The 245966-nt window shown below is 43.5% G+C and overlaps 3 protein-coding genes, 1 long non-coding RNA gene and 1 pseudogene across 14 annotated transcripts; 2 read left to right on the plus strand and 3 right to left on the minus strand.

Moving 5' to 3' along the window:
• Positions 1 to 7499: 7499 nt before the first annotated feature.
• On the minus strand, positions 7500 to 122529 carry LOC149524064 (uncharacterized). Its single transcript, XR_016350048.1, has 3 exons — positions 122137 to 122529; positions 17762 to 17875; positions 7500 to 7809 (listed from the first exon to the last, which is right to left on the minus strand). It is a non-coding gene; the product is annotated as an uncharacterized LOC149524064 (long non-coding RNA).
• Positions 14404 to 95644, plus strand: ITGA6 (integrin subunit alpha 6). Of its 3 annotated transcripts, none has more exons than XM_075933638.2 (26): positions 14404 to 14850; positions 47898 to 48025; positions 48534 to 48613; positions 51092 to 51362; positions 53988 to 54119; positions 55120 to 55236; positions 56413 to 56626; positions 57904 to 58097; positions 58227 to 58315; positions 59832 to 59959; positions 62369 to 62464; positions 65651 to 65712; positions 67792 to 67949; positions 69650 to 69811; positions 70629 to 70738; positions 70848 to 71037; positions 71125 to 71208; positions 71451 to 71530; positions 71687 to 71764; positions 71862 to 71964; positions 73548 to 73721; positions 79906 to 80004; positions 81061 to 81171; positions 81255 to 81353; positions 84019 to 84144; positions 93104 to 95644. In XM_075933638.2, the coding sequence occupies exons 1-26, from the start codon at positions 14687 to 14689 to the stop codon at positions 93263 to 93265; spliced, it is 3411 nt and encodes a 1136-aa protein (XP_075789753.2). In that variant the 5' UTR covers positions 14404 to 14686; the 3' UTR covers positions 93266 to 95644. The 3 variants fall into 3 exon arrangements, with proteins under 3 accessions (XP_075789753.2, XP_006116535.3, XP_006116533.3); XM_006116473.5 differs by lacking the exon at positions 55120 to 55236 and adding an exon at positions 88240 to 88369 and having other exon boundaries at positions 14426 to 14850; positions 93104 to 93283; XM_006116471.5 differs by lacking the exon at positions 55120 to 55236 and having other exon boundaries at positions 14468 to 14850.
• PDK1 (pyruvate dehydrogenase kinase 1) lies at positions 121430 to 144746 on the plus strand. Of its 3 annotated transcripts, XM_006116470.4 has the most exons (12): positions 121431 to 121998; positions 129753 to 129844; positions 130274 to 130415; positions 134660 to 134731; positions 135576 to 135760; positions 136077 to 136172; positions 136478 to 136555; positions 139846 to 139922; positions 140610 to 140708; positions 141803 to 141913; positions 143455 to 143568; positions 143679 to 144746. In XM_006116470.4, the coding sequence occupies exons 3-12, from the start codon at positions 130306 to 130308 to the stop codon at positions 143817 to 143819; spliced, it is 1083 nt and encodes a 360-aa protein (XP_006116532.1). In that variant the 5' UTR covers positions 121431 to 121998; positions 129753 to 129844; positions 130274 to 130305; the 3' UTR covers positions 143820 to 144746. The 3 variants fall into 3 exon arrangements, 2 of the variants coding, with proteins under 2 accessions (XP_006116532.1, XP_006116531.2); XM_006116469.4 differs by lacking the exon at positions 129753 to 129844; XR_012905216.2 differs by lacking the exons at positions 129753 to 129844; positions 143679 to 144746 and having other exon boundaries at positions 121430 to 121998; positions 141803 to 142475.
• A 2208-nt stretch (positions 144747 to 146954) lies between these two features.
• On the minus strand, positions 146955 to 240115 carry LOC102463966 (neurabin-1-like). Of its 7 annotated transcripts, none has more exons than XM_075933635.2 (19): positions 239977 to 240115; positions 237225 to 239104; positions 229646 to 229778; positions 228847 to 228967; positions 222512 to 222616; positions 222176 to 222296; positions 221044 to 221193; positions 219474 to 219527; positions 213790 to 214019; positions 205487 to 205583; positions 205226 to 205406; positions 198799 to 198950; positions 196466 to 196799; positions 187842 to 187926; positions 184259 to 184330; positions 183058 to 183256; positions 168422 to 168538; positions 155525 to 155605; positions 146955 to 148541 (listed from the first exon to the last, which is right to left on the minus strand). In XM_075933635.2, exons 2-19 carry the CDS (start codon positions 238848 to 238850, stop codon positions 148374 to 148376), a joined length of 4026 nt encoding a protein of 1341 aa, XP_075789750.2. In that variant the 5' UTR covers positions 238851 to 239104; positions 239977 to 240115; the 3' UTR covers positions 146955 to 148373. The 7 variants fall into 7 exon arrangements, with proteins under 7 accessions (XP_075789750.2, XP_075789746.2, XP_075789748.2 ...); XM_075933631.2 differs by having other exon boundaries at positions 155417 to 155605; XM_075933633.2 differs by having other exon boundaries at positions 155417 to 155605; positions 240004 to 240102.
• On the minus strand, positions 157989 to 166176 carry LOC149524065 (uncharacterized; annotated as a pseudogene).
• Positions 240116 to 245966: the final 5851 nt, after the last annotated feature.

The following is a 245966-nucleotide window of genomic DNA, read 5'->3' on the forward strand; positions in this document are numbered from 1 at the left end:
AGATGGTAACTGATACTTCTTCCAGAGATTTTAAATGTTCAGCCAAAATGAGAGTTGTCCTTTCTTACCATCCACTCAGGGAATGAGACATCAGCTTTTGAGTTCTTGAAACTGGGGCTGGAATTTTCCAGTCTCTGTGCAACACATCTTTTCATCAGCTTCCATATGACAAATTAGGTCATAACTGTTGGTATAACCATCTTGAGACTTACCTTGGTCATGGGCTAGTTTGCTCTGGTCAGAAACTTACCCCGTAAGTCTCTTTCCATGTGCTCATTTGTGGTACATCCCTTGAAAGTTACAATCTTATACAGATATGCAGTTATATTTCATTGGGCTGCAATTTTGTTGGGTTGCAATTTCTTTTAGCTGTTGAAATTTCTACTTTAACGTTCATATAGTTTATACACTGTGTTAATGTTCTCATAAGTATTATGTATTTTAACATTTCAAAGTAGAAGATTAATTGAGAGGCAGATATACATATTTATTGAGAGAACCTATAACCCCTGGTTGTCAACAGGAATATATTGCATGATTGGAGTTACATGAACATACACAATTCCAGAAGCACTAAATTTCAGTTATTACTTTGTGATTTATTACTTTGTGATGTATTGGTTTTGTAAATACCAATTCAAGAAATATGCCTCTCTCTTGTCTCATCTTCACTGAGGCTATGTCTGCAATGCAATTTTTTCGTGGAAGAGGATACGCAAATGGCGCACTCATTTGCATATCTTTTTCTGATTCTTTTTGCGGAAGAGGTTTTGCCTCTAAAAGTCCCGTGGAGACCTGGCCATTTGTCAGAAAAAAAAACCCTTTTTCGCAAGAAGTTGTAAACTTCAATTTTTGAGGAATACGGAATCTTGTGAAAATGGGTTTTTTTCTGAGAAATGGCCCCTTCTACACGGGACTTTTTAGCAGCAAAACTTCTTCCGCAAAAAGAATCAGAAGAAGATATGCAAATGAGTGCACCATTTGCATATCCTCTTCTGCAAAAAAAACCCACAGTGTAGACATAGCCTGAGTTGTACGGGTTTATCTAATGATGTGATAGTCAACCAATTTAGTTAAATCATGGCAAAAAGTTGTGTGCGCATCTTTATTTTTTATTTAAATCAGGTTTATTTTAGTTAACTAGGAACAGATTTAAGCTAAGCTATTCTTCAGCCAAAATAAGACTCTCAGTATAGGGTTTTGCACCACTTTAATTAAATCAAAGCATGTTTGTGTTGCAGACTGTTAAGAGGTAAATAATATTACACATGTGCTAATGGCTATATGCCAGTTATTTCTTGAATATATACAGTGAAGCTTGTAGGAACAGATGACATAACTGGTTCAGGGATGTCATTTTTACCTAATCAATATCAATTGGTGAAGATTCACTGAGCTGAAGGCAGATAGTATTTCTGCTGATGACCTCTCTCAGTTGGGAAGGACTGCTTTAATTTTTGTTGGAGTTCTACTGGCATGAGTCACTGTGAGGGAGAGGAGTGCTAAATCATCCTATTCCTCAGCCAGGCAGTTCTCCCGCCAGAGCTGCATATCTTCTGTGCAACAGTGGACTCTGATGGCTTTGCAAGTGCAAAAGAAGTTGAGGTCTCTTTGTAGACTTTCAACCATTGGGGACTTCTAGCAGGTGGGAATATCTTTTAGTGTGAAAACTGTAAGATAGCAGAGACCTTGAACCTGTATGTTCTACGTACTAATAGGTTAAAAAATGTAGTTTTAGTGAAGATTTTAATCACTGAAAGATGTATTTGATGATACAGCACAAAAACTTTAAATTGTTGTCAAACAATGTAATATTTCCTTCTTTTGCAATCTATACTACTTCTATATTTTAGTGTCCCATGTGTTTTTTGCTATAGGAAAAAACACATTGTTGCATAGCAATACTATCTGATTCTGGAATGCCAAACTTCCCCTCCCCCCATTAACATTTCTTGTCTTCCAACACTCCTACTGTTCTCTGTCTGTTTTTCTTGTCAACGTTGAGTCATGCAATGAATGAAATTTTGAAAGGGACCTTAATTCAGTTCCTATAACTGCACTCAGGTACCCCCTTTCCATATGTAATGTTTTGTATATACACAAACGGATATTTACACTTACAAAGTGGTTAGATGTCCTTCTGTGTGATTTCGGGGTAAGTCTACACTGCAACGCTATTTTGAGATAGAAGTCAGGCAGCGTAAACACTGTTTTTCTGCAGTTTTGCTGACAAAATAGTTCCACCCCCTATGAGCAGGGTTCATGCTGTTGACTAGTGAGTGCTCCTGCGGACAACAAGCCATTCAAACTGCCATTTGCTGCTGCAAGACTGATTTTAAGGACGGGGGAGGCTTTTTTAAGCACCCATGAACTACAGATTGTTTTGTTCAAGCAGCGGCGTAGACTGTCTTAGTGTGTTTTGAAGCCTTTGGTCAGCTAAAACTCTTAACTGATTTTTGTGGGATCAGTTTTGTGGCCTCTGTTAGGGAGGTTGAGTACAACCAATGAAAGGATTTTAAGATTTGTCCACCTAATTTAAACTGCAGATCCTATCAGCAAAAGGGCTATTCACTGAAGACAAAGCTATTACTAGACATTGTTCAGATGTAATGTATATTGTAATTAGGCATCTGAAGGAGGTGAAAATAGCAGCTATGTAGCATCTGGTATCTACTTGGCTGCTTTACTCTCCAGAAAATGATAATGTCCATCTAAAAATAAAAGCTTTATTTATTTTCTTCTCATTCTGTCTGAAATACTACAACCTTTAGCAGTTTGGAGTCTCTTAAGGTGAAATACAATTTATTCACACCAGCCCTTGTAGATCTCAGCTGCCTCTTCTGGTCTTGTGTTCACTGGGCTGGGCAATGAGTGTGAAAGCCCATCTTAAACTTGTATTAAACAGAGTATCAGCTGAATCAATTACTAACGTGGCTTGGCTGGAGCCTGTCTGAAGTACTGAAGCTCTAATTTATAACTTGTCATAGAGAACATCAAAAGAAAAGATTCATTTTAGAAAAAAATACTGACGTTCAGACCCTTATCCCAAACTAATCAGATTTATCAGAATTTTGTATTGGTCCCACCAGGCTCCAACCTGCTGTTGCCTGCTGTGTTGTGTGGTGTTCTGTTCTTGGGTGAAGCTCTCTTTTAGTGCGTCTACACTTGCTCCCTATCTCGAGAGAGGGATGCAAATGTAGCCAACCGAAATTGATAATGAAGCAGGAATTTAAATATCCCATGCTTCATTAGCATAATCTCGCCTGCGCGCTATTCCGTTTGATACCTGATTCAAACTAGGAAATGCGCTCCGGGATGCATTAGTTCAAACCAAACCCCTTGGTTCGAACTAATATTACTCCTCATTTTTTGGAGGAGTAACGTTAGTTTGAACCAAGAGGTTTGGTTCAAACTAACGTGTCCCAAAGCGTACTTCCTGATTGGAATCAGCTGGCGAGTGGAGTAGTGCGTGGGCGAGATTATGCTAATGAAGCGCAGGATATTTAAATCCCCACTTCATTAGCAATTTCGGTCGGCTACATTTGTATCCCTAGCTTGAAATAGGGAGCAAGTGTAGACGTACCCTTTCTGTTTCTAGTTTAGGCCTTCAGGGGATATCAGGCACTGTCTGCTTCTTTTCTACTCAGGAAGGAATCAGGCACTCATTGGGCTTTCTGATTGTTTTGCCACTAACTGGATCTTATGTTCTAGAGTACACCATGGTACTGGGAAACCCAGATAGCTCAAGATCCCTTCTTCTATACTCCCATGATAATCCTGAGCCTCTTGAAAATGTGGAAAGTAATTCATGAAGGCTCTAATACAGTTGAGTTGGTGTATCACACAGTAATATTCAGGGAAACGTATTGTTTTTAATATTGGAATGGGTCAAAAAAGCTATTCTGCTTACACAACTGTGGGTAAATGTAAAAGAGGTGAGTAGTAAATGCGCAAATCATATATATGGTTGTTGGGCAGCTTGTGCCTATCTCCCTTGTATGCCTTGATGACTAATGCTGAGGTATTTGCTGCCAACTAAACATTAGGAGCAGGAAGAGGAGAATATGTAAAATAATCTGTGCAAGTGAAAGCCTGAGAGGTTTTTTTTAAAAAACCACCTAATTATACTTCCCAAAAATACCTATTCCAAGTTTCCATTGTCTTAATACATAAATAAATAAGTTTAAATAAAACTAGAGATATAGTGACAGAAAGTATGTAGGATATATTTATTTTTACAACAATCCGATAGCTAATGACCACTTAATTAAAAGGCATCAAAGTCATATTTGTTGCCACAAAGCACACTAACAACACAGTGAATAGAAGCTGATAAAACTGGGTTTCAAAAAAGGAACCTAGATGTTTATTTAACATCTTAAAACTCAGAACATTCCCTATCTGAAAGAACCTCAGGCCAAATTCAGCCCTAGCATAATTAGCTGTAATGTCATTGAAGTCAATAGAAGTTGCACTACTTTATAGCAGGGCTAAATTTAACCCTATAGTTACAAACTCAGAAAGATGAAATCTTCCAAACTCTCCCTCTCCTCTGACAGACCAATTCCTGCAAACAATAGCAAGGAAGAAGGTGTTTTGATTTCACAGAAAATGTAAACCGTCCAGGGGAAAAAGTTTGAGCCTCCATTTACCAATATGAGTATGTGCTGAGTCACTCCTTTCTGTTGTTCCATCACAGAGGAACTGCACCTATTATTCTTTTTTGTACCCCCTATTCTTCAGTGAGAACAAGGATAGCATACATTCTATTGAGTGTTTCAACTTAGCATTGGGAACATTTCATTAGTTATCATCACAAAGGTCATAAAATGTAATCATCAAGACTTTACATTTTACATCAGTCCTTTATGAGGAAATGGAAAAAATAGTATTGTGCTCTTTGTTGTGGGGGGTGGGTGGATTTATATCTGAAAAAGGCCAAATGCTATTATTTTAAGGATTTTTGTGCTTCTTTTCAGTATGCATGATTTCTTGACTTGTTGATGATCTCTATGCCCTGCCTCTAGGCTCTGCCTCTGAAAAATTGGACATGTCCAGCACTGTGTTCCTGGTCCTGGTTATGAATTTCTGGTGAGTCCAATGTATGGCAAAATTTGCTCTGATGTATATACTACCACTAATTTGCCACTATTTTGACTCATGATGAACACTTCAAGCCACTTTATGGCTCCTGATAAGATTGACTCAATGAATGGTTTCTTTAGAATCTACCTAAATATCTGTGACTAAGGAAACAATACCTGAAGAACCAGAAGATGGTGGCCTTGTGTGATTGGATTGTGCACTCAGGCATATAAACAAACATTATTTGAAATCTTGGCTTCACTGAAATAAATGGGAGTTTTTTCATTGACTTCAGTAGAGCCAAGATTTCATCCACTGTGTGCAAATGTGGTGGACAGCTATCCCACGTCAGCAATGAGCTCTCTTACAAGGCAAGAAACTTATATGTTCTTGTTTGCGTGATGTCCCCATAGGTGCTCCACTGAAGGTGCTGGGCTTGCCCCGGTGTCACAGAACGGAGATTTTTCCAGTAGCAGTACTTGGCCGGACTGCGCATGCACATTGGTGTCTCGCGGCGTTTGCGCTTTTTTGAGTGCATGGTCCAGCCCCTGCCAGTTCCTCTCAACCGCCTCAGGCGCAGACGGAGTGAGCTGTTCTCCTCAACTTCCCTCCTATTGTGAGAATGTTCTTGTTAAAAGTTTACTATTCTTCCTGGTTTTACTTCTTCCTATCATTCCTCTTAGTTTAAAAAACAAAACAAAACAAAACAAAAAAACCCCAAAGTTTTTCCTCTCCCGATCCTACTTCCATTTTCCCTAGGATCCCGTATGTGGTGTTGTACATAGTCACATATATATATAAAAGATAGAGATAGTTTCTGGTTTGACCAAAAAAAAAAAAATTAAATCTTTTCCACTTAAAGATTGGAAATGCTGTCCTTGCCCAGCTTTAAGAAGTGTGACACTTGCCGCAAGATAATGCCTGCCTCTGACGGGCATTTCTCATGTATCCGCTGCCTCGGGGAAGCTCATGTCCCACAGAAGTGCCCACACTGCACAAAATTGACTGCAAGGGCCTGACGGGACAGATAAATGAGGCTGCAGATGATTTTGTTTGATAAAGCCCTTCAGCCGACGTGCTCGGAGTCAGCCTCAGCAGATCAGTCCCCGAAATGTAGGATTTCATCTCCTACAGCTGTTTCACCCAAAAGATCATGGGCATCGCTGGCCAGGTCTTTACCAGCCACCTCGCTCGGCAGAGTTAGCACGGGAGATAAGCCCAGTACTTCAAGCACCGCGAAGACGCGCCTAAAGACCTCTGTGGCACCGAAAGCCAAAAGACCGGCAGAAGTGGCACCAATGGTTGCCTCGTCACCACCCGATACTAAACCTTCAGCACCGAAGGACTCCTCCATGCTGAGGTCATCATAGGCGCTGGCGCCCACCACTGTTTCGGAGCGGGGATTGGCACCAAGATCTATGGCACTGGCACCGGTGGTGCCGACTTCACACACGGGCGGCACCAAACCACACGTCTTGGCACCGAGTACTTCTCCACACCAGAGTCATTCCCGATCCCCAGTATTTTCACCGGCACTGTCGCCTTCCCCACCAGCACTGTGGTCCCCAAGATCTTACAGCATGTGATGCCACCAATCACCATACTCTTCACACCAGAGGCTGCCCTCCCCATTTTTAGCAGCCTGCAGGGACCACTGTCAATACCATCATCGACACTTCTCCGGCTTCCTCCAGAGTGTTGTACATCTGTTCCTGCTCTCCCCATTCTCCTCACATATGCCATTGGGAGCACGGTCAACTTACTTACTTACTGACAGGCGTTCATCACTTGACAGACTTTACCACCATTATTCACCCAATAGATACTCGTACCACTATAGGTCTAGATCTCATGGAAGGTCATACTGTGACTGGACATCTCCCAGACACGCCCCAACTCCAGCTCCTCCGACCCCAACAGGACAAACTGCATCTCCACAACAACTTCCATCAGAGCCAGATGATACCCACCTTTCCATCACTGAGGAGCACCCACCGGAAGTGTCCCCTACTGATCATTCTTCTTCTCCAGACGAAGCCGTCATCCCTGGAGATGTTTCCCTGCCAGACGACCTTCGGCAGTTCCAAGAGCTCTTCAAGCGGGTGGTGGGAAGCCAGGAGATATCGTTGGACGAAATAAAGGATAAGCAGCATAGTCTTCTCAAAAATCTCCAGCCCCAACATAGATTGAGGATAGCTATACCTCTGGATGATGCCATATTGGAGGTTGCCAAAGAAATTTGGCAAACTCCGGGCTCCGTACCACCGACCAGCAAGAAAACTGACAGGAAGTACTTTGTACCTCCTAAAGGCATGAATTCCTCTTTACCCATCCCCAGCCCACTCCTTAGGAATGGATGCGGCCCATCAAAGGTCAAAAACACTGCTGTGCAAATACACCTCTTCAGACAAAGGCACAAAAAGACTCTATTTATTGGGCAGAAAAGTTTACACATCCACAACGCTCACACTCAGAATAGCCAATTACACTGCACATTTCTCAAATCACATTTTTGATACTTTCACAAAGCTGATGCCACTGCTGGACCATCTACCAGAGTCCAAAAGGTCCATATTAAAATCAGTTGTGCAGGAGGGCTACACATCAGAATGGAAAGTGCTCCACATAGCAATGGACATGGCAGATACAGAGGCCTGGTCCATGGCTACGGTGGTATTTATGAGGCAAGCATCCTACCTCCAGGCAGTAGGAGTCACGAAAGACCTACAAAATAAAGTCAAAGACTTACCATTTGACAGAGACAAATTATTGGCTGAAAAGAGAGACAGTGTGTTACATTCGTCCGAAGACTCACACACAACCCTTTGGACATTCCCCACCATACAGGAGATGTTGTTATACTTCTTACCAATAGCATTATGATTACCCATATGTCAGGCAGAAGTGGCAGCAACAACAACGGACCTTCGATCAGCAACATCTGCACCAAAGACCCCAGAGGCATTGAAACCTGGGCAACCGTACACAGACCCCGCTGAACAACAAACAGCAGGTTTGATGTCTTGGTCGGGGGTTTGTAGATCTACAACAGCATCAGTCACTACACTTACCTCTTCCACCAATGCCTAAGGCCGTTTTACCACCAATGGGCCACAATCACCGCAGACAAGTGGGTGTTAGAAATAGTTCAATGCCTAGTTTCACAAAGCATACCAGAGCAGTCGACAGGCTTCCTTTGTCGACCATCTAGACTGCCGAGCTGTGCCGGATCAGCTGATTGTCGGCACAGCGTGGTGGCCATTTTTATTTTAATGAAGCAGGGATTATTTAGGACGGGGCTGGGACACCCCCAGGACTCCGTGCGGTGCTGTAGGGCGGGGCGGGAATGCCCCCGGGGCGGGAATGCCACGCTGTGCTGCAGGGCTGGGTGCCATGTGGTGCTGTAGCGAGGGGCCCAGGCCGCAAAAATGGCTCGGGCCGCCACCTGTAGTCGAGCCCCAGCTGCTTTTGGAGCTGGGCTGCTGGGTTTTAAAGTTCCCAGTGTTTCCCCTCTCACCTGTTGCGCGGCACTTGAGGATGCCATGCATGCGCTCTCTCTGCCCCACAGTGCCCAGTAGATGGCTGCAGGGAATTTAAAGTGAGGGGCTGTGGTGCTCCATCACCAATCCCCCTCTTCCTCCAGCAGCTGCTGGCTGGCTCCAGACATTAGGGTGTGCCTGGGCACACCCGGCACACCCCGTGCACATGCCTATGCTTCTACCCCAACCCTTCCCCCAAGGCCTGTCCTGCCTTTTCCTGCCCCTGATCGGCCCCCTTTTCCCCTTACCTGAAGCTCCCTCCACAAGCTACACAACCAGAAGGATTACTGGGGGCCTGGCATAGTACGGCAGCAGCATTTGGGGCCCCCTCAGCACTCACTGAGGCAGAACTGGAGCACTCCAGTCCTAACCCACTCTGCTCCATTCATCTCCCCTGAGCTCTGTGGAGTGATCCAGCTGGGAGATGGTAGCGTGGAGCAGGCCGCTGTTTCACTCTGCTTCCCACGGCTATGCTGCCAGTCCCAGGCTCCTGAAGTAATCCCACAGGCTGTAGGAAAAATACTTTGTGGATGGGACTGCTCTGGCTGCATGACTCCAGATGGTGGTTTGATGCTTGTACCTCAGCAGAGATAGGTGCTACTTTGCAGCCTGGACTTAGCACTTACTCTGGGAGAGAGGCAGGACCTAGGACATACCTCTCTTGCCAGCATTGCCCATTGGTTGTTTTAGGTAGCTCCCTAGAATGTTGGCTTTTGTAAGGTGCCTATCTCTGTGTATTCAGAGGGAGCTCATACACCTAACTCAGGCTTTGTGGATTACATTGTGTTCTTGTGATTGCAAGCAACACTTAAATCATGTGTAGATCTGGGTCATGGTGTTTACATTAGGATTGTAAAAAAATTGTTTTTAAAATAATGCCTCTCTTTTACTAGCACACCTTCAACTCAAATGGTGGAGTTGTAACAATGGAAATGCTAGTGTAGACTGGCCTCCAAGAAGTCACTGGCATTTTAAACACTGTAACATCTAATCTGCTCAGAGCAAAACTTTTTGCTTAAAATGCTAACAGCTGCAGGCATATTGTGTACTCTATTGCTCACCAGAACTAACACCAGTGGAGCAGAACTGAAAATAGCAGTAGTGAAAATTCTAGCAAAAATGTCCTTGTGTACAAAAGAGTAATAGTCTATTCACCTGCTTGCTTTGCTATTCAGAGGCATCAGCTATTTTGAACTAAGTCTTCAGGGAAAGCTAGCAATTCTAAAACTTGTAAAGGCATTGCATTAAGGAAATTATTCAAAAGAGTTGATTCCATGTATAAATCTTTGATGCAATTAAGAATTTAGAGAAGCTTGTAACTAGTTTTAGTAATGCAGGCCTGAGCCAATTTTCCATCTGAAATTAAATATAATCAATGAGTATATGGAATTTAATAAGGAAGAATAGGGGATACGTCAACACATTTTTGCTTTTTTAAATGTGCAGTGTGAAAGATACACAGCTGTGCATCTACGTATACCAGTAAATGATGCACTACTTTTTATGCCAAATAAATGTAAGGTGTGTTTGTAATCTGAAAGGTAAAAGGGTCAACAATGCAAGGCATTGTTCTTTAGAGTTTCTCTAGAACATAGATTAAAATGTCTTATCTGGCTTCAGTTCTTCACTTTCATTTCTAAAAATGAAAAATTAGTTCTTATAATTAAATCAACAATTGCTACATTGAGGAGGAGAGCATTTTTGGCACTGATGCTCAATATGTAGGCACAGCAGGCCAATGTCTTGCAGCCCATCTGGCAGAATACCAACATGCCATTAATAATCAGGCAGCTGAAAGCTCAGCTATGGCAGAGCATGTCAGACTAGAGAAAGGACACATGGCTTTGAGCTGGCTGAGACAGTAGCCATGGGTAGTGAGTTATTTTCATTGCATTATGATGTATATTATTATAGCAGTCAAAGCTAATTGATCATCATACCAAATTTTCATTTTCCTTTATACTGGGATAGGACCAAATAAAAAGTGTGTAAGAATGTGTTGGTTGCTAGAAGATGTCCCATAACATTTTTCTGCATGTGGCCTAATCTCTGCAATATCATAAGTCACTTGAATAAAGAAGAAAACCTATGTTTTCACACTTGCTTCCCCTCCCCTGCCTGGAAGGACATATTCAAGAAAATAAAGTGAAATGTAGATAATAGATCATCTATAGCTTAATTTTTTTTCTCATGATCAGAAGTTGGTCTAATAAAAATATTACTCCATCCACCTTGTCTCATCTGTTTGAGACTATTCCAATGAAACTCTAAAACTTTTGAGTGAATCTGTGTTCCATCTGACAAAAAATCCATTTCTTCTATTTGTCCCAGGAGAGGTTTCAATGTAACTACATTTTTAAATGTCACTAATTCTGGTAATAAGAAACTGTAAAATTGATATCCTCTCGCCACTGATGTGGCTAATAGTGAACAAATAAAAATGTATAAGATAGCATTGGCGAGAGGGATCCAATAAATGTAACATGACACCATTGTCTAGTTTGAGTACTTGAATGAGCCTACTTTCTGCCAAAGTTATTCAGAGCTATTGCTACTTTTTCAAAATACTGTAGTATATAATGGGGTGGGCAATAATTTTTGAAGAGGTTGAGGGCTGTCCTGGAAAGGGTGGGGCCTCAGGTTGAAGGGGGCAGGGGCAAGAGACTTCACAGCCTACTCACCTTGATTGGCCTCGGGGTGGGGGAGCATATGAAGTCTTAGTTCCCCTCCCTTCACTGCCAAGGGAATGAAGCGCTTAGAGAAAACTGCTGGCTGTTTGAACAGCCTGCTGGTGCTTTGTGCCCCTGGCGGGGGGAGGAGACTTTGTGTACTCTCCTGTCCCCAGGTCTTGATTGGCTTGAGTATGGGGGAGCCGCAGGGTGGCCATGGGCCAGGAATCTTTCTAATTGCTGCTATTTAAAGGGCTCCCGGCTCTGGCTCCGGCTCCAGGGGTTGTGAGCCCTTTAAATAGCAGCAATTTTAAAGGGCTTGCGCTTCCTGTGTTCCGTTACTAATGCATTGCCTGGGAGCGGCAGGGGAGGTGAAAGCCCTTTAAATAGCAGCAGCTGAAAGGGTTTGTGCCTCCCCAGCAGCTTCCAGGCAACGCATTAGTGGTGGAGCTGCCATGGGCTGGATCAAAGTGCTTGGTGGGCCAGATCCGGCCCATTGACAGTCTCTTGCCCAGCCCTGGTATACAGGCTGGATGTTATTTGTGGGGAAAACTCAAAATTATTTTTAAAGGGTTCACACTTGTTTTTGTTTTTGTTTTTGTTTTTGTTTTCTAGTAATTGCTACTTACCATCACATTTATGAATTGTAATAAGTTTGCTCCCTTATGAGTCCAGCCCTCTCCCCCTGTGAAATCAGTCTAGTCTTTGTGTTAACACAAGTCTATGCCATGAGGAATGATTGTGAGGTAACAGAACACTAGATTATGGATAATGGTTTTGAATAAATCAGACAGGAAGAGATGGAGCCTAATTCAACAGATACGTGTTTTGATTTCCAGGCTATGGAAGCACATTTGGGGGGTGGGGCGGGGGGGGGGGGGGGGTGGCGCTTCATAAGAGAAGAAGATAGATTTATTTTCTCTTCTTTAAAAATTTATTTGCAGTATCAATAACCATAAGAAAATAATAAGTATATTATGATGACCTTGCTAAAATGAATCTTTAAAAATCTGCCTGAATGGCATTTCAAGCAGACTCAATTGCTCATAGAGGAACACTCAAAATAATTCCACTACAGTAATGTTGTCATAGGGGTTTGGCAAAAGGTTTAGGAGAAAAAACACCAGCCTGTTCAAACCAGTCATGTACAGTATTGTCTTGATTAAACTGAACATGTCAGCTTCAAGTCTAATAGATTCTAGTCACAAGCCATCATCGTGTTATAAGTACATTTGGGTCATGATGATATTTGCATTTTGATGAAAGACCTGGGAAGGCCCATACTATGGAAGCATAGGTATAATCACTCCTGATTCATGGCTGATCTTAGTAGCTGAAATTTGGCCTGCCCCTACTTTCATAGAATACTTACTAATGGCCAAGGAAAACTATTATGGCATGCCACCATTGATTTTTTTTTATAGTTTTTTTTTAAACTTTACTTTAGGAAAAGAAAATGCAGGATGTAGTAATAAAAGTTAACTTCAAACAAAACTAAAATCACTGCTGACACTCTATCCTTCCAATGTCATGTACACTGCAGTGTTCTGCGTGACTGCATGAGATAATATGCATACTATTTTTAACAGTTGTAGATTAGGAGTTGGGCAATCTCAGATCTCTTCAGAGATTATGGAGTTTTGAGGCTCAAATGCTCTGAAGACTGTTTAGAGAAGACACTTATGTATATGTAAAGTTTTTTTTTTTCTGTGTGCTTTCCAGCAGGGACTAAAATAACTAACATAGATACACATTGGTGATTGGTCCTGTGGCACCTTATAGACTAACTGAAGTAGTCTATAAGGTGCCACAGGACTCCTCGCCGCTTTTGCAGATTCAGACTAACACGGCTACCCCTCTGATACTTGACATTGGTGACTGTGGTTTTTGTTTTAGTTTATCTTTAGAGGAATACCTATAGGCTACGTCTACACTGGCATGATTTTCCGGAAATGCTTTTAACGGAAAAGCACTTTTTGCGGAAAAGCGTCTGTGGCCAATCTAGACGCAGTTTTGCGCAAAAAAGCCCCAATCGCCATTTTAGCCATCGGGGCTTTTTTGCGGAAAACAGTACTGTGCTGTTTACACTGGCCCTCTTGCGCAAATGAACAGGAGCAGCACAGTATTTCCGCAAGAACTCTGACGATCTTGCATGAGATCGTCAGTGTTCTTGTGGAAATTCAAGCGGCCAGTGTAGACAGCTGGCAAGTTTTTCCGCAAAATCATCTGATTTTGTGGAAAAGCTTGCCAGTCTAGACACAGCCATAGTGAACACTGGAAACAGATGAAGTTCTGAGTGCTGCTGTCAAGAATGGATTCTTCAAAAGATGCAATGGGTTCTTAAAATGTTTTAGAAATGTAGTCACTATCTCATAACCTGGGATGTATTTACTATTGGATATTTCTTGTTATTGCTGTTATATATTCCATGCTAGTTAAATTAGTAAATCAATTTTCAGCATTTCAGTTTGCTTTTTTTAACTGACAGCTTGGTGTTGGGAGGTGCCCTTGGTGGAGCATCTGGTATCATTTTTAGACTGAGGGACCAAGCCACCAGAAGGGAATGAAATCAATGTGCTTGGGTGATTTATGTTTGCTTGGTGTTGGTTACTTATTCAAGGACTCTTGATTTGAATAATTAACTGGGGTTTGACTAGATGTAAATGACAACATAGTTCTTGGGTCACCCTAACTCTTCTGTGTCTGTGGAAGGGTTCTGAACAGCCTGGGGGCAGATCAGTGATACAAAACTTTATTTTGCTGCAGTGTGATACCCCTGCTCTTAATTTCTCTTTTCCCCAAGGTAAGATGGACATAGATACTGATGATTTGGGTAATTCGGGAGTTGTTGTCACTTCTTTGTACTGGAACCCCAGTGAGTTATTCCATTTCTGTTTTAGAACCCTGGAATAAGGAACTGGGAATAAGTAACCAGGCAGCTACAGCACCCTTGCAGGTGACCCTTGATTGCAGCACTTGAGTGCTCCGGCAAGACGTTGGTGGGGGAGGAGGGAATGAATAGGGCAGGGCTGGCTGGAGCCTGGGAAAGGCTGCAGGGCTGGGCGACGCTCTAAATCCTGGACAGTTGCAGAGGTTGCTTAGCGGCGCTTTTCTGTCTGGAAGAGCCTCGTGGCGCTACTCACTGGCTGGAGGTTGGCAGGGACAGAACTGCAGGGCAGGGCAGGGCAGGGAGAGGCTGAGGGCCGCAGAGCCGAGCCGAGCCCAGCCCGGCGGGTGGGGGAGGCGGGGCTCGCCTCTTTTCGTCACTTAGTGCGAAGCTGGGAGTCTCAGGAGAACAACGGGCTCATTGAGCGAGTGGCAGCGCGGGGAGCGCCAGGCGCGTTCAGGCGAGGGGCAGCAGCAGTAGCAGGTTCCCGCGCCCAGCCTGAACGGATGGCTCCCGGGCAGACGCTCCTCTACCTGTCCCTCCTGTCCTGCCTCGCCTCCGCCTTCAACCTGGACGCGGACAATGTGATCCTGCGGCGAGGGGAGCCGGGCAGCCTGTTCGGCTTCTCCCTGGCCATGCACTGGCAGCTGGCGCCGCAGGACAAGAGGCTGTAAGTAGCCCCGGGCCGGGGAACTCTCCCTCCCCTCCGCACAGAAACTTTCCCGCTGCAGCGCGACGCGAGGGCCGCCGCCCAGCCAGGCTCCAGGGCAAGGCAGGAGCCGGTGGCGCCGCCAGGCTGCAGCGCCCTGGCTCGCTGCCTGCCTGGTGCTCCTGCGGGCTGCGCCCGGGGGTCCCCGCGGCGGGCAGGGGAAGGGGGCGCGGGCATCTCTCCGGTGGGGGGCAGGTTTCAAACTCCGCCGCCGGCTCCTTGGGCTGCGCGCGCGTTTCCCGGGTGAGCCTGCAGGTGGGAGCGGCGCGTCCCTCCCTCCCGCTCTCCTGCAGCCCGGGGCCGCCTCCGGGAAGCGGGCGAGGCTGGGCTTCGTGCTGGCGGGTCGGCTCCTGGCTGCGGGCCGCGCACAAGCGGAACAGCCACCTGTTGGCAGAAGTTGTGGGGCTGCGACCGCCGCCGCTTGGCGCAGCGGGGCAGGCCGTGTTGCCGCCCACAGCACCCGCTGGGTGTGCTCCCTGCTTTGAAACAAAATGTCTGAGCTAAGCTCCGTGGCTTCAAACCCCGGGGCGCCCCAGACCCTCTGCTGCTGTGCGCCGGGGCAGCAGCCAGGGCGAGCTCCGGCAGAAATGGCCCCTTGAAAATCACCGCGGTTCTTTTCTCTGCCGTAGGGATTCCGCACTACCGAGGGCTCTGGGGGAGCGGGGGGCAGCACTAGTGCGGCGAGACGTGTGAGCCTGGTGGCAAACGCTGACCTTGCATTCCTGCTCATGCGAACAAAGAATTCCGCAGGGGCGTATGACAACAAAGGGACGTTGCCCCCAAAGGCCTCCGCTGTTCTCAACTCAAGGCAGCAGCAGCTGCAGTAGTAGTAGCATGAGACTGAAGCGCTTAAGCAAGTGTACTCACACTAGGGAAAAGCAGACTGAAGCCAATGAAGAAACTGATGCATGCTAGTAAATCTTTAGTTTACATTAGTAGTTACTGCTGATTTTTAAATTTGCTCCCATTTGTGTAGAATAGTGATAGAGATGCAGCTGTGTTAGTCTAGGGTAGCTGAAACAAAATACAGGACTAAGTAGCACTTTAAAGACTAACAAGATGGTTTCTTAGATGATGAGCTTTCGTGGGCCAGACCCACTTCCTCAGATCAAATAGTGGAAGAAAATAGTCACAACCATATATACCAAAGGATACAATTTAAAAAAATGAACACATATGAAAAGGACAAATCAAATTTCAGAACAGAAGGGGGATGAGGGGGGAAGGTAATGTCTGTGAGCTAATGATATTAGAGGTGATAACTGGGGAAGCTATCTTTGTGTAGATCACTCTATGTTCTAGCTGTAGGAATGAACTTTATTCTTCCTGCATAACAGGAATCATGGATCAGCAACTTGTGATAATCTCTCTTTGCTGATGTAGGAATTAATCTAGACATTGTCCTGAGATTAAGTAAGCTGTTTTTAATAAAAGTGTAATTGAATTTTTGAGTTAAAAATAATCTTCCTAGGTTCCATCTGACTTACTTGACTGAATCAAAAGCAGTCCAAGTGGTGATGTGTGTGTGCGTGTGCAATAAAATCCCTGGTGTTCAAGACTGAACCTGTTCCACACTACAGATGCGAGATCCTTGAGGAAGGGATGGGCAAATAAATTGGGTGTTGCCAACATAATCATGATAATAAAGGGATTGCTCATGGAAGACCCAACCACAAAATGAAATGTTCCTTTATATGCCCTCAGGGAGGACCATGAGAGTAACTGAATGGAGCATTATTTGGTCCAATGAAAGAAATTATCGAATCCACCTTGTCTGTATAAATTTGAACACATTTACTGATTTTACTGTAGATGTTATCTATGGATGATACCAAATCATGTGAGGATTTATGAAAGACCAGAACTAAATTTTATTTTAATTAAAAGCATGAAGTTAAAAGAGAATCCAGAGTTCATGAGAGAAGTGAAGTCAGAAAGTTACTTGATAATCTTACTTAAAACTTCCAGGGTCACGTACTGCCCTGAGTTGTGCCCTGTATAATGTCATTGATTTCAGAGAGGCTGCATGAATTCCATAGATACTGATGACATGGACTACTCCAAAGCTAAAGAAGGAAACATCTAAACCCTAGAAATTGCCTGTTAGTATCATACATCATGGCCCTATGTCACAGCTTATGCATGTGATTCTTGAAAGTTGTCTCATTTTTCGCTTAAACTTAAGATAATCTTTTTATTGATAATTAGAACCCCATGGTACTGTCAGTGCTGCTATCACAGGGTGAGCAATAATTTTTGACGGGAGGAGGGCAGTCCCACGATTTTTGGAAAGTGGTTGAGGGCCACACTCTTCCATGATATTAATGGAGGAGATGGGGGGTCTGAGATGGAAGTTGGGTGCAGAAGGGATCTTGGGGGAAGGGATTGGGGTGCAGGAGGGAGCCTGGAGCCTGGGAGGGAGTTGGGATGAAGCAGGCAGTTGTGACCTAGGGCAGAGGACTGGAGTGTAGGGTTCGGAGTGCAGGGGTTTGGGATGTGACCCAGGGTAGGAGGGTACTGCTATCTGGGGCAGGAGAACCGGCCAATGAGAATGTGCTGGGGGCGGGGCAGCTCCTAATACTTCCCTCTCCCTTCCAGTTTTAAAACAGAAATAGAGCCCTGCCAGCTGCAATTCTGCAGGGTGGTGGGGCAAGCCTGGGAGCCTGCCTGAGGCTCCTCGCTGCCTCCACGGGCTGGAGCCAGCCCACGGGCCATATTTTGTCCAGGCCTGTACTAGTAAGTGTATAAAGATGTGCGGGGACAATTACAGTTATTCATGAGACCCTAATAATCCCTTGGAGGACAGTCACAATACTCTTGAGTCTGTGAAATTTAACTGAAACATCTTAAAAAATTAACAACATGAAATTACCTTCTCAGTACTGAAGAGTAATCCAGATCCGTGGATGGAGAAAATCCATAGATTCTTCCAACTTTGACATAGCTTCCTGGATCTTTTAAACTTCCATGTAAAGGGGACAAAATTCTGAAAAAGGACAAACCAAATAATGTAGGCTGTGTGCAGAGGCTGCTAGGTATTTTGGGTATCTAAAGACATTTTGACCACTTATTCTTTTCAATCTTAGGCTGTGTCTTACTGGGAAGGTTTGGTGACAAAAGTGCTGTCAACCTGCAAAAGAAAAAAACAGTCAAACTGGGTTTTCTGCCTCCCATTGTCAATATTTCATGGCTACGTTGCTAGCTCCCCTGTCGACAGACAGAGCAAGGAAATATGGGTAAGCATCCCACAGTGCAGCATTGTAGGAAGGCAGAACTGATCTCTGTGCTTTTTGAGATTCTCTCAGAGTTCTCCCACATCATTCTCAGCTGCTGGGAGCAGCATTGTGAGTAGCTCTGTGAGCTCTCTGTGCTAAGGAATGTCAAAGCCACACAGTAGTCTCTCGAGCCCTCCCCCTGAAGCAGCAGTTTGCCTGCTGCTGTGTTTCTAGCAGGGCAGAATGGGAGCATTCCAATGATTTGCTCTTTGTTTGTTCCCCAAACAGCAACTCACTCAGCTGTCAGATACTTTCCAGAGCTTTGAAACAGAAGGAGTGCATACTTGCAGGGCAGCAGAGATCACACAACACTCAGCAGAGGCATCAGGGCAAGCATTGTGGAGTACGGCGGAAGCTAGTTCTTTCAACAAACAACAGAGTCTGACCTGGGATTTTGCCCGCAATAGAGAGAGGGGAAAAGACAAAAGTCTCTCGCAGGGCTGGAAGCTTTTTGTTACCAAAACTCGGTATTTTTCCTAACAAAAGTCACATTGTCGTGTGTACACCTTGACTGTTTTCTCAACAAAAGGCAGTTTTTGGTGACAAAAAGTGCCAGAGTAGATAAGGTCTCAATCTTCCAAAAATAGAATAAGGAAGGATGGTCTAGTGATTAGAGTACTAGATGGAAAGTCTGGATTCTGTTCCCTGCTTAGCTTTAGGTTTCTTGTGTGACCATTGGCAAATAGTTTAATCCGTAAAATGGTGATCCTAGCACTTCTCTACCTCATGGCTGTTGTGAGGATAAATAGGATTGTGTTGTGCTCAGTATAGTAATGGAGACCAGATTTGGATAGGTGGATAGAAACTCTTTTTATGTTTATTTAACAGTGTTCATATTTAAATAGCCACAAGTGAACTTTGAAGACAGCACCCAATCAAGAGCCATGGATGAAATAAATACTCCTTTTGTTGTTGTTGCTATAAAATGATAATGTTACCTTCCAGAGGTTTTACATTTTAAACTGTCTGGTGTAGGAAAAGTGTCTTCCTTACTCAGGTCCAATTTCTGATCTCTCACTGATGGTGTAACTGCCTTAATAATCTGAACCTTTTTTTACTCAGTCCTTACTTAGACAAAAATCTAATTGAAGTTGATGGAGGCTCTACTGGAGAGAGAACAGCAGCCCTCTTACCCCCTGCCAAAACTCCAGATAAATTATAAAAGAGGACTTCCAGGCTTGATCTTACATTTGCCAAATTAATGACACTAATTATAATGGTTAGAATTCTTGGTAGGTATTGACCCTAGTGGCTATGCAAAACATAGCAAGTGGTTATAGTCAGGACAAGCTGCGTCTGCTGTCCAGGTGTTCAGGGCAGTGGGACAACCAGTGCTGGAAGAGTTGACACAAATTGATCCCTTTTGTGTCGAGTCATTTTTGCCCTATCAAAGCTAAGAGAATAAGAACATGGAGAGGGCGACAGTGGTGGAATACCCGTGAATCTCCATCTGTATTTCTTTAACTCTTGTAAAGATAGTTACAGGTGCCTCATTGAGTCAAAAGCCCAGATAGATTGAAGCAACAGCAACAATAAGTATTTATTTCACCCATTGATCTTGATTGGATGCTGTCTTCTAAGCTCACTTATGCCTATTTATAGATGAACACTTAAATATGTCGCCAAAATGCAGAAAGATCATATTGAAACTTAGTGACAGTTGTGACCCCTTCTGGAAGAGGCTTTCACTCTCAACTGAAAATAAATCTTATAGAATCATAACTGGTCTGGATACAGTTGCCTTATACCAGGTAATTGGATCTCTAGCAAAAACAAAACGAACAGATTTAATAAACAAACTAACAACCTTTCCCCCCTCAGACCAAACCAAACGAAATCATCAAGCAGCAAATCAAGACGCTTAGGGCAGTCATTTGAACCTAGGAATGAATACATTACCCATTTCAGCCTGTAAATGATAAAGAGGATGATACAAAGCAAACTACATTTCATTACAGACAACCACAGTTATCTCATTTCCTTAATCTCTTTCTTTCCCTGCCCCTTAGCTGATGAAGTTTTAAAAGATAAATAATTTTCTTTTCCCTACTGGGAATGAATCTGTGTTTGAATCAGAGTGACAGTTGTTAAAATCATCAGTTGGATGAAGGCTAGAGAAGTCTGAAGAAGTGTAACAAAGAGCTAACAGCAATTGCCTTTAATAAAGCACAGTTTTTGTTTTTCATCATCCATTTTCTCATTCATGACATGCAATTAATAATATATTCCTAGAGTCAAATATATTTTTTTAAAAACTATCACTTTAAGATGACAAGGAGTTTATATTAATGTCATAATATTTGTAGATAAGTAAAACATCACAACTCATGTGGACTGCTGTTGAATTACTTTTGGTAGGGCTTTGCCAAATATCACAGACTGAAAGAATGCCAGCCTGAATATTGTGAATTAGACTGCTGATTGCATAAGTATTTAAGCCTGTGCGTAACTTTATGTGTAGGAGTAGTGCCAATGAAATTAGCATTTGGATAGATATAAAGGGATAACATTTGTAGCTATGCCCCTGTAAACCAACAATGTAAACACAATTTATACTGATGAAAATGGTTTTTCTGTTGCTCTTGAGTGATAGTAATGGGGGGCTGGGGGAAAAGGGAGAATGGGAACAGGGAAGAGGCAGGATGGAGCAGATTAGGATGCGAAGAGGAGGGCTGGGGAGTGGGGGCTTTGGGGAAGGGATGGAGTGGGGGCAGTTCCTGGGGCTGAGCACCTAAGTTCCTTTTGGTCTTGCAGGTGCTCAAGGTACCCAGCCAAGGTAGAAAAAAGGACTGCCCGGCACCTCTTCCCCAGCCCAAACACAGCTTCCCTGGCCCGAATACAGGTCCCATCTCCCCCTGCTGTGTGCCCCAGAGCAGTCTGGAAGCCTCTTGCCACCTCCAGAGTTGCTTCCCTATCCCGCGAGCCCTTCTGCTGCGTCCTGAGTGGCCCAGAACCTCCTTGCCACAGCCCAGATGCTCTCTCCCAGCTCAAGCCCAGGCCTGGAGCTTCCATGCCTGGGAGAGGTGTCTTTGCCTACCAGTCCAGGTGCTGCTGAGAGGAGATAGCCGGGGGAGTTGTCTCTCCTTGTTGTAGCCTTGGCTTCACTCCCACCACACAAGTTTTGTAATGTGCACCAATATGAATGTGATGTGTCACACATTTCCTCCGCGTTGCTGCACACATCAACCTTCAGGGGAGGGAAAAATTAGAGGGACCAGTGCTCCTGTCAGTCTCGTGTGGCATAGACGCTTCAGTAATTCAGCCTAAATTACATCAACTCCAGCTATGCCGTTCATGTAGCTGGACTTGCATACCTTAGGTGACTTACTGCGATAGTGCAGGCCTTCCCTTTTTGCCTTTATGTGTGACAGTCGATCAGTTTGTAGCTGCCAAGGTGAGTATCAGTGAGGCTGAGGCTGGAGAGGAGGAAGAGGGTGTGGAAGTTCAGGTGTGAGAGCTGTAGGGCCTAGGAATAGGCTTGCACGTTAGCGATGGAGAAGAAAGGACAGATTTTGGAGGTGGTACGGAAGGAAAAGCAGTAAGATCATTGATGTCAATGTGATAGGAGAAAGAGGGAATGAAAAGCTATTTGACTTGTTATCCAAGGGCACTCTAGACTTGCCAGAGACCTGTTGTTTGACTTAGTGGATCTAGTATAAACTTGCATATCAAATGCTGAGGGCAGCTCCATCTGGTGCCTGTACTCCTCGCAGTTGTAAGGAGTAAGGGAAACCAATGGGAACGTTAGTTTCCATTGGCCTCCCACTGTGGATGCCACCAAGTTTGTCTTAACATAAGCTGACTCAGTTACGTATTCTACATAGCTGGAGTTGTGAACTTTAAGCCGAATCTTCCTGGCCTAAGTGGCAGGGAGGATTATGGAATTTTCACCACCGAAGGAGGAAGGGTGGTTTTGCAAAGAGCTAAAGAACTCAGTCTTTTTTCCCTCTGAGTTTGAGTTTGCTTTGGCTCATCTCTGGCCCAAGAGAGAGAGTTGAGGATATAAAACTGTCTTTTACCACCTTTCACATTACCTGTCTCAGTCACTTGACATAAGTTCCAAAAAATTACTATCCCTATCATGTGAAAGGGGTCCTTGCTGACTCCCGTTTCTTTTACAACAGATGGAGGAGGAGATATTTCCCAGTCCAAGGACAGAACTTTGAAGGGCATGGACATATGGGGGGGGTGATGGGTTGAGGATCATCACCCACTAAAGAAAAGATTGAAAGAGTAGTCAGAAAATTTCAAGTGTAGGCAAGACCTCAGACCTTGCTCACCTAAATTAAGCAAGAGAACAGGGTGACAAACTTCTTTAGCCCAGTAGTCTCTCACTGCCCCAGAACACTGTTGGTAAAACTTGTGCTTTTTGGATAATTTTCCTGTAGTCTGTAGATGTTTAGGATTTTATGTCAAAACTATGAAACATACACAATGTCTTTTAAAACAGCATTGTTAAATATTAGGACCAAATAAAAGAACAACTCATTACTTTGTTTCCTTGACTTCTGGGGGAGTTTTGCCTGAGGAAGAACTGTGTGATTTGGCCCAGTGTGCATAATGATGATAAAGAGCCCCAACTTAGTTTCCAACTTTTCAAAAGACTGTAATTATAGGTTGTGAAACTTTTTTGGAGGTGTTAACTGTTGGTAAATACACACAGCCAATAGTTCTGCTTGGTTTAATATATTTTCATCTTTAAGTATGTAGAGGCTGAAGGCCAAATAAGAGTCCTAATGTGAGTCCATGCTGTTCATCATCTTTTAAGGAATTTCTGTAGCTTATATAGGAGTTGAATCTGGTCTTTACTCTCTGAAAACAGGATATATGCAAGTGGAAGAGGGGATGAGCTAAGGAGCAGTATGGATTGATAACTTGTATCTTTCTAAGTCTCAGGCAGCTCTAATAGAAATCCTTGGAAGCTCTCTTAGTCTCTCAGGCTATGTCTAGATTACCATGATCTATCGGAAAAAGGTACGCAAAATGCGCTCTGCAATTTGCATATGTTTTTCCGATAGTTTTGTCAGAAGAGGCTTTTCTCAAATTTGGCCGGTCTACACTGGGCCAAATTTTGGAAGAGCCCTTCTTCCTTGTGGAAGGAGGAAGACAGGGCTTCCAAAAGAGCATGTCTGCTTTTCCTAAAAAAAAAAAAAATAAAAGTGGAAGAGCAGATGTGTTCCCTGGATGTGGTGGAGTTTTTCCGGGGTACCTTTGGTATCCCAGAAAAACTCGGTAGTCTATACATAACCCCACTCTTTTTGTGTTTGGAACAATAGCATTGTTGTTTTGCAAGCTGATATTTTACTATTCACAGAAAACATGGATGTGGAAGCCTTTCCAAGAACATTTTTATAATTAGGTTTGGAAGGATTCATTTTTTATAGGTAAATGTTGATAAACATCGATTTCACCCTATGCACATAAACCCAACACAATTTTTTTCTATAATTTGTAATTGAAATATACTAAGAGGGGAAAAAGAGGGAAAAAATTGCTAAGCAAAGAGGGAAAAAATTGCTTGAACTAATTAGCATTTGATTTTAATTTGTATATTTTGACACAGGGTGTTGACAATTTGTATTTCAACAGTTGTAAAGCTTTAAATTTAGGAATGTCAGTGTCTACTATCATTGACCTCCTCAATTTCCTACAAGTGTGAGAATTTAAATAGATAACACTAAAATAAATCAATATTTATTTTCACGCTTATCCTAAAAGTATAAAAAATGAATTATGGCAAGCCTAAATATAATTGTTCTTTTTACCTAAATTGCTTTAATTTCCTGCCTTTCCCTTTTATTGCATTCACCCTTTCTGAAAGGGGTGAAATTGTGATTATAGTGTAGTATTCGAGACAGTTTTTCTTAAATTAAATTAATTTACAGTTTACAAATCAACTTTATGATGTCATATACGGCTAACTTTGTAGTCTGATAAAATACCTCAGAAATAAGAGAGGAGTTAGATCTAAAAATTAATCTTCCATACTTCCAGACTGAAGGTGAGGGTAGGGCAGTGCAAACAGAAAAAACATAGTCGGTGCAAAAAAAGGCAGATCTTGAGTTGGAGACAGAAGGAAAAGGCAGTTGTCATTCATGTAAATTAATATTTGAATGTACAGCTTGAGGACAGAGGGAAAAGAATTATTTTTTAAAAATGTTCATTCTAGCATTGGTTGTGAGTTATAAAAATCATTGAACTTAAATCCAGTCCAAGAACTATACATATAAGTGATTGGAAAAAGAAAGAGGTGAACAATAACACAGCTGTTCTGCTCCTTTCTTCCAGACCAGGCTGATGTAGACATGCACAGACAGATGGGCAGACCTCTGCCATATAGAACGACACACACAACACAGTTATGCCACTTACTTAAATTGTAAGCCTTGTGTCTTCAATGAAGGCATTGATGAATCATTCTTTTGTCCAAAGAGGTCGTAATACTTAACACATCCATTTAATAACAAGTACAACATCTGGTACCCTCCAGACTGAGAATCCTAGATATCAGTGGGATGGGGTAACTGTTAACCAACAAAAGTCTGAGGAGGGAAAGGAAGAACTGAAGAAGAGTCTGTCCCTCAGCCCTCATTATTCAAATGAAAACTGAAACCAAAGGGGTGATGTTGGCTATGACATACTTGCTGTTTGTGTGTTCTGTTCAATTTCATCCTGTACAGAAATGACACTTAGAACTGAGGTTCTGTGTAGAACCAGAATCCTGAAAGCTTCAGCTTTGGCAAAAAGGTTCACAAGTACCAATTGCAGCATTAATCTCATTGACTGGCACAAGAAGATTTATGTTGCTTTTTAGATTGAAACTATGATCCAGTCAGCTGAAAAAGTGTAGAAGTATACAGCATGTGTGTCAGGATGAAAAGATGTAAAGAAAGTGTCTTTAGAAGCATATATTTTGGCATAAAAGGAGGCCCTCAAAGCTGTGTGCTATGTTGCTTCAAAAGAGCAGAATTTGGGCCAAACATGCCATTAGATTTATAACAGTATTATTTGAAAGGGCATTTCATGATCTAGTATTCTAGATATTAGAGTCTTCAAACTTCCTATTTATATTTGGAGAAATCCTCAACTCATAGTTTCAGTTCTCCCATAATTATGCTGAGGAAGAAGCTTTTAGACTGGTCTGCAGAGGGAGTAACGGGGCTTGAGATGAAAACACAGATTGGTGGCGGTGAAACAAAGTACCTTGTATGTTCTACAGGTTGAACTGCTGTAGTTTGGCACCCTCGTGACCTGATGGGTGCCAAACCAGATTATTTGTCAAACTATGGGAAGTCAATAATGTCTAGCAGCATTACCAACACTTCCACTGCTTATTGGGCTCTTAGAAGATGCTTAAGGGTAAATTAGAACTAAATAACAGCACAGAACACGGAGAGCCAGGACTGGTGGCGTTGAACAAACTTTATGGGACAGTGGGAAACTTGGCCACACCCATGATAAGCAGACATCTGGCTAACTAAAATCATGCCAGACTACGGATGTTGCTAGAGAGGTTCAAACTGTAGTAATCTTGGAGACTGAAGGAATTTCCAGATTGTTGCAACTGCATGTCCAAGGCTTTTGTTGGGAAGAGTTTATCCTTTTCTATGCTCAATTTTTTTAACCAATTTAACTATTATGGTTAGCAGGGATATTTTTTTTTACTGAAATTAAATAGTTACAATCATTAGTGTGGATTGTGTTATAGTGATTGATATTAATGTGGCTTTGTATCAGTACAATCTTTTCCCCTTTGCTAGAGGAATAAGCTATATACATCGTTATTCAGATGTATCTGCATCCACTCTAGGGAGGGCATACTGGCATAGTGAAAACAGTGCAGTTTTTGTATGCAGACAAGCCCTAATTCACCCCTTTTTTCCAGTCATGATGCCTAGGTAGAAAAAATCATTTTTCTTGAATGGGAGGTCTGACAAACAGTCTGTTTTAAATAGCTATTTGAGATAAAATTGGTTGGATCTGGTTCATGTGATAGAATGAGTTGGGGTTGAGGCCATTGTAAATTTGTGTAATGGTTTTATCAAAGTGGGGGGAAAACGTCATGTTTTATTAGCTAATGTTTGTGAAAGCCTGCTTTGGCAATAAAGTCTTTAAAAAATCCAAAACAGTTTGGACTTGTATAGCATCTTTTAACTGAAGATGTCAAAGCAATTTGCAATTGTGGGCATTATCCCCATTTTAGAGAGCGGCAAAATGTACAGAAGGGAGATCAAGTGATTTGTGCAAAATTTTATGATTAAAAATAGCTGATTAGATTACAATGCTGTGTGCAATGCATTTTTAAAATACAACTATCCTTAATTTTTTTTAAAATAAGTCAGATAGCTTGTCATTCAGAAACAGAGCAGGTAGACTGACTTCCCGCAAATGGTATTCCTTGTGATGCTAATTACAGAGCAGATTGGTTTCCAGATCTAATTCACTGCTGTCTGGTTTCTCCATATCATAAAATAAAACAGAACAGTTCCCAAATCAGTATATTGGTTAGATGCCTAGTGTATTTATAGAAATCTTTCACCAGCCGCAGTGTGTGCCAGCCCAATTTTCTTTTGTAAAGTAGGCAAAGCTCCACTCCAAATGTGACAGTAATTCCTTTGCAAGACTGTTATCTGGCAAATTGATCATAGAAAGAGCCAGATTAATTGCATATGTTGTTAAAATCCATTCTGTGACACTTTTTATAAACATTTCAAAATCAAGTTGGAACTGGACAAAACATTTCTATCCCAGGACTCATAGAAACAAAGTGGTTTGGAAAGGAGAGAGGTAGGGAATAAAACTAGGTCAAAGGAAAACAGGTTAATGGACTTTGAAAACAAGTGAAAATGATCCACACCATATGGACAGATTACATTTAACTTTTTGACTGAATGTACTTTGATATAAAGCTACCATCTTTGGGTAGTATATTTCTGAAGACTTGGGATATTAAGATACAAATATACTAAGGGACATTTTGAAAGAAAGAAGTTGTATAAAATTATGTGGGAAGTTCATGAGTAATGCATGTATTTATTTCTAGGAAATGAAATAATTGTTATTAATTTCAGATATGCACAAGCAGGCTGGTATACAGTAAATAGCTACATAAGAGTCCAGCCTAGAAGAAACATAAATTGGTTTAAAGTTTTATCTGAGTGGATCATATCTGTCCCTTTTAAGTGACTGTTCTCTTTAACCTTTATTGTCACTAGAAAGTTATTTACACTTAAGATACCAGATGCTCCATTATTTAACTTGTGTGTTTATGCACAGATCCCTTCTGCATCTTTAGCATAGTATGTGTGGGACTGTACTTGGGATAGGATGGAACATCCCCTTGTCTCTAAGGGTATGTCTACACTACCCCGCTAGTTCGAACTAGCGGGGTAATGTAGGCATACCGCACTTGCAGATGAAGCCCGGGATTTGAATTTCCCGGGCTTCATTTGCATAAGCGGTGAGCCGCCATTTTTAAAACCCCGCTGGTTCGAACCCCGTGCAGCGCGGCTACACGGGGCTCGAACTAGGTAGTTCGGATGAGGTGTACCGGTAGTTCGGAATAGGAAGCCTAGTCCGAACTACCTAGTTCGTGCCCCGTGTAGCCGCGCTGCACGGGGTTCAAACCAGCGGGGTTTTAAAAATGGCGGCTCCCCGCTTATGCAAATGAAGCCCGGGAAATTCAAATCCCGGGCTTCATTTGCAAGTGCGGTATGCCTACATTACCCTTCTAGTTCGAACTAGGAGGGTAGTGTAGACATACCCTAAGAAATGAGAGCACTATATGCCCAGAACTACTTAGAGGTAGAGGCATACAGGTATTCTTACTTTGCAAACAAGAGTCCAGTTGAGTCCTTTTATTTCCATAAGCAACTCAGAAGTATTCTGTTGTAAAATACACGAGAAGAGACTGTTTGTACAAAGCTCAGGAATCTTGGTAAAACCTTAAAACCTTGGTAAAACCTGTGGCTCTCAAATTTTCAAAGAATGCTTTCTGATGTGGTTCCTGTAAGCTGGCTCTGTGCATGATGTTGGCTCTCTTCCTTGTTTTCATTTGCTAAATAACAGCTAAATATACCTTTTACGAATAGTACTTTCCCATCTAAACAATTGCTATAGTTTCTATAAGGATATTATGATTGCGAATGGGAAGGCTGGATGTCCCCAGGGTCAAGAATGAGAGATGCTGTGTAAGATGTGCTCTCTGGTTACAGTACACACTGTGGAAAAGTGCCTTAGAACCCCAGTTTTAGTATAGTATATAATGTGTGCAGTGCATATTCCTCTGAAACCTCTAAGCGCAGAGGTGCTGGCACTAGGGATGCTGGAGGTGTGGGAGCACACCCTAGCTTGAAGTGGTTTCCATCATATACAGGGTTTACAGTTTTTTCAATGGCTTTCAGTACTCCCACTATACAAAGTGTTCCAACACCTCTGTCTAAGCCAGGGGTGGGCAAAAGGGCCTCTGTGGACTGGGGGAATGGCTTGGGGGCGGGAGAGTGGGCAAAGCCTCCTCCCACCCGCAAGGAGTGTGTGGCATTTTAAAGTGCCATGTGCTCCTCGCAGGGCAGGAGTAGGCTTAGTGTGCTCCCTCCATCCCCAGGCCAATCAAGGCCCGGGGGCGTGGAAGCTGCGCAACCTTCGCCCAGCCCTGGGAGGAGCACGGCACTTCAAAGCACCATGCGCTCCTCGCAGGGCAGGAGAAGGTTTCGCACGCTCCCCCACCCCCACCTGATTGGCCTTGCCCCTTTTTTTGAAGTGGCCCCAAGCCAAAAATTATTGCCCACCACTGGTCTAAGCTATGCTCATATCCTCCCTTTGCTCAAGGAAATGAGGAATCTTTGAGATACCAAGACAGAGTGTGTATGAACTGTCTTTTCTATAACGTCATTCGCTGATTCAACTCCAACGAGCCTTCCACATTATGTGAGACGTGAGTGCCAAAGGATATTACAGGGTCAACAATCTTTCAGAAGTGGTGTGCCAAGATTTAACTTATTCACTTCTATTTATGTGTCTGTGTGCTGAAGGAGTGGAGTGGGGGGAAAGCTGGGTATGGTGACCATATTCTCTGAATCAGCTGCAGTTGGGGAGAACGGTTTAATTTAAATTATTAAACAGGTTAGGTGTTTTAACTTTATCATTTTAGTTTATCAAACTTCATTTTAAATAAAGAAATTATTCATTTATGTCCAACACAAAAGGTTTCAATGTTTTCTTTATTTATGGCAGAAGTGGAAACCTTTTTGGGGTTGGGGGCCACTGACCCACAGAAAAATCAGTTGGGGACCAAACAAGTGAGAAACAAAAACCTCCCCATCCCTTACTGACGTGGCCCCCAACTGAGACACCTCACTCCTCTAGCACTTTAGCCCCACGTGGTGAGGAGAAGGGATAGGGAGAACGGAGGTTCATGGCTTGCTATAGACCAGACTTACTTTTCGGGGGTTCTGGAGTTAGTGGATTTTTATGGACCCCTTTAGTCTCTGGGGTGGGACAAAAATGAGGGGTTCAGTGCGCGGGACAGGGCTGCCAATGTGTGGGATAGGGATAGGGTGCAGGATCTGGGTGGGAGGTAGATTGCAGAAGCAGACTGTGGGAGTAGGGTGTATGGCCAGGGTCAGGGAGCAGGAGCAAGGGAGGATGCAGGAGCAGAGTAGGGATAGGTGTCTGGCCAGGAGGGAGGTGCAGGAGTAGACTGGGGGGCAGGGTGTCTGTCCAGGAAGGAGGGTGCAGCGCACAGAGCGCACCTGCTGAGCCTGAGCGTGCCCTGCCCCACAGCGCCCCAGCTGGTTCTGCACAGCCCCTGCACAGAGAGGGAAGCAGCAGGTCCAGGAGCGGACTCCGCTGGGTTTTACTTTGAACCTACCCAGCCCCCTTCTCTCCTGGCAGCAGTGGCAGTGGAGGAGGAGGCGGTGGCGTGGCTGGACCAAGGGTCCCACGTGCCAGAGGCAGTCCCATGGAGGAGGTCACGTGGCATATGGTGCTGGGGCAGTGGGCTGCAGAGTGGCTGGAAAATGTGCATCAACAGAAGCCGGCCTGGCTGACCACTGGCAAAACTCCAATGTAGCCACCTACGCGCTTTATAGGGGAGGAGGGCAAGAAGGTGGCTGCTGCGCTGCACAAGGAGCAATGGCAGTTAAAATCGGGATAGTCCCGTATGGTCGGCATACGGATTTGGCAGGGAGGCTTGTGTGCCAGTGAAAATGGCTTGCCTTCTACATCTTGCATGCGCAGTGGTGTTTGCTGACCCCTGGCATAAGAGCTGTGAAAATAGCTGATCTGCTGAAGAAGAGTTGGGGCCTGATTTTTATCAGAGATGTTGAGCTCTTACAGCTCCCATAGGCTTTAATTTGGGATTTGGGAACTCAGTGTCTCTGAAAATTGGATCCACAAGATACATCTTGTATGCACAACAAAATAAAACTGAAAGCAGCCTCTGAATGTTTTGTCACATTTTCAAAGTGGGTGCTTGAATGTAAGTGATATTTGCCTAGCAGCATAACCACAGGTTGAAGTTCAAAAGGAAATGCATGTTTATTTAGGAAACACCCAAATTAGGCAACTAGATGTTGCTGATAGCAAGTCTCTCATTGATATGTGTCTGAGATTTTCTTGGTTCAATTTCCATGCTATTTATTTTTCGCTGTTCTTGATAAAGGACCACTGTTATAACTTTATTTCCCTGTTCTACCGTATATGGTGCTCAAGTTTTGCAATAGTGAACCCAACTGACTGCATCTCTAGCCTTTGCTTTCTAGAGTGAAACATAATTAAAATTGCTAACTGTTCTTCTCTCTCTTAAAATTTCTCTATATTCACTTCGTGTGACCAACAGTCTTCATTTATGGGAGCCTGGTCTTAAGTGAAGGTGACATAATGTATTCATTTGAAGCTCCCATAAATAAATAATTTTTCATACATACAAGCGAATAATATTGTATGGATTTTCTGAGCATCCGGGTAACTGCATAAGACCAAGTGACATTTTCATAAGCACAAATTATAGTAGTTGAGATGGAGACATTTGTTCATTATGAGGTCTAGTCTCAGAACATTGATAAGCAATCAATTTTGTGTCTTTTAACATATCTTTTCCCTCACACATTAGCAAGGAAACATTGGCTATTGTTAGCTGAGATCTATCTGAGTTCTAATAACTAGGAATGGGAGAATTCATTTTGCCTAACTTATAGTCTGGAGGAATATCAGTCTCAAAAGTTGTACTTTGAGTTCCAGTGTTTGCCTCACGAATTTCAGTTTACCTCTTGACATTACTTTGTCTGTATCATGAAATTCAACCAAAGAGGCTGTTTGGATATTCTGAATAAACATGCAACTCCTTTTGAACTTTGGTCTGTACTGCTATAAAACATTTAAACAGATTGGTACTCTTCCAAGTGAGGCAATGATTTGCATTTTCAGTTTATTTGAATAAACTGAAAATCCTTTTGGGTGACCTACCTAATTGCACATTTCCTTTTTGATTAGGCTCTGGATTTAAGGAAGTTTTCACTGCAGTGGAAAGCAGAATTTTCTTATTAAAACTACATGGACTTATTTGAATTTTGATAGTAACTCTTTGTCCTGATATCAGCAGTTAACTGAGGGCAAGGATGGTTTTAAAATAGGAGTCATATTGATGACTTGACTTTGGCAATTATATAAATATCTAGTGGCTGGATATATGATAGTCTCATGTTCACAAAAATCTTATTTATTTTCTGATCACCCAGCCTATGCACATTCACTGTGAAGATGAACAATTGATTTTAGTCTCTTACCCAGTTCCCCAGTGATATCACAGGTTTGGATTTTGGAGTTTTTGTGAAGCAAATCAAGAGAAATCTCAGTTCTAAAACAATATGCTACTGGCATTGTCCGTGTGAATGTCTCTTAATAGGCTCTGATAGCACGCTTTTGGCCAAACATGGGTGAGCACCCACGTTGCTGTGAGACTATGACTTAGGCCTGGTTTATAGCTAAAACTTAGGTTGACTTAGTTCAGTGGTCCCCAACACGGTGCCCGCAACATTTGCGTGCGCCCGCCAAGTGCTCAGGGCTGGGCTGGCCCCGGGCACATGGCGCATGCGCAGTGCCGGAGGCGACCCTGGGAGCATGGCGCACAGTGAGCGCCGGCCCCGGGAGCGCCACGGATAGGCCGCCCGCGCTCTGGGTGCACAGCGCATGGGTGGAGCGCCGGCCCCAGGTGCTTGCAGGGTGTGCTGGGCACGCGGCGCTTGGGAGCGCCGGCCCCGGACACGCGGTGCTTGGGGGTGGGCACTGGCCCCGGGCGTGCGGCTGTGGGGGGGCCACGCCCCCTGGTGCCCGGCGGGCAAACGGCCATGCCCCCTGGTGCCCGGCGGGCAAACGGCCATGGCTCCTGGCGCCCGGCGGGCAAACGGCCATGGCTCCTGGCGCCCGGCGGGCGAACGGCCATGCCCCCTGGCGCCCGGCAACCTCAAATAGTTGGGGACCACTGACTTAGTTATATCCAGGGATGTGAACATTTTCAGCCATATGCAATGTAATTAGGTTGCCTGAACTCCCCATAAACAGTTATGTCAACCTAACACTTCAAACTTTTGTTACTTTTGGCAAATGATTTGTATGCCTTATAATTGTTAACTCTGCAGCAAATAGTCCTTTCTGAATAGCTTGTTGGCAATACTATGCCTTTTCAAATTGCTTTTGGGAAAGCAGTGCAAACCAGCCTTTTCCTTATTCTAATTACTGCCCCTTCTGGGTACATATTCAGAAAAACAGCACAGTAGATTATGTACACGAGTGTTGCCTTTTATTTTATGAGGCTCTTGGTTGAAAGAGAAGCCTTTTGTAGAGTGTAGGAAGACAAGCTGATGCAAAAACAAGAGCTATAACTGACAGGATCAGACTTTTCAGGATATCTTAGATAAAAGAAAGTCTAGTTACAGCATGTTTCTAGCAGTTAGAAAATATAGAGCTTGTGAAATCATGGTCATTAGAAAAAATGAAGTGTAATAACAGGACAAACCTAATCACTAGCTTTTCTTTGACAAATAGAGTTCATAATACTGTTGAGTTCATTTCAGTGGGATAGCTTGCAGTCACTTACTGTTACAGATTCCAGTGCCCCATTCAAACTACCCACTTAGACTGTTGTCTGGGAAATCAAAGCTTCTGCTGTTCTGAATCCTTGGGTGTTTCCTGGAGCCTAAATGGAATCAAGCCACCATTGTCCTAATCTAGGGGTCTGAAAGCACACTCTCAGGGCACAGACCTTCTGTTTGGCATCTGCCTCTGGGTTTGGGGACCCACTAGCTGGCTGCTATGGGTGCCTTTTAGACTTCCCAGTACATAAAATGATCCTCTCCCAAAACTCCACTAAAAAGGTGTGAAAAGGTTTAACTCTCCCAGTACTACCAGTTGTGTTTGAATGTTTCGGTTCCAGAAAGCTCATCCACTTCTTCCTCTTCCACAAAAGAGTTCTTGTGCAAAATCATGTCCGTGTAGACGTAGCCTCAATGATGTTTATCCTTGTAGAAAAAGTCACAAATTGGTTTTGAACTAATGGATTTTTGGGTGTTCTTGGGCATTGGGTGGGGAAAGGAGGGCAGATCTCTTGATGAGCTGACATATAATTCCTGTGAATATTAACAGGAATTCACATGTATATAGAAGGAAGAATAGACCTCCCATTAATTTTTAATCAGTGACCTGTACTGTTCAGTGTATTGTTTTCGTCCTCTCAGATGAATCGAGTTATGAAGCAGTGATCGTGTCAGACGCAAGCTTTTCAAATAAAACCTCTGTGCTGTATTGATCAGGTAGTTAGCAATCTTGCTGGGGTTGAGCTATTTTCATTATAAAAAAGCAAAAACTCGTCAAGACGTTTATAGGGACAATGCCTGTAATGATACGCCTCAAAGAGGGTTGGAACAATGCCTTTACACACATAGGGCCCATCCTGTTACTGTTGAGGTCAATAAAAGCTTTCATTAACTTCTGCCACAGTCTGCTCTGACTGTATTGTACACAGAATGTTTCCCACTTGACTTTCACACAGTACAGGCAGTCCCCGAGTTACGCGGATCCGACTTATGTCGGATCCGCAGTTACAAACGGGGCCCTCCCTCTCCCTGGTCTCCAGCAGACCAGGGAGAGGAAGCAAAGCGGCGGAACACGCGGGCAGCTGACAGCCCAGACGCATCTGGGCTGTCCGCTGCCTGCGTGCTCCGCAGCTTTGCTCTGCTTTGCTCCCCGTCCCCCTGGTCTGCAGACCAGGGGGACGGGGAGCAAAGCAGAGCAAAGCTGGGGAGCCTGGGGTTCTTAAGTTGAATCTGTATGTAAGTCAGAACTGGCGTCCAGATTCAGCCGCTGTTGAAACTGATCAGTTTCAGCAGCAGCTGAATCTGGACGCCAGTTCCGACTTACATACAGATTCAACTTAAGAACAAACCTACAGTCCCTATTTTGTACGTAATCCGGGGACTGCCTGTATTCAAGATGGGGGGGCATACCATGGATTTATATAGAGGCAATAAAATATTCTCTGTCTTATTCTATATCCCTTTCTTAATGATTCCTATGCTTTTTGACTGCTGTAGCATATTGAGTGAATGTTGTTCAGAGAGCTATCCACAGTGACTCCAAGATCTCTTTCTTGAGCGGTAACAGCTAATTTAGTTACCATCATTTTACATGTATAGTTGGGATTATATTTTCCAATATATATTACTTTGCATTTATCAACATTAATATTCACTTGCCATTTTGTTGCCCAATCACCTAGTTTTGTGAGGTCCTTTTGAAGCTCTTCTGCTTTGGACTTAACCAGTGTTAAGGGCAGGGCAGGACAGCTTCACAGGTGATTAATCAGCCCCCTCCAGTCAGAGGCTCAGGGCTCCCTGCACAGAACTCAGGGCTCCCTGACTGACTGGGTGGGGCTGATTAATCACCTGTGGAGCTGTGCTGCCTCACAGCTGAGGGGAATACTGGATTTAACTATCTTGATTAGTTTTATATCGTCTGCAAATTTTGGCACCTCACTGTTTACCCTTTTATCCATGTAATTTATGAATATGTTGAATAGAATTGGTCCCAGTATGGACCCCTGTGGGACACCACTAGTTATGTCTCTCCATTATGAACATTGACCATTTATTCTTACCCTTTGTTTCCCATTGTTTAACCCAGTAGGGATGTCAGCATGTAGTCAGCTACATGATTAACTGATAAACCTGGGCTTATCAGTCAATCCTATCAACTAGTCGCACTTCCCACCCTTGCTGCGTCTGCTTTAGAGGCAGCAATGGAGGGGGGTAGGCAGGAGCCCATGCCTGTGAGGAGCCGGCTTTCAAGCCAGTTTCTTCTTTGAGTGATGTCCCCATGGGTGCTCCACTGAAGGTGTCGGGCTCGTCCCGGAGCCGCAAACTGGAGAGTTTTTGCCAGCAGTAGCCCCCTCCGGAGGACCGCGCATGCGCAGAAGGGCCTCGCGCCGTTTGCGCTCTTTTCTGCGTTGAGCGGTCCGACGTGCCAGTTCCTCCTAACCGTCCACGGTCGCAGACGGAGTTAGAACACGCTCCTCCTCTTCTGAGGAGAATTAAGATTATTATTATTATTACTAGTTCTATTCCCAGTTAGTCCCTTCCCTGTATTATTAGCTTTATCTAGTTAGTGAGTGAGTTGTTTAAAAAAAAAAAAAAAAAAGAGTTAAAAGTTAAAGTTAGAATTAACGGCCTTCCTAGGTCTCTACCGACCGGCCCCTCTAGTGCCGCCATCATGCCCGGATCTCCGGGCTTCAAGAAGTGCGCCTCTTGCGCCGACCCTATGCCTGCCTCGGACGGCCACTCCCGCTGCATCCGCTGTCTGGGAGAAGGCCATATCCCACAAAAATGCAGCCACTGCTCGAAGCTGACCGCTCAGGCTAGGCGTGACCGAGAAATGCACCTGAAGATGTTGCTTTTTAATAAGGCGCTCCAACCCCCGTCAACTGAGCAACGGGAGGCTTCAGTCCCACGTAAGTCTCGGGACGGAAAAAGCTCCGCTCCCTCTAGGAGCGTAAGCGCAGGAGAAGCACAGAGCTCATCGGGATTCCCTCCCAGACAGGGAGCGGATAAGGCACCTAAAGCCCGCAGTACATCGGCGCCTAGTCCCGCGCTTTCCGTACCACCGGCACCGGCAGTGCGCCCGGAGTCGGCACCGTCATCTACGGCACTGAGCCTCCATGCGGCACCGCTTGCCACCACGGTGCGCGCGGCACCGGGGCCTCGACCGGCACCGTTAAAGCACCTGCCGGCGAGGGTGGAGTTGGCACTGACGGGCGGCACCGCGCCACCAGCTAAAACGGCACCGATAGACAGCCCGGTGCCAAGAGATCAGGAGGTGCGCCGATCCGACCCAGCGCCGAGAGAGCAATTGGCGTCGAGACCAGCCCGGCCTCATTCAAAGAGTGGGGAGCAACCCACTCGCCAGAGCGAACACCAGCACAGCTCTGTCGCACCAACCTCTGCGGAACCGGCTCCCGCGGCCCAACAAATTGGTGCATCAGGAGAGGATACGGCACCGCCATCCCTAACCTCGGTGCCAAAGTCGCCACACCTCTTAGGGGATGTATCCGATTCTGTCTCAATCATATCGGTCCAGGGCAGCCCAGTCTCAATGGCTCCTCCACCTAAGAGTATTCCAACTAAGGCACAGAGCAAAACACACCACGTCCATACACCTTCCTCCAGCCCGGGCAGAGCAGTCTTCTCTCCTGAGCCTTCTCTCTCACCTTGTCACAAGGGACGACATTACTGCAGTCATTCTCCCTCTCGGCACTACCGGCAATCCTCGAGACGGTCCTTCTCACCTCGCTACTGCTACTCATACTATTCGAGGTCTCCATCTCACTATTCCTGTCGCTCACGATCATCCTCCCTTGTGTATTATCACCATCGCAGGAGTGCCACCTCACGTTCACCTGTCTACTCGCACCATGATTATCACTGCCGGCGAGACACCTCACACTATCGTGACCACTCACGTTCTCCCACAAGGCTCTCGCAACCCTCGCCTCCGCAAGAGCTTTGATCATATTCACCACAGCCAGAAACCCAAGACTCCATCCCACCGGCGCAGCGCCCTCCAACGCCCACCGGTGACGCTTCAGATGGAGGCACTCCTCAATCCCCGGTAACAGACCAACAACCTACAGGTTCCCCGACGGACCTCTCCTCCTCCCCAGATGATGCGGTTTTTAACGATGAACCCTCTCTGGTGGATGATTATAAACAATTTAATGAGCTTTTTAAAAGGGTCGCCTATTCCCAGAATCTACATGCTTCGGAAGCACCCCAGAAGCAGCACGCGCTCCTTAGGAATCGTCAACAATCCAGCAAATCAAAGCTGGCCCTTCCTTTCAATGCGGCAATCCTCGAAATCTCCAACGACATCTGGCAGATGCCAGCATCCGCGCCTCCTACAAACAAGCACATGGGTAGGAAATACTTTATTGATGCAAAGGATGCGGAATTTCTTTTCACCCATCCCACCCCCAGCTCTATCGTCGTTGAGGCTGCCCAACAAAAGGCGAAGTCTACACAATCTAGAAATTCGGCGGCGGATAAGGAAGTGAAGCGTCTGGACCTCCTCGGCAGGAAGGTCTATTCGTCTGCTATGGTCACCCTGAGAATGGCCAACTACTCCGCCCAGCTCGCTAACCACAACTTCGACAACTACTCTAAGTTGGCTCCCCTCATACATCATTTACCGGAGTCCAAGAGAGAGGTACTAAAATCCATCGTGCAGGAGGGCTACACAGCGGCCCGCACCGCACTCCAGATCTCTCTCGATATTGCTGATTCCGCTTCCCGCACTACGGCGACGTCTATCATCATGCGACGTGCCTCTTGGCTACACCTGGCATCCGTGCCTAAAGACCTACAACCCAAGGTGGAGGACCTTCCCTTTGACCGTGCCTCGTCGTTCGCACAAAACACCGATCAAGTGTTCCATTCAGGAAAGGATTCCCGAACTACGTTGAGAACCCTTGGCATGTATACCCCGCCTTTCAGACGCAAGAGAGCGTGGCCCTACAATAGGCAGAGGCCCTCCTCCTCCTATACTGCTCAACGCTTTAGACCATACGAGCAACACAGGCAGAGGCAGCGCCCTCAGCGACGGTGCCAACAACCCAATAAGGCGCACAACCAACAACAACCTCGACAGCAGGTTTGACGCCCTTGTCGAGGGACTCCGCGCCATACCCTTGTTGGAACCCTACCCGCAGGTAACCAAGTTATTTCAGTACCGCCTGAGGCCCTACTACCGCCGTTGGTTCGCCATCACCATGGACTGTTGGGTCAGAGAGATAGTCACTTCCGGCCTCGCCATCCCCTTCACCACCCTCCCCCCCTCCAACCCTCCATCTCCGTCCCTTTTCAGGGACCCCTCTCACGACCTTCTACTGCGCCAGGAGGTCACGCGCCTACTTACTACCGGGGCAGTGGAGGAGGTTCCTTCCGACTTCAGAGGCAAAGGCTTCTACTCCCGGTACTTTCTCACGTGAAAGAAGTCCGGCGACTGGAGACCAATTTTAGACCTTCGTGGCCTCAACCGCTACCTACGGAAGCAAAAATTCAAAATGGTTTCTCTGGCTTCCATCATACCATCACTACATCAAGGGGATTGGTTCACGTCCCCCGATCTCCAAGATGCGTACTTTCATATCTCTGTCCATCCGGTACACAGGAGATTTCTACGTTTTACCCTAGGCACCGACCACTACCAATATGCTGTACTTCCTTTCGGTCTTTCTGCGGCTCCCAGGGTATTCTCAAAGACCCTAGCAGTTGTAGCCGCATACCTCCAACGCACTGGCATCACCATCTTCCCCTATCTCGACGATTGTCTACTCAGGGCCCCTTCTATGCAACAGATTGGAACAGCAGTTACCATCGCGAGATACATCTTCGAAGCTCTAGGACTGGTAATCAACCTACCAAAATCGTCTCTGATTCCATCCCAGTCCATCGAGTTCATTGGGGCCAAGATAGACTCTATAACCGCCAGGGCGTACTTACCCACGGACAGGGCCCACGCCATCCGAGACCTAGTGAATGTCCTGTGCACTGCTCCGGCGGTCTCGTTCCTCACATGCCTGAAGTTATTAGGTCACATGGCTTCTACGACGTACGTCGTCTCACATTCGCGTCTCCGCATGCGGTGTGTGCAGCACTGGCTCCAGATGGTATACACTCCCAGCATCACCGATATACACAAGTTGACATCCATCCCCGCTCGCGTCAAAGACTCACTGACGTGGTGGCTCGATCCGACCAACGTGCTTGTGTGTGTCCCATTCCGCGCTCCAGCTCCATCTCTACAAATTACCACCGACGCATCCCTCGTGGGCTGGGGTGCTCACCTGCTACAACATCAGGTCCAAGGTCTATGGTCTTCCCAAGAAGCCCTACTCCACATAAACTTTCTGGAGCTCAGAGCAGTTTTCAATGCATGCCGTCACTTTGTTCATCACATCCAGGGTGCCTCAGTACAGATTCTTACGGACAACATCTGCACTGTATACTATATCAATCGCCAGGGCGGAGCCAGATCCAGAACCCTGTGTGCAGAATCAATACGCCTTTGGAACTGGGCGATTCGCCACGGCATCACGCTCAAAGCTGCTTACCTACCGGGCAAGAGCAATACCATTGCGGACACACTGAGCAGATCTTTCCACTCCCAACACAAATGGGAGCTCCTCGACGAGGTAGTCCGTAGCCTCTTCCAACTATGGGGCCACCCGCAAGTGGACCTCTTTGCCACTCGAGACAACAAGAAATGCCGTTCTTACTGCTCGAGGGCTGGCATAGGCAGCAGATCGATAGGAGATGCCTTTCTGCTTCATTGGGGGAAGTACCGTCTTCTATACGCCTTTCCCCCAATTCCCCTCATTCCTCGGGTGATAGAGAAGATACTGGCGGACGCAGCAACAGTAATCCTGGTGGCTCCCTTCTGGCCCCGTCAGACTTGGCTGCCGCAACTTATGCACATGTCGATGTCTCAGCCGCTCCAGCTCCCGCAGCGGCCCAACCTCCTCTCGCAGCAGCACGGCACCCTTCTCCACCCCAGTGTCAACCGGCTGCACCTAACAGCATGGCTCCTGACTGGCTCCAAGGACCGGAATTAACCTGTTCCCAAGCAGTCAGAGAAGTCCTCATACAAAGCAGGCGCCAATCCACCAGGAGATCTTACCTCTACAAGTGTCGACGCTTCCAGACGTGGTGCCACTCACAGGACACGGACCCTCAAAGGGCACCTATACAATCCATCCTGGACTATATGCTCTACTTACGCTCACAGAGCTTGGCGATAACTTCACTTAAGGTTCATTTGGCTGCAATCTCAGCCTTCCATTCTCCCATAGACGGAGCTTCTGTCTTTGCATATCCACTAGCGAAGAGGTTCATGAAGGGAATTACCAACCTTTACCCAACATACAGGCCCACTCCTGAACCCTGGGACCTTGCCTTGGTGTTGGACACTCTTACTCGGCCACCATTTGAACCGCTGGCAACTTGTGACATGCAGACTCTCACCACTAAGGTCGCCTTTCTCCTGGCAATCACGTCGGCCCGCCACGTTTCTGAACTCGTGGCACTTTCCGCCGATCCTCCGTATACGTTATTCACCCAACAGGTGGTCACATTATGCTGTCACCCAGCCTTCTTGCCAAAAGTCAATTCACCATTCCACATCAACGAGCCCATGGTTTTTCCCATTTTCTTTCCAAAACCACACGCTAACCTCTAGGAGGCACGTTGGCACACACTAGACATCAGGAGAGTGCTTGCATTCTACTTAGACAGAAAGTGCTCTTTTTGAAAGTCCTCATGCCTACTACTATCCCTGGCAACCCGCTCTAAAGGCCAACAGATCTCCTCGCAGCGCATCTCCTCACATATTGTGAATTGCATCACTCGCTGTTACACCATCCGCGGCAGACCCCTGCCCTGTAGACCAAAAGCACACTCGATCAGGAGCATGTCCACTTCCATTGCATTCCTGAAAAACGTTTCCCTGCGGGAAATATGCCGTGCGGCTACTTGGTCATCTTCATCCACGTTTGCTAGGCATTACGCCCTAGATCGCTTCAGGGCTACAGACATAGCAGTCGCTCAAGCAGTTCTCTCTTCTGTGCACAGATAATTCCGAAGCACGGCGTCTCTGTTTGGGTTACTGCTTCCTACTCACCTTCAGTGGAGCACCCACGGGGACATCACTCAAAGAAGAAGAAATTGTTACTCACCTTGTGCAGTAACATCTGTTCTTCGAGATGTGTGTCCCCGTGGGTGCTCCACGACCCGCCCTCCTCCCTGCTTCGGAACTCTTATGTTTGTAACTTACAGATGTTCCAGCTAGGAGGAACTGGCGGGTCGGACCGCTCAACGCAGAAAAGAGCGCGAACGGCACGAGGCCCTTCTGCGCATGCGCGGTCCTCCGGAGGGGGCTACTGCTGGCAAAAACTCTCCAGTTTGCGGCGCCGGGACAAGCCCGACACCTTCAGTGGAGCACCCACAGGGACACACATCTCGAAGAACAGATGTTACTGCACAAGGTGAGTAACAATTTCTTCCCATGCATATCAGCTCCTGCACAGGTGCCTCCCCTCCTCCATGCTGCTGCCTCTCTATCAGGAGGTGGGGGTGCAGCATGGAGGAGGGGCAGGCGTCTCCGCGCATGCCTTGACATACAGTCAACCTGTGGAACTCCTGGTCAGAGGATGTTCTGAAGCCCAGGATTTTAACATGGTTCAAAAAAGAACTAGATAAATTCATGGAGAATAGGTCCATCGAGGGCTGTTACCCAGGATGGGCAGGGATGGTGTCCCTAGCCTCTGTTTGTCAGAAGCTGGGAATGGGGAACAGGAGAAGGATCACGTGATAATCACATGTTCTGTCCATTCCCTCTGGGGCACCTGGGATTGGTCACTGGCAGAAGATTGGATACTGGGCTAGATAGATCTTGGTCTAACCCAGTCTGGCTGTTCTTATGACTGGTCCTCCCCCATTCTCCTAGCAACCTCCTGCCTAAGACTCCCCACACCTGCACATACTCCAAAGGGAACAAAACTGCATTAATAACAGAAAATCAGAGTTAGTGCTTTAATATTTTACATTCACAATATTTTACATTACAAATCCCCTTCAGCTTTCAGATTTTACTTCTTGTCAGGGGGAATACGTTCATATCTGATGTGACTTAGCAGTATTGACCTATTGCAGGTTGCGATAGGAAAGTACCTGTAAAAAAATTAAGTTACTTTCACCCTTGAGTCAAATGATATAGTGCTGAGGGCTATGAGCAAATACACTTTCTAAAAAAAATCTTTGATACGTGGTTTTCGTCTTAATTGCAGATCCCACTTCGCAAATGATGGATGTGTTTATATGAATATAATGGGGGAGAAGAATAAGATAGTTCTGAGTTGTCACTACACGCTATGTGTGTTACTGTAGTTTTCATTCGTTACAAAGGAATCTGCAAGCATATAATACAGTTCCATCAATAGCTGCTTGTTAAGTTTCTTGTTAAGTTGTTGACAAAAGCAGAAAGAAATTTAAATTAGAATAGTCTTTCAGTTAATATTTCTTGTTGACTGATAATCTGGAAATTTAGTGCAGGTTTATTTGATTGCTTGATGTTGCAGAAGCTGTTTAAAATTTTTAAGAACTTTGTTGGACTATGTTTGCTGAACCAAGGTTGCTTCCATTTATCTGTTTGAAATTCAGACTCTTTAGTGAACTATGATCAGCAACAATTGCCACTTGTAGATAGATCTACCTAACAATGTCTGGGCGGCTAATTCCCACCTTCTTTCATTTATTTGTAACTAGAATAGTTACTTAGTATTGCTTGGGTCCTTAAGACAAATAAGTTTTCTTTTTCTTCATTTAACCCATTGTTCTGGGGTGAGGCTGGGGATGAGGGGTTCAGGATGCAGGCTGCCCCATGGAGAGAGGACAACCCCAGCTCTCTCTCTGCAGCACCTTGGACCTGATGAGAAGTGGTTGTCCATGGTTGCTGCAGTTGCAGCATGCACAGCTGGGGGAGGAGTGCATGTCCCCCAACTCTGACCCAGACACACACAAACAAACAAACTCTTTGAAATATTTAGTAGACAGCTGTCCCATTCTCCATCCCTGCCCCATGCTGGCCCAGTGAGGTTATAGGTATCCTGGTCTCCATCTCTGGCCCCCTTGCTGCCCACTGTGCTCCTTTTACAGTATGGGTTTTCAAATTCTGGGTTGCAGCTTATAAGGGCAAGCTACTAGATGGCCACAAGATGCTTTGCTTACCTGTGCCTCTGCATGTATAGGAGATCATTGCTTCCATTGGCCACAGATTGCTGTTCCTGGCCAATGGGAGCTGTAGGAAGTGGTGCCCTGCTTTGCACTGCTTCCTACTGCTCCCGTTAACCAGGAACAGTGATCAATGGCCAATGGCAGCTGCGATTGCCCGTACCTGCAGAAGTGCAGGTAAACGTAGCATCTCGTGGCAACTAGCAGCTTGCCCTTACAAGCCACAATCCAGAGTTTGAAAACCCCTGTTCTACAGTATAACTCCCTCATACCAAACCCCTACCTTTCCATTTTATGAGAAACAATTGAATTCCAGGCCCATTCCATTGTCTTGGCACAACCAAACGCTTATCTTGCTTTAAGTTATGGTGAGAGGAAGTTGCATACCAAATTTGTATGTTAGGAAAATGTTAGCGGGTAGCCATTTTACACGATTAACGGATAAGCCTGGGCTCAATGGTTAATCCTAACAGTTACACACACATACACACCCCTTGCTGCCTCTGTATCAGATATAGCATGGGGCAGGGGGAGAGGTCCCTGCTGGCTCAGGGCAGCAACCAGCAGTTGGACAGTATGGCCCTCGCCGTCCTGGCTCAGGGCAGCCATCTGCAGCCGAGGAGTGTGGCCCCTTGCCCTGACTCCTGCACCCTCTTGCCCTGCCCTGTGCTTCCCCATCTCCTGTCCTGACTGCTGCACCTCCACCCCAGTGCCTCTCCTGACCCCCAACCCTGACTCCCACACTCCCAGCCCTGAAGGACCTGAGCAATGCTGGGTAAATCTTTTAGTTTAGCTGAAAGCAAACTCGGTCCAGTGGCAGAATGGTCCTTAACTGAATTTTTGGCAAAGATTATATGGAAGGATTATTATTAGTTCTTTTAATTAACTTGCAGTTTTATTGGCAGTGCCACCGGTAGTATAATACATACTTAAACCAAATGAGTGTAGAAATACAGACTTAGTGAACGTTAAGAATCTGATTCTGCAGTACTCAGTCCATGTGGAGTACTGTATTTATATGCTGTCATGGTCCTTTTGCGGTTATTGTTAGTAATCAGTCCTAAGTTTGCATAACTGAAATCGTAAAAAATTAAGGTTTTGACAGCAATGCCAACTTGCTGTATATCATTGATATTTCATGGCTGACATTTAATGACATAAATGGTAATATGTTAAGCTGCACGTTAATTAGAAAAATCAGTTATGGAACTTGAGTCTCTGGTGAACATTAGGGAAATAAAATCCCTTTAATTGGTTGATTGGTTAAACATTATGTTTAACCAGTTAACCCATTAAAAGGGTATGGAGGTCCCCCCACCACAGGAAGGGGTAGTTCCAGCCTGACCCTGTCCGTGGCGGGCTTGGGTATCCTACAGGCAGGAGCTGCTTGGTTATCCATAGCAGCCCCTGTCTGTGGGGCACCCAGGTTCACCACAGACAGGTGCTCCTGGGTCTGTAGTGGACAGGGGATCCTCCAAACATCCCGAGTAGCCCTTGTCTACAGCGGCTTCCACCCCGGGGCTAGAACAGGTCCTGCCTGTGGAAAGCGGGAACTGCTCCAGCCCCCACTGGTTAACCAGAACCCGTAAGCATCACCTGCTAATGGTGATGCTTACCAGTTAACATTTCACATCCCTAGTTACATCCACTTGTTGCTCCCATTGACTCAACTTTCAAAACCAGACTATTCTGTAGGTGACTAAAACCTTACTGTTAGTACTCAGATTTGAAAGTTTTGGTTGTGGCCATTACACATTAAGGGAGAGCGTTCAATAAATAGGTAAATCATCCTCAGAAAAAAAATCAAGAACTCACTTAATCTCCATTTTCATAGAAAGCATTTTGTTAATCTTGATTGTTTCCTCAGCCAATATAAACATCATTATTAATTTAAAATCCTATTGTTCTGGGAGGAAGGGGGTTTGATCATCAGCAAAAGTACTAAAATAGACTCCAGAATGAGCACAGCTGCAGAAACAATTCTATTTCTCAACATAAGCGCACATTGATTTTTTGTTGTTGAAGTTCCTTTTATTTTTTTTAAAGTAGAATAAATAACAGTCCAATGACTGCTGATATGTAAAAAGAGATGATCAATCTGTAATGATGCTCTCATGAATCCATCACAGTTTATCCAGTCAACATACAATTTGAGTACCGTATATTCCGGCGTACAAGACGACCTCTGAAGTTAAAAAACATCCCCCAAAAATCGGGGATCGTCTTGTACGCCGGATGCCCCGCCGCCGGAGCCCCTCCGCGGCTTTGAAAGCCTCGGGGGAAGCCGGCGGGGGGGCATCCCAGGCGCGCATGGGCTGCCCCCCCGCCGGAGCCCCTCCGCGGCTTTGAAAGCCTCCGGGGAAGCCGGCGGGGGGGCATCCCAGGCGCGCATGGGCTGCCCCCCCCGCCGGAGCCCCTCCGCGGCTTTGAAAGCCTCGGGGGAAGCCGGCGGGGGGGCATCCCAGGCGCTCCTGGCGGCTTTGCTCCCGGTGCCTCTGGTCTGCTGGGGACCATCTCCAGCAGACCAGGGACACCGGGAGCAAAGGAGGCGGAGGGGCGCTGGGGGATAAGATGAAACCCTATCTTTTAATTAAAAAGATAGGGGGTCGTCTTATACGCCCAGTCGCCCTATACGCCGGAAAATACGGTAATTTGGACTGCCTTGGCCTAGATGAAACTCACCCTGGTGCATAAGGCTCAGCATCACTAACTTTGTGCATATCCATCCATAACCAGAGATTGACTTTTACTTTATGAAGGTAGTACAGTAATTTCTATTACAGACTGGTGCTATTTAAGAATGGTATGTAGGGTGAGTAGAGTGCATTGTTCATGGATTAGAATGCTTGACTTGAACCAAAGATTAATTCAATTTTATGAACAAAAGAAATTAAAATTTAAAGTTAATAGTTCTCAGAAATGGTCACAATTACCTGTGCTGTAGTGCCTGAGACTTTTAGCCCACTCTGTTGTGCTCTACAAGGCAGACATGTAGTGCTGCACATGGATTAGTTCTACCACATTTAAATTAGAATGTACGAATTGTATCTATTTAATTTAAACCTGTTTAGAGTCTTTTCATAAGTCATGATTGTTTAACTGTCTTGTGCATCTGATAAGATTTACAGAACCATTCAGCAGTAATTTATCTCAGATGATTTTAAATTTTTCTTGGTTCATGAACCTGGTACAGTTATAGTCTTGAAGGACAAACAGCAACTGCTGGCAAAAGCATTTGAAAAATGTTTAGACTTTTGGGTACTAAGCTATTGCAACCACAAATTAATAGTACTTAGATATTGGATTAAAAAAAAAAGTAACCTTGAAAACAAATTAAAGGTATGCTCTTTTTGTTTGTTCCCTTATGGTATATAGAAGGTTGAAAGCAATTTTAATGGAGCTGGGAGATTTGTTTTGATTTTTTTTTTCAGCAGAAAATGCTGTTTCTGAAAAACTGAAATCTTGCAACCTTTTTTTCATTAGGTAAATTTAAACAAAATATTTTGGTTCAGGTTGAACTGAAATTGGTTCAAATTAAAATGCTTCTATCACAACAGCTTCAAAGGGGTAGCCAAGTTAGTCGGTAACTGAAAAAACTTAAAAAATGAGTAGTCTAGCAGCACCTTAAAGACTACCAAAACATGTAGATGGTATCATGAGCTTTCATGGGTACAACCACTTCTATCACAGCAGTTTGTTTCTGGTCAGTTCAATGTTACTGTATTGCGGGCGTGAGCTCCCATGTTGCCTCATGGGAGTTCTAGTTTGGGTGCCACATGCCTCCATCCTCTTCTGTGGACTACATTTTTCATAATTCACTATGGTCTGCCCTCTTGTCCATTTTGACTTTTATGATAAAAAATGAAACATTATGAAGCAATATTTTCAGTGCTCTGAAAAACAATTCAATTTTCCTCCTAATTTGGGATGAAAATAAATGTCCAAATACTGTAACAGAATTTTTCATTGGATTTAAATTCTGATTATCTACTAGCTCTAGGGTTTTTCAGTGTCACCTTTTTTACTACTGTTAAATATTAATTAGCCATAAAGAATCCAATGTGATTCTCAGATCCCAGGCTGAATGGTTGGGTGGCAATTATGGAAAAATATTTTTAATCTGAGCATATTTGATATGGAATCTTTAAATAATTGAATAACCTTACAGTGCCATTTGTTACACTGTCAGTTTTCATAGAAAAGCCATTTTCTGAGAGATTTTTTTCTACTTCTAAAAAAATACTAGTTTGCTCTGGTATAGTTATGTCACTTGCTTTCAGTAGTTTACAAATCAGATCTCTACTGGCATGATCAAAACAACATCCCCTGATATTCCTTTTGTTTTTTCTCTCAGGTTTATGCCAAGTTCTGCAAAATATATGGTTTGCTATTTCTCTCTCAACAGATTGCTGGTTGGAGCACCTCGGGATAAAGCCTTTCCAACCCAGCAAGCCAACAGAACTGGAGGGTTGTATAGCTGTGACATTACATCCCCAGAGACACAATGCACACGTGTCCTGTTTGATGAGACAGGTAGTCTCTTCCATATTTTTCTTTAGACTGAAGTCATTGCCTTTTTTTTCCCCTCATCAGATGTAAGCCTCAATGGTCTTCCCCACTGAATATACACCATCTTTCTTTTTCTTAAAACCAATGATCACAAAGAAAATTATTCTTATCATCCTATACAGATATGCTTTTCTTATTTATTTGAGTGAAAACAAGCCTTAGCTTAATTGGTAAAGCAATATTGATAACTTTGAATCCAGATGTTTTGCTTATGATTATGTTCTTCAGTAAGTGTTACATCTTATAAAAAAAAAAAAAACACCACCACCACAAATCTTTTTTCACTGATATAACTAATCCCCAACAATTCAGGTTTTTATTGTATGGGTAAAGTGTACAGATAGTGCCACCTAAAGGCTGTTTCAGGTGCTGCATGGAGTTGTTTACTGAATTAAAAATCTAGGTTTATAATAAAACACACATTTTCTGACAAGAGTTAACCATAGTGTGTAAATCTGTTGTGATAATGCAGCTGATCCAGCAACTGAAAGTAAAGAAGACCAGTGGATGGGTGTAACTGTCCAAAGTCAGGGGCCAGGAGGAAAGGTGGTGGTAAGTTAAATATTCATGTTTGTTCAGGTTTATGCTGCATGTTTTAAAATTATATGTATTTGACCTTTGAAGAATTCTTTGTAGATTTGGTTGCATTACATTTTTTTCCTAAACATAAGGAATTAACATTTTTCTCTAGAGGAGTGAGACACTGCAGATAAAGTGCAAGGGTCTCCTGTCATGACAAGTCAGGGAACAGCAGAGTTTTTGAATGTTTTTCTACTCATCTGAGTTTAGAATTCACTTGATTTCATAATCTAGGATGGGCAAGTAAGTACCAGTAAATCATCTCTGTGGCTTGTGTTACTGAAGTATGTTTTTAAAATGGAAGCTTGAAGTAGTTTTCAATTAAAACATTTTTTTAACCATGAGAATTTTATTCTTCAAATTCTCTCGTATGAGTTTGGGAGAAATGTCATATTTTCTTGGCCTCATCAGTATTAGTAAATACAAAAACTAAGTCTGAAGATCACCAAGGGTGAGTGACAATCACAGAGGAATAGATCGGGTGGCCAACCCATTAAATGAAGAGAGCCGAAACAGCGGTGGAAAAAAATGAAAAAAGCTGCACCAGAATTTTGTGAGCAATTTTTGTTGAGCAGAAAAAAAAGGGACACTGGCCCTTTAAAAGAAAAGACAAGGCCACATCAGCCTTGGGAGTGCCATTTTGAATCGCCACAGGGTGCAGGGTCAGCTTCACGAGCTGTGGGGGAGGCTTCTTGAGCTTCACTTTAAAGGGGGGAAGAGCCGCCTGTGGCTCGTGAGCTTCAAGTTGGCCCCCCCTGGAATAGATGAACTCGAACAGTGGATGATTGTTTTCATTCTAGCATTGTGGAATGAAATCTCTTTTTGTAATTCATCTTTCAGTGAAAGATGTTAATTGTGATGAGGTTGTATGGCCTTATTTTATATGGTGCAGAGGGAAGAAATTCTCATGAGTTACCGCAGAATGTGCCATGGGTTGAGGGAGAGGGGGACCTAAGGCCCAGAAGATGGATGCGGCCCCTGACTTGCCTGGATCCAGACTCCAAGGCTTAGGGACTCCTCCCCCCCCAAGCATTGGGGAGTGCATACTGGCACTCCAGCCTTCCCCCACCGCAGGGCTGGAGCACACAAAATTTGAAGCTGGGCTCCCCTAGGCTCTGGTACGTGAGGGAAATGTGGTGGTGTCTTTCTCCTTCTCAGTTGGGGGCCATGTTTTTGTTTTTTTGTTTTGTTTTGCTTTTCACTTGTCTGAAGCCCCTGAATTATTTTTTTTCTGTGGGTTAGTGGCCCCCAACCCAAAAAGGTTTCCCTACCTTAGCTGCCATAGAGCTTTACATCCCAATGCTTTCATTATGAAATATCCTAGTTATGGTAGTACAGTACATCAGCTAAGGGTCTGTGAAGCTCAAAAGCTTGTCTTTTTCTCCAACAGAATTTGGTCCAAAAATGCATTATCTCACCCGCCTCATATCTCCCTTACCTCCAAAATTGTTAGTTAGTAATGCTGCTGGAGGAAGCATTAAACTTGCTTCGAGGCAGGAGCAAATTTGTTGTCACCAGCAGGGAACCAGTGACAGCCTGGCTTTTGCACAATCATGCTGCCATTTTTGGGGGAAGCAAACCTGTCCCCCACACCAAACTGTGTGAAATGTTGTGTGTATGCATATAAGTGCTGTGATCAGCAGGGTTTCCAAGATATGGCCCAAACTTCTGAGTCTCTCAGAATTCTTCCAGACATAAGTACATGGAGTCTCTCCCACTTAGCCGTAATTTTTCATATCCATTGCGCATCATAGGGGAACATCTTCCAATTCAAGTCACTTCCAAGCTGCACATCCGTTGTGTGCAATTTACAACATGGCCTCACATTTTGTGTTGCTTTTGTGTTGATGTTTATCACCCACTGGCAGCCAGTGGTGCCGACCATCCCCCCCCATAGCACATCCCTTCTGCCAGTGGGTCATTCAACTCCTCCCCTTCCCTTTCAATGCTTCCCGCACAGCCTGGAACAACTGCACAGATGCCTATTCAGTGACATGAAGAAAAGGGAGGAGTGGGAATGGGGTACACTCATAGGAGAGAATGGAACTGGGCAGGAAGAGGTAGAGTGAGCTATTATTTCTTATGGGGAAAAATTCCCTGGTATTTGTCATTTTCATGTCCATTGCCCTTTTTAAGAACACAATATCAGGGAAATTTTCCCCATAAGAAATAATAGACCATCCTGCCTCTTCCTACTCTTCTCCACCTCATCTGCCTCTTCCTTCCCAATTCTGTCTTGTCCTCCGAGTGCACCCCATACCTGCTTCTCTCCTGCCTTCCTCTGGCACCCCTTATATCCTGTTTACTGTACCTGTAGTTTATTGCTGCTATGGGAGCATGTGGCTGATAGAGAATGGCCTCATTATTTGACTTTAAAGATGATTTACCAGAAAAAAATATAGAAGACATAGAATATTTTTCTCATTTGCTTTATCTTTGTTTTCTTTGCAGACATGTGCACATCGCTATGAGAAAAGGCAATATGTAAACACAGATCAGGAAACGCGTGATATCATTGGAAGGTGCTATGTGCTGAGTCAGGATCTCACTATTAAGACTGGTGTGGACGGTGGAGACATGGATGGTGGAGATTGGAGATTTTGTGAAGGCCGATTGAGAGGCCATGAGAAATTTGGTTCATGCCAGCAAGGTGTAGCTGCTACCTTTACTCGAGACTATCATTATATTGTATTTGGTGCACCAGGAACTTATAACTGGAAAGGTATGACCCACTCTCTGTCCCCCTCCTAGATTTTTCAGCATTTACACTGTTTTTGTAAATACTAAGTTCTTAGCTCCATGAAAGGTTACTAAAGTTATTCTCAAAAAAAGTCACATTAAAAGGCAGAGACCCTTAATATGTAGGGACATTTGTGGGTGGGTGAGGGGCTGGTAGAGAGCATCACCCTGCCCCACTCCTGAGCCTGGCTGCTGCCCATGGGTGGTGGATGAAGGCCCAGTTGGGGAAGGCAGTTGAAGCCCCATCCCTTCTGCCCAAAGCCACACCCCTTCCCCGAGACCATGCCCCTTCGCAACCTTTCCCCCATTGGGTAGTCGACTAGTTGCTTATATCCCTACAACTCACAGATTACATACGTTAACACATGGTATTGTAAGAAACTCCTACCTCGCCGGTCTTAATTTTACTGCAGTATTCGGTATTTGCTTCAAAGGGTGGAACTTTCCTGCTGAGCATATACATACATATATTTAACATTTTTTGGCGAACATCTCATTTTTCTGCATTTGAGTAATTATTCAGATATGGGTCTGCACTAAGACCTATATCCTAGTTGATCCTGCAATGTGTTTTTCTTTTGTGTGACACCAGTTGTCTTGTGTGGAAATCATGGGTGCCTTTTCAATGTGTTTAAAACCTGTAGCTACAAGTCTGAGAACCTGAGCATCTCAGACTTGTGTGTTGGGGTTCGTGCTCTGGGTTAAAATCAGCAGTGCACTCCAGACTGGAGCTTGGGCTCTGTAGCCTAAGAAGGCAGTGATTAAAACTTCATTTAATTTAATGGGTTTTCTGCCTAAGCAAAAACTAAAAGACTGTGGCAGCTGACACATCACCTACCAAGTATTGAAAATGTCAGAAAAACAATGGATATATCGGTATCCTTTGGTTTCTGTTTTTAGACATTTTTAAATGCAAATTACTATTGTTATTTTGAAATCTTGTGGATCTAGATCAGGGGTTTGCAACCTGTGGCTCACAGCCAAATATGGCTCACTAGGGAGCCAAATACGGCTCTTCTGGAGTCCCAACTCCACTCCCTCAGAGCAGGGAGCTAGCACTGGTGCTACAGCCTTACAGCCCCCCACAAGACTGGAATGCCAGTGCCTGAGCTTCTCTGCCAGAAAACATGCAGGGAACAAGCAGCCAAAAATGGCTCCATGAGTGCAGCCATTTTCTTTCCCCTGGGACACACTTCCTTCTGGTAAATGGGAGCAACAGGAGGCCACGTTACACAGTGCCCGCGATGCAGCACAAAAACAAGTAAGTGTCCCTATTCATCCCCTAATGCCCATCCCCTGGATCCAGCCTCCAAGGCTTAGGGACTCCCCCAGCCCCTCCCCAAGCATTGGGGAGTGCATTAACAGGTGTGTTGTGAGCAAGACAGGAGAAGTCATTCTTCCGCTCTACTCTGCACTGGTTAGGCCTCAGTTGGAGTATTGTGTCCAGTTCTGGGCACCGCATTTCAAGAAAGATGTGGAGAAATTGGAGAGGGTCCAGAGAAGAGCAACAAGAATGATTAAAGGTCTAGAAAACATGACCTATGAAGGAAGGCTGAAAGAATTGGGTTTGTTTAGTTTGGAAAAGAGACGATTGAGGGGGGACATAATAGCAGTTTTCAGGTATCTAAAAGGGTGTCATAAGGAGGAAGGAGAAAACTTGTTCATCTTGGCCTCTGAGGATAGAACAAGAAACAATGGGCTTAAATTGCAGCAAGGGAATTTTAGGTTGGACATTAGGAAAAAGTTCCTAATTGTCAGGGTGGTTAAACACTGGAATAAATTGTCCAGGGAGGTTGTAGATTCTTCATCTCTGGAGATATTTAAGAGTAGGTTAGATAAATGTCTATCAGGGATGGTCTAGACAGTACTGGGTCCTGAAATGAGGACAGGGGACTGGACTCGATGGCCTCTCGAGGTCCCTTCCAGTCCTAGTATTCTATGGTTCTATCGTACACTTGAATCCCTCAAACCCCCACTTCCCCAGTGCCCTGCCATAACACTCCTACACCTCAATCCCCTGCCCTGAGCCCCTCATACACCGCCAGCCCCCTGCCATAAAATTGACAGAAGACAGCCTGAATGCGTGCATGAAGCTGGATTTGACCAGTTATGATGTAAACGTTAAAGAAATGTGCAAAAAGATGCAGCAACAGAAGTCCCATTAAATAAAGACTATGTGTACACTGTTTCATTTATGCTATTCTTAATCATCATGTCAATTATCAATAATATTAAGTTGTATATTTTTATACAGCTCTTTGTTGACCACTTGTGAATTTTGATGTAGTTTTTGGCTCTTTGGTTTGAAAAGGTTGCCAACCCCTGATGCTTTCTCTATAATACCTTGTTGAAAGGGTGAAATAATACGGTGAGTGAAGAGGGTTGCTGATCAGTTTATTAATGTTTTATTGACAATTTTAATAATGTATACTATGTATTCCAAATCATTGCATAGCATCACAAAACTTCTGTATCATGACACCCATATGCATGAGATTCAAACAATGATCACAAGGACAATGTTGCTAATGTAAATCAAGAACCATGTCTTTATTATTTTCCTCTCTAGTCATTCATCCATTTTTATTTTACCATTTCATTCCTTCAGGGGTGGTTCGTGCAGAGCAAAAGAATAATTCATTTTATGACCAGGGGATCTATGATGATGGGCCTTATGAAGTTGGTGATGAGAGCCGCCAAGCTGAGAGTCTAGTTCCTGTTCCAGCTAACAGTTATTTAGGTAGGATTAATCCCAAATGGTAAAACTCTTCAGACTTCTTGAACACTCACTATCCAAGTGATGTTCAATAACGTACAATATGAGCAGAAAGTAATTTATTTATGCTCCTGTAAAAAGCAACCCTCCTACATTTATGGGCTAGTTTGAAGTACAAGATGATACTCAATTGAGGTACCTGTAAGAGTTACAAATATAATGAGACATATAAGAGCTATGGTGAGGACCTGCAAATTCTCACAATGTGATTATAATCACTCTTTAACAGTAAGTATTCATTCTCCTTATTCATATGGCCACGAGCACGTAGCATTGGGAGTTGTAGTGAAACCTGACTTTCTGAGAGTGACTGGTAAGTTTACATTGTGTATGTGCTGGGAGCAGCAAAATTACACCCAGTGACCAGTCACTTAACTGCTAAGGGTTCTTTGCACAGCTAATGGCTGTCCTAAATAACTCAAGTACATCATGGTAATTACAGATATGTTTTCTAAAAGCTTTAGTGTGGATTGACATGGATAAAAATGTAGTGTGATTTTTTTTTCCTTGATGAAGAGCAAAAGAAAACTGCCCTGCTTAATGCGAACAGTGGAAAAAAAGGCCAAATGAGAGATGCTATTACAAACCAGAAAGATAAACTGTCTAAGAATAAAGGCTAAATGGGATATTTGAAAAACTGGACAGTGTCAAGAGAAAGAATTGCTTTTCTGCTGCAGATGCTGATTTGTTTGACACTTCTACACCAGTACTCTACATTTGCAATGGGTTTAAATATATGCTAGTAAAATGGAGCCAGAAGTGCTGGTAATGGAATGAGAAAGGGATTAATGTCTATGAGAGAGCATTGCCAAAGAGAAAGCCATCTTAGAGCGAAGAAATGAAAATGGCATTAATTGGCAGTTGCTGTGCCTAGGTTACATGATGCTGCAGTTATTTTTACTGCATAACTACCATGTTTTTCTTCTTTTGATCTCTCCTCCTGCCCCCCAATATATGTCCACAGGTCTTCTGTTTTTGACAAGTGTGTCTGATACTGATCCTGATCAGTTTGTATACAAAACATTGCCTCCCAATGTAAAGGTGGACAAATCCACTGGTGTGATGATGAATAGCTATCTAGGTTTGTTATGTGAGGTGCCACTATATATGTGTGTGTCCAGAGTCTGACATAATCTTTATTTATTGTATTTTTCTCCATTTCAAATACATTCAAGTAAAAGCATGCAACATCAGGGATTCAGATGAAGAATAGCTTATAAAGTAAGGGGCTTTGGGAAAAACTTGATCTGTAATGTAGCTCTCAAAATATACTGTAGCCTTCCTACCAAGCTTATCTGAAACTCTGGCTTATTTTTGTAATTGAGAATCGTAACGACAGTGGTGAAGAATTCTAAGAAAAGGGGATGATGGAGGTTTAATATTTACTATTTATCTAGATTTTTTCTCAGAATTTGTATGACTTTTGATACAGGGATTTATAGTACAAATTCATACCAGAATGCAATATATGCCTGCAGCAATCCTGTTTAAAATATGTAAAATAATAATTATCTAATGTAATAACTTTAGAATTTAAACTGAATATTTAAGACTGCATGTTTTTTAAAATGTCCTTTATAGACATAATTAACATGTTTCTGCTGATTTCACCACTGTATACAGCAGATTCTCAAATACTATATAACATAACATAAAATATTGTGTTTCCACAATGTGTTTTGCATGTTCATAACATAAAATAACATTTGTATAAAATTTGTAAGTGCTCATTCTGTGTTAGAGGAAAAGTACTTAAACTGTATTAAAGTGGGTAATTTATTAAATTGATTTTAAGTTATTTTTAGTACATGACAACGCGTTGTGTCTATAAAATGTACAAATGCTTGGAGTGGTGGCATATGTACATACAATACACACGTTCAAGATTGCATATATACATAGTGCCAAATTTGTTTGCCCAATCTGTACATTTTACAGACATGACACATACCGGTAACTGTGGTGGATATATAAAGATATGTCTGTAATATTAAGAACTTTCAATATGGGTCTTTTTTTCCCCTACAGACATTATATAGATATTTACACTTCATAGAATTCTGTCTTCACACTACTTCATCTTTAAGCTGTTTATCATTACAGCGGATTTATAATTATGGTAGCATGTAGTGAGTATATTTGCTAAATTTGGTTGCAGTAATGCTGCCAGGCACCACTTTAATATAGTGCATGCATGTACTTTTCAGATCTAACAATACAAAATTCTAGCTATCGTTTTTGTTTTCTTTTGTTCTAGGTTTCTCTTTAGACACTGGTAAAGGCATTGTTTCACAAGAAGAGACAACTTTTGTATCTGGTGCACCAAGAGCCAACCACAGTGGCGCTGTTGTTCTGCTGAAAAAAGATCCTCAGCTTCAGAGAGCACTTTCACTTGTGCATATATTTGAAGGAGAAGGGCTGGCCTCTTCTTTTGGCTATGATGTTGCAGTTGTGGATCTCAACAATGATGGGTAAAGTGATTGTTAAGCTTATGTTATTAAAGAACAGTGTACTGTATGTACAGTGTACCTAAAGATGACCAGCAAATGGGTGAAAATTTAGAGAAATGGTAATTGTGTGCCCACCCTCCAATTTAGGATGGATAGAGTAGGCTTTCCAATTTGCTTGTTTTTTGTGCTTAATTTTCACATTAGCAATATCAGGCATGTTAAGTCTAGCTTTTGGTTTTACTGGAGGATAGATGGAGAGTTTCAGAGAAGTACACTGATGCTGTCTCCTAGCTATGTCTAAACTGTAGGCTTCTTTTGGAAGAAGCGTTTCCGCAGGGGCGGATGAGAGTGCCGCGGGGCCCGGGGCAGCACTGTGGGGCCCCGGGCAGCGAAATTTTGCGGGGCCCCGCCTTTGACACGGCGCACGCGCCGTGGCGCCACAGCACATGCGCGGGGCCTCGGGAAGCGCGGGGCCCGGGGCAGCCGCCCCTCTCGCCCTGCCCTAAATTCGCCACTGCTTTTCCAGATGAGATTTTCTGAAAAAAGTCTTCCGAAAGAGAGCGTCCACACTGCAAAAGCGCATCAAAAAAGCGATCTGCTTTTTCGACAGATAGCATCTATTCAGTGTGGACACTATCTCGCATATAAGCTGTGATTATTATGGGCAGAATGGCCACCAGGGCACCTGTGCTTTCTTCCTCTTTCCTCTTCTAGCGAAAGAACTCCCTCTTTCCCGTCCACACACGCCTTTACCAATGTCAGAAAAACCCCTCAGTTCTTTCTATTTTTTTTTTCTCGAAAGAACGTGATTGCAGTGTGGGCATAATTGATTTTTTTTTAAATTGCCGTTTTCCAAAAAAAAAACCCTCTGTAGTGTAGACATACTCCTAAATTTGAATTTATTTGAGGGTGTATGACTACTGGTAGTTTCAGACTTCTTTTCTACTCATTATTAGGGCAGCCAGTTAAATGAGAAGTTGACTGACCCAAACTTGAATGGTAACATGTTTTTAAAAAATAAGTCAAAAATCACACTCAAAACTAAAACCATTTGGGGCCTTCTTTTATACAGCACAGACAAGAGGGGAAAGGCCACTAACTTAATTTGTTCCTTTAATAAAAAATGATCACTATTTGATCCAGTTGAAAGTGGGTCCTAGTGATCTTTTCTCAGCACATGCCTCTTTGTCTGATCAGTTTACTTAAATTATATTGAGTCTGTAATTTTAAACTTTCCAGGACTCTCTACTTATTTTACACAATTCTTTTAAAATTGCTGTACTTTGTTTCATTTTAAGTTGGCAAGATATTGTTGTTGGAGCCCCACAGTATTTTGATAGAAATGGAGAAACTGGAGGTGCTGTGTACATCTACATTAACCAACAAGGCAAATGGGAAGGGGTAAAGCCAGTTCGCCTCAGTGGAACCACTGATTCTATGTTTGGCATTGCAGTTGAAAATATTGGAGATATTAATCAGGATGGATTCCCAGGTGAGAAAACTGATCTTGAAGTATCAATGTCCATACATTTTTCTAAAACTAGCTTCAGAGCATCTTATTTTGTCATGAATGTCACCAGCAGGATAACATTTTTCAAATCTCCTAATTTTTCCTCAACAGATATTGCTGTGGGGGCACCATATGATGGGAATGGCAAGGTGTTCATATATCACGGATCCAAGAACGGAATAAATCAAAAGCCAGCCCAGGTAATTAAACACCTGTTACCATCTGTGCTTAGCTTTGCAGAGCATTATAAACATAATTTTTATTCCACAAAAGTATATTATACTGGGTAACTTCCACAATAGACATCACTCTGTGCACCTTCTGCAGGCCCAAATCCTTGGCTGTAGCAAAGCTCAAGAAGGTGTCTCTGCAAAAATGGCGCTTAGCTCCTTCTTCTGCTTTCTCCAATCTTGGACTTTGGCTGTATGTTAAAGGACCCTGAGGATTCACAGTGAGCGAGTGTGGCACACAACAGTAGTACAAGGAAGTCCAGCCATACCCTCTATGCTGGCAGCTGGAATGGGTGGTGGTAGAGAATATATCTTGCAGCATAAAACCCTAAAATGGACATCTCGCTGATTCTAAGTTACATAGTGATCCTACTACACCAGAGGTGGGGAAATACCTGTCCATGGGCTGGATCTAGTTCCCTAGGGTTAGCCTCTGGAGGGCCACCAGTGGTATATTTACCTGCATCTCCACAGGTACAGGTGATTGCAGCTCCCATTGGCCATAGATCATTGTTCCTGGCCAATGGGAGCTGTGGGAAGTGGCATGAACCAGGATACCACTTCCTGCAGCTCCCTTTGACGAGGAACAGTGATCCGTGGCCAATGGGAGCTAGTAGTAGGGCGGAGTGGCCGCCTGCTGAACCAGAGGCAGAGGAACCCCTCTGGGAGCCATTTTGGGCACACCCTAGCCCCACCCCCTCACCTGACCGGAAGACAAGGGGCGTGGCTAGGACTATAAGAAGGCTGCCAGGGAGCTCAGTCAGGGCCCAGCCTCTGAGGGAGACAGAGGCATGTCCAGAGCTCCTGGCTGCCTTCTTATAGTCCTAGCCACGCCCCTTGGCTTCTGGTCAGGTGAGGGGGCTAGGCTGTGCCCAAAATGGCTCCCAGAGGGGTTCCTCCACCTCCAGCTCAGCGGGCGGCCACTCCGCCCCACTACAGAGCTGCAATCGCCTGTACCTGCAGAGGCGCAAGTAAATATAGTGGTGGCAGCTCATTGCCATTTTATTGCTCGCTCCTACACTGATATGATCCTCCTGGCTGGTTATAGTGGTTTTTGGGTTAGTTTGCACTTACAAAGGGGCTGCATTTACAGTGCACAGTTTGTGCCAATCTGGCTTATAGCATTTAAGGGACAAATTTGAACATTCCTTTCATCTGCCAGACCTACGGTGGGGAAAAGGGAGCAAGTACCACCTGAAAGGAGCAATTCTCCAGAGGCATGTCCCTTTGGAAAAATCTAAGTCATCTGTTGCTTTTCTATGACTGAGAACACAGGTTCAGAAAGGAAGAGTACAAAATTCACCAGCTAATTATATTTTTCTCATACTGTATTTCGCAAATGGTAGAAACCCCAGGAACAGATAAATTGGAGCAAAGGAACATGTGATTTTGTATGCCTCATTTTTGCGAATGTCCTAGATATTTGGCATATAAAACAATGATAATTACTTGAATGTTTTATTCCTACCAATCTGTTTGTTTTTAGATTCTTGATGGCAAAAAATCCAGTGTTTCATTTTTTGGTTATTCTGTTACTGGAAATATGGATCTTGATAGAAACTCCTACCCTGATATTGCTGTTGGGTCACTTTCAGATTCTGTGTCTGTTTACAGGTGTGTATTGTATGTGGCAATTTACCTAAATCTAGATTGGTTTTCTAACAAACTGCTTTGAAGAGATTTGTTTCAGGTTTGTAATTTTTTTTTTTTTGGTCCAGAAGTTGGAAGGATACACATACATCAGTCTGGTCTCTTTTGGGTAGGTCTGCACCACGGACAGGCAAAAATCGACTCACGGGCCAGATTGGGCCTGTGGCCCACTAGGACCCTCAGGAAGGTTTCTTGCCTGCCTCTAGGCGCCACGTGACATTTGCAGATGGGAAGGGACCGGCCAGTGGGAGCTGCAATGATTGTGCTGGGGAAAGTCGCTCTCCCCTCCGCAGCATACATTACAGAGAAGCACAAGGCCCCAGCAACTGGCTGCTTTGAGTGGCCTGGGGCTGCAGCAGGCAGGGAGCCTGCCAAGGATCCTGCTGGGCTGTTGGCCAGGAGCTGCCTAGGAGCACTTTACCCTTCCTGCACTTCAACTACCTGCCCCAGGTTACCACTCAAACCCTCTCCATTCCTTCCTCCCTCAGGATACAACTCCTTCCCAGACCCAGCACCCCCTCCTACACTTGCCCACCAGTCCAGAATCCTCTCCTGTATTCAAACCCCCTTCCTGGATCATGTACCTGAATCACCTGTCCTAGATCACAACTCCTTCCTTCACCCAAACTCTGCTTCAGACCCCACACCCTACCATGCACTCCAGCCCCCTACCGAGTTCCCTTCTGCATCCAACCTCCGTCCTAGATGCTGCACCCCCTCTATAGAAGAGTGAGGCCCTTGACCACTTACCAAAACCTTGGAGCACTCCCTCCCCCCCTCCATCAAAAATATTGTCCGCTCCTGGTCTAAAATGTACACTATAAGCCCAGGCTCTTATTCAGAGCCCAAACACCCTTCCATCTACACAAATCAATAGGTCTTCCCCAGAAGGGTCCTCAGAACCTGACCCAAACACTCAGTTTGGTTCTGATGATCTTGCTGGGGATGGGTCAAAGCCCAGGTCCTGCTGGGACTGAGGTAAGCTCTGTCATTTTGCCATGTGGATGCTGTTCAAGCTACACACCTGAGGGAGGTGGTGTGTATAGAGTGATATAGACACATTAACATGTCTCTGGGACCCAGGTCCAACAACTGTAAACCCATTTTTATAATGCAGTGTGGATGCTTGATGGCTTGGAAATGCCGAGTCCACAAGCCTGAGTCCTGCAGATCTGGGCATAGTGTACTTTGTAGACATATACCCTTCTACAGAACTGGCTGAAAGATAACCTTAACATCCTTGATGTTTAGAGTTTATGTGCTTCTCAAGAAAATGTAGCAATGTTTAAGAGAACTATAGATTATGAGCTCTTGGAATATCCTGAATGCACATGTGCCCACTGTGACCAAGCAAAGTCTTAACACTAAAGAATCACTGCATTCTGCTGTGTGAGGCGTAAAAGGGAGGGGCTGAATCCAAAACCTCATGTAGGCAGCTCTTAAACCTGTGACGTGAAAATCTGTTCTGTGGGGCTCCCTCGACATCAGAGTGCAAGGAGACATTGTGTGAGCGACAAGGTCAGTGGATTTGCAATGCAGACATAACTGTTGTCTCCTGACCGGGGTAGGGGCCATTTTTTACTGCATTGTAGCATGCAGAGCATAATGTGGGGCCCCCATGTTGACTGTGGCCTCTAGATACTACTATAATACAAATAATATTTTAAAAAGAAAATAAATACATTCCCCTCATGTTTAAAACACAAAATAAATCTGCTAATGTAGCATTATGCCAGCAACCCTATATGCATGAAAGTCAGGAAGTGAAAATGTTGTTTGCCTTAGCAGCCAGAACTCAGCCATTCACACTGCACATTAAAGTTGACATGTATGTTAATCTAAAATTACTTCTATTATTCACTGTCTACGCACATGGATTAATTACAATTGCCGTGGGAACGGTTGCCAGCACACCATCACTTTGAATTTCCTGACTTTTTGTGTTTGTAAAATGACAACTGTAACATTATCATAGTGGTTTTAAAAAAATTAGTAAAGTCACTTGACCTTCATGGGTTTTCAGGGTTGTTCAGCTTCAGCATTATGTACAGGAGAAGAGCTCTATTTTAAGCTTCAAAGCTGCTCTCTCTCCCTCACCAACAGAAGTTGATCCAATAAAAGATATTACCTCACCCACCTTGTCTCCCCAACACGCTGTAAGTTTTATTTCCAGCCTTTCTGAAACTCAGAACCTGCATTTCTTTTAATAGCATTGTGATATAGGGAATTTTCACAGCAAATCAGTGCAACTATAAGAGGCTGCTGCTTCTGTTAAAGTCAGAGTAACACAATTTACTAATTGTAACATTTTTTCTCTTTCTTTTCTCTCTCTACTCTTCCATCCCACCCCTCCAAATAATAATAATAATAAAGATCGCGGCCTATTATAAGCATTAAAAAATCCATCAGAATATCTCCTGACAAGATTGACCTGAACAGAAAGACCTGTCGTGAACCCAGTGGAATCTGGTAGGATACTTTTTGTTGTTGTTGTAAGGTTTGGCATATTGAGCGCTTCATGTTTTCAAGGTGATGGTGATGGGCATGGGCATGCAGATCCATTGGGCTGAAGAGAGGCATATGCAGCATAAGAATATGTTTCACATTTATCTTGTCCAATAGCTGGCTTCTCTTCTGAAATGTTAGAATAGGAGAATTATTTTCAGTTATTTCCATCTATATGCATTTAGTTCTTGTCCTGAAACTTATAATTTAGAACCTGTTACCAAGTTTTAGCTTGACTGGAAAACCTATTAGTTGTGTGGCAGATATCTTTATCAAGATACTAAAAGGCAAAGGTTAGCTAACTAGGGCATAGAAGTAGTTGGTTTTTTTTTAAGATGACATATTAGGCAATAATAAAATGTGATGTTACTCTTCCTTAGAAGCTTATGTTGAAAAATGTTTTAATACAACTTCAGTGTAAGAATGAAGTGGTTGGTGGAACATGTATGTGTATATTGGTCTCATAGTGTTCCCATGTGATTTATCACTATCTGTTTAATTTAACATACATGCATATTTTAGAGACTCTGGGATGGCCTTTCATCATTGGCCTTAAATGGAAGCATAAAGAGCAAACATAAATAAATATTTTTATTGGACATTTTATAACAAACTAAAAGTGCAAACTACTAGAAAAGAGAAAGACCCATTCTGCACTCAGATGTAGTAGACTGCAGTGGGCAGTAATTTTTGATGGGGGGCCATTCCAAGAATTTCATAAGCAGTTGAGGGCTACACTCTTCCTTGATATTAATGGAGGAGGTGTGGGGTCTGGGATGGAGGTAGGTGCAGGAGGGGGGTGTGGGATCTGGAAGGGAGTTTTAACCTGGGGCAGGAGACTGGGGTGCAGAAGGGGATGCATGGAGGGGGTATGAGTGCAGGAGAGGATTCTGATGTGGAGGAGGGGTGCAAGTTCTAGGAGGCAGTTGTGACCTGGGGCTGGAGTGGGTACAGGGATATGGGTTATGTTCAGGGATAGAAATGTAGCCGTGTTAGTCTGGGGTAGCTGAAGCAAAGGGATAGGGAATTAGGGTGCAAGGTCTTGGAGGGGGGTTGTAACTAGGGATGTTAGATATCAGGTAATTCAATAGTTGTGTAGCCACATAAAATCTTATTGGTTACACAACTATTTAATAGTCTCTGGGGGTGATGCCGGCAGCCAGTGCTCTCCCAGCCCCACTCCTAGGGAGCCCCCTGCCAATCTGCATTGTTGCCTCTGTATCAAAGGCAACAGTGTGGGGTGGCAGGTGGGAGCTAGCCTGCAACGGGAGCCAGATTAAAAATCAGCTCCTTGCACAGACTGGCTGCCTGCCACCCCGTGCTGCTGCTTCTGTAGCAGAGACAGCAGTGCACGGTGGCAGAAGCCTCTGTCTGTGGGGGTCCGAGCTCCTCATGGACAGAGGCTGCTGCGGGGGCAGGGGAGAGGAGCAGGGGAGACTGCTGCAAAGCAGCCTCTGTCTACAGCAGCCAGGGCTAGCATTGGAAGAGCCTGGTCCATTGGAGGAGGGAACATCCTCTGTGGGGAGCTCGGACCCGCTGCGCACAGAGGCTGCTTCGGGGCAGCCTTTCCTGCCTCAACCCTGCTGCCTCGGATATGCATCACCATGTAGCTGGTGCTGGGGGAAACTGGCTTTTTAGACTGCTCCCCCCAGCACCGGCTCTTGCCCCCCCCCCCGCAGCCTCTGATACAGAATGTGTGTTGTTGACAAGATTAACTGATAATCCTAAGGTTATTGGTTAATCGAATAGTCGACTATATGTTGACATCCCTAGTTATAACCTGGAGGAGGGGTGTGGGAGGAGATGCAGGATCTGAGGGGGTTGTTGACTAGGGATATGAAGATTTAATCAGTAACGTTAACTGGTAGGGGCTGAAGCACCTCCCTGTCTGCCACAGGCAGGAGGTTGATCCAGTCCTGCTGGAGTCTGCCCTGGACAGGGACTGTCCGGTGTCCCAACTGGAGCAGCCTCTGTTTGCAACAGGCCTGGGTGCCCCACAGACAGAAGCTGCTTCGATTGGGACACCAAAGCAGCTGTTGCCTGCCGGGCACTATCAGCCACTGCAGGCAGGGGCTTCTCCAGCCCGGCCAGTGCAGCCCCTGCCTGTGGCAGGGGCAGGGAGCCCTCCAGCTCAGTCACAGGCAACTGGGCTGGAGTGGCCCCTCCCTCCCGGTTGCCCTTCCCTTTAATCGGCTAAGCAGTTAAAAATATGTTTAATCAGTTAAACTGCATTTACATCCCTAGTTGTGACCTGGGGTAGGGGATTGGGGTGCAGAGTCTGGGAGGGATCCTGGAGGGGGACAGATGGTTGAGGTAAGGAAGGGGCTGGAGTGCCAAAGGCAGGCTTTGGCTAGGAGACGTTACATGCATGGCTCCTGGCCAGCAGCCCAGCAGGTTCCTCAGCCAGAGTCCTTGCCTTCCATGCCCCTGCACCAGCTGCATGGATCGTGTGGGGCTGTGAATGCTGTGAGCCCTGAGGAGGAGGGGTACTTCGCCAGGCCTACAAACAAACTGACCAATGGGAGCTGAGAGATTATGCTGGGAATGGAGGCAGTATGCGAAGTCTCTCCCCTCGGCTTGCAATGTTCAGAGAGCTTCTTTGAGCAGTGTGTGTGTGCATGGGGGGGGGGGGGGGGGAGAGAGGGCGAAGAGGGAGGCCAGGGCAGACAGAGAGAGGTGCTTGTGGGCTGGATCCAGCAGTTTGGTGGCCTGAATCTGGCCTGTGGGTTTTATTTTGCCCACCTCTGACCTAGGCTCATTCATGTTAAACATTTCTACCCACTCACTTGCTCAGGTTTCAATCTCTTGTTGTGTCAAAATCCAGTTGTTTCTTCCAGAGGTCCTCTAGCAAATACAGTAAAGCTACAATATATTTTATTTTATTTAAATGGGAAAAATTACTTTTGTAAGAACTTCTTGACTTTTTCAGATGTTAAAAAAAAAAGAGTAATAAGAGAGAAGCACTTTTTCTTCTGGTTTTGTAAGTTACCATTCACTAAGAAACAAAGTTCTGATCATACATATAATATGAATCACATTATAGAAGCCAGGATAATGGACAAGTGGCTTCTTTTTAACGAAATACTGAAATGTTCAATCTGTTGGAACATGACTTCTTAACATTATTTTTAAATTCTTGACTCTTTGCAGCATGGATGTTGAAGCATGTTTTGAATACACTGCTAAGCCCACTGACTTCAATCCAAGAATAAGTAAGTAGTTACAAATGCTTTTTATTTGCTTTTCATGAGAGGTTTTGGTTTTGTTTTGCTTGTTTTTAGGGCTGTTTAATGTTCTGGTAAAACAGAGCCGTGGTCAATAAAAGTTAACTGCAGAGCTAGGTATGTAAAATGCAACAACTCTCAAATTTTGTGTGTCAGATCTAAAATATAATTCAGCATATACTGACAGTACTAGCTGTCACTTGAGAGCAGCAGTTTGAGCTAACAGAAGTGTAGGATTCTGTAGAAGTGTAATTAAGTTTATATGACTAAATTTCTTGTCTGAAAGTTAGATTCTTACATTCTACCTGGCTTTAAACCGGTAAGCCAACAGACACTCCATAGGATCAGTAAAGCCTATTCACACACTGGCATCACTCCATAAAATATAGTCTTAAAGGCCTGTTTGGGTAGGTCTAGACTACATGCCTCTGTCGCCAGAGGCATGTAGATTAGGCTACCAGACATAGGAAAATGAAGCGGTGATTTAAATAATCACCGCTTCATTTAAATTTACATGGTTGCCGCGCTGAACCGACAAACAGCTAATCAGTTGTTTGTCGGCTCAGCGCGATAATCTGGACGCGCGGGTGTCGACATCAAAGGTATTTGTCGACCACCCAGGTATGCCTCCTGGGATGAAGTTTACCTGGGTGGTCGACAAATACCTTTGATGTCGACACCCACGCGTCCAGACTATCGCGCTGAGCCAACAAACAGCTGATCAGCTGTTTGTCGGCTCAGCACGGCAGCCATGTAAATTTAAATGAAGCGGCGATTATTTAAATCGCCGCTTCATTTTCTTACGTCTGGTAGCCTAATCTACATGCCTCTGGTGACAGAGGCATGTAGTCTAGACGTACCCTTTGATAATTAGCATTTGCCTTTTGTTGAGGGACATTTCCTTCAAACTCTTATTACTAAGGGTGTTCCTCACATGAATGGTTCCATGGAAGCAGCAATTGGAATAAGAATTACTTGTGTCTTTAAGGGTTTTCCAACTTCTGGCCAATGAGAGCTGCTTGTTTGCAGAACAGGCACACTAGGTACCTCCTTAGGGTTTGCAGTATTCACAGCCCCACATGGTCCACACAGCTGGTGCAAGGGCATCAAAGACTCTGGCTGAGGAACCTGTTGTGCTGCTGGCTGGGAGCCACCTAGGTTATGTCTCCTTGCCTCTGGCACCCTGGCCTCTCTCTCCCTCCAATCCTCTGTCCCCATCCAGCACTCCTACTACCTCCCAGACTCTACCCCCCAATCCACGGCATCAGATCACAACCCCCTTCCAGATCTGGCACCCAAATTCTCTACCCCTGGTCACAACCAAGATCCCTGTACCCACTCCTGCCCTAGGTCACAACTGCCTCCCAGACGCTGCGCCCCCTTCTGCACCCATGCCTTCTCCCAGACTGTGCAGCCCAGTTCGCTGCCCCAGGTTACAACTCCCTTCCAATCTCACACCTTTTCCTGCACCCCAGTCCCTTTTCCCAAGCTCCCTTCTGCACCCAACCTCCGTCCCAGACCCCACACCTCCTCCATTAATATGCAAGAGTGCGGCCCTTGACCACTTACCAAATTCTGGGAGTGGCCCTCCATAAAAAATTATTGCCCACCCCTGCTCTATATAAAAACCTAGCAGTGGGTACTGTTGTCTGATCCAGCCATGGACTTGTGGGGCACATCAGAGAAAGAGAGAGTTTATGTGCAGCCTTCAGGATGTTTTCTGTTCCAGCCTTGCCTCTGCTGGCTGTGCAGTGTGATTACTATTCATGTTGTGCACAGCAGCATGCACATGAGGGAGACTGGTACACTGAACAGGAACCTATTAATTGTAAAAGCTCCTTTTGCATATATGTAGGGAAAGAGAAATTGGCTGCCAAATGTGAAAAGGACAAAACAGCAGATAGTGAAGGTTATGGCTCAAAGATAATTTCACAAAAAAGGGAGAGTAGTAAATAAACTCGACAGAGAGTCTGGTTAAGATGACACGCCAACAATTCATAAATTAGCATTCTTTAGTGTTCTATTTCCTAATGATAATTCTATATTTTCCTTTTATTTTTGATCTAGAACTTAACTATACCTTTGAAGCAGAAAATAACAGAAGGCAGTTAGGCTTGCCCTCTCGAGTTCAGTTTTCTAAGACTCTGTCTGATCAGTTGAGTGGAAGTATAACTCTGGGAGGACAGAATAGACGAGACTGTGTGAAAACATCTCTTGTGATGCAGGTAAAGTAATGGGAGAGTATTTTGTTTTATTTTTGGGTAATACCGAATATAAACACTTTTAATCTGGGTACCAGGTAGATGTTAACATAAAGATAAAGCCCAGCACCACTAGCAGAGTATATTCCAAAATTGAGGGCTCTTATGGAAGACTTGTACACAAGTACAATAGCTACTCTTGAGGGAATTCTGTGCCAAAAATTAAAAATTTGAACACAGTATTTAAAAATTCTATAAAATTCAACGTTTTATTAACATAATATAATCATGCCAGTTTCAGTTATTTCAAAATACCTGTTAGCAAGTATGTCTCTAATAATACTGGCCAAAAATAAATAATAAATTTTAAAAATCATGATTTTTTAAAAATAGATTCCTTATTAGGGATATTAATATAGAACTTTGAGGAATAATTCATTTAAATTATAATACAGAACCGTATTTCAGTCGCCCCTCTGAAGCAGGGAGGGCTTGCGGTGAGTCAGAGTACTGAAGATGGTGAGATGGAAGAATCCTGGGAGCGAATATGGAGAGTTGTTGGGAGTGGGTGGGAGAAATGTGGAATAGGTGTTTTTTTTTGTTGATGGTGGGAGTGGAGATTGTTAGGGTCTGCATAGGGGAGACTCACCAACTCCCTGTCTGACCCCTAGCCTCTCCTATTCAGTCAGGTACATCTGTCCTTGTCCCTAATGTGTCTCTTCAATTCTCTTCTACCTTCTCTCCCCAATATGGTCCTGCAACTCCCCTCCCATTTAGCCCTGCCTAAATGTTAACCCACTAGCTCCTGTGCAGTCTTTTCTCCCAGTAACTCTTCTGAACCCTAGACTGTAAACACCCCCAGCAGTTTAATGTGCCCCCCTCAGTCCCTCCTCAGCTGGCTCCCCACACAGCCTCTGTAATTCCGTGTTCTCTTGTCTGGTGCCACAGCAGCTCCTGGTGGGTGAAAGGTGTGATTGCAGTGCCTCTCCAGCAGAATCAAAATTCTGCAGAGAAAATATGATCTGAGGGAGGCTATGAATTCTGTATGTGCATAGTAGCACAGAATTCCTCAGGAGTAAATAGCTTTGAACATTTAATGCATTGTTGGTTCTTATAGGACTGAAGAAGGACTGTTATGGAAGGCTTTGTCTCTGGTAGGACTTTGCCATGGGGCTGAGTCTGAGGGGCAGAAAAATGGGTTTCCACTACATGCCTGTGCTGTTACTAAGCAGCAGCCTTGAAGGTTTCACTACTGCAAGCTGATTTTTGCTTCACTTCTCACACAATTGAAATGAATCCTCTACAATACTGGTTTTCAGCCTGTAGTCTGCAGACTGCCATGTGATCAGACTGCATCTCCATCTGAAAACTTTTAAGGGATCAGCAAATGAAAAAGGTTGAAAGTTGCTGCTCTACAGGAAGAGGAAAAGTATGTCCACCACTTCCTCTGTGTTCCCAGATATCATTCTTAGTGATCAAACGTCTGAGACTGATCATTAGTAAACCAATGAATCTGGGTTTCAGATGCCCTTGTATCATGTTTTCTATGTTAATGTTCTTTAAGTCAATGAATATAAAGACTTTCAACTCTTTCCCTTGAGAAACATAGTGAACGTTTTTTTGCTTGCACTCTAAACAAAACAGAATATATATTGCCCAGTTAACAAATAAAGTGAGATTTTTACACTATATACTAAAGAAGCTATTTATTTCACGTTTAATAGGAGAATATCAAAGATAAACTACGGCCCATTCCTGTATCGGTTGGTGTTAAAATCAGTGGCAGCTCGGAATCCAGTTTACCATCTAAGAAAAGACAAGGAAGGTCACTTCCTGATCTTGTTCCAATTCTAAATTCAAATGAACCAGAAACAGTGAACTCAGAAGTAAGTCTGTTCTTGACTCTATCTTTGGAAGATGATGCGAAGTGGATTGTTAAGACAACCAAACTTCACAATTTGTATGACAGAAGAGTGGAGAGGTTGGGTTATTTGCATGGGTAATTGGTTCCAATATACTCTTTAGAATTAAGCTCCAAGTCAAGAGAGAGAGAGCGAGCATGAGCGCGCTCATGGATATCACATGCACTTGTATTGGAAGTCGCTAAATTAAAGGCTGTAAAAAACTAAGCTATGACCAAAGAGAAATAAGTGAGGAGACACATGACATACAATTAATTTATAACCTCACGTGTGGGATGTCACCAATGAAAACTGATCAAGTTGTCTCATTCTTGTGAATGCGTGCCCCGCTTCACAAGTGCATTATGCAATTAATGTTTACAGGGTAAGGGTGTCCTTGAACAAATTCCTCTAGAAATTGGGGTATGTCTACATTTTGAACCAGAGATATAATTTCCAGTTTGAGAACACATAGCTAACTTAGTTCCCATTAAAGCACTGAGCAGGAGAGGCACATATCACTTTAAACAGTTGGCCCCAAAATGTCCCAGTTTTTGTATTTGTGTGACACAACACTTTTACTTAGCAGCAATGATACACATCTTCAGAAAAGCAATAGTATCCCCATCTCCTTACAGCTGAAAAGGTGAAGTCAGACTAAGGCCTTGTCTCCACAAGGAAGAGAGTGTGAAGTGTCTATGGATTTGAATTGCAGCATATATCAGCAGATGTTTGGATTTTTAACATAGATTTTAGAATTGTTGTATGTCCTAAGGTAAACTGACTTTTAGCTTTTATATAGGTGCAGTTCTTAAAAGAAGGATGTGGAGCAGATAACATATGTAATAGCAACCTAATACTTCAATACAGATTCCTTACCAAAGAAGGAGACAGATTTTCATATTTGCCAATGTAAGATTTAATTTATACTTTAGCAAAAATGACTGCATTTGGGTGGATGTTTGGCAGGGACATATTATTTTCCCCAGTGTGTGAGACTTGTTTCATTTTGTTTCCATAGTGAGAATAATGTTCCAGTGCTTGTCCTCAAAGATCAGAAGGAAATTGCACTAGAAATAATGGTGGCAAATAATCCATCAGATGCAAAAAATCCCCAAAAAGATGGTGAAGATGCCCATGAAGCTAAACTAGTTGCAACTTTTCCAGATAGTTTGACCTACTCTTCTTTCAGAGAACTGAGGGCTTATCCTGTAAGTGTTATAGAAAAGCAGGACAGAGGTATATTTCATATATTTAAATACTTATTGTGTTTTGACTTCTGAATATCTTTAATTCAGGAAAAACAATTGACCTGTGGTGCCAATCAAAATGGTTCTCAAGCAGAATGTGAACTTGGAAATCCTTTTAAGAGAAATTCCAATGTAGGTGGCTTGTTTTTTCTCTTTTTATTAGATGGGTCTAATATATAAAGTTAGATTATGGAGCTAGACTGGAACTTGCCCTGAGTTCAGGGGGTATTTATATGTTGGGGTTTGGTTTGGGGGTCTATCCTAGTTTTAACATCTCAGAATTCCATGACTTTTTTTTTTAATATAAAACAAAATGTTTGTGATTACAAAAATATATTATCACATCATATTGTGTGGATTTTTTTCCTGTTTAGGTAACCTTTTATCTAATTTTAAGTACAACCAAAGTTAACGTTGACACAACTAACTTGGATGTTAATCTGCAGTTGGAAACGTAAGATTTTTTTGTCATTGTTACTTTTCTCATGGTGTTTTCACATATACTTGTAAACCTTAAAGAATGGCTTCAATTTGTTTTGTAAAGGCAATTTTATTATAATGTGAAAACTTAAAATTTAAAATAAACATTGCCATTTCATTTTCATTATAGAACAAGTAATCAAGTTAATTTGGCTCCAATTACTGCTACCGCTAAAGTGGTTATTGAATTGCTTTTGTCACTCACTGGGTAAGTGTTTATAGTTACCATAACTAATCAATGTGAGAATGATCCCTTTCCTACAACCCATACTAAAACTTAATCTGTTTTTTTAAAAATTAAACAGAGTTGCTAAGCCTTCCCAGATATACTTTGGAGGTAATGTCATCGGAGAGAGTGCTATGAAGTCAGAAGATGATGTTGGAAATATAATAGAATATCAATTCAGAGTGAGTTGATCTATTAAGAAATCATTAATTTTTTTTCCCTGACACTCATGGAATATTTTAAAAATCTGGCTGATTTGAAGCTGACCACCTTAGCACCCAAATGACCACCATTAAACACCTCCTACTCCTTTCCACAACAAACAACCTGACTGGTCTGTCAAGACTGGGGCTTCACCCAGTCTTGAAAGTTCAGGGTCACACTTTCAGAAAACATTTTCTAATTTGTTTGTGTGCTATCCCCTGAACCTACACTTTTCCAGCATAAACATCCTTGCCTACAGGTAACAAAACTTTACATACACAAACCTAACAATGGTATGCCCAGTGTTAGAGCTCAGAAAGTGTGTGCAGATATTTGTGCACATAAAACTGAACATCCACAAACAAGCTGTGCTGTATCCCTTTTTGATAATGTGGCCCTATGAGCTCACCTGCTTGGCCTTCCGCCTTTTAATTACTAAGAGAAGGCTCTCATATCCGTTTGTCTCAAATGGTCTGTAAGTTGTGGCAATGTAAATTTTTGCTCCATGTATTTCTCTCCATACACACACACACATGTGGTCCACGCTTTTCAGTATAGTCTATTCCCTCCCTCCCACCCCCTCAAAATTGGCTGCTCTTGCACCTGAATCACCTCCTTGTTCCCTACCTCTAAAACACATCCTGACTGGATGTGCGTTTTATAGCTGGAATCCTGGCCCTCCCTCTTCATGCTCTCAGTGGTCTCATGAAGAGGTTATTAATTTGGGCATTTGTGGCCTCTATCAGAAGCTTGGAATGAAGGTTTTCAGGGGAAGAAAAAAGGGACATGTCTCAAGTTCAGAAGAACCTAGATCTCTTTTATAATTCACATGCTTGCCTTTGGCTCCTGAAAATTTCCTTCTGCAGCTGTTTTAAATATACCTGATACAGTAATTTAGAATACTTGGTGGTGTTTGTAATTTATTTGCTCAGTGACAACAAAGCTCTAGATATTGCAGCATTGCACTCCAACTAAAAACCACCTACCATACTTGTTAGAGCAAGATGGAGAGAAGTATCATTCTGTGGCACCAGATGTTTCCTGGTAGTTGTATCCTGCTTGCTATAACAGAGCACGTTTTTGCGTCGGTTAAAAGGTTCTGGCTCCTGTTGCTGTCGACAGAAGAATTATTTTCAGACACTACTGGCCTAGAGAGCTGGCATTCCAGCCTTGAAAACATTGTAATACTAAATATGTATGCTATCACCCAGACCGAATCTTTATTGTACCACCTTTGTATTCTGTTTGTACTTCATAGATGATAGAACTTTTACATAAAATTTCAGAAAATCTAGTTTCCCCTGATTTTGTAGTACAAAATTGTATGCTAGATCATCCAGAATATTATGTATGATGATTTCTAGAATTTGGAAGGTTTGCTACCTTTTATTTCCATTCAAAAGTTGTTTGGCAAATCCAAATATATGGTATCTTCAGAATTTGTTCTTTCCTGTGACTTTTCTTAATGCCAGAAAAACAGTATTCTTTGTCCTTTTAGTGCAGCTTTATAGCTGTAAATTCAAGTTTATAAGAGAATTAATGGAATTTCTTTTCCTAATAGGTAACTAACTTGGGTAGACCACTTAAAACATTTGGCACAGCATCTTTGAACATCCAGTGGCCAAAAGAAATCAGCAATGGGAAATGGCTGCTTTATTTGATGAAAATAGACTCGAAAGAATTGGGGGAAATCCCTTGTCAACCTCAAAAAGAAATAAACTCATTGAACCTTACGGTATGTTAATGCACTTTCATCTGATTAATGTTACATGAGCTTGCTTATAAAGTTCAACAAGGGGTTTGTTAGTAGGATACTGGTGCCTGCCTTAAAATGAGCTTTGTATCTTCAGTGACCTGAGAAGTGCATCAATATCCTATGCTAATACGCACCCTGCCAGAGCTATCAGACAATGGCGCCTTCATTTTACATTTAAAAGCAAGGCCATTTTAAAACCTAATTTGTATTTTAATAAAGTAGTGACTTCTTCCATGATGGAAAACTAGTTAATGGTGAAGGAATAAGTAAAAGAGGGCAACTATTGAATTCCCCTTTCAAAAATTAGTTTTTAAGCGTGCTTAGATTGCTTGAACTTCTTTTTCTGTATCCTCTTGAACTCAGTTGACCTTTTACCAGAAGCCAGATTTATCTCTGTCTCACTTTCTGCTAAAAATTAAACCATCAAGCTTGCAGCCCTTCTGGAAAAATTCTTTTTGCGTTCAGAGAAGATTTGGGGTTGGTACTTTTAGTTAGATTTTTGAAGAGGGCCACAAAGTGCTGCCTGAAAGAGCTGGGATCCTGAAGGAAAGGGAACAGTATTTGAAGTTGTGAGATTCTTCTCTCTGCCTCTCTGCTGTCCACCATCTTTTCACCCTCTCCAATAGCAAGCTTCAACTGAAGAACTGCCCCTCTGCTCCTCAGAGTCTGTATATTTGCCAGGCTGTAGCAGAAGCCAGTGAGGAGAGCCAGGATCAGTGCTTTAAAGAGAACAGCCCCAAGAACAAAGGGTAGGCAATAATAAACATCTGACCAGATCCTGTGAGCCCTTTGCACACATGCTTGTGTTGAATTCTGTAAGGGTTCCATCTGGAGGACAGTGCAGGATTAAGCCCATTTTCTTTTCCTTTAAGTGTCTATAAACCACAACTAAAAGGACTTTTAAAGGTAGGTATCTAAATAATCTTTTCACTATTCCATTAGAAAGGAATGCATAACTCATGCTTTGTTTTGTACTTGTAATGTACTTCTAAAGTGTGTGCACCAAATTCTGTACTCATTGATATTCTTGCATTTTAAACATACTATATGTGTAATGAGTATAACTGAGCTGAATTTGTCCAAGGGACAGATGTGGATGTTTTTCTTTTTAAATACATGACCTGACTTTCCACACATACTACATTCATATGCTTCCACTAAACAATGTGAACTCTGCAGGTTTTGTAAAAATTTGCAAGTTTCCCATTGAAACTTAATAACTTGTAATATGCGCGCGCGCACACATACACGTCTATAAGCTGAAGCTTTGCTAGATTGGTGAACTAATGAAGTGTGGGACATAGAATCATAGAATACTAGGACTGGAAGGGACCTCGAGAGGTCATCGAGTCCAGTCCCCTGCCCTCATGGCAGGACCAAATACTGTCTAGACCATCCCTGATAGACATTTATCTAACCTACTCTTAAATATCTCCACAGATGCAGATTCCACAACCTCCCTGGGTAATTTATTCCAGTGTTTGACTACCCTGACAGTTAGGAACTTTTTTCTAATGTCCAACCTAAACCTCCCTTGCTGCAGTTTAAGCCCATTGCTTCTTGTTCTAGCCCCGGAGGCCAAGATGAACAAGTTTTCTCCCTCTTCCTTATGACACCCTTTTAGATATCTGAGAACTGCTATTATGTCCCCCCTCAATCTTCTCTTTTCTAAACTAAAGAAACCCAGTTCCTTCAGCCTTCCCTCATAGGTCATGTTGTCTAGACCAGTGGTCCCCAATGTGGTGCCCGCGGGCGCCATGGCGCCCGCCAGGCCATTTCTGTGCACCCGCAGAGTGATCGGGGACAGCCCTGCCCCCCGGCGCGTGGTGCATGGGCAGTGCCGGCCCCTGGATGCACACCGTATAGGTGGCCCCGCCCCCGGGTACATGGCGGAAGGACTGTGCCAGCCCCAGGAGCGTGGAGTATGGGCGGCCCTGGCCCCTGGGTGTGTGGCGTATGGGCGGTGCCAGCCCCGGGCACGGAGTGTATGGGTGTCCCCGCTCCTGGGTCCGCAGCGCAGGAGCGGCACTGGCCCCAGGCGTGCAGTGCGTGGGTGATGCCAGCTCCTGGGCGTGTGGCACAGGAGCGGCACCAGCCCCGAGAGTGCAGCGCATGGGTGGCACCAGGACTGGGCATGCAGCGTATGGGTGGCCCTGCCCTGGGGCGTGTGTGCAGCCCTGCTCTCGAGTGCGTGCGCAGCTCCATCCCCAAGCACGTGAGTGGCCCCGCCCCCGGGCACCCCGCAGCCCTAAAAGGTTGGGGACCATTGCTCTATATCTTTAATCATTCTCGTTGCTCTTCTCTGGACCTTCTCCAATTTCTCCACATCTTTCTTGAAATGCAGTGCCCAGAACTGAACACAATACTCCAATTGACGACTAACCAGCACCGAATAGAGCAGAAGAATGACTTCTCGTGTCTTGCTCACGATACACCTGTTAATGCATCCTAGAATCATGTTTGTTTTCTTTGCAACAGCATCACACTGCTGACTTATATTCAACTTGTGGTCCACTATAACCCCTAGATCCCTTTCTACCGTACTCCTTCCCAGGCAGTTGCTTCCCATTCTGTATGTACGCAATTGATTGTTCCTTCCTAAGTGGAGCGCTTTGCATTTGTCTTTATTAAACTTCATCCTATTTACCTCATATTAAACTTCATCCTATTTACCTCAGACCATTTCTCCAGGTCATTTTTAATTATGACCCTATCCTCCGGATTAGTCGCAACCCCTCCCAGCTTGGAATCATCTGCAAACTTAATAAGCGTACTGTCAATACCAGTATCTAAATCGTTGATGAAGATATTGACCAGAGCTGGTTCCAAAACAGACCCCTGCGGAATCCCACTTGTTATGCCTTTCCAGCAGGATTGTGAACCATTAATAACTACTCTCTGAGTACGGTTATCCTGCCAGTTATGCACCCACCTTATAGTAGCTCCATCTAAGTTGTATTTACCTAGTTTATTGATAAGAATATCATGCAAGACCACATCACATGCCTTACTAAAGTCTAAGTATACCACATCCACCGCTTCTCCCTTATCCACAAGACTTGTTATCCTATTAAAGAAAGCTATCAGATTGGTTTGACATGATTTGTTCTTTACAAATCCATGCTGGCTGCTCCCTCTCACTTTGCCACTTTCCAAGTGTTTGCAGATAGTTTCCTTAATTAATTGCTCCATTATCTTCCCTGGCACAGAAGTTAAACTAACTGGTCTGTAGTTTCCTGGGTTGTTCTTATTTCCCTTTTTATAGATGGGCACTATATTTGCCCTTTTCCAATCCTCTGGAATCTCTCCTGTCTCCCATGATTTTTCAAAGATGATAGCTAAAGGCTCAGATACCTCCTCTATCAGTTCCTTGAGTATTCTAGGATACATTTCATCAGGCCCTGGTGACTTGCAGGCACCTAACTTTTCTAGGTGATTTTTAACTTGTTCTTTTTTTAATTTTACCTTCTAAATCTACCACCTTTCCTCTAGCATGCACTGTTAGGCATTCCTACAGACTTCTCTGTGAAAACCGAAACAAAAGTCATTGAGCATCTCTGCCATTTCCAAGCTTCCTGTTACTGTTTCTCCCTCCTCACTGACCAGTGAGCCTACCCTCTCCTTGGTCTTCCTCTTACTTCTAATGTATTTATAAAAAGTAGTCTTGTTTCCTTTTTTCCCGTAGCTAGTTTGAGCTCATTCTGTGCCTTTGCCTTTCTAATCTTGCCCCTGCATTCCTGTGCTGTTTGCCTATATTCATCCTTTGTAATTTGTCCTACTTTCCATTTTTAATATGACTCCTTTTTTATTTTTAGATCATGCAAGATCTCGTGGTTAAGCCAGGGTGGTCTTTTGCCATATTTTCTTTCTGACACATCGGAAAAGCTTGCTTTTGGGCCCTTAACAGTGTCCCTTTGAAAAACTGCCAACTCCCCTCAGTCTTGATTCCCATGGGACCTATCAGCTCTCTGAGCTTACTAAAATCCGCGTTCCTGAAATCCGTTGTCTCTATTTTGCTGTTCTCCCTTCTACCCTTCCTTAGAATTGTGAACTCTGTGATTTCATGATCACTTTCACCCAAGCTGCCTTCCACTTTCAAATTCTCAACCAGTTCCTCCCTATTTGTTAGGATCAAATCTAGAACAGCTCCCGCCCCTCCCCCCCCGGTAGCCTTTTCAACCTTCTGAAATAAAAAGTTGTCTCCAGTGCAGTCGAAGAACCTATTGGATAGTCGAAGTCCCCCATCACCACCAAATCTTGGGCTTTGGATGATTTTGTTAGTTGTTTAAAAAAAGCCTCATCCACTTCTTCCACCTAGGTAGGTAGCCTGTAGTAGACTCCTAGCATGACATCACCTTTGTTTTTAATCCCTTTTAGCCTAACCCAGAGACTCTCAACACTTCCGTCTCCTATGTCCATCTCCACCTCACTCCAAGTGTGTTCATTTTTAATGTATAAGGCAACACCTCCTCCCTTTCTTCCCTGTGTATCTTTCCTGAGCAAGCTGTACCTTCTATACAAACATTTCAATCATGTGTATTATCCCACCAAGTTTCTGTGATGCCAAAAATGTCATAATTGTACTTATTTATTCCAGTTCTGCTTATTTCCCATACTTCTCGCATTTGTATATAGGCATTTAAGATCCTGATATGACCTTGCCTCCCAGTTTTGCCCTGACCCTCCTATTGCTCTGCCATTGTAGTCCACGCTCCCTCCCATTTCCGACCCATCTCCCAGGTCTCCATGTTCTCCACTTACCTCTGGGCTTTGCTCACCTGTCCCCGTCGAATCTAGTTTAAAGCCCTCCTAACTAGGTTAGCCATTCTGTGTCCAGAATGTCTATTGTACATACTCAGGCTATGTCTACACTGCAGAGCAGTATCCTGGAAAAGCTATTCCACGTCCAAGGAATGCGTCCGCTTTTTCGGCATCCTTGTATTCCTCATTGCATGAGGAATAAGGGATGTTCTGGAAGAGGAGGGTTTTCTGGAAAAAAAAAAAGTGGAAAAAATATGCAAATTGCATATCTTTTTCTGACTTTTCTTTGCAGTTGAGACATAGCCTTCATAAACAAATTTAACAAGAGCATATCTGCCTACATTGGAATATGTGCAAAGAAGTTATTGTGTGTTTGTCTTTGGTATATTAAAGAGACAAGGTAGGTGAAATAATATCTTTTATTGGACCAACGTTAGAATTAGACCAACTTTAGAACAGGGTTTTTTCCTTATAAATAGAGTAAGAATAGCACATACTCACTTGTTAGCATGTTAAAAAATGAAATGGCTTTGAAGCCACTTGGCAAGTGAAACACTTGCCTTCACTGCCCTCCAATTTTGTTTAGATCACTTTTTAAAGTTACAGCTTAAATCCTGTGCTAGCTGCATTCAGTATTAGCAGGCATTCATGGAAATACTGTCTCTGGCAACAGTGCTCAGGATCAGAGATCTTCAGAAAAAACTTCTTCTGAAATAAGAGCATCCACACTACCAAAGCACATCAAAAAAGCAATCTGCTTTTACGAAAGATAGCGTCCACACTGAATGGACGCTATCTCACATTTAAGCTATGATTACTATGGACTTAAAATGGCACTTTTTCAGAAAAAACTCTGAAGTGTAGACATAGCCTCAGATGTGGAATCCTGGCAGTCATGTAGCAGACACGTATATTTGCCTCACGTAACATCTGCACTACTCCTGCAGTCACTGTTCTTCTTTCATCTCTCTTATTTTTACTTGGAGGGTCAGGTTTAGGAAATACGCTAGTGATGTCAACAATTAATGGAGGAAGGAATGTTTTACACCGGGGCAAAATATCTTCAGATTTGACTATATTTATTTTTTAGCCTGCTTCTTGAAACTGAGGGCCTCTTCAAGTCCAGAAAAGAAAGCTTGTTTTTGCCCAAGCTATGTTTACAGTATATATAACCCTTGAAAACAGGGGGATTATATTATGGGAATTGCAACTGACACTAAGCAAGCCTCAGTTTTGGCTAATATCTCTATCCTTTAGTACTCAAATTGCTTTTTAACACCTGCAAGAAGCTAAATATTTAAGTGCCCAATATTCAAATAGCCTGTTGCACATTTCTTTTCTGTTTAGTAATCAATCCATTTCATGTAGTTTGCTTCTCAATATATAATTATTTGCTTTAAAGGCATCTCACAGCTCAAGGAGGAAACGTGAAGTTGCAGAGAAACAGACTACTGATGACAAAAAAATGTCTTTATTTCCAGAAAGAAAATATAAGATCCTGGTAAGCATTTCCATATGAAAACATTTACTCTTCTGCCTTTTTATATTACCTTTACTCCTACAGAACCTTTTTAGGTTTAGCAGGTGTATAAGTATTCCGTGGGGGTTTTTTATAACTTTGTTTTCTAATATTATTATTTTCTAAATCTGGTAAGTATATTAAAATAATTTCTAGGTAGCTATAAAAGAATAATTGAATACACTAGAAAAATTGAAAATTTAAATCTAGTGAGAGATTTAGTAAGCAATGTATCTAAGTAAGCACTTAGCTTTCCAAAATGAACTTTAAAAGGGAGCAGGATAAGTAATAAGAACAAAGTAAAGAAATTGTGCATAGGCTGACACCTACATTTTAACAGATATTGGGATGGATATAGATTTAGTCAACCCATCTTGTTACCATTGAAATTAATAATAGTTTTGCCACTGAGTTCAACACATCAAGGAATTGGGGTTTGTAATGGGACCACACCTTGGCTGCGTCTAGGCTGGCAAGTTTTTCCGCAAAAGCGGCCACTTTTGCGGAAAATCTTGCCAGCTGTCTACACTGGCCACTTGAATTTGAGCAAGAACACTGATAATCTAATGTATGATCGCGCAAATACAATGATTTGCGCAAATACAATGACTCTCCCGCTCAGGAAAAAGCCCTCTTGCGCAAATGCTTTTGCACAAGAGGGCCAGTGTAGACAACTGAGAACCGTTTTGCGCAAAAAAGCCCCGATGGTGAAAATGGCGATCGGGGCTTTCTTGTGCAGAACCACGTCTAAATTGGCATGGATGCTTTTATGCAAAAAGTGCTTTTGCCTAAAAGCGCCCGTACCAATCTAGACGCTCTTTTCCACAAATGCTTTTAACGGAAAAACTTTTCCGTTAAAAGCATTTGCGGAAAATCATGCCAGTCTAGAAGCAGCCCTTGTGTTTACTGGTACATACAGCCTCCTGTTTCTTTGCTTCAGCTACTTTAACCCATCATGTTTGCAAATATATCAGGTATTCTTTTGTAAAATATGACTTTTGAAGTGCATGTGTGAATGTATATTTATTTAAATTACAGGACTGTAATGTGAATGCGCGCTGTGTGAATATAAAATGTCCCCTGCAAGGTTTGGACAGCAAGGCATTGGTTGTATTGCGTTCAAGATTGTGGAACAGTACTTTCCTGGAGGTATATTCTATTGCTATTCTTGAGGCATTGTGTACTCTCCTGTCTTTTCTCTTTTAATGTATCCATGTTATATTTTGAAACAGGAATACTCTAAGCTGAACTACCTAGACATTATTGTTAGGGCTACAATCAGTGTTCCTGCTGCAGCTGAAAACATTAAGCTCACAAATGAAGGTGCTCAAGTGAGTTTTCAAAATTTCTTTAAAATGGGTCATGTATGTTGGTGCTGTGGCATTACCTTTGTATATATGTGTTACTCTGGGGGTTGGAAGGAGGGAATCCTACACCACCATTCAAGTATAGAATTAATGTCTGTTGCAGATTTTACTCTTCCCCCTGCAGAATAATTGGTTTGCATGCTGCCCTCTGAGGTAGTGGTCCCAAGTGGGTACGTCAGGAGCAGCCAGGGAGATGTCAATCACTGCCTTGAGGGGTGGGACTTGGTGTGTCTGAGATACTATCGTTCTTGCCCACAATCCTGGTGCTGAGGACAGGCAGGGCTGGAAATGTCCTGGCTGGTGGCTCCTACCTTATGCTAGGGTCCAGCTGTTAGTGCCAACTAGTTAGAGACAGGACTTCCTCTTCCCTCAACTCAGGACCCGGCTGCAGGAAGCTATGTACACTTTCCTCTTCCTCCCCCCCTTTTATTGCCCCCCATTGCTCACCAGCCAACTTGTATGGGATTAATGTGCCAGTCTCCCATCACACCAAGCCCCATGCATTGACTGTACAGTGATGGGTTGGAGCCTTGGCTCTAGGACCTTGCAGCATGGGAGGGTCCCAGGACTCTGGCTCTAGGTTAGGCAATAATTTTTGATGGGGGAGGGAGGGGCCACTCCAACAATTTGGAAAGTGGTCAAGAGTCATACTCTTAATGGAGGAGGTGTGGGGTCTGGGATGGAGGTTGGGTGCGGAATGGAGCTTGCAGTAAGGGACTGGGGTGCAGGAGAGGGTCTGGGGTCTGGGAAGGAGTTTGGGTAAAAGAGGCAATTGTGACCTGTGTTGGGGACTAGAATATAGGAGGGGCTGGAGAGGTTTGGGTTGTGACCTGGGGCAGGGGATTAAGGTGCAGGAGCGTTGGCCAAGGGTTTGGGTTATGTGGGGCGAAGGGTTGGGATGCCAGAGGCTGAGAGACTTACCGCTTAACTCCTGACTAGCAGCCTTCTCAAGCAAACTCCCTGCCTGCCCCACCCCGGTTGCAGTTAGTTTTTGAACAGCTATTAGCCTGAGGGAAGTGGGGCAGGGTGCTTCACAAGTTGCCTGTTGACAACAGGCAGCTCCCATTGGCTGGAAACTAGCCAATGGGATTGTGTTGGAGGTGGGGGCAGCACATGAAACCTCTCCTCCCTCCCCCAGGCTTACAGCTCTTCAAACAGACCTAGTAACAGCCGCTTTTCTCAGCAGTGTGGGGCCAGACAGGGAGTCTGCTTGAGGCTCCCCTCTGCGTCTATGGGCCAGATCTGATGGCTTGGCGGGATGGATCTGGCCTGCCAAGGGTATTTTGCCCAAGCCTGGAATTCTGCACAACAGTGAAATGGCCCTACTGCCTGAGTCCTCAATGGGTTGGCACAGGCCAGTTGTGGAATTTTCTTTGCTGGGTAGACACACCCTTAATTTTCTGTGCTTGACATGTATGGAAATATTAAATACCATCTGCTTACAGCCATACAGACATGCCTAGTAACATTTCCTGAATCTTTTTTAGTGTCTGCATTGTTACAGACATACTTGTTCACAAGTATTTTAAAATAAATCACCAAAATAATTGAAAATGGCATGATTATAGTATGTTATTTTGACAAATAAAACAGGCAGCATTTTAAAATAGTACACAAAATTTCCTCAGACGTAATGGACAAATTTTATAAAGTGAACATGCTAATCCAGAGCATCTCTCATCACTTTTGGTCCCATAGATCTTTCTGTTCCTTAGAGGCATTCTGCATAATATGAGAATAAACACTTCATTTAGCTAGATGTGGTCCCCGACATACTGCCTTTCCAGCTCCACAAGATGTTGAAAGCCATGGGTCCTAGCTTAGCAGGCTAGAAGCGAAGTTTTTTCTACTGTAAAACCTAGAGAGCTTTGTGGCTGCAGAAGCCGTAGGTGCTCAGTATGGAGAAAATATGCATGTTATTATTCCGCCTCCCTTACTGCAATATATCTAATTCTCTGCGTTTCTGAATGTATCATCAGTTTACATGCTGTGTGGATTATGGGGAGGAATAACGTAATTCCAGATCAATCCTAGATACTTTTTTCCCCCACCAAAGAAAAATTACTACTGAAGATCTAAGAAATAGTTTTTAGTTTGTGTTGCGTTGGAAGAGGGGGAAATAGTGACATTCCCCACATAGAAAAAACGCAGTCCCTCCCTTGAGTTGGGCAGGTTCATTTTTTTAACTCCTCTTTCCCCAACTTTCTCCAAAAATAATAGTTTTGGAGGGATTCCAGTGAATGTTTTAGTTTAACCTAGTCTTCCCCATACCCTCTTCTCATCTGCTGGTTCTTCTTTGGAATGGAGCTTTTAGCTAGGGAAGAGTTAAGTACTTCTGAGCTGTAGGCTTTACATGCTTTTGAACTTCCAGTGCCACACAGGATATTAAATCTCACATGAGTATGTCCCATGAAATCCCCACCATCATTCTCAAGAGTCAGGCAGATGCTGCTCATGAAAACTGGATGGTAAAAAATGTTTCAAGTAAATATAGAAGAGTTGTAGGAGACATGCTGTCTTCTTCAGCCTAGTGATTAGCCTCTCTAGTGTAGATGTGAGTTTTGGGTTAGAAATTAAGAACTTGTTAAATTTTCCATCCCCTATAGTTAAAACTTTTTATCTGCCTTAGGTGCGAGTTACAGTCTTTCCTGCAAAGACAGTAGCACTCTATACAGGAGTGCCTTGGTGGATCATCTTGGTGGCAATTCTTGCTGGAATACTGATGCTTGCACTGTTGGTGTTTTTACTATGGAAGGTGAGTTATTTTAAAATCATTCCTGTTTTTCAGGTACAGCTCAACATATGAAATAAGGCAGAAAACTAGCCAAGCAACGCCAAAAATGCATTTTCAAAATATTGCTCTAGGGTGGCCATGATCTACTTTAATCATTAAACAAGTTTCATTTCATGCTACCAGTAAAAATTACTGTTTTATTTGTCATCTTGGAAACTGACCAAATGTTGTATTTTTGCTTTGTAGCAAAAATTAATAGTAATTTTCATTTCTGCAACCTTTTTGCTGAAAATGCTGCATGGAAATGTTTTTTATTGGAAATTTGAAAAACTCCTGAAAACATTTTGTTACCATTTATAAAAAGTTTGTATACAATATCTAATTTTGGGAATGTGTTATTTTACAATATAAAAAGTTTAATAACTGGATTGGTATATGGAGTAGCCAGACCTGGTTGGGACTTTGACAGTTTCAATGAACAGGCCAATTTGAAGTGATTTGAACTGTAGAGTGGATGCATCACAAATTAGCACTATTGAGAGTACCTGGAACAGTAAAGTTTCTTGTTCTGATAATGATACTTGGATGTATTCTTGTGATTTGAGAATATTATAAAACAGATACTACAAGCCTATTTAGTATTCCAGACAGAATGCATTGTTACTCTTATGTACAATGTGCTAGGCTAATAATGCTGACAACTGAAAAATGTCGTTTGTATTTGCTGTATTATCTTTAAACCTACTTTCTCCCTTGAAGTTAATACAAGAGTCAAGCTTTGTTCGTGAAGTCAAACCTAGTTGACCTTCATCTGATTTTTTTTTTCTTTCATGCTGGTTTGGTTCTTATGTTCAGGGCTTATCTATTCTGGCACATTTTGTTGCCAAAACCTGCCTTTTGGCATCAAAACAGTGAGTGTGTTTACACTGCAATGTGACCTTTGTTGGGAAAAACACTGTTTGGCAACACAAAAACTTAGTCCCATGAGAGACTTTTCTCTTCCCCTCACTTTCCTGTCAATAAAAAGCCAGTGTGGACTCTGCTGTTTGTTTTGTCAAGAGAACTGGTTTCTACCAGTATCCCACAATACCTACCCTAATGGCTGTTTTCAGTGTTTTGTGCCCTCTGCTGCCCTGCAGGCATGCACCCCATCCCTTTCAAAGCTCCAGGAAGTATCTGATAGCTGAGTGAGCTGCTCTGTTTAGGGAATAAACAAAAAGAGCAAATCATTATTAGAATGCTCTCCTTCTGCCCTGCTAGAAACACAGCAGAAAACAAACTGCTGCTTCGGGGGAGGGCTGGAGAGACTCTTGTGCTGCTTTGATATTTCCTTGGCATGGAGAGCTCACAGAGCTATGAAGGAATCCTAAGAAGCTCAGGGATCAGCTTTGCCTTCCCACAACACTGCACTGTGGGATGTTTATCCACATTGCTTTCCTCTATCTGTCAACAGGGTGCTAGCAACGTGGCCATGAAATGTCAACAATGGGAAGCAGAAAACCTGGTGTCATCAGTTTTCACTTTTGGCGACTTTTGCATGTCAATAGAACTTTTGTCACCAAACCTTCCCAGTGTAGACATAGCCCCAGCTGCAGATCCCCTAAGAGTTCTGCTTCTGAACAGAGCCAGCTGTGTCAGGGGAAAACAGTAGCTTGGCAGAAATAATACTTTTAATAGAAGAGGACAATCCTTTTATTTCCGACTTTCACCCACACCAAAATTCCTAGCTAGTCCTAGTTGCTAATGGAGCAAATTCCTGGATTAGGAAAATCCCTTGTGCCCTTGGTACCATCTGGTACTCTGACACTTGCACTGTGTCTTCAGAAGAGGCCCTGAGGAACTTCACTTGAAAATAGCTTCTCTGAGTAGCTGCTATTTTCTGCAGGTCACCCAGAGTGCTATTGTTCAAAGCTTGTACGACCCCCTTCCATTCCCTTTTGTTTGTTCTGTTATGGTTTCTTCCAGTAGTACATCATCGCTGGTTGCAAAGTAACAGAACATATAATCACCAAAAAATAATGTTTGATAAAATTTCTAATAATTCACTTGAAGTACTACTTTCCTTGACTGCTAATGAGTGATGAGATCAGACTAACATTGCACACACATTTGTGGGGGAGTTTTATTAATTAAGTGTTGTTATTCTTTCAATAGAACTCTATTGGTTATGTATCTGTAATTGATCAATATTTTTCTAGCTGTAGGACATGCTATTTTGTGGTAGCTAACAATAGGAAGCTTGCTTCATATGTCCATTCAACTGAAAGGCGAATTAAAACTACTTAAGCTTAGACCTTTCTCTCTAGTAAATAGAATATAAGATGCCTTCCTCACTACCAAAGGTCAAAAATGGTGTGTGTGTGTGTGTGTGTGTGTGTGTGTGTGTGTGTGTGTGTGTGTGTGTGTGAAAGAAACAAGAATTTTCAGTCATTATGTGAAGGACAGTAATTTCATGTAGAAAATAAATGATCATCTCAAGACAAATTACCCTTTTGGGTTCAGCACAGTAAATATCCACTTGCTATCCGTGACCTTACGTGACCCATTTTTTCTCTAGCATTTGACATGTGTGAAGATGATGGTATTTCTTCTTCTAGCTGGTGTATTTTTATTTGGAGCCAATCCATAAACCCTTTTGGTCTCTATTAACGTCTTGTTGCTCTCTATTGCTAGTAGGAATCTGGTGTCACGTTAAAGACACACAAATTTATTGGGAGTATTAGAGCTTTTGTGAGCTACAACTCATTTATCAAATCCGATGCTGAAGAGGAAAAGACAGAAAGGAGGGTAAAAGGACACACATGAGAATGTGACAACATTGCTAATTAAATCAGAATGGATGTGGCTTGTCTCCAACAGTGGTGAGAAGGTGCAAATACCTGAATGGAAAATTACCTATTATTATGGGAGAACCACTCCATGGCTACCTGCAGAAGAGCAAATGCAAATAGAGCACTTGTTTGCATATGTCAACCTCTCATTTGTATTTCCTCTTCCTTTCTCTTTTGCGCAAGAGGTTTTTGCGCAAAAAAGCTGTGTAGACGGCACCTTTTGTGCAAAAGCCGTTCTAAAGGAAGAACGGCTCTTGTGCAAAAGGGGGATTTTGTGCAAAAAGACACCGTCTACACAGCTTTTTTGTGCAAAAACCTCTTGCACAAAAGGGAAAGGAAAGAAATGCAAATGAGGGTGACACATGCAAATGAGCACTTCATTTGCATTTGTTCTTCCACAGGAGGCTCATAGCGTAGACATAATCCTCCTGTTAACTTTAACCAAGATTTTAAGTAATCAAATTTGCATATGAATTCCAGCTCAGCAGTAGATAGAAAAACTTCAAAAACAGATTGCAGAAAGAATCCCCACCCCCAAGCTGCAATTCATATGCAAATTTTACACCCTGAACCAAGGTTCTTCCATTACAATAGATAATTTCTCATTCAGGGAAATTCTCATTTAATTAGAACTGTTGTCACAGTCCCATCTCTGTATCTTTTTTTCCTTTGTCTGTCCTCCTTCTCTTCAGCATCTAAGGAAGTGAGTTGTAGTTCATGAAAACTTATGCCTAATACCCCCCCTCCCCCAATAAATGTCTCGGGGGCAGCCATATTAGTCTGTAACTTTAAAAACAAGTAGTCTTGTGGCACTAACAAAAATGGTGGAGGGATACTCCAACCAAGCTGGAGCCGTCCCCTACATGGGATCCCTTTCAGTTGGTTAACCAGGTAAATGTTAGGTTAACCTAATGTTTAACTGGTTACCTGGTTTAAATAGAATTTTACATCTCTATTCTGCATGCTGTGAACATTAGTGTGCCCTAATACTCTGATATAATACTCAAACTACAACAAGGTATAACACATACTCTTTATCCTAGAGGAGGGATTTTTGTTATGCAGAGGGACATGATATCCTGGGAAGAGCTTTTTAAAATACCTTTTGCCACCCTCATCCATGTTCGCAGTTGATGCTCTTGTGAAAGGGATGGGATGGTAAGAATTACTGTTCATACCATGTGATTGTTTTGTAAATTTGGCTTTTAAATGGTTTAATAGACTGTCACTTTTTTCCTTAAAATACCAATCCATAAAATTGACTAAATACCTTGCTTCCTTGTAGTGTGGTTTCTTCAAGAGAAGTAAGAAAAATCATTATGATGCCACATATCACAAGGCTGAGATCCATACTCAGCCATCTGATAAAGAGAGGCTTACTTCTGATGCATAGTATTGATCTACTTCTGTAATTGGTAATTGATCAGTATTTTTTAATTTCTAGTTGTGGGACATGCTATATGGTTGTGGTGGCTAACAATGGGAAGCTTGCTGCATATGTTCCATTAACTGCTGGGTTTCAAAATGTCAATATCTGCTTGCTTACTCTGTTTATAATCTTAACTTTTTTTCAGTGCATGAGGTGACACACACAGGCTCTCACATATTATTTAAAATGTGTTTTGTTGTGTGTGTTTCAACAAAAAATCCTACAAAAAAATCTATAGTGGAATTTTCCACACTGAAGAAATAACTTAGTATACAAATACTAGACAATTTTCAAACTCTACACATGGTAATCACATGGGGTAGAGTTTTAAGATGTACAATGAAGTTTATTTCGTTTTATGCTAGTATTTTGGCTTTATGCTAGTGTTTCCTAATTTTTGGATGTTACATAAATCGCTTTATTAATCGCTTATGCATGCTACAGGCCTTGTGCTACTCATGATGAAAAAGTGTTTCTTTATAATTATTTTTAATTGATAAAGCTTTAATAATTTTGTTTAGTTCTTAAAACTCTTCAGTGATCTGAGCATGTGCTTTTTTTCCCCTCCTGAAACCTGCCAGATATTTTATGCTTTTAGTAAATTTTGCTCAGATTTGGAAATCATAAATATGGTATATCTTAATTGATGATGCTTGGGGATCTAGCTAAAATCTATCAACAAGGTGCACAATGAAAGGGTAGATAAAAGAGATGAACTTAAACCAAACCTCTGAGACACTTCAGACACTGGACAACTAAATACCTGAATACTGGTCTCAACTTTTTCTGCTACTATTTATTGTTTTTAAAGTTAACATTGTTTTTCAATGCTATATAATTAAAGAGCAGTATTTCTTACAAGTTTACTTAAATTCAGTTTCCTAATGCATTCTGCTCAGGAAGCTTTTTTAATAAACACTCACTACTCTGTTTGTGTATCACTTACTCTTGCAGACTCTGATCCTGCAAAACCATTCTCATATGCTTAACTTTCCATAGGGAATAGTCCTTCTGAGGTCAAGTTTAAGTGTGGGCCTATAGAATTTTGGAAGTGCTGGGCTCTAATGGCAAACTGTTCCCTCAGAGCTTCTGTCAGTCCATTTTAACATTTCCCACTCGGACTTTGACTCTGCAATCTTGAGCCCTTTTATTAATCAAAATAGAGCTCCCTTAGGGTGAGTCTCTTAGCTTGAAATAAGCTGTACTTTTAGCTTGAAATAAGCTACACACTTTGAGCTATGCAAATTGTGTAGCTTATTTAGAGTTAATTTTGAAATAATTTATTTTGTAATTTGGCTCTGTCTACACAGCACTGAATTTTGAAATAAACTGCTATTGCGAAACATCTCTTAATGCTCATGGAATGAGGTTTGCAGGGATGTCAGAATAGCAAGCCCATTATATTTCAAAATAACAGATTTGTTTCAAAGATGCAGAATAACTATTTTTGGCTATAGACACCCTTAGAGACGTGGAAGATATTTAAAAAATAAAAGAAGCTAGATATATACTACAAAGATTATCAGAGATCATATCCAAGTTCTACATCAGTCTGATGGGTATCAGTCCTTCCCATCCTGTCTAATAGCCATCGATGGACCTAGCCTCCATGAATTTAACAGGTTCAAACAAGAACTAGATAAAGTCTGGGGCCTTCACCACATCCTCTGGCATGGATTTGCACAGGTTGACTGTGCGCTGTGTGAAGAAAAACTTCCTTTTGTTTGTTTTAAACCTGCTATCTATTAATTTCATTTGCTGACCACCAGTTCTTATGTTATGGAAACATGTAAATAATAACTTTTCCTTATTTACTTTAACACCAGTCATGATTTTATAGACCTCTATCATATCCCTGCCTAGTCTTCTCTTTTCTAAGATGAAAAGTCCCAGTCTTTTTAATCTTTCTTCATATGGGATCCATTCCAAACATCTAATAATTGTTATTGCTCTTATCTGAACCTTTTCTAATGCCAATATATCTTTTTTGAGATAAGGCGACCACATCTGTATGCAGTCTTCAAGATGTGTGCATACCATGGTTTTATATAGAGGCAATAAGATATTCTCTGTCTTATCTATCCCTTTTTAAAACATTCCTAACGTTGTTTGCTTTTTTGACGGCTGCTGCACATTGAGTGGATGTTTTCAGAGAACTATCCACAACGACTCCAAGATCTCTCTCTCTCTCTAGTAGTTGTAACTAAATTAGTCCCCATCACATTGTATGTATAATAACTAGGATTATTTTTTCCAATGTGCATTACTTTACATTCATCAATATTAATTGTCATTTGCCAATTTGTTGCCCGATCACTGAGTTTGGTGAGATCTTTTTGAAGCTCTTCACATTCTGATTTGGTCTTAACTATCCATTGAGTATTATGTGCAGATTTTGCCACCTCACAGTTTACCCCTTTCTCCAGATCATTTATAAATAGGTTGAATAGGATTAGTCCCAGTATGGACTCTTGGGGACACCACTAATTACCTCTCTCCATTCAGAAAACTTCCCGTTTATTCCTACCCTTTGTTTCCTGTCTTTTAACCAGTTATCAATCCATGAGAGGATCATCATCTTATTCCAGGACTATTTACTTTGCTTAAGAGTCTTTGGTGAGGGACCTTGTCAAATGCTTTCTGGAAATCTAAATACACTATATCCAGTGGATCCCCCTTGTCCACATGTTTGTGGCTCCCCTTCCCCTCCAAAGAGCTCTAGTAGATTAGTAAGGCATTATTTCCCTTTAATGTTGGCTTTCGCCCAACAAATTATATTCATCTAGGTCTGACAATTTTATTTTTTACTATGGTTTCATTTAATTTGCCCAGTGCTGATGTTAGACTTACCGGTTTATAATTGCCAGGATCACCTCCACAGCCCTTTTTAAATATTGGCATCACATTAGCTAACCTCTAGCCTAGTCATTAGGTACTGAAGCTAGTTTAAAAGATAGGTTACAAATCAGAGTTATTAGTTCCGTAACTTCAAATTTCCATTTTCAGAATTCTTGAGTGAATGCCTTCTGGTCCCAGTGACTTGTTACTGTTAAGTTTATCAAGGTGTTCCAAAGTCTTCCCTAATGACACCTCAAATCTGGAATGATTCCTCAGACCAGTCACCCAAAAAGAATGGCTCAAGTTTGGGAATCTCCCCAACATCCTCAGCTGTGAAGACCGAAACAAAGAATTCATTCATTGTGTCTCTGCAACGACTATCATCTTTGAGTGCTCCTTTAGCAGCGTGATTGTCCAGGGGCCCCACTGGTTCTTTAGCAGGCTTTTTTTAAGTACATCAGAAGCAGGACATTTTGTTATTACTTTTGAGTTTTTAGCTAGCGGCTCTTCAAATTCCTTTTTGGCTTTTCTTACTACATTTTTTACACTTATCTTGACAGAGTTTTATGTTCCTATCTATTTTCCTCAGTAGGATTTAAATTCTACTTTTAATCAATATCTTTATCTCACTGCTTCTTTTACTTGGTTGTTAAGCCACAGTGGCACTTTTTGGTTTTCTTATTGTGTTTTTTAATTTGGGGTATACATTTAAGTTGGGCCTCTATTATGGTTTCTCTGAAAAGTTTCCATGGAGCTTGCAGGGATTTTACTTTAGTCACTGTACCTTTTAATTTCTGTTTAACTAACCTCCTCACTTTTGTGTAGTTTCCCTTTCTGAAATTAAATGCCACAGTGTTGGGCTGCTGAGGTGTTTTTCCCAGCACAGGGATGTGAAACTTTATTACATTATGGTCACTATTTCCAAGTGGATCAGTGATATTTACATCTGGGACTAAATACTGAACTCCACTTAGGACTAAATCAAGAAATGCCTCTCCCCTTTTAGGTTCCAGAACTAGCTGCTCCAAGAAGCAGTCATTTTAAAGTATCAAGAAATTTTCTTTCTGCATCCCATCCTGAGGTGTTGTGCACCCAGTCAATTATGGGGACAGTTGAAATTCCACGCTATTATTGAATTTATTTTGATAGCCTCTCTAATTTCCCTTAGCATTTCATTGTCACTATCCTGGTCAGGTGGTTGATAATATATCCCTACTGCTACATTCTTATTGTTAGCTTGGGTGCAGCCCCTGACATTTTTCTCTGGGTCAGTGGTTTCCCACCCCGTGCTAAATCAGCCCCTGGGGAGATCAGTTGGTGCAGTGCTGATCTCCTGGTAAGTGTAAACCTGCCCCTAGTTAGGTTGAATTAACTGCCAGTGTAGGATGCAGCTAGGTCAATGAAAAAATTCTTTCATCTAATTGTCTATCACTGCTCAGAGAGGTGGAATGACTACAATGGAAAAAAAAATCTTTCCATCAATGCAGTAAGTACTTCCCTACAGTGTGAATGAAGCACAGCTGCAGCAGAACCACATTCACTAGTAGCTCAGAAGTCAACAGAATTTAATGCACCCCAGAGCAGGCCTGTGAATCTTAAAAACAAACTTACAGAACTAATGGAAATAATTTGTTTTACACTCTTAAATTGTTGAAATACTGGATTGTGCTGCTTGCTTTCAGCTGCTGCTGATACAGTTGCAATGTATAGACTGTCACAGCTGTGTATACTTGGTTATGCATTTTTTAAAAACTTTTAGCTGCCCACTTATTGCTTCTTTCTTGAGAGAAGCCAGTCCCTTTGTATTAATGAATACAAAGAACTTTAGACCTTTATGCCTTCAGTACTTTGTAATTTAACCCTAAATTGTTCCCTTTCCCAGTGTGGGTTCTTCCAGCGCTCCAGGTACGATGACAGTGTCCCCCGCTATCATGCGGTAAGAATTCGGAAAGAGGAGCGACAGATCAAAGATGGGAAACATAAAGAGACTCTTGAAAAAAAACAATGGATTACAAAATGGAATGAAAATGAAAGTTACTCCTAGGGAAAATTTCCCCTTCAACTCCAAGTTCAGACAGACTAACATTTCATTAATGGACTCAGACTTACATACAATATGGACCTATATTTTTGATTGTACATATTTTTTTACTTATATCGAAGCTTTTTTTTTGCACAGCTAAATTTAAGACTGATTTGCATTATTTAAACTTTATTGTCATAAAAAGGAAAACTTGCATTTATAGAATGGTGCATTCTATGAAATATGAACATTAGTGTGTAATGATGCCACAGAAGGTCCTTTCCTGCATTCCTGAAATCAATGGATGCATAAGGAATGCAGGATATAGTCCTAAATATATTCTTTAAACCTTCATCAAAATATACAATTAAACACACTGTAGTCTTGATACGCTTTATTCATGTACAATTTGGGGATCTGCAAATGTGCTATTGTTAGAAGACTTTTGCAGTTATAGTAGTTAGGGGTAAACCTAAAATGTCTTAAATGTGCAATAGATCATGTTACATTTCTAATTTCAGTTTTGGTGAATCTTATGTCAAATATACACAGGTTTAAAAAAAAGCTTAAATATTATTTGTATGTTTTTGTATATATTTTAGTCATTTATATTTATTTTTTTAAAAATATTTGCAACATTTGTCTTTGACTAATTAGGCCAAAGAGACTTAAGTGAACCTTAAAACTTGTGTGGATGTTCTTAACTAGTATATGAAAGTCCAGTTATATAGACAAGAAGCATTGACTGTATTTAATTAGCTCCTAACGAGTGCCACTGCTTTTTTTAAATTATAACTTTCAAATCACTGACAACCTTGAAATGTAAACATTCATTCCATTTGTTTGTGAGAGCATTTTTTCTTGTTTCTGTTTATGCAGTGGAATTTAAGAAAGATGTTGACAAATTGGAGAGAATTCAGAGAGCGCAAAAAAAAAAAAAAAAAAAGTTAAGCCATAAGGAAAAGGTTTAAACAAAACAAAACCCTGAGCATGTATTTAGTCTTGAGAAAATAAAATTGAAGGGGAAAAGGAAAATCAGAGAAGTCTTAAAAAATGTTAAGGGCTGTTATGAAGAGAACTGTGATTAATGGTTCTGCTCTCCGTGAACTGCCTTCAGAGACCAATGGACAGCAAGGGGAGTTTCTATAAGCGTCTAAATGAGGTTACGGAAGCCCATCAATAAGGAATTTTAAGAACAGGTTGGACAAACACCTGTCTGGCATGCTCTAGGCTAGGTTTTACTTGGTCCTGCCTAACAGAAAAGGGCTAGACTTGAGGGATTCTTGAGACCCCTTGCAGTTTTGCATTTCTAGGACTAATTATGCTCCTGTAACAACTTGTGTATTAATTGAAAAGGAGTTTTAGAATTTTCTTTTGTACATGCAATCTGTATGCTTTTCTATATACTTTATACAAAAAGTGAAAGGTGCTTCTGGAAACAATTTTCGTATTTACAGAACAGTCTACTACTGCAAATGTTGTATAGCACTTGAAAGAAAACATAAGCTCCCATCTGCACTGATCCCTTTTGAGACTACTGAGTGATGTCCTAAATATATATAAATATTAATTGTCAGAATAGTGCCACAATATTGTGCTGTTTAGTAATCTAAATGTTGTAACATAACTGATAGAGCTATTTAAAGAGGAGTTATGGAGTTTTAAAACCTACATTCTAAAGTGTTGGTACTATTTAAATGAGAATTAAGATTTCTTATTCCATATGAAAAATTCTAATTGTGTGAATACTTTTTTTAAGAAAAGTAATGAGAACTATGCAAAAATTTGTTAATTTTCTTTACTAAGCTGCTAGTTTTCACCTTTCCTTGGAAGTCCATTGTTCTAATGCAAGAATGGTCACCAATTAATAATGGGTAGATTTTATTTTTTACTGCTATTCATTTTGAAGCTTTTTTCTTTAAAGATATATTTTAGAAGCTGTATTCTTTTACTTCAATGTTAACATGTCCCATATGAATTTTCCTACCATCATACTTCCAAAATTACATTGTAATCCATGTTTTGCAAACACTTGTGTGTACATAGCTGTTTACTGTTTTTGGGTCTTTACTTATCAGTTAGTATCCCTAAATGAAAACCACAGCTCCTTTGCTGAATGGCTCAAAACCCAAGAAATGAGGCTCATCAGTTGCTGAGAAGTGGGAATTTTGAGACTACTGAAACAAAACATATGGTTTGTTCTGGGGCACCGCCTTTTATAAGAGCAAAATAAACAAGTCAAATTTAAGACTGTTGAAAATATCATCTCGAGTCAGGTCACTGGTATACAGATCCTCTCATACATACAGCTACTAATACTAAATCATTCCAGGAATAGAAGTTACCTGTGGATATTTGTTTAAAAGTCTGAAATAAAAATTTTTTAGTGAAAAAACATAATGGCTTTGTATTACTGGCATATTTCTTACGACGACAAGTTTGTTTTATCAGAGTGACTTGTTGAATTACACATCTTACAGAAACTCAGTTACTAATGCTTTAAGTGGTGCTTAAATTTCACAGGTCACCAATGTCTGTTAAAACTAGTCTGCTCTGTATATAATTCAGCGTGAATTAAAATGAGAAAGAAGAACAATATAAGATGACCTATTTAATTTAAACTATTTTTATTTATATATAAATAAAATTGGAAGGATATACATGCTACATTTAGATGTAAATTGCCAAATCTTGTTGGCCTCTCTGATGCAGGTAGTCTGAGATAGTTGAGATAAGCTGCACTTTGACTTCCTTTAGTCCAGTATCACTCACAATTCTGTGGCATGAATTATCCCCTTTGTCACAGCAATTTGCTGAGGTGGACAGTCCTTGCCCCTTGCACAACTGCTGCCTCTCCTGGAACAGTCTGTGGCAGTTCACTTTGCTCCTAGCCATTGCTTTGCTAACTAAGATGTTTTAGGGCAGTAGTTGAGCTTTTAATATTTCTTCCTCCTCCCTCATGTAACTTTATACAAAAGGGAGGTAAGTCAATTTACTTACCAATTCTGTTGTACAGAATTCCTTTGACTTAAAGTACTTGCACAAATCATGAATTCCTATCCTTGCCAGGGACTACAGCTGGCTTTTCTATAGGAACTTTCTAAATAGAAACAACTTTTGCTTTCTCTCTCTCCTTAGGAATCCAGTACCAGCTTTTTACACATAAGATAGCCACAGGCATGTGCACACACAATAGTTTCAAAATCCTTTTTATGAATAACACTCCAAAGATAAACCATTACAGCCCAGCAGTTATTTTCCTAAAGAATACAGCAGAAAATAAATAAATACTGTTATAGGGATTGGGACCAATGTTCTCTAAGTTTTTCCATCCATGAGCAGAGTGAGGTTGGGCAGGTGCGCTTCCCTGCCACTGTGGTGCCTTCCAGTTACTAACAAAAATTGTAGATATATTTAAAGTGTTATGGAAGAAGAAACAATGGATAATTAACAAGGTACCCACCCACTGACTCCCCCTACCAGCTTAATGTTTCAACCTTCTCTTAACTACAAGATCAGATCTAGGGTGAGGTAGCCAGTTGGTGGAGGCAGGCTCCATAGCTCCACTAATGAGGTGGATGGATCTTAATTACTTCCTACAGAGCTGCACACTTTACAGGGAGCTCTGATTGGGACTTCTGACTAGGGATGTAACATTCTATTTAATCAGTTAACAGGTTACATGTTACAGTTAACTGCTTAAATGGGATCCCAGGAGTGGGGTGCCCAGTTGGCTGTAGCAGCCCCAACCAGGATGTGATGGGCATAGTCCAGCTGAAGCAGCCTCAGCAATGGCAGGGAGTTGCTTGGGCTGAGCCTATTGTACCACATGGCGGGTGAGGGGCTCTTTTGGCCAGGAGCGCCCTCAGCCCATGGTACAGCGGGCCTGCCTGGGCTGGAGCAGCCCCTGGCTGGGTCACCAGTTAACCAGTAACCGAAAAGCATCACCTGGTAAGGGTGATCTTACCAGTGACATCCCTACTTCTGACAAATCAGAGATCTTCTGCTTCACATAGTAACCAGGGTATTATACTGACAGTTTGTCAAAATATTTACTGCTATTAACATAACTGGTTATTTCAGCATCCTCACTACTGAGCACATACATAAGAAAAAAAATATCCACACAATAGTGACTGTAGCCAGGAGCTCACACACTGTCTTTGATTCAATGATGTAAAACACTGCATATTTGGCCTCCATTCTGGAATTCTTCTCTTAGGCTGCGTCTAGACTGGCATGATTTTCCGGAAATCCTTTTAATGGAAAAAACTTTTCCGTTAAAAGTATTTCCGCAAAAGCATGTCTAGATTGGCAAGTGCCTTTTGCGCAAGAGCAAATCTTTTGCACAAAGCATCCGTGGCCAGTCTAGATGCAATTTTGCGCAAGAAAGCCCTGATTGCCATTTTAGCCATCGGGGCTTTTTTGCACAAAACAATTCTTCCCTGTCTACACTGGCCCTCTTGAGCAAGTATTCTTGCGCAAAAGGCCTTTTTCCTGAGTGGGAGCAGGAAAGTATTTGTGCAAGAAGCATGGATTTTGTACAGTACAAAGTTAGTGCTCTTGTGCAAATTCAAGTGTAGACAGCTGGCCCGTGTAGACAGCTGGCAAGTTTTTGCGCAAAAATGGACACTTTTGCACAAAATCTTGCCAGTCTAGATGCACCCTCTGGGTGTTCACCCATCTCAATCCTCACTGCCTTCTGTAAAACTACAGGAAATTGTACTGAGACCCACTGCCCAGGTTCAGCCTGGCTTACCCCGGCAGCTCTATTTCCTGGCTGTGCTGGATTTGATTGGTGCCCCTCAGAGCACTCAATAGCACTGGGGTCAGCACCCTTTCAGAAGTGGTATGCCAGGATTTAACTTACTTCTATTTATGGGTCCACGTGCCACTGACACTTTTTAAAGTCAACAGTAGTCCTACTTACATTTTAGCAGGTTCATTAATAAATAAGTAAATAAAGATGCAGACCTTGCTTTCCCTTGAGTTCTCTGCTCTCGGGCTCGTAGTTTGATACTTCAAGCAGCGCACAAGCCTCTGTCACCGGCACTGCTCCGCCAGTGATGATGGCTAAAGAACAGCACCCTGAGCCCTTGCCACAGCAGCTCCCCGGCATTCTCATGCCACACAGCCACCCCAGGTCCATTCCCAGCAGCTGCCCCGCAGCCTGCCCCAGGAGCAGCTGTTATGTGGCCGCAGCCCAGCTCCAGTCCTTCCTCAGGGCTGAAGCTGGGGGCGGGGAGGGCCGGCCAGCCAGCCATGTGATGACTTCCCAGCTGTTCTGGGTGGTGGCCCTGGGTGTCTGAGGAGCAGCAGCCACACCGTCCTGGCTTCTGGAGAAGCCCCTGCAGGAGCCCCGTGGTCCTGGGCTCTGACCACTGGAGGAGCCACTGCTGTGGCCTAGCAGTCTGACTGGCCCTGCGCGTGGGGGAGGGCAGACTGAACTCCCACCACATGCCACCTGAAATTGTCTTGCCTGCCACTTATGTCACACGTGCTGAGGGGTTGCTGACTCCTGAACTAGCACGTGGCCAGCAGCTTCCAACTAAGGGGGACTGTACAGGCAGTCCCCGGGTTACGTACAAGATAGGGACTGTAGGTTTGTTCTTAAGTTGAATCTGTATGTAAGTCGGAACTGGCGTCAGCCGCTGCTGAAACTGATCAGTTTCAATCACGGCTGAATCTGGACGCCAGTTCTGACTTACATACAGATTCAACATACAGATTCAACTTAAGAAACCCAGGCGTCCCCAAGTCAGCTGCTGCTGAAACTGATCAGCGGCTGATTCCAGGAAGCCTGAGGCAGAGCAACTCTGCCTCGGGCTTCCTGTAGTCAGCCGCTGGTCAGTTTCAGCAGCGGCTGACTTGGGGACGCCTGGGGCAGAGCAGCTGGGGTGCTGCTGGGTTGGTCCGGAGCGGTGCTGCAGGACCAACCCGGCAGCCCCCAGCTGCTCTACCCCAGGGGTAGGCAAGAAAAGCCTGGTCTGCTGGGGGGGGGGGCACTAGCTGCACCCCCCTCCCCCAGCAGACCAGGGAGACGGGGGTGGCAGGACCGCCCAAGTCCTGCACGGCTTTGCTCCGTCTCCCTGGTCTGCTGACCTGGGAGACGCAGAGCAAAGCCGCAGAGCACGCGGGCAGCGGGACAGTCCAGGCGCGCCGCAGCTGTCCCACTGCTGGCGTGCTCCGAGGCTTTGCTCCCCATATCCCTGGTCTGCTGGTCAGACCAGGGAGACGGGGAGCAAAGCCGCAGAGCACGCTCGCAGGGGGACAGTTCAAGCGCGCCCGGGCTGTTCCGCTGCGGGTGTGCTCTGCGGCTTTGCTCCTCGTCTCCCTGGCCTGCAGGGAGACGGGGAGCAAAGCCTTGGAGCACGCCCGCAGCGGGACAGCCCAGGCGCGCCGCGGCTGTCCCACTGCGGGCGTGCTCCGAGGCTTTGCTCCCCATCTCCCTGGTCTGCTGGTCGGGAGACGGGGAGAAAAGCCGCAGAACACGCCCGCAGGGGGACAGTTCAAGCACGCCCGGGCTGTCCCGTTGCGGGCGTGCTCCAAGACTTTGCTCCCCGTCTCCCTGCAGACCAGGGAGATGGGGAGCAGCTTTTCTCGCCCTGGAGGACGGGGGCGGCGGACCGTAGTGCATCTGGGCGTCCCGCCGCTCCCGTCCTCCGGGGCGAGAAAAGCCCCGTTCGTAACTGCGGATCCGACATAAGTCGGATCCACGTAACTCGGGGACTGCCTGTATATACATGCAGGAATGTCCTCCCTTAATGAAGCCTTCCTTATCAGCATCAGAACAGCTACTGAACAAGATTAAACACTTCGGCTGTGTCTAGACTGGACAGTTTTTCCGGAAAATCAGCCGCTTTTCCGGAAAAACTTGCCAGCTGTCTACACTGGCCGCTTGCATTTCTGCAAAAGCACTGACTTCCTACTGTAAGAAATCAGTGCTTCTTGCGGAAATACTATTCTGCTCCTGTTCAGGCAAAAGGGCCAGTGTAGACAGCTCAGATTTGTTTTCCGCATAAAAGCCCCGATCACAAAAAATGGCGATCGAGGCTTTTTTGCGGAAAAGCGCGTCTAGATTGTCATGGATGCTTTTCCGCAAAAAGTGCTTTTGCGGAAAAGCTTCCGTGCCAATCTCGATGCTCTGTTCCGAAAAAGCTTTTAACGGAAAACTTTTCCATTAAAAGCATTTCTGGAAAAGCATGCCAATCTAGACGCAGCCTTCCTGTATTCGCTACAGCAGGGGCCAGCAACCTTTCAGAAATGGCGTGTCGAGCGTTAGCTTGTTCACTCCTCTATTTACAGGTTTGCGTACCAGTGATATTTTAAAGTCAATAACAGTCCTTCAGCCCTCTGCTGGCTGGGCAAAACAGCTGCCCTGGCCCTGCTGCCTTAGCTGCTGCAGCAGTTGGCACAGCTGGCACATAGCGCCCCGCTGCCGGATGGTGTGCAGCCCCAATCGGGCTGCTGGCCTGCTCCAGCTGGGTGGCCACCGCCCCAGCTCCGCTGTTGCAGTCCTGCTCCCACATCCCCAAACAGGCTTCCCTCCTAGGGCTGCCGTGGCTCTGTTCCCATTGCTGGGCTGGCACACAGCCCCCATAGGTTGTCGATCCCTGCTCTACAGTGTGCTGAAACAGCAACTCCTCCTTTGCAGGCAAAGCCAGAAGTAGTCAATAGACAGACCACAGGCTAGATGCTTTGAACAAAAACAAAAAATCCCCACATTCCCCCCTCCCCACCAATTACTTTCTACTCCTCAAGGCTCTGTACCTTATCAGGAAATGTTTATATAGCAAGTAGGGAGTAAAATCCTGCTTAATCAGTCAGCTGGTTAAACATTATGTTTAACCCGTTAAGGGACTGAAATGGAGCAGCCTATGGGGCTCAGGCTACCACTGCCACCTGGCTCCCAGCCTCCACCAGAGCAGCCCTTGCCTGTGGAGTGCCAGTACTCCCCACAGCTAGAGGCTGCTACATGGGAGCAGTCCCTGCCTGTAGAGTGCCTAGGCTCTCTGCGGACAGAGGCGGCAGGCGGGAAGCTACTCCAGCACGCACTAGTTCCTGGTTAACTAGGTAACCTTTCACATCCCAAATATCAACTCAAGAACAAGTAGAAACATCATCAGCTGTAATTAAAGCAATAAGGGCTTTAGCTGAACACCATGAAAGAAGAAAAAGAAAAGGGGGCAGGGGAATGCACCACCATAAGGTAAATTGGCAGTGAGATGATTTGCACAACCTGGAGACATCTTTGCAGCAAGACAGAGCACTGAAAGAGCATTCTATAGACAAGGCAGCTTTGCTTGCTCTTCAAAAAGGAACATGATGGCCTCCCTCTTTGCAACAAGCAGACATTGGCACAGCTAGGACTTGGGCTAAGTTGGAAAAAGGTTTTAAAATATACCCCCCCCCCCATCTCACTCTCCCTCCACGTTGATGCAACTTCAATTAATTTGAAACAGCAGTGAGCTCATTTCGAACTTGGTAAACCTCATTCCACAAGGAATAGCTCCTATTTCAAAATAAGCGCTATGTAGACACAGAATAGGGGCTATTTTGAAATAGGGGGCCTCCAGCCCTTCCCAGGGTGCCCTGCTGGCCACTCTGGCCCCAACCAGGAAAATGCCTTTCCTCCCCACTCCCCAGAGCCCTTAAAGGGGTTGACTCTGGCCAGTGTCTGTGCCAGCTCCAGGCCTGCCCGCTCAGAGCCAGCAGTTGCTGCCCCTTACTCAGTGGCCCCAGCATGAGCCAGGCAGCCAGTGCCAGCCAGCCCTCCACCGCTCCCCCAGCTTCCAGGAATGTGCCGGGGGCCGGAGAAAGCAGGCCCTTTCTTGGTCCAGTGTGGAGATCATGGACCTGATAGATGTTGGAGGCATCCCCCCCAAACCTCAGTGATCTCCGCACTAGATGGAGGAATGTGGCCGTCTATGGCAGGATAGCTGCCAGCCTGGCCACCAAAGGCCACATCCGAACCCAGGAGCAGGTTGGGATGAAAATTAAGGAGCTGCGGCAGGCCTGTGCCAGGGCCACAGGGGCATCTCCCAAACGGGCAGACCCAGAGAGCTGCCCCTATTTTGACACCCTGAACCGCATCCTTGGGGAGGGGGGGAAGGGGTGGAGGAGGCAGTGGGATGGTCTGTGCCCCCCAGGTGGTTATCGACCCTGTGGAAGAGGGCCCTGACCAGGGCACGGAGGAGGAGCAGGAGGGGGACCAGGAGTTGCAGGAGCCTGGAGGAAGCTTGCTGCACAGCCAGGACCCCCGAGAGGACCTGTCACTGGTGTCATCCGCGGAGGCAACATGTGAGTGCCACCACCGTCCCCTTATGGGGGGTGGGGGGAGAGAAGGGAGACCAGGGACCACGGCACACGCAGCAACCTGTGCACATGCAAGCATGTGCCATGCCACTCCTAGGCACGTGTCCCCAGCTGGTGCCACACAGGAGCCTTGGCCTGTTAGCCACATGAATGGGTGAAAAGACATGACATCCTCCTGACCCCAGAGTGGGACACAGCAGGCCACCCTCCCTCCACAAGCCCCCTCTACCCAGAGGCAGGGAACATCTCTCCCCCCCCCCCCCCCCCACACACACACACTATATACAGCACAGGGGCATGGGTGCAGTCACAGGGCAGCTCCCACTCCCAGGGATAGCAGGGCATCCTGAACATGGCCTCTGTGCAAGCCCATCAGCTCTGATGGTGCGGAGAACTGTCGACCTCGCTTTGCAGAGGGGGGCTGGGCTTCAACCCACTGTGTCCCCAGGGAGAACTGACCACTTCTCTTGTTTCTCCACAGCCGCACCAGCAGTGCGTGCAGGGTGCACCACACGATCCAGGACATCCTCCCGTACTCAAGGATGCCATAGGCCCACCCATGCAGTAGAGGGGTACCATCACGAGCACCTGGAGGCACTGCGAGCCGTGCACCGCACCCTCGACCACTGGGTGCAGGAAGATCTGCAGCTCCAGCAGGAGCAGTTTGCCCAGGGCCGTGCCATCTGCGAGCACGTGCAGACTCTGGTGCAGAGCTTGCTGCCTCCTACTGCTCCAGCCGCTGCTGCCTCCCCAACTACAGCTCCTCCTCCCACTTCTTCCTCCACCTCTCCTCCCCCCCCCCCCCGCGGATGCCGAGGCCCCCGCACCTTCAGTGCGGGGAGACAGTTGGGCTAGTGAGACCCCCAACCCTGAGCTTCTCCTCCCACTTTTTCCCCTTGTCTCCCCCTGCCAGCTCCCTCCTCCCAGGTTTCCCCCTCCCCTCTCCCACCTTCTTTCCTCAGTCTCACTTCAGTTTCATTCTCCTCCTTCCAGTTTTGTTCAATAAAGAGACTTTGTTGTAATGAACACCTGTGACTTTTATTGTATAGCAGGAATGAGGGTTAGGGAGGGGTAAGTAGAAGGATGTGAGAGAGGAATGAGGCACAAGCCCCCAGTGGAGCACACCAGGGAGACTGTTACTGCCTGCAGAATGTGCTACCGGGCTCACAGCACCACATCCAGGAGAAGCACCAGAGTGCTCAAGGGTGGCTCCAGCTCCATGCTGCTGAGTGCTGTGGTGTCCTGAGTGAGGGCAACCAGAGCACACAGAGAAAAAAAATGCTTTGCTGTCCCTCAGTGAGATAGGCAAGCAAGCAGGAAAACCTGAGAACTGGTTGTCTGGGGTGGTCCCTTTAAGCACAGGCCTCAGATAGCCTCAGGCAGCAGCCACACATGGTAACTCCTGGCCTGAAGCCCTGCCAGAACTGGTTCCAGACAGCCTTAAATGCGATTCAGTGTCCAATCAGTGTGGATGCGCTATTTCAAAATAGCAAAACGCTATTTCGAAATACAGTAATTCCTCATTTAACACTATAGATATGTTTCAGAAAATGATCGTGTTAAGTGAAAATGTATTATGCGGGGTTAATTTTCCCACTGAAAATAATGGAAAAGGTGGGGGTTGCGTTTCAAGTGGTGATGTCTGTTGGGACCGAGACATAAGGTTGGGGGAGAAAGGGGACTGGGTTACAGCAGGAAGGGGAGGTGTTTGGCTCTGAGGAAGGAAAGGGGAGAAGAGGGGAGGGGAAGGGAATTGGGTTGGGAGTATGCCCCTGTGGTGGGTCTGCTGGGACCTGCACTGTGTCCAGCCGAGGAGGGGGGGCAGGGGGTGTCACCAGGAAATGGTGCAGAAAGCGGCGAACCCTCCGCCACTTTCCAAGGGAAGCCCCACACAGCTGCCAGCAATGGGTCAGCAGGGGAAACCCAGCCTGCAAGCAGGGGCGGAGGAGAGGGGGCAAAGTGTCTGGCAAGGGGGAGTCAGCGGGGAACAGCTCGGCGAGCAGCAAACCCTCCGTCGCTTTGCAGGGAGGCAGGGGAAGCCCCATGTAGCCACTGGCAATGGGCCGGCTGGGGAAATTGTGTTATTCCGGGGATGTTCGTGTAATTCAAAAAAATGTTCCCTTAAAAAAAATATATATATCGTGCTTTACAAAAACATGTTAAGCAGGCACATGTTAAATGAGCAATTACTGTACATTGTGTCTAGATGTGTTATTTCGAAATAATGCTGTATTGTAGACATACCCTGAGCCTCCTCCAACTCTACTAGCTGGATCAGGATATGCTGTCCAAAATCATGTGAGTGCACTTCTCCAATGTCTAGGTTCTTCTCTAGGATTAAGGGGAGGAGGTACTTATCCCAGAGCTATCTTTGGGGCTGGTGCTACAGGAAAGGGTTAGGGCTGGTAATGTTAGGTGGCTCCTAGAGCTGTGTTTGGGATGGAAAGTGACTCTGGCCATCGGGGACTGTGGGCTGAGGATAAGATTCCTTGGGACTAGGTTAGGGCTGGTAAGGGGCCCTAGGCTAGGCCTACAGTTGGGGAGGTTTATATGGTCCCGAGCTACTGTTACTATTAGTGACAATAGCCAGCCCTGAGCTACTGTTTGGGTTGGAGCTAGCAAGCAGCTCAGGTAAGGATATGGTTAAGTGCTCTGTGCTAGGCTTAAGGTTTAGGGCAAGTAGGCAGATACATGTTAGGGACTGAAGCTGGTAGTGGGGACCTAACCTAGGATTAGTGACTGTAGGCAGCCTTAAGATAGGGTTATGGTTTGGGCTGGAAGCATCTCTGGCCTAGGGTTAAAGACTGGGCTGATAGGGGATAAGAGAGCATTAAGGATAGGGCTGGTATGCATCCTCAAAGGAAGATTCACTTAGGATGAATAGATAGTCACGTTTGGATTAGCTGGTGGCCATAGATTAGGGTTAATATTAGTCTTGGTAGGAGGCCCTGGGCTAGGCTTGAGATTAGCTGATGGGAGATATGATATATTACTTCTATATATAGGTAATGTCTAGGTGCTTACGGAATGGTATTTTCAGGGAGTGTAGGATGAGAGAGGTCTATATATGTGAAGAAAAAAAAAGAAAGCTTGATTTTTACCTTTTTTTTTTACTCTTCCTTGTGCAGTGAGAACATGGGGGCTCGTCTACACTGGCCCCTTTTCCGAAAGGGGCATGTTAATTTCACAGGTCGTAATAGGGAAATCCGCGGGGGATTTAAATATCCCCCGCGGCATTTAAATAAAAATGTCCACCGCTTTTTTCCAGCTTTTAGAAAAGCCGGAAAAGAACATCTACAGTGGCCCCGATCCTCCGGAAAAAAGCCCTTTTCCGGAGGATCTCTTATTCCTACTTCAAAGTAGAAATAAGAGCTCCTCCGGAAAAGGGCTTTTTTCCGGAGGATCGGGGCCCACTGTAGACGTTCTTTTCCGGCTTTTCTAAAAGCCGGAAAAAAGCGGCGGACATTTAAATGCCGCGGGGGATATTTAAATCCCCCGCGGATTTCCCTATTACGACCTGTGAAATTAACATGCCCCTTTCGGAAAAGGGGCCAGTGTAGACGTAGCCATGGTGTCAGAACAGAAGTCAGTCTTGTAAATAGGTGAAACAAACACCACCACCACCACAACCAACCCCTAAAAATATTATAAAACAACAACAACTCAGAATACCAGATTTCTGTCCCAAAAGAACATGGAGATGGGCTGCCATGTGCTCCAACAGTACAGGCAGTCCCCAGGATACGTACAAGATAGGGACTGTAAGTTTGTTCTTAAGTTGAATTTGTATGTAAGTCGTAACTGGTACATATTTGGGGGGGGGGGGAGCTGGAGTTAGGTGGAAAAGACCCTGATTCTCATACAACTTCCTTATTCTAAGAAAAAAACACATACTGTTTTGATATGAAGGTTTTTTTGGTTGATATTTTAATTAAAAATTGATCATAAGTTTCAGTGTTTCATGCTATATCCAAATCTTCCTTTTGGGGTACCTGAAAAATCCCAGTTATTCATTTAATAGTCAGAATCTTTGTTTTGTATAACTAAAAAAAAGTTTATTCAATGCATATTACTGTTCCAAATAGAATTTGCTACAGATGGTTCAGTGAAATGGGTACTAAGTGTAATCAATAGTCATTGGAGAGCACAGTGACATACTGATACAATCAAAGCTGTTGTTGTATTCTGCTGAGCAGAAAATGGAAATCCCTTCCTGTGAAGGGTGTGTGTGAATTTATCCACAGGATTAATTTTAAAGAAAAATTCTGTGTTGGGAACAGGAGTTTAGCCACAGGTGTCCACTCACCCACTTTGCAACCAGACCCATCCCCTTGGGGCTTACCCTGCTCCGTTCCAGCCAGGGTGTGGGGTTGGGGCTTATCCCCTCTTCCCTTCTGTCCTGCTCCTCCCCATTCTTGCCCACCCACACCACTGGGTAATTTTTCAGCTTCACCTCTGCCAGGCTGGAAGGGACTTGTTAATTTCACGTGACGCTAACAAGATACTTGCAGCTCTAGTGCTGAGGAGGGAAAGAGCTGTTGCTCCCGAGATAGGGACTGTAACACAATGGGTCTCACTGCCTGCTGCTCCTGCTGTTCCCTAGGAAATTAATTTTTCTACTCTGGAGTGCCCCCTTTCGGCTGGTGTCTTGTTTCCCCCAGCAGACCTGCATTCTCTGCGGCGAGAAAAGCCACTCTGTGTCTCCCTGGTCTGCTGGGGGGAGGAAGCGCCCCCTGCGCTGCCGGAGGCAGCAACAGTGGGGGAGGCACCCCGCACTAGCTGCGCCCCCCCCCGTGTGTAACTAGGGGTCCGATGTAAGTTGGATTGATGTAACCCGGGGCCTGCCTGCATCTTCAGCTGTAAAGAGCAGGAGAATTCAAGTAAAAATCTTTATCCCCCCCAAAAATGTTGTATTTTACAATTATCTTGTCAATGCTTGTCATAAAAATCTGGAGAAATAATGGATCAGTAAATTGCTAAATTGTACAAAATAGCTAACTCATGTAATTATCAGCTTTGAATAGATTAATTTATGATAGATTAGTAAGAGGGATGCAAGAGGCAAGTGCTCCAATGAGAATACATATAAGCAAAACTCATGAACAAACTCACATGTAAATGCACAGAATGAGGAATGTAGGCAATGCATCACGCAATAAAGAAAAAAAAAAATACACCAGAACTCATGGAAGTCCAAATGCACAAAGAAGAGGAGATTGAAATTTTTCTAAAGACGACTTGTGGCTGCAGTAGAAAAAAAAACATGATGGAAAATGCACCATGTATGGAGTCATAAGCAATAATTGGGCAAGAGAAATTATATATGCTAAAGCTTGGAGGCGAAAATACAAACCCACAACCAAAGGGGGGGAAAAAAGCCCACCATATTAAGGAAGTTAAACATACAAAATCTCATCCTGAGTCATGGCTATGACATTAGAACTGTACCAAACAGCAAAAATTAATGGTCTGTAAAGTTCACACTAGCATCAACTGCAGAGGCAATACACACATAAACCGGAAACTGAGTGCCAGATTAACAGTGGGTCACCAATGATTATGGTAAGCCACAAAGACTTCTTCAGCATAGTACAACAGAGGAAAGCAGAGGGCATGATAAAAACTATCACGAGGACAATGTACATTGAACAACAAGAAAACATACACAGGCTGAAATTTCAGGTAATACAGAAAATGTTTTCAGCTAAACAAGTTAATTCACAAACCTAGTGATACTAAACCTGGTACAAATGACTCCCATAACTACAAATGTACCCCCCAGATAACCCCGCAACAAACATGCTAAAAAGATTACTGTGAAGTTTTTAAAAAGGATAGGGATGTCTTCCAGACATATTACACCTAGAAATAGGTAAAACAATTCAGCTGGTACAGAATCTGGGATGGGAAGATATTTTATTACAACGACTATAAACTACTAGAGAACATATTTTTAAAGAGCCACTGCTTACCGGACCCCAAATGCCAGCAGCACATGCTGCTGAAGTGGCAATGCTACAACTTGTGTACCCTACAAGAAAGGAACAGAGATACAGGTAACTTCTTATCCAGAGCAGCTCTGCAGCATTTAAAAAAGGACAATGAAATAAGAACAGGAAATCCTTAACCTGACAAATACAGAAAAACACAAAGATACAGAAAGCATCAACCCAGTTACGTGCCAGTTTCAAGACAGGGGCTGTAAAGAAGCAAAAAACAGCCTTCTCGTCTTAGAAGCTATGAAATCATGAAGTACAAAGATTTACAAGTGCCCACATACTCCATTCTGTCAGGTTGGGCAAACAGCAGAGGAGAAACTCCACCTGCCTCTCAAGTTTACTGGCAGTACTGAGATGAGTATACATGATACCATGGTTACCATCATATATACAGGCCGTAAAATCATAATATCCAGCATTATCAAGAACAGAAACTCCCAAATATGTTGGTGCTATTCTGGAATAGAAGCCAGTATCCAGAATACACGTGAGGAAATGCAGACAATCAGCATAAAGGGAGAATGAAAATATACAGCTGCCCTAACAGACTTATGTTTTTTCTTGCTTCTGGTAAATCATGTAAAGGTCAGAGATAAAAAGCACTCTTCTGAATCCATGACAAGCTTATGCATATGTCCACAGTGGCAGCATTATATGACTTTCAGGCCCAAATTAGTCAGGACTCCAACTCTCACTGAACCTGGCAGCTACCTACTTAACTCAGACTGCTCACTCACCTGGTCTGAGTTTCAATTTGCAATCACTTAGTTTTCACGTGTTCTGCCCAGCTGGCTAGCAACCACTGAAAATTAATGTTTAGGACTTTGGTCTTCTAGTGTTATCTCCAAGGTAACTTCATTCTTTTATTGACAGTTCATTCACATCAACCCAAACTTACCTACTGTCTATGTGACTCCAACTCAATCCCCTGTCTCGGGAAAGAAATTAACCCCTTCAATTCCAGTAGGTAACTATAGCACAGTGAGTGGATGAAACAGTTACACATTTATAAACAGAACAACAATTTTGCACTTTCTTGAAGCTAAGAGCTCATTATAGTAGTCCAGAAGGTTAAAGCCTACCACCAGGTGAGGGATGAATTGTGCATGCAAGATGGAATTTTGTTTAAAAGGGGTAGAGCAGTAATCCTGGGACTCTATGAGCTGATGTCATTAAGGATGTTAAATTGCAGTTAATTGACGAGTCAATTACTACTAGTCAATAGGCACTTCCCCATTCCTCCTTTGAAATGTACAAGAGCTGCTCTCCCCCCCCCCCCCCCAGGCTCTTGTACATTTCAAAGGAGGAATGCGGAACTCCAAGTGCTGCCCAGAGCCAGCAGGAAGTCCTGCTGACTCCGGGATGCATGCGGATGTGCCTGCTTTGAAATGTACAAGAGTTGCCAGTGAGGACTCTTGTGCATTTCAAAGCCACAGTGCCCTCATGCAGCCCAGAGTCAGCGGGGGACTCAGTCTCCCACTAATCCTGGGCTCTATGCTGCGTTGCATCCTGCGCAGAGCCTGGGGTCAGCTGGGGAAATGCTGCGCAGAATCTGGGGTCAGCTGGGGAATCCCCATTCCACTGAAATGTCACGCAGATCAGCTGTGTGGCTGCTGCCCCTTTGAAACACTGACTTGGAGTTTCAAAGCAGCAGTGCTGCATAGCTGATCCCTGTGCAGTGAAGCTGCTTTGAAGTACTCCCTGTTCCCCCCTCTTTGATGCCTCTATCTGATAGAGGCAGCAAGGGGGACAGGGGGAGGGAAATTGACTAGCATTTGCTTATCTGATAGTCTACTAGTCCTTAACATCCTTAGATGACATATATCAATACCCTCACACTTGGGGACAAGAGCCATGTCCAGGCTCATCTCAGACATATTTCTACTGATCAGGCATGAGTGCCCGACAGACAGCATGCATGGAACAGTATGAGATCTGCAGAGTATGTGATTGACAACAAGTGATTGCAGACTCATGAAATCTCATCCCTTTTAGGGAAAGGTCAAAACATGCTGTAACAGTTCAGAGAACCTGTACCTGTATTTCCTGGTAGTGGTCCAGCAAAGGCACCCACTCTCAGGATTCCAGCACGGCAGCTGTTACCTCTCTTGGGTAGAGACTCACAACACTCCCTTCTGACCAGAGTATGCCCAGGCTGCAGAGTTCCCTGCCTTCACTGTGAATTTTCCAGCAAAAACAGTCTGCCTCAACAGACCTGTTTGCTTTTAGTTTAGATACTGGTATCAGGGGGATTGCTGAAGATGTAAGTTACCAAACAGTGCTTTCTAAGCAAGCCCACTTTATTCCCAAATTAAAAAGCATTACAGAGAAATGCTAATAAACTTACCGGAGTTCACACTAACATGGATTCTGGCAGGCACTATCCTGCCAACCCTGTTCTAAAGATTGTGGCCCTTTGTGGAACAGGGTCTTGTCCATTTGCTGATTTAAGAAGGCACCAAGTCAGTTTAAACTCTCAAGCTATTTATCTCCGGGCATGTCTACACTAGGAAATTATTTTGAAATAACTAAATTCAACTTAACTCCTGATTTTACAAAATTGAAAAAACATGTGCCCTCTATAGGGAAGCCTCAAAATTAGCCCGAGGCAGGCTCTCTTAATGTGGACACGCTACCTTGACTTACAGCCCCAGGAAGCACTGGAGTAACTAGTTTGATTGAATCTGGGGAGTAGTTATTTCGAAATAATTAATTTTGAAATGAAGTGTTATTCCTCCCTCCCCCGAGAAAAGCAGAAGTACAGATTTTGAAATAAGAGGCCCATTATTTCAAAATAACAGGCTTGACAGTGTGCATGCTCCACTTATAAATTTGTCCTAAGGGGGGTTATTTCAAAGTAACACCCTAGTGTATACTAGGGTGGTCAGTGTATAGTTGTGTAAACAATTAACCCATAAGCCTAGGCTTATTCGTTAATCCAAACAATTTACATGCACTTCCCCCTCCCCAACTTGCTGCCTCTGATAGAGGAGGGGGGAGTTGGTGCCAGTAGCAAGCCAGCTTTTAAGCCGCCCACAGAGCCACCTGCCCTTCCTCCCCTGCACTGTTGTCTCTGATGGTATGTCTACACTGCATCCCTCTGTTGGCAAAGGGATGCAGATTAGGCAGGTCAACATTGCAGATGAGGCAGGGATTTAAATATCCTGTGCCTAATTTGCATTAAAATGGCCACCACATTTTGCCAACTCAGCAAAAAGCAGCAGTCGGGGGGAGGGGGAGGGGGGGGTGGGAGGATCTGTCGAGAAAGAAAGCCTTTTTCGACAGATTCTGTAAGCCTCCTTGTTTACAAGAGGTAGAGAGCCGGCTTCACAGAGCCATCTTTCCCCTCCCCCCCTCACTGCTGCCTCAGTATCAGAGGCAGCAGTGCAAGGTGGGGGGGCAGGTGGGATGCCAGTGCAGCCTCTGCTTGCAGGTAGCGCCGACTCCCCGCAGATAGAGGCTGCAGCCACCCCGCTATTGCCTCTGATACAGAGTTGGCAGGGTGCTCTCTGGGAGTGAGACCAGGAGTGCAGCCAGGAGTGCATTGGCTGCTGCCCTGCCCCTGGGGACCATGGAATAATCTTGTAATTGCAAAGATTTTGTGCAGTTACATGATTATTAAATGATATCTAACATCCCTAATTCATTCTAGCATGAAACATAAGGTAAAACGTGTGTGTGCGCATGCATACTCCTTCCCCATGTGAACTAGAATTGGCTCTAACTCTCCCATTTTCAAAGGCTCTTATCCAATGAGTGTAGGGGAGCCCGCACAACCACATCTTGACCAGAATAATAGTGTCTGCATTGTCCAGCCCTGCCTTAACCGGACTAACGATGGCTGTCTTGCCCAAAGTGCGGATTTCTAACAAAGCAAACCCAGGCCTGACTCAAGTCTGGTGCACGTATGCACGTAGGCCAGGCCGAGGGGGATGGGGCTTTAAGAGTCAGGAGTGCTTTAAACAATCATGCATAGGGAGTATGTTATAGTGAAACCACCCCAAGAACATTGGGAGAAACTTGGTACTGGTACATGATATTTCTGATAAGCAAAAATCAGATCAGCCATAGAACTGTCAATCAAGTATAGTACAGCCTGAATAGCAGGACGTATCCCAAATATGGGCATAATAGGTATTTTGTAAAATGCATAATCAATCGGTAGATATTACTAGAACAACCAAGTCGAGTATAAATATAGGTATAGAAAAGATAATCAGTGGGAGGGAGTGAGCATGACCTACAGGTCCTGCTCATTATGACTAGAAGTAAGAGACCCTTCACACCGGCTGCAGCAGTGCATGGTGTCCTGCTGGGTGGGAATCAAAGGGACCTCGACCTCCTGCCTGGTACTTTAGGTAGCGTACAGGTGAAGTGTAAGTGAACTAGGCTTAATTATTGTATTATAATAATCTATTAATTGCATTTGCATTGCTTTGCACTCTATTAATTGCTTTAGAATGTATAGTGTTTAAGGTTTAAGTTGTGTAGGAATTGTTTGTAAGGCTTGTAAAATTTAAACAATGTTATCTACTTAAAGCTTGCAATAAATAAGAAAGTGGTTAAGCCTCTCTGGAGTGTTCAGGTTTCCCTTGGATCTAAAAATTGAACCACATGACAATGAGATCATAGATTACTAAAATTCCTATAGTGTTCCTCTATGCATGCTTAACATTTTACCTTATTTATACCTTATGCTTAACAACTTTTACCTTATGTAGATGCTGTGATGTTGGCAGACTAGTTGCCAGCATATGCCAAGGTCTCGGTCTCATCGGGGCACTGACAGACACAAAGAGAATCTCTTTGGCTCATTTATGGATTAATACAGTATTGATAGAATAGCATGAGTGATGAGTATTGTAGGCAGGGGGAGGCTAAGCATCCCCAAACAGCTTATTGTGACCTCTGTACACAATACAGAGTACAGGCCAGTGTACTTCCTGCAGGGAGTCACAGTGGGACACGCTGCCTGCACAGTGCTCTGGGACCCATACCCCTGGGACTATGAGCGCAGCGGCCCTGCCACTGTGGCACACTAGGGCTGGGGCCTTGGTTCCCTGTCCCCAGCCAAGCAGTCCTGGGGTGTGGGCCATGGTGAGTGTGCTTTGGGCTCCTGTGAGGGGGTGTGTGTACAAGAGGAGGGGTCAGGCTAGCCTCCCTGGGCTGTTGGGTCACTGGCCACCCATGCCTCTTATATAATTTCATAAGGAAGGAATCCTTTGTCTGATTTCCCCACCCGCTTGTGGAACAGTTCAGCAGACCAAGATGCAAGTTAATATTAAGTGACCAGGTCACATGACTTTGGGGCAACACAGTGACCATGAGTCAGTAGTAGTAATGATGGTCCACAAGCAGGCCAAGCCTATTTACAGTTCACTGTCCGTGCTGATAGCCTATCAACCCTGTCTGGTTTTTCCATTGTAGTCCCTGAAGTGTCAGAAGTGGGAGTGGCCAAAGCAGCAAATATAAAATAAAAGTACACAGGTCAATATTCCTAATGTCGCACAAAAAATGCTACATGCATACGAATGGGATAATCCTATTCAGTAAATCTCAGCCATTCCAATAATATCTTACCTAAAGCATATCTGTTATGGCATATTCTTATTGTAAGCATATTTGCATAAATAATATGGAATATAACACCACCATCATCTAGTCCGCATCTCTAACCCTGGCTCAGGAACCACAAACTGAACCCATCACTATCCCTAGCCTAGTGGGATGCAAACATAACCATAGCCAAGGGCACCAATCTTTGTAAAGGATAATCATTCAGCTTCAACCCTAAACTCTAGCTTAGGGGACCTCCTAGCCCTGTAACTGGTGCTTGGGACCAGCAACAACATTAATCTTAATAAAAAGCAACTAACAGTCCACAGCGGTTAGTACAAATGGTCTATTATTAGGTATGAGACAGGATGGTAGTGGTAGTGTATACGAGTGTTTCCCAATTTTATTTGGCCACAGAACCCTTTAAAAAAAAAAACCCACACACTGCTGGGGGGGACTGGTCGACCAAAAGAAAACCACACAACAACAACAAAAAAAACACAACCCCGCTGGCCTGCCCCTAAGACTGTGGTGGCCGATGGCTCCCTGAAAATGGCAGCCCCAGGCAACTGCCCGGCTCGCCCGCCCCTAAGACTGGCTCAGGGGGAGGGTGCAAGTGATCAGGTTCTCGTGGAACCCTTATTTTCACTTTGCATGGAGCACTATTTGGGAAACACTGGTGTATACAAACCTCGTGTTATCAGAAGTTAAGGTTGGGGTTTTAAAAAAAAAAAAAAAAAAAAAAAAGGCTACTGATAGTCCACAGATGATCGTACCAATGCAGGAAATCTAGGGATTTAGACAATTTATGGTCTCTGTAGACTGGGATGGACAATAATTTTTTGATAGGGGGCCACTGCAAGATTTTCGTAAGTAGTCAAGGACCACAGTTTTCTATGGAAGGGATGGGGGTTCTGGAATGGAGGCTGGGTGCAGAAGGGAGTTTGGGGTAGAGGATTGGGGTGCAGGAGATGGTGTGGGATCTGAGAGGGAATTTGGGTGGAGGAAGGAATTGTGACCTCAGGCAAGTAATTAGGGTGCAGGGTCAGGGAGTGGGTATGGGTGCAGGAGAGGATTCTGGCCTGGGGAGAGGGTGGTAAGCAGGGGTGCAAGGTCTGAGAGGGAATTGTGACTTGGGGAAGCAGGGTGCAGAGAGTTTGAGTGGTGACATGGAGTTGAGATGCAGGGAGGAGGATGGGGTGCTATATGCAGATTGTTGCCAGGAGGTGCTTATCAAAGCAGCTCCTGGCTAGCAGCCCAGGGGCCTACTGCTGGGGCCATATGCCTCTCTGTGCCACACACTGGGGAAAGAGGGAATACTGGTTTCCTCATCTCAAAAAAGATATACTGGCATCAGAAAAGGGCAACTAAAATGATTATGGATTTGGAATGGGTCCCATATGACGAAAGATTAAAGAGACTGGGACATTTCAGCTTGGAAAGGGGGGGATATGATAGAGGTATATAAAATCATGAGTGGTGTGGAGAAAGTGAATAAGGACAAGTTATTTACTTGTTCCCATAACAGAAGAAGAACTGGGGGCCACCAAATGAAATTAATGGGCAGTAGGTTTAAAACAAATAAAAGGAAGTTCTTCTTCACACAGTGCATAGTCAATCTGTGGAATTCCTTGCCTGAGGAGGTTGTGAAGGCTAGGACTGTAACAGGATTTAAAAGAGAACGAGAAATTCACGGAGGTTAAGTCCATCAATGGCTATTAGCCAGTATGGGTAAGGAATGGTGTCCCCAGGCTCTGTTTGTCAGAGGGTGGAGATGGATGGCAGCAGATGGCTTGATCATTACCTGTTCGATTCACTCCCTCTGGGCAGGGCCGGACAGAGGCATGGGCGAGCCGGGCAGCTGCCCAGGGCACCAACCAATGGGGGGCACCTGATGGCAGCTGTAAGGGATGCATGGCGTCCCTTACAGCTGCCATCAGGCACCGCGCGCCTGGCTCCCACAGTGCTGGCCCGCCCGCATCCCCCTGGCACCAGCCAGTAATGCCCTTTCCCCCACGGCCATGGGGCTCTACACAGCCTGGCGAACGGGCCAGCAGCAACAGCCGGGCCGGACTGGGCTGCGCTTGTGCCATGCACCCCAGGGGCAGGCCACAGGCTTTGCGCCAGTGGCCGTAGCTGGGTCGCACATGCATCGTGCACCCCAGGGGTAGGCCACAGGCTTTGCGCCAGTGGCCGTAGCTGGGTCGCGCATGCATCGTGCGCCCCAGGGGTAGGCCCGCACATGCGCAGTGCACCTGGGGGCGGCGCCGCACGCCTGTGTCCAGGGCGCCAAAATGCCTCTGGCCGGCCCTGCATCTGGGACAGCTGGCATTGGCTACTGTCGGCAGACATGGCTGGTTGGACCTTTGGTCTGACCAGGGCTGGCTCTAGGCACCAGCGAAGGAAGCACATGCTTGGGGTGGCACATTGCCAGGGGCGGCATTCCGGCCTGAGGAGGAGTAGGCAGGGAGCCCGGCAGAGTCCGCCTCGAGCTGGGAGCCCCGCGCCCAGCTGCTCGGAGCCCGCGCCTGGCCCCGGGGCACTGGGAGCTCTGCGCGGGCAGCCCTGAGGCCCGGCCCCTACTGGGGCACTTCCTAGAAGGCAGGGCGGGGCGGCCGCAGCTGGTGACGCTGAGCCCGGCAGGGCAGGCCGCGGCCATGGTGGCTGGTCCCAGCAGCTGGCTCCCTGGAGCGGAGTTCAGGGGCTTGGCGGCTGCTGGAGCTCAGCCACGGTGTGGCCCCATCCCTTGAGCGCCAGGGACAAGCGAGTCCCTCCTCCGGCTGCAGAGACCCCAGCGCCAGGCTGTGCCAAGGGTGGGGGGCAGGCAGCACTGGGAAACGAGGGCAGCCCCTGCAGCCAGTTTCTTCCACACACACTGGGACCTGAGAACAAGAGTGAGTGTGGAGTGCTGCTTTCTCCTGCCCCCAGTCCCACTCTACTCATGCCTCTGTGAAAGTGTGTGTGTGTGTGTGTGGGGGGGGGGGGGGGGAAATGTTTTTGCTTGGGGCAGCAAAAAACCTAGAGCCAGCCCTGGGTCTGACCCAGTATGGCCATTCTTATGTAATTCATGCGCTGCCTGCACCACAAATATGTCCTGGCCAGTTTACAGCCAATGGGAGCTGCGATGATTGTGCTGGGGCAGCACCCAAAGTAACACCCCTCCTGTGAAAGGGGCACAGAGTGGCAAGAGGCACATGACCCCCGCAGGCAGCTGCTTTGTGCAACCTGAGGTTGAGGCAGGAAGGGAGGCTGCCTGAGGGTCCCAGCAGACCATGGGCTAGATCCAAAATGCTTGGTGGGCGAAATCTGGCCCACAGGCTGTATTTTGCTCACCTCTGCTGTATACAGTAAGACTGGGGCCAGTCAGTGGTTTCTGGTGAATATTACAGTTGCCCCCCCAACGGAGGCTGCTGTTGGGGAGAGATTTGCTTTCATCATGTTACCATCTTCATTCTGTTGGTCTATATCCTACTGGTCCTCTGTGTTGCTTTTATGCCTAGTTTCTTTTCAATCACTTGTGCAGCAGGCCATCTGACGCCCAAGACTCATGTCCTGTTCCTGGATGCCCTATATCCAGACTGTCTGGGTGTGTTGTCTTCCACTATCGTGTAGATGCCTTCAGTTTCACCTCCACTGCTGCAACTACCTCATATGACCTGTGTCCCATTGCAGCTTGGCCTGTGGCTTTTTGTCATTGCTTTGTGTGACTATTTGATAGTTAGATGTCAGATGGCACTGTATGTACTGTCTTTAGTAGGGCAGGGGATGCTAATTAATTTTCTTCATTATCAACCTGACAAATTGGTATTTACCAGTTTAAAATAGATTATCTAGAGGACAACCAACCAGGAAAACACCCTTAGCCCTGGTCTAAACTAGGGATGTTAGATATCAGTTAATTGAATAGCCAAGTATCTGCATGAATTTCTGTCATTTACTCTACTATTCTATAATCCCTTGGAGTGGGGCTAGCAGCCAGAGCACTCCTGGCCCCATGCCCGGGGAACTCCTGCAAGCCCACGCTGCTGCCTCTGTATCAGACCGCACAGACCAGCTGCCTGCCACCCTGTGCCACTGCCTCAAATACAAAGGCAGCAGTGTGGGGTGGCAGCAGCCCCTGTCTGTTGGGTGGGGTTGTGGGGGGGGGGGGGTCTGAGCTCCCTGCAGACAGAGACTGCTTCATGGCAGCCTCCCCTGCTCTCTCCTCTATGCTGTTGATAGAGGCAGCAGTGTGGGGGGAAAAGGGGCAGGCAGCTCCAGAACTGGCTTTTAAACTGGCTGCACCAACTCTTGCTAGTGGCAGCAGGGGGGTGAGGGGGAATGTGTGGTTTACTCTTATTGGTTAATCATACAGTCCACTAAATGTTAACCTCCCTAGCGTGCCCTAGCCTCAGAGCACAGAAAGGGCAGGCCCTGGAGGCAGCCACACTCCACCCCCAAATTGCCTGCAGTAGGCATTCTGGGGGCAGAGTGCAGGGCCAGCCCACTACATTTTGGCACCTGAGGCGGGGAGCTCAAATGATGCCCTCATGTCCCCTCACTTAGGCCAAAACTTTGCAAGGTCTCAATTTTGGCTTCTTCCTGTTCTACTCCTCTCATGGTACTGCTCTGCTACCTTCATATGCACTAGCAGCAGACACAATTTTCTACACTCTGGATCCTAGTGGCGCCCCCCCCCCAGTCTGGCACCTGAGGCAGCTGCCTCAGTTCACCTTGTGTCAGGGCAGCCCTGGCCATGTGAGCAGAGCCAGGCTGGCAGTTTGGGAAGGCTGCGCCTTCCCTTGCCTAGCACACTGGCCACCCATGCTGTTTGCAATGCTATGAAACACCTCCAGTCTCCTGCTGCATTGTTTAAGTAATCAGATTAGAGAGTGAATGTAGCCATGAATTTATCTTAAAATACATTTAAGTCAAGCAGAGCCACTTCAAAAAGACAAGAGAGCAGTGAGCACAAGGCTGTTACAGAACAGGGGCAGGCACAGGCACCAGGGCAGGGTCAAACCAGGGCCAGCTCGAGCCATTCCTGCGCCCCAGCCATGCGCGGCTCTGTCCCCGGGCACATGGCACATGCATGGCCCCACCCCTGGGCGTGCTGTGTACCTTACAGCTGCCATCAGGTGCACAGTGCCTGATGGCAGCTCTAAGGGGTGCCATGCAGCCCCTGCCCCGGGCACACGGCGCCTGATGGCAGCTCTAAGGGGCGCCACGCAAGCGGTGCCCCTTACAGCTGCCATCAGGCGCCCCCCCATAGGTTGGTGCCCCGGGCAGCTGCCCGGCTAGCCCCCTCTCCCCCCCTTAATCCAGCCCTGGCTCAAACCCATAGCTAAACTTCTGGGCTACAGAGGAAGTCAGTAGCACCTCACCTAGCCAAAATTTAAACAAAAAGCGGCCACAGGTAAGAGGGCAGTAAATCCCCCGCCCCACCATGCAGCACAATTGTGTTTGAAACCCCTCCGAAGCCCTTCTTAATGCAGGCAGATGGAAGGTTCAAATTCAGAGCATCACTAAGCAAGGTAGGTAATTAACCATTGGACAACAAAGTGCAGAGTTGATGCTACCTCAATAATATTTAACTAAAGTGTATCAGATTCAACAGGTAAGCTCAAGGGACCTCCAGCCTCCATCACCATAGCTAGGTGTATAACCCAAGCATGTACATGGGTTGTAGCACATTCCTCTTCAGTAAGCAGAAAGGGGATTTGACCCAGTAATTCCCCTAACACACCAGAGAAGCCACCGCTGGCCTAGGGAGGGAGTCTCATACACCTCACCTCAGTACTGTACTTATTAAAATGAAACATTGTGGAAGCCCTCAGCACTGTAGCCCATGAGCCAATGATCAGGGCATTCACCTAGGCAGCAGGTGAATCTTCAGCTCCTATCTCATGATGCAAGGAGGAAATTAAGCTGGTACGAATGGCCAGACTGGATCAGACCAATGATCCTGCTAGCCTAGTTGCACATCTTCCGACATTGGCCAATCCAGACACTTCAAAGTAGTGGACAGAAGAGGGCAATTATCAAACGATCAGTCTTCTTGTCAGCCATTTCCAGCAGCTGGTGTGGTGGGTTCCAGCATGGCCTAGAGCCGTGGTCCCCAACACGGTGCACGTGGGCGCCATGGCGCCCGTGGGGGCATTTGCATGCGCCCGCCAGGTGCTCAGGGCTGGCCTGGCCCCGGGCACATGGCGCGGCACTTGCGGGGAGCGTCAGCCCCGGGTGCGCGGCGCTCGCGGGGGGGGGCGCCGGCCCCCCGGGCACGCGGCGCTTGCGGGGGGGGGCGCCAGCCCCCCGGGCGCACGGCTATGGGGGGAGGGCCGCCCCCGGGCGTGCAGTGTCCCCGCCCCCTGGCGGGCAAACGGCCACGCCCCCTGGCACCCGACAACCTCAAAAGGTTGGGGACCACTAGCCTAGAGGCTAAGGCACTTGTCTAGGGTGGAGTGTGGGTTTGGGTTCAAGTCCTGCCTCCCCCAGTCCAGTCAGGTCAGATGAGTTGGCCAAAAGCCTGGTGGCCCTGGGGCAGGAGGATAAGGGTTGCCCTGACAGTAAGGCGGTGGGGCAGGTTTTGGGAGCATGAGATTGTGTCCCTGATCAGCTTGGCTAATAACCCTTGGAGGAACCATTTTTCATGCAATTGCTCACTTTTTTATTGATCCCACTTGCTAGTTGATCTGTGAAGACCAATCTGTAAGGAGTGCCACATGCTGACAGTGCCTTGCAGGAAGGCACATCATCTTTGGTTTGATTTATGCCTCAGGTCACCCTGACTCTTGTATTATATGAAGAGGTGTTATATAAAGGGATGAATAGGTAGTTCTTATTCATGTCTCCACATGGTTTATAGCACTCTAGCAAATCCCACCTTTGTAATGGCTTTCCCATGCTGAAATGGGAGCGGGGCCTGCTTTTCCCTCAGTCACATATGAGCCCCCCTTCCAACCACTAAGATAAAGACGATATGGTCGGCCTTCCCCCCCCCTCTTGATTCAGTTTTTTGGTGGGGCCTTCAAAGGTACCTCACACAAGCTCTTTTGGCCACAGTCACTCTGTTTGCTAAGCTTGCCTTCTTTCACTCTACTTCGCCTGGTGGGTACCACCCTCTGACTCCCCCATGGGCTCTCTAAAACACCCCCCAATCTCTGCCATGTCATATGTTCTGTCTCTCCCTTTCCCCCAGCCTGGGCGGGGGGGGGGGGGGGGGGAAGGAGAAAAGAGAAAAAAGCAAGAAAAGGTGCAGGTGGCAAGAGTCCCGGGGTAATGATTAATCGTGGGACACGCCCATTGCTCAGTTGCTAGCCAGTGGGACGAGCAGTAAGCGACTGGCTCAGAACCTGCCCCGGTTCCGCAGGAGAGCAGCAATGAAGAGAACCCGCCATCTCAATCGACAATCTTAAAACCAATCTTCTTCTTCGCCGAGAAGTGGGGGCCGGGCCGGTCTTCCCCGCTAGGGCCCGAGCTCAGAGCTCCTGCCCGGCGTAGCAGCGGGGCGGCCCCGGCCCCTCGGAGGCAGTGTCAGGTCGGGGCTCCGCGATCGACCCCCTGCACCAGGCGCGGCGTCCAGCAGGGCGGAGCAAGGAGGGAGGCGGCGCCCGGCCTCCGCTTCCCGCCCTCGTCCAGCGCGGCGGCGCCCGCCAGCTCCTCCGAGGCCCGCGCAGCGCGGGAGGCCAAGGCCCGGCAGAAGCCGAGGCTCCGGGCAGCTGCCCAGGCGGGAATGGCGACCGGCCCGGGCAGGGAGTAGCGGAGCCGCGTCTCGTCCTCGGGCCGCCATGAGGCTGCTGCGGGCCCTGCTGAGAGGCGCCTCCCCGCCCAGCCTCCCGCAGCAAGTGGATTTCTACTCCCGCTTCTCCCCGTCGCCCCTCTCCATGAAGCAGTTCCTGGACTTCGGTGAGTGCCTGGCCCCAGGGGCCCCGGCTCCATCCGGGCTGCAGCCTGAACAGCCGCCCCGCCCCCGGCCTGTGACCCCGCGCGCTGTGTGGCTGCCAACACCGCCTCAGCTCAACGCCCCCTTCGGCCCCGGTTTACCTGGAGCTTTCAGGCAACAGGCTCCTCTTCCCCCCTGCAGGGTCCGCACATCGCCCCCTCCTTCCGTTCCTGGTGCTGCAGACATGGGGAAAGCATCCGGGCCCTGTGCTGAGGAGAGGGTAGCTGGGCGTCTGGGTCCTCAGTCCCTATGTCTCAGCAGGAGCCTTGCTCAAGAGTGCTCTGGCCTTCTCCCCATGGAGCCTAGTTGGCTGCTCTCCCCCTAGGAAGGGGGCTGGTGGGGCAGGCAGCCAATCAGACGGGGGTTTCCAGCTTTCTGGCCCCAAGCTCTAAAAAGGGGTTACAGCTGCAGCCAAAATGGAAACACTAGTGAACAAATGGTGACAGCTGGCCACAAAGCAGAATATCCCGCTGAGCTTTTAAAGTTCTAATTGCAGTCTGCCACTAGAGAACAAAGTGCCACACACAAAACAATCTTAGAGGCAGACATTAGAAAGCTTATCACGTGAGCCTGGGTATGGAAGTCACAATCCAATGCATCCAGCTTCTGGAAGTTCATCTCTTTGATAAATTCTATGCAGACATACCTGGGAACTCTAAGGCTACGTCTACACTGGCCCCTTTTCCGGAAGGGGCATGTAAATTTCACTAGTCGTCGTAGGGAAATCCGCGGGGGATTTAAATATCCCCCGCGGCATTTAAATAAAAACGTCCGCCGCTTTTTTCCGGCTTTTAAAAAAGCCGGAAAAGAGCGTCTAGACTGGCCCCGATCCTCTGGAAAAAGCGCCCTTTTCCGGAGGCTCTTATTCTTACTTTGAAGTAAGAATAAGAGCCTCCGGAAAAGGGCACTTTTTCCGGAGGATCGGGGCCAGTCTAGACGCTCTTTTCCGGCTTTTTTAAAAGCCGGAAAAAAGCGGCGGACATTTTTATTTAAATGCCGCGGGGGATATTTAAATCCCCCGCGGATTTCCCTACGACGACTTGTGAAATTTACATGCCCCTTCCGGAAAAGGGGCCAGTGTAGACGTAGCCTTAAGTGAAACACAGGCCTCTACTATTTCAGTTAAGGAATCTCTCAGCTATTGAAAGTGATGGAGTCCCTTGTCCAGTCAACATTTTTTACATCATTATTCATTTTACAATATGCTATGTAAAGACAAGTGTATCATTAATATATAAAAAAACTATTGTAAATTATATTAAACAACTGCAGAATTACACAGTAATTCTATTTACACTATGTTTGAACAAGGATAGCAGTACTGTTCACAATTACAGTAGTTTATTTTTAAAAGTGTTTCCCATACAGTGGAAATTTACTTTAAATATTTTCCTAGAGCAAATCAGTAACTTCTGGCCATCAGTGTTAGATATAAGGTCATAGATAACCTGAAAAAATGGTCAAAATATACCAACTTTTTGTCAGGTTCTCAAAAGCTAGAAACAAGTGGCTGAGGCTAAAAATTGTAGTAGTAGATGATACAGGTTTGTGTTCAGGTGTCAGAATCGGACAAAAATACACAATCATTTTCTGTGCATTACAATAGAATGGCATTTTCAGTCTGGATTTTCTTTTTAAAAGCTGGACCATTCACACTGACACAACTTGAATATTTCATACTACATCTACATTAAAAGAACGTACAGGTAACAAAATCATATGATGTCATACAGGATGCATTGATTTAAGTAAAAGCAATTTAAATCACTGATTTAAATGAGTAAATAGGAAGCTTTGATTGTGCTTGCACTTTTAAGTTATTGTCCTAAAGAGCTGCTGATTCACGTCTTAGTAGCTATTAAAACGATCAGCAAGTAAACAAAGCCTTTGTATTAAATTTGGTGCTTCTTTTTTCTAATCATGTAGATATATTGTATCTACACACACATTTAAGCATTTGGACAGCTTAAAATATGTAGTATCTAAATAAATGTTATTAGATTTATTTAATTTTTTACTTGTCATCCAAATTGAACTTGACATAAATCACAATTCAAATGCAATTAAAATGCACAAAACTAACATTTTAAATGGATTATTACATAAGAATGGCCATCCTAGGTCAGACCAAACATCTAGCTAGCCCAGTATCCTGGCTTCCAACAGTGGCCAATGCCAGATGCCCCAGAGTGAGAGAACAGAGCAGGTAATCATCAAGTGATCCCTCTCCTGTCATCCATTTCCAGCCTCTGACAAATATGCAAGAGACACCATTCGTACCAATCCTGGCTAATAAACATCGATGGACCTAGCCTCCATGAATTTAACAGGTTCAAAAAAGAACTAGATAAAGTCCTGGTTTTCACAATATCCTCTGGCATGGAGTTGCACAGGTTGACTGTGCACTGTGTAAAGAAAAACTTCCTTTTGTTTGTTTTAAATCTGCTACCTATTGTTTTAAACTTGCTACCTCTTAATTTCATTTGTTGACCCCTAGTTCTTTTATTATGGGAACAAGTATATAATTTTTTCTAATTCACTTTTTCCAAACCAGCCATGATTTTATAGACCACCTAGTCTCCTCTTTTCTAAGATGAAAAGTCAGTCTTTTTCATCTTTTTTCATATGGGACCCATTCCAAACCCTTAATAATGTTTGTTGCCCTTATCTGAACCTTTTCTAATGCCAATATATTTTTTTGAGATGAGGCAACCACATCTGTATGCAGTATTCAAGACGTGTGCGTACGTGGTTTTATATAGAGGCAAAAAGATATTCTCTGTCTTACACTCTATCCCTTTTTAAAAGATTCCTAATATTCTGCTTGCTTTTTTGACTGCTGCTGCACATTGAGTGGATGTTTTCAGAGAACTATCCACAATGACTCCAAGATCTCTCTGTTGAGTAGTCATAGCTAAATTGGTTCCCATCATTTTGTATGTATAGTTGGGATTATTTTTTCCAATGTGTATTACTTTACATTTATCAATATTAAATTTTATTTCCCATTTTGTTGCCCAATCACTTGGGGCACCTCTATACAGCAGGGTTAAAGCTGAAATAAGCTACGCAACTTGAGGTATGTCAGTTGCATAGCTCAAGTCAAAATAGCTTATTTTGGCTTTTGGCGCTGTCTACACAGCAGGAAGTCCGAGTTAGAGCACTCTTCCTCTGTCTTCCCTTATTCCTTGTAAAATTAGGGTTACAGGAGTCCGAGTAAGAAGTCCTCCAGCTCGTCATTATTTAGAAATAAACGGTTGTAGTGTAGACATGCACTATCACACTGCTGTGTAGACATAGCTTTAGTTTTCTGAGATCTTTTTGAAGCTCTTCACAGTTTAATTTGGTCTTAACTATCTTGAGCTGTTTAGTATCATGTGCAAATTTTTGCCATTTCACTGTTTACCCCTTTCTCCAGATCATTTATAAATAGATTGAATAGGATTTGTCCCAGTATGGACTCTTGTGGGACACCACTGAACTAAAACTACCTTAAGTATGCAATCATGGTAGGGCTAAGTATTATCTAGATCTGGGGTGTCCAAACAGTTCTGAAGTGAACTAGCTACTAGTTCTATAGTAAATTAGTTACACGGAACCCACCAAATAGTCACATTGTTCAAGCCAACTAGCCATACTCAACCAGCCAAATAGCCACGTGGCTAGTGTGTTGGACACCATGGATCTAGATCATCCCTGACAGGCATTTGGAGATTTTTAAGAGCAAGTTAAACAATGATGGAGATTCCACAGTCTTCCTAGACAATTTATTCCTGTGCTTAAGTGCCATGACAATTAGGAAGGTTTTCCTAATGTGCAAACTAAACCTCTTTTGCTACAATTTAAGACTATTGCTTCTTGTTGCGGAAGAAAACACAGTCTTCACGTTGTGTTTGTCTCAGATTTGCCAGAGACCCCTTTATTAAAGAAAGTAAGCAGCTGCTGGGAGAGTCATCACTAACTGACACAGACAAATTGCACAGTTAAGAGAGCTCCTCCCTCTCCTCCCCCCCGCCCTTCAGCAGGAAAATTACAGAGTTGTTATAGTTGGTATACAGCATAGGTTTCTCAGTCCCAAATAAGGAGACAACTACCAAATTAGGAAAAAGCAAGGTCACTAAAACAAAAAACATATCTAACTGTAGTTAACCTGATTGTTCCAGTTTTCTCACAACAAAGAACACTAAGCATTTTCCTATCTTTACTCAACAGCATTTTCCTTATCTTTTCTCATCCCTTTCTCGGGCCTCCAAGCAGGCATGCACATTTAGCCAGAGTTTTAGGCCTAATTTAGGGCCTCGCTTATTCAGATTCTACATTGTCCTATCCTCAGAGATTAAGTGCAGTTTTTCTCCCGCCTCTTTGTAACAACTTTTTATGAACTTGAAAATGGTTATGTCCCCTCTGTCTTCTCTTTTTAAGACTAAACAAATGCAATTTTTCCATCTCACCTCACAGGTCATGTTTTCTAGACCTTTAATCATTTTTGTTGCTTTTCTCTGGACCTTCTCCAGTTTGTCCACATCTTTCCTGAAATGTGGTGCCCAGAACTGGAATCAGTACTCCAGTAGAGGCCTAATCAGCGCAGAGTGAAGAAGAACAATTACTTCTTGTGTCTTGCTTACGACACTTCTGCTAATCCATCCCAGAATATCTGCTTTTTTTGCGACAGTGTTACAATATTGGCTCATGTTTGGTTTGTGGTCCACTATGACCCCCAGAAACCTTTCCGCAGTACTCCTCCTTATGCAGTCATTTCACATTTTGTATGTGGGAAACTGATTGTTCCTTCCTGAGTGAAGTACTTTACATTGTTCTTATTTAACATTATCCTATTTACTTCAGACCACTTCTGCAATTTTTCCAGGACATTAATTTCATTCCTGCCTTCCTCAGCACTTGGAATTCTTCCAGCTTGGTATTGTCTGCAAACTGTATAAGTTTAATCTTTACATTATCTAAATCATTGAGGAAGATATTGAACAGAAATGGATTCCTGCAGAACCCCACATGTTATGCCCTTCCAGCATGACTACGAACCATTGATAACTACTCTCTGGGAGCAGTTTTCCAACCAGTTTTGAATTCACCTTCTAGTAGTTCCATCTAGGTTGCATTTCCCCAGTTTGTTTATGAGAAAGTCATGCAATACATTATTAGAAGTTTTACTAAAATCAAGATATACTACATCTACCACTTCCCCTTGTCCACCAAGCTTATGAAAGAAAGCTATCAGGTTGGTTTGACATGATTCGTTTTTGATAAATCCATACTGATTGTTACTTATTATGTTATCTTCTTGATGTTTGCAAATTGATTACTTAATTATTTGCTTCGTTATCTTTTGGGGTACAAAAGTTAAGCTGACTGGTCTGTAATTCCCTGGGTTGTCCTTATTAGGTATGTTAAATAGTGTGTAATTGAATACTTGTGTAATCACATACATTTTAGCGGTTACACTTATGTAACAATAGTTACAATAGTCCCTGGGGGCGGGGCTGGCAACAAGTGCACTCTGTTCCCATTCCTACGCTGTTGCTTCTCTGTCAGGCATCAGCATAGGGTGGTAGGCTGGAGTTAGTCCGCTAGGAGATAGGGATGTTAATTTTAGATTAATGCGCTAATTGAATAGTCAGTGCAATTTGCATCGACTATTCGATTAGTTGTTAAGAGCACCTTCGCCTTTGAAGTGTAGCAACAGCCCTAGGGCTGCTGCCAAACTTCAAAAGCGAAAGTGCTACAGGAGCACTCAAGCAGTCCCCCGTGTTCCCTGAGGTGTTCAAAGTGGTAGAGCTGCATGGTGAGCCGGGGAGTCCCCAGCTGACCCCGGGCTCCATGCAGCGCTGCCACTTTGAAATTCTGTGTGCAGCACGGGGCCAGCTGGGGACCCAGGCTGCACATGGTGTTTCAAAATGGCAGACTCTGGGCTCCATGCGGCACTGCTGCTTTGAAGCACCCTCTGTTCTTCCCCCTCCTTCTGATAGAGGCAGCGAGGTGCGGGGGAAGCAACTAGTTGATTAGTGTGTCGACTATCCAATAAGCATTTCCTTATCGGATAGTCAACTAGTAGTTCACATCCCTACTGGAGGAGCCGATTTAAAAACCTGCTGCAGCCTGGCTCCATCCAGCCGTTCTGCACTGCTGCCTCTGGTACAAAGGCAGCAACGTAGGGTGGGTGTGAGCTCCCTGAGGACAGAGGCTGGTCCATGGGATGCGGAGCAGTTTCTGTGCACCATGGGCTCAGACCCCCTGTGGACAGGGGCTTCTGCCACAGAGCAGCCACTGTCTGCAGCAGACCCAGGCTCACCATGGACACAGGATGCTCTCTCCCTTCCTGGCTATTAAGCCGGCTCCTGCCTGCCTCTATAAGAGGCAGCAAGGGGGGGAGGCGGGTCCTCAGAGCTGGCACATGCAAAGAGCTTGCTTGAAAGTCCGCTCTTCATGCATCTCGGTTTCCGTCTGCCCACCTCAACCTCCATGCTGTTGCCTCTTTATCAGAGGCAGCAGCACAGGAGTGGGCTGGGGAGAGGAGGCGGATCCAGTGCTCGTAGGGAGCTGGTTTAAAAGCTGGCTCTCTGTGGGCACCTTCTCCCCCCCCCCTCTCTCCTTGCTGCCTCTGATACAGAGGAAGCAAAGGTGTGGCGGAATGCATATAGTTGATAGGATTAACCAATAAGCCTGGGCTTATTGGTTAATCATGTAGTTGTCTTTACATTGGCATCCCTAGTTCTTATTTCCCTTTTTATAGATTGGTATTATATTTGCCCTTTTCCAGTATTCTGGAATCTACCCCTCAACCATGTTCTATGACTTTTCAGAGATAATTGCTAATGGCTAAGATATCTCTTCAGTCAGTTTCTTGAGTATTCCAGGATGCATTTAATCAAGATCTAGTGACTTGAAGACATCTTATTTGTCTAATTAAATTGTTCTTTTCCTGGTTTAGCTTCTGATCCTACCGTATTTTCACAGGCACTCACTAGTGTTCTAGTTACCACCAATCTTCTTGTTGAAAACCAAAACAAAAAAGTCCTTAAGCACCATTGTCATTTCCGCATTTTCTACTGCTATTCCTCCTCCCCTCTTGAGTAATGGTACGATCCTATCCGTGTTTTTTGTAGAATGTTTCTTGTTACCCTTTATGTCTCTGGCTAGTTTGATCTTGGACCTTGGCCTTTTAATTTTGTCCCTGTATACTTGTGTTACTTTTTATATTCATCTTTTATAATTTGACTTAGTTTCCACTTTTTGTAGGACTCTTTTTTTTTTTTTCAAGATCATTAGTGATATCTTGTGTAAGCCAGGGTGGTCTCTTGCTGTACTTTATTTTTCCTGTGCAGTGGGATAGTTTGCTCTTCTACCTGACATGTCTCTCTCTAAAATTGCCAACTCTCTTGAATTGTTTTTCCCCTTAGGCTTGCTTTCCATGGGATCTTACCTGCCAACTCGCTGAGTTTGCTAAAGTCTGCCTTCTTGAAATCCATTGTCTTTATTTTGTTGTTCTCCAACCTACCATTTCTTAGAATCATGAACTCTGTCACTCAAACTGCCTTCCACTTTCAAATTCTCAACCAGTTCCTTCCTATTTGTCAAACTCCAGTCTAGAACAGCCTCTTTCCTAGTAGCTTTCTCTATCTTCTAAAATACAAAATTATCCCCAATACATTCTAAGAACTTGTTGGATAATCTGTGCCTTGCTGTATTACTTTTCCAACAGATGTCTTGGGAGTTGAAGACCCCCATCACTACCAAATCCTGTGTCTTGGACGATTTTGTTTGTTTTAATCTAGTCTATTCTCCCATGCTGAGGTAAAACAAACATTTTTTTGGATGAATGATAAAAATCTGTATTGGGGCTGTGAAGGCACAGGATTCTTCAGATCCTGTTGATGCACACTGCTTTATGGTTGTGTGTGATATCCCTCGTCCTCCCTCCCAATGCCATAATATTATTTGTAAGCAACTGAATTATTTAATTCACAGTGAAAAATCTTTTCTAAAACATAATTGTACCTCAGTGACAAGGGAACTAGCACTTCTTGACTTTTGCTTTGAAGTGAAATAATGCAGTTTTACAAAGGGTCACTTTCTAGTTTATACCTATGTTCCAACATAGTCTAATTTAACGTCAGGGCCAGACCAGAAAATTTGCAGGAAAATACTGACCTATAGCTGTAAAAAGATGTTCCACAAATGTTAATATCATGCTGATTTTTTCCAAATATATTTTGGTTTTAGGATCTGAAAATGCTTGTGAAAAGACTTCATTTATGTTTTTGAGACAAGAGTTGCCTGTAAGATTGGCAAACATAATGAAAGAAATAAGTCTGCTTCCGGACAACCTTTTAAAAACACCATCAGTTCAGCTGGTGCAAAGCTGGTAAGAACTGTCTTGTATTAATTTATTTTACTTTTAAAGGTTATTGCAAGTGCACTATGCACCTGCGTAAGAAACTCTTCACATACTTGTCTATTATATGGTGGTGTTAAAACAGTATCTTCTGAGTGTGATTGTTACTATCTAAAATTCTATTTTGAAAATATCCTGATCTATATTAATAGATTGAGAGAGTGTTGAGTATTTTACTTCTGGCCGATCATCATGTTTTTACGCCTTGCTTTTCTTTCAAGAAAAAAACAGACTAGTCTGTTTCACTTCATTCCATAGTTCATATTATGTCAATTTCATTCATCCTTCTAATTAATCAACGCACTTTTACGATATTTAGGTTGAAGACACTGCGAAGGCATTTGTTTGTTTTTTAATTTTAAGGCCCAAAGAGAGACCATCATAATTTAATCTGACCTCGATAACACACACCATCTCAACCATTAGTTTCAGCATCAAGCCCATAACTTTTATTATGACGTGTTTTAGAAAGATATCTACCTTGATTTAAAGATTTTGAGAGATGGATAATTAATCGTATCCATAGATAAGTTATTCCAATGGTTAATTGCCCTGACTGTTAAATTTTTACCTTAGCTCTAATCTGAATTTGTCTAGATTCAGCTTTCAGCCACTGGCTATTCTGTCTTTCTGCTAGATTAAAAAGCTATCAAACATTAGGTACTTTTCAGCTGATCAAGTCACCTTTTAACCTTCTTTTTGAAAATAAGTAGATTAAGCTTCTAAAGTCTGACTAGAAGCGTGTTTTCAAGATCTTAAGTCATTCTTTTAGCTCTTTTCTAAACCTTTTCCAATTTTTCAGCGTCCTTTTTGAAGTGTTGACACCTGAAGTGATGCGGTAGTAGTCTCACTAATGTTGCATAGAGAGATATCATCTCCTCCCCCCGCTTGATGTTCCTCCATTTGAATATTCGGAGATTGTATCATCCCCCTTAGTATCACACACAAAGGCTTGTCTAGGCTCCCCTATGCCAAATGTCCCTTGAATCTTTACATGTATGCTATCTTGAGTCTGTTATATACAATATGTTTATCCCTTAGTTTAGATTAAGCACCCTGAACTGCTCTAGATAGTCTGTCCCGCCCCCACCCAGAAGATTGGTTCTCCTTCTTCTCAGATGATGGCAGACCGAGGCCCACATTTTCCTTTCTCCATTGACGGTGATCCAGTGTTCCACAAAAGAACAGGTTAGACAAACAGGGATGGTCTAGATCAGGGGTCTCAAACTCCCAGTCTGTGGGCCAGAGTGATTGCACAGTCCGAGCTGGGATTCCTGGGGGGTGGGAGAGCTGTCCGCTACTGGTCCCCAAGCTCCACCTCTTATCACTGTGCTCTTCCCCCGAGCATGCAGTTTGGGGAATCATGGGGGGAGGGGTTTGGCACATGCAGTGGAAGCAGGTGCCCTCACCCGTGAGGACAGAGGAAGTGCTGTAGCCAAAATATAGTACAGTAAACTTCCGATAATCTGGCACCTTTAGGACCCAGGGGTCAGTTTCAGCAGCGGCTGAATCGGGGACGCCTGGGGCAGAGTAGCTAGGGTGCTGTTGGGTTGGTCCTGCAGTGCTGAGGGGCGGGCGCTACGGGACCAACGCTGCAGCACCCCAGCTGCTCTGTCCCAGGCGTTCCCGATTCAGCCACTGGAGTCAGCCACTGATCAGTTTCAGCAGCGGCTGACGTGGGGATGCCTGGGGCAGAGCAGCTGGGGTGCTGCCAGGTTGGTCCTGTAGCGCCACCCCTCGGCGCTGAGGGACAAACTGGCAGCACTCTAGCTGCTCTTCCCCAGGCGTCCTCAAGAGCAGCTGGGGTACTGCCGGGTTGGTCCTGTAGCGCCACCCCTCGGCGCTGAGGGACAAACTGGCAGCACTCTAGCTGCTCTTCCCCAGGCGTCCTCAAGAGCAGCTGGGGTGCTGCCGGGTTGGTCCTGCAGCCCCGAGGGGCAGCGCTACGGGACCAACTCGGCAGCACCCCCGCTGCTCTTCCCCCGGCTTCCCCGATTCAGCTGCTGGTCAGTTTCAGCAGTGGCTGAATCGGGGAAGCTGGGTGCAGAGCAGCTCCAATTGTCCAGCAGCCGGAGCACTTCTGGATTCCTGATGGTGCCAGACCATCAGGAGTGCTGGAGCATTGGATGCCGGACCAATGGATTTTTACTGTATTTTGGTATTGGTATAAGAATATAAGTATGATGTATAATTACTTGCTTATAAGTTTTTTTTATATGCTTCTATCTTCTGTTGTCTCTCTTCTCACTTCTTGGACAGAAAGGATGTCAGATTCTTGCCTCCCTCTCCCTTTAAGATCTTGGAGCCTTCAATGATCTGCAAAATGGATCTATTTCGATTACATAAATCATGAAAATATTGGATTTTGTTAAGTCTGATTTTAACAAATGTTGGCCCAGTCAGTCATGATTACTAATAATTAATTTTGCAAGACATTTTTTAGAGAGTTACCATTGCTATACTGAACAATCATGCACTAGCAGTGAGATTAAATACATAGTGCAATTCGGAAGGTTTTTCCATTTTTAGGTTTGTTACTCACACCTTCTTTTTTTGAATTCTCTATAGGACTACTTTCCTTAGGCAGTAACGTTTTTGTTTTACTGTCACATTTAAATACTGATTAAAAACTTTCAGAGATTAGCTCATTTTCTCCAATATATCACTTAAAATAAATCACAGCATTTACCATATCAAATACATACATTTGGCTGGGGCTTATTTGTTTTGGCTTTGGACTCACCCACTGCCTGTTTTCCTGTTTAGAATTCCACTCTCAAACTACACATAGACTCTCATTTAGCAAACATCATCCCTTTATGGCAGGGATGGGCAATAATTTTTTACTGGGGGCCACATTGGAAATTTTTGAAGTGGCCCCGGAAGGGGCGGAGCCTCAAGTGGAAGGGGCAGGGGCAGGATGCTTCCTCACCCACAGACCTGGATTAGTCTGTGGGTGGGGGAGCGCATGGAAGTCTTACCCCCACCCTTCCACAAAGAGAACTAACAGCTGTTCTGAATCGTCAGCTGTCCTGATTGGCCTGGGGGTGGGGGAGCAGCAGGACCTCTGTGGGACAGATCAACCTGCTTGGCGGGCCAGATCTGGCCTGTGGAGGCCCTTTTGCCCAGCCCTGCTTTATGGGTTCTGGCCTACTCTACAGTTTTCAGCCTCTGGCTGGGTGTTAGCGGTCCTCCCTGCAGCCTAGTGTTTCCTGAAGACTTATTAAGGTCCCATCCCCTCATGGCAAATAGCTCAAGTCATTTGCCCATCTTGCTTATACAGAAAATCCTTTCTCAAATGTTCTCTAGCTCTGTTATATGAGTATTCCTGTAATATGAATATCTCTCTCTTTCTAACTGAGCAGACTCCCTTTTATCGGAAGTACCAGTGTTGATCTGAGGATCATGCAGCTTGCTGATTATAACCTGACCCTGACCTCGAAACTAGGGATGTAAGTGACTAGTCGATTATCCGATAAGCAAATGTTTATCGGATAGTTGACTAGGGATTCGACTAGTCGCTCCCCCCTACCCTCACTTGCTGCTTCTATCAGAGAGAGGCAGAAGTGGGGAAGCAGGATCTGGTGCTGGGGGGAGCTGGTTTAAAATCTGGTTCCCTCCCTCCCCCACCAGCACCATCTCCATGGGGAGAGAAGCGGGAACACAGCAGGGAACTGGTGGCGCTTCTACCTTTGAAATGAAGCAAGAGAAGGGCTCTTGCTACAGTTTAAAAGCAGAAGCGCTGCGGGAAGCCTGGGGTGAGCTGGGGACTCAAACAGTCCCCTGCTAGCCCCGTGCTCCCTACTTTTGAACATTTCAAAAGCAAACTGCCATCGGGAGCGCAGGGCCAGAGGGGGACTGTTCGAATCCCCTGCTGACCCCACACTTTGCTTTTGAAATGTACAAGAGCCCTCCTGGGAGGTCTTTTAGCAAACTAAAAAACTCACTTCATCAGATGATGGCAGGAGAATAAGCCAAGGTATTTTCAGCTTACCAGAAATTAATTTGGAAGTTGAAAGTGCCCAAAAGCAGGAACTGATAATGAAAATACCTCTTTAACCATACCTATAACATGACTGTTTTGAGTCCATGCTATGGTTCTTGATTATAAACTAAAGAAATGTTTAAAAGAAAATTGTTAATGTCTTCACAAAATAGAAGGATTTGAATGGAATATCATGGTAAAAATCTAGCACACAGGATTTATATTTTAGGTATGTCCAGAGTCTTCAGGAAATCCTTGACTTTAAGGATAAAAGTGCAGAAGATTCACAAATTATTCATAGGTAAGTGTGTTTAACATTCTTTTAAATATATATATTTATACACACTGGAAAAATGATGGTTCAGATGAACAAAATCTCTAAGGATATGTCTGCTCAGCAACTTGGCATCTGCATCTGGCCATGCCAGCAGATTTCATTCAGCCTTTGGGACTTGGGCTGTATAGCTTTCCAGGCTCGTGTGGGAGCCAGTTCCAAGAACCTTCCAGTCTGTGGGGCCCTAAAGCCATCCCAAGCCTGGAAATCTACACAGCAGTAAAACAGCTCCGTAGCCTGAGCCCTGCGAACCTGAGTTTTCTGGCATGGGCCACCTGTGGGTGTCTAGCTGCTGTGTAGACATACTTTCATGTCATTGACCTTTTAGTAATGAATCATAACAACAACATGACTCTGTTTTTCACTAAATCAAGAAAAAAGAATGTTTCCTTTTGTTTGATTTGTCAACAGTATAATTGTGTTCCAAAAATCTCAGTTTCTGTGAAACTGGAGAAGTCGAGAGTGAGTAGAATGGTGTGGTTTAGGAAATGGCACGTGCAACCTTTTTACTTTTAGTCCAGGTCAGGTCACCAGTGTCTGAAGGTAGTTGCTATCTGACAGCCACACATTTGATCTCTGCAAACATTGTTGGTCTCACTCCAGTTCTTATTGAAAAATAACTATAAAACCCCCTATTATATATGGCACCCTTATTGGAAATTTCAGTTTAAATGAGACTCAAAAGAGGGATCTGTCTTTTTCTGCTAAGATGGTTCTTTGCTATATCAGTAAAGAGTGGGCTTTGCTGACAGGAATTTAATGAGTGTTAAATTCACTTGAAAGTGAAAAATTGACAGTTCTTTCATGTTAGGTTTACAGATACTGTGATAACAATCCGGAACCGACACAATGATGTCATTCCTACAATGGCTCAGGGTGTGACTGAATACAAGGAAAGCTTTGGTGTTGATCCGGTGACCTGTCAGAATGTGCAGTATTTTTTAGATCGTTTCTACATGAGTCGCATTTCAATCAGAATGCTCCTCAATCAACACTGTAAGTACCACTGTTAAAAGGGAAAATCATGAATGGGAACGTGTTGGTATGTCTTATCTTTAGGTATTGATTATTTAGTTAAATATGCTGCTTGCAGCATTTTCTTGATCCCCTTAGAAACTCCTGAGTGTGCCTACAAAGCATTTTTTGGGGCCATCAGCAAAGCAGATGAACCATTTTTCTTTAAGGTCGTCATAGCCAAAATTATAAGCTATGCTCATTCTTTTCCATTCAGCAGTGCTTCCATTCAGAAGACATGAAAACTGAAAATTGTGAAATCGCATTGCCTATTAAATGTTATTTTCTTTGTTGGCAGCTTTGCTGTTTGGTGGGAAAATTAAAGTTAATCCAGCTCAGCCCAAACACATTGGAAGCATTGATCCTAACTGCAATGTTGTCGAAGTTATTAAAGGTAAATTCAGGCTGACCAGCTGAACAAGAATTTTGAAAAAAAGTACATTAAAATTTAGAACTAATATACATCAGATTCTTCTTATATCTTAATAATAATCTTATGTGGAGCAGAAAACTCCAGTTCAAATTTAATAGTTCTACCAATATTTCAGTTTTTGTGAGAAAATATAAAAGGTCTGCAATAAGAGTGCAGGATGTTTTTGTTTTTTAGTTCACATTCTTTTCAATAAACTACAAAACATCTTAAAGAAGAGGAAGGATATGTATTTGTTGTTTACATTTTTCTGTCTTGATTTCCTATAGATGGCTATGAAAATGCTAAGAGACTTTGTGATTTGTATTACATGAGCTCTCCAGAACTTATGCTTAAAGAGTTGAATGGTAAGTGTACGTGGGAATTGTGAATCCTGCTTCAAATGAGGAAGCTTTCTGTTAGTTTTTCAATGCTTGCTCCAACACAGTATTTTTCAACATGGGGTCTGCAAACTATGCGTGAGAGATCTGTGAAAGATTGACATTATCATAGAACAAGTGATTTTCAACCCTGGATCTATGGACTGGGTCTAAAATTTCCCCTTGGATCTCCATTAGACTTTAGGGGTTTGCAAATGCAAAAATGTTGAAAATTCACTGGTCTCACAGCATTGCAATAAATGAACAGGAATGCAAAGGAATGTTGACATGGTTTTTTATCAACATAATTTTAATTACATGACTTTTTTCACATTTGGGGAAAATTATTTATAACAGGTCAACTATAAGGTTGGTATTTGTAAAATTGAGGTTCTGCTGTAAAACTCTAGATATACCAGGTCTACTGCAGCTACCTTATCCACTAGGCCAGTAACCCTGTGAAAGGAGGACATTAGGTTAGTTTGGCATGATTTTTTTTGTCAAATCCTTTTTGGCTATTACTTATAACCCTGCTATTCCCAGGTGTGTACAAATTTGTTTCAGTATCTTTCCAGGTATTGAATTTAAATTGATTGGGCTATAATTCCCTAGGTTCTTTTTTGTTCTTCTTTTTAAAGAAATCTGATATATTTGACCTTCTCTAGTCTTCTGGGACCTCAATGGTCCTCCAGTTTTCAAAGATAATTACTAATGATTCCAAGATTGCTTCAATTAGTTTAAGTACCCTAGGGCGAATTTCATCAGAAATTGTTAATTTAAAAAATATTAATATGAGTTAGATATATTCCACCTATTCTTTATCTGTTTTGGCTTGCATTCTTTCCTCCTTGTTGATATTGTGTTGAATAGTTGGTGACTGTTAATTTTTTTATGAATATTGAAATAAAATAGGTAATGAATATTTAGTCTTCTTGATAGCATCAGTTTTAGCTCTTCTTCCCTCTAAGCGGAGGATCTACATTTTTTTTCATTGTTCTCATGCTCCTAATATATTTAAAGAATCTCCTCTTAGTGCTTTTCACGTTAGGTGTAACTCATTTTAAACATTTGCCTTTCTAATTTTGTTACATGCTTGTGCTGGGCTTTTTTGTACTCATCCTTGGCAATTTGTCCATATTTCTACTTTTTTCAGATCTTAAAACCTCCTCATGGAGCCTTATTATTGTATTAGGGTTCGTCCACGCTGCATAGCTATTTTGTGTAGCTACCCTGCGTCTACACAAGCCGCCTGTTTTTTTTTTAAGTATTTTTCGAAATAACAGACGTGATTAAGGGATGGCTTGAAATTGTGCATTATTTCAAAATTTGGCGCTGTATAATGCACCAAATTTAAAATTTCAAAATAAGATACGCAATTTACGTAGTGCAAATTGCATCTCTTATTTTGAGTTCAGGGTGCTGTGTAGATGCAGCCTTAGTGTTGTTCTTACATTTCCTTTACATCGGGATAGTTTGCAGTTGTGCCTTTGATATTGTTCTCTTGGAAACTGCCAGCTCTGAACTCTTTTTTTTTTCCCCTCAGATTTTTTTTCATATTGCATCTTATTTACCAGTCTAAGTTTGATCATCTGTTTTGAAGTCCATTGTCTTTACTCTGCTGCTCTGACCCCTTCATGCTTTTTGATAACTCATTCGCACTAATTAACTAGAATTGTGTTTATTATATTATGTGATTGAATTACTTATTAATTTTATACTTAGCATTTATATTTTTTAGATTTTAAGTACACTACTTACGCTAGGTCCTCCTATATTGTAGTTATGCTTTAATGTAGTCAGCTGGTTTTATGATTAGTGTTAATTACAGGCATTAAATTCATAAAGTATGGACATAGGTTAAAACCACTAATTGTAACTGCAGTGTAATTAATTATTGTATAAAACATTTTCAAGACTATCTTTTTAAAAATGGTTATTTCCCTTTCCCAGTTATCTTATTTGAAAATATTGTTAGTAATAACTTAGCTGCTTCTTATTCCCTGGAAATTGTAGGGCACTCATTCAGTGTCCCATAATCTTGTTTCTGACAACCCAGTCTCTACAACAGCTAATCGTGATAGCACAAAGATAAGATTTAGACTTCAGATGATGAATAAATGACTTGATGTTCTATGTGCAACACTTGCTAGCTGAGATTCTCCTGTGCATTATGACTGCCCCGTTCCCATTCTGGCAATACATCCTGGACCTAAAGCTGACAGCCAGCTACAAGAGGATCATCTCAGGGTAGGGGTAACCTACCGTGGAGAAGAGCTTCTAAACATCACCTTGTGACTAGTGCAAAGTGATTTTCTGCATCTCAAGAATGTTTAGCTACTATAAAGGTACCACAAGGCCATAGCAGCTAATGCATCTTACACTTACTTAGTGCCCAGTGATGGAAGCACAACAGTAGTTCAAAGCCACTTTTGCACTTCCCAGATTCTGGGCCAACTGTGCATGCTTCACCCATTATTTGCATGGCTAAGCTGAGAATTGAGGCCCCCTATAGTAATTTTAATCAAAGGTAAAATAGTGCTGCAGCCTGAGTGAGGGATAAGTGTAGACGTGGTGTATGTTAAGATCCAATATATTTGATCTGCGAGGGTAAAAATAATTTTCCATATTTGAAATCCCAGATAGCAAACAGCACTAATCTCTAACTGCAGTGGTTTACCAAATGGAAAAGACTATTACAAATGTAATTAGCTTGGTAAACTGATGGAAATGTTTTTAGAGCCAGTAAACTTTTCCACGCCCTGGTCCTGGATTAATGATAAAAAAGGGAGGAAAATCCACGAAATATTACTAATAACTTGTTTGTTTTAAAGAATGAGAACAAAGAGAGATTTCAAAACCAAAATGAATAGTATTATCTACAAATAGAATATTTATTAGAGGTTTTTGGATACATCAGATCTTTAAATAGACAAATTAATCCAAGACCACATTGTACTGAAGTTATTGCTTAGATATATTCTCAAATGCAACATTAGTAGTAGTGGGAATAACTTTTAAAATTAATTCAGACAAGTTAAAACAAGCTTTTCAGAATTGTGGAAGAACATAGATTTTGAATGAGTTTTGACAAACACAAGAGTAACAAATGTTTCCATGATTTCTATTCAAATTCTCTTTTCATTTCCCTGTACTTTATCAGTGAAAACAAAGAAAACAAAACCAGATTATATTTGTTATTTGAACTGCTTGAATGTTGCCAAAACTAAAAGTAGGCCTCCACTATGTTGTCCAATTAATTAGGTTACTTTCTTTTCCAGCAAAATCATCAGGACAATCCATGCAAGTAGTATATGTACCATCTCATCTCTATCACATGGTTTTTGAGCTTTTCAAGGTTTGTGCAGTAGGATCACACAATATGCATGACATGTTTGTGTACTGAAATGTGTATTAATTTGGCATGTTGAACCAATTAAAAAAAAAGCAGCTTGCAAATTTGTACCTGCAATTGTAAGATTCAGACTGCACCCATAGATCAGATAGAGGTCTAAATCTTATCATTTGTACACAAATGACTGTGTGTAAAATCAGAGGCTTTGAAAATGTGGCCTTTATCTCAATTGTTCATACAGGAATACTAAGACTTACACATCAGGCCACATCTCTTCGGAGTCTTTTCTAACATATAGAACCTGTGCATGCTGTAGTTTAGTGAAACTAGTGAAGCAATTCAGAACTAAAGCTGCACTCTTTCATATGCCTGTAAACTAATTTTTTTTTCAAATTGACTAGAGAAACAGTGAATTTATGATATTGCAGAAGACTGGTCATTGAGAGAGAATGTAAAACTTTATTTTTCATTAACAGTTGCTGGTATTTTAATTCCAGCGGCTTAATTAATCCTTGGAGAGAAGATGTTTCTGTAAGAATTCAGATCCTCGCCCCTTAGCATGAGGTTACCTCATGATCTACATCTCCCTGTTTTCCTAAGTTGACATGCCAATAGCATAAGTTAAAAGTTACTGTCAAATCTATGATTTGATTAAAACTCTTTATTGTATTTTAATTTGAAATATCTCAGAATGCAATGAGAGCCACCATGGAACACTGTACTGATCGAAGCATTTACCCTCCAATTCAAGTACATGTCACATTAGGCAATGAGGACTTAACTGTGAAGGTAACTACTTTGTTTGCTGTTTAATTACTTTGATGGAAAACAGTTCAGAATCTGTGGGGAATATTTTACTATGAATTGGTGATGTGACACTAGCTGGAACTTGTACCAGTGCTTATAGTGGATTGTGTGAGGAATAAGCCTGGGATTTCAGGCTTTGGGTCAATTATGTGTGGGAACATCATAAAGATGTCAAGTCTTATGTGAATGGAAGATGTCTTTTTACCATTTCAACATATTTATTCTTTTGTTACTATAATGTACATAAACCATGCTTCTGTTCAAGGGTAGAGTGTGAATTTAGGAATGGAAGATAGCCAAATTTGTAGTTTATCCAGAGCAGGTGTCCTGTGTGACTGCTTGAGAGAGGTGTAGCACAGATGTGGAATAAAGCAAGTCCAGCGCAGGTTAAACCTACTAAGGTAGGCCTTGCCTTGTAGATATCTCTTTTCAGTGCAGCATTTCTCTTATGTGGCTAGTGTTGGGTATCCAAGGTTGGTTGTAGGTTTTCCTTAACATTTATCTTTACATAAGAAGTAGAACCAAATCTTCAGATTTGCTCTAGTAGTAAATAAGTACTAATACACATTGCACTATGTATCCTCTTTCCTAAGTGCTGGCTAAAGCACTGAGAACTTAGCACCTGAATCCTACAGTTCAATGACCATTGCTGACTTTTACTCAACCTGACTTCCTTCACATGGAAATTAGAAACTGGAAGGAGGGTGAGGAAGTAAAAAGCAGAAAAAACATGTAAATGGGGAATGTGGATGTGAGCCTCCCAACCCATGTCAAGAGGGGGGTTGTGCTGCTGCGCTAAAATGATTAGTGAAAGGTGGACTTCAGAGACTGAACACCATCTTAAGCTGTAACTTAAAATCACCATCTACATGCTATTTTTAGTGTAGCTGGGATTTGTGTATATATTGCTGTGATTTATCAGCTGATGGGTTTTCTTTATAATGATATGATAAGGACAAGTTGAGACACTAGAGTCCTCAGACTTGTTTTGGACTTTATTCTTTATGAAAATCAGCTTGTGTGTGTTCTCTTTTAAATGGAACCTGAAGTTATTTCTGTGCTCATTCATTTTGTAGATAAGTGATCGTGGTGGTGGCGTTCCTATGAGAAAAATTGATGTACTGTTCAACTATATGTATTCAACTGCACCACGTCCTCGTGTTGAGACATCACATGCAACACCTCTGGTCTTTATGAATTTACTTCGTTCTCTTGTATATTTTTAATAGTAGGGAAAGCAGAAATTACCTGTATCTTTGCGGAAAAGTGATCTGGCAGTTCTGGTGTTAATTAAAATGCGTTTCTGAGAATTTTTTTTCAGCATTAAACAGAATTTATAGCCTTAAAGATAAATAAGAAAACCACTATTTTTTAATATTTACCAAAATTCTGCTTCTTCAAGCTCTAAAGGAGAGAATAATGAACAACATCCCTTGAACTGTGGTAGGAGTTACCATTATCTGTTTGAGAGAGTACAGGATTGCTAAACTTTGGTCCTGGAAGGATAGCAGAAAAGGAAACTAACTCAGGGATTGTAATTAATTTAATTTAGGGTTTTAGGAACTTCTGGTTTTAAAACTGCCTCTTCTTTTGGATGAAGTCCCTGTTTGTCATTTTGAGTGAAATAACTGCAGTTTTCAGTCGTATAATCCTGACAAGAACAAAGCGATATGAGACGTGGTCATGCTAATAAAGAGCTTGCTCCTGTGGGCCTCTCACACACCTAGTTACTTCAATGGATGCTTTAAGGTAGGACTGTAGCATTGGACCCACTGTTATTAACTTCTAGTTGATGTTACCATCACATTATTCTGCCTTGGAACCCCTCTCACCCCATTATTCAAAATATTGGCCTATTTTATTAACAATTTTCTATATACAATTGGATAATTCACACCAGCATAAAGCCATCAACATGAGTGAAAGTTTCCTTAATTCAAATTAAACGGTTGCAGAGAGAGTGTGCAAATTAACCAGCGATTAAGTTAAAGGCCTATTTCTAATTTTTGCTCAGTGTATCATTAATGACTTAGGACAGACCCCTGTCCTGTCAGACTTTTTTTACAGTATAGGCATAAGCAAATTTAAGGAGGGTTGCTTCTTGATGCACTTACCCTGTCCTTGGCAATCCTAACATCTCTGGTTTAAGTCTCTGCCTTCTTGCAGCCAGACTAGAATTGTGCCTCCATAGGAATATAAATCATCCAATGTTCTGCAGCAAGGCAGAATACTTGTACTAGAGCTCTTGCCTTAGGATAGCTGCATTAGCACCAACTGCATTATATAGTAACCCTTTGGAGGGAGGGTTCACTCCATGCAGGGTCTAGGCTCTGCACTCCCCTTCCATTGAAAAGCTAAGATGATTTTTGGGTAAATGAGTAGGAAAGGAGGGAAACATGGAAACTTTAGAGTATGGAGGAGAGTAATAAGATTTAGAGTCTTCACCATCTTTCTGATCCTATATGTCAGGGGTTCTCAAACTTTGTGATACTGTGAGCCCCCTCTAAGTTGCTTACGACCCCCCAGAGGGGTCAGGACCTACAGTTTGAGAAACACGGCTATATGTGATTGCAAAAGCTAACATGTATTCAGCAATATGTTGACCTTACTTGGATTGTCTCTAAATTTAAGGAGAGCTGATATTGGTCTGGTATGTTGGCAATTCTTTTGCAGATGATGCAGTTAACTCAAGTGTGTTTTTTCTCTCTTCTGTCTTCCCTTTTATCAGGCTGGGTTTGGTTATGGTTTGCCTATATCACGTCTGTATGCACAGTACTTCCAAGGAGATCTGAAACTCTATTCCTTAGAGGGTTATGGTACAGATGCCGTTATCTACATAAAGGTATAGTTTATTACCTTAGGGTAGCAGTCTTAATATAAAATGTAATGTAAATAAAACAATTTAATATGCTCAGCAAAATGTCCTCCACCTAGCTTATGTTCTCTTTACAGGCTTTATCAACAGAATCAATTGAAAGGCTCCCTGTGTATAACAAGGCAGCTTGGAAACATTATATGGAAAACCATGAAGCAGATGACTGGTGTGTGCCAAGCAGTGAACCAAAGGACATGACCACATTCCGCAGTATATAACTGTCCAGTATCCAGAAACAGGAAACATACTTTTGTTGTTTGCAAACACACTGCTTTGCTGGGTTACACCAAATATGGTTCAAATTCTTTGTGGAAATGTTTTTAGTGGGGAATAATAGGAAGTTGAAGTCCAGAACAGTTTTATAATACTACCTTGAGTAATTAAAGCAAAGTATACAGTTTAGGAAATACACTTGTAATTTGTTCCACTTTGTATTTTCAGTTTACTTTCCTACCTAGAACTAAGGAGCAGTAAAACTAGATTTTAAACAGGGTCCATGGCAACTTATTTCTCAGCTGCTTTGAATAGCACAAATCACACAACTCTGCTAATGAAAGCATTATTCAAATACCAGCTAGCTAGAGACACCAGTTATTTGTACTGAGCAGTGGATGAAGTTCTCAAATGATCTAAACATTGATGGATGAAACAATTAAGTAATTTAAAGCATTAATAGACTTATAAATTCAGTCAGGCAACCTTTCACACTTCTCAACCATCTTCTAGCCAAGGAGCTCAAAAGTGTATTGCAACCTTGAATAAATTTAGCAAAATTAGAAGCAAATATTTGAATTTAAGTACAGATGCTCCAGTAGGTAATCATGTAGTTTCATTTACTGAAATCAGTGAATTTGTGTGTACTACCAGCATTAGATGCACTCAGAGGAACAAGGCAACAGCTATAAACTATTAAGTTGTGTTGTATTTGCCTATACAATTTCAGCTCTGAAAATAATTTTTTAAAATAGCTCTTTTTGAAAATCCACTCTAAATGCTGCTTTTGGTATAAAGCGTTGTAGGTATCTAATAGTTACAGGTCTTCTGAGAACTATATTGAAAATTCATGACAGACAGAAGATAGCATACTTAATGTGAAATAGTAGCTTCTCAGGGTTTATAATAAAGATTTACAGGTCATGTCCAAATATCATTTGTGAGTAGTGAGTAATTTTGACACTCTGGTGAAACCTTGAGCTCGGGGATCATTTGTTAGGTGACACCAGTACTACTGTTAATAAGCAGAAGGTATTGCAAAATTTGTTTCTTTACTGGGCAGATCACTGAAATAGCTGGACAATGGGTCTACCCAGTTAACCAGCTTTTCAGGTTTATCTAGAGTGCAATTAATGTCAAAATATCAGTTTTTGATATACTGTTTTTTTTTCTTATAATATTTCAGGTCTATCCGCTCCCTTTCTAGTGAGGGATGCAACCATGCTGATACCTTCAGCTTTGCTGTTGACCACACCAGCTATTTAAGACCATATAATCTCCAGGTCATAGATATACATCTCACTCAGTTCTCATTTCCCCAAAACTCAGAATGCTACAGTGAAGCACTTGCAGTCCCAGTGCCTAACAGATGACCAATGCTTAATTCCTGTATCGGTGAGGGATGTGGATGTGCCACCTCAGAAAGCACGACCTATGTTTAGCACTCTACCAGATCAAAATAGAGTAGAGGATGGTGGTCTGCCTGATCACAACCCCGTGATTTATTACTGAATAGAGAAGGAAAGAGACTGGAACAGTAAGTATGTTACAGTCCTATTTGCATGGGATAACATCAGGAGAATTCTCATCTGCAAATTGAGACTAGATACTCCCTTACATCAGAGGAGTGTTTGTTACAAACTTAAGTTTTGTTTGTGAGGCCCAACACCATTGTAAATACGTGTCAAAAAGGCAATATTTATTTCCTATAACTGAATCCGGGCAGGAAAAGAGTTTAAAAAATGGGGTCAAATTTTATATAAAGGAGGGGAGTGTTTGCTAAATGGCTGCAGCTGTCACTCTTGACAACCTAATGCTTAAAGTAACAGCATGGGTTTTTAAAATGAAAAAAGTTTCAAAGCTTATGTTAACATATTTGAACTTTTCAGGAAAATTTGTATAAAATTTTGAAATATTTAATTATACTTGAATTCAATTAAACCGATTTTAGTAACGTTTAAGAACAAATATGGCCAATCATTCTATGGCAAAGCATCGTAACAGTTTGCCTGTAATGAAAATCTTTTGAAAGAATAAAAGATTTCATGTGGAATTACTGATGTAAAAAAACCTTTGCTTATATCGTGGCTACCCATAGCTTAACCTAAGTTTTGATTATCAGAACAAGTCATGGCCCTTAAACTATTCCAGTGTAGATTAATACTTTTTTTTTTTCCTCCTCCACTGACTGTGGTGGAAATTAACCGTTTAGTAAATTTCAGAATGTGTAGTATTTACCCCTAGACATGAGGGTTGACTTACTTTGTTTGATTTACTTCACTACAGTAGCTGGTTAAAAACATTGATTTTATACACACATCTTCATTGCTGAGAAAATAATCAGTGAGATGGTTGTCAAGTATCAACAGAAAAATGAACTGGCTGCAACTAAGGTGAAATGGATAGTTCTCTTGAAACACTGGGATTCAGCTATATATTTATATTTGAATTTTTGCTTGTGTGTGGCAAAGTGAAACTGCAAGGTAATTTTTTATCATATTGAAGCAATAAATATGTCCATTGATGCAATTTATAAAAATCAAACTTTCAGCTGTCTTATTCTTTGGGTGATTGGGGCCTGAAAAGTTCCAAGGAGTTATCCATCCCTTTCAGGTGCTAGAGGCTGAAGTAGTCAGTATTCTTCTGCCGAGGAGGGAGGCTCTCTTTCAAAGACTCCACATGCACCACAACCAGTCACTTCATCTGTACCTCTCTGCTCCTGTTCAACTGCCACAGCACTGCAGAGACAGGCTTTTGAAACTACTATTTAGGTATCGTCAAACATGGTGCAGAAGCTGGCAGAAGACAAAACCTTAGGACACAACCACCACCTCCATTCCATTGATCAGCCAGCCCTTCACTTATTCCTCACATACACAAGGGGGAGGGAATCCAGGGTGAGATGGAAACAATGCCAGGCATTGCAGTCTTGTAGCACCCTAGAATTCTGACCAACCTGTTCCAGTAGACATATTGTCCTCCTTTGCCAGCAACAAATCACTTCTTGATCACTCAACCTCTGGAAATTGATTGACTAGATGTCAAGGATAATCTAATTTCTTAGGAATTAAAGTTAAGCAAAGCAATATGTTTTCTTAATTAAAAACACTAAAATAAATAGAGAAGACATTTAATAGACATGTATTTTTAAATTTTATTTGAAAATGAGAATGAATGTGCATTTCCACAGATCTTACCTCTTCTGAATTCCAGAAAATTTTTCCATATTTTAAACACTTGAGAAATGTCAGACATTGAAATGATCATTTAAATAAAAAATGAAAAACTAATTCATATTTTTAAAGGAGAACTTGGTCCACATAATTGAAATATTTTAACTAGAAATTCAGAATGCTAAGACTTTGTAATTTTCTGCTCCACTCCATGATGGAATTAGTATTTTTAATCCATTATTCTTCTGAAATCTAATTAAGGATGTGCTTTTGTAATTTCTAGAAGCTATTATGTAATTACAGAAGAACACATATCAAACCATGTTCTAAACTATTTCAAGAATCAAATCCTCCTTTAAAAAGAAAGTCTGTCATCTACAATTGAACAATTAAATACAATGCAGTAACCCAGTGCTTTCTTGAAAATTGTAGAAAACATTTATTATCTCTGTCTTAAGTATGGAAAAACAGTATGGTTAAAAATTAGCAAATATATAGATTTGGTCCCCAAAAATCTTGTAGCGAGTAGAAAAGAGAAATACTAATTGCAAATGGATCTTATTTATAGCATAAAACTATAAAACTATATTATTTAGGAAAACTATGCAAAAATGAACTTTTTATTTATGTTTACACCCTGTTCCAACACCCCATAGTAGCTTGCAAAGAGAATATAGTGTTATACTTTCACATAAGTAGTTTGTGAATACTACTTATACATTTTTCAGTAAGTTGCAACACAAGAAATTCAAAAATCAGCATATATTACAGTACATTCTGAATTAAAAATGGACTACCAGGAAAACACAAGATTTTAAAGAAAACAATTCATTACATTTGAAATAACATGCTTTGTTCTTTTTAAATAAATTTGAAATTGCTGTTTTCTTAATTTTTTTTATTATACAACATTAGTGGCAACAGATAAACAGTGTCACACTGAATTTGATGGTAGGATTTTCTATTGATCATGTACCCAGTTAAACTGAGTATTTATAGTTTGTCAACTGCAAGAGTTGGCTAATATCTGAATGAATACTTCCCACCCTCCCACACCTCATATCCCACTTTCTACAAACATACAAGTTTCAATGGATATTTCAGGGATATGGTGTTTTTATATAGCAGTCTTAGACACACGCACAGTACTTAAGGCAGAAAGTTAAATTATTGACTATTAGTACAGGCAGAGTCAACTAGATATAAAATATTGAAAACATTTCATTTTAATGGAACATGTAATGAGGAGGTACTACAGACATTAAAGTAAATAACCTACCATGTTAAACTGTTGCACTTTCCCTCCTCAATTGTACAATTATGTACAATTTTTGTTTCACTTCTTCAAGGTGAAGTAAGTCTGTACTAAAATAAAACTACATCATTTTAGCAGCTTGATTCTATGGCAGCAACCACTCTGCCACTCTTGCGAACTTCTCTTTCCTTCTTTTGAACTTTTTCTTTCTGCTTTTCCAGTTTCTCTTGTGTTTTTTTAATATCCTTAATTTTCTTCTTTATTGTGGCTCGGTCATTTTGGCTGGAAACCCCCAGAGCCTTTAAGAGAAATTGTATTTTTAGGTACTCTGCTTTCAGACAGAGGCATCAACCCTAGTTTCAAGGAAGTATTACACAAGCTACAGTAAACTACAGTTCTTTACATCGGAGACAAAGGGAATAAATCTATAGAAGATAATTTACATTTAATGATAATTTCCACTACATGCATCTGACGAAGTGGGTCTTTGCCCACGAAAGCTTATGCTCCAACACTTTGGTTAGTCTATAAGGTGCCACAGGACTCCTCGCCGCTTTTATTTTTAATGTAATATGATGGATACCTTGCTGAGAAACGGGAGCAAGGGAGATGGGCAGCTTTTGTATTATGAATAGCATGTTTCACAGGAAGTAAACCATCTGAGACTTTCTAATAAAATCAAACTAAACTCTTATCTCTGGCTCCCCTGATACAGCTGCATTTTACATACACTGACTGCTGTTACTGTATTCCTACTTCCCCAGTTCCTTTACTGAAAATGTGGCTGAACTCATATCAATCACCTATGGCTGCAAACTGCTGGGCCCTGCCAGAGCTGAAGCCAGCTCTTTGCAGCAGCTCAGGGAGACAGAGCTGGGGTACACCCCGGGGCCCTCTGAGCTGTTGCACAGCAGCCAGCTTCAGCAGCTGCCACATGGTAGATGGCTGCTGTACCTGAGGCAGCTGTTTGTGGTGGGTTTGGCGGCCGGGGCATACCCTGGCCCCGGAGCCACCGCAGAGCAGCCAGCTTCAGTTCCAGCAGCCAACATGTGATGGGTGGCTGCTGCAGTGGCCCCTTGGCAGACCAACAACATTTTATTTGCATATTTATTATTTGCATATAAAATGCTACCTGTCTGCCAAAAGTTTGTGAAGGGGTTTGCCAGTTCATGGTATTAAAAAGGTTGGGAACTAATGACCTATGGTATTTAGTCGATTGAGAAAAATACCCATGAAACAAACTTGCAGGAATCTAACAAGCAACTTAAGATCAAGTCACGTACAATTCTTGGAGGTTCAGTGAAGTACATGAAACCAAGGGCATGTCTACACTAGGAGACAAGGTCAAAATTATTAAGGCTGACTTTTTAGCACCTGATGTTGTAAAATCAAAGGTGCATGCCCCCACTCTGGTGCAAATTTTAACACCGCTAAGGCAAAGTAATAAAAAAAAGCCAAAATCCAACTTAAAAAATGGTTTCAAGACACATTAAGGAAAAGCGCATTTATGTCCATTTTTTAAATCATTTCATTAGAAGCAAAAAGGGGGAAGCTCAAAGATTCCAAGCCCTCACCCCTTAAAAAAATTGAAGTATTTTTTTCTGAGGTGACTTTACCTTGGAAATTAAGGTTCTGTTTGCTCTTGAAGACATTATCATGAATGAAGTTGAAAAGACAACATAATGGTGAGATCTAAGTAACTGAAGAGATTTTTATTTTCTGTTTAAAAATCTGGTTTTTTAGTAACATGTATTTTACTCCCCTGCCGGCACTAACCCTAATTTCCCGTGAGCCCATACCAATCACTTCTATTGCACTACTCCATTCTCATTCCCTTCCTAAACCTTTTTTTAGCTTTTCATTGCCCTTTGATTCCTTTTACAATGCAAGCCCACACTATTCTCTACAATCCTCAAACACCACCACACATCCCACAAGAGTTTCTCTCCAAGAGCTTCACCCTCTCTCTCCTAGTCACCTCAACTTTTCAGCAATGCAGCCTACAACTGCTGTATATAATCCCCCCCTTCAGCTCTTTATTTCAGCCCTTTCAGTATTTTTTTCTTCTCCATTCTACTGAAATGATCTACTAATCTCGCCCCTCCCCAAACCTCACGTCTTTAGTTCTACTCTTTATACCTTTCTGTTGCTTTTGATCAGGGATGTAAAATGCCATTTAATTAGTTAACTCGTTAAATGTTAAGTTTAACCGATTAACGATTTAACAGGGGAGGGTTAGCGCCCCTGCATTTGTCACAACTGGGTTGGAGCAGGCCTCGGCCAGGGGCCTGCTCCCAGGTAATGGTTAACCATTAACCCCACTGTTAAGGTTATGCATTCACATCCCTACTTTTGATCATGCCCTTCTTAATACTCCATCCTCATTGCTCCTGAATCTCCTATGTCTCGGGTCACATACAGTAGCACTTATTTTGGTGTAACTAAATAAGGGATTTGGAAAAGCCACCCTCTAAGCACTGTAAGTCTCACTGACCTAAGTGCCGGTGTACACAGCACTGTCAGCAGGAGAAGCTCTCCCAGAGGCATAGCTACTGCTGCTCAGGGAGATGGATTAATGACATTGACAGAGGAGCTCTATCCCATTGGCATACAACGTGCAGTAGCAACACTACAGTGGCACAGCTATATCAATACAGCTGTGTAATGTAGAAATTCTACTGTAGACCTCAGCCTGTTCCTTCACTGCCCATTCAGAGAGGGTTCTCCAGGACTCAGTCCTTAGGTCAGGAGTAGGGAACCTAAGGCACGGGCTGGATTCGGCCACTGGCTTGCCTGGATCCAGCCCGTGAGGCTCAGGGCACCCCACCCCCAGCACTGGACCCCACACCAGCATTGTCCCCATTTCCCTCCTACCCCAACTAGGGATATAAGCGAGTAGTGGACTAGTTGACTACCTGATAAGTCTAGGCTTATTGGGTAGTCAATTCGACTACTCGCATTCCACATACCCCCTTGCCGCCTCTATATCAGAGGCAGCCAGAGGGAGGAGGAAGCAGAAACTAGTGCTGGGGGGACCAGCTTAAAAGTCGGTTCCCCCTCAATACTGTCACTGTGGTGCCGTCTGCCCCCCGTCGCTGCTGCAGAGGCAACGGGGGGAGGGGGAGAAGCAGGGGAGGGTGCTCCGGCAACAGACCCTGTCTGCGGAAGGTCCCAACTTGCCTGCAGCCTGCCCCCCAGCTCCTACTGCGTTTTATATTGCAGACACATAGCAGGGTTTGGTTCTGGCACAAGCTGGCACTGAACCAAGCTGCCTACCTGCCTAGCTCATACTATGTTTTAAATGCAGAGCCTGGGCAGATCTGATCTAAAAGGCAATAGGAGCCAGGCAGGCCAGCTCAGTCCCTGCTCACACAGGGGCTGGGACCAAACCCCTCTATGGCTCTGCAGTTTTAAAATACAGTAGGAGCTCAGGGGACAGGCTGCCCAGCTCCTACTGCATTTTAAATTGCAGAGCTCTGTAGAGAGGTTTGGTCCCGGCCCAAGCTGACTGCCTTCCCCTACCAACTAATCGAGTAATTGATAAAAATTCTATCAACTACTCGATTAGTAAAATAACCACATTTTAACATCCCTAACCCTGACCTCCCAACCCCTTCCTCGCAGCTTCCTCCCACACACTGAACCCCTCATTTTTGGCCTCACCCCCGATGCTAGGGGGCAACTCATAAAATCTACTAGTCCAGGCCCCGTAGGCTCTGGTGTGAATGTGTGTCTTTCTGCTTCTGTCAGAACCACATCAGTGTGGGTTTTTTTCCTTCGCTTCTCACTTTTGTACAGCCACTGACAGATTTTTATATGGGTCAGCAGCCCCTGACATAAAATGGCTCCCCATCCCTGCCGTAGGTCTTTGTTCTTCTCATTTTACTCTGAGTGAGCTCATCCATTTACACAGCATTAAGTATCATTCTTGTGATTCTTCAAAAAGCTCTGCTCTTTCTTTGCAACCAGTACTATATTTCAATCTCCCTCACACATGTGACCCTCTTGGATATCTTGCTATCAGCTTAAACTCAATATGGCCAAAACCAAACACCTAAGCTCCTTCTTAAATTGCCTCCATTTTCCCCTTCTGTTGACACTGCCACCGTTCTCCCTGTCAATTAAGGCATGTGTTAAAAGTAGAAGTCCCCAAACAGAGGGCTGTATCCCCATGGCGTGAGGGGAAAGAGGAGAATGATGTGGGGAGGAGAGCATGGTAGAGTCAAGCCAGCCCCAACAAGGGGCAGGAAGGAAGCTACAGCTAGCCACTCCCTGTCCCCAGCTTTGCTCCAATCCCTTATCCTCCACCCTTGGCACAGCTCTACTGCCAGTTCCACCCTCAATCTTAGCCACTTGCCACATCTTTCCCAGCCTGGGGCCATGGTAGGGGGCAGGGCTGCGAGCAGAGTCATCCTTGGCCCCAGCTCACAGCCCCCAGATCTGGCCCTCATGCCCTTGATTTGAGTTTCCCACTCTGCCCTGGAGCAGTGTCCCCTCCCAGCCTTAGAAAAGGTACAGACATTTCTCTCTAGTCTATTTTCCCTGTATACCTGACAGTTACACTTCTCTATAGTCTCTTTCTTTTAAATTTTGTTCCCAGGTTCTTATACTTTAGCACAGCATAAACCCAAGCACTGCAGTCCCCTTTAAAAAAATTCATTAGACTTCTAAATAAATTCATAGAAGCATTACCACTAGTCTTAGTTTGCAAAAGCATGTTCATTACTTAAAATTTAGAGTAAAATTGCCCCAAGCAAGGTACTTTTTAGGCAACTGAAACTACTATAATATTAAAGGTAGGAGTAGTAAGACTGAAAACATCTTCCATAATTTTAACCTGCAAGGTGTTTATACATTTCATCTTCTTTAATGACACTATTGTATTAATAGGAACAATAACATTTGTGAGTAGAATGCATTTCAATTTTTGATCAGCAGAGGGCAGCATCTGATTTCAGTATCCTATACTTCTTAACTCCATTCATCTGAAAATGTGGGTTGTGCCCATGAAAGCTCATGATATCATCTACATGTTTTGTTAGATTCTAAACTGCTGCAGAACTATTCATTGTTTTTTAATTTTTTTCAGTTACAGACTAATACACAGCTACCCTTCTGAAACTGATAATAGTGTTATTTTATATTGGGGAACTCCCAGTGGAACACTGTGAAAATGACTGCTTGAAGCACACTTCCCAAACATAGTTACATTTATCTGTTAAGTTAATGGATATCACTTTCTCTATTGTCCAAAGAAACATTTCTATGTTAAAATTTCAGGAAACTTAGACTTGCAAATCTATTCCAAGAAGCAGATGTATTTAAAAAGGCAAAGTTAAAGGTACACAGAGCTACATTTTTCCTTCATAAAAAGATTTTCTAATCCTGCTATTAATCACTAGATTTTGATTTCCAACTATACTGAATTCTGAGAAATCTTTTAGCATAATACCTTGACAATCCAAAAGCACTCCAGTAGCATGCATGAACAAAGAAGAACTGGACTGGACATATAGCATGCAATTATCAGAGGGAAAATGACTACCTCAAGGTGGCAGCTGGTTGTCTCTAACTGTATTTTTTAAACCCAGATATATATCAAGAAATCGTGCAAGGAAGGGCTTCTCTTAAAAAAAAAAAATCACAGTAGGCTGTTCAACAACAGCCAAATCAGAAAGTAGTAAGATCTTAGTGTAGAGGTGGACAATAATTTTTTATTGGGGGGAGGGAGGAAGAAGAGAGAACACTAGGGTTGCCAGGTCTCTGGTTTTGAACCAGACACTTCAGTATTTGAGCTTTCTGTTCAGGAAACAAAGTGAGAAAATATAAATGAGAAAATATAAATCTCCAGTATTTTCTAAATAAGATGTAATGTAGATTGTGATGTAATGTCAAGTGTGTCCAGTATTTTTGTTGAAACCATCTGGCAACCCTAGGGGCGACTCCAAGATTTTGGAAAGTGGTCGAGGGCCATACTCTTCCATGATATTAATGGAGGAGATGCGAAGTCTGAGATGGAGGTTAGGTGCAGAAGGGCGCTTGGGGTGCAGGAGGGAGACTGGAGTCTGAGAGGGAGTTGGGATGAAGCAGGCTGTTGTGACCTAGGGCAGGCGACTGGAGTGCAGGGGTTTCGGATGTAACCTAGGATAGGAGAGTACTGTGATCTGGGGCAGGAGATTGGAATACCAGATCTGGGAGGGGGTATGGGTGTAGGAGGGGGACAGAGAGGGTTTGGGTATGTTTGGGGGAGGGGGGAAGAGTTGGGGCAGGAAAAGGCTGGGATGCCAGAAGAAGGCTGTGGCTAAGAGACTTACTTGCCAGCTGCCAAACTAGCCTGCTTGCCTGCCTGCAGAAGTTAAAATGTTTCCCAGCCAGCCTGCTTGCTTGGCAGGCCATGTGCATCATGAATAACTGATTCCAAGAGAGGGGGCGTGATTCTTCTTAGCTGCCTCTTAGTTCAAGAAGCAGCTCCCATTGGCTGGTTTCTGCTAGAAACTGGTCAATGGGAATGTACTAGGGGCAGAGCAGCTCCTAAAACTTCCCTCTTCCCCACCAGTTTTAAAACAGAAACAGAGCCCTTCCAGTTGCATTTGTGCATGGCGCTCAGGGCTGCGGGTCAAGTCTGGAAGCCTGCCTGGGGCTTCCCTCTGCCTTCATGGGCTGGATCTGGAGGTTTGGAGGGCCAAATCTGGCCCATGGACCGTATTATACCCAGTCCTGTCTTAGGGAAAGAGGGCCGAATTTTCATCTAAGAGCTGTGGATCTGGATGAAAAACAAATTTCAGCATAGTATGCTCCAGTTCAATGTATGAGAGTGAGTCAGGACCTATTTTGCCACTTGAGAAAAAACACACAAATCCCATTTGGGTATTAATTGTTTTGCATATTAATTGTTTTGCATTTTAACACATTGCCACTAAGAAACAACTGTTTCATTTGTTCTTTCATTTTATTGTATCCTTTTCATAATTGTTTTGATTTACGTCACCTTTAATTTGATGTAATTCACTAAGTGATCCTGTACTCCACCATAGCAAGCACACAGCAGTAACTGTCACTCACAAAAAGAGAACAGAACAGAATTCATCTATATTTAAATGAAGTATATGAATGGTCAGACAAAACCTCCACACATATTTATAAATTACAAATACACATGGGGCTAACTACTTACCTTCAACTTATCACTGTCAAGCAGCATTAATTGCTGTCCATCTATATTCTTGGCGGTGAACTCTGTAATATATTGCTCCATGTTCATCCCCATTAACCAATGGCATACCTGTTGTGTCGTCCACTCAGAAATTGGTCTACTGTGCCACTGATTTTGTTTTCCTGTTGCTACACAATCATCCTCTAGTGCCTAACCAATAAAGAAAAATACAGTGACTAGTTTAAAATGAAACATTTCTCCAATTTAACTGTACATCAAATTTCAGTTATTGACTGAGTTTGGGTACCAAAGTTTTTTCAATATAATTTTAGCAATTTTATCACACAAAATCAATTTACAATCAATTCTGAACTTGAAAGTTAAATATAAAACTTATAAATGTTTTATTTTGATCTAAATTTAAGTAAATTGATTTTAAAGTTTTAAAAGTTGCTCTGGACCTATATAGGACTTGCAATCAATAGTATAACAAGCAGTTTTTTTTGTGCTCATGGTTCTCCCTAAGTGAACACATTCAGGTGGCCTGGAAAATAGGTGTTAAGTAAACCTGTTCATACTTTGCAAAAATTATCCCCAAAATTAGAATTCCCAATAGCTGTTTGCTTTAATCATGTTTGTATTCATTGTTGATAAACACAATCAAATATGAAAATGTCTCTGAATAATGCATTTAGTTCATAAATCGCATAGTGTTAGTTGCATAATGCAACTTTAGCCAGAATTTTAGTCACCATGTACCGGACATGCAGTTAGAATAAAGTTTGGGGAGAGGAGCGGTTAGTTTTGTTTTGGAGTCTCTTGGCGTCACAAACATCTGGAGCACGTGTCCTACTAATATATATTTTGCGTTACAGCATCAGATCGAGGAATCCTGAACTCTGGTACTCGGAAATATATTGCTTTCAAAACTGGTTAAAAAAAATCCTTTTCCAATCCCATTAGTAAAAGTGACGAGGAGTTCTGTGGCACCTTATAGACTAACTGAAGTGTAGGAGCATAAGCTTTCGTGGGCAAAGACCCACTTCGTCAGATGCATGTAGTGGAAATATCCAGAGGCAGGTATAAATATGCAGCCCAGGATCAGGCTGGAGATGACGAGGTGGATCCAATCAAGGAGGATGAGGCCCACTTCTAGCAGCTGATCTGGAGGTGTGAATTCCAAGAGAGCAGAAGCTGCTTTTGTAGTTAGCAAGCCATTCACAGTCTTGCTAACTACAAAAGCAGCTTCTGCTCTCTTGGAATTCACACCTCCAGATCAGCTGCTAGAAGTGGGCCTCATCCTCCTTGATTGGATCCACCTCGTCATCTCCAGCCTGATCCTGGGCTGCATATTTATACCTGCCTCTGGATATTTCCACTACATGCATCTGACGAAGTGGGTCTTTGCCCACGAAAGCTTATGCTCCTACACTTATGTTAGTCTATAAGGTGCCACAGGACTCCTCGTCACTTTTGCAGATTCAGACTAACACGGCTACCCCTCTGATACTTAATCCCATTAGTAGTTTGTACAGTTGACTTTCTCTCTGAACTTCAGGAAACTACTGCCTGACATCTGAGGTAGAAAAATCCAGTACATTGAGTATTTCACACAACACTGCTTTGAAGCTTTGAAGCTATTTTGTAAAATTGAGAGACCTTCTTGTATGTGTCAACTAGGGGTGTGAAAGTTTAACTGTCAGAGGAAGCAGTGCGGGGAAAGGCGACACTCAGGAAAGCTGGCTGCAGGGCCATATGCTGCTGTGAATGCTGAGAGCCTGGAAGCAGGGGGCAGAGGCTTCTCTCACTGCTTCCACCCCCAGCAGCTCCCACTGGTCGTTTCCAGTCAATAGCCGCTGCCTGTTGCTACAGGACAGGCAGTATGTGAAGTGCCCCTTCCCCCAGGCTCAAAGCAGCAAACATGGCCCCTGTAGCTACTATGAGCTGTACAAGAGTGTGGAAGGTAGGGTTGCTGGCTTGGAGCCATCCAGGTAAGGTCTCCCAGCCAGAGCCTACCTCTGCCAACCGAGCCCTTTCCTTCCCTCCCCTAACCTTCTGCTCCCTCTGTCTCCCACCCCATGTAACCCAAACTTTCTGCATCCCTGCTCTAGCCTTCAGACACTTTCCCAGACACTGCACCCCTTAGCTTACCCCCCCTCAGGTTACAGTCCCCTCCAAGACCTTACACCCCACTCTGCTATCCCTGGTCATAGCCCAAATCCCTGCATCACCTCGTGCACTCCTGACTCAGGTTACAACCCCCTCCCAGATCCTGCACTCCCTCCTCGTACACCTCTCCCCCACACAAGAATTCTCTCCTGCACCCATATCCCTTCCAGACTCTGCACCCCAATCCTCCGTCCCAGGTCACAACCAAAACCCCTGCACCTGTACCCCAGGTCACACTCCCGGGTGCCATTTTTTGAAATTGACAAGACCGGACTTACTGCCCGCATCTACATGCGGCAGTGAAACAGCCGTTCGAAATAAAACCCTATTTCGAACTACCTATTATTCCTCCTGCAATGAGGTTTAACAGGTAGTTCAAAATAGGGCTTTATTTCGAACGGCCGTTTCACAGCCGTGTGTAGACGCGAGCAGTTAGTTCGGTCTTGTCAATTAAAAAAAAATGGTGCCCGGCTAGGAAGATGCAAATCAAGCGCGGGATATTTAAATCCCAGGCTTGATTTGCAATTTCGAATGCCTACATTTGAAGCCCTATTTCGAATTAGGCTGCGAGTGTAGACATACTTTAACAGATTTATTTGGGCATAAGCTTTTGTGGATTAAAAACCATTTTGTCAGATGCCCAACTGCTTATGTCCAAATACATCTGCTAGTCTATAAAGTGCCAAAGGGCTCCTCATTGTTTTTGCAGACTAACAGGGCTACCCTTCTGAGAATCATATTGTTGTCATTCCAGAACACCAGTACTTAGGCTGATATATTTCAGATAGATAAACTGATCGAGATTCTCTGATATACTAAGTGTCCACTTAATGCAACAGGGGAAAGCAGGTCCCTGAGGTTGTCTGTTATAACTATGTAGTTCCCAGGGAAGATCTGTGCTGGCCTAACCTACTCCTGATGGCAACACTCAAAGGTGCTGACACTCAGGCTATGTCTACACTACAATGTTTTTGCGCAAAAACCTTGGAAACGTCCACACCTCAAATGAGGTCTTGTGCAATTAAATGGGCAGTTAAACGGCAGAAGGGAGGGCTATTTCCACTGTAGGTAAGCCTCCTTTTCTGAGGCATAACTGCTTTTAGTGCTACAGCTGTTGTGCAAAAAGGCCAGCGTGGACACTCCAGAGGGGTTTCTTGCACAAGAAACCCCTATGGAAAAAGCACAGGTGCTCTGATGGCCATTCTGTGAATGGCCATCAGAGCTTTCTTGCACAAGAGCATCCAGCAGTGGCCCCACAGTATGCTAATATCTTTATGGCTGACCTAGAACAACATTTCCTCAACTCCCGTCCCCTTTTACCCCTTCTCTACTTACGCTATATCGATGACATCTTTATGATCTGGACGCATGGCCAAGAAACGCTGGAGACATTCCACAGAGATTTCAACAACCTACACCCCACCATCAACCTCAGCCTGGACCATTCTACACGAGAGATCCATTTCCTGAACACCACAGTACAAATCAGCAATGGAAAATTAGACACCACTCTCTACAGAAAACCCACTGACTCATACAGTTACCTACATGCTTCCAGCTCCCATCCAGAACACACCATACGATCCATCATCTATAGCCAAGCCCTTCGATACAACCGCATCTGCTCTAATCCCACTGACAGAGACCAGAAACTTCAGGATCTCTACCAAGCATTTATAAACCTCAACTACCCTCCCGGAGAAATAAAAAAGCAAATTGAAAGAGCCAGACGAATACCTAGAAACCATCTACTTCAAGACAGACCCAAGAAAACCAACAATAGAACATTGCTTGTCATCACTTACAGCCCCCAACTTAAACCTGTCCAACACATTATCAATAAACTACAGCCTATACTGGAACAGGATACTAAACTCCAAGAGGCTCCTTAGACAGACCCATAGTCTCCTACAGACAACCGCCTAACCTCAAGATGATTCTTACCAACAACCACAGGACATACCACACTAATACCAACCCTGGTACCTTCCCTTGCAACAAACCCCGTTGCCAACTTTGTCCACATATTCACTCTGCTGATACCATTATTGGACCTAACCAAGTGAGTTATAAGATCAAGAACACATATTCCTGCACATCCAGAAATATAATTTATGCTATCATGTGCCGAAAGTGTCCGTCTGCTATGTACATTGGACAAACGTCTCAGACACTTCGCCAAAGGATCAATGCCCACAAAACAGATATTAGACAGAATCACAAAGAAAAAACAGTTTCTTGCTATTTCAACCAGAAAGGACATTGTCTCAATGACTTAATTACCTGCATCCTGCTTCAAAAGCCTTTTAAGACTGCACTTGAAAGAGAATTCTCTGAACTGTTATTCATGCTTAAATTCGACACTTTACACCTGAGTCTGAATAAACAATCTAATTATCTTGCCCATTACAAAGATAGCTTCCCCAATTATAACCTCTAATATCATTAGCTCACAGACATTTACCTCCCCCCCATCCTCCTTCTGTTCTGAAATTTGATTTGTCCTTTTCATATGTGTTCATCTTTTTAAATTGTATCCTTTGGTATATATGGTTGTGACAATTTTCTTCCACTATTTGATCTGAGGAAGTGGGTCTGGCCCACGAAAGCTCATCACCTAATAAACCATCTTGTTAGTCTTTAAAGTGCTACATAGTCCTGTATTTTGTTTCAGCAGTGTAGACGCTCTCTTGCGCAAAAGAACATCGCTTTTGCGGTGTGCTTTGACGTGTGGACGTGCTCTTGTGCAAAAAGATTTTGCACAAAAACTCTAGAGCAAAAGGCTTCTTGTGCACGAAGCCTGTAGTGTAGATGTAGCCTCAGTGATATCCTCAGATTATCATTCCCGAACCTAGACCCACCCCCTATGCTAGTGTTGCAATGCAGAAGCCACTTAACACTGATTATGCCTGCTCAAAGCTCCCCCACATCAACAGAATTCCCAGCTGGCCAGATCCAGCTTCTTTCCAGCTGCTTTTCTCTCTAGAATACCCCAAGAGAGCCAGAAGCTGGCTCATATGCTTTCCTTTGTTATTAAAAAATGACATGTTAACATTACAGTATTATGCTCCTTACTTATTTGCTTATTACATAAAATAATTTGTAAAATAATCTTATTTACTTGTTATATCTTATTTTCTGTTCCTCCAAAACTCTTTGCTCTTTGGTGCCAATAGGTCTTTCACTCTCCACCCCTTAAGATTATAATTTCTGACTCAAATTGTCAGATTCAGGCCTGGTTTATACTAGAAAATTAGGTTGGAAAAATTAGGGCTATGAAAAATGCAAACCTCAAGCAGCATAGTTAAGCCAACTTTAGTCCCCTTGAGAAAAATGTATAGGGTTTTTGAACATGTATTACATACATACCGGAGAAATTAGGGCTAAAAACAGCTTCTGCCCTAAAACAAACAATACAATACAGCCCCCACTTTACAAAAGTCAGAGGTTTCTGACCCTATACACGTTTTTATTTTTCATTATCACACAGTGAAAGCAAGGGGGGGGGGGGCGGGTAGAAGAAAGAAAACAATAGCTAAAATTTCTTTAAAGAATATTGAGGAGGTGGGGAAACAGAATGTTAGCCTTTTGTAATTTAACAGAGTTTATAATGCAGCAATAAATGTGATTAAAAGACTCTCAGAAGATTATGTTTGGAAGATATCTCAGGAGTAATCTACTCCAACCCCATGCTTGATGCAGGACCAACCCAAACTAAATCATCCCAGCCAGGGCTTTGTCAAACCCTAAATTGAAAAACTTAATTTATGGTGTGGGAAGGCTTAAAGAATGGGAGGTGGTGATGGTTAGTCACTGTGAGCAGTAACTACAGGTTGAACTTCCTAGACCAGCACCCTCAGGAACTGACCAGTGCTGAACCAGGGAATTTGCCGAACCACACAGGTGGTCAATATTGTTGAGCAGCATTACCAACACTTCCACTGCTTACTGGGCTCTTACAAAACATTTTAGGGTAAATCAGAACTAAATAACAGCACCGAACATTGAGATCCAGGACTGGTGGCTGTAAACAAACTATATGGGATCACAGGAAACTTGGCCACACCCATGATAAGTGGACATCTGGCCCATGATAAGTGGATATCTGGACCATGGATGTTGCCGAACCAGTGTGCGCCAGACTAGAGGTCCAACCTGGTAGTTCATTGAGATGTGTCCCCCATGATGGCTCTACTTCAATATGCATTCATCCCATGCACCTTTGATCTGAGATTTTCATTAGCAGTGTCTGTTCAACTCATACATGCAGTGTTGATTGATACCTTGATGCCCTGCACCAAGGCTATATCAGGGAAGAGGTTTCCCAGAACTTTAATTAATTTTAAATCTGTAGAGTGAGCAAATACCAAGAATCCTCGATTGTGCAATGCAAAGCTGTTAAGGTGACCAAATGGGGGGCTGTAAGCTGGCTGATTTAGTCCTGGGTCCCAGACCTGAGCTTGGGCCTGTAAATAAATGTCCAGCAGTCCCCTTCAAACCCTGGGTCCTGAGTACAGTGTAGACCAGGCAAACAATGACATTTAGCAGTTCCCTAGTTTGTAAGGCCCCAGGCCCTGTTTCAGGGCGGGGCAGCAAAGCAAACACAGTCTCATAGTTAGTAAGGCCCCAGACCCTAGTGCAGGGCAGGGGAGGCCCGTAAACAACAGGCCACTGGCAAGAGAGAGGGGGAGACTGCCACACAATATGTGGGATAGCAGGGGGACATGGGCCCTCTCCACTCCACCATGTCTTGGCCCAGGGCGCTAGCAGTGGCTGCCCTGGCTGCCACTGAAGTCAGCGGGGATTCGGCCCACAACACACAGTCACCCTACAGGATGATGAGGTCAGATTGACTGTTGTCAGCTTCCCCGGGCCACTTCGCCCCAACCAGTCAGTAAATGATAGCTGTTTTCCTATACTTTCACTGAGGGAAATGGATTAAAGCATGGCTGGACTTTTAATGGAAATAGAGAAGCAGCAAAAAGAGAGGCTGTCACAATGAGCAAATGCCCATTTAAAAAAAAAGAAAAGAAACCTAGTGGTATGTTAATTTTTAATATTTACGAATCTGTATCTGATCCTCTCTTTTGCATAGGCAGAAGTGCTATCCCTGGCTGTTTGTACATCAACGGGGTGAAGCGAATCACAGGAGCCGTTGCTGGGAAAGTAGTTCTTACTTGAAGAAAAAGATGATTGCTGTTTCATAGAACAGGATCCAAGACCGCTGTAGAGCACGGAGACAAGGGAGAACTACTTTCCCCACCCTAAAGCATCTGGGCAATCCTGGGAGTGACTGAACCAAAAACAGAGGGTTCAGCTGAAGATGTACCTGTAAGGGGATGGTGGGACACCAGTAATAGATCAAAAGGTTCCCAAGAGAGGAAGAGAGGAGCACCTGTATGCTGGATGGCAGCCAGTTCACTATCAAGCCATTTGAGGAGCTAGGAAGCTCAATATGCAGGACTGGCTTCACTGCTTCTAGTCTGCAGAGCTCCCCAGTACTACCACTCTTCACTGACTCCTCTATATATTGAAAGTATTTTTGTGTTCTGTCATGTCCTCCATTGCTATAGAGGAAGGAGTCAGAGTCAACTCCTTTCTCCACCCAACTCATGCACCTTTAGGTGTTATTTCATCCCCAGCCTGCTCCCATAGTGTAGCACCCCAATGAAACAACCATATCAAATACCTCAGTTACTGCACAGGAGAGTAATTTTCTCTTCTTCAGGGAGTGTCCCTGTGAGTGCTCTACTGTAGTTGACTGTAGACTCAACTGACTCAGTGAAGGGGAAAGGCTTTGGAGTTGCTTAATGTATGCTTCCGACTGACCAGAGTGAACATCAGCAGCTGACTGTTGCTTCAATGTGTAGGAATGAAATGATGCCCTACTAACTGCTTTACAAATGTCAATGATAGGCATATCTTTGACAAAGGCTACTGATGCACAAATAATCTGGAGGATTTTCTGAACCTCTTTGTTCTTTCTATACAGAACATGAGCTCTCTACAAAAATCTAGCATGTGAAGGGACACCGCCGTGATGTTAGCATATGACTTAGAGAAGAATACAGCAAGCAGATGGGTGGGTTGAGATGGAAGGATAGAGGCCACTTTGGCTATGAATTTAGGATGTCAATCAAAGATTATCTTGTTCTTGAACAAGGGATGTTAAATTGCGAGTAACTGACTAATCAAATAGTCAATGTATTTTTGCATTTGCTTATCGGATAATCCCTATCTTGAACGTGGTGTAAGACTGGTTTACCATCCAGGCAACCACTTCTCCCACCCGCCCTGCCGACATGATCACTACTAGGAAGATAAGCTCCAAAAACAAGTGCAAAAACAAGCAGGTAGCTATAGGTTCAAAGAGTTTGCCCATAAGAGTACGGAAAATGAGGCTGAGGTTCCTCACTGGAGTTGGGTCTTTCAGTGTAGGATAAATATTCAGTATGCTTTTGAGAAAGCATTTTGTGAAAGGGTGAGTGAAGACATTTAGTCTATCAACCTTGGAGTGAAAAAGTGGCAGGAAAGTGCACTCTGAGTGAACTAATCAAAAAGTCAGGCCTTTGTAGCATGAATTGGAATATTTTGGGCAGTGAAGCAAATCGCAGGGTAACTTGTTTGTCCTGGCACCATCGGAAAACGTATTTCCTTTTGTGTACATATGTTTTTCACATGAGTTGTTGGCTATTCAGCAAGATATCCTATACTTCCCTGGAACAGAATACGTTAATCAGCCATAGATTATGCATGCCTTAAGACAGAGAATCAGAATGTTGGGTAAAGGAGGCATTCCACACTGTGTGTGAATAGGTGAGGCATGAAGGGAATGGTATATTGTGGTCTTGTGGCAATCTGGCTCTGGTATGGAAACCAGATTTGTCCGGGACATGTTAATGCAATTAAGATTACTCTGGATTTATCCTTTTTGATCTTCTGAAGGACATGCCTCAATAGTGAACTTGGGGTGAGGGAGAAAGGGGAAAGCATTCATCAGAGGGATGTCCCATTTCAAGAAAGGTGGTCCCCAGGGAATTTTGTCCAAGTCCTGCCTGGGAGAAGTATTGTGAGCATTTGACATTATGGAATGTTGCAAAGCAATCTACTGAGGGAAGGGCCCGCTGTTGGAAAATAACTGTCAGAATTCCTGGGTCCAAATTTCATTCATGCACTTGAGAGATGTTTCTGCTTAGGTCATCCACTATGACATCCTGGCTTCCCAGTAGGTAGGATGCCATAAGATCTATGTTGTTCGAGATGCATCAGTCCCAAAGATGAACTGCTCTGCACACAGACTGGGTAACATGGGGCCCCCTCTTTGGCAGTTTATGTAAAGCACAGTGACCAAGTTGTCCATGAGGATCTGTATAGTCCTATTGTTTAAGGCAGGGCAGAAAATGGTGGAATGCATTTTGGACTGCTGAAAACTCCAGTAGAATCATGTGGTGCATGGTTTCTGCCAGGAACCATCAGCTCTGGATGGTATTCTCAAACAGGTGTGCTCCTCATCCCACAAAAGAAGTGTTAAAATGGACACCTATGCAAATGTTTGTTTGATTTGTCCACTATGTGCTAGGCACTATCAGTCCTCTGTGGATAGAGTGCCTACAAGGCGTATAGAAAGCACAGAGATAGGCTTGTAAACACCTTACATGAAGCCTGGTGTGTTTCATAACGCACATAGTCACAAATGTTTGCCCTAGGAGTTCTAGGCACGTTCTGGCAGATGTATGTGTGCTGTTTTTATGGCTGTAATGGGGTTCATTAAGGCAGTAAATTGTTGAGGCAGTGATGCTGATACCATGCTGCAGTCGAGGCATGCCCCTATAAAATCCAACTGTTTTGCTCGGATTAAGGTTGCTTTCTGAAAGTTGATTTGTAACCCTAGTTTTGTTGACGGGGGTGTAGTGAGGTGAAGGTCATCTGCTATATCCTGGTATGCTGGAGCTTTCAGCAGGTAGTCATCTATTCAGGGAAATCTAATCACATCCTGTTTGTGACAATATGATGTAACCAAAGTGATAACTTTGTAGAATACCCATGGGGCCGTGGATAATCCAAAGGAGCATATACTGTACTGGTAGTGGAAGTTCCCAAGTGTAAAACAGAGGAATTTTCTGTGCTTGGGATGAATAGTGAAATGGAAATACATGTCCTAGAGGAAGAAGGCCGAGAGCCAATTTCCCTTCTCCAATGCCAGAATTATGGAGGCTAGGGTGATCATTTAGAAGCACTGTGTTCTGGCAAACTTATTAATTTAAGCAAGTCCAAGATGACTTTTCATCTGCTTGTTTTCTTGTGTTTCCTCTATGCTCGGCAGGCAGGGTTCTACTGCACTGGAGGCAGGAAATGGTTTATTTTCTGCTTTAACAGGTGCTTGTGAGATGGATCCCTGAAGAGAGATGGATAGGTGGGACAGAGGTAAAGGGGACAGAATATGCTGTATGATTTCCAGAACCTACCTGTATGATGTAATGGTTGCCCAAACCTGGTAGAAAGGTGTCAGGCAGTCCCCAAATAGGGTGGAGTGTATCAATGAAATATGTGGTGTTCTTGTGCCCTCGACCAACACTTGAAAGTGCTTGTTTAGAAGTGGGTGGTTGATACATCATTGACTGTTCTGGGGGTTACTGGCATCTTGTCTGGCATTGTTTATGGTGCTGGTCATGTAATCTTTGAGGTAGGGCACATGGGGCAGCACAGACGCGCATGGGCATAAGGTCTGCCTGGGTTTTTTTTGTTCCCAGGGATCTATATTCCCAGGATTTTCAGGATGACATAAGAGTGAGGGTGCAGATAGCTGCATCCACACTATCAGCAAAAAGCTTTTGTCCTTCAAAGTCAGTCCTCAACTATAACCTGAACTTCTTTGGGGAAACCTGAAAGGTGGAGGCAAGATACCTTCTGAATGACTATGGATGTCGCAATGGAGTGGACCCCTGTGTCAGCAACAAAGAAACCTGGAAGGCCAATCTAGCAATGAGGGAGCCCTCTGTGAAGTTGGCTTTGTATTGTTCTTTTATTGGTTGGACCATGTTCAACAGAGGTTGACATATGTGCAAAGATGTGTAACTGGCTAGTAAGATGGGTTGTAGGGATGAATATTTTGGCCCTATACAATATCCGCAGGTCCCAGTACAGCCAGTTTGATGGAAAGACCATTATGGGGAGTTGCCACACTGTGGTCTACTGCCATGAGGGTCCAAGTCTGAACAAGGAATGGCTAGCAATGCACATTCCTGCTGCCACTTCTTCCCTGCCACTCCTTCACTGGAAAGAGAAGGGGCTAATCCCACAGGAGCATTAGTCATACTTGTCCTTGGTCTGGCTGGGGGTACTATTGGTGCTGAAGAGAGGCATACCCAGAGTAGAAGTGATGAAGAGGTCTGACTGACAAACTACTGCAGGATGTCTAAGAATGATACCAACAGAGGAGGCACGTTTTGGCTGGGGCGTGTTACTGGTGCTGTAGGCTTGCTGCCATGTATTTGTGCAGTAGGTGGCACCATTTCACCACTCAGTGGCTTAGATTTGCTATGTGTACCTGCCTGCGAGCTAGGATTTTTGTTCTTCAGGCCATCACTGCACCAGATGGTCCAAGTGCCTTGTGATCTAGGTGCCAAAGGTATCCGGGCAAATTTTGAGGGTAGAGATAGTTTTTATGACGGGATTTCTCCATCTTCATGAGTTTTACCTGGCGAGTGAGATCCCTAACTTTTCTTATTCTCACTGTCAATTTTTTGCAGTTGTGGCACTTCTGAGTAACACGAGTTTCCCCCAGACAATGGATACACTGTGCATGGCTGTCTGAGATTGGTCCAGGCAGTCTACAAGGTAGGTGAGCCAGGCATGGCAGAGACTCCCTTCTAGATTGATAGGCAGATGTCCACCAGTGGCGAGGGGAGAAAGGGATAACTAGAACAATTTCCTGGGGGAGCTGCTGCTGTTCTGACCGAAGTCAATGGAGGTAGAGAAGGAACTGGGGGATGGTTGACTCTGCTTGTGGAATAGCTGCTCAGAGCAGTATAAGATGCTGACACATATGCACGGCCAACCAAGCCACTGCTACTACAAATCTCTGACTATAAACACAGCAGGGGCACACAAACACCTGACGTGGAGCACCCACAGGGACACTCATTGAAGATTAATATATTTTATGCACTTTACCAAGTTAATTGAATAGCATCAGATCATTCATGACCTACTGTTAAAATTTCTCTTCAAACATCACTATCAGTTTAGCTAGCTTGAAGGTGCTATCTGAAAGATGACTGAAGTACAAATTTTGCAATTGCTTTTGTTCTTTTGTTTGTTTGTTCTATAAAACATAATTACTTAATAGTTCCTTTAAACAGATTTTTTTTTAAGAGTTTAAGAGACTAGATTTACTCTAAGATTTCAGCTGAGGACAAAACGAGTTTTGCAAGAAAGAACTCTGACAAATATTTATGTAACCTCACAGAATGTTTTTAATAGATTAAATATATCTAAATAGTTCAAAATCTCATATGTGAATAAGAAATGTAAACATTCACTGATGTGAAGCAAGTTGAAAAATGCTGCAAATTTCATTTACCCACTCAAATTTTGGGGGTTACATATTTTTTAAATTAATAATTGTAATTTACAGTATAGCATTACTACCAATTCAAGGTATATTTAACTATAAATTCTGAAGCAAGGGCTAAAATAACTCCTTACAATCTGATTCTTTAGTTGAGAAATTATGTTAGCAGTAAAGATGATAAAGATATCTGTGATTTTGGTTTTATAGATGACCAGTTATATGAATAAACAGTCTGTAGTACGAATGGTAACATCAACAAGACACAAACACACTTTGAAACTCACCTCATTTGAAGAGACGGTTAAAGTGTGTGAACGCCCTGACAGATTTGGTTCTGTCACTAACCCTGACAGATCACAACTTGGCCTGCTATGGTATGAATCATCTATGACAATTCTACTCTGCAAACAAGTGAAAATAATGTTTTGTTAACTGAACCCTTGGAATAGATCACAAGGAGACATTCTAGTACCCTTGATACTTTCGTAAAAAGGAATTATACATAAGTTATCTATAAATTTTAGATCAACCATGTATGAAATATATTTACTACATCAGGAGTCTGACTTCTTTTTGCTGAACTCCCAAATTAATAATTATTATAACAGTACTGAAGTCATTTTGGTAGTAATACCAATTTATGCAGCAAGCCAGTCATGTTAATGTTAAGTAGAGTTAAACCATGTTAGTACTTGGAAAGCATATTTTAAAAAGGCACACCCAGATTATGCATGAAATGGTTGAAAATTCAGCTGATCGAATTATTCCCTTTGAATCTGTATGAAACCACAGCCATAGCTTGGTATTATGGGACATTGAAGATGCTGTCTTTTGAATGACAGAAAGTTAAAATCCTGACAACTTATGATCATTTAAGTTTCCCTACCACAAGAGTAACCCCGTGCGTTGGGGAAATTTATACTCTTATAATTCTTCTTAAATGACCTCTGAAGTTTTAATTCTGTCTTAAGCTGTTGTGCAATAATGCTATATACTTAAAAAGTATCCTTATTTCATCCTGGAGGTGGCTGCATTTCCACAGTGGATAAACTGATCAGTGCACAGCTAGGTCTGTAATGTACACTAGAATAGTATCAGCAGGAGGAACTTAAATAGGAGTTATAGCTGCTCTGTTCTGGTATTTTTTTAAAAGACAAAATGTGTCAAGTCTTCTATGTATAATCAATTTCAGTCAAAACGGTTTTACACGGCAGAAGCCCCGTTTCTGTACAGAACTGAAATGAACAATATATTTTAAAATGCAAATAAAATAATTTCCCAGAGATCTTCACAACAAATGCTTGTGGTAACATTTACAGGAGCCACTTCACTGGATAATCTACATAAGCTAATACATTCTTCTAAATATCTCCCAAATAGTAAATTTTGGTGTACCTATTCTTAGATACTTGCCATAAGTGACTATACCAGAAGTGGGCAATAAAAAGGCAGCAGTTTACCATGGTTCACCTGATCAGCATCAGTGGGAGCTGTGATCCCCAGTACCTGTGGAGGTAAATAAGGCAGTGTGGGGGACATCAGGGCCTAACCCTGGCAGACCAGATGCAGCCCATGGGCCTATATTTATCCACCGCTGGACTATACCTACTATACTATCATTCAATATTTCTGACTATACATTGTTATTCAAGTACATTTCAGGTTAGAAAACAACTAATGTATAGCATACATTGAAAATATTTAATCTTCCTACTGATAAACTTTTAAAATACTTAAATCAATTACTGCTTAGTCTGGAAATCACTTTAATCTATAAATCTTGGTAAGGAGCTGAGAACCAGAACATTCTGGGTTCAAATTTAGCTGCAGCCACTGACACCTTGCATAAGTCACCTCAACCTCTTCTTGTCACTCAATCAACACAGCTGTAACTTCAGATAAAACTAAAGTCCTCAAAAAAAAAAAAACCCAAAAAAACCACACACACACACACCAAATACTATCGCTAACAAACTTTTCAGAGCAAATCTGAACACACAAAAAACTACATTGCCACAGGATAAACTCAGCATTCCAAACAAATAAGACCCCAAAAGAATAGGTTCTAAGCTCCTAAACACAATCTTCTACTTTTATCATGCTAAAATAGAATTCACTGAGGCATGTCATCAAATGAAGTTAGTTTTAAGCAATATAGGAATTGCCCATACAGAACTTATATTTTGTTCCCAGGTACACACATACATACTCCACTGAAGATAGGTATGCTTATGGAGGACAGCAATAGGCTGCATGGTATATCACTGTATATATTTAATAGCATCTCTTTTTTTCTGACTACTGCAACATCTGTGTCTTTGGTGTTGACCCCCATGTTACCTTTCTCAGGATACTGCAAAATACTTTATCAAGAGCACATGCATTATACATTGCTTTGACCAAGTCACTGGTCATCCTTTGGGTTGAGTTAAAGTTGCTTAGATACTTTACTTATATATTTCCATACTTGCTGTTTATGGATTTTTAAAGCTTAGCTTTAACTCTAAAATCCCTGCACATTAAATACTTGTTTGGGGGAATAATTCTTTCTTCACTGTGTTATTCTTTACCTGATATTACTGATAGATATTCCAAATTTAATATCCTATTAAAAGTTTGCTCTCTCACTGGGATTTTCCTACTTTTTTTTAAGAGAAGGGTGTATTTTAAATCTGTACATGCTTATTAGTAGGGTTTGCAGCCCAGATCTCTGGTTTTACTGGTTATATTCGATTTTAGGGTTTGTTGAAGCCTTCCAGAGACAGAAATGTTATCTCTAACACTAGTATCTGTCCGACAATCTGATTATTACTGCCTTCTTTCACCAAGTCACAAAGCAATTCCAACCAGTAGAGGAATAGACAGCAGCAGCACCCCCAGTAGCATCTTTATTTCTTTCCTAGTAAGATTAAATAAAGACCCAAGAAAGGGCTACACTTTAAACAAACAATTAATACAAGGAGAGGGGGAGTGACACCAGAGTATTAGAAAGAAAACAGATTCAGTGTGGGTTCTCTTTCTATTAGCTGTCACAGCTTCTTGTCTCTTAGTTTAGAGACAACTTCCTGTCAGGATTTGTAACCCTGAACCTATTCACAGAATGATAAGCTGGTACTTTTCAGTTAATGTTACTGGTTAAACTATGCCCTGCTCCTAGGGAGGCGGCTTCCTTGCAGAAGCAAAATCACCTCCCTGGAAGCAGAGCTAGCAGCCCCTTCAGCATGTATCTATTTAAAATTGATATCACAGAGCCTATTGCACAGTTACCTTATTATATGACATTTAACATCCCTAACACTGAGTAATTTTTCAATCTCAAAGGGCAAACAACTGAACAGACTGCTGGAGCATGTTGGCAGGACAGTATAGTATAGGGAAATTTGTACTATTGATGCCCTTGCTATGCTGAGAGTACAGTACTGAAATCACCAATGCTGTCATGTTTCACAAACATTAACTTCTCTTCAATTTTTCATGTCTTCTCCGCAATGGCTGTAAAATTATTACCAAGGAATAAAGAGAAGTTACTCACTCTGTGTAGTAACGATGGTTTTTCGAGATGCATGTCCCCATGGATGTTCCACTGTTGGTGTCAGGCTCATCCTGGTGCCACAGATCAGAGACTTTTACAGCAGTGTCCAGCCAGGCTGCGCGTGCACAAGTGCCACTTAGTGTTCCTGCCTTTGAAATTAGAGTGCGCAGCTCAACTCCTCTCTGTTTCTTCACTGATGCCCTACTGGCAAGTTGTCAATGCCCAAAGAAGCGGGGAGGAGAGCAGGTAGTGCAGCACCCACAGGGACACACGTCTCGAAGAACCATTGTTACTGCACAGAGTGAGTAACTTCTCTTTCTTCTTCAAGTGATGTCCCCATGGGTGCTCCACTCTTGGTGACTGTGTGGCAGTGCCCAGTTAGATGGTAGGGGGGTTTCAGTAAGTTGTTGCAGCCCGCAGAGATGTGCGCAGTATTCTTTGGGGTGCCTGTTGTCGAGCATGGTGGAATTGCATAGTACTTCATGAACATATGGTTGGATGACATGTTGCTGCTTGATGTATTTCATGGAGTGACACTCCCCTGAGGAAGGCAGTTGATGTTGCCATCACTCTGGTGGAATGAGCTTTGGGAGTCATCGATAATGCTTTATTCTGGAGTAACAGGTGGTAATACAGGATGGTATCAATTTCGATATGTGATGTGAAGAAAGTGGTTTTCCCTTGGACCTTTTGGCTAGAGATTCAAGCAGTCTCTGTGATAGTCGAAAAGACTGCATCCTGTCTGAGTAGAAGGCAGTGGTCCTTCTCACATCTAGAGTATACAATATGGCTTCGTCTCTGGAGCGATGTGGTTTTGGATAGAAAGTGGGAAGGACTATTGGTTCATTGATATGAAATTCAGAACAAACATTGGGTAAGAAGGAGAGATGGTATTGTAGAATAACTTTATGTTTGTGAAAGCTCGCGTATGGAGGTGAGGCCGTGAGTTCAGTAACCCTTTTTGCAGACATGATTGCCAGAGGGAACAGTGTTTTCATGGTGAGAAAGGTAAGTGATGAAGTTGCCATTGGCTCGAAGGATGGTTTTGTGAATGAGGACCAGTTCTAAATCCCACAGGGCAGTACAGGTGTAGATGGGGGATGCAGGTTCTGTAGGCCCTTCCAAAACCTCTTAGAAATGGGGTGGGTAAATATGGAGAATCATTTATCGCAGTGAAAAGCCGTAATCATGGCCAGGTGAACTCAGAGTGATGAAAAAGATAAATTTTGTTGTTTCAGATGCATGATGTATTCCAGGATGAAATGGAGCGGAGTCATAGATGGTTGGACTCTCTTCTGGGAGCACCACTGTGTAAATTGTTGCCATTTGTACAGGTAGTATTACATGTAGTTTCTCTTCTGCTTTGTAGTAATACAGTGCTTACTTGTTGCAAGCACTGTTGCTCTGCTCCCAAGAACCAGATAGGTACAATGCCATCAAGTCAGTGTTTGCAGCTGGGGGTAAAGGATCATGCCCTTGCTCTGGGAGAGGAGGTCCGGGCGGGTCAGAAGTGGGCACGGAGGTCACAGAGATAGTTGATAAAGACATGGAAACCATGTCTGCCAAAGCCAAGCTGGGGCTATTAGAATTACTTGGGCCCCATCTCTCTGTATCTTCCAGAGAACTCTGGGAATCAGAGGGATGGGAGGAAAGGCGCAGAAGAGGTAAGTATTCCATGGGAAGAGCATTGCATGTCTTAAGGAGTTGTGGCCTATGCCCAATCTCAATCCGTATTGGGGGCATTTGGAATTTTGGCTGGTTGCAAAGAGGTCTATCTGTGGTCGATCTCAATGTTGGACTAGATCATGGGTGACCTGACTGTGCTGTTCCCATTTGTGCTCTGTAACAAATTAGCAGCTGAGGATATTGGCCATGGTATTCTTGTCCCCAGGTAGGTATGCCGCCATGATGGTTATGTTGTGGCAGATACACCAATTCCAGAGCCGAATCACCTCTACACACAGCAAAGGGGATCTGGCTCCTGCTTAGTGGTTGACGTAGAACATCGTGGTCATATTGTCAGTGAGGATACGCACCGAAGATCCCAGAATATATGGGAGCAAGTGTTTGTACACACTGTGAACTGCTTGAAGCTCAAGCAGGTTGATATGGAGTCTGGACTCATCACTGATCCTCTTCCCTTGCATGTATTGTTGCTAGAAGTGGGCACACCAACATAGAAGTGAGGTGTCCGTAGTGATTTGTTTGGATGGTTGATCTCGGTGGAAGAGTACCCCACAGCAGAGGTTCTGTGCCTGGGTCCACCATTGTAAAGAGGTTAGGACTTTCAGAGGAGGTAAAACATGCCTGTGGACGTGGTGTTTGGTTGGTGTATACACTGAGGCAATCCAGTGTTGGAAACATTGAGGCTACGTCTACACTACATGCTTCTTGCACAAGAAGCCTTTTGCGCAAAAACTTCTTGCACAAGAGCACGTCCACACCTCAAAGCACATCACAAAAGCGATGTGCTTTTGCGCAAGGGAGCGTCCACACTGCATGGATGCTCTTGTGCAAGAATGCTCTGATGGCCATTCAGAGAATGGCCATCAGAGCACATGTGCTTTTTCCCATAGGGGTTTCTTGCAAAAAAAAAACCCCCTCAGGAGCATCCACACTTGCCTTTTTGCGCAAGAACTCTTGCGCAAAAGGGAGTTATGCCTTGTAAAAGGAGGCTTACCTACGGCAGAAAAAGCCCTCTGTTCTGCTGTTTTACTCTTGATTTCCTAGCGCAAAAGCGCATTTGAGGTGTGGACAGGTTTTAGCGCAAAAACCTTGCAGTGTAGACGTAGTTTGAAAGTGCAGTCTGGCAAGTAGGACAACGTATGTGGTAGCTGCCATATGCCCCATGAGTGTGAGACAGGTTCAGATGGAACAGTTGGGCTGATGGTCATGATTGTGACCAGGCTTTTTATAGCATCGAAACGTTGACTGGGGAGATAGGAACATGCTGTCTATGTGAGCCCCTATAAACTCTAGGGATTGTGTGGGGTGTAGAGTAGATTTTTGCTCATTGATAATGAACCCTAAAGACTGGAGGAAGGCCTTTGTGAATCTGATCACGTCCCTTTTGGTCTATGGAAGGGATCTCGAATGAGACAATTGTCCAAATAAGGGAACATTGTGATGCCTTTTCATTGGAGATGCTCCTCTGCAACTGCCAGCGTCTTGGGGGGTAGAGGAGATTCTGAACAGAAGGACTTTGTATTGAAAATGTTCTGATACTACTGTAAAGTGTAAAAAACATCTGTGCATGGGATGTATCGTCATATGGAAGTATGCATCTTCGAGGTTGAGGGCCTCCAACCCTGTGTTTTCTTTCCAGTGAGAAAGTAGTTTGAGTAAAAACCTCTCCCTTGGTATTGTTTGGGCACCCGTTCTACAACTCCTATGATGAGAAGGTGCTGGACTTCTTGGCGGAGCAAGGTTTCATAAGATATAATGGATATAAAAGGGATAGAGTACCCGCAGCTGATGATTTCTAAAACCCACCAATCTGTGGTGACTGCTGCCCACTGGTTATAAAAAGGGCGCAAGCAGCAGTGGAAGATGTTGGGGTTGCCTGGCACTGGTGTGGGTGGAGGGCAGGGGTCAGGCAGAGTCTTAACCAAATTCTCAAACCTGCTGTCTACAGGCCTGACTCATGGAAGTGGGTGTGTTTGGGGCTCTTCTACATTCGTTTTGTGGTTGGAAGCGGATTTGGTCAAATGGCTGATGCTGCTCTTGTCTGCCAAAGGTTGTGTCCCTGTGTCTTTGGTAGGGCACAGAAAGCTTCCTTCGGTGGCGGGGTGGAGGGGGGGGGGAAGTATGCATCGCCAATGTGTGCAAGGTGATGCATGAGTCTTTGCTAGAATGCAAAGCTTCATTGGTCTTTGCAGCAAACAATTTGTCCTTATCGAATGGTAGGTCAACTACCTTGGCCTGGAGGTCTTTAGGAATTCCAGCTGCTTGAAACCAGGATGAGCATCTCATTACTATGGATGTTGCCACAGCTCGACACAGTCTCGGCGGTGTCAAGGGCCATCTGTCAGGCTGTACAATATATTGTATACCCCTCTTTAATGGTGGTGGTGAGGGTAGCTCTCTTATTATCTAGATGTCGCATGAGCTCTGTTAGTTTTGTACAGCTGTCAAAGTCGTGATTAGCAAGTAGAACTGGGTAGTTAGCTATGCAAAGTTTAAGGGTAGAGGAGGAGTACATTTTCCTCCCAAACAAATCCAGGCATTTGTGGTCTTTGTCTTGTATATTTGTTTTGTATTGAGGATTTTTAGACCTTTGATTAGCAGTATCTCCACAAAGGAATTGGGTTGAGGGCGTAAGAATAAAAAAGTCCATGACTTCTGATCGGACAAAATATTTTCTATCAGCCCTTTTGTTGCTTGGAGAGGCCGTGGCTGGCATTTGCCATACTTTGTCCACTGCTTTAAGTACTGCCTTGTCTAAAGGCAGTGCAATTTTGGATTTTGTAGAGGCTGAAGGTTTTTTAAGAGTTTGTGCTGCTTTTCATGCACTACTGATAGCACAACCTCCTGACTAAGGTGAAGGATCGACTGGGATAAATGCTTCATCAGGTGCAGAAGACGAGTTATCATTTGGTGGCGTGTATGATTGCGTGTAGAGCAACCATCAGGACGGAGATCTACGAAAGTGTATTTTACACATGTAGATTCTTGTTTATTACATAACTACACTCAAAAATAAAACAAATGTAAAACTTTAGAGCAGGGTAGAGCAATATTTTTTGATGAGGGGGCCACTCCAAGAATCTGTAAGTGGTCAAGGGCTGCATTGTTCCGTGATATTAATGGAGATGCAGGGTCAGGGATGAAGGATGGGTGCAGAAGGGAGCTCAGTGTAGGGTCTGGGATGCAGGAGGGGCTATGGGATCAGAGAGAGAGTTTGAGTGAAGGAGGGGTTGTGACCTGGAAATTGGGGTGTAAAATCTGGGAGGGAGAGTTGGGTGCATGGGGGGGGGGGGAAGGTCTGGGGTGCCAGAGGCAGGCCTTGGCCAGGATATACTTACCTGGATGACTCCTTAGCAAGGCTCCCTGCCCCCGCAGGCTGCTCAGAGCAGCTGGCTGCAAGTGCCATGTGTGCTGCTCTGAAGGCTGATGGGAGAGGGACAAGGGTATTTCAAGCAAGCACTGACTGTTCTTCAGACTGACCAATGGGAGCTGAGAGATTGTGCTGGGGAAAGGGACAGTGTGCAAAGCCCTCTTCCCCTGGGCTCACAGCGTTCAGAGAACTGCTCACAGCAGCATGCAGGGGCGGGACAGTCAGGGAGCTTAGATGAGGCTCCTGCTGGGCTGCTGGATGGCTATGACCAGCCTATGGGCTGTATTTTGCCTGCCCTTACTTTATAGCCTCTATTCCACATAGTCTTACTTCTTGTTCAGCCAGTTGCCAAGACACACAAGTTTGTTTACATTTACAGGAGATAATGCTTCCTGCTTCTTATTTACAATGGCGCCTAAATGTGAGAACAGGCATTTGCACAGAACTTTTGCAATGCCAGCTACAAGGTATCTTATGTGCCAGTTGGGGCATACACATCTTTAGCATTTCATGCTTTGATTACCATTCTAGATGACATGCTAATGATGCTTGTTAAAAAAATGCATTGAGTTTGTAACTGAATGCTTTGAGAGAGAATAGTATGTCTCCTGTTCTATCTCCATTCTGTCATGTATTTCATATTATAGCAGTCTTGGATAATGACTCAGCATATGTTTCTTTTAAAGAACACTTTCACAGCAGATTGGACAAAATTCAAAGAAAGTACCAATGTGAAATTTTTTAAAAGCAGTTCCAGAAGCATTTGACCTCTGGTTAATGCAGTCCAAAATCTGAGTGGGACAAGGTATGGAGCATGCTTTTCAAAGTCTTAAAAGAACAATATCAGCAGGTGTGTTGTAAGCAAAACTTGTGAAGTCATTCTGCCGCTCTACTCTGCACTAGTTAGGCCTCAGCTGGAGTACTGTGTCCAGTTCTGGGCACCACATTTCAAGAAAGATGTGGAGAAATTGGAAAGGGTACAGAGAAGAGCGACAAGAATGATTAAAGGTTTAGAGAACATGACCTATGAAGCCAGGCTTCATGAACTGGGCTTGTTTAGTTTGGAAAAAAGAAGATTAAGGGGGACATGATAGCGTTTTCAAATATCTAAAAGGGTGTCACAAGGAGGAAGGAGAAAATTTGTTCCTCTTGGTTTCTGAGGACAGGACAAGGAGTAATGGGCTTGAAGTGCAGCAGGGGAGGTTTAGATTGGACATTAGGAAAAAATTCCTAACTGTCAGGGTGGTCAAATATTGGAATAAATTGCCAAGGGAGGTGGTGGAATCTCCCTCTCTGGAGATATTTAAGAATAGGTTAGACAGACATCTGTCAGGGATGGTGTAGACGGAGCTTGGTCCTGCCTTGAGGGCGGGGGGGCTGAACTCGATGACCTCTCGAGGTCCCTTCCAGTCCTATTATTCTATGATTCTATGAATATTCTGCTGGTGGCATCTGACTCAGATGATGAAAATGAACATGCATTGGTTTGCCACGCTTTGTATCATTATTGAGTAGAACCCATCATCAGCATAGATGGATGTCCTCTAAAATGATGATCGAAGCACGAAGGGACACATGAATCTTTAACACATCTGACAAAAATATCTTTCTATGTCATCTACAACAGTGCCATGTGAACACCTGTTCTCACTTTCAGGTGACACTAAACAAGAAGCAGGAAGCATTATCTCCTGCAAATTTTAACCAAAATTGTTTGAGTGACTGGCTGAACAATAAGTAGGATTGAGTGGACCTGTAGGCTCAAGTATAAAAACTATTTTACTTTTCAATGCAGTTATTTTTTGCATATAATTCTACATTTGTAAGTTCAAGTTTCATGATAAAGAGACAGTACTTGTAACAGGTGAATTGAAAAATCTTTTTTTTAATTGTGCAAGTATTTATAATCAAAATAAATATAAAGTGAACACTATACTCATTGTATTCAAACTTGTAGTTGAAATCAATATTTTTAAAGTGTAGAAAACATCTAAAATACTTAAATTGTATTCTATTTTTGTTTCATGACACATTTAATTGTAATTAATGTATTTACAATTCTAGTTTTAAATGTATTTTAACTACATAGTCATGTCATTAGAAACTAGATAAGGAAAAATCAGCACTAGGATATCAACGAACTCCATATACTTATTAGTGACTTCCCTATACTACAGTATAGAAAATCTCTGTTGTATATGTTCCATATTAGCCTAGATTAAGTGGTGAAACAGAGTGTGTTAAAGTCCATTGTAGAGGACTAAAGACAAAAACAAACAAAAAAATTGTGGGAATTAAAACTGAATGTTGTGAAAGTTTAATATTTTAGTCGTTTGGCTTATTTCTTGTCTGAGATTACAAAAGGAACACAGGAATAATGATAAACAGATAAACAGGTAAATTAAAAATTAAATATAGTGATTAGTATTATTTGGTTTTAAAAGTATTTAAATGTATACTGTTTTTAAATGTATGAAAACAACAACCAGTGTTTTATGGAAATTATATTCACTTTAAATATAGCTAGTAAATGAAAGAGACAAAACTACTTAATGGGACGTTATCAGAATTTCTAGTAAATTCCACTTTCTGCTTCTTAACCCCTCCACCTCCCCTAAGCCTAACAATAATCTTAGCCAAAAAGATTAGACTGTCAAGACAGAAACTTGATGGTAGCACAGGTTGGACCTCCCTGGTCCAGCACCCTCAGGACCTGACCAGTGCAGAATCAGGGAGTTTGCTGGACAAGGGGAGATCAATTCTGGCCTCCCTGCCACCGACCACCCCACCCCGGCTTGCTCCTGGCCCAGTCATTGTCCCAGCTGAAATTGTGACCATAGCAAGGATGCTAGCCCCCATACCGCTGTCATACTGATCCCCACTGCTGTTGCAGCCCTGCTGGCCCCGCTGCTGCCTGCTCAGCTGGACTCCCAGGGAAGGGCTCCCACTACCAGTCCCCTTCTGCCAGTACAGCTGATCTTCTGGCCCTTAGAGGGCTCCCAGACACTGACCCTACACAAGGACTCTGTGATCCAGGAGCTTTCATGGTCCTGCCGGTCCACAGATGTTGCCAGACCTGAAAGTCCCAGTTAAAAGGGGTTTCACCTGTAGTTTGAATTATGTATGGTCACTTTTTACACAATATAATGAGAGCTTCTTTTTAATTCATTAAATCATTAATAGAACATAAGAACTGCGATACTGGGTCAGAACAAAGGTTCATCTAGCCCAGTATCCTGTCTTCCAACTGTGGCCAATGCCAGGAGGCCCAGAGAGAATGAACAGAAGAGATAATCATCAAGTGATGCATCTCTGGTTGCCCATTCCCAGCTTCTGACAAAACAGAGACTAGGCACCATTCCTGCCCATCCCAGCTAATAGCCATTTAATTTAACTAGCTCTTTTATGAATCCTGTTTAAGATCTGGCCTTCACAACAGCCTCTGGGAAGGAGTGCCAGACTGACTGTACGTTGTGTGAAGAACTACTTTCTTTTGTTTTAAACTTGTTACCTTTTAATTTCATTTGGTGACCCCTAGTTCTTGTGTTATGGAAGCAAGTAAATAACCTTTTCCTAATTTACTTTCTCCAAACCAGCCATGATTTTATATCAGTTATATCCCTCCTTAGTCATCTGTATTCTAAGTTGAAAAGTCCCAGTCTTATTAATCTCTCCTCATATGGCAGCTGTTCCATGTCCTAATCATTTTATTGCCCTTTTCTGAACTGTTTCCAATGCCAAGATATCTTTTTTGAAATGAGATGACCACATCTGCACACAGTATTCAAGATGTAGTTGTACCATGGATTTATAGAGGCAATGAGATTCTCAGTCTTATTCTCTATCCCTTTTTTTTTTTTTTTTTAAATGATTCCCAACATTCTGTTTGCTTTTTTGACTGGCTGCTGCAAATTGAATGGATGTTTTCAGAGAACTATCCACAATGACTCCAAGATCTCTCTCAAGTAGCTGTAGCTAAATTAGCCCCATCATATTATATGTATAGTTGGGATTATTTTTTCCACTCTGCATTTACGTTTATCAACATTACATTTCATTTGCCATTTTGTTGCCCAATCACCTAGTTTTGTGAGATCCTTCTGAAGCTCATCATCTGCTTCAGACTTAACTATCTTGACTTGTTTTATATCATCTACAAATTATGCCACTTTTCTGTTTACCCCATTCTCCAGATCATTAATCAATATGTTGAATAGAATTGGTCCCAGTAAAGACCTCTACGGGACACCATTACCTCTCTCCATTATGAAAACTGACCATTTATTTCTACACTTTGTTTCCTCTTTTAACCAGTTATCAGTCCATGAGGAGACCTTCCCTCTTATCCCATGACAACTTACATTGCTTAAGAGCCTTTGGTGAGGGATCCTGTCAAATGCTTTCTGGAAATCTAAGTACACTATATCCACTGGATTCCCCTTACACACATGCTTATTACCCCCTTCAAAGAATTCTAGTAGATTGGTGAGGCATGATTTCCTTTTACAGAAACCATGTTGGCTTTTCCCCAACAAATTATGTTCATCTATATCTGGCAATTCAGTTCTTTACTATAGTTTCAACCAATTTGCCTGGTCCTGTAGTTAGACTTACCAATCTGTAATTGCTAGGATCACCACTAAAGCCCTTTTAAAAAACTGGCATCACATTAGCTATCCTCCTGTCATTTGGTACAGAAGATGATTTAAAGCAGTGGTTTTCAAACTTTTTTTCCTCATGACCCAGTTGAAGAAAATTGTTGATGCCCGCAACCCAGCATAATTATATCTTTTGATTAGAAGGCAGACTATGAGGTGGGGCCAGGAATGAGGGAGGGAGCTCAGGGCTGAGGCAGGGTATTGGGGAGCAGGCTTACTTGGTCAGCAGTGCTGCAGGGATGTTAAGGCAGGTTTCCTGCTTATCCTTGCATCACAGACTATGCTGCTCCCTAGAAGCAGCCAGGAACAGGTCCAGCTCCTAGGTAGAGGTGTGCAAGTGCACTGCTCTCCCCAAGCTCCTACTGACCAGGAACCAGCCAACGGGAATGGGGAGTTGGTGCTCACAGCAGGCGCAGTGCTTGGATACCTGGAGCCCCGCCCCCCCTTGGAGCTGGACCTGTTGCTGGCCACTTCTAGGACCCAGTGCCTGTCCTTCTAGGACCAAATACTGGGTTGCGACCCATATTTTGAAAATCACTGATTTAAAAGGATAGGTTACAAACCACAGTTTTCACATCTGAGTTTTCAGAACCTGTGAGAGTGCCATCGGGTCACGATGACTTATTACTGTTTAGTTTATTAATTTTGAGAGATCCTTTTGTAGTTCTTAGCAGTCTTCCTGGGATGTATGTATTTTGAGTTTTGTATAGTCTGCAAATTTTGCCACCTCCCTATCTACCACTTTCTCCAGATCATTGTGAATGTGTTGAATAGCAGTGATCTCAGTATTTACTCCTGGGGGAGACCATTAGTTACCTCTCTCCATTCTGAAAAATGACCATTTATTCCTACCCTTTTTCCCTATCTTTTAAGCAGTTATCAATCCATGAGAGAACTGTCCCCCTTATCCCTCTTAGTAATATTATTTGGAATTCCTTAGTAGGATTACTCAGTAGCACTGTCGATGATTTAAAAAACAGCATTTCTCTCTTCACTCCCCGATTTAGCAATTCGGAAAGAGCTGGGTGGTCACAACTTACAACACCTGTTTGTGACCTCACATTAAGAACCCCAGATTACGTTTTTTAAAAGACATTGGGTGAATTTTTCAAAAGCACCAAAATTATTTAGGAGCTTTTCAAAAGAGAGCTTTAGAAAAAATTTAAACATTGTCAAGTTTTACTGTTTGTACTCGAAGTTCAATTAAAATTCATTTTGTTTTTCCTTCTGACATGTATTGCTTCCTCCACTCTGATACTTGGCTCTCTATGAATGCTGAAGTCAACAAAGCGCTATTTTATTTTCCTTCCTTTCTTTTGCATAAAATTAGGTGGCCATCAAAAATATGCAGTTTAAGGAACTGTTAATTTCTGCACAACCAGCTGAAAGAATACAAAACAAAATACATTGTTTCTGAGCAGGACCTATTTAATTCCTTTGCAAATATAAAGTAAGATGTTTAGCATTTCAAAGCTACCTCTCACTACATTCTCATTTTATACAAACTCATATGTTGCCTACAAATTCTGTAAGAAATTGAGAATAATTTCTTTTACTATCTGCTGACATTTATACTAAGTATTAGCTTTCAAGATCCTAAATACTTAGAACCTGGACCCTGAATGAGTAAAATCACATCAAACACAAATGTTCAAATAATCTGTATACATTTACCTTGCTTCTGTTTTTCTCTTGACCCTGTTCAAATACAGTGGTCTGTCCACTCTGAGCAAACGTTAGGCTGCTACTGGAAGCCTGAGGCTCTTTGTGACTGTCCCCAAACCAAGAGAAAGGAATGCAAGTAGGAACAGGGGAATCTGAATCTGATGCAGACTGATTGTTGCCAGAGTCTTCCAATAACTCTCGGGAACCTCTGAAATAAATAAACAGAATGATAATCATGCTGCAATAATCAGCTGTACATCTTTAATAATTGCCAGCAGATCTAAAGAAGTTATTATTCCCCTTTATTTGGCACTGGTGAGGCCACATCTGGAATACTGTGTCCAGTTCTGGGGCCCCCACTATAGAAAGGATGTGGACATATTGGAGAGGGTTCAGTGAAGGGGAACCAAAATAATTAGGGGGCTGGAACACATGACCTATAAGGAGAGGCTGAGGGATTTGGGCTTATTTAGTCTACAGAAGAGGGGAGGGGGTGGATTTGATAGCAGCCTTCAACTTCCTGAAGGGAGGTTCCAGAGAGGATGAAGAAAGGCTGTTCTCAGTGGTGACAGATAGCAGAACAAGGAGTAATGGTCTCAAGTTAGAGGGGGAGGTCTAGGTTGGCTATTAGGAAATACTATTTTACTAGGAGGGTAGTGAAGCACTGGAATGGGTTACCTAGGGAGGTGGTGGAATCTTCATCCTAAGAAGTTTTTAAGTCCTGGCTGGGATGATTTAGATAGGGTTGGTCCTGCTTTAGGCAGGGGGTTGGAATCGATGACCTCCTGAGGTCTCTTCCAGCTCTATGATTCTATGATTCTATATCTAAATGCCATATTAATCAAAATGTATGTATTTCAGAAGATTAATAAATAACTCAGGAATTATTTTTATAAGAGCTTCAAAAAAAATTATTCAAGATGGGTTACCCCGTATCCTGGGACTACTAAGAATTATTCCCAAAGTGAATTTCTTTGTTTCATTGCAATATAATTGTTGCTTAAAAGCAGAATGGAATTTCTTTCATAATATGAGTAACATGTACATCTACTTTCCTTATTTCATAAGCAGAGAAACCCATCTTCCTGTAAGTGTAATAATTTATGCAATATTTAATTATTCTTATACTGAAATGTACTCGAGCCTTAAGAACATATAGTAATGGTAGTTAATTATTTTTAAGAATGCAATATATATTTATAAAAAATACCGGCTATCCAGAGAGCCTCTCAGATTTTCCTTTTCTTGTTTCTTGCCTTTACCACCAGATTTCCGTAAACCTCTGAAGTAAAAAAAAAAAAAGCTTTATAAAAATATTACCACCAAATGCAATGCCATATTTTAAAATGAGTTAAATTTTTGTTATGCATTAATACAAATTTAGTTCAGAACACATTCATAAAAGTCATTTAAAATACTACATACTGTGGAGCCCAATTTTTTTAGGATATCTTTCAGGAAATTTAAGATGCATTATTACATAAAGAAGCTACACAAGAATGAAGGAAAATATTTAATAAATCTCCTACAGACATGTACATGCTAAATATATAGATACAAGAACCAGTGCAGAGAAAAGTGGTTCAAAGGAAAAAAAAGTTGGATCAGGGCCCGTGTACTTCATTTCACAATGGCACATATTCCATCTGAGAACTCCTATGTTCCACAGCAACATTTACTCTATTTCCATGTATTTACTCTATTTTCATATATTCTTAATGTCACTTTGTGTGAACTCTGTTAATTACGTTCAAGGATTTTGTTTTCTTTTGGTTTTGTTTTTTCCCTATGCTCTCTGGAAAAATCATGGACGGGATGTTCAAGGAATCCATTTTGAAGCACTTTGAAGAGAGGAAAGTGATCAGGAATAGTCAACATCGATTCAACAAGGGAAAGTCATGACTGAACAACCTGAATGCCTTGTGTGACAAGGTAACTGGCTCTGTGGACATGGGGAAGGTGGTGGACGTGATGTACCTTGACTTAAGCAAAGTTTCTGACACAGTCTTCCACAGTATTCTTGCCAGCAAGGTAAGGAAGAACGAGTTGGATAAATGGTGCATAGAAAGCCTGGCTAGATTGTTGGGTTCAACAGGTAATGATCAATGGCTCAATGTCTGGTTGGCAATCAGTATCAAGCAGAATACCCCAAATGTTGGTTCTAGGGCCGGTTTTGTTCAACATCTTTATTAATGACCTAGATGAGGGATGGACTGCACCCTCAGCAAGTTCACAGATGACACTATGCTAGGAGGAGAGGTAGACACGTTGGAGGATAGGGACAGGGTCCAGACTTACCTAGACAAATTGGAGGATTGGGCCCAAAGTAATCTGATGAGATTTCACAAAGAAAGTTCAAAGTCCTGCACTTGAGACAGAAGAATCCCAAGCACTTCTAGAGGCTGGGGACCGACTGGCTAAGCAGCAGTTCAGCAGAAAAAGACTTAGGGATTACAGTGGATGAGAAGCTGGATATGAGTCAACAGTATGCCCTTGTAGCCAAGAAGGCTAACAGCATACTAGGGTGTATTAGGAGAAGGACTGCTAGCACATCTAGGGTATGTCTACACTACCCCGCTAGTTCGAACTAGCGGGGTAATGTAGGCATACCGCACTTGCAAATGAAGCCCGGGATTTGAATTTCCCGGGCTTCATTTGCATAAGCGGGGAGCCGCCATTTTTAAAACCCCGCTGGTTCGAACCCCGTACAGCGTGGCTACACGGGGCATGAACTAGGTAGTTCAAACTAGGCTTCCTAGTTCAAACTACCGTTACTCCTCGTGGAATGAGGAGTGACGGTAGTTCGAACTAGGAAGCCTAGTTCGAACTACCTAGTTCGTGCCCCGTGTAGCCGTGCTGCACGGGGTTCGAACCAGCGAGGTTTTAAAAATGGCGGCTCCCCGCTTATGCAAATGAAGCCCGGGAAATTCAAATCCCGGGCTTCATTTGCAAGTGCGGTATGCCTACATTACCCTCCTAGTTCGAACTAGGAGGGTAGTGTAGACATACCCCTAGATAAGTCACTATTCCCCTTTATTCAGTACATATGGAGTATTGTGCCCAAATATGGGCCCCCCCATTACAGAAAGGATGTAGAAGAAAGTTCAACGGAAGGCAACAAAAATTATTAGGAGGCAGGAGCACATGACATATGAGGAGAAGTTGAGGGATTTGGGCTTATTTAGTTTACAGAAGAGTGAGGGGGGAATTTAATATCAGCCTTTAACTACCTGCAGGGAGGTTCCAAGGAGGATAAAGAGAGACTGTTCTCGGTAGTGACAGATAATGAGGAGTAATGGTCTCAAGTTGCAGTGGGGAAGGTCTTGTTTTGATATTAGGAAAAACTATTTTACCAAGAGGGTACTGAAGCACTGGAATGGGTTACCCAATGAGGTGGTGGAATCTCTATCCCTAGAGGGTTTTAAGTCCCGTCTTGACAAAGCCCTGTCAGGGATGATTTAGTTGGGGTTGGTCCTGCTTTGGCAGGCAGTTGACTCGATGACCTCCCGAGGTCGGTTTCAACCCTATGATTCCAGACATTTGGCTTCATCCCCAGATTCCTGCTATGTTAGAGAGATGAGGAAGACACGCCATCATTTTATAAATGATCTGGGGAAAAGGGTAAACAATGAGGATACGTCTATACTTGCTCCCTAGTTCGAGCTAGGGATGCAAATGTAGCTGACTGAAATTGCTAATGAAGCAGAGATTTAAATATCCCGCTCTTCATTAGCATAATCTCGTCCATGCGCTATTCCGCTCACCAGCTGATTCGAACCAGGAAGTGCGCTCCGGGATGTGTTAGTTCGAATCAAACCTCTTGGTTCGAACTAACGTTACTCTTCATTTTGAGAAGGTCAATTACATTTGCATCCCTAGCTCAAACTAGGGAGCAAGTGTAGACGTATCCTGAAATGGCAAAATTTGCACATGATACTAAACTGCTCAGGATAGTTAAAACCAAAGCAGACTGTGAAGAGCTTCAAAAAGATCTCACCAAACTAAGTGATTGGGCAACAAAATGGCAAATGAAATGTAATGTTGATAAATGTAAATTCACAGTGGAAAAAATAGTCCCAACTATATATACACACAATATGATGGGGACTAATTTAGCTACAACTACTCGAGAGAGATCATGGAGTCACTGCGGATAGTTCTCTGAAAACATGCACTCAATGTGCAGCGGCAGTCAAAAAAGCAAACAGAATGTTAGGAATCGTTTAAAAGGGATAGAGAATAAGACAGAGAATATCTTATTGCCTCTATATAAAACCATGGTACACCCACATCATCCCACATGCTCTGAGAGGGGGAACAAGCAGCCCAGGAAACCACTCACCAGGAGGCCTTATCGCTGCTCCTATAGGCCAGAATCACACCCTCAGGCATTTCCCTCATGTCCAGGCCCCATAGCTCCACCCCCGACACACTCCTCTCCCAGCAAGACCCTGCACCCTCATTCGGCTCCTGCATCCTCCCTCCTACCCAGACCCCCTCATCCTCAGCCCTCTCCTGCACCCTAGCGCACAGCCAGGCCCCCACCTCCAGTCCACTCCTACACCTTACCTACCGCCCAGCTAGATCCCGTAACTCCACCCCCTCCTGCTCCCACTTTGTCATCATGGATGGCTGAGTAGTAGTCTTTGGAAAGGTCTGTGTTGAGCAGGGTGAGCCACGGGCCAAAAGGTAAAAGTAAAGTAAACCACTGATTTACAAAATATGGTAGCCTATCATAAGTACCATTTTAAACCCCTTATTAACAAAACAAACTCAAAATAGAAGTCTCTTACCCAAAATCTGGAAATCTTCTTTTGGCCTTTCCGGATGATATACCTTCATTTGTTTCTACTAGCTTGTCTTCATTTCTTTTGTCATCTATACGAAAAAAAAAAATCTGTGAACTTAACCACTTACTAAACCTATTTGTAAGCTTTGAGTGTATTTGTTAAGATGCACACCCAACCTAACCATAACAAACATTTCAAAAAACTCAAAGCACAAATTCACTGTCTAGTTAATTCACATCCATTGTACATCTACAGGAGTGGAAAACTAGTGTTAACTGAAAGGAATAGATCTTTCAACTTCCCATTTTAAAAAAACTGCAATTGCATCTTGTACTGTTTTACCTGATATAAAATCCTTAAATTCCTGCCATCTTGTTTTGATTCAAGTAGGTCTTAAAATTACATTCTGCAATGTATTCCAACGGAAATTAACAGAAACTTACATTTCCAAAGTTAAAAGAAAATCCACCGTTAAGGTTGTCTCACTATTCCTTCAGTCGGTATTCCTTTTTCCTCAAACTATTCTCACCTGTGTCCTTTCCTTAGATATCTTCAATCAGGTATTTACAATTATCAAAATGACATAACACAGTGAACACCCATCTCTGGTGGGTAAATATTAACACTTTGGATTAGGAATGTGGATTAGGAATATAAACAAAAACTTATAGGTTAATGCTATAGACTACACACATTCCCCACCCCGGCCAGTAAATTTTTTAGCAGGCTAGGCAACAGCCCGACTCAGTCCTGGCTCGCATCGGGTCCGGGACCTATCCCAGCCGCAGCTCTGCATTTAAAGTGTATTAGGAGCCAGGTGGAAAGGCAGACTGGCTCAGTTCCGGCTCGCACCTGGTCCGGGAGCTCAGTTCCCCTTTCCTCCTCCCCCCCAACAGGGGCTATTGCCACCCTGTTCTGCTGCCTGGGTATCAGAGGTAGGAGTGCAAGGCAACAGGCAGCTGGTCCGCAAGGGGAGCTGGTTTTTAAACTGTCTCCCCTCGCAGACCAGCTACCACCCTGCACCCCGCGCTACTGCCTCTGATACAGAGGTAGCAGCATGGAATTGGCAGGGGGCTCCTTGGAAGTGGGGCTGGAGCACACTGGCTGTCTGTTCCAGCTGTGGGATCTCCAGAATAGTCGACTAACCAATAAGAATTCATACGGTTAATCGACTATTCACTTAACCGACATTTAACATCCCTACTTTGGATTAGGGTTAAGCAAAAGAAAGGAGATATTTACACAATTATTTTGATGAATTAGCATATAGATATACTGGCATGAGATATTTCTTCTGTTTTCCTTTCATTCTGGTTATGCTATATTGCTATTTATCAGTAACTGTTTTTGATAAGTAGCATGGTTTAGCTCCTCCAAATAATCAACTCTATCATCTTAAATTTGTTTTGCTCAAGTCTTACTTTCCAGGGTGCACAAGAGAAAATGGCTTCAGAATGGTTTTGTCTCCTCCCAAAATATAAACTCCCAAGTCACATTGCTCTGTGTTGTCATATAAGCTGTACTAGGTACAAGGTACACTTCCCCTGCATGGCTTCCACACCCCTACTAATAGGTTGCTAACTGTCTAATTGTGCAAACCCAAAGATCCTTACCTCAACCCCCTTCCCTGAACCCCCTCACTCTATCAGTTCCTCTCCTTCCCCACCCTCACTCACTTTCACCTGGCTGGTGCAGAGAGTTGAGGTACAGGAAGGGGTGTAGGCTGTGGAAGGGATTTTGGGTGTTGGCTTTGAGCTGGGACAGGAGGCTGAGGTACAGAAGGCAGATGGGGGTTGGCACTTACCTCAAGCAGCTCCCAAAAGGACCAGCACATCCCTCTGGTAGCAGTTCTTAGGAGGGAAGGCCAGGAGATGGCTGCATGCTGCTGCCTGAGGCACCGCTCCTACAGCTCCAATTGGCTGCAGTTCCTGGCCAATGAGAGCTGTAGATTTGGCACTCTAGGGAAGGTCAGGATGCACTGTCACTTGTGCCCGCGCCCTTCCCCTCCCCCCGGGACTCAAGGAATGGTGCTGACCTCTTCCAGGAGTAGCACATAGTAGAAATCTTAATGTGTTTAAGTAATTGTGTAACCGCTGAAAAATTCAGCAGATGCATATAGGGCACCAGCATGTGCTCTTGCCTTGGACAGAAGCTGCTTCACAGCAGCCTCCCCTGGCCCTCCCCCCGCACTGCTGCCTCTGATAGAGGAAGTAGTGTGGGGGGTGGAGGAGCCAGGCAGTACCACAGAGACAGTGCTGGGGGAACCAGCTTTTAAGCTGGCTCCCCCAGCATCTGTTCCTGATCCCCACCCCTTGCTGCCACTGTTACAGAGGCTGCAAGGGGATGGAATGTGAGTAGTAGACTAGATTAACCGATAAGACTAGACTTATCAGTTAATCATATAGTCCACTCTCGCTTACATTCTTAGTGGTTACAGTTAAATTTAGAACCCACTCAGGAGTATGAATAGTTTGTTATTCTTTCCAATGTTTATTACCTTACATTTGTCATAAGTGAATTTTTTTTGCCTTCATTCTGTCCATTCCGATAGCATTGAAGGCCTCTCAAATTCCTCAATCTTCCTCTATTATTGACTAACCTAAGTAGCTAACTCCTGCAAAATTCATTATCTCACTGTTCACATCCTTTTCCAAATGTTTCACAGGATCATTTAAAAAAAAAAAAAAAAGAGAGAGAGAGAGAGCGCGTGACAAAGCAATGCCAATCCTAGTGGTTTGTCATGGAACAAGATCACCAGTTGGATCTTGTGACTGATCGATGAAATATTTTCTGCATCCAATATATAACTCCATTCAGAAGTTCTAAATCAATTGTCTTGGAAGCAAACAAAATTTTATGGTTAATTATCCAAATTGTTTTCCTCCTGGAATATCAAACAAAGCATCCAATATGCAAGGCACTGAACCAGAATTCCATTTTTTAAATTGGAACAAAGACGCATTTATTCCAAGAAGTGAAAATTCCAGCAAGTTTACAGTTTTTTCCGGTTAGTTTATGCACAGTCCTCAGGTACAACTTAGTAGGGCTGAGCTTTTCACCGTCAGAAGCTTTTTCAACTCAGATTGCCACTTTTCTTTGGCATACCATCCCCCCATAACCTCTTTTTCTCTTGGGATCTCCTTAGACTATTGTAAACCTTTATGTTTTCTTCCTTTGAACCCCTCTACTTATTGGAATCATTTATTTTAATAATTCAATATGTTTCTACTTGGCAATTAAATCATCTAGCTGGAGGTCTGAAACAACTGTGATTTCCATGAAAGAACTATACCACATTGTCATGAGGCAAAGTAGCTCTTATAAAAACTTCCGGATAAACACTGCACTCCACATTTCCCAAGAGATTGTACAGCTTACATTTTGTTCTAAACTCTCTTTCTAAGCAATGACTATGAAAAACTGAGTCCTTATGGCCTTGAAAATGTTACAGCCACCCATAGTCTGTATACAGTACAGAGAAAGGTAAAATACAATCAGCTGAGGATTAGTGATTTCTTTTCTTTTAAGACATGGAGTGGTTATTTTCATTCTAAGCATATTACCATCCTTGTATCCACCTTGAATTTCATCTGCATCCATGTCACAGTTCCCTAACATTTTTTAGAGCTTACATTACTCTGAGTAACATAGAAAACGTTACTGGCAAATTTTGCCACATCACTGTCAATCATCCAAATAAATACCATTTAGGTGCACCATATCAGAAATCTAATTCCATGTTGAATATTTAATTCTACCTTTTGTTTTCTAACGTTTCCCCTGAATAATTTCCAGGCAATGACAAAACTTTACCTTCATCTCATGACTTAGTTGCCTCTTGAGAAGCCCCAGCTAAGAGGAATCTTGGGGCCACAGGCCATGCCCCAAACGTGTGGTCTTGGATAGGAAGTGACTTGGAGTTCCTGGGCCAGGAACACAAGCGGGACAAAGAAGCAGTGTATCCCTCACCCCTTTGCCTGCTTACTCAACAACCTAACTACTAGGCTACACAGCTGCCAGAGACCAACCACAATACATAGTAAGTATATGCTATAAGACAACAATTCTTGTATAGTCAAGTGTACAAGAATTGTTGTCTTATAGCATATACTTAATACATATTGCGTAGCATTTCAGTGCTTCTACTCTAGAGATATGCTTAATCAATAGATTACAAAACAGCTGCTGTTGGCTGAAGATATAAAAACTACATTGTCCAAGCTATGCAATAAAGAGTGCAATCATTATCTGCCTTAACAGCCTGTTAACTGGTAGAAGAAATACTTGCCTTACAAAATGTTTAATCTGGTTCCCTTTTCAATTACTCTATGAGAAAAAGAACATATACTTCTCACATATTATGACTATTAATGACCGGCATGATTATAATCTGTCCAGCCTTCTCCCATTTTCTGCATCCTAAAATATGAAAGCATTAATATAGTAACTCACTAGAATTTTCATAACCTGCTATTTTGCTTGAACTTTCAGATCACCTTGGAAAAGGTCAGGCCATTGCTGAAACTTTGCAGGAGTTAATTTACATCAGCTAAATGAATAAGTCTAAGGTCATGGCCCAAGGAAATGATGGGCTAAACTTGTAGCATATGTTCAGATGATAAGTTTTCTAAAATATGTATTCTAATTCAAATAGAAATTATTTCAAGGAAGTTCTGTGTCCTCTACTATACAGTATGTCTAGATAATTACAGTGGTTTCTTCTGTCCTTGGAATCTTTGAGTCAAATAAGGATAGATAGTATCCTTGAAATGTATTACTACATTACCCACAGATTAGCTCTTTTGTATACCCAGACAACTGACATGGCTTCTTTATTACTTATGTGTAGACAGTATCTTAGACTTCTGGGAATTATACATTTGAATTAGGGATGTAAAATCCTGTTTAATTAGTTAACCGGTTAAAATTAACATTTAAACGGGGGATGGCAGCTGGGATGCAGCTAGGCTGGAGCAGTCCTCTGCCCAGGGTGGGCGCCATGGAACTAGAGCAGCTAGTCTCCACCAGTTAACCAATTAACCATTCACATCCCTAATTTGAATTTGGGCAAAACTGATTTAGACTCTCTCCCGCTGGAAATAGATAAATTGAGCTGTACTGTTTAATCTTCTATCTGCACTCTATATAGATGTTAAAGAACCCATGACACTTAAGAATAAGGGAATTCAATTTCAATAATCTTAGTCAAAACTTCCCCCTTCCCTACCTTATTAATATACAGCGTGATGTATGTCAGCTATCTTATTGCACTTGTCTACCCTAACAGGAAGCTTGCTATGTTTCAGTGGTGCTGTATGCACATGGCTTCTAAAGTGCTTTTGGATCTTTCAGAACAAGAAGCTTATCAAAGGACCCTGATAAGCTATTCTGTTATTGTAAAATTTGAAATCCTGTGATAGACTTTAAACAAGATAACGTTTGGCTATATATTTGAAAATGTGTAAGATGACAACGCATGTTCTAAGCAGACTGAACACGGGACAGAGCAAAAAATCCCACAACTCTGATAGACTCAAGCCTCAGCAAAACAATTTCTCTCTGTTTCTCTTTTTAGAAAACAAAAATGGAGAAATACCAACCTAATAGCACTGTGAGAGTCCAATTAATATTTGTAGAGCCACTATTTTTCATAGTATTAAACAAATTATTCATTTTCCACTTTAGATGCAGAATATTACACAGTAATTTATTAGCATGATTAGGGCCCTACTGAATTCATGATTCATTTTGGTCAATTTAACTGTCACAGGATTTAAAATTCATTAAGTTTAATGATTTCAGCTATTTAAATCTGAAATTTTACAGCATTTTTATTGTGGTGGTCCTGATTCAAAAAGGAGTAATGGAGAGTGGCACGGTAATGGGGGGCGGAGGGGGACAAATGGTAGTGCTATCACTATTACTCTGCTGCTGCAGGAAGCCTTGTTGCTGTCAGAGTTCAGTGGTTGGGAGTGGCATCTTCTGGCTGGAATCCCAGCTTTGAAGGCAGAGCAGCTGCCAGCAGCACCGCATAAGTAAGGGTGGCATGATATAGTGTTGCCACCATTACTTCTGCACTACTGCTGGCAGGACACTGCCTTCAGAGTTGGGCACCCTGCCAACAGTCACTATTCTCTGGCCACCCAGCTCTGAAGGCAGCATAGAAGCAAGGATGGCAATAGCATGACTCCCCTTAAAATAACCTTGCAACCCTCTTCCAACTTTTTTTTGGCTTAAAACCCCCAATTTAAGAAATGATGGTCCCAGGAAATCTATACCGTATAGAAAACTGAGTATAAGAGACCAAATGTCACAGTCAGTGATGCATTTCTCATGGCTATGAATTTTGTAGGTCCTTCAGCATGATTCTTATTTAGCATATATGTTAAATAAGAGTTTAATCTCCACAAAGAAAGCATGACTATTCTACTTGCCCATTAATCTATGTCAGGAAGCTTTCATTGACAAGTATGGGGCAGGGAGAGATATGGATCTAAGCCAAAAAGCTTCAGCATGTGTTTGAGGGTGGAATCCACCCCAAATTTATGAGGCCCTGACTTCCTCCATGTCCCTTCGTGCCATTCTGTAATATGTCTAACACCAACAACCTAATTTACTGCCTGCTGCTCTGACATAAGGGCCAGGGATATATGTTAGTTCCAAAAGTGCCTTTTGGGCATCAATGGGTATTAATTCAAGGAATAAGCAGTGACATTTTAAACAGCAGGCACAGTGTTGTATCAAGCATACAGTAAGCAGAGCTGTACCCTAGGTGTCTAAAGCAGAAATGTTATCTGACCTCATGCTCATGATGTGAACCCAAAGCATGATATGAACTGAACTCAGAGTATCATTTAAATTTATTTTTTGAAATTTTCAGAAGCTTATACATAACAAATAGAGAGGAATTTAGTCTGTGTATTTCTTCCAAACATCAGGTTCTAAATGGTACAGGTTGCAGTACAGGCAGTCCCCGACTTACGCGGATCCGACTTATGTCGGATCCGCACTTACGAACGGGGCTTTCTCGTTCCGAGAAAGCTGCTCCGGTGCCCCTGGTCTGCTGGAGACCGCCGCTGCTGCCGCTTCAATCTGGGTGCCTGTGGTCTGCTGGGGACCGTCCCCAGCAGACCACAGGCTCCCAGACTGAAGCCGCAGCCGCGGCGGGGTCCCTCCCTCTGAGGCTTTGCCAGAGCAAAGCCTCAGAGGCTCTGCTCCCCGTGTCCCTGGTCTGCTGCGGGGGGGGGGGGGGGGGCGCGCGCAGCTAGTGTGCTCCCCCCCCCCCAGCAGACCAGGCTTTTGTTTTGGACTCTGGGGCAGAGCAGCTGGGGCGCTGCCGATTGGTCCTGCAGCGCCCGCTCTGGGCACTACTGGACCAACCCGGCAGCACCCCAGCTGCTCTGCCCCAGGTCCTGATTCAGCCGCTGCTGGTCAGTTTCAGCAGCGGCTGAATCAGGACGCCTAGGGCAGAGCAGATGGGGTGCTGCTAGGTTGGTCCAGTAGCATCCAGGAGCGGCGCTACTGGAGCAACCCAGCAACACCCCAGCTGCTCTGCCCCAGGCGTCCCCAAGTCAGCTTCTGCTGAAACTGACCAGCGCTGACTACAGGAAGCCCCAGGCAGAGTTGCTCTGCCCCGGGCTTCCTGGAATCAGCTGCTGATCAGTTTCAGCAGCTGCTGACTTGGGGACGCCTGGGGTTCTTAAGTTGATTCTGTATCTAAGTCAGAACTGGCGGTCAGTTTCAGCAGTGTCTGAATCTGGATGCCAGTTCCGACTTACATACAGATTCAACTTAAGAACAAACCTACAGTCCCTATCTTGTACGTAACCCGGGGACTGCCTGTACTCACTTGTGTATTTGCTGTTATTGGCATTGTCTTTTCTGTAGTATTTTTAAGCTTTTTAGTCTATTATATTAAATGTAATACATTTTGCTTTCTGCAAAATACTGTGTCAGCTGTTTTTCTATAAGAAGGGAAGAGACATATATCAAAACATCAAATGAACTGTTTAATATTTAACCCATGAGAGCTAAGAGAACAGTTTGCTTCTCTGAGCTGTTTGTGCCTATGCAAAAGTAGTCGCTTAGAGTCAAAGCTAATTTAACTGAAATTGCATTTTGAATAGTTTATTTGAAAGAGATATTGAGTTGGACCCTTTTAGACACCTGGTTGCTGCCAGATGTATCAAGGAAGAGAAACTCACTTTCAGCTTTGCTTCAGGTATATGAGATACTGGAATGCTGGCACTTCAGCAGCAATGTAACATATATGGACTTTAGGAAGTATTGTCCCCCTCTGCACAGAAGCTGTCACTATTCAGTCATCTAAATCTAAACTTTGTTCCAAAAGAACATAACCCACAAAATCTTCATTTTGTAAATCTTTCTAAACCTTGCTACAGTATCGACTAGGTATCTTGAAAAATCACAGTAGTTCTACAGTGTTAAAATTTTTAACTAGTCTCATGGCATACAATTTTAACTAAGAATATATTTTACATGAGATTACATAGCTTCTTTTTTCCCCTAGACAGAGGATGCAAAAGCTATAATTGTTCAATAGTAATTTCTAAAATGGAGCAAAAATATTTTGATTAAAAGGCCTTCAAATAACCTTTATGACTTACCTTTGGGCTCTCTTCCTTTCCCTTTTGATTCTCTGTGCCTGACATTCTTAGCATACCCTTGAGGAGAACTGGGAGTTACATCATCACTTGGAGGAGAGTGAGTAGTACTTGTGCTGTTTTCATTGTTTGGTTTGTGTACTGGAGAAGAGTGAGCAGAAACAGAAGGACTTGACTCTAACAGACTCTCTGTGCTTTCCATATGTTCAGGCTTTTCAACCTTTTGATCTGCATCATTCAACTGGGATAAAGTTGGCTGTTCTGTTATTTCAGAAGACTTGATTTTATATACTGTACCAATTTCTCTATTGTGGATGGCATCCTCTGTATCATCATCCTGTAAATACATTTTTTAAAAAGGGTTATGGTAAATATAGTATGCAATTGTGCAGTTACAACTTTTATGGTAAACACCTTTTAAAAACACAGCATTACAAAAATAAGCCTTAAAACTTAATTTGCTAAAGAAATTACATTGACTGTTTCCTGTTAAAGACTTGAGTTTATTTTTCCATAAGGCACATGGAGATTAAATTTATATTACATAAAATCAATTATAATAAAAACAGCGGCTGACTATATTCCTTGAGCTTTTTATGACCTGAGCACATAACCAAACATACTAGGATATATGTGCATACAGACAACTAAACTATCTTAGCACACAGAGAGCAGTCAACATCAAACGTCAGATTTTATTAATCACTTTCAGTTATCAACATGAGATAATCTTTAACTTTCTCCACTTTCTACATCTTCAAAAACCAACATTTCCTCTTCATCTGAACCAATGAAACCCTCATAAATGCCTTGGTCGTCTTCTAAGAATGGTGATTTCATTAACTGTGTCATCTTCTTAAGCTTCTCCTAGGTCAAACTAAAATAATTCAAACTAAAATCATTCAACTCCTGCCATGTTACAAACTCCTGAATTCTTTAACTGGCTTCCCTCCTCATCTGCCTCCAGATTACATTTTCTCACCTCACCTTCAAGGCTTACTGAGAATGTTCTACTCACAACTCCAGTCTCAGTCTTTTCTATTTCCCCTCTCAGTTTCCTTGGTGAAGAAGCCCCCTTTCTGAAATCTGTAGCCTGTTCCATTTATCAGCCCATGGTCATCCCTTTAATCCTTATTGTTAGCAGTGCAGTGATAAATAATAAAATGTTTAGAAACTAGATATCCTCCAATGTCTATTAGAAAACTATAATGACACCCTCTTTTTTGTGGAATCAAGTGGCCTTCCCAAAGTGGGGAGAGATTTTATTTTAAACCACATTTTGGAAGATATAATGAATGGAGAATTAAACCTTAGTAAACAAACAAACATATTCCAAATTACCAGACTACTTGTTTAAATTTAATCACTTATATCAGGCCCATACCCAGGGAGGGGAAGGGATGTGTGTGCGAAGGGTGTGAAAGACTCCCCCAAGTAAGCATGCTCCAGCTAGCCAGGGGAAGGCAGGAGTGGTGCGCTGCCAGAGCCTCTAGCCAGTGGTGGAAGGCTGGAGCTGATTTCCCGGCTTACTTGGGGGGGGGGGACTATGAGGAGTGCATTCATACCCACATTTACAAAAAAAGGATCCCCCACAGAAATTCCTGTATATTCATGTTAACAGTTGCTTTTCACAAAAGATTGCCATTGAAGTTATGAATAGAGGGATCCGGTCTGCCAAGATTAGACCCTGGAGAGCCATCACTGCTATATTTATCTGTGCCTCCACAAGTATTGTTGACTGCAGCTCCCATTGACCATGGATTGCTTGTTCCCTGCCAATGGCAGGTGTGGGAAGCAGCGTCCCGGTCTGCGCTGCTTCCCACCTCTCCCATTGGCAAGCAACGGTGAACCATGGCCAACAGAACTGCAATCACCAGTACCTGTACAGGCACAGGAAAAGATAGCAGTGGCAGCCTGTCAGAGGCTAACCTTAATAAACCACCCGTGCACAGACAGTGAACTTTGATGGACTTGTTCAGTCAACCAAGCATGAGCATCTGTGATACTTCTGCTCTGAATAGGCTGAATATAAAGTAAGTCCAAGATTCTTGGTGTACTACATTTCCACAACAATACTCCTGTATTAAAAGTAACATTCATCACAATAGTATTTATACTTATTTTTTCACCCTTACCTACTTGATTATTGAAAATATTAAATACAAAATAAGAATCATAAGTTTTAGCTGATTTGACCTACATATTTCTAGCTGAATGGATTTATTGATTCTAACTGGAAGTCACAAAACAGAACTTAATGTCGGTCAGTATTTAAAATGGTGAATATAAATCAACACACAATGTACTGAATATATATTATACATAGATACTGATACCTGTAAATCTGAATTCTGCTGTCCAGTTCCCAGAGATTCTTTTAGCTTTGATCGAGAAGGTGGCTGACGTTTTACTTTCAGAGCAAGCTGAGCTCTTGCTTTGTGAGCACTAGTGTCTAATCTTGGGGTATCCCCCATAAAAGCATCAAAATCTGCAACAAACATAAAACGCAAGTTGTGCCAGGAAAAGTCTTCCAACAAACTAATCTTAGAAAAAGTCAAATATTTTTTATTACTTTCTATATACATCTTCAAAAATAAAAACAAAATTTCTCTCACCTTCTAATTTTTTACCATTATGACAATATCTCTATACATGAAGGGTTTGTCCCTATATCAGTCAGACACATGGCAAATAGGCTTTTTCAGTTCCTTTTCTTCCTACAGGGAAGGCATATTTCCTAATTCCCACCCTCCCACACAATAGCTGAGAATTTCCAAAACAGCAGAAAAACAAGTTAGCTTTCTCCAAGTTTCCCAAAAGGCCACCTTGCCTGAGTCTGATATCTGACAAGCAGCAAGAGATCGTGAAAACCTGAATCTGATTTGTCTGATTCTCTGACAGCTTCTGAGCAGGCAAGGTGGTTTTTCTGTAGTCAGATGTCCCTATTTCAACGATCTGAAGAATGGATTAACACATTATAAGTGACCTGAAAAACCCTCCTACCAAGAAGCTGGTAGTCTATCATCCAAGATTGATTTTTGCTCTCAGACACCTTCTGAGTGTCTTAGTGAGGAAGGAAACTAAGTAGCCTGTTCCTTGGGGGAAACACCATTAGGATTTTCCAAGGCATGAGAGAGTGGGGCAGGACAAAGGGCAGGGAAAGGAAAATTAGCATTTGGCCTAGTTCTCTCTTTTTCAGGAAGTCTCGCTAGGGTTGGAACACGAGATTTTCCTTTTGAGAGGCAGCACACAAGTCCCTAGAAACAACAAAAGAAAGGGATTAAGAGTCCCACTTCAGATTTTTCTTTGGAGCCCCAAATGAAGAAGAGATGAATAATCTAAAGTTAACCCAAGCAATGGCAGAAATATAAAGCAGGCCTAGGGAGAAGATAGACACACTGAGCAATAAGAACTCATTACATTTGTTGAACAGGATAGAGCTTTTTTGGCATCTCTCCCCTCCTGATTCTTCTGCTTCATAGCTGAAGCATGAGGTCTCAGGAAAATCTCTTGTGTTCCAAACCTACTGAGACTTCCTGAAAAAGGGAGAACTAGGCCAAATGATAATCTAAAGACTGCTCTGTTGCATAAAAAGGCCTCCGCCTGAGCTTACTTGATTTTTCACATGCATTTTCTGGAAAATACACTAACTGCAAGGTCTAAGGTTTTAAACTGAAACCCATTGTAACCTTTGTCAAACCTTGCAACTTGCTGAAATCTTTGTAAAACTTTGTAATCTTTATAACTCTCAGCCACCTTGCTTGTAACTTGCTCTAAACTGCATTCTCCTGAGTGAATGAAGAGGTGTGTGTGTTTTTGAAGTTTGCAGTGCTGAGGCTGGAGCACTTGGTGAAGAGTCAGAGACTGCTGCTTTGCTGGATAAAGGGAAGCCTGGGCATGCTCCCTGGTGAAGAGGTGGATGAGTCACAGGGGCCACTCAGACACAATAAAAGAAGAGGGAGCACATGTGAGACTCTCTCTTTTTCCTCTTCCTGAGAAGCACCTCTACAGCCAAGTGTCTTACCTGATCAGTCCCTCCCCCCTCCCCTGCCATGATCAGCAGACAGAGCCTCCAGAATCTACATGCCTTGGCTCCTTCTGCAACCCATATGCCTGTGTAAGAGTACGTCTAGACTACATGCTTCTGTCGCCAGAGGCATGTAGCTTAGGCTACCAGACATAGGAAAATGAAGCGGCGATTTAAATGAGGCATACCTGGGTGGTCGACAAATACCTTTGATGTCGACACCCGTGTGTCCAGACTATCGCGCTGAGCCGACAAACAGCTAATCAGCTGTTTGTCGGCTCAGCGCGGCAGCCATGTAAATTTAAATGAAGCGGCGATTATTTAAATCGCCGCTTCATTTTCCTATGTCTGGTAGCCTAATCTACATGCCTCTGGCGACAGAGGCATGTAGTCTAGATGTACCCTAAGTGTGTGAGTGCCTGAGGGCAGGAATGAATGTCTGTGAATGAGTGAATGAATGGAGGGGTGTGAGTGTGAGTGTGAGTGTGAGAGAGAGAGAGAGAGAGAGAGAGAGAGAGAGAGAGAGAGAGAGAGACAGACAGCTGGTTCCCTCTTTAGTTAAAACCTTTGGTGGCAGCTCTATTTTTGTAGTGCATATAATGGAGTGCTAATTCCTCAAATAATAAATCCATGCTAGTGTAACACTGGGTAGTCTCCAGTGGGAATTTTTTGTGGTAACACGTTCTACTGCAGCTGCTCCAAAAAGAAGCCTGCCTTTCACAGATAGTGTGGAGGGGGACTAAGCACAAATACTTCTAGCTCTGGATTGGCTGCTATCTCTTTGACAGGTATATTGGACATATGGCAAAAACGTAACTGTGGCAGATGCCATATGCATTGATATGCCACTAAGTGTTAAAAGTTAAACATTTCACCTATTGCAGTTTCTAACAAACCCTAAACAGCAGTCAATCAAGATGAAATTTGCACATCTTTATAAATAAAGCTGACCTCAAAATCATTTGCATTTGTTTTCAGAGGAGACCATCCAGGAAATTTGAAGGTATAAGCTGAGGGCAGCACACAGGAATAATACAGATGACAACTCAAACTATATAAAATATGAATGTACAGTAGACTTCCGATAATCCAGCACCTTTGTGCCGGATTATCAGATATGCCGGAGTATCGGGAGGTACTCCGGCGGGGGGCTGTGAGGGGTCTGTCAGATCCGCACTGCATCTGGGGGCTGGGCAGGGAATGGCCCAGCGAAGGGCAAACCCTCCGCCATTGTGCAGGAAGGCGGGGGAAGCCCCGCACCGCTGCTGAGAGTTTCTGGGAGGGGAGAGGAGAGAGCTCCCCACCCCCCAGACTTCAGTAGTTATCCCCGAGCAGGGGGGTAAGGGGCGACACTGCGGGACCAACCCGTCAGCACCCCAGTTGCTCTGTTCTGCAGCTTCCCCAAGTCCACCCCTCATTAGTTTCAGCAGCGGCAGACTTGGGGAAGCAGCGCAGAGCAGAGCAGCTGGGGTGCTGCCGGGTTGGTCCCACAGCGCCGCCCCTCATCCCCCTGCTCGGTGCCCGGCTGCACCCCAGCTGCTCTGCTCCACAGCTTCCCCAAGTCTGCCACTGGTCAGTTTCAGCAGTGCCAGCGGCAGACTTGGGGAAGCAGCTCGGAGCAGCTCCAATTGTCCGGCTGGCCGGAGCACTTCCGGGTTCCAGTTGGTGCCAGACTATCGGGAGAGCCAGTCCACTGGATGCCAGACAATTGGAATTTTACTGTATAAGAAGTATCTCCAATAGAGATAAGGAAGGCATTATAAGTAAGATCTCATCTAGTACACTGTGTTCAGTTTTGGTCACCCATGTTCAAGAAAGATTCATTCGAACTGGAACAGGTGCAGCAAAAGGCTACTGTGAGGAGATACAACTATTGCTATAAATACATCAGGAAGGCAAACACTAATAAGGGAGAAGACAGAACTAAAGGATAATGTTGTCATAAGAACAAATGGGTATAAACTAGCTATGAATAAATTTAGGCTGAAATTTAGAAGAATGTGTCTAAACATCTGAGGAATGAAACTTGATAAAAATCTTGCAAAAATAGGAGAAGCAGAGGAAACAAGCAGCATTAACATGGACTTATATTAAGTATGTGAACTGGATAATAATCTGATGGGGCTGCCTGCAACAGCAGAGGACTGCATTTAATAACCCAGAGGTACCTTCTCAGCTGATGTTGAGTATTGAAGACATGATCTGTTTCAGATTTTTTTTTAAGACCTCAGGTAGTAGCTAACAGCAAATCTTAATTCTCTATTCCTCCCATAAACACTCCAAACTATGCAAGACTTCTGAAAGCAGTATGGTAAACCTTGCAAATTCCAATCTCTCAATTGGAATTTTTTACAGGATATTCTCACTTTATCTTTAAATCTCGTCAGTCTACCCCTGCAGTGGGCAATAATTTTTGGCCAGGTGCCACTCCAAGATTTTGGAAAGTGGTCGAGGGCCGCACTCTTCCAGGATGAGGGAGTGGGGGTTGGGGGTCTTGGATGGGGTTGGGTGCAGAAGGGCGCTTGGGATAAAGAACTGAGGTGCAGGAGGGAGAGTGGGGTCTGGGAGGGAGTTTGGGTAAAGGAGGCAGTTGTGACTTAGGGCAGGGGACTGGGGTGCAGGAGTTTGGGTTGTAACCTAGGGTAGGAGGGGATTGTGATCTGAGGCTGGGGATTGGGGTACCAGATCTGGGAGGAGATATAGGTGCAGGAGGGAGGCAGAGGGTTTGGGTATGTTGGGGGGGGGGGAAGCAAAGGGTTGGAGAAGAGAGGGACTGGGGTGCCAGAGGCAGGCTCTGTCCAGGAGACTTACCAGCCAGCAGTCCAACCAGCTTGTCTACCTGTAGAGCTAAATGCTTGCAGAGCTAAAAAAAAGTTTCTCAGCCAGCTTGCCTGCCCAGCCATGTGCTTGTGTGAATAACTGAGGCAGAGGGGAGAGGGGCATGGTGCTTCATGTGCTGTCTGTATTCAAACAGGTAGCTCCCACTGGCCAGTTTTTGGCCAGAAGCCAGCCAATTGGATTGTGCTGGTGGTGGGAATTATGCCTGTAACCTTCCCCCTTCACCTCCAGACTCACAGTTTTTAAAGAGAAACTACCCCACAGCTGCTTTTCTGAGCAGTGTGTGGGGCTGCAGGTCAAGTAGAGGAACCTATCTGGCGCTCCCCACTGCATCTGCAAGTCAGATCCAGTGACTTGGTGGGTTGGATCCAGCCTGCGGGGGCCATATTTGCCCAGGCCTGGTCTACCCTAACAATTAGACCCAGAATCAACATCATCTTAGGGCAATCATTCTCAACTTTTCCCATATAGCCAGGATCTCCCTCCCTATTTAGTACTATGAAAGAGGTAAGATGGTTTTGACCTTATTTGCAGTAAGAAAAGCAAATATGGTAGGCAACCAGATTGGCTTACCAGGGAAATCCTTGGCAAGCTTGTTTAAGTGTGTGCCATTTTAGTAAAATTGGTTAAAACACAGACACACACACACACCCCAAAGCTGATGAAAACCAGCATAATCTGGCAAACCTGTGTATGGGCACTGGTAAGCAAAATGTTGCTTGAACCACACATAGAACCCCTATAGGCCACATGACCAGTACTGCCCACCACTCTGCTAGTAAATACAAATGAACCTAGAAAAAAATTCAGTAATGTTTTTCATTGGAGTATGCAAATGGGCATGATTTAAGTTACCAGATGGAATATTTACATGGACCTACTACTGACAAATTTTCATCCTGTAAAACGTGTAGGAAGCAACATAGTGCATGTCTACAGTACAAGCCTTAATTTCAACTATACTTTCTAAGATTGTATCACAGGTGTTGTCAAAAATGCTTTTTTTTTTGCACTTGTAAAGAATTTTGATAAGATCCCAATCATATAAATACTGTCCATCATGTAAACAATCCTCTTTCAGAACATTAAGAAAACATCAATGAGCCGAAGAAGAACTCACAATGCTTTTTTAAAAATCATTCTTTAAGTACTTAAAAAAATACATCAGTGTCCAACCTATACACTTTTCTTTTCAATAAGGTATGTATAATGATCCATTAAACAGGACCATAGCTGACTTTGTGCATATCACTTCCCACATAGGGTTGCCAAATGGTTTAACCAAAAATACTGAACACCTCCCACCCCCACCCCCAAAAAATGTGGAAAAAATTCTGTTGAGGGCAAAAAAAGGGGAAGACCATTAAAACAGCATGGCCCCTTTAAGTGCATGAGGAGTCAGAATAGGGATAGGAAGAGGGGAGAGGTTGAGCACTAAGACCCAGAGAAGGCATTGCTTTCCATTCCTTCACGTCTTTAGGCTTTTTGCTGGCAGGCATCTTTATCGAGTCCGGGGGTGGGGGCAGGGGCTGGGCCCATTTGCTGAGTGTGTCATAGGGTTGTCAGGTGTCTGGTATTTTTGCCTCCTGGCAGGGGAAAAAACCCAGAAAATACCAGACATTTTAGGTGTCCGGTATTTTCTGAAATCTTTTTACTAGACAGAATGTCAATACCGGACACCCGGAAACCCTATTCCTACACAATACACAAAATCCAGTATATCTACAAAACACTCTGTGCTACAATGAGGACTAATAAAAGAGGTCCTTAATTCTTCTTTTAAAAACACAGAAACATAGCTCTCTTCCATCACACACACCTAACAACTTGTTTGGGTACAGTCAATATTTTAGAGTTTTATTAGCACAGATTTTTATCTCTATTACTGCTCAACTTACCAGTGTCTGAAGAACCTAATTTTTCCACTGCTGATGACTCTAATTTTTTTGCATTTTCTTTAATCTCTGAGCATTCATTTAGTTTTTCTAGACTTTGAGAGGCAGTATCCAGCAAAATGCTATCACCAATCACAGAAGGCATTCTCTCATATATTTTTAATTTGTTCTGAAGCTCTGAAATCTGCAAATGTTAAAATTAAAAGTTAGATGCCAATTCATAATAAATGTGAAAACTGTATTAAAAATGCAATATTGCCTAACCTCCTCCTGCAATATTTTCAGCTGTTCTGCATGTTTCTTGTCTCTCTCTTCAAGAACCCTTGTATGATCCTCTTCTTTTTTCATAAATTCTATTTCTCTAGTGGAGGAAGATACAATTGTACTGCAACATTAAAAGGATTTCAGCTGATAAGGAAAGATTAAAATTGATTATTTATTCAATTAATGTAATTATCCTTGTTGTAAGATCAATATTTTAAACATTGCAAATGATCAAACACACAACTTTCAGTAATTATGTTCATTATTTTTGTAAGCCCACAAACTCAAGTATGTGCAAGAAAAACAGGAACTACAACTGTTAAGTTTATTCTGGGTTGTAGCTTAAAAATGCCATATAAAGTAAGTGGCACTCGTACCCCCTCAAGATTCTTTCCATTTGGCTATTTTTACTTGAAAAAAAATGCAGGAAAGGCTAATGTTGAAATTGTAAAATACTTCTGTAACAACCACTTTGCAGAAACTGCTCTGAAAAAAGTGGGAGGAACCGAGCTAACTCTCCCACAAGACATGCAATGGAACTCAGTACTGTACTGTTTTGAGCACTATATCAAGAACTGGCCTAATCTGAAGACAGTTTGTGAACAAAATAGGGAAAAAATAGATGGCACTATTACAGCCAAAGTTCTCAACACTGGGCTTAAGAGAAATGTTCAACACATGCTGAGTATCCTGAAGCCAATTTCTGTAGCCTTGAACAAAATGCAGGGAAGAGGAAGTTACTCCCCTAGTGGGAGTTTGAGATGTGTGTCCGCATGGGTGCTCCACTCTAGGTGCTGGTGCGTCCTAACACCAGCAATCTTCTTTAACAGTGGTCTGCTGCACCACACATGCACAGTGGTGTCTCCTTGTGCCGTTAGCATCTGTTAGTTGCGCGCGTGGCACCTCCGGTCCATCTCTACTTTGGACATGCCCCGAAGAGACTCCAAAGTAGGGAAGAAAGGGTAGTAGAGCACCCCTGGGAACACACATCTCAAAGAACTCTAGTTACTGAACAAGATAAGTAACTCTCTCTTCTTCTTCAAGTGATGTCCCTTTGGATGCTCCACTCTAGATGTCTGAAGAGCAGCATCTGTCTCGTATAGGTGGTGTTGGAGCCTTGCCCCAGAGACTGTATAGAGAACCACCTGACCCACTAATGCTGTCGGAATTAGGCCGGAAGTCAAGGCACAGTGTTTGGTAAATGTGTGCTCGGAGGACCAGGTTGCTGCTCTGCAGATGTCTTCTAATGGGACATGTTCAGGAAGGCTGTGGTGGAAGCCACTGCTCTGGTGGAATTTGTTGTGATGACAGGTGGTGGTTGCTTGTTATGGACTGTGTAACAAACATGGATGCAAGAGGAGATCCTTTTTGATATCCTTTAGGAGAAGACAGCTTGTCCTTTTGAGCATTCAACAAAAGAAATGAAAAGTCTCATGGACTTCCTCCAGGACTTGGTCCTAACGAGATAAAAGGCAATCGTTCGTTGTACATCGAGGGCGTGTACCACTGCTTGAATTGAGTCATCATGTGGCTTTGGACAGAATGCAGGAAAGTGGATTGGTTCATTAATATGGAAAAGTATAGGAATTTTCAGGAGGAACTCTGGGCGAGGTTTGAGTGTTACACTCTCTTTGCTGAAGATTGTATAAGAGGGATCTGCCATCAAAGCTGCTATTTCTCCTACTTGTCTGCTGGAAGTGATGGCTATGAGAAAGGCCACCTTCATCGAGAGATATAGCTATGAGCAAGTGGTTCAAAGAGTGGCTTTGTGAGACTCTTAAGGACATGATTGAGGTCCCACAGAGGAGTAGATGGTCTCACTGCAGGGTACATATTTTGGAATCCTGTTAAGAACTGTTTGGTCATGGGATGCGAGAAGAGCGAGATCCTATCCATTAGTTTGTGAAATTCAGCAACCTTTATTAAACTAAAGGAGGTCCTGACTCCCATAGCTTAAGAAGGTAGTCCAGTATGATTACTAGAAGCGTGGTGGAGATGGAATATTGTGTTTTTCCCATATCCACTTTGAGAATCTTTTCTGTTTATAGGTGTAGGATTTTCTGGTAGAATACCGTCAACTACAGATTAGTATTTGCTTTACTCTGTCACAGCAGGATGTTTCAGCATCATGGAGCCATGAAGGAACCAGGCTTTGAGATGAAGTGTGACTGGGTCCGGATGGAGGGTTCTGCCGTGATGCTGAGATAAAAGATTGGAATGTGGAAAGAATGCACGAGGAACGGAGATTGCCAATCATTACAGATAAGGAAACTAGGTCTGGACTTTGATGGTGCTACTAATATGACGTGTGATCAGTCCTGTTTGATTTTCATGATTACTCGATGGATCAAAGGTAATGGTGGGAACACATATAGGAGTGGGGTTTCCCATTTCAGAGAAATCATCCCCTAGATATCTCTTGCCCAGGGCTGCCCTGGAGTAAGGTAGTGTTGCCTTGGCTGTTACTGAATCTAGTTGAGCAGCTAAAACTCAAGAGTCTGTGTGGGCTGCAGCGTGAAGTAGGTGGCTACAGCCACCAGAGTTTTTGAAAATACTCTTGGTGCTGTTGATAGGCCCAATGGGAGAACTCGGTACTGGCAGTGGTTGTTTCTGACTGTGAAATGTGGGAAACATCTCTGTGTTGGATGGATTGTTATATGGAAATAGGCATCTTCGAAGTTGTGGGCTGAGAACCAATCTCCACGGTCTGATGGTTGCTAAAGTGGCCATTTTGAACCTTCAGTATGTTATATACTTGTTGAACTTTCCGAAATCTAGTATGGGTCTCCACCCCCTTGTCTTCTGTGTGAGGAAGTATTTCGAGTGAGAGTGGTTCCTGAAGAGGGGTGGGGAGGAGAGGTAGGTAGGGGGAGTGGATGTGAAGGGGATGAAGATCTGTGGATTCTAGAGAGTATCAGTTTGGTCGGATGTTATTTCGGTCCATTGTTGGAAGAAGGACAATAGCTAGTGGCTAAATTGGAGGTTTGATGGTGCCGGCGATGGTATGGCAGGGATGTTGCTCAAGCCCTAGACCAAAGCTTCAAATTTGCTGTTTCAATGTGAATGGTTGGTTAGAGTTGGATTACTGCTGGCGGTGTGAACTCCCTGGGTATCCCTGAGGCTTAGAGCCATGAGGGTCTGCGCATGACACTTGCCATGGCAGTGCTATGTGTGGCAGTGTCTGTGACATCTAGATCCACTTGGAGTGCCGTACAGGCGATGGTATAGCCCTCTTGAATTATGCCCTGAAGTTGAGGCCACTTCTGTTCTGGGAGGAACTGTAAGAGGTCTTGTAATTTGAATAGTTAGTATAATTGTACCCAGTTCAACAGGTTAATCATTAACATTTGGAGGATTTTTCTTGCCATGCTGTAATAGGAGGAGAACATCACCAGATAGACATTTAAGTTGTTTTATTTAACTAAAACAACAATATTATGTATTCTGGATTTTTTTCTTCAACAGCAAACAAAACAAGCATATGAATTTTTTAGTTTAGTTAAATATCCAATTTTAAAAAAATCAGGTTTGTTTTTGTTAAAATTTAAAAATATTGAAATATTAAAAAATGCAAACATTAAATCAATTGTCAGCCAGGTCAACATGAGAAACTTAAAATATTGGCTTTTGTAGCTATTTCAGTTGTATTCACCTTCATTTTCTTGTTTGTTCATAATCTGTAAATGAAAAACAAGTTTTTCTGCTTTTTCAGGTCCCAACAATTTCTCAGCTTGGAATGAATTAGTTTAAATTCATATGATTGTTTTGTTTGCTGTTGAAGAAAAAATCCAGAATACATAACATTGTTGTTTTAGTTAAATAAAACAATTTAAATGTCTATCTGGTGATGTTCTCCCCCTATTACAGCATGGCAAGAAAATCCTCCAAATATTAATGATTAACCTGTTGAACTGGAGATAGTTCATCTCCCAATGACTTCATAAATATCTGCTTCAACTAATCTTTGGTAAATAAAAGAACCAAACAATCATTAATTTTCTGATATAGCTGTAAAATTAATCTGAAAAGATTTCAAACTAAATTACTATTTAAAGATGTATGGGTATGTCTACACTAAAGCGTTATTTCGAAATATCTTATTTCGAAATAGTTAATTTGAAATAAGTTATTTTGAAATAACGCGTCTACACACAACATGCATTTCGAAATAGTATTTTGCTATTTCGAAATAGAACGTCTATATTGAGTGGATGCTGAATCGCATTTAAGGCCAGCAGGCTTGGAGCTGGCACAGGCACTGTGGCCAGAGTCAATCCCTTTAAGGACTCTGGGAAGGGAGGAGGGAGAAGAGTGTTCTTGAATGAGGCTGGAGTGGCCACCAGGGCACCCTGGGAAGACTGGAGGCCCCCTATTTCGAAATAAGTGCTGTGTAGTCTACACAGCACTTATTTCAAAAGAGCTATTTCGAATTTGGCATTATTCCTCGTGCAATGAGGTTTACCACTATTTCAAATTAATAGTGCTCCACTATTTCAAATTAATTTTGAAACAGCGGTTTGGCTGTGTAGATGCTAGTAAAGTTATTTTGAATAACAGCTGTTATTTAGAAATAACTTTGCTGTGCAGACATACCCTATAGTGTGTACCTTCTAATAATGAAACCTACATCTCTGAGTTGTGAAGAATATGTATTAAGGTTATAAAAACCAACAAAAATGCACTTTGATGTAGAAAATCATGATTCAATCGAGTCTTCCCGGCTAGTAATTTAAATCATGATTTAAATCAAAACCACTCTGGTGCTAAAGCACTGCATCACCACAAGCCAACCCTCTCTACACATCAACGTGCTAGTCCTTTATTTCTCTCAGCGTACCAGAAGCACTGCTACATCCTCTTGTTGCATAACTACTTGCATCAGCTGTCAATCTATTCTTCAGCAAGCTGCAGAGTAAAAATACATCCACCTTGCAGCTGGGACTAGGGATGGAAGCAACTAATTGACTAGTCAACTATCCAATAAGCGAAAGCTTATTGGATAGTCAACACACTAGTCAACTAGTCACTCATCCCCCTTGCTGCCTCTATCAGAAAGAGTCATCAAGGGACGGTAGAAGAGAGGATGCTGGGGGAAGCCGGCTTAAATGCCAGTTCCCCCAGCTTCAGATCCGTAGGAGGGGAAAGGGGCAGTAGTAGCATTCCACCTTTGAAACATACAAGAGCCCCAGCAGGGGCTCTTGTGCATTTCAAAGATTGAAACACTCTGTGGGGCCTGAGGCCAGCGGGGACTCCCCACTGGCCCTGGGCTCCATGTGGCATTTCAAAGTGGAAGAGCCGCATGGAGCTCAGGGTCAGCAGGAACTTCAGAGTCCCCCGCTACCCCTACCCCCAAGGCTCCATGCGGCATTTCAATCTTTGAAATGCACAAAAGGGCTCTTATATATTTCAAAGCCGGAATGCAGCGCAGCACTTCCACCTTGGAAATGTATCAACAGCCAGGCTGGCTCCTGTTATATTTCAAAGCAGAAGCACCCTTATCAACTAATCGAATAGTCAATGGAAATTCCATTGACTATTCGATTAATTGACTAATCTAATTTTAACATCCCTAGCTGGGACATCTAATTTCCAGATCAGTAAGATGTACAAACTCACTCTGTTTGACCAAGTGAACTAAAAATAGCAGTGCAAGCATGGCAGCAGAAGCAGCAGCTCAGGCTTGCCACCAGACTATATACCAAAAATCTCTGATCAGAGGTAGCAAGCATACAGCCACACTAGCTAAAAATTACACCTTCCAGCTGCCAGCATAGACATATCACAAGGCCTCAGCAGGAGCTCTTGTACATTTCAAAGGAGGAATGCGAAAGTGCCTATTGACTAATCAATTAACCGTATTTTAACATCCCTAGTGTCAATCACTCAAAAGTTAGAAAGTGGCAGAAATGAGATTGTGTCATTCTGTATATGTACATGTGCTGAATTAAAACTACAGGAGCAATCTCCCTCCACCCCCTCAAATAACAGGACTTATTCAATAAATGAATAGTGCTCACTGGATTTTTTTTTTTTAATTCTTATTCATTGTGTAGCCAAAGAGGCCTTATTTATCACATAACATCGTGACTCATCACTCAGTATCAGGTGAGCCAACCAGCCCATACTAAATATAGTATCATTATTTTCTCATGTACTTTTATGGTAATTATCACCATATTTCCTGAATGCATCACTATTTTCACATTTTAAGAGGCAAGGTGGAATTATTATCAACATTTAAGAGATGGGGGAACTGAGGAACATATTATTTGTCTCAATTTGTGGCATCTGAAAAATCAGGCCCAACAGTATTTAGCATTTCATAACCTCTCATATGTCCAAAGCACAGCTCTCATTGAGGACAGCTGCTCTTGAGTGCTCAGCACTTCTACAAACTACACCCTAAGCATCTTGAGATAAGCACCCAGAAAATAAGGAGCACACAGTTAGTGGCCAGCTATTGAACATTTTAATTTAGGTGACTTGCCCAACCGCATATAGGAAATTCGGTTACAGAAACAAAGATAATCCACTCTTTAGGTCAGGCCTGGGTAAAATACAGCTCATGGGCCACATCCCACCCACCAAGCCACCAGATCCAGCCCGTGGAGGCAGCGGGAAGTCCCAGGCAGGCTCTCCTGTTTGCCCCTACAGCCCCACACGCTGCTCAGAAACACAGCTATCAGCCCCCATTTCTGTTTCAAAACTGAAAGAGAGGGGAGAAAGATTCAGGAGCTGCCTCCACCCCCTGCACAATCCCATTGGCCAGTTTCTAGCCAGAAACTGGCCAATGGGAGCTGCCTGTTTGAATAACAGGCAGCCAAGAAGAACCAAGCCCCTTCTCATTGGCTCAGTTATTCACTCAAGCATACGGCTGGATGGGCGGGCGGGCAGGCTGGCAGGGAAACGTTTTAAGCTCTGCGAGCCTTAGCTCAGCAGGTAGGCAGGCTGGTTTGGCTGCTGGCTGGTAAGTCTCCTGGCCAAAGTCCATTTCTGGTACCTCAGCCCCTTCCTTCCCCAACCCTCTCCCCCCCCCCTCATAAACATACCCAAATCCTCTGCCCCCCTCTTGCACCCATACCTCCTCCCATATCTGGCACCCCAATTTCCTGCCCCAGATCACAATCCCTTCCTACCCTAGGTCACATCCCAAACCCCTGCACTCTAGTCCCCTGCCCTAGGTCACAACCACCTCCTTCACCCAAACTCCCTCCCAGACTCCATTCTCCCACCTGCACCCTAATTCCTTACCCCAAGCTCCCTTCTGTACCCAACCTCCATCCCAGACCCCACATCTCCTCCATTAATATCATGAAAGAGTGCAGCCCTTGACCATTTCCCAGTGTCTTGGAGTGCCTCCCCACATCAAAAATTATTGGCCACCAAGGGCTGAATTAAGGTTGCACATAACTTTCACTCACTTAAAATCTTTTTAGTTAATAAAACTTGTTTTAGCTAATCCAGCGTGTTTAAATTGAAGTGTTTGGGAAACTCCATACTGGGTGGCAAGTTGTGTGCATATTATTTATTTATTATTGCTGACTTTTTATAAGCTTGCACTGTCCAGAAGAGGGTTGGGCAATACAGTATATTCATATCTGGGGGAAAATCTAAGAATGGGTGCGTGTGGAGGTCATCCTGCAGGATAATAAAGGCTGATAAGAGCCAAAGTGTGACTCCTGGCTGCAGAACATACACTCCTGGTGTCTGTCTAATACGCCAGCCACTAGGCCACATGTAGCTATTTGGCCAGTTGAGTGTGGCTAGTTCACTATAGCAGTAGCCATTATAGTGGCTATTGCTTCAGAACTGGTTGGATACCATGGACATAGACAGACATAGCTGGGAGCGACATGAATGCTGGCGGCTATAAGTAATCCAGGCTGAAGGTTCCAGCAAAGCATTGTAAAGGTTAGAGAGGCAGGGGTGACACAGCTACTCAGTCTGGATTGCACCATGGTATGTCACACAGCTAAGCAGCTCAAAAATGTTTAAACATTCTTTTGACTGTGTATTTTTTCTATACCCATTCTCATAAACAGCTAACCTGTTTTTCTGAAACTTCCCACCCAAAATCAGCATTTGACAGACTATAGCTTGGAAAAATTCAGCCTGAATGGTTAAAATCTGGAAGAATCATAAGCAACTGAAAACAGGATCTTACAATGGATAGTACTAGGTAGCTTGTACTATAGGTGTTGCTACCAGCTCTGCTTATAACATAGGACAAATAGAACCAAGAAAGAGAGAATTTAAAAAAAAAAAAACCTTTTCATGAAATTATTCCACTTCAGTGTACTTACTTCTGTTGGTAATCTTTAAGTAATTTCTTGGCCTTGTTGTATTTCTTCTCCAGGGAATCATACTGTTCCTGGGTTTCTTTAAGGTGTTCATTTACGGTCTTGCATAAACTTTGTGCCTCTAACCAGTAGGTCTCCAACTTCTTAATTTTCTCTTTGCTCTCTTCTAAAGTTCGCTGAAGCTGGGACTTACTTGATTCATGTTCTATTTTTTCAGCTTCAGTAGTTTTTAACTTAAAAAGGAAAATATTCAGAAAACTACTTAAGAACTATGTCTTAAGATAAAGTTAAAAATCAAAATAGCTGCTTAAAAATTGTAAATGGATAATTACTACTAACTTACTACATCAATCTTAGTAGTATTAAAAGCAAGACTTTGAATAGATATACAGTTTTTCATCTAGTAGTATCTAAAATGCTTTAAGTCTTTATATATAAATATAATTTCAACACATCCATCTCTTTCCATGTTGTGAGAGTTTTAGAAATCAAACTACATAGTACATAAGTGGAAAAAACACACACCAGACTGCTGTTCCAACCTATTTCTCAAAACCCACCAACACGAGGCTAACTGCAAGACTGAGACAAAACAGTTACCTACCTTTTGTAACTGTTATTCTTTGAGATGTGTTGCTCATGTCCATTCTATTTTAGGTGTGTGTGTGTGTATGCCTATGTGCACAGTTGTTGGAGATTTTTGCCTTAGCAATATCCATAGGGCTGGCCATGGCACCTCCTGGATTAGTGCTCCCATGCAGCAGTATATTTGGGGCAGATGGCCATAAGCTCTCTCAGTTCCTTCTTTCCTGCAACTCCTACTGTGGGGTAGGAGGACAGTAAATGGAATGGACATGAGCAATACAACTTGAAGAATAACACCTACATAAGTTGGTAATCGTTTTTTCTTCGAGTGCTTGCTCATGTCGATTTTAGGTGACTCAGAAGTAGTATCCATGGAGATGGGCTTGCAATTCACAGCTTAGCAGCGTGCAGTACTGCCCTGTCAAAGACAGTATCGTCCTAGGCTTGCTGGGTCAGTACATAGTGGAACGTAAAGTATGAACAGATGATCAGGTGGCTTCTCTATAATTGTCCTGAATAGGCACATGGCCCAGAGAGACTGCAGAAGAGGCTTGCACCCTGGCAAAGTGGATGGCTACAATCGCCAGAGGCAGCACTTTCACCTGGTCATAGCAGAAGCAAATGCAGGTTATCTCCAAGAATAAATTTGAGTGTTTACAGGACAACCTTTAAGTTTGTCAGCCACCGTGATGAACAATTGTGTTTATTTATGAAACAACCTAGTTCTGTGAACATCCAAGGCATGGAGTCTAGACTCCTCCTCCAATTTATACAGTTTCAGAAAGAAGACTGTTAAGTAGATGTCTTGACTCAAAGGAAACTCCAGGTGGTCTGAGCTGGATGTTGTAGAAGACTATGCATAGAAGTTTAGAGGTGAGAGCCCAAATCTCAGATACTTGACAGGCCAATATCACTGCATCTAGGAAGAGGACCCTGGGAATCAATGGCAGTGGGAGGAAAGCATATATAAAGACTCCTGACTTTGGCAGAAAAGAATCCAACAGGGATCTTCAATTCATGCCCCCAGTTGAGCAGAAGATGTGGCACTTTCTGTTCTGCCTGGATACAATCAGGCTCACCTGGGGACTTCCCTCTTCTGCAGAACAGGAAACAGACCACCTCAGGGTCTAGGGACTTCTCATAACAAGACGAGAGTGTTCTTGGACACTGGAAGGTGACTGGCAACAAGACGTATATCAAGGCTACTCAATACGTGGCCCGTGGGAGACATGAGGCCCACGGCCCATTTGTTTGCAGCTCGCAGTGGGAGCCAAAATAAAAAGTAGTCAATATCATGGTCTTCTGTTGAAATGTGTTTTAGTAGTTAAATTCCTGGACTGTCATTGTTCATTAAAAGTGCTCTCATATGGGGGAAGTGAAGTAAATATTGCATTTTATTAATATCAGCAGAACTGACTTAAATAGGACCTGTGTGTTGTGTAGTCTTGCCTTAATCTTTGTATTCATACCCTTCAGTGTGAAAGAAGCTATTTGCATGTATATGCAACCACGCTTAAGTTGCGGCCTTCGGCATGTGCTCAGAATATCATTGTGGCCCCTGGAGCTTCCAAAGTTGAGTAGCCCTGGTGTACATTGTGCTGCAAATAAAAAGTCCCAGAGCCACAGGGCCTCCTAAAACAGGGTAGATGACCTGGCTCTTCCCTGCCTCCTGATATAGACGACCATAGTCATATTGTCCACCAAGATGTGGATCACCCAGTCTCAAATCTTAGATAGAAGGGTTTGTCATGTCACGATCCAGTAGATAAGCTGTGGCACCATCTTTAGGTGCACCCTCACAATGACTGCTTCTGGCCACCCTGACTTCTGGGAGAGCCCCATTGAGCAATATGACAGGAGAAAGTTGAGTAGCGTCTCTAAGGTTCCTTGTTCCTTCTCCCATAGAAGCCAGATCTGGAAGCCCCCCCAGGATCAAGACTGCAGTGCAGGGTGGAACAGCTCCCTAGATGCTGAGGGGTATGCAGACCCATGGAGCACAATGTAGTTTGGAAGTCTTTGAGCCCAGGGCACCTAGAGTTAGTAAGTTCTGAAAAAAGCCTGGCGCCCTCAAATAGTTGCTGGCTTGTCTGATGCAGCCAGGGAGGAGTGGGAGTATTGGACCAGCATTATCCATGGATTCCAGTACTGCTGCAACAGTGGGACCCCTGTCCCTCTTACATCATGGTCCCAACTCTGACCCCTGTCCCTCCAGAAAACATGGCAGGGCCACTGAGGCCTGGGTTTGTCTGCTGAACCTAGAGGACAAATGATAAGGTGAACAGTGGTGCCTGCCTAAACACAAAAAAGACTGATGCCAAGATCCCAAATGATCTCTCCAGGATGGTGACTGATATCAAGGAGATCATCGCCTAGACAGCCTTTCACTGGCAGAGCAACCAGGAGAGCAAAGCGGACAGGAGGCTGCAAACAGGGGAGTTTAAGAGGGAGAGCAAGAGAGCCTGCCGCTGAACAGGCTACCAGGTGAGAGTGAGAGTACTAGCCCCTTCCTTGACGCCCAGGCCTCTCTATTCTCCTCCTCTCCATCACTTGCTATTCCCACCTTTATACTGCTGCTTTTTTCCCCAATTCTTCTGTAGGAAGATGTTTTTCCAACATTTGGCCTATCTAGACTGGACCAAATGTCAGAAAAAACCCATCTTTTGGAAGCCCCCTTATTCCTCGTGGAAAGACGAATATAGGGGTGACCGAAAGATCATGTTTGCTCTTCCACTAAAAGAAGTGGAAGAACAAATGCATCCCTGGATGCAGAAGAGTTTTTCTGGGATAGCTCCAGAATCCTGCAAAACCCCTGCAATCTAGCCATACCCTTGCTGGGTTGAGACGGGATGTGTAGGCTACAGGGTGAGAATGAGGGATTTGGGTGTGGGAAGGGGTGAGAGGTGCAAGTTCTGGGAGGAAACGTGGATGCAGGAGGAGGTGGATAAGGGAACACTGGTCGGGGAGGGGACTCCAGGACGGGCAGTGTTAGGGTCAGTTTTCAGGTATCTAAAAGGATGTCACGAGGAGGAGGGAGAAAACTTGTTCTTCCTGGCCTCTGAGGATAAAACAAGAAGCAATGGGCTTAAACTGCAGCAAGGGAGGTTTAGGTTGGACATTAGGAAAAAGTTCCTAACTGTCAGGGTGGTTAAACACCGGAATAAATTGCCTAAGGAAGTTCTGGTATCTCCATCTATGGAGATATTTAAGAGTAGGTTAGATAAACGTCTATCAGGGATGGTCTAGACAGTATTGGGTCCTGCCATGAAGGCAGGGGTCTGGACTCGATGACCTCTTGAGGTCCCTTCCAGTCCTAGAATTCTATGTTTATATGATTGTCCAGTACCCGTGGAACAGTGCCTTAACTGAAGAGTCCCATGTTTGATTGTTGGGGACTTCATTGGAGATCTTGTCATGGACCTAGGCCTTCTGACTGGCAAACCGGGTCGTGGTGCCAGGGTCCAAAATTACGGCAAGAGATCTGCACCTGTGGTCTGGTGCCAACAATCTACGCATCCCGATCACCTTGATCTTCAGTGCCAGAGTCAGATCTGCCTCAGTCCCCTTGTGCAGAACATGTGGGGCCAGTCAGCTCTGGTTTTTAGCTTATAGATCTGCTTTAGGCACTAAAAGCCCCCATATAGGCTGGGAGCCCTTACCACCACCCAGAGTATGGGGGGGCCAGATAGGTGTCTGGCTGGGCTTGGGGATACGTCTGCAGTGCTACCCTCTTGAAGCCTCAAGATGGGCACACGGCCTTACATAGGTTCTTTTGCACCAAAAGGCTCCAATTCTTTTACCCCTTCTTGGGCACTGGCAAAGAAAGTGGTACCAGCCAAATCCGGTTTCGGTGGCTCACTTCAAACTGAGTCTGATCCACTTGTCACAGTCAGATGAAAACAATTTTGGTGAGGGACGGAGAGCCGACTCCATTAAGAGAGCCTTCAAGTAACTATCCTGCTCTTTCTGTGTAAGAGAGCTAAAGATTTTACAAATCCAACACTTGTCCTTCCAGGCTCTCTCCCAGACACTTGAGACAACTGTTAAGTGGGTCACTGATGGTCAACAGCCCGCTGAATGCTGAACACAACTTGAAGCCAGGAGGACTGGGGCATGCCGGGGAAAAGTCCCAGCCAGGACTAACTACTACCTAACATCTATACTTAACAACTGGCTACAAACATTATCAACAAACTATTTACAAAGACCCTAAGACACAAGGCTGGAGAAGACACTACTAGCTCTTACAATACAAGGAAAGGCATTTTGACCAACCACCACAAATGGTAAAAAGAAACTAAGAAGGTACAGGGCCTGCAGCGCCTAATATACCCCTACTAGGGAGTGCCACTCTAGACATCACCATGGCTGGCACTAAGATAGTGCCAAGGCAAAAATCGCTGCTAACTGCACATATGGATGCACACAACCCTAAAATGAACTTGACATGAGCAAGCACTCAAAGAACTAGAATTATGTTTCTACTAAAGTTTCCTGTTTAGTTTTAGTAATAGCAGCGTTTTAACGTTCTATCTCACATTTGGGTGAGAAGTATTGTCTTTTTGGTTTACAGATAATTTCCACATGATTTCCCTTCTGTCATATTGGAAAGTAGATTTAGCAAGTTAATAATGAACTGTTCTATAGTTCCAAACATCTGTGTGATTAGTAGTTTATTATATACTATAACACTCCAGAAACTCCTTCCTAAAAGTGACCACTGCTCCAAAGTGGCAAATACATCCACTGCTTTCTAATTTCTATACAAAGACACAGAATTTTTATGAAACATCAATACTGACCCAAGACAAGTTTATATCCATTGAACTATTTAAGTCAATAAATTCTACTCTAAACAGTATTATTTAAGCATTGATCCTGTTTTAGAATTTCTTCAACCTGTCACAGAATTCAATATTTGAGTACCACATAATTTAAGTTTAGCTATGTGGGTGTCTAGTATGCCCAAAGTACAGGCGTCCTAGTATTGAAAGAGACATCTACTTACCTTTTTTTGGTTTCCAACTTTTTCTCTGGTCATGAAGCTTATCATGAACAATATGGACAGTAAACACTGTAAAGCTTTTAAAAAAAAAGTAACTTACTCTCTCTTTTAGTTGGTTAACTTCAGCCGTTGCTACTGCGTGCTTTAATTGAAGCTAGAATGAAATGTAATAATTTTGTCAAGAAATACGCAGAAAGATACTTGAAAGATTATTGCAAGTTTGTTTTTATTTAAGTGATTCACCTCTCACTTAAGATAGTGTAAAGCCATTCACTTGCTCAAGAAAATTAGTCATGATTTTCACCAGTATGAGGGAGAACAGGCTCTTCTATTTTGAGTTTTTCAAAATCAAGCTCTCAATTTAAGAAGAAAAAGGTTTAAAGGTCTTATTGTATCCATATCTGCTGTAAAAATCAAATCATATATCTTTAAAAAAAATCACAAATTAGCTTGAGAAATATTAATAAGAAAAAACAAATAATTAAAATAATTTCTGAAATGAAGTGAACATGCCAAAACCAGTGAAAGTCAGTAATGTTTTGTAAGTGGGCAAGTAGTAAATGCAATCAAATGAAAATACAGTAGTGCTGGGTCTTTGTACATAATGTTCATGAAGAATATAATCATAAAGTATAAACCATAGATTTAAGAAGCAAGAGACATTAGTAGATTAAAGAGGTACATAAAGGCTTCACTTAACTCAAGAAGACTGGCACTGGGGAGGGGGAGGTTGGGACTGGGGTGCATCCCAGCTCCCTGAGCTGCCACACAGCAGCTGGCTGAAGCTAGCTGATGGTGTTTTAAAAACAGCTGCTCCAGGGCACCAGGCCCTACATGATGGAGGGTGGGAAAGGAGAGAAAGTACCAGGCTGGCAGAGGGAGAAGAGACTCTGGCTGGAGGGATATGAAGGGAGGAAGAAGGGGCCATGGCTGATGGAGAGGAGGAGGGGGAAGGGGAAGGAGCCCTGGCTGGCATAGCCAGGGAGAGAGTCAGGGTTGCCTTCTTCCTGTGACAGGGGGGTTGGCGAACACAGCAAGCAGGGGACATAGCCCCCTAGTTTTTCCAAAAAAGCAATCTGCAAAAAAGCATCTTAGTGCATACTTATTCACAAAACAACATGCTAATCAGGTTGTAGGGAAGGGCTATATTTCAGATACTCCCCCATTTCTGTTTAGTGTATGGGAAGAATATTCCTAGATTTGCCTCACATACCCTTTCCAGAACTCCTATACTATTCTGATAGAATAGACAGAAAAATCAACCCAAAGAAGATGACTGCACCTAAGTGAAAATAAATAAAAATTTGAGTTCAGTAGAAAAATTGATACATATATTTGATGAGATTTTTTTTTTACTTTCTTCAGTTGGAACGGGGAACATAGTACTCTAAGAAGGCAGTAGAAACAAAACCCCCCTCTAATTTCTGACAGTTAATGTCTTTTAATCCATTTTTTAGGTTCTGAAACATGTATTTTGAATTTTATGTACATCAATTTTGACAAAATCCACAAAAATAAAACGTCATTTATAAGAGGCCTTTTTTGTCAGAGGAAAAAGAAGAATATGATGAAGTAGGGCACAAAGGAAACTAATACAAATTTTAGAAGACCCAGATGCTCTTCAGCACATCACATAAGATTGGTAAAAAGCTTGGGTAATGTTGTTGTACCTCTTTAAATTTAAGGAGGAACTGTGCTGAATCCATATCCAGTGGCAAATTCATATCTTCATTTTCGTTTTCAGGAAGATAAAAGACTTCCACAGATTTTCCATGTAAATCTGACTCAAAAGCATCTTCATCATCATCATAATCATCATCCTAACAAGATATAAAAACATAACTGAAGTAAATCACAGTCCATTAACGGCAAAAATCTCTAGTCTAGCACACTCTGGTCCGGAAACATAAATAGTCCGGAATTATTTTAGTTAGCCAGATGTCCACTTATCATGGGCGTGGCCAAGTTTCTCACAGTACCATAAAATTTGTTTACAACCACCCGTTCTAACTCTCAGTGTTCTGTGCTGTTATTTAGCTCTAATTCACCCTTAAGTGTCTTCTAAGAGCCCAGTAAGCAGTGTAAGTCTTGGTAAATGCTGTTAGACAATATTGACCTTCCATGGTTCGGCAAATGCTCTGATTTGGCACTGGTCTGGTCCCAAGAACATCAGACTAGAGAGGTTCAAATTGTAGATACAATCTTCAAATAACCCAAAAATCATGATTATATCACTTCTGCTGACCAACAATTGTCCTCTTTTGATGGTTGAGCAACTTATAACATACTGTTCAGGTAATCTGCAAACATTCTATACAAAAATTCCCCAAACAGGAAGGGTAAGAAACAGCTATCCCAAATTAAAATAGATTTTTAAAATTAACTTCCTCTCTTCAGATTCCTCTGAAGTTTTCTCACAGAAGATTTTGTCCTGTTCAAAAGAGTGCCAACCTGAGGCCTGGTGGAAAAAAGTATTAAGAGTCACTATTATATGGATTAATATTACAAAGTTTGTATGTTATTATTACCAAGGCTCAACAAAGCATTGAATCTACTCGCCCATGGTGAGCAGACTGCAGACGGGCGCCCCGTTTTCGGCACGCGCATGCGCAATACAGGGCTGGTGAGTGGCTTTTGCTGCCGTTCGTCAAGCTCTGACTATTACCATTTTTAATCAAGTTGGACCTTTTCCTCTTTATCCCCTGGCTATGTGATTCAAAAACATTTAGTTCATTTTCTGTAAAATATCCTTAAGTCATGGTTAAAAAATACAGAATTTCTTTATATATTTTGTAGATATACCTGTTCTGTATCATCATGAGCATAGTGTTGCTCATATAGGCACCTCTCTTGCTCTAATGTCTCACTGATAAGACGTGCTACTTCACTCTGAGTTCCAGGCTTCTCTCTTCCAATTAGAAAGCTATAAGAAATAAAACACCACAAATAAAAAGGCATTATGGGGCAAATGTATGTTTGCTAGATGGTAGCCCATTCTACTGCTGTCTTTGGTGACCACTTCTGTCAAATTCTTATCAAAACATTTTACACAACGTGCTGCTTTTCTTTTATCTGTTAATGAACAATTTATTCCCAAAGCATTTTTTTAATTTAAAATTTGTATAAAGAAACACATACCTCACACTGCCTTTAGTGTTTTTTAGCACAGTGGCTGCAAAAAGCTGAGTTACTCCTACTAAACTTATACCATCAACCTCAACGATCTGATCATTTACTTGGATTCTGCAAGACAAATCATTCAGTTTTTTAGCAATAAATAGGACAAAAATTTTAGTCTAACAAGTTATGGGCACAATATAGACTGAAATTAATTCTATGTGATAAATATTCCTTGAAATTCTGCGGTATTTAATTTGACAATTTGTTGAGCCTCAAAAGGCTAATATCTAACAAACTGATCTCCTTACCTCGACTCCTATGAAATTAATCTGAATTTGTTTAATATCTGCTGTGATATTTTCATTAATTTACATTCTTACTGACTTTTTGGGCTGTCACTATTATTCTTGTGGGAATGTGTTGTACATGCATATACTGCAAGTGTAGTCATTGCTGTGATAGGCAAACACAGCTTATGCCTTGTAAAGGTAACAACTGTTTGGAGATCTGAGATATATAGCTACTAAAAAGCAAAAGAGAAGATTGAAACCATCATATATTCACATGAATTCACAAATAAAATATTCCTAGTCTGAAGACAGAACTGCACCACAAGCTTATTAAATTATAGTCTTTTCAACAGGGACCATACTACAGGCTTTTAGATCAATTCATTAGTTGGAAGATGTCACCATATTGGGATGGATAAGCAAAGGAAAAAAATGGCCACCTTTTTTCACAGGCACTGCCAGTGAAATAAGTAGCATAGATGAATAAATGCCCTGCAAATGTCCTTCCCTAAAGCCTATCACTATCTAGGTGAACAGAGAACTCTAGATTTAGTTTTGCTTAGTTTGGATTAGACTTCATAGGTACAGATGTCACAGTTTGGTATTAGACATAAGTCATCATGTCACTCTGCAACCCAGAGGCTCTGCCCTCCCATAGCCTCCCTGCCCCAGACACTGTTTAGGGATGGTAATACTGCCTAGCAGCCCAGCCTGGGCAGATTCCTCCTCCCAAAAGGCTGTGGCCAGAACTGCAGGGCAGGATCCTTTGGAGGCGGAATCTGCCCAGGCCAGGCTGCCATGTGGCTTTGCCAATCCCCAAACAGTGTCTGGGGCAGGAAGCAATTCCAACCTCCCTGGGCGCCACTCCGGATTATCCTGTTGCAGGGAATGAGGCTGTGGCAGTGCCACCACCACCGCTCACAGGTGAGATCCCAGGCAGAAGCTCCAGGGAAGCTGGACCTGGGAATACTGGGGGCCTTCCCAGCAGAGAGAGGGCCTGAGGCACCATGGGGGAGCAGGCCCACAGGGGAAGTGGCATGGGGAGACACTGGCTACGCTGACATGGCTGGGAGGCAACTACTGCGTCATGTCCCCTTCTTTCAGCTGGCTGTCATGTGCAACTGCATGTGTGGGGCGGGCTGAGCTGTCCAGGGATGGGACCACAAAGCTGTGAGCCTCCCAATTAGGGGCTGTCAGCCCCCCAGCTCAGGAGGATGCTTCAGCTGGTGCGAGGCCCAGCCCACCCACACTGGGAACACAGGCAGGCTCTGCGTCCCCGACCACCCCATCCTCTGCCACACACAGAGAGGCCACACCAGCGCCAAGTTGTCCCAGTGGAACCCGCCACTGCAGTCTGGCAACCCCTCAGGCATCGAAGAGGGGAGGCCCAGCAGTGTTTGCAGGGGGGTATTCCTGCCTCTACATGGTGGTGCCCGGAGACCCCCCCCCCTCATTGCATGGCCCCGACCCTCCTTCACGAGTGTCCTCAGCCCCTCTCCTGCCCCCCTCACAGACTCCCAGCCTCCCTTTTCCACCTGGCATCCCAAAGGAACCCCCGCTCTCTCCTCCTCCCTCCAGCCTCTTTCTCTGCCTTCTTTCCATTTCCTCTCCCCACAGACATCCTCCCTTCTCACTTCAATGCACCCCAGCAATGACACCTTTACTGCCCCTTAATTCCAGGCAGCTGCCCAGATCCTGCTGCCACAGCACCTGGAGTAGCCCCCTACACACAGAAATTCCTGCATATGGGCCTGGTGCAGTTTCTTTGCTAGTTAGGTTGCCTGTTCATGGAAGGGGGCAGGGTGTGCGTAGGGAAGGAGGAAAGAGGATAGGGCTGTATGTGGGGATGGGTGGTGCGGTAAGGGGGAATGGTGGAGATGAGGAGGATATAGGAATGGAAGCAGTGGGATGGACAGTGTGGGTGGGAGTAGGGTGAGGGATTAGAGAAGGATGTAGATGTAGGAATATGAAGGAAGGTGGTGGAAGGAAGGATATTAAGGACTGGTTGACTAGTTGCTTCCCCCCCCCCCACCTCTTGCTACCTCTAGCACAGGGGTTCCCAATCTTTTTGATACTGGGGACCAGTAAATCCATTCACAAGCTTTTGGAGGACCGGTAGCATTTATTTGCATATTCGCATATTCATTAAGCAAATTATGAATATGCAAATAGTTTCTGGTCCTCCCAAAGCCCCCAATGCCAACTTTAGCAAAGCTTTTGAGATGGTCTCCCACAATATTCTTGCCAGCACGTTAACGGAATATGGATTGGATAAATGGACTGTAAGATGGATAGAAAGCTGGCTAGACCAGGGTTTGTTTCCCCAAACTTTATATATTTGGAACCCGGTTTTTTTCAGTACCTTTTTCTGCAGCCCAAAAATATAAACGCATAGTAAAAAAAGAATGAAAAATGAATAAATTTTCACTCGTTATTTATTCACAATAATAATAGTACAGAATATAAATCTTGACATAAAAATACTTAAGTGCCTAACTTATTGTTATTACCTTAATTACAATTTAACCAGTAGAATTTTAACAGTTGTAAAGTCTGTTTATTTATAATTGAATGAGCTGAATATAAGTCATTTATTATGTGAGCCCTTTATAGCTTTTAAATAACTAAAAGGAGAACTAATGGGAAGGGTGGTGATGTTTTGCATCACATAGCAACTTTGTGTCAGGAGCAAAAGAAGAAAGTTTTAGCCTCAAATCTGGTTTGACATTCAATCTATTTCTATATTTATTTTTGAAGAAAACCGAAGACGAGAAGCTAGTTTCACACTTACGTGTTGTGATGAAAGGCATTAAGAATTTGACTGCTTTCTCAGATAAATGTGAATATTCATTTCTACAGCTCAACCAAAAATCAACCAAGGAGAGTTTATCAAAGTTCTCTTTTAAGGCAGAGTCACAGGAAAGTTCAATTAATGAATCCACTTCTGATGCATTCAACTGTAATATTTCTTCATTTTCTACCTGTCCAGTGTCAACAATAAACGGGTTCTTAATCCACATTTTAGTGGCATCAATTGGAGGAAAATATTCATTTAAGCTTGATGTTAGCCCCAAGAGATGCTGTGGGTGTCTGGGTGGGATGGGAGGAGACAGGGACCGATACCTGGGGATCGTGTAGCTGCATGCCAAGGCCCAGGAAGTGCGCGGACTGCTCCCCAGTCTCCCAAACACTGGTCTGTCGCGCACCTGATGCCTTCCTGCGCGGGGTGGGGGTAGGGAGGATGGGGACAGGCACTCCCGGACCACGCCTGCAACAAATGCTCAGGCAGCACGCGCCTTGTCCCTCCACTCCCCACGGCAGCGCACGCTGACCAAGCAGCTGGAGCAGGCGTGCAGGAGAGGAGAGGGGGATTCCCAGACTGCGCCAGCCCCAACCACTCAGGCAGTGCGTGCCTTGCTCCTCACAGCAGCGTGCGCCACCCGAGCAGCCAGAGACTCCCATCCCCTCCCCTGAACGCAAGAAGGCAGCAGGGGAACAAAGTCCCCAGCATGCAATGAACTGGCGTTTTAGGTACCGCGCCGGTTGTTGGGGCGGGGGAGAAGAGCAGCCCACCCACTTTTGGGACCTGGCACACAGCTGCAGAACTGCCATCCGACCCCGCAGGAAGCCCGCGCTGGCCCTACCTGTCCAGCAGGTTGTTCCAGCCCCCCTCCCATCCCCCTCCCGCTCTAATCCCGGCCGCACTGGTCGTTCTGTGTCAGTGCGCACGGCCTTCTCCCTGGATCCTAGCACCTGCCAGATCTAGCCCTGCCGCCTGGGAGCATGCTTGGCAGAGATGCCGTGGCAGCAGGTTCTCTGCCAAGAATATTTCTGAGGACTGGTATTTTTTTTAGGACTGGTACCAGGCCATGGACCACACTTTGGGAAACGTTGCTCTAGCAATTAGAGGCAGTAAAGGGAGGGGGAAAGAGAGGGTACTTCAAAGCGGCAGTGCCGCACGAAGCCTGGGGTATGGGTTCTGTGAGGCACTGCCCCTTTGAAACACCATGGAAGTGTTTCAAAGGGGCAGCACCTCATGGAGCTGACCTCAGGCTCCATGCAGCACTAACACTTTAAAATGCTGCCGCAGCGTTTCAAAGTGGCAGCGCTGCATGGAGCCTGGGGTTAGCTGGAGACTCTCTAGCTGACCCCGGGTTCTGTGCAGCATTTCCACAGAACCTGGGATCAGCTGGGGACTCCCCAACTGATCTCGGGCTCTGCACAGCATTTCAAAGCGGCAGCCTGGGGTCAGCGGGGGACTTTGAGTTCTCCATGCGGGTGCTTCCACTTTGAAATGTACAAGAGTCCCCAGGGGGTGCTCTTGTGCATTTCAAAGCTGGCACGGCACGTGCAGCCTGGGGCCAGTGGGAAGTCCCGCTGACTCCAAGTTCCATTTGGGCAATTCTGTCTTGAAATGCACAAGAGCCCGCGGGGAACCCGGAGTCAGCGGGACTTCCTGCTGGCCCTGATTGCATGCAGCGTGCCAGCTTTGAAATGCGGAATGCAGAAGTGCCGATCAACTAGTTGAGTAGTCAATGGAAATTCCATCGACTACTCAACTAGTAAATTAATCGATATTTAACATCCTTAGGTGGGAGTAAGGATAGGCAGTGTGGGAGGGGTCAGGGAGGATGAGTAGGTGTACGAATGGAGGTGGGGCTGGGGATGGAAGGAGGGGGAGGGAGGTTAGGGAGGATGGTGGGTGTAGGAATGGAGGACGGCGGTGGGGCTAGGGAGGAAAAGGGGGGGGGAACTGTGGGCCATGGACTATTTTACTAGCATGTGGGGCAGGAGCAGGAAAGGTGCTGGCAGGGAAGGAATGGCTGCTGACTGAAGGGCCTGAGCGGGTGGGATGGTCTGAGAGCATCTGGATAGAGGGGCCCCTGCAGGGGTGTGGTAGGCAGGAGCGAAGAAGGGTGAGAGTAACTTGGGGCCATGGAGTGCACGAGCTCAGTGCAAGATTAACAGACTCTCTGGCCATGAAAGCGGACAGCGAGAGGAGGGGTTGGCTAGCATAGCGACTAGTGTAACTTTTTTTAAAAGTCTAATGAAGTTAACCAAATATTAATTTTTGCAACATAGGAATTAGTAAACTGGATCAAACCAGTAGTCAGTCTATCCTCCTATACTCTGTCAGCACCTTATAGATAAGTGTAGGCATTTGCTGAAAGGAGTAAGAGACCCTCTTATTGTATTGAAAAATCTCACCATATGGGAAGGTTGTTCCTAATCAAATAATTAGTGATTGGCCTATAACTGAAACAATTTATTTCTCTACTTTGTCTTAAAATAATTGTGTATAAGATGGAAGAAAAGGCGTGAGATTTGCAAGTGGGATACATCAGTCTAATGCCACTGAAGTCAAAACCACTGTGCTAGTTTACACTAGCTAACAGGTATACCATGTTTAGAGTAGGGATGTAAAATCCCAGTTAAACGGCAGGTCTACGGAGCATTTAACTGGTTAACCAAGTAAAGCAAGATCCCAGGCTACAGACCAGCTGGAGCAGCCCCCAGCCCAAAGGGCTCCCACCCCCAGTCTCATGCTGGGGCTGCCTCCAGCTCCCAGCCCCTGCCTGCAGGGTGCCTGGGCTCTCCACAGACAGAGGCTACTTTGGATGCAGGAGCAGCCCCTGTCTGCAGAGGGAATCCTGTGGGACTGGAGCAGCCCCCTGCCCGCGGCAGGCAAGGACCTGCTCCAATCTCCCCCAACACTAGTTATGCTTAGCTGTATAGCAAAATGATGAAAGATGAAAGATGTCCAATATTAAATTATGCTGTATTATATTATGTCCCCTTATACTTTAGGATTAAAATAAGTTATAATAAAAGAATTGAGAAATTAAATTCAATGAAAATTTCAGTTAGTTATCTTATTAAATGTCACAATATTTTGAGAGATTAACACCATCAGTTTTTTGCATTCCAGATTTCTATAATACATGTTGTAGAAGTAAAAGAGCATTACATTTTATATTTATTTTACTGAAGAGTCCTTAACTAGAAATTGTATTTGCAAAATCTGTGTTCATTAGTAAAATAGTAACTTGAATTAAAACTCACCGTCCGTCTTGCTGAGCAGCTCCACCTTCAGTTATTGTTTTTACAAAAATTCCCAGTTTCTCCAGTCCCTGATCAGCGCCAACACCCATTCCAATAATACTAATGCCTAGGCCACTATCACCTGCAGGACTCAAAAATTCTAACATTAGCCACAGTACATTTTATAAGGTAGTGTTCATAAATTATCACAGTCACCAATGAAAACACACTTGTGCTATTCTTTGTCTTCGTCTAACATGCTTATTGGCTCACTGTGTCTCCATCTTAGTAATATTTGCAACATAAAGCTAAATCAGACTGGCTCTTTCCAGGATTACAACCCAATCGACTAATATAAAATCATAGTTAAACAAAACGATATCTAGAATAGCAAAAGCTTTTATATTCCCATTTTGAAAGTCTCTGTGTGATATGAAAATATATTAATGTTACTATTCTAAGCACCCAATTTAGGAGCTTCTCTCCACACTCTACTGTAGTATCCAATAACATTGGACTGAATTCTAAAATTTTAGGGGTTAGAGCTAATAATGGTTCCCATTTTACAAAGACTTATGTACATTATGGGCCAGACATGTAGGCTGGAGAAAACAGCCATACCTCAATTGAACTATAACAGAGCTCCAGCAATTTACAATAAATACTGAATTCAGTGAAACTATTCAGATTTAAAGTGAATCATGTGTGCAAAGCTTTTCAGGATTGAGGCCTAAATGTAGTAGAAATCCATCTTAACATGGCTTCAGCCTTCATAAGAAAGATAAATAATTGCTTGTGAAAATTAACATTTAACTTGCACCTTTTTCAATTTCCACAGGAAATACTTCCATTTTTTCTACCCTCTTCTCTAGTTCATATTCGGCTGATGCTGCCACAGGGTCAACCTCTTCATTACGTCTATCATAATCTTCATTTGAATAAGTACTGAAGACCTTAAGAAAATAAGAAATATTATTTGAGTGCAGTTTTGACTCAACATTTTTGAATATCAAAAAGAAAGCCATTCTGTAAATTAAGACAGTAACATAACCATTTCATTGTCCTACATATTCAACTTACCTGAGCAATAATAATGAGGTTTCAGAATTTTATTTTCAAATCACATATATAAGGTAATATTTTAAAAGTGTCAAGACAAATACTTTAGAACCTTTTTAACTGAAATGAAACAAATATGCACCAGAACTCACTGAGGCACACTTCTCTCCGCTTACATAAATAGAGAATGATATTAGAGAGCCTACATAAGATGGTTATCAAAAAACAGAGCATAATCTGCCAGTCACTATACTACAAACAGACGCAGTTTGATTTTGCAAGAGATCCAAATGGTCTTCTAGAAAAACAGAAAGACCATGTTACATACATTACTATATTTAGTAATCATTGCAGCTGAATGTTTGTTAAAAATAAAGTAGTTATAATTAGGGATATAAAAAGTCCCAGTTAATCAATTAAATGGTTAAATGTTAGGTTTCCCTAATGTTTAACCAGCTAACCAATTAAATTGGGACACTAGAGCAACCCCTGACTGTGAGGCACCCATGCTTCTTGTGGACATGGGTGTTCCAGATACCAGTGCAGCATCAGTCCACAGTGATCTCCCTGCACAGCTGGAGCAATCTTCTCCCCACAACAGATAGGGAACTGCTCCAGCCCCCACCAGTTAACCAAAACTAAGAAGCATCAACCATTTATGGTGATGCTTACCAGTTATAATAAATACTAATGAATAACTAAGATGGCAGGCCAGAGAGAAGAAACACTATGCTGACTATAAGGTGCCACAGGACTCCTTGTTACTATACCAACAGTACTTTTATTTACAGTGAATGAAAATGTTCACGCTTAACTATATACTTTTATGCTAAAAACAATACAAGATACAAGTTTAGAACTGTACATAGTTTATTAAAAAAAATCAATCAATCAAGGTATAAGACTAGCGAGAGGACAAGTCCCCAGGAACAGTGGAGGCCAGCCCACTGCTGAAACAGTTCCTGCACGGGAAGTGCTTCCACACTCCTGAATGGTAAGGAAGGCCATGATAGCGGAGCTGGAGATGGCTCCCTGACTAGGTATGGGGGCACTGACACCCAATCCTTGAAGGTTCAAAGTATAAGGGAGGCTGTGGGCTTGGTGAGGCAGAGCAGAAAACCCCAGCCAGGACCACAAGGACTAGGAGCCAGCTGCAGTGGAGGCCACACTGCTACTAAATGGTTACTCCCTGGGGATGGAGCCATTTGGCAGCAGTGTAACCTCCCTGGCAGCTGAGGGCTCCTTCTCTTCTGGGGGTCTCTGCTCTGCCACCACCTTCTCCACAGCTTGTGCCTGCAAGGAATGGGTGTCACCGGCCTCATTCTCTCTCATTAAGAGCCCGACAGCAATTAATACGTTTAAAAGGTAGAGCCGCAGAAGGGTTAGCTCCCGGGCGGAGCTAACCCCACTGTGGCTCCGCAGTTTCCCCCGTTATCAACTAACCAAGCAGTCAATGGAAATTCCATCGACTACTCGATTACCTGCAATTTAACATCCCTAGTCTATACTAGGGATGTTAAGATGCAGTTAATTGGCTAATCAAGTAGTCGATAGAATTTTTAATCGACTAATTGATAAGACAGCCTAGCTCAGTCCCAGCTTGCACCAGGTCTGGGACCTATTCCCGGTGCAGCTCTGGAGTTTAAAAATACTAAGAGCCAGGCAGGCAGGAATGGAGGTTGGGGGGGAAGGAAGCAAGTAGTCGACTACTCACTTACATCCCTAGTTTACACTACAGCTGACGTTGGCAGAATTTACATCACTCATAGATGTGAATAACCACCACACAGATTAACATAAATTACACCAACATAAGCACCATTCTGCACAATGCCATGTCAGTGGGAGGGCCAAATACATGACCCCGATTCCATGTCAACCCTATTCTTGACAATTCTACTTCAAACTGGCTTCTTCCCCCCCGCCACTATGTTATGCTCCTCTATGGCTATTTCAATGTATGTACTCCCAGATGAGGCAGCAAGCTGTCATCCTACTCACTGTCAACAGCCACTGTAGCATGGACTCTGGGCACAGATATGTGCCAAGAAGCCCCAGGCATCCAGTGAAAACACATACTAACATCCACTGCTGCTTCCAGGACTCAGGAAGACAATGGAGCAGAAAGAGACTGCTCATTCAAGTTTTGTGCTATTAGGAAGCAAGCCACTGCAAGTAAGGTTTCCCAAGTCAACCCCTTCAACCAGTAACTCCAGACCACCTCTCTGGCTCACTGCTTTAATAGATTTGCTAAAACGTTAATTACATCCACCTTAAAAATGACCAGTTTTGTAATAATTTAGACAGTCACGGCTATACCTCCATTCTAAAAGCATCCCCTCATCTCCATTTTAGCAAATCTCCTAATCAACTTTAAAAGACTTTCTGAACATACTCCATAACACTAAACACCTGTCTTATTATTTGTTTTCATGCACGCTTAACATGAAAAGTTAGGAAAGATTCTATATAATTCTGAAAAGAATAAAGGATTCAATTAATTGGATCCAAAGAGGTCCCAGGAGCAAGTCTAAGGTTGTCCAAAATGATATGAGGAAATACAAGAGGACAAAAGTCAAAGCATTTGTGAAGAGAATGGGCATTCCATTGCCAAATAATGAAATTTCTCAAGCTTTAAACAACAAATGCCAAACGTTGACACAGCTACTGTCAAATTAAAAGTATTTATTTCCAGTCTGTTAAGATCTCCTTAAAAAGGAAAGTCCTTTGATATAGTTAGGACCAAAATAGGATTTTAGAAAACAGGAATGCAAACTTCTAAAATAAGATTAAAACTTATGTAAACAATTAAACACCACAACTGTAATTTATCAAAATTGTAATTTACAAAAATGAATTTCACGCTGGAAAACAATTTAGATGCATTTAAAGTAATGGAAGCTGGTGATAAATACTCAAGCCTGTATTTCATTCATTTTTCAGTCTGTTTCTAGATACAAACATCAAGAACTTTGATTATTAATAATTTAAGAAATCAATGAGATACAAAAAACATTTTGAGTATACCAGCCTATAATTTTGTACCTTAACAATTAGATTTCCTTTATCACATAAGAACTGCAGTTCAGTTGTAAAAATAATTAATTTAAATTGATGAACTCAGAACTTTAGGTGGAAAAAATCTAAAAGCTACACAAGAAACTCAAACTCACTCAAGTTATTCTTCAAAAAGCACCACATTCTCCTTGTTCAGCAAAGAATACTCTTGGCCACCAAAGTTATCTTTTGGAACCTTCAGTCTCTTCAGAATTAAAACAGGACTTAGAACTGAACCTCTGAAAAGACATACAGATAGGCTATGTCTACACTGCAAGGTTTTTGCGCAAAACCAGCCTGTTTTTGCTCAAAAACCCATGGAGCGTATACGGCTCAAATGAGCCTTAGCACAAGTAAATGAACAGTAAAATGGCAGAAGGCAGGGCTTTTTTCAGCGTAGGTAAACCTCCTTTTACAAGGCATAACTCCTTTTTGCACTACAGCTATTTCACAAAAAGGCACGTGTGGCTGCTCCAGAGGGGTTTCTTACTCTGATTGCCATTCAGAGAATGCTTTTGCAATGTGCTTTGAGGTGTGTACGTGCTCTGGTGCAAGAAGTTTTTGCACAAAAACTCTTGCACAAAAGGCTTCTTGTGGCAGAAGCATGTAGTATAGACGTAGCCATACTGCTTCCACAAAGTCTTTTAAGGGCTGCCCTTTATTCCTACCACTTCCATCACCAGAATATGTTTCCAACTCTCTTCTGTCCATGTTGAGTAGTTCTTAGCCATATCCCAAATTCATCAAAAACAGGAAAAAAGTAAACATATTATTCTATGCAGGTGCAATAAGGGCAACTGTAGAGCTGAGTGTCGTTATAATACTTGCACTGCAATTCAAATCATTGCATGATCTTCTTCAGTGGCTTCACAAATACTCTGAACAGGAGAGAAAATAGAACAAACAGGTGGTACTCTGAGAGCAGATGAGCAATTGCTCTGCATCACCCACTCACTGGATCTTAGAGGAAAGACAAGTAACTCATTCGATGCCACATATCTGCCAGGATCCTCTTAAGTTCCCTCTAAGCTACACATTATGCAGCAGCCCTGAGCCACTGCTTGGGACTTGTTAGGCAGCTGTACTAGAGTGCTGTTTCTGCTCCAGCAGAGAGCACTGTTTCTGCCTGCTGGCCCCAACACAGAGCTGCCATGTCAGGAGAGAGGCACATTCCTCCAGGCCCAGCACTGAGCTGCCATGGCCAAGGCAGAAGCACTTGGCCCCAGCACAAAGTTGCCTGAGCTAGGGAGAGGGGCTCCTTTCTCCTGGCAGCTTCATGCAAGGATCAGGGAAGGGATGCCCCTCACGAGCCATGGCTGCTCTGTGCTAGGACTGGGAGAGGGGCACATTTCCCTTGGCCATGGCATCTCTGTGCTGAAGCCAGAGGAGGGCACCTCTGCCCTGGCCACCTCTTCCCCGGCCACAGCACCCAACCCAGAGCTGCCCCAAAGCTGCCTCTGGCAGGAGAGAGGTGCCCCTTCTCAGCCCTCCCCTCAGCCTATCCTGGATCAGTTCTAGCTAAGGACAGGTGCTGCTCCTCGAGGTGTGCCTGCTGGAGCTGCTGCAGCCATGGCGATGCTCTTCTCACCTGGCCCCAAGCTGCTTCAGTGAGTGAGGGCTGCAGGTATTCCTTTCTCCCTGTGGCAGCTTGTACCCAAGCCCCTCATTCCCAGCCCCACCCCAGAGCCACACCCCCAGCTAGAGCCTTCACACTTCACCCCAACCCTCTGTCCCAGCTATGAATCCCCTCCCTGACCCCAACCACAGTCAGTTACTTTTGTTATGTGATATATCACCTCAAAAAGTCATTCTGCACACAGACATAAAAAATTTGAAGGAACATTGGGGTCCACGCGCATCAAAGAACTGCAGAACTTGAAATATTCACTCACCTAGAGGAAAGAGTTCTACTACCTGTATACCTGTAGAATCTATGCTTTTATTTAAAAAACATCTCTAACCCTCCTATCTGAGCAGATAATCCTCTAAGCTTAAAAGTAAAGTAAACTAATGCAATGTTGGCTACCTAAGTTCTCAGACAGCTATAGTGCCTCTTCTACTGCTCAGAATCTTGTTGGTTTTCACTGTTGAGAACAGCGACCTGACCATCACAGTGAAAAGTGATAAAATCAGACCAGTTTCATGCTACTGTTGTTTGAGAAACTCTGAACAACAATACAGTTAGGCACCCCTCCTGAGAGAGGCAGGGAAGCAGTAAAGCAGCAAAGTCCACCTGTTCCCTTCCCAACAACCACCAAGAAGCTATGGGATAAGAACATAAAACAGAGAACATGTATCCCTTCAAAACAGTATGCATTTTGAGATGCTTCAAATGTATAAGATATCTAACAAGCCAAAGGCTCCAGAATAAGACTTAGGCTTTGGGGACGAGGGGACTAGTAAAGCTATTCTTGCAGCCATCAGAAAGATAAAAGAGGAAAACAGCTGAAGCCATGATATCCAGATGGTCACAGCTAAAGATAATATATTGTAGGGAGAGGGCCAGGGCTCCAAGATGGCACAGAGTATCCTTTCTTAGGTTCTTGGCTGGCTGGTTCTTACTCAAATACTCAAAGTCTAATTGATAACTGGGCCAGATTAGCAGTGACATTTTGGCTTTTCACCCTTCGCTGCAGCATGCGGGCACGCATCACTTTCCAGCATTATCTTGTACTTCATCATTCCACTGCCATTGCGTGGGCCTCAGGCACTGGTGCACCTCCGTCCCTCATATTCTCTGCTTGTGGCACATCATAGACTAGATTATAATACAGCATGATCTAATTTTAGTTGTTGGGCTTAAGCGTGTGAGTGCTGGGTGGTGTTGCTGACTTATGATACACTGGAGGTCAGACTAAATGATCCAGTGGTCCCTTCTGGCTTTACACTCTTTGACTATGAGAAACAAATATTTCAATTCACTTACTTCAAATAATACTCTCTTTGTTTAATAAATCAGCTTTAAATGCAAAACAGATTTTGATACATTTATTTTATATATCCAGCACATTTAAGGTATTTTTATTTAACTAAGGCATAATTTTAAAATGCTTCTCTGTGCATTTTAATTGAATTCCAATTTCCATCCAAATACAGCTTGACATAAATTACAAGTAAAATAACTTTTACTTAGTTCAGTCCTGGAGTTTAACTAAGATCAAGCCTAGTACTAACTCTGTACTTAAACCATGGTACTGCCCAACAAACATCTGGGAACAGGATTAGAACAGTTTTGTCTATCAGGTTGATAGTATACAATTCCTGTCTTAGCCATATTGGTAAACTATTGGATCCTCGACTATATGAATTATAACACAGACAAGATCCTTTTTAGGTCACCCTGCTCAAAAGGAGGGAAAACATGCCCCAGCAAGGTAATTATCATGACTATAACATAGATGAAATCCTTATCCCTGAATAAAATACAGGACTATGTGGCACTTTAAAGACTAACAAGATGGTTTATTAGATGATGAGCTTTCGTGGGCCAGACCCACTTCCTCAGATCAAATAGTGGAAGAAATTGTCACAGCCATATATACCAAAGGATACAATTAAAAAAAAGTGAACACATATGAAAAGGACAAATCACATTTCAGAACAGAAGGGAGTTGCGGGAGTGGGGGGGGGGGGAAGGTGAATGCCTGTGAGTTAATGAATAGACATCTACCCTTCCCCACCTCTAATATCATTAACTCACAGGCATTCACCTTCCTTCCCCCCCCTCCCCCCCCCCGCAACTCCCTTCTGTTCTGAAATGTGATTTGTCCTTTTCATATGTGTTCACTTTTTTTTAATTGTATCCTTTGGTATATATGGTTGTGACTATTTTCTTCCACTATTTGATCTGAGGAAGTGGGTCTGGCCCACGAAAGCTCATCATCTAATAAACCATCTTGTTAGTCTTTAAAGTGCTACATAGTCCTGTATTTTGTTTTAGCTACACCAGACTAACACGGCTACATTTCTATCATTATCCCTGAATATTATCTAGGAGAGAAAAGTTTGCTGAACAATCACCACCATCACACTTTTGAGTTTAAAGCATACTGAAATAACTCCGGTTTGCTAGATGATCACAGATGGAGAGAGACTGAAATCCTGAAGAATTCTGCAATGAACTGTTTAATTACAGCTCTACAATTTTGCAATTTAATCTAGCACAATAAGAAATAAACACCATTTTTAAAGTTCTGAAAGGCACACTATAAAATGGACTTCATGTATGGTTAAAATAAGAACATATTAGAAACAAAGCAAAATATCATTACAACATACTTTACCTTGATAGGGGCTGTTGAAAACTTGACTCTTCTGTCTGGCTCAGGATCTTCCTCTTCAGATAGCCCAGGAAACTCCTCATAATCACTGCCATAAATATACTCCTCTTCCTCCTCCAATACTTCTTTACATTCTGGGCCCTGGTTTTCAGACTCTGTATCCCTGTCATCATCAAAACCTGCATTCTCTATTCCAAAAGCACTGACAGAAAATTCAGTGAACTTTCCTCTCTGATTTTCCACCACATGCTCCTCCTCTTCTTCAGTGTCCCCCTCCTGTTCTAGATTGGCTGGAACCTGTGTGATAAGAACCTCATTCAGAGACACACCCTCTCTTATTTCTTTCTGATTGGGCTCACTGCATACTGTAACTTCTTTCAGTCCTCCAAAGGCATGACTGTTCCCATTCTTTTCCCCAGTTTGGTGCCTCAGTGGTTGTTCCCCGTGAAAGACACTATCTTCTTTATTCACTGAGGTTTCTTTTTGCAAGACAGCCAGCTCAGCCTGAATCACCTCTACCTGAGAGGCTGATGGGGGGGCACTGTCTGCTAACCACATGGACTCCTTACAAGATGTATTGTTCACAATTTGTTGGCCTCTCCCAAGAGCCACCTGCTCTTTTATATGCACTTCTTCAGGTGTCTGGATCAGCTCATCCCTGCTGCTGGTAATGAGACAAGCAAGCTCTTTGGAGCATGGACTCTCCTCCATGCATACCTGAACAGCAGCAGGTGAATCCCAGCTACGGGGGAGCACGTAGCTTTGATTTGAGTTGTCCTCACTTCTGGACATGTCTTTGGATTCTTCAGTGTCACTGTCACCCAGAAAACTTTCCAGCCTCCTAGAAATTGGCCCTGCATTCAAGGAAGAGGATTTTGGGCCACCAGTGGGATGCTGCTGCTTATGCTCATCATTGCCTTGACTTTCAGCTCTTTCCAGGTCCACATGAGGGACCACATCTATATTGAAATTAAAATGATCCACCACACTACTGCAATCAGGAGAGGCTGAACCACGTCTCATCTTATCTTCACCTCTTTCACATTTGCTGGGAGAATGTCTATCAACTGAGCTCTGCTGCTTTATGTTCCTCTCAAACAGTTTCCTGGTCTCAGAAAACTTTTCTGCCAAGGCAGCTTTGTCCAGATGGCCCTCATCTTTGCTGCAGATGATTTTGTCATTGGTAGAAGACACAGGCACTGTATCCAGAGGGCTACAGCAGGGGCTGGTATTAAGGAGGTTATTTTTTTGGACACTCTGGAAAGATGGACTACTGGGAGAAGGTACAAGATCAGTCGGTACTGCCCTGCTTATGATCTTAGCCTCAGTGGGAGAGCTGCTCTCACACAGTGGTGTGGCAGAGGAGCCCCCCATCTGCAGAAACATATTTTTGATCTTGTGTACTCTGTTGCCATAGTTGGCTGCTCTGCCTCGGCTATGTGGGTCATTTCCCCCTCCACTGGAGGAAGTGTTCAGCTTCTGTTGAGGGCTCACCTTGTGAGAAGCATTTTCAGGGATGTTTACTCCATCGAAGGAGCGTTTGATGGCATGGAAATCAGATTTATAAGCATTTCTATGTGGAGAAGCACTTCTCAAAGTCCTTTCCCCTTTGCCTTCAGTTTTCATCATTTTCAGAAAACAGAAACCTTTCACTCTGGGGAAAGAATGTGGAGGAAAATCCACAGCACCAACAGCCTCTGCCACCACCACGCTGGCTGGGTATGATCCTACTGTAGCCTGAGAGAATAAGACTTGGGAAAGCAGCCTTTACCTGGGTTATTCTTCCATGCTCACACTGAGAAGAGTTACGGGAGCAAGATCAAGACATAGCTGGATATATAGGATATTAAATCCACTGCTGATCACAGTATCCTGAAAGCCATCTGCAGGGAGAGAAAGAATAATTAACTTGGGACTTCATCAGTGTGTGACATGCATCTGAAATGCGTCGGTCTACCCAAGGCTTCATAGGGCATTTCCCACTCTGAGGAAGGGCAAGAAACCAAGCTCACTGTCTCCGTGCCAGGAAAGAGTAGATCCATTTCCCTAACTATCTTACAAAGAACAATTTGAAACGCAGCCCCAGACTGACACCCAGCAAGCGTTTCACTCTCACTCCATGCCCTCCAGAGGTGCCACGGCCCCACTCCCCCGCCCCATACATGCCTCGCCCCCTGGGGTTTCCACGGCCCCTCCCTCTACATCCCCCACAGCCGGCACGGACTCGCCTCCCACGAGCCACCTCAAGTCCAACCCGCCCCGTTGTTCGTCCCACCCACCTCGGCCCGGCTGCGGGGGACACGCTGGCTCACCCACCCCGCGCCGCTGCGGCCAGCCCAGCCCCTCCCGGCCGCCGGCCCCGCCGTGGTGTCCCAGGGGCGCAGCCCACTGGGCCGGGCCGGGCCGCCACACGCCCCCGGGCGCCTCCGCGCTCCCGGCGGATCACAAGTTTCGGCCCCAAGTTGGAGCGTCCCAGGAGAGCGAGTCGCCCGAGGAGCCGCCCCGGCCGGGCGGGGAGCGCAAGGAGCCGGGGCCGGTGGGGCGGGAGCCGGGCCCGCCACGGAGCCGACATTACAGCCCAGCCCCGCGTCCCAGCGCCTCGCCCCAAACTTTCCAGCCCTGCGGGGCAGCTGCGCGGTTCCCTCCCTCTGCTCTCCCGGCCGCCCGCCCCGCGCCATCGCTACCCACCCCTGGGCTCGGCGGTCGCTGCCCGAGCGCCTTTCCCCACCCCCAAACTGCCGCCCGCCCCACTCACTGGCTGCATCACGCCCGTCCGACTCACTCTGCCCAGCCCGCCCGCGCGGCGCCCCCTCCTTCCCTGTGTGTCGCGCCCGCGCGCGCTCTCACACAAAGACAGGAGCGGCGAGCACGAGCATTCTCCGCTCTGCGTTGAGACGGGGGGGGGGGGGGGGAACAGGCGAGAGGAGAAGCTCCTCCTCCGCTGGGATATACCACACTACATACTGGGATAAGGGCTTGGGATGGTACCATCCGGGGAAGGGCAGCAGAGCGCTCGTGTGTCGATCCACTCTGCACCCAGTCAGGCTCCCACGGCTTGTTCCCTCTGCTCCGCGCTTTCCCCTCCCATAGTAGCCGATGCCGATAGAGGGCTCGCTGGGAGGTGTTGAGAAGCCTCAGCTCCTGGCCAGGTGATCAGCGGGTCTCAGGATTCCCGCCGTGTTTTCAGAACTAAAGCCAAAACCATGTTTAAAAGATACATTTTAAAATAAAACTTCTGTCCGTCCGTCCCCCTTCGAAATACCTCGGCACTTCTGCAGTGCAGGAGTTGTGCAGAGTTGGAGGGATGATTGTGCCCCAAACTTTTAATCGTGACACGCAAGATCGCCAGTCTTGCAAGCTGCTCGCTACAGACGCAGGTGTCTCCTTGCGGGACCGCAGTTATGGAGCCGAGAAAAACATCTTAAGGACATAGATAATGATGTGTTTACCTTTAAAAAAGTCAGTTTGCCTAAAAAAATAAACAATACTGTCAGCTCAGATGTTTACTGGGTTTTCTTAAGGTCACAGCTAGCACAGTGAAATGATTGTGTGGGAATCTTAACTTTCATATTAAAAAAAATTCCAGCCTTCCTGGTTGCAGCAGGGAAAATCTTGAACACCGTACTTTAAAGGTTAAAAAACAGAAGGCTAAGAAAAATAAATGTATATATTTTTTAAAATCTCATAATGTTTGAATATGCAGGACTGACACAATAGTAAACACGAAAAATCAGAAAAATAAATGTCAGAATCCCAAATCTACTATATATTTGAGAGTCAATCTCTCTGTTGGTTCAAAAACTCCTCCTAAACTGTAAGAGCTGGGGCCATCAAATTCAGTATAGTACAGCTTCCTCTGATCATAATTTAAATCAAAGTAAAAGATTGGTTGCGCCAGGAAAACAGGATGTGCCTGGAATGGGATTACTTCTCAGAAAATCATACAGAAAAGAGACTGACATACAGAAAAGAGGCAGGTGAAAGGAGCTGACTGAAAGCACTTCCCCACAGCTCTCTCCAGAACTGTCCCAGCCCTGAACCTCTCATACCCCAGAAGCCCTTTAGAGAGGTGTGGGCTGAAGCTACCCCCAATTCATATGGGGACATCACTGCCTGTTCCCCTTCATCAGAGAGTGAAAAGAAAAGTGCAGTTTGCTGCATTCCTCATTTTGGCTGGGGAATGCAGGGTGCAGATGCACCTGGATCTGCCCCAGCGAGGGGACATGCACCCTTCTCCCTGTCTGTGTCCACTGGAGCTGCAGTGTCATGAAGAGACACTTCTCACCTGGGCCCCAAACTGCTGCCATGAGAGAGGGATGTAGTAGTCTTCTCTCCCCAAGACAATCTGCATACTGAACTCATCTCCAGTCCCACCCCAGAGCAATGATTTAAATTAAGAATGTACATTTTCATTTTCCAAAAAACAAAAATTGAGTTAAGGACACAAGCAAAGCCAGGTACATTTTCTAGTATTGCATAATTATCAGTCACGTAGGCCCCATCAACTTCACCCTGTGACTGCAATAGAATTGGATCAAGTCTATTTAGAGAACTGAAGGAATGAAGTGAAAGAAAGAGAAAGGAATGGAGTGGGAGGTTTAACAGGAAAATGCTTGTGATCAACTGAGAGCACAGAACCAAAAATGGGCCATTTTGTATTTGGAATAATATTGTAATATACATGGCTGGTAAGTGTACACCTATTGCTAATTTCCTTAGAGTGAAATATGCTAAAAACAGTTTTCTTCACTCTCTAGGTTTGCTGTAAACATACCGCGCAAGGAAGTAAGTGAGCTTAAAGCACTCTACTACTCTTATGTGCAGGCCTATCTATATTGTGAATTATAACATAGGAGAAGCGGCAACCTCCAAGAGGCTACTATTGTTGTACAATAGAAAATTACATTCTGCATAAAAAATATTGCAGGTATCAAACTCTCTTCGGGTGCATCTACACTGCAGGGCTTAACTCGAAATAAGCTATGCATATTGAGCTACATCAATTGCGCATCTTGTTTCAAAACAGCTTATTTTGAAATAGGGAGTGTCTAAATAGTACTTATTTCTAAATAGAGCACTCTTCCCCCACTTCCCTTATTCCTCGTACAAGAAGGGTTACAGGAGTCGGAGTAAGAAGTCCTCCAGCTTGACAGTATTTGACACTATTTCAAAATAACTACCTGCTGTGTAGACACAGACTAAGTTATTTTGGAATAGCGCTGGTTATTTCAAAATACTGCTGCAGTGTAGACGTAACTTTCAAGTACGGCTAGCCAACACCAGTGACTTCAGCCTGGTTGCCTAGGTGTATGAAATTCAAGGAAGAATTACATGCACCTATTGTCTGCTTTGTGGAGTAGCCAGTCACATATGACATTTATGAAAGCACACAAGCTGAGCCTTTGAAGAATCAAAGAGCACTTGGCATCAGCAACTGAGACAATACTGAAAGAATAATAGAGCTGGTCAGAAGCCAGAATTCTTGTTCTGTGGGAAATTCTGTTGTTTTGTTATTGTCCTGAATTGGAACAAAAATGCAAAATTCCCATGGAATTGGAATTTAGAAAGCTAATTTTGGTAAATAAACATTTCAACCTTTATGATATATTATATGATATAATATGATATTAAAAGACATTTCAATTTCATTGAAACATTATTTTCCAATTGAAAATTGTTCCATCAGAAAAATTTTGATCAGCTCTAAAGATGAGTACTTCTCTGTTAACTTCCCTTTGGCTTTAGTGGGAATTACACAGGATTTAGTCCTAAAACCATAAAGCAGTTTCTAATCTGTTTTAATAATAGTTTAGCAACAGAAAAAATAGCACTACTATTTAAACAGAATGTTTCATTAATATTTATATAGATGTTAAATTTCAACATTTTTCTTCTGATAATAAACAGGGAGGAAATTAGTTCACAGCTTCTTCCATTGTTTTTAAACATTGTCTGTGTCAAAAAAAAACAAAACATTTTTTTCCACTGTTTGGCGGCCTCCAACACTAGACTAAGGGACAAATCTGCAATATAAAATAAGTCATCCAATGTTACATTGACTTATAGCCACCACAGTCATTAAATTGTTTTTGCATATCCACTGTACCTCCTTGTGTCATCAGTGCATGTCCTCACATCCAGGGCTTGCAATGATGCAGAGAGCAGTGCACCATGGGAAGCTTTCCAAGGCTATGTCTACAATATAGAGTGTATCCTCTGGTATCCCGGAAAAACTCTGCCACGTCCAGGGAACGTGTCTGCTTTTTTGGATCAGTTTCTGAAAAAGCAGGCATGCTCTTTCGGAAGCCCTGTATTCCTCATTTTATGAGGAACTAGCTGGAGTTACCTGGCATTGCTTAGGGTGGGCGGTAGGGTCCTGCTGGAGGTGCCCCATGTGATGCAGGCGGGAGGCGGCGAGCACGGGACCTAGGCTGGGCGGGGCAGCCCAGCTCACGCCTGGGGCTGCAGGTGCCATAGGGGGCAACAACCCCACCGCTCACCCCAAAACTTTCGCCCCACTACCTGTCGCACCATGGGGCTGTGCCGGGGGCTCCCCTCTCCCGCGGGCCGCTCTGAGGAGATGCTGGACTTCCTGCCACGCAACCAGACCCCGGGCTGCTCCCAGCACCACCGCTGCCTCCCTGCTGTGCTCGCCCCGCTGCACCTGCAACTGCCCGCTAGTTGCAGTCGCAAGCTCCAGCCCGCTGCTCGGCAACCCTCGGCCGCTGCCAGAGGGGAGGGAAGAGCCCGGGATGAGTGACATCACGGGTGGGAGGAAGGAGAGGGCTCCCCTGCCCTGGAGGCGCCTGTGCAGTGTAACAGCCTGGTAGAGGCGAGTGGGGCAGCTGCCGCTCAGAATGCTGCCCCTCCCTTCGTGTGGCCACCGCCAGCCTTAGTGAGTGACTGTCCCCACTGCTTCCCCACCCCTGGGAAGCTGCTTCTCCCCACACTGCCAAAAGTACCTTAAAACCTTCTCCTGGAGGAAAGGTTACCCTATGCAAAGTTTGGTTGCAGTAGCTCTTATAGTGCCCAAGTTATTAGTGCACAAACATACAAACATTCTCCTTTATATATTAGATAAGGGCTCTTCTGAAAGAGGTTTTTCCCACATTTGGCCCCGTGTAGACGGACCGAATGTTGGGAAAGCCTCTTCTGAAAGAAGAATCAGAAAAAGGTACATAAAATGCGGTTTGCAATTTGCTTATCTTTTTCCAAAAATAATCTGCAGTGTAGACAGTGTAGACATCACCACCATCTAGCACGGGCAGGGTTGTCCCTAGGGGACGTGCACAGCTGGGACACCACCTCCTGTGCCCCCTTCCCATCTCTTCCTGCGCCTTCCCCCAAACCCCTACCCCTGCTCCATCCCTCCCTGTCCCCATTGCACCCTTTCCCTCCAGCCCTCTCCTTAAGCAATGCTGGAAGCCAGCGGAGCAGATAAGGCTGGGGCCGGGTCATTCCACTTCCTGCCATCTCCTGTGAGAGCAGAGGCAGGTCCAGCACTTGCTACTGGTGCCAGGCCTCCCCACTAATCCCTTGGGCCACTCTCAGCCCCACACATCTTTGTCCCCCTGAAGCACATAGCCCCCCAAAGAACAGGGTCCAGAGCTGTTGACCTCAACTATTCTATGAGCATAGTTTGTTTTTAGAAGGTCTTGCAGTGCATCATGGGAGCAAACAAGTTGCACAGGGATGACTTGGAACATGGTTTCAACATTGTGATGTAGTTTTCTCCATCCCACAATTTCATCTGTATCCCAGTATTCTTCATGCCTCTTTCCAAAAGTCCCACATACCCACACATCTGCCATTGCTGTGAAAAGCACGACCCTACATAGCTCTTCACCATTGCGAATAATGTGGTGAGGATAATGTGCCTGATCTTGCAGTATTAAACAGCTTCCAGAAGAGTCATGTGGGTGGCAGAAGGAGACAATTCCTTGGAGGCTGCCTCTCTGTGGAACCCAGAAAGAAACAACTCAAGATTGTTGTTGGCATTTACAGACTGGCTCTGCACATGGTGGAACACTAGTTCTGGGCCCAAGAAACAAGCATTTATTCATGGACAGTGGGTATCAGAGGCAAGGAAGGAATTGGCTTCCCAAGCTGACAAACATGGCCCCACCCACACTCTGCCTCTAGCCTCTCTGAGGCTGGGGCCACCCACTTTCCCCATGCTCTGGGACTGAAGAAGCTGGGGCTGCACTCCACTCACCTTCCCCATGCTCCAGGGCTGGGAAACCTGGGGTCACAGGGTGCCCCCCAATGCTCCAGGGCCAGAGAGGCTGAGGCTGTGCACCACCTGCCTTCCCTGTTTTCAAGGGCCAAGGAGGCTGGGGCCACATGCCATCTACCTTCCCCATGATCTGGGACTGGGGAGGCTAGGACTACCCATCCTCCCATTCACTCTCCCTGTGCTCTACACTGGGAATGCTGTGCACAATCTGATCTGCCTGTGTTCTGGGGCCGGGAAGGCTGAGGCTGCACACCGCCTGCCTTCCCCATGCTCCAGGGCCGGGAAGCCTGGAGCCATGTACCATTCACTGGTGGGCTGAGAGCCTGTCCCTATAGTGGGAAAAGAGGGAACTTGGCTCCCACAGGCAGGCCTCAGGCAGAATAGGGCAGAGCTGGAACTTCCCTTCCCACTTATTTGTGGGATTGCATCATTATGCAGGTATGTGATGGTTAGTGGCTGTAGAACTTTCAGATGCACAAGACCACATTCCTGGAAGTGTGTGCGGGGTT

The sequence above is a fragment of the Pelodiscus sinensis genome, chromosome 7 (assembly GCF_052426305.1).
Source record: "Pelodiscus sinensis isolate ZL-2025 chromosome 7, ASM5242630v1, whole genome shotgun sequence".
NCBI lineage: Eukaryota > Metazoa > Chordata > Testudines > Trionychidae > Pelodiscus > Pelodiscus sinensis.

Coding starts and splice junctions, on each gene's coding strand:
- LOC102463966 (XM_075933631.2), bottom strand. CDS start 238,850: ATGATGAAAACTGAAGGCAAAGGGGAAAGGACTTTGAGAAGTGCTTCT. Junction 168,539..183,057: donor AAGAGAAAAACAGAAGCAAG/GTAAATGTATAC, acceptor ACTTGTTTGCAG/AGTAGAATTGTCATAGATGA. Junction 148,542..155,416: donor TTGACAGTGATAAGTTGAAG/GTAAGTAGTTAG, acceptor TTTCTCTTAAAG/GCTCTGGGGGTTTCCAGCCA.
- ITGA6 (XM_075933638.2), top strand. CDS start 14,687: ATGGCTCCCGGGCAGACGCTCCTCTACCTGTCCCTCCTGTCCTGCCTC. Junction 81,354..84,018: donor TCACAAATGAAGGTGCTCAA/GTGAGTTTTCAA, acceptor TATCTGCCTTAG/GTGCGAGTTACAGTCTTTCC. Junction 84,145..93,103: donor TGGTGTTTTTACTATGGAAG/GTGAGTTATTTT, acceptor TCCCTTTCCCAG/TGTGGGTTCTTCCAGCGCTC.
- PDK1 (XM_006116469.4), top strand. CDS start 121,881: ATGAGGCTGCTGCGGGCCCTGCTGAGAGGCGCCTCCCCGCCCAGCCTC. Junction 136,556..139,845: donor TATGCTTAAAGAGTTGAATG/GTAAGTGTACGT, acceptor TTTCTTTTCCAG/CAAAATCATCAGGACAATCC. Junction 140,709..141,802: donor ATGAGGACTTAACTGTGAAG/GTAACTACTTTG, acceptor TTCATTTTGTAG/ATAAGTGATCGTGGTGGTGG.